This window comes from Felis catus, chromosome C1 (genome assembly GCF_018350175.1).
Source record: "Felis catus isolate Fca126 chromosome C1, F.catus_Fca126_mat1.0, whole genome shotgun sequence".
Taxonomy (NCBI): domain Eukaryota; kingdom Metazoa; phylum Chordata; class Mammalia; order Carnivora; family Felidae; genus Felis; species Felis catus.
In genome coordinates, this window is record NC_058375.1 from 6,744,209 (window position 1) to 7,012,500 (window position 268,292).

The 268,292-nt window shown below is 50.9% G+C and overlaps 4 protein-coding genes and 3 long non-coding RNA genes across 17 annotated transcripts in view; 2 read left to right on the plus strand and 5 right to left on the minus strand.

Moving 5' to 3' along the window:
- Positions 1-9,741: 9,741 nt before the first annotated feature.
- On the minus strand, positions 9,742-26,867 carry LOC109502073. 4 transcript variants are annotated; one of them, XR_006583890.1, is made up of 8 exons: positions 26,229-26,867; positions 24,524-24,613; positions 20,342-23,671; positions 19,484-19,596; positions 13,210-15,189; positions 12,604-12,884; positions 11,781-11,964; positions 11,139-11,193 (listed from the first exon to the last, which is right to left on the minus strand). It is a non-coding gene; the product is annotated as an uncharacterized LOC109502073 (long non-coding RNA). The 4 variants fall into 4 exon arrangements; XR_006583889.1 differs by having other exon boundaries at positions 13,210-13,348; positions 13,506-15,189; positions 24,524-26,867; XR_006583888.1 differs by lacking the exon at positions 11,139-11,193 and adding an exon at positions 9,742-10,026 and having other exon boundaries at positions 24,524-26,867.
- PIK3CD (phosphatidylinositol-4,5-bisphosphate 3-kinase catalytic subunit delta) lies at positions 23,703-81,213 on the plus strand. Its single transcript, XM_019836105.2, is given in 25 exon segments — positions 23,703-23,845; positions 48,691-48,810; positions 66,078-66,250; positions 68,746-68,974; positions 69,260-69,489; positions 69,938-70,117; positions 70,389-70,538; positions 70,976-71,065; positions 72,152-72,373; positions 73,011-73,107; positions 73,197-73,327; positions 73,810-73,860; positions 73,932-74,096; positions 74,191-74,312; positions 74,463-74,606; positions 74,699-74,798; positions 74,947-75,125; positions 75,217-75,329; positions 75,483-75,561; positions 76,138-76,171; positions 76,173-76,306; positions 76,909-77,032; positions 77,180-77,325; positions 77,509-77,641; positions 78,385-81,213. Coding segments are annotated over 23 exon segments (3,132 nt in total). The 5' UTR covers positions 23,703-23,845; positions 48,691-48,810; positions 66,078-66,109; the 3' UTR covers positions 78,523-81,213.
- Positions 80,123-168,616, minus strand: CLSTN1 (calsyntenin 1). 5 transcript variants are annotated; one of them, XM_023258083.2, is made up of 19 exons: positions 168,259-168,616; positions 123,296-123,418; positions 110,920-110,949; positions 109,532-109,727; positions 107,920-108,128; positions 105,916-106,065; positions 105,559-105,744; positions 103,022-103,270; positions 102,534-102,655; positions 91,487-91,649; positions 88,531-88,587; positions 86,967-87,121; positions 85,406-85,554; positions 84,873-85,099; positions 84,190-84,360; positions 83,704-83,849; positions 82,588-82,723; positions 82,040-82,224; positions 80,123-81,665 (listed from the first exon to the last, which is right to left on the minus strand). In XM_023258083.2, the coding sequence occupies exons 1-19, from the start codon at positions 168,347-168,349 to the stop codon at positions 81,468-81,470; spliced, it is 2,943 nt and encodes a 980-aa protein (XP_023113851.2). In that variant the 5' UTR covers positions 168,350-168,616; the 3' UTR covers positions 80,123-81,467. The 5 variants fall into 5 exon arrangements, with proteins under 5 accessions (XP_023113851.2, XP_019691665.2, XP_023113852.2 ...); XM_019836106.2 differs by lacking the exon at positions 168,259-168,616 and adding an exon at positions 126,894-126,918 and having other exon boundaries at positions 102,534-102,688; XM_023258084.2 differs by lacking the exon at positions 110,920-110,949.
- A 332-nt stretch (positions 168,617-168,948) lies between these two features.
- LOC123379460 lies at positions 168,949-170,207 on the minus strand. The gene is made up of 3 exons (XR_006583891.1): positions 170,146-170,207; positions 169,845-169,911; positions 168,949-169,115 (listed from the first exon to the last, which is right to left on the minus strand). It is a non-coding gene; the product is annotated as an uncharacterized LOC123379460 (long non-coding RNA).
- Positions 170,208-189,091: 18,884 nt separating this feature from the next.
- On the plus strand, positions 189,092-191,131 carry LOC123379461. Its single transcript, XR_006583892.1, has 2 exons — positions 189,092-189,193; positions 189,313-191,131. It is a non-coding gene; the product is annotated as an uncharacterized LOC123379461 (long non-coding RNA).
- On the minus strand, positions 190,929-241,282 carry CTNNBIP1 (catenin beta interacting protein 1). 2 transcript variants are annotated; one of them, XM_023258087.2, is made up of 5 exons: positions 241,098-241,282; positions 217,553-217,637; positions 212,322-212,440; positions 211,644-211,734; positions 190,929-191,623 (listed from the first exon to the last, which is right to left on the minus strand). In XM_023258087.2, exons 3-5 carry the CDS (start codon positions 212,415-212,417, stop codon positions 191,565-191,567), a joined length of 246 nt encoding a protein of 81 aa, XP_023113855.1. In that variant the 5' UTR covers positions 212,418-212,440; positions 217,553-217,637; positions 241,098-241,282; the 3' UTR covers positions 190,929-191,564. The 2 variants fall into 2 exon arrangements, with proteins under 2 accessions (XP_023113855.1, XP_003989522.1); XM_003989473.6 differs by lacking the exon at positions 241,098-241,282 and adding an exon at positions 217,771-219,587.
- A 19,652-nt stretch (positions 241,283-260,934) lies between these two features.
- Positions 260,935-268,292, minus strand: part of LZIC (leucine zipper and CTNNBIP1 domain containing) — a 12,449-nt gene continuing 5,091 nt past the window's right edge. For 2 of the 3 annotated variants that reach the window (XM_019836115.3, XM_011284484.4), the window contains exons 2-7: positions 266,575-266,683; positions 265,417-265,552; positions 265,050-265,148; positions 262,873-262,968; positions 262,607-262,688; positions 260,935-261,340 (exon numbers count right to left, since the gene is read on the minus strand). In XM_019836115.3, coding sequence (XP_019691674.1) covers positions 261,282-261,340; positions 262,607-262,688; positions 262,873-262,968; positions 265,050-265,148; positions 265,417-265,552; positions 266,575-266,683 — 581 coding nt within the window. In that variant the 3' untranslated portion in view covers positions 260,935-261,281. The remainder of the gene's footprint in view (positions 261,341-262,606; positions 262,689-262,872; positions 262,969-265,049; positions 265,149-265,416; positions 265,553-266,574; positions 266,684-268,292) is intronic. The other variant, XM_019836114.3, reaches the window with a different exon arrangement.

The following is a 268,292-nucleotide window of genomic DNA, read 5'->3' on the forward strand; positions in this document are numbered from 1 at the left end:
AGGGCCCAAGGGGTGGGCCTCCTTAGTGTCCTATGTATGAGCTCTGCTTGGGCTGCCCGGTGACCACAGGGTCTGTGTTTCTGTGGGCTCCGTTTAACTCCAAAGTAACAGGTGAGGGGATGATCAAACCGCAGCACAACACGGGCACGGCCCCAAGGGGAGGATGGGGGGTGGGGGTGGGGTGGCTCCCCGGGGGGCATTCGGGAGGGGGCCGGGCTGGGCCAGTCACTCTTCCCAGAAACTGGCCCTCTAGGATGGCAGGTGGAACCTCAAACAGACCCCGGAGTTCACTGACAGCGAGGGTCCTCCTGCCCCGAGGCCCTGACCAACCACCCTGCAAGGAGAGGAAGAGCTGGGGGCTCCCAGGTCCCCTGAGGAGGGAACCGGAGGGTCAGTCCCCTTGCGTTGTCCTTGCTGACGTCTTCTGTTGTTTCCTTATAAAAGGGGAACCTGTTCATCGTAGAAAATCTAGAAGTAGCAGCCAGCAAGAGAGACCATACACAGTCCCACAACTCAAGTACTGGCCTGCTCTCCACCCCCACCCCCCCCAACTTGTGTCTACATACATATACTTTCACAGAAACAGGGCCTTTCTGTACCCAACACTTGGTCACTTTCTTCCTCTCCCGGCTCCGTCAAATGCCCACTTCCATGCCGTCGAGGGAGCTCTCGTCCACCCAGAGGCCGAGACGGCCTCCGTGCAGCACGGCTCTGGCTTGTCCCCGCCTGCTGAGCCGGAGGCTTGTCCGCTCTCCCCGCTTTTAGAACTGGGGCCGCCAGAAACCTCTCTGTACGGGCCTGCGGCTTCTGTATTTCAGGCTTTTCTATGTGTTGGCTGCTTGCATTCTGGAAAGGACAGAAAATGGTGTCGTCCTGGGGTTTTGCACCGGTGTTTTGTTTGTTTTCTCCCTTCCAAAAGTCCTAAGCTGGCTTTGCTTTGCAAACCTGCTCCCCCGGTCACCAGACAGCTTACGTGGCAAGCAGGATGGGCAAGGGATCGGGTTGGAATTCTGTAATGTTTGTGCAGAGATCGTGGGGGTGGGGGCGGGGGGCCCGGCCCCACCCCCACTTCGGTGCCGGGCTCCACTTGAGTTGTTATGTCAGGAAAAGTTCTGCTGATCTTTTAAAAAGTTTGGGAAACCGCCGTTGGCGTCCCACCGCCCCTTACCAATAAGTCGTGTGACGCGGGGACCCTTCCGAGCAGCAGGACCTAGTTCATCTGGCCCTTCCCAGAGGTGACCAGAGGCGAGAGCCGCCACCACGGAGGGCACAGCTGGGGGTCCAGAGTGGTTCCCCCACTGCAGAGTGTTTTTATGTGGCAGCAACTCTGAGGACATTTTGCTGGGGGGGTGGACGTGGGGAATGGCACCAGGGTGCAGCCAGCGTGGCCTCGGGGCCACCGTGGGACGGTGCGCACTTGCTGGCTTTGTTTATGCTCCACCCCCCCCCCCCCCCCCGTTCCCTAGGTGAGAGAGCTGGGTCACGGTGACGGAAGAGAGGGTCCCAGGATTTCCACGGCACGTTCTTTCCTTCATTCCTCTGTCTCTGGCCAGATTTGCTCAAAGAGTGTTAGGGTGCCCCTAGCGTGTGCACGGCTGCGCCAGGCGCTGGGGCAACAATGGTGGGCGAAATGGTGATGCCCCTGCTCCAGGGAGCCCACCCAGGGCACGGAGGCGGGCCTGGGTAAGCGTACAGTCCACGCGTTCGCGGCGGAGGGCCTGTGAAGTAACGGGACACGGTGTCTCGTGTGAGTAGTCAGGATGCCGGACGTGAAGCTTAAGGACAAGAGGGAGATCGCTGTGTGCAAGGCAAAGGCCCTGGAGCCAGCTTTCAAGGAATTGAAAGGTTAGTGTGGCAAGAGTCCAGGAGAGAGGAGAGCAGAAGGTCACCCGTGGAAGACTGCTGGGAATTTAGATTCCATCCTAAGAAGGGAGGGACAGCCAGTGCTGCATTCAGGCAAGGGAGTCACAGGAGCGAATGTGCATTTTTAAAGGGCCGCCCAGCAGGAAAGGAAGACTGGGTGGGAGGAGCACAAGATGAAATGAGGGGGGCGCCTGTGTGGCTCAGTCGGATAAGTGTCCGACTTTGGCTCAGGTCATGATCTCATGGTTCACGGGTTCAAGCCCTGCATCGGGCTATCTACTGCCAGCTTAGGGCCCGCTTCGGATCCTCTGTACCTCTCTCTCTGACCCTTCCCTGCACGCAAGCGCGCGCTCTCGCTCTCTCTCTCTCTCTCTCTCTCAAAAATAAACATTAAAAAAAAAAAAAGGAGTGAAAGGAGGAGTCAGCAGGGGCAACCACAGGACTCGGCTATTGGAGGTGAGGGCGGAGGGGTGTCCAGGTTGACCTCTAGGCTTTTTGCGTGCACCGTCGGCTGGATGGAGGGCCCCTCCTGATGTGGGGAAACGGGGCGGGGGACGGGAGAGTTTTAAAATTCAGCTTTGAGCACTTGCATTGGATGCTTTGGAGACAGCCGATGCGCACCTGCCCCTGCTGAGCCCTGCCTGGAGCCCTCCTCCCCCAACCGCAAGCTTCAGGCACCCCTCACAGGCCACCTGCTCTGAGAGGCCTCCGCAGCCGTCTGGGTTCCCCTGTCATTCTCCTCCTCCGCGTCCTACTGCTTCCATTGAGTTATAGGCAGCGGCTGCCTCCCCTTCGGAGTAACTTCCACGAGAGCAGAGACCTTGGCTCACAAGATACTGTTGAGTGAACGAATGAACGTCCACTAGGAAGCTGGTGCGCAGGTGTTTCCTGGTCTCGCTCTGAGGAGAGGGGACAGGGGACACGGGGGGGGGGGTCTCTGAAGCCAGGGGAGACTGCCAGATGCTACCTGCAGCGGAGACTTAACAGCACCTGCTTTGGTGGGACCCTCACAGAACTGGAGGACAGAACAGGAGCAGACAAGGAGGGGGGTGAGCTGGGGGCTGAGCTGAGACCAGGTCCCCAGGGAGGCTTGGGGTCGAGCATATCCTATCTCCACGGCGGGGGTAGGGAGGGGCCAAAGCCCCTTCACACCCTGAACGCCCATGAGCCTGGTGGGAGGGGGGGCGGGGGTGGGCAGAGAAGGTGGCAGAGGGCTGGTCTGAGGGAGGGGTCCTGAGGATCTGTAGCATTCATTTCAAGTTGCAAAGAGCTGAGTGACACAAGCTGCCCCTGGGTGCTAGAGGGTCCCCGGGCCATGAGGGCGGGTGGAAACCCACCTCCAGTCTCCTACTGGAAGTCACTGGGGAACGGGTCTGACTTAGCAGTTTCGACTTCCTGGATCCGTTCAGAGGTGAGGCACCCACCGGTACTGGCTGGGGGTCGGCCGGTCGGGGAGGGGGGAGTCTCTCAGGAGGAGGAAGAGAGGACAGGCAATTGGGAATGGCCTGACTGGTCTGGCCACCGGCCTGCTGTGACCCTAACAAAGATTAAGGGAGACAGGCTGGATCTGGGGCTGTGGGGCAGGACCTCACCGGACAGTGGGTTTCTGGCCAGCAGGGAGGCCATCACAGAGAGGAGAGCAGAGGCGGAGGGATGGCCTCCCTCCGAGGTCCCAAGGTCACCCCCAGAGATGGACCTCCAACCTCGGAGGGAGCGTGCAGGTTGTGACGAGCCTCTTGCTTTGCACAGAACCAGGGATGAAGCCTTGGCTGACCCTGGGGTATCTGTCCTGACCCCCTAAAGCCAAATAAGAAGCTAATGTCAACAAAGCTCGGGAGCTGCTGGGGACCAGGTTTCCCACTGGGTCGGCACAAGCCCCGGGGCTGGAGGTTTCCCTGGAGAAAACCTCAGGGAACTGAGTCGTTGCCCAGGAAAAGCACATACGATGTCAAAGTGCCCCTGAGACGGAAGAAGGGACGTCTCTCTTCTATACTGTTGGGTTTACAGAGAACAATTCCGGGGGGTGACTCCCAGGCCTTTGTTTATCTGCCCCACTCAGTGCAGTAAAGTCTCCCAACTCCGGGCTGGGGGTGCAGGTGAGATTTCACGGAGGTCTTCTCGTTCTGCGGATCCTGCAGATGGGAAGGGTTTTCAGGTGGTGATCTTTTTTTTAAGTTTATTTATCTTGAGAGAGACTGAGACAGCACAAGTGGGGGAGGAACAGAGAGACAGGGAGAGAGAGAATCCCAAGCAGGCTCCCTGCTGTCAGCACAGAGCCCAACGCCAGGCTCGAACCCGGGAACCGTGAGACCATGACCTGAGCCGAAACTTAAGCGACCAAGCCACCCAGGTGCCCCAGGTGCTGATTTTTTTTTTTAAACTAAAAGTTGTTCAATTTTTGGAGAACCAAAAAAGGTCTGAGTCCAAGATCCATGTGCAGAGCAGCATTTTCTGTGTTTGGTGTTTTCCTCTGCCGAACTGAATCAAACATTCACTTACTTAGCTTGAATCTTGTGTGGAAATTAATAAACTAGTAAACACTAGAAATTACAGGGGTCACGGACAGGCTTCTGGGGCCACTCGGTGCCTTTTACAGAAATAATTTCTGTAAACGAATCTAACTCTTCCTTTTAATACTAGTGGAGGGGCACCTGGGTGGCTCAGTCGGTTGGTTGAGCATCGGACTCTTGGTTTCGGCTCAGTTCATGATCTCCCAGGTTCACGGGATCGAGCCCCAACGTGGGCTCAGCACCAATGGTGTGGAGACCGCTTGGGAGTCTCTCTCTCTGCCCGTCCGTTCACTTGCATGCTCTCTCTCTCTCTCTCTCTCTCAAAATAAATAAACGTTAAAAAAAAAAAAAATTTAGGGCCACCTAGTGGCTCAGGGGGTTGAGCATCCAGCTTCGGCTCAGGTCATGATCTCACAGTTTGTGAGTTCGAGACCCACATCAGGCTCGCTGCTGTCAGCCTGTCAGCACGGAGCCCAGTTCTGATCCTCTGCTCACCTCTCTCTCTGCCCTTCCCCACTCACGCTCTCTCTCTCAAAATTTCTTTAAAAAAAAAAAGAAACTTAATATTAGTGGAACTTTCCAGATTAATCCACGCCAATGCTACACATTAGCACAAATCCACATTGCGGGGCCCCAACTTGCAGACCCCTGGGCCTGCTAGGTGTTCCGTCCCAGCAAGGAGATACGGGGGTTCCCCTTCTTAGCTTGCTGCACACCTGACACAGGAAGAAGACCGGGGTGGTTTTCTGAGGTTGACCTTACGGCAAAGTCTAGTACAGAGCGGCCGTCACTGTATTTTATGGTCCAGGCATTTTGTGACCTTGAGTCCTCCCCACAGCTGCTGAGGGGTTTGCTGAGCTGGGATTTCGTCTAAAGATTTCGTTTTCTTTTTGCCGAGACACTGACAATTTGCCATGAACTTGCAGCTTCCACACCCACTGTGGTCGGGCTTGAGGAACAGCCTTCTCTGTTTTGACTTTATAAATAGTAAAGAGGGGAAGCTGAGTTAATATTTCATTTTTCTGTGGCCCCTTCACTCAAACCGGCCAAATTGCCGACTGCATTCGCTGATGACTCGACAAAAGGCTGATATAAATGTCCCCAGGTGACCCCTGGCACGATCGAGCAGTCTAGAAAGAGACCAAATTAGCAGGTCCCCTGTTCTGCCTTTATGCTGAGTAAGCAGCAGGCTTAAGTTGCATTTATTTATTTGTTTATTTGTTTGTTTATTTATTTATACTTATTTTAGAAAGAGAGCAGGAGAGGAGAAGAGAGAGAGAGAGAGAGAGAGAAAGAGAGAGAGAGAGAGAGAGAGAGAATCCCAAGCAGGCTCCACACTCAGCACAGAGCCCGACGCAGGGTTCAATCCCACGACCCTGGAATCACGACCTGAGCCGAAATCAAGAGTCAGACGTTCAACCAGCCGAGCCACCCAAGTGCCGCAGGCTTATGTTGCTTCTAAACACATTTTGTCGGGGTGCCTGCGTGGCTCAGTCGGTTGGGCGACTGACTTCGGCTCGGGTCACGATCTCAAGGTTCATGGGTTCGAGCCCCGCCTCGGGCTCTGTGCTGACAGCCCAGGGCCTGGAGCCTGCTTCTGATTCCGTGTCCCCCCTCTCTCTGCCCCTCCCCTGCTTGCGCTCTCTCAAAATAAGTAAACCATTTAAAAACAATAACAACAAGACAAGCCCCAGCCCCCCCCCCCCCCCGCCCCAGAGCTGCTGCCTGAGCTCAGCTCCCTGCCCCAAGTCAATCCCTGAGAGTGGACCACACTCTCCCCGCCTCCCCCCTGGACCGTCACCACCTCAGCAGCCCCTCCATTGCTGCTCCCAGCCCCCACCCAGGGCCCTCGGTCCTCTCTCGCCCTCCTCCTTCACATGCTCCTGGGCCAGAGACCCCAAGCGGCCCTGAGGCCTGACAGCCCCTCTCTCCCCTCAGGGAGGGTGACTTCGGGGCTGGCCACCCCCCTCGGCTGAAGTTTGATGATGTGAAATCGGGCCTCTGTGCCAACTGGTTTCCTTTGTCCTCAATAAGCATCAGGTTTTGTAATTAAAAAACAAAAACCCCCCAAAACCTTGGGGGCCCCGGGTGGCCCAGTCGGTTGGGCATCTGACTCTTGATTTCCGCTCAGGTCACAATCTTGCGGGTCATGGGTTCTAGCCCTGCGTTGGGCTCTGCACTTTCAGATTCTCTCCCTCTCTCTTCTCTGACCCTCCTTCACTCTCTCTCTCTCTCTCTCTCTCTCTCTCTCTCTCTCTCTCTCTCCCTCTCTCTCTGTCTCTCAAAATAAATAAACTTAAAAAAAGCCAAATATTAAAAAAATAAAACAAAAAAACAGATCAGTCGTCACATGAGACTAGTACTAAGAGGCCCACAGAATCTTTTCAGGAATGACAGGAATGTTCTTTATCCTGATAGAGGCCATGTTTCAAGGTTGAGTACATTTGTCAAAACTCAGCCAATGCAGTTTACAGTTCTTAAGTTATGACTCCAAAAGGTTTATTTTAGTATTAGTTTTTATTTGAGAGAGAGAGAGAGAGTGGGAGAGGGGCAGAGATAGAAGGAGAGAGAGAATCTCCAGCAGGCTCCTTGCTCAGCACGGAGCCCCACGTGGAGCTGTATCCCACGACCCTGGGATCATGACCTGAGCTGAAATCAAGAGTCGGAGGCTCGACTGTGCCACTCAGGTGCCCCCAAAAGGTTTATTTTTAAGTCTTTTTTTTTATTTTATTTTTTTAATGTTTTATTTATTTTTGAGACAGAGAGAGACAGAGACAGAATGCAAGCAGGGGAGGGGCAGAGAGAGAGCGAGACACAGAATCTGAAGCGGGCTCCAGGCTCTGAGCCGTCAGCACAGAGCCCGACGCGGGGCTCGAACCTACGAACCGCGAGACCATGACCTGAGCCAAAGTCGGATGTTTAAACCGACTGAGCCACCCAGGCACCGCCACACTCCTTTTTTGTTTTATTTGTTTGAGTCATCTCTACACCCGCCAAGGGGCTCACACTCACGACCCCAAGATCAGGAGTCGCGTGCCCCTCTGAGACAAGCACCCCCCCTTTTTAAGTTTCTTTCTTTCTTTAAGTAATCTCTCCACCCAGTGGGGCTCGAATGGACCCTCCACACTCTCGTCCTCGGCCTGGCTGTTCCAGGCCACGTGTTTCCCCTGGCACAGCCCTCTCATTTTCCTGACGACCACACATTCAGGAGGTTCATGTACGAGTGAAGGCCTGCACGTATTTGTGAGTGTATTTAAGACGCAAACCAGACGGCAGAGCTGGCTTCAGGGGCATGAGACCCACGCGGCGACACAGCCCCCTCCCCCCACCCCGTGTTCACAAAGGCCCCACGTGCCACTTAATGCTCTGTCTGCACCACCTTGAAAGTCTTAATTTTTTTTTTTAAGTTTATTTACTTTGAGAGAGAGAGAGAGAGAGAGAGAGCCAGCAGGGGAGGCACCGGGAGAGAGGGAGAGAGAGAGAATCCCAAGGAGGCTCTGTGCTGACTCGAGGCTCAACCCCACGAGCCGCGAGATCGTGACCTGAGCCGAAATCGAGAGTCTGACACTTAACCGACCGAGCCACCCAGGCGCCGCCCCGATTCTCAATAATTTTTGAACCTGGGGCCCCACATTTTCGTCTTGCATCAGGCCCCCCAATTATGTGGCCGGTCCTCACTGGTGGCAACACCCAACCCTGGGGAAGAATGAGAGCAGGAAGATTCTCTCGTCACCTTCTGTCTGCAAGCCCTCGAACGTGGGTCACTGATGTGTGTATATCCAGCGCATGAGGGGAGATGTTTAGGGAGAATCCAGGCACCCAGTGGAGAGGGTGTGGGCTGGGAACGGGCAGAGCTGGGTGGATTTCTTGTTTCTAGCAAGTGAGTTACCTGTCCACTCACCTTGGGTAAATTAATTACTCTGCCAAGAGTCTCTCCTCCTGGAAAAACAAATAAGCACACAAACTGGGAATTGTTTCCTACCTCCTAGAGCTGCCCGAATGGAACGAGTCCGCGGTGTGAAGGTGCTTGGTCGGGAACACGGGTAACAAACCGCTGCTTGTTACTGGGTGAGCATGACGGGGGACGGGCGGGGCAGAAGCGCCCTGGAGGACCCACTAGTGACTAGAGACAAGAGGCTGGGGTCAGAAGTCTCGGCTGAAACATTCTGGGCGACAAAGTGGGAGAAACCAACTCCCATCAGCTTCAGCCGGCAGAGACCCTGGACAGGGGGAGAGAGGATCCAGCTTGGTTGTGCCAGGATGGGAAGCCCCCCCCCCCCCCCCGCAGGACCTGGCAGCGACACTTGTCTCTGTACTTAGCGCCCAGCGGGGAGGCCTCCGGTTACCGCCTCTCTCCGCTGAGCCCAGACCCCTGTTGCTAGGGGACCGGTAACTGGGCTGGGTGCTCCTTGGGTGAGGGCAGGTGGGTGGGGGCAGCAGCCCAAGGTGGCAGCAAGAGGAGATGGAGGGGACAGGGCAGGTGCACACCCCACTCGGACCAAAGACCAAAGTGGGGGGGGGAGAGCTGCCACGCGGTTGGCTCTCACTTTAGCTGCATGACCACAAAACCTCGAGGGGCCTTCTGCCGCCCCGAAGTCCCACCCCTGGGGGGTCCTGGGGGGGGCCCTGGGGGGACTTTCCACACCCTCACTTCCCGCCCCTATTCTCAACATCTCCTCCCCTCTCCTCTGTCAGCCAACGAGCTCGCTTCCTACTTCACAGAACAAAAACCCACAAAACCCAGGAGAGAAGTCCACCCACTCGCGCGATGCAGCCACCAGCCTACGGACAGCTGCGCCTGCCCCTGCGCCCCCTGCCTGTCGCTGGACTGTCCAGACACCTGGGGCCCCGCCCCTCTGCGGGGCACCCGCTCCCTGCTGCTCCGCGACCCCATCCAGCGGTAGCGCCCCCTGCAGGCGCTGTTTTCTCTTCCCTCCCTTATTCCCACCAGGCTACTCTTCTACCGGAAGACAACCTTTCTTCAGGGTGTATGGGGTTCGCTGAGCTACTCTTTCTGCTTTTTGGAGGGTTTGAATTTTTTTTTTTTTAATATCCCGTTCAGGGGCCGCCCTCTCTGCCTGCTCCCCTTCTGTTCCTTGCCTTTCCCTCCTTTACAATTCAGTCCAAAGAGCACGAGGGGGGAGCGGGGCGGTGGAGGGGGGAGAGGCAGCTGTCCTGGGTGGCCGGGTGGGGTGTCCGACCCACAGTCTGGTGAGGGGGGAGTCCACACGGGAGGGTGGCCTGGTGGGAGGTATCAGAGCCTGGGGGAGGAATGGGGGGGGGGGGGAAATCCTTGCATGGGGTCATCGCCCAGAGAGTGAGGAAGGCAATGTGTGTGGTGAGGGCAGCAGCTGCGTGATGTGGGGGGGGGGGGTGCAGCCCAAGCAGGGTGAGGAGGGCACCCCCCTGCTTCGTTCTCCAGAGCACCAACTGCCAAGGGAGGTATTACAGATGCGTTTGTTTGTTTCTTGTTTATTTCCGAATCTGCCCCCGCCCCCCACCTGAATGTCCCGCAGGCAGAGTCGTTGTCACCGCAGTATCCTCAGGGCACAGGACCGTGTCTGGTGACATTTGACAACGTGTGTTGAATGGATGAGTGAAACTTGGAGCCTCGTCCCTTGGTGGTGGCACAGACCGCGAGGCTTGGTGACACCTGCAAGGGGCAGCGGGGGAGAGGGGAGAAGTGAACCGTGAGGCGGGTTTCTGCTTTGGCCAGGGTGTCAAGAGGGACCGCTCTCACGGCGGCAGGAAGGAAGGGAAGGACCGGGCTAGGTTGGGCAGGAAATTGGGCCGGGGTCAGATTCCGTTGAGGGGACTGCCAGCGTCCAGGTGGAGATGCCACAGGGCTGCTGGGGAGGAGCTGGGAGGGAAGCGCTGGAGGGCTCCCCTCTCTGGGCACAGGAGCTGCTGGGAGGGTTAGAAGCTAGAGGCCGGGCTGAGCGGCCCAGCACCAAGCTCAGCCAGAGAGCGGCTCTGGAACAATCTGCCTCTTGCGTGAAGGAATTGAGAAAGGAATAGGAGATCTGGGGGAACGTACAATATATTCTCAGCAAAAGGAGCTTCGCTGCTGCAATACGTGCCCCCAAATCACCAGCAGCCCAAGCACGGCAACCCCGGGGTGGAGGCGCACGTCCCCATCCCCGGAGGACCCTGGGCAAGGAGGAAAAGGAATTGCCTGCGCGCGGGCTCATCGGCGCCTTCGCCCAACGCGCCGCCGGGAGCGCGTGCGGGACGTCGCTGAGCGCCGATGGGACGGTGGTGGCATTGACCTCCTGCCGCCACCAGGTGGCGCCCATGCCTTCCTGGAGCCCGAGCGGGAGGCCCGGAGCTGAGCGCCCCGCGGGAGGACTGGAGGGTGGCCCCGCTCCGGACCCACCTCTGCGTCTTTGTCGGGAGCAGCCTCGCGTCCCACCCTGCGCTCCTTTGGGGGTGGGGGTGGGGTACACCCAAAGCTGGCCTCCGGACCAGAGGGCACTGGCAGCCTGAGCCCCCAGCAGACTTAGCCTTCTATTCGTACTCAGCCACTTAATACTGCCTGAACGGAGGCATGTGGCTTCACGTCTGCCTCAGTTTCCTCGTCTGCAAATAGCAGCGTAATCCCCACCTCGCAGGGGTGTTGCAGAGATTAAATCACGTGGTGATGGTGATATACATATATTGAGCTTTATTTTTTAAGTTTATTTATTTTGAGAGAGAGAGAGAGAGCGAGAGCAGGGAGGGGCAGAGGGGGGGGGGGGGGAGAGAGAATCCCAAGCAGGCTCTGCATTGTCAACACGGAGCCCGACGTGGGGCTCAAATCCACCAACGGTGAGATCATGACCTGGGTGAAACCAAGAGCCGGATGCTTAACGGACTGAGCCCCCCAGGTGCCCTGTCTTGAGCTCTTACTAAGGGCCGGGCATTGTTCTAACCGCTTTACATAGAACACCTCACGTTATTTATTTAATTTATTTCTTAATTTATTTTAAGTGGGCTCCATACCCAATGTGGGGCTTGAGCTCACAGCCCTGAGGTCAAGAGTTGCAGGCTCCAGCCAGGTGCCCCCATAACACCTCATGTTAATAGTTCCCTTCTACGTGGAGCGGCTTGTGACCCGAGGCTGGGTCTCCTCTGCAAAGGGAAGGAGGCGTCCCGCTGGCCCCGGGGTGCTGCTCGGTACTGGGGGGGGACTGCCATCCAAAGAGGGCAGAAAGGCGCGGGCACGCCTTTGAGGCTAGAGGCCGGAGGGCCTCTCTCGTTTGCAGTCTGCAACCCAGCAGCCCGGCCTATGGGGAGCGGAGGCAGCGGCGGGGGGGGGGGCGGGGGGGACGGGGGGGGCCCGTCCCATGGGGGGGGGGAGCCCACCCACGGCCCAGAGAGCAGCAGAGGGACCGGTGACGCAGACGATGCCTCCGGGCCTGTCCATACCTGGCTTCTGCTGTGGTCTGGCAGCCCCCAGAGGCTTCTGGGAAAGGGACCCCTGTCGTGACGGGTGAGTGAAGGCCACAGCACGACATTGTGGTTTCGACCTCAGAGATGGGGGGTGGGGGGCCGCGGGGCCTTCTGTACAGGTGGCCAGGTTCCGTGGGCCTGGGGGGCTCCATCTGCGACTCTGTGGGATGACGGGGACCTGGACGTCACGTCCCGGGGCCGGGAGAGCTGGGGTCCAAGTGAGGGCTCCGGTGGGGGGGTGCCTTCGGGGCGTTGTCTCCCCGCTCCTTGACCTCACCCCTGCCTGGGTACCTCTTCTCCTTGCTCTCATTCTGACGATGCCTGTCAGGTGTGAAGCTAGAGGACTGGGGCTACCCCGAGTCCCCGGCTTGAAAGGGAAAGAGGGTTCTGGACTCATCTGGAGTTCTGAGTCCTTTGGGCCGTCAGCCGGCTGAACCCCCTCCCTGGTACCACCACCCCCGTCTCTAACAAAGGAACCAGGGCACTTGGACCTTCCCGCTCACACATTGCAGGAAACAGGCTCTCAAGGGATGAGCCGTCGGTCGGCAGCCTTTTCTTACCACCCGTTCCAATGTGCTCAGAGCAAGGAGCCAGAAACAGTGCTCCCCCTCCGCCCTCCCCCCGCCCCCCTGTCCGCTCACAGGCCCAGAACAAAAACACACCACAAATAGAAATCAAAGTCTGAGAAAGAATCAAGGAGCCATGACCCGGCCGTGGGAAAGGCTGTGTGGCCTTGGCCGAGTCGCTTAACTTCTCTGAGTCTGTTGGCCCGTCTGTAAACGGGGGTGGGCGTGCTAACCTTGAGGAGCCGCTGTGAACAGGTGAGAGGAGATGTCAAGTGAAGGACACAGATGTAGCGTTTGCTCTACAAGAAGGGTCTTTCCTGGACTCTCCCACCAGCACCCCCACCCCACGCCCCCACAGCCAGGGCTGGGGCTGCCCCCTCGCCACTTTCCTGTAAGGCTGCGGGTGGAAGGGCGGCCAACGCCCGGGGAGCGTTTCTGCAGCCTTGCTCTCAGGCTCCACTTCCTGTTTTTCTCCCCAACGAATTTTGCACCATTGCCCTTTCATCAGCGCACGCTGGGGGGTGGAGAGGTGAAGGTGAAGGCCGAAGCCCGCTGGGGGAAGGAACCCTGGGGGGCGGAGGATCCCAGGGGTGGGAGCCTCAGGAAGCTGGGGAGAGCAGTGTATTCCATGCGTTGCGCCATCCAGCTGCCGGGCTCTGGGCTCTGTGGTCTCCAGCTCGGAGCGCAGACAGCAGCGGAGGTTGGGAGGCTGGTGGGGGAAGCCGGGGTGGGGGGGGCGTGGGGGGGCGCGGCTGCCAGATGGGAGGAGCAGAGGCGCCCTCCTTCACCTCCTCATTCTGGAAGCAGTGGTTTTTCCTAGACGTGGGAGCAGAACCTACAGATGGACCGATCCAGGCTGAACCCCCATGTCTGCTGACATGAGGGGTGGAGGGGCCGCTCTGGAAGGTGAGTCTGGACTCCCTGAGGCTGTCGAGCCTCGGAGCAGCTGGCTCCCAGTCCCTGGGTGTTGGGCGCCTGCTGGAAGGAAAGGAAGGAGCTGTTCCCACGCTGGCAGGACCAGGACCTTTGTCCTTCCTCTCCCTTGGCTGCAGACCCCTGACCCTTCTGCTGGGCAAAGCCTGTCCAGCCATGACTGGGTCATTCATTCATTCATCCCACACTTCTACAGACTCACTTGTAACACTCTGGGTGCCGACACCGAGCTCACGCCGGGATGCCAGCCCGATCCACGTGGAGGCCCCGCTCTGAGGAGCAGCCAGCACCCTGGCAGTCGGAACTGAGCAGACCGAGTGCTACAGTGGGGGATGCTGCAGCCTGGAACAAAGACCCTTCTAGACAGGGGCCAAGTGGGCGATATCTGTGCCAACCAGCCAGGCAAGGAAAGAGGCGGAGAGGGCAAGAGGAACAGTTGGGAAGGGCAGTCCAGGCAAAGGGAACAGCATGAGCAAAGGCCCAGAGTCAGGGAGCTTGGGGTGGTCCGGAGCCACAAGTCACAGCCCTTGGTGCAGCGTGAAGGGGGGGGGAGGTGGTGGGAGATAACCCCAGGGGGCTAGTCCAGTTGGCTCTCTTGATTATCAGATGTCTTAAGTTTGTTCTCCAGCCGCAGCTGAGCCCATGCCCCAGGGTAGGTCGCTGTCCCAGCAAACGAGTGACCCCAAGAATCAGAAATCAGTCGCTGACCGCTCAAGCAGGAAAGGAGACTTTATAGCAAAGGCACAGGATGTTCTCATGGAGCCCGGACACGCAGCCCAGTTTGGAGCACGGGAACTCAGAGCTCTTGGATTCTTTCTCAGCACCGCTTGCTTGCCTGTCCCATTTGCCCACCTGCGTCCCACCTGCCACGCTGATGTGGCCTGGATCCCTTCTCCCAGAGAGAACTATGTCCGGGTCCCAAACCCCGGGAAGCAGGAATCGGTTATGGCCAGTGGTCAAGTTTATATGCTACACTTCTGTCATGACAAAGGGAGGAAGGGCTACGAGAAGAGGGGGCCAGATGGACAGCCAAGAGCATCCACTCTCCATCACACACACACACACACACACACACGCTTAATTCCTTCGGCTTTCCCCAGATATCTCCATTCTGATTGGTCTCGCTTAATCGTTATACCACAAAGTCCACCGCAAATATCTCGTCCCCCTGCCAAATGGGAGGCGATCCAAGTCAGGTCCAACTATTGCGTCCGGGGCTCCATTCTCAAAGCTGGGATCTTCAGCTGACACCCGGTCCCGCCTGTTTCTACGGAGTCTCCTCTAAGGTGGCTCCTTGGATCTGTCTCAATCTATAGGCTAAGCGATCAGTTTAACCTCTCCTTCCATGCTTGATCTCTAGAGCAGAAAAGGGAAGGAAGATACAGAGAACACACCCTGGTCTTCTAGCCAGGAGGAGTAAATTAAACCTCAGGAACAAGATATTCACGGGGTTTGCTTTACTGGTTACCTTCCTCGGCTTCTTCGTCGGCACACATGGCCGCCCCCGGTCCTGCCCACTGGGAAGGGATCCCTTCTCTGGGGTCTTGCAGACCCGCCCTTGAGAGATTCTTGGGACACCTTGTTCTAGGAGGGGACACAGCTACCCGGGAACCTGCTTCACGTTGGTGCTGGGACGTGGGCTTAGGAATCACCCAGAGGGTAAGCCGTCACAAGCCCCAGTTTGCCAGGTTTTAGGGTTTCCTGGAGTTTCAATTCCCACAGAAGCTTAGCTAGTTGGCTGTCAGTTTTGTTTTGGGTCATGTCATTGACCCAACAACCACTGCCATGAACTCCCGTCCAGTAGAATATTCAGCCACAGACTGGGCCATCCCCCAGGGCTGGGGTTTCTCAACAGCAAGCATGGTGGCTGTTTTTCTTCTTTCAGCCTAAAGGTGAGGAGAGGAAATCATCATCTAACTTGGGCGGAAAGCAGGCTTTTTATCTAATTTCTCTTTTTTTTTTTTTAATTTTTAATGCTTATTTTTGAGAGACAGAGAGACACAGTGTGTGAGCAGGGAAAGGGCAGAGACAGAAAGAGAGAGAGAGACACACACACACAGAATCCAAAGCAGGCTCCAGGGTCCGAGCTGTCAGCACAGAGCCTGATGCAGGGCTCAAACCCATGAACTGTGAGATCATGGCCTGAGCCGAAGTCGGACGCTTAACCGACTGAGCCACCCAGGCGCCCCTAATTTCTCTTGAAATGCTACCCCTACCTGCCTTCATGACACTTGACAATGAGAGGCTAAAGGGCCAGAGGTTGAGGGTTATTCGCTCCCGTGGCTCTTCCCAAATATCCCTGTTCCACTTGCTAAGCTCACAGACTTTTGTGTTTGGTGCGTTAATCTTAGGGTCACGCAAAATGTGGCTCCTGCTATGCGGCAGGTTCATGACGATTTGATGCGTGGTTGTCACTGGCTATAGAAAAAAGGACTTCCCCCAACATAGTTAAATATTTGCCCCGCCCTTCCCCCCCCCCCACCCCGATCTTGAGCAGAATTGAACAAAAGCTCATGTTGTGGCACCTTCTGAAGGCTGCTAGAAGGAATCCACATACTAATATGCCGGACAAGTTTCTTAAAGCGTCCCCCTTGGTTGGCACATGTTCTGAGTCCCGTGAGATCACTGAAGACAGATGAACTGATCTGTTACCACTGGCGAGAACTGCTGATGTTCGTCCAGGGAGTGGGAATCCGCATCACCCTTCTCTCTCAAGTCTCTCTCAAGTCACCCAAGTTTCAATACCTCCTTTAAAAAGCGGCTTCTTGGGGGCGCCTGGGTGGCTTGGTCCGTTAAGCGTCTGACTTCAGCTCGGGTCATGATCTTGCGGCTCGTGGGTTCAAGCCCCGTGTCAGGCTCTGTGCAGACAGCTGGGAGCCTGGAGCCTGCTTCGGATTCTGTGTCTCCCTCTCTCTCTCTCTGCCCCTCCCCCACTCATGCTCTGTCTCTCAAAAATAAATAAACATTAGGGGCGCCTGGGTGGCTCAGTCGGTTAAGCGGCCGACTTCGGCTCAGGTCATGATCTCGCGGTCCATGAGTTCGAGCCCTGCGTCGGGCTCTGTGCTGACAGCTCAGAGCCTGAAGCCTGTTTCAGATTCTGTGTCTTCCTCTCTCTGACCCTCCCCCGTTCATGCTCTGTCTCTCTCTGTCTCAAAAATAAATGAACGTTAAAAAAATTTTAAAAATCAATCAATAAACATTTAAAAAAACGAGAAAAAATAAAAAGCTGTTTCTTTCCATTCCATTTCTGATGCCCATTTCTGTATTAATTCTGATTGTTGTTGTTGTTTTTTTTTTTTTTTTTCCAAAAAACAGAAATCGGGGAGCCTGGCTGGCTCAGTCAGTAGAACACGTGACTCTTGATCTCATGGTTGTGAGTTCGAGCCCCATGTTAGGTGTAGAGATTACTTGAAAAACAAAACCAGAAACCAACTCAAGAGGGTTTGTACTGGGTTGAATATTATCACCCCCCCCCCAGATTCATGCTCACATGGAAACTCAGAATGTGACCTTAATTGAAAATAGAGTCTTTGCAGATGAAATAAGATGAGGTCATCCTGGATTAGGGTATCTTTATAAGAAGAGGGAAATTTGAACACAAACACAGACACATGGGGAGAATGCCAGTGAAGACAGAGGGAGAGATCAGAGTGTTGCATCAACAAGGCATTGAACGCCAAGAAGGCAGCACCAGAAGATAAGAGAGAGGCCTGGAACAGATTCTCCCTAGAGCCTCTGTAAGGAGCCAGCCCTGCCAACATCTCAATTTCAGACTTCTGGCCACTAGAACGATAAGAGAATAACTTCCCATTGTTTTAAGCCACCCAGATTGTGCTAAGTTGACACAGCGGTCCTGGGAAATGGATACAGATTTTAAGCAAAATAAGGGAATAAAGCCTAAGGGTGTGAGCGACTTTCAGAAGAACCCAAGGGCAGGGGCACCTGGGTAGCTCAGTCGGTTGAGTGTCTGACTTTAGCTCAGGTCACGATCTCACGGTTCGTGAGTTCGAGCCCCGCGTCGGGCTCTGTGCTGACAGCTCGGAGCCTGGAGCCGGCTTCGGATTCTGTGTCTCCCTCTCTCTCTGCTCTTAGTCTGTTCATGCTCTCTTTCTGTCTCTCAAAAAATAAATAAACGTTAAAAATTTTTTGAAAAGCTTATTTTATTTTTGAGAGAGAGAGAGACAGTGTGAGCAGGGGAGGGGCAGAGACAGAGGGGGGACACGGAATCCGAGGCAGACTCCAGGCTCTGAGCTGTCAGCTCAGAGCGCGACACGGGGCTCGAACTCACGGACCGCGAGATCGTGACCTGAGCCCAAGTCGGATGCTTAACCAGCTGAGCCACCGGGGCACCCCTAAGATCGGCCTTAAAAAAAAAAGAACCCAAGGGCAAGAATGCAGTGGATACTCAACAAGATACACGGAGAGGAGCTGGAAAGTTGCCTGAAATCGTATCTCTCACCTGTGACTGTCTCTTCCTCTCTGGACATCTGCTTCCTGATTCTCTCTCAGTCTCTGTCTCTGCACAGCAGCTTCTCTGATGGCTTCAGTCCTTTTGAGCAGCGTAAGCGACCCACAGCTCCCTCGCGTGAGTGCACAGCACCCCAGCTCCAGGCACCCGAGGAATCACTACTCTGTAATTCCTAAGGGAACCGCTGGCTGGCCAACCTGGGGCCAGGTGACCAGCCCCGGGCCACCAAGTGGGGCATGCTTAAAGGCAAGGACATCTGACCAGAGACGGTGTGGAGAGCCACGTGGCTCAAGAGTCCCCTTCTGCTACACCCCCGTGCCCACGTCACATTGCCGGGGGGGGCAACCCTGCACAGAGGCAATTCTGCAGGGAGCGTCGTTCGCTTGGCAACATCATCCTTTCCCATGATGCCACAGGCTGCAGAAGGCCGTCTTCGATGGGTGCACACCATTCCGTCAGGTGGGCGTGCCATGGCTTCCCCTGGACAAGTCTGGCCCAGGGGAGAAGGCGGGCCCTTCACAGGGTTAAGGTGACACGCTTTCGTCCTCCCGTTTTTGGTTCAGTGCCCAACCTCCTGCTGCTGCTCGGCCAACAGACCTCACGCTCTTCCCGTCACCTGACTTCGGGGGCCTAGGAAGGCTGCCACTTAGGGCACTCCCACCTGCCCGCCGGTGACCTTGGCGAGTTACCTACAGCATTGCCTTAGTTTGTTTGCCTGTGAAGTCAGGATAATAACAGCATGTGCTCCACAGGAGGCTCCAAGGGGAGGAAACAGACAGCCTGAAAAGCATGATGATGCTGACCGATCACATCGTTCTGCTTCGGTTCGGTTGCCGCGTAGCCAGATTTACTGGTTGCGTGATAATCCCCCGAAGAAACGAGTGTGCATTAGTTTCCTGTGGCTGCTGTAACAAAGCACCCCAAACCCTGTGGTTTAAAAAACAAAAGCCACACAGAAATTTGGGGTGCCTGGCTGGCTCTGTCAGTAGAGCATGTGGCACTTTTTTTTGGTTTTTTTTCATGTTTATTTTGAGAGAGAGAGAGAGAGAGAGCGCGCCTGCGTGCGAGCTCACGAGCGGGGGAAGGGCGAGGGGGGGGGGGCGGGACAGAGGCTCCAAAGTGGGCTCTGAGCTGACAGCACAGAGCCCGACGCAGGCCCCGAACTCGTGAACTGTGAGATCATGACCTGAGCCGAAGTTGGAGGCTCAACCGACCGAGCCACCCCGGCGCCCCGGGCATGTGACGCTCGACCTCAGGGTTGTGAGTTCAAGCCCCAAGTTGGGTGTCGAGATTATAAATACATACACAAACAAATAAATAAATTAACGAACTAAAAAAAAAAAAAGCCCACCAGATATTTATTCTCTCACAGTTCAGGGAGAGTTCAGAAGTTCAAAACCAAGGGCCATTCCCTCCAGAGACTCTAGGGGGGAATTCTTCCTGGCCTCTTCCAACTTCTGGTGGCTCCCAGTGTTCCTCGGTTGGTGGCCGCTTTGCCCCAGCCTCTGCCTCCAAGTGCACATGGCCTTCTCCTCTGTCTCCACTTTCCCTCTGTCTTCCTCTCGTACGGATGCTTGTCACCGGATTTAGGACCCACTCAGATAATCCGGGATGACCTCGTCCCCAGATCCCTCACTTAATTACGTCTGCAGAGACCCTATTTCCAAATAAGGTCGCATTCCTAGGTCTCAGGGAGTGGGGTTTGGACACACCTTTTCGGAGGCCACCATTCAGCCCCCTCCAGGTCTCAAGAACATGGCTGTCCTCCTTCTAACTCCTCTCTCTCTCCTTCAGCATTTATGGTCTTCGCATTTCATTTTCCTGTCTGGGGAAAAAAGTCACCAGACGTATGCCTTCTCATTTGAGGTTTTTGGGGTTTCACCTGGGGGTGCTCCTCAGACACAATGCCTTTAATGATCGATACCTATCTAGAGGGATACTTATCTACACAGAACAGGTCTAGATGCACAATGCAGGTGGCATTACGGCCGGGCTCAGCTCGCGAGCAAAACCCAGCTCCATCCAGCACCGCTCGTCTGCACCCTGTCTGCAAAGCTGCGTCTGTCTCCAAACCACTTTCACCGAAACATCTCTTGTCGGTCTTATGAGCTCTCTGAAGCTGGGGTAATAAACCCCATCTTAAGGAGGAGGGGACAGGCTGGGGGTGGGGTGGGGCAGGGCTGGGTCTCAGGGTCCCCAGGGAAGGTTCAAAAATACTCTCTCCGCCCCAACAGACTCCAGGGCCACGCCTTCTCACTTTCTGCAACCGTCCCCCCCCCCCCCCGGGGACTCTGACCCCCGCCCCAAACCATCGTATTCCACGCTGTAACACAACGCCTTCTCCTCCCACACCTCCCCGTTCTATTATTTTTTTCTTTAAATAAATGTTTAATTTTAGAGGAGTTTCAGATGTACAGGGAAGCTGCTCAGAGGATAGAGAGTTCTCACATACCCCACACCTAGTGTCTTCTCTTGCTACTATCTTATGTGACCACGGCACATTTGTCACAACTAATGAACCAACATCGAGACGTTATTACTAACTCAACCCGTACTACCTTAGTTCTTACCTCCTGTCCTCTCTCTGTGCCAGGAGCCCAGCCAGGGCACCACGTGACGTTGCCATGACACATGACTCTTTAGGTTCTTCTGGGCTGTGATAGCTGCTCCAGTTTTCCTGGTCTTCGATGACCTTGACAGTCTCGAGGACTGGGCAGGTATCTTTGCAGACCCCGCCGTCTCTCCTGCACGCCTCTGGCCTGCAGGGCACCTCTCTCTCCCCTCCTCCCCTGCCTCCTATTTCTTCGCGGGGCTTTACTACTTTAAGACACTGTAGCTTACTTCTATTCTTCATAGTTTCTCTTCCCACGGAGAAGCCCGGGGAGGGCGGGTCTTTGGCTTGTACAATGCTCTATCCCAGGGCCCAGACTGTAGCAGGCATGCATGCGGGCCAAATGAGTCAGTGTTACAAAACCTGGGTCATCCCCAGTTTATGGAGGCAGGAGGTCGGATCCAGCCTCGTGACCCCACACCCTGGGGCCCTTCTTTCCCCAATCCCTCCACAGCATCAGAAGATACGTTGAAAAGCCAACTGCTATTTCTGGAACACTGGCTTTGTACCAGTGTTTGTACCAGGACCCTCCTCCAGCCCCAGGTCAGCAGGGCTGGAGTGGTCCTCCCAGCCTTTGCCCAGCTGGTAGGTGGTTGAGCTGGGATTCGAACCCGAGGCATCCTGAGTTTAGAGTTGTTTGTGTTTTCCAAAAAGGATAACTCGATTTCTGTTTGGAGCCCGTATTTAGTTGGGCCCAGACGCTCAACCTCCATCAGTTCAACCCGGGCCCCAGAAAAGCCTGGTTCACCTGGGCCACCTCTGAGCTAATCTGGGTCTTTCTGGATCATTCAGTCCAGCTGTGAGTTATCGTCCACAAGGCACAGCCTGGGGATGGGGGCTGCAAGGACCCCTGCCTTCTTTTTCTCAGGCTCCTCCAAGCCCGAGTCCTCAGAAGTCAGCCTTTCCAGGAATCAGTTCTGACCTTGACCTCGTTCTCTCACGGTCTGCAGGGCCCTTCCATCACCACCACTGTGACCTTGTCCAAGGGGCCTGCGGTGAGAAATGCATTTTACATCTTGACCGAATGCACACTCACAACATACCTAAAATCTGACCGTTTCTATCCTGTTCCGTTTTTTTTTAACCTTGACCCACCGAACGGGTTTCCGGTACCCGAATGTGTTAATAGGTCACAACCTGCGGCTGCTATGGGGAAATACTGTTGGAGAGCCAAGCACAGAGACTGTGTTCTAGGATAGCTCAGTAACGTTTTGGGGGGCGGGGGGTGGAGCTGGCTCACTCTGCTCAGTACTGTTGGAAGCACTTTACACGTAGTACCTCGGGCGCTTCTCCGAACAGTTCTAAATGCTGAAAGCCAAGATCGGCATCCCTGTGTTTCAGATGAGGAACTGGAGGCACAGAAAAGGTAAATCACTTGCCTGAGGTCACACAGCTCCACGGCTGAGTTTGGCTCCAGGACAGGTACTCCGAGAAGCTTCCCCACACGTTTCTCCAAGACAAAAGGGCAAGAGTTCGAGCTGGATAACGTCTGCCCTGCTTGGAAGGAAAGGAGCCGCAGCCAAGCGGGCAGGATGGGGCAGGGAGGCAGATGCCCGGAGCCCTTTGCGGAGGGGCTGAGGAAGTGGGCTCCCCATCCTTGCACCCCTGCACCCGGGGTTCTCGGCTTGGCTCTGGCTGCCCTGAGATAACCCTGCTTGTGGGCATGTGTGGGTGTCAGCGGTGAAGCCACTCGAGGTCGCACACCGATGCTTACTGCATCCGTGAGAGGCCGCGGAGGCTGGAAGGCTTTGGAGGGGGGAAGTTCTGCAGGAAAGGAGGTAGAAAGAAGCAGGCCCCAAGAGTTCCGTGTGTTCCTCTGGCCTGCAGGGCACCTCTGTCTGCCCGAGCCTGCTCCCCGCTGACCAGCACCCCTTTAATAACCGGGACCTCTTTTCCCTTCCATAAAATGAGGCCAAAGGACTTCCCCGTCAGGAGGTCACATGAGGAGTAAGGCACGGACTTCGGTTGCAGCTTAGAGGCTTCTTTCTCCTAGGACTGTGACAAATCCCCCACTATGGCTGGGTCTCTTTTGTTTACGGTTCAAAGGGACCGTCAAGTAGCTTCCTCCAAATGCACCGGACAATAGTTAAAAATAAAATAAGAAAAGAGAGATCAGAAACCATAGAGAGGAAGGCGGGAGGCAAGTCTATCTAGCGATGACTGTGCTTGGGGTTACAGTCGGCCTGGATCTCCCGGCACTACAGGCACAGAAGGAGAGAAGTCCTACGGTGTGGTCTCTAAAGGGAAATGTGCCGGGTTTTCAGGAAAGCGAAGCTTCTTTTTAATTCTTTTTTCTTTTTTTTTTAAATTAAAACAAATTCATTTTTGAGAGAGAGAGAGAGAGAGAGCATGAGCAGGGGAGGGGGCAGAGAGAGAAGGAGACCCCAAATCCACAGCAGGCCCCACGCGTCGGCTTCTTACATCCACCTCTGGAAAGCAGGGAGCAAAACTGTTTAAATTGCCGACTGGTAAAAGCAGGGCTCGGACAGGTGTTTGGAAACCTCAGAAAACGGGAAGCCTTCAGCAACCTACGCTTGCCCTTTCTTGGCTGGAAACCGAGGGCTCTGCTCCCTCCTTTGCTGCAGCCAGAGCTGGGCCCCGCGCTGGCGCTGGGAGGCCGGCGGATCGCTTGGGTAGAAACAGCCCCTCTCCAGGCCTCAGTTGCCGCATCTCTCCAAGGGGACCAAACAGGGGCTTTAGTTCCCAGACCGGAGGGGGGAGGGTCCTTTAAGTCATTGTTTGTGTAAGCAATTGACTTGACTCTTCCCCCACGCGCCCTAGAAGGATTTCTAAGCCACTTTTGTAACCTGGCGACTCCCCCCCACCCCTCCGTGGTCTTGACTCCCCCAAGCGAGGAGACTACAGCTTTCCCCCCAGGGCCGAGCCCGTGGAACTCTGCGCTCCAGTCTCGTCTCCCAGGCCTCATGTACCCTCCCTGGCGCCCAGCTACTGCGCTCTCGGCCGGCGGCGGGGCGGGGTGGGATGGGATGGGATGGGGGGACTCCCTGGGCGCCAAGAGCTGCAGCCTCCGCCTCCGTCTCCCGCCCTCCAGCCTTCCTCTGGCCACCGTGGAAAGTCTTTGGTGTGTGAATGTGAAGGCGTGGGCTTTAGGACCTTTATTTAGTTGTTTTCCTTTGTATAAAAAGAACGCTTGTTTTGAAGACGGGCAAGACGCAGCTTTACAGACACACCTGGGATGATGCCCCTCCAGCCGCAGACGGGGTGCGGATTTGGGGGAGGGGGGAGGGCGGGGGGTGCAGACAGGCGGCAGGAGGACCTGTTGTTTTTCCTGTTGCAAGTAAAAAGGAAACAAAGTGGGAAGTGGAGTGTGCGGGCTGTCAGCAGGCGGGGCGCCCCCACCGCGCCCCGCCTCCCTCCCTCGAGGCTCACTCGCGCCCAGCGCGCTGGCTCCTAGCGGCCGCCGGGCCGAGCCGCCCAGCCCCTGCCGGCCGCGCCGGGACCGGTAAGCGCTCGCCTCCGGCTGCGTCTGGGGAGGTGGGGGAGAGGGCGCTGGCACCGGGGGGCTGCGGGGGCTTCGGGGACCCCGGGGACCTGCTCGCGGGCGTCTCCCGGCGCGCACCACCGGTGCGCCTCCCGCGTCCGGCGAGCCCGGCGAGGCGCGCCCCCCACCGGGGCCGGCCGCCGGGACCCGGGAGCGGACAGCTTCCCTGCGCCGCTGCTGCGCGCCCCGCGGAGCCCGACGGGGACTTCCCGGGAGTGGCGGGCGCTCAGCCGCGTGCGCCCTGCCCCGAGCGCTGGCCCGCCGGCCGAGGGGGCGTCCCGGCCGGCCGCGCTCCCACCGGCGGTGCGGCCCGGTGCCCCGGCCCGGGCGCGGGGAGAGGGGCGCGCACGCTCCGCGGCGCCCTGGCCCTGCGCGCCCTCCCCGGCGCGGACGAGCGGTCCCCGGGGAGGGGGGAGCAACCGGAGTCGAGTCCGCCGGGCGCCCCCCACTCCGCTCCGGCCCCGCCCGTCGGGCCTGGGGGCCCCGGGCCTAGGGCGCCGCTTGCCTCGTGTTTACTGCAGTCGCCGGCGGAGACCAGCCCCCGGATCTGCGGCTGAGCCCGGGTTACGGCGGCAAAACCGCCTCCAGCTTTGCATTTCCGGACTCTTTTCCCCCCCCACTTCTTTTTAATACTCTTACCCGTAATTCAGCCAGAATGAGGCTTCTTCTTTTTTAAAATCGGGTTTCCTGTTTTTATTTAGGCTTCCTTCTCTGCACTTCCCTTGAAATCTAGGAGAGGGGAACAGGGAGACCTTTCGTGGCGACCAGGATGCGGGGTGGGGATGGGGGGACACGTAGCCGGTGATGCTCTGCCCTGGTGGGGAGATGGGGTCCGGAGAGTAAGGACTGATGTGAGACCCCGAACTGTGCTCTCCCGGAGGGGGCGAGGGCGGGGATGCGATTTCCCGGGCTGGGGTGGGGGCGCCTGGGGCGGCCCAGGCTGGCGGTCCACGTACCAGGTCGTCCCGAGGCACCCTTGCACCTGCCCAGTTTGCGGATGGAGCGCTCTGGAGCTTTCGAATGACCGAGCGGCTTTCACTTGGATCAGGTCCCCCGGAAGGAGGGTCTCGAACCCCAACAGACTGTCCGGGGCGGGGGGGGGGGGTGCTTCTGCACCTGGGCTCCCGCAGAAAGCCCCGTTGCGCGCCACCCTCAGAGATGTCCTCCACCGTCGCGCGTGTATGTGGGGCAGGAGTGCCTTCCGGGGGCGGGGGTCCTCTTTCAGGGGCTTCGAGGAGACAGTTCCCTGCTCCAAAGGGACTTTGAAACCGATTCATCCCACTGCTGGCTTCCAGGACAGAGGACGCCGCTGGAGTGCCTGGCAGTACCTTGGTATTGCCCTCCAGTGAATGGTACCCTTGGGACTCTTTCCAGCCCTCCCAAAGAACCGATCGTTTTTCCAGATGTTTTCAGTTAAACAATCGTAGGACCTGAATGATGTGGTCTCCACTTTCCAGTGGAGGAAACTGAGGCCCAGAAAAGTTAAACTTGCCCACCCACGCAATTTCCAAGTAGCTGATCCAAACCCCCAGTCAGTACCTTCCATCACCGAAGTGTTTAGTCGCCTGTAGGTGCTGTGGCTTGCAGATTAACGAAAATATTCCCTAAATGTTCTCTTGATGTAGGGATGGGGACTCTTGGGGTGCCCTTTCAAAGACGCAGCCTCTAAGGTACCCACCCTGATAACCCCTGTAAAAGCCTCTGCTGCTGTCAGCCGCCGGGTTTGACTGGCCTAAGGGGGGGTAAAGAGTCTGCTAATTAAGGAGGCTGCCGCCAAACACGAGGAGATTGGACTAGAACTTTCTCTTCTGCTCTCTAGAGCAGAAATTGCCAACCCTTTAGCATTTCCACGCCTTGCTGTGGATTGATTTCTTGACTTCAGGATTCCATCCATCCTGCCTCCTGAGAGCACTGTCTTGCACACGCAGAGATTGGTTCTTTCGGGGATTTGACGAGGTCCTACAAGTAATGGAGGACCCTCTGGGGTGCGGGGAACCGTGTTCTTGAAAACGAGTTCACAGCAGCCCGTTCTAAGACATCCAAGCGTGCCTCTTTCTGAGCCCCACTCCCCCCACCTCCTCTGCCCACGTTTAGAAACAGTGCTGGCCACCCTGCAAATACCGATGCTTCTGGAATTGGGGCAAGTGCCCCAGAGACGCCCTTGGCCACGCAGATGGTCCCCTTCCAGCAGGACTTTTCTCTTTCTTTACTGTGTCTAATAGGTATTTCTTGAGATCCCCCCTCACAGGGGCTATGTTAAGAACAAGGCAGGCAGGGAGGGTACCAGCCCTGTGGGTGGGGGGCTTACAAGACACGAACGATCCACGCATACTTAGAGACCAACCTCAGGCCTGGTTAGCCAGTACTCCCAGTGCTGCTGTGTCCAGAGAGTTCAAGGGGATGTGAACGTGGGGTCAGTTCCTGCTTCACCTTGTTTTTTCTTCAACTGCACAGTTAAAGGGAGAAGTGAATGTGTAACTCACGAAGCAGTTCCCCTTTGGCTGGCTTATTTTTCAAAACCATTTTTGTTTAGAGAGCAGTTCCCTCCCTCCCAGAAGCCAGCTGCTTCTGTGGGTCTGGTGATGGGGCGTGGGGCCTCACCAAATGTTTCCTTACCGTGGGACCTTAGCAAAGCTCTTTCAGCCACTCCCCAGGGGACAGACACGTTTCCCGGCAAAGCTGTTGTCGGGCAGGTCCAGGGGGAAGCGCTCCGGGAGGATCAGGGAGTGCCCACCGGTCTGATGGTGGAGGGATGCAGTAATCGACCACCACCCTGTCTGATGGCTGAGGCGTGCGGTAATTGACCACCAGCTGCAGGATGGCAGGAGTCTGAATCGTTGGGAGGGAGGCAGACATTCTCTCTGCCACTGCCAGTATTTCATAAATGACAAAGGTTGCAAAACGCCTCTCTCCTTGCAGCTAATGCTAAAACTGAATGTTCTTTAATTTGGTTGGTGGAAATCCCCCGCAATCATATCAGAAATGCTGCCAGTTTCAAGATGGAAAAAAAAAAAAATTAAAAACCCGGGAACCTCCCTCCCCGCTCTTTCCTTGCAAACACTGTGACTTTCTGTGGGTTGTACCAAAATATGGCCCACTCTCCGCTCCCTGGGGGCCAGCCCAGTCCCCGGGGCCTGAGGTCGGGCGCAGCAAAAGCTCCAGCGGCTGTGGCCTGTGTATGAGAACCCCCCCTCCCTCCCCAGGAGTGATAACCTAGCTTCCCCTCAGATAAGGGTCAGGGCTTCTCCTAGAACTGGGTGCTCCCCAAGGCCTCCTACTTTCTGGGCCAAGAGGGAGAGTGATCGTAGTAATGGGTGTGGCATTTCTAACGTGGTATTTCAGTTAGCTTCTGTTTCACTCGCTTTGGGGGAAATGCTTTCCACTTACAGAAAATGCCAGAAGAGGGGCGCCTGGGTGGCGCAGTTGGTTAAGCGTCCGACTTCAGCCAGGTCACGATCTCGCGGTCCGGGAGTTCGAGCCCCACGTCAGGCTCTGGGCTGATGGCTCGGAGCCTGGAGCCTGTTTCCGATTCTGTGTCTCCCTCTCTCTCTGCCCCTCCCCCGTTCGTGCTCTGTCTCTCTCTGTCCCAAAAATAAATAAACGTTGAAAAAAAAAAAAAAAGAAAATGCCAGAAGAGTGGGGCACGGGGGGGGGGGGCGGGGAGGAACAGCGACAGAAAGGGAGCAAAGTTGGATTTATGTCCTGGAATGATGCTGTATTTGTTTCCTGTGGCCGCTGTAACAAATTACCCCACATTTTGTGCCTTAAAGCGGCAGGAATCTCCTTTCTCACAGTTCTGGAGCTCAGAAGTTCAGAGGCAAGGTGTCGCCAAGGCCTTACTCCCTCCAGGGGCCCAGGGAAGAATCCTTCCGGCCTCTCCCAGCTCCTGGTGGCTCCAGGCTGTCCTTGGCTGGTGGCAACCTCACTCCACTCTCTGTGCCCTCTTCACGTGGCCGCCTCCTCTGGGTCTGTGTCTTTCTGTTGTCTCTTAAAGGACGCTTGTCATTGGATTTGGGGCCCATCCTTAAGTCAATTACATCGGCAGAGACCCTTTCTCTGCATAATGATTTTCCCAGAGAATCCACAGGTTCCGAGCATTGAGACACGGACATATCTTTTTAGGGCCACCCTTCAGCCCACTGCAGATGGACAGGATCTTCTGGGAAGGTGCTGGACAGGGTTATCTTGTCCCTGCTTCCGGGCCCCCTGCGGCTGCTTCCCAGTCTCCCCTCTCCCTCGCCTGTCTCCAGCTTCCCTTTCCCCCAGCTTTGTGAACTGGCTCCCACCGCAGCCCCCTCCCCAGGGACAAGAAAAGACAGCTCCCAGGCTTGAAGGAGCTGACTAAGTTCTAAGTCCCCCTGTCTCCCTCCTGACCTTCCCTCTTTCTCTTCAAAAACAGCTCCTTCTCTGCTCAGGGCCCCTCCCGGCCAGGGCTCCCCCCACCCTCTGTCTGGGGCCACACAGCCCCAGACGTTTTGGAGTTTCCTCTGTTGAACAGCCCCCAGGAGAGGTGGGGGCAGGGCTCGGTTTTGCTGCTGGGTCTGCCGGTCCTGCGGAGGGGCCCGGGCTGTGGGATGGGGTGGTGGCCGAAAGGGATTGGGAGCCCCCCCACCCAATCCCGGTCAGTGAAGCTTGTAGGAGGTTAAGGATGAGGACCAGGGGGTGCGACAGGGAGTGCTCCAGGACTTCCGGGTCTCTGGAGGGCAGGGCCACACTCCTGCCTCCCTCCCTGGGGCAGGAGGGGAGCATGCGTGCATTGCGACTCTTTGCTTTGGTTGTGAAATCCCAGGAGAAGTATGTTCTTATCAACAGGGAGGCAAGATCATAGCCCTGTTATTGAAACTTTGAAAAGTCACTTAAGTATGGTGGGGTGGGGTGGGGTGGGGTACAGACCGGGTGGAGGGATTGCCTCGGTGGAAGAAAAAATTCTCTTTGGAGCCAGCCAGACTGGGTCTTAATCTCAACTTCTTTTTATCTGCTAAGTGACCTTCGGCAAATCACTTAACCCTTCTGAGCCTCAGAATCCCCAACGGTCACGCTAGTGTGACCCTCAGTCTGTAGGATTTCATGTGCCGTCACGTGTGAAGGGCCAGGCGCACGGCCACACGGCAAAACACACAAATGCCTGTGAAGGAGACCGTGGGTGGATTCATAACGATCCTTATCCCACTAACCCCAACACAGACACTGCCGATCCGAGTTCTTTTACCCGCTTGGGGGGTGCATTTTTAATATCGTTGTCCCTAGTAAGCACGTGCTTTTTTATATATATTTTTTTAAGTTTATTTTTATTGATTTTGAGAGAGAGAGAGAGAGAGAGGGCACGTGCACAAGCAGGGGAGGGGCAGAGAGAGGGGGAGCGAGAGAATCCCAAGCAGGCTCCGCACCATCAGCGCGTGGGCCCGAACCCACGAACCGCGAGATCATGACCTGAGCTGAAACGAGGGGTCGGATGCTCAACTGAGCTTCGGAGGCGCCCCTGTATATTAATTTTTATGCCTCAATTGTAAAACAGACACAAGAAAACTTACCCTTTGGACCATATACAGTTCCGCGGCATTTAGCACATTCATATCGTTGTGCAATCCGGATTGCCTTCTCCAGAGCGTTTTCATCTTGCAAAATTGAAACCGTGTCCCCATTAAGCAATAACGCCCCATTCTTCCCTCTCCCCGCCACCCCCCTCCGCCACCCCCCACCCCCCCACCCCCCACCGCATCTGGCAACCACCATTCTGCTTTCTGTCTCTATGAATGTGACGGCCTTCCGCCCCGTCTGTGAGTGGAGTCACACAATGTTTGTCCTTTTGTGACTGGCTCATTTCACTTAGCAGAATGTCCTCGCGGCTCATCCCTGTTGCCGCGCGTGTTAGAACTTCCTCTTGAAGGCAGAACAACCCTCCGTCGTAAGTCGATGCCATTGTGTTTATCCGCTCGTCCGTCCTTGGATACCTGGGTTGCTTCTGTCTTTTGACGCCTGTGAACGTGGATCTACAGATATCTGTTCAGATCCTTGCTTTGAATTCTTTTGGGTATGTGCCCAGAAGTGGAATTTGCTGGATCATATGGTTGGTAATCCTGTGCTTAAGGTTTTGAGGAGCTGGGCATGTGCTTTTGTGGTTTGCTTTTTGCACTTAATGTGGGCTCATTAGCATTTTTCCGCTTTGCTTCGTAACAAGCCATCCTTTTCAGTGGCGCGGTGAGCGTCCTGAGGGGCACCATCATTTTCTCAAGAATCTTCCGTTGGGGCACATTTATGTTGCTTCCAGACACACACACGCGCGTGCACACACGCGCATGCCTCCACACACACACGCACACGAGACTCTCAGAATACCGTCATTGACATTTTCAGGTATATGACTTTTCCCACATTCAAGAATTATGTTATTAACGCCATTGAGTGCTTTTGTGGTTCTTCCTGCGAAATGGTTTTCCAAGAAAGACTGGATCCGTTTATCCTAGCGATACATACAAGTTTCACAACTCGTTCACTAGTGTTGAAGAATACTGGGCAGAAACGTTTTACTCCTAGGTAATGTGTTTCTCTTATCGCTAATGAGGTTAAATAGCTTCGTTTTTGGCTCTAGGTGTACGTATGACATGAAGTTTGCTGCAGCGTAATGCCGCGGTTAAATCAACCCTTGATCTCTGGAATCGGGTGGATTCCGATTCAAAGCCTTAGCATCCCCACTTCCCGGCTGTGTGACCTTGAATAGATGACTTACCTTCTCTGATCCTCAGTTTCCTCCTCTGTGAAATGAAGCTAACACGGCCTATCTGTAAGGATGTCTCAAGGATTCAATGAGACAAATTAGGTAACGAACATTACGAATCACATAGTCGATACTCAGTGAATAGGAGCTGTTGCCGCTTTCAGCGTTATTCTCATCTAACAACTCTTCATTCACCCTCAAGATTCATCTTGTTTCAACAAGGGGAGACGGTATACACTCACGCCAAAGCGGTTTAGGTTAAGCACAAGGATCAGTTTTTCGCCACAAACGTAGACAGTCCTCGAAGGAAGCTGAGCTGACCGCCGTCCTCTTGATCGAGTGGACGGTGTCCGTGGCTGTCTGCTTGGATTTGGGTGTGAGCCTCCCTAACGCAAGCAGATGAACCTGTGCCAGGTGGATACTTAACGTCCCCGGGCTGCAACCAGCTTCCCAGAATCAGGAGGCCCCCACAGGGCTGCTTCTCCAGGACCCCGTTCCCCTGGGGTCCTGCAGCCCCCGTGGCGTGCCAATGGCGCACAAAGCCTCGCCAATGGTTGAGTCCAGAGTTTCATCTTGGTGGCTGTTCCCCTCTTGACATCCAGGTGCTTCTTCGAACAGTTTAGGAAACTGAGGTAGCCCCCGATGAGGGCGGATGTCGGTAGGCACCCAGAGTTTACGCATGCTTAAATGCACGCGTTTTCCTCTGCTGCTGACCTGGGTCTGAGGAGGAAGTTAATGAAACCGAGATCTGGGTCTCAACCTCTTCTCGACAAGTTTCTTTTAGGGGGAAAACACCCAGAACCCTCAACTTCCCCCTCCCCGGTCTCTGCTTCTGGGTCCAAGAGCCGGATCACTGGGTCCTGAATCTTTGTTCCCTTCCCTGTTGTGTGATGCCGCGAATATTTGAATAACACAGCCCATCTGCTGTCATTTGGAAACCAGTGATGAATTGTGGTCTTTTTTTTTTTTTAATTAAATGCAGCAGCCCGTCAAATATGTGGGGGGAGGGGGGTGATGTTTATTCATTTATTTGGGGGGAGGACAGAGAGAGTGATTCCCAAGCAGATTTCACACCGTCAGCACAGAGCCGATGCGGTGCTCGAACTCAGGAACTCATGTGAGATCATGACCTGAGCCGAAATCAAGAGTCGGACGCCCAACCGACTGAGCCCCCCGGGCACCCCTGCAGTAGTTTCTGGAGACATGTGTGGCTTCATATTCCCAGTGGGCAACACAGTGCAAGGGCACAGAGTTGCACGAATGAGTAGAAAGGAACTTAGGGTCAACAGTCAGAACTTGAGATGAAGGTCAAGGTCCTGGCTTTGGGTGTGGACACACGGGTGACCTGGCGAGGTACTTTCCCCCTCCGAGCCTCCAGGTTTTCTCCTGAAAATTGGGAACAAGTACCTCTTTTACTGGGTTGTCATGAAGATTAGAAATGAGGTAAAACCTGTAACAAGTAACAGGCTCGCAAAAAAATTGCCGTTTTTGCCATCGGATGAATGAATCTTTGCAGCCTACGTTACCGGCAGGAATGGATTTTAAAGGACCAGTGTCTCTGTCACAGATCATTAAGGTTTGCTTGTGGGGTAAAGTCAATCCACCCATTACCTTATTTGGCCCTCCCGGGACTGACCCATATGGAATGCCCAGAGCATGTGGCAATAAATACCACCATTTTATTTATTTATTTTAAAGTTTATTTATTTTGAGAGTGAGAGAGAGAGAGAGAGTGCACCCAGAAGTCGGGGAGGGGCAGAGAGAGAGAGAGACAGAGACAGAGGGACAGAGAGAATCCCAAGCAGGCTCCGTGCCATCAGCACAGAACGCAATGCAGGGCTCGATCCCACGAACTGTGAGTTCATGACCTGAAGTCATGACCTAAAGTCAAGAGTGGGACCCAACCCACTGAGCCACCCACCCAGGCGCCCCAATACCACCATTTTAGAGGTACAGGTTGGGATGGCTTTGTCCTTTGATATCAGCCTGCTCCTCTGAGGTGGGTCAAAGCCCAAAGGTTTGTTTTTTCCAGCTTGTTCTAACCCTTTAGGGTCTCAAGGAGCTTGGGGCACAAGAGCGGGGATCTTTCCAGATCGTTTCTTGCTTCCCGCGGGGAGGGGAGTTGCAGGAGCGGTCCCTGGACCAGCCCACCTGACCTGGACTGAGAGCGGATGAGAGCGGCCTGCCATCCAATGCCCTTGGCTATGGCAGGGGACTCTGGCTGGCCCTGTCATCTCTGAGCAGCAGCAGCGGATGGGGGCTACGGAGTGGGTGAGGTCCTGGGGGCAGCCATCCCAGGAGCCCTGCTGCTGCAGGTTTGTGGGAAAGTGGTTGGGAGACGGTCTGGTGGCTGGCAATGACCTTGGCCCTCGTGGACCATGCTTCTCCAGCTAGAGGGATGCGATGTGCATCCCTGGCCTTGTGCAGCCTACTGCAGCCATGACCTTGCTTTGAAGCTTCCAGTTTTTTTTTTTTTAATTTTTTTTTAACGTTTATTTATTTTTGAGACAGAGAGAGACAGAGCATGAACGGGGGAGGGGCAGAGAGATAGAGGGAGACACAGAATCCGAAACAGGCTCCAGGCTCTGAGCTGTCAGCACAGAGCCCGACGCGGGGCTCGAACTCACAGACCGCGAGATTGTGACCTGAGCCGAAGTCGGACGCTTAACCGACTGAGCCACCCAGGCGCCCCATTCCAGTTTTATTTTTAAGGCAAACGTTAATTTTACATTCTATTCCATGATAAGCCCGTGTTTATTTTACCATGAGGAATATTTCTCCCTAAACGTTGAGTCAGATGGACGCTCCGGGAAGACGCTTGTGTTTCTCCTGTGGCCTCTGCTACTCCCAGGACAGTGTCTCCCACTGTAGTTTAAAAGCGCGGGTTAGGGCAACACGACGCGAAGGATGGTTGGCCGCAATCGCGACAAGAAATGCACGGTTTAATAGGAGTCCTTTTCTCCTATGTGATTCGTTGGTTGAGTAGCTGAAACTCTGGATCCTGTAGAGAGTCTTAAAATGCTACCCTTCAAGGGCGCCTGCGTGGCTCAGTCGGTTAAGCATCCGACTTTGACTCAGGTCACGATCTCATGATCTCACGGTTCGTGAGTTCGAACCCCGCATCTGGGTCTCTGCTGTCAGCGCAGAGCCCGCTTTGGAACTTCTGTCCCCCTCGCTCTCTGCCCCTCCCCCACTCACACTCACTTTCTGTCTCTCTCAAAATAAGTAAGTAAATAACTTAAAAAAAAAAAAACGCTCCCTTGGGAATCCAGGCATTTTAACTTAACACATATACACGCACGTCGGTCCATGGATGTACTAATGCAAGGCCAAGGGCTTCATTCTGAGCAGGGACCCACTGCAGGGGATGGTCCCTGTAAACTTTGATCATTGATCAAACTTTTCTCTGCCTTGCGCATTCTAACGAGATGGAGAGTTTGTGTCAGTGGCTCCTCACGGGGTTTCTAAAAGGTTCTGCTTCACTGTCATAGAAACAGCTCTATCTGTACACACCTGATTTCGTCCTACTTCTTCTCTTCTAACCGCCAGCTCTGGCCATCGGCCGGCAAGCGTCAAAGAGGGACTGGAGAGCCCAATTCGCCCCTGATTCTGCTCGGTCGAGGTGGAGACTGACGGAGGAACGTAGGAATCCCAGAACAGGTGCCAGAGGCGGGTTAGAGCTCCCGTCCGAACCCCACCAGCCCCTCCCTCCGAGAACGGGCACCATGGGCTCTAGAAGGGAGGCATTGCAGACCAGTTTCTTTTTCTGCGGATCCAGTCAGCCAGCATTCGAACTTGCAAGTTTCCCCGTCAGCCAGCTCAGAATTGCCACCTGTTGTTTCTCCTGCCGTTTCCTTGTCTCGTAGTAACGGTGACACTTTTGTTGTACCTGCTCTGCGCTAGGTGGTTCGTGGGCACTTTGAAAGTACACATTTATTCTTTTTGTTTTTAAGTCTTTAAATTTATTTTAAGAGGAAGAATGCGCGAGCAGGGGAGGGGCAGAGAGTGAGAATCCCAAGCAGGCTTCTGTCAGCACGGAGCCCCCCCCCCCCCAATCCATGTGGGGACCCATCCCACAAACGCGAGATCATGACCTGAAGCGAAATCTGGAGTCCGATGCTTAACCGACTGAGCTGCCCTGGTGCCCCTACGAATTTATTCTTATAAGTTCTATTGTGATCCCTGCTTTATCGATGGGGAAACTGAGTCACAGAAAGCCTTAGCAACTTACTTAGGTATCGCCCAGCGAGGAAGTGGCAGGGTGTGTTCCTAACGCCTGTGCTGTGTTGTCTCCGAATGTGGCTGCATTCGGGAGGGAGCATTTGGTTGGGGCCGGGGGATCTAGACCCCAGGCAGGAGTGGGGGGCGGGCAGGCCTCCGGGAGTCAGTGGCTCTGCAGAGGGGTTTCCCTGCCCATTCTCACCCTTCCCCTCCGCCCCCAGGACTTAGCTGGGCTCCAGGCAGCCTATTTTTGCTGGTCCTTCATCTCTGGTGGAGTTGGCATCCTGGGCTCTGGTCCTCCGCAGGGACAGAGGCCAAGAGAATGCAGCTTCTGCACCCAGCCCCGCCCCCGTCTGCCCAGTGGTGCCCATTCTGCCCCTCGGTCCCGAAGAAGCCGGGCCTGGCGTCTGAAATCTCAATCCCTTCCTCGCCCAACTCTTGAACCTTTTGCGGGAAGTCCATGGGAGAGTCCTCAAGCTGGTGGGTGACACAGGGCAGCGGGACTCAGGTGTCTTTTCCGCCGATGGCCCAAATCCAGTTCCCTTGCGCTGATCCAGATGGCGCGTCACCTCAGTAAGAGAGGCCGCCCGAGGCGACCCGGATCCAGATCCGCCTCTCCCGTTCGTTAGCGGTGCAGCCGTAAGCTGCTTGAGCCCCGCTTTCCTCTTTTACAAAACACACGGCCTGCCTAAGGGGCTTGGCGTGGCGATGGAAGGAGAGAACAGACATAAGGCACCTACAGTTGCCGGCTGATGGCAGGGGCCCGGTGATGGATGCTGCTGCCTGATATATGACGCTAGGCTGTTGTTCTGGAGAGTTCGGACTTACCCCAGAAGCTCCCAGGGGCAGAAGTGGCCCGGAGCCCTGCTCTGGGAGGGGGCACTTGCCAAGGAGAGACTGACCAGACGATGGGTGATGGAAGGAGGTGTTCAGGGGCACTGTGTGTTGTCCTCAACACTCTGCAGGTTGGGGGTCTCGTGGGAACAGGAGAGGAGGTGGTCACATAAGCCCATGGCCAGCTGGGGAACCGGAGTATTGAGTGACCGGGCAGGCAGCCAGCTGCAGAGCAGATGGCAGGAGAATGGGGTAGGTTGCCACTTAGCTTGAGACCCTCAAGGAGGGAGCCCATCTCCATTGCCACCGTCTGTGTGTGTGTGTGTGTAGGCGACTAGGTTAGGGGTCAGGACAGAAAAGGAAAGTGGAATTTGCACTTTTAAAAGATTTATGTATGCATGCATTTATTTATTTTAATGTTTATTTCTTTTTGAGAGAGAGAGAGAGACAGAGTGGGAGAGGGGAAGAGACAGAGGGAGGAGAATCCAAAGCAGGCTCCAGGCTCTGAGCGGTCAGCACAGAGCCCGACTCGGGGCTCAATCTCACGAGATATGAGATCATGACCTGAGCTAAATTTGGACGCTTAACCGACTCAGCTACCCAGGTGCCCCCAAAGATATATTTTTAATGCTCATTTATTTTTGAGAGAGGGAGGGAGGGAGCACGAGCAGGAGAGGGGTGGAGAGAGAGGGTGACAGAGGAGCCGAAGTAGGCTCTGGGCTGACAGCAGGCAGCTCAGTGTGGGGCTCGAACTCACAAGCTGTAAGATCATGACCCGAGCAGAAGTCGGATGCTTAACTGACTGAGCCACCCAGGTGCCCCAGTTTTAAAAGATACTAATTGGAATATTACACGGTGGTCCAAAAAAATGAAGTCTTGCCATTTGCAACAATGTGGATGGAGCTACAGTCTACTACCCACGAAGTGAAATAAGTCAGAGAAAGATAAATATCATATGATTTCATTCATCTGTGGAATTTAAGAAACAAAACAAATGAACACAGGGGAAGGGAAGGAAAAATAAAATCAGGGAGGCAGGCAAACCATAAGAGACTCTTTTTTTTTTAAATTTTTTTTCAACGTTTATTTATTTTTGGGACAGAGAGAGACAGAGCATGAACGGGGGAGGGGCAGAGAGAGAGGGAGACACAGAATCGGAAACAGGCTCCAGGCTCTGAGCCATCAGCCCAGAGCCCGATGCGGGGCTCGAACTTACGGACCGCGAGATCATGACCTGGCTGAAGTCGGACGCTTAACCGACTGCGCCACCCAGGCGCCCCAAGACTCTTAAACACAGAGAACAAACTGAGGGTTGCTGGAGGGTGCTGGTGGGGGGATGGGCTAAAAGGAGGACACTTGGGATGCACACTGAGTGTCATCTGTAAGTGATGAATCACTGAATTCTACTCCTGAAACCAGTATTGCACTATGTTAACTAACTCAGATTTAAATTAAAAGAGAAACAAAATCAAAAGAAAAATAAATAAAAGGTATTATTTGGGGGTCTTGATATTAGGGGAGTCGAGATCTTCCGGGTATTATAGGCTGGGATATTGCATGTGGGTGTTTGTTTGTTTTTTTAATATGTGCTATGTTTTAGAAATGTGTGTATATATGTATACTATACATACATATTTCCAACTTTTTGATGTTTATTCATTTTTGAGAGACAGAGAGAGACAGAGCATGAGTGGAGGAGGGGCAGAGAGAGAGGCAGACACAGAATCCGAAGCAGGCTCCAGGCTCTGAGCCATCAGCACAGAGCCCGACGCGGGACTCGAACTCATGAACTGTGAGATGGTGACCTAAGCTGAAATCGGACGCTTAACCGACTGAGCCACCAGGCGACCCTATATATTGTTTAATTGTATAGAATCAATACAAGTTAGTTATGAAATGTTTGTAAAGTCCAGGTTTGCCAAAGGAAGAAAAAAAAATCCACCATCTACGTATCCTAGAAGATCCCACCACCCGGGGGTTCCTAATCTTTCTCAGATTTTAAATCCTTTTGCAAATCTGCTGAAAGATCATGGACTTCTCCCCCAGACAAAGGCTCCTACAGGATAAGGTCACGGGGCTCCTGGGTGTTCCCCAAGTTCATCCTAGATTCATTAGAGTGCACTAAAGGACGGTTTGGGTCCAACTGTTGGCTTCTCTGCGTTATGGGATGCTGATTTCAAAACCAACGTCAAAGGCCAGAGCGGGTCAGAAGATTCCATGTACCCCTGAGGTCTCTGTGAGACGTGCTTGCCCGACAACTCGTTCCAAATCTGCTTTGAAGCTGCTTCTGTTTTCGGCCTTGACCACCTCCTAGGTACTGCGTGCAAGTTTACTCTGTGATCTTTAAATCCTTTCTTTTGTCTTAAATTCTCGGCTCCTTCGGGGTGGGGGTGGGGGTGGGGGCTTTCAGCAGGCATCGACTTCCCTGGATCATTTGGTGACTCTGTCCTGTAGGTTCAGCTCCTTAATGGGGCCAGCCGACCTTCGGGACAGTTGCAGCCTGCGGTGCTGTGGCCCTCCTTCTGCCTGAAGGGCCTTGGCTGGGGCAGGTAGAAGGGTCTCTGTGGTCTGGGTGCACACTATGGGCAGGTGGCATCATCTCTGGAGGACAGGAGTGCAGGGCCGTGTCCGGGCTCGGCATGTCGGGCTCCAGGCAGCTTGAGACCAGGCACGGTCTCCCTGTGAGAGCAGCAGAGAAATGTCTTCTTGCCAAGTTGGGGGGAGGGGGGGTGGTGGCCCTGAGCATCCCCCACCACGACACCGAGGCATCGGTCAGCTACCCTTAGACCTTAGCACCCTGGTCTCTGCCCCAGGCATGGGCAGACCCCTCTGATGCAAGTTTCTCCAGCCTTGCTGGTGGCCGGCCTCCCAGGGTGCCACTCCCTCCTCGGGACTGGTGACCTTGCCTGAGCTCCTTCCTCCTCCTCCTTTCTCCATAAAACAATCTCGATATTTCACTTAAGGTGCACGTCACGGTGGTCTTCACATATTCCCAGAGTTATGCGACTGTCACGATAATCGATTCTAGAACATTTTCATAGATCCGGAAAGAAGCCTCCTCACTCCCATTAGCAGCCACTCCCATTTCTCCCCGGTCTCCCTGGCCCTCGGCGACCACGAATCTATTTTCTGTGTCTGTGGACTTGCCTGTTCTGGACATTTCATGTAAATGAAATCATACAGGATGTGGTCTTTCGTGGCCGGTTTCTTTCACTCAGCCTGTTGCCTCTTCTTCAGAAACATGTCTGACTCATACGGTTACAGTAGAGGGGTTGTTTGTACTGATCGTTTACTCAGTCGTGAGTGTTGAGGGAGCCTCTGTTGTACTAAGCCTGGAGCAGGTGCTGGGCCACACAGCAAGGAGCACAGCCGCCACGGGTGGTACAGGAGTTATCTATTGCTGTGTGACAAATCACCCCAAAACTTAGCAGCGTAAACAACAAACACTAATTATCATCTCACAGTTTCCGTAGGGTCCAGAATCTGGAACCAGCTGGGGCTGAAGGTGTCTGAAGCTGGTCTGTTGGCAGGCCTCAGTGGCTCTCCTGCTGATGGCCAGGTATCTCCATCCCCACCCCCCATATGGGCTTCTTCGTGGGGCAGCTTGAGTGTCCTTACAACATGGCGGCCGGCTTATCTCATAGACAAAGAGAGACAAAGAGCACAAGACTGAGGCCCCACAGTTTCTGTGAACGTAATCTTGAAGGTGACCCGCCTCACTCTGCCATATTCTTTTGGTCCCATAGACCAACGCTGCTGTAATATGGGGGACGGCTGCAAAGACGTGTGAATATCAGGAGGGGCAAATAAGTGGGTGTGGTTTCATACGGAGAATGGCCCTTTTGTGAATGGCTGGCACCCGGCCAGCTTGTTCATGCAGGGCCCACAGGGCTGCCTCTGGATGAGCCTTGGGTCGACTGAGTTGTCTGGTCTCCACGCTCCGTTTAGGCCTCTTCCGTCTTTCCCCACTCTGTATTTGTAACCGGGGAATTGAGCATGTAAGTCTATTCATCACACTTGGCCAGATTTACCCACTTCCCATAGAATCATTCTTACAGATGATCTCTCCAGGTGTTTGTGAATTCTATATGCATATCCATCAAATCGATGAGCCGGGTTTTGGATTTCCTTTCATTCTTGTCGAGAACGGTCCGCGAGACCCATCGCAGTGGGTCTGACACTTCCCGGCAAGGCACTGGGTCATGCCATCGAATAGAAGTCGCTAGAGACAACTTCTTTTCCCAGATGGCCCATGAGACCGTCCAGAGGGGCAGAATCAGGGCTTGTTTAACTGGGCATATATCATGCATTAAAAAACCAGGCCTCATCCCCTAACGAGTAGGATGAGTTGTCGTGAGGAGTTCTAGGTGGTGGTTAAAGGTGGGTCTGATCCATAGTTCTGTCACTTACTGTGTAGCTCTGGGGAAGTCTTGGACCTTAGTTTCTTCATGGAGATGATGAGAACTCTCTCATGGGGTTGTTTTGAGTATTTAAGGAGATGATCGAAGTTCCAGGTATCTGCTGCTGCCTAAGAAACCACACGAAACTTAGAGGTACAAAGCCGTAACTTGTTATGTTCACCTATTGCATGGGTCAGAAGCTCAGGAAGGACTCAGAAGGATGGCTTGGCTCAGCTCCAGGATGCCCAGGGTCAGCTGGGAAGACTCTCAGGAGGCTGCCAATAACTCGAACAGCTTGGGAGCTGGAATCCTCTGGAAGTTTCTTCCCTCATGTCTAGTTGCTTGGTTGGAGATGACTCAAAGCTTGGGCTCAGATGGGACTGTTACCCGAGTGCCTACACACGGCTACTCTTTCTGGCTTGGGCTTCCTGGGGGCATGGCGACTTGGGGCAGCCACACTTCCTTCTTAATGCACAGAGCTCCAAGGGCAAGCATTGGAGTTCGGTTCACGACCAAGGAGAATGCTGCGTGGCCTTTTACGACCTAACCTCTCAAGTCACTTAGCATCACTCGTGCTATACTCTCTTGGTTAAAGAAGTCACAAGCTCACCCAGATTTAAGGGCAGGGGACAGAGTGCTCAAGAATTTGCCTCCTTAAATCTTCCACAATAAATGTAAGGTATTTAACACAATGACTGCCATGGGGTATGAGCCAGAAAATGTTAGCTGCTGCTGTCCATATTGTTATTAGATTTTTTTATGATTTTTTTAAATGTTTATTTATTTTTGAGAGAGAGAGAGAGAGAGAGAGAGAGAGAGAGAGAGAGAGAGACAGTATGAGCAGGGAAGGGGTTGAGAGAGAGGGAGACACAGAATCCGAAGCAGGCTCCAGGCTCTGAGCTGTCAACACAGGGCCCGACCTGGGGCTTGAACCCATGAATAGTGAGATCATGACCTGAGCTGAAGTCAGACACTTAACCGACTGAGCCACCCAGGTGCCCCTATGATGTGTGTTATTTTTTTGTTTTAAAGGTTGTTTATTTATTTATTGTTTGAGAGAGACAGAGACAGTGCAAGTGGGGGAGGAACAGAGAGAGAGGGAGAGAGAGAGAAGCCCAAGCAGGTTCCGCACAGTCTCTTGAGGGGCTCCAACCCAGGAAGCCCTGAGATCATGACCTGAGCTGAAACCAAGAGTCGGACACTTAACAGACCGAGCCACCCAGGCGCCTCTTGTAGTTTTCGTGTGTTTGTCTGCTTTAATTTTATTTTAGGCGGAGAGAGAGAGCGTGCAGTGGGGAGGGGCAGAGGAAGAGAGAGAATCTTTAGCAGACCCCAGGCCCAGCTCAGAGCCGGAGGTGGGGCTCGATCCCCTGACCCAGGGATTGTGACCTGAGCCGAAACCAAGAGTTGGATGCTTAGCCAACTGAGCCACCCAGGCGCCCTCGCGTTGTTAGTAGCTTTGTATCTCAGGTTAGCACACTGGGACCTGACCGCGGTGGATCTAACCCAGTGACCCGGACAAGCCCCCGCCCTCTATCTTAACTGAGCCATCTTTTTTTTTTTTAATTTTTTTTTTAACGTTTATTTATTTTTGAGACAGAGAGAGACAAAGCATGAATGGGGAAGGGGCAGAGAGAGAGGGAGACACAGAGTCGGAAGCAGCCTCCAGGCTCCAAGCCGTCAGCCCAGAGCCCGTCGCGGGGCTCGAACTCACGGACCGCGAGATCATGACCTGAGCTGAAGTCGGACGCTTAACCGACTGAGCCGCCCGGGCGCCCCATTAACTGAGCCGTCTTTACGGTGCATCTGTGATCAGGTTTATTTTCATGCTACCAGATTCGTGTTTCTACCTCCTTCAAATGGGGCCCAGCTTAAAAAAATTTCCTAGCCCTTCGTTTGATTTTCGTGCCCTCAGTGGCTTCTCAAACACATTTAGAAGCTTCACAAGGAGTGTCTAGAAGATCAGTTTCGTGAGTCCCCAGGGTATGTCTTTCCTGAGCCTTGATGTGTGACTCACACAATGAAAGCCCTGTTGTGCCCTTTATCCCCCTGCCCCTAATTTCGCCCAATACGTATTCACAGTTGATCTTCTCCACAAACAAGGAATAGCTTTTCTTCCATAAAAGATACAAAGAGGTCTCAGACATGGTGTCCTCCCACGAGGATCGCATTCTGGAACTGCAAACCTCAGACTCCAGGAAAGGGTGGTGGGAGGCGGCGGATCGCCGGATCTCCCGCTGCGAGGTCCTGGCCAGCGGCCCCCTCCGCATGCTGTCCCACTGCTCCTCGCCTCCGCTGGCCGAGCTGGGCACTGTGTGCCGGCACCCGCTTTCACCGATGAGGAGACCGCTCTGGAGTGGTTAGGAAACTCCCCCAAATCCGGATCTAACGCCAGGGACTCCTGTTCCTACGTCTCGCGGGAGAGCCTCTGCAGCCACGAGTGCTTTTGGTGTATGCTTGCGTGAGCCCCGCGAACATGACCCCCCGTTTCTCCCCTCTGCTTCCCGCCCCCTCCACCCAAGGTCACAAACTCAGAAAGTGCCCATTAAGGCAGACTTTTGCTTTAAGCTTGGGGAATTGGCCACAGGAAAAAAGAAAGAAGCTCCAGATGCTAATTAGCTTCGCTTTTTAACTACAGATGAGCCACTTTTTGAATTAACTGGTGGTGAGAGTCTCAGAGATGAATGGAAATATGTGAAGATGGCCGGGGAACCCGGGGCCAGACGCTCCTGTAATTAGGCTCCCTGATCTGTGTGCCTGGAGAGTGAAACATCAGGGGAACAAAAAGCCACGGGGGGATTATGTGAATAACTGTGGAAACTGTCCTCCCTTTCCAGGAGGATTATTTTCCAGAGCCCTTCTGTTTTTCCTAAAAGAATTAAAACAAACACGTAGCTGGGTTTTTTTTTTTTTTTTCTTGTTAGTTGCATCGTATTGTTTCTGACTGTAACATTCCTATTCCCGTCTCCACTCAGCATCTTATCTGATCACACCTAAAAATGCTGCAGGGCAGGAAAAATAAATTCCCCTCTACCCTTCTAGATTCTTGACTGAGCGCCCCCACCCTCACCCCATGATAAAAAGATTAACAGGAGAAAAACAAATGTAATCACTAAAGTGTAGGAGCCCCGCAAAGACAGGAGATTCAAAGAAGCCGCCAGAGCTGGAATCTCTTCTCCTTGGACAAGAAACAAGTGTATGAAGGATTGACAAGACAAAGGGGTCTGGGTGGGGGTAGTAAACTAGTGAAGAAGTAACAAGGCTTGTTTATACGGCCTTCTTGGCCCTAAATTCCCAGTCTCTGGTGATCAGGATGCCTTCTGCCCTTCTGGTGCAGGGAGGGGTACCTTTCAAATGTGAGGTGTAGCCTCTGCTTTCCGTGGGACAAAAGGAGGTTCACAGTGTCCTTCATTCATTCACGGCTGTTTCTCGAATCCCCTTAATTGAAAATAATCAGGGGCTCCTGGGTGGCTCAGTCGGTTGGGCGACCGACTCCGGCTCGGGTCATGATCTCACGGTTCGTGGGTTCGAGCCCCGCCTCGGGCTCTGTGCTGACAGCTCAGAGCCTGGAGCCTGCTTCGGATTCTGTGTCTCTTCCTCTCTCTGCCCCTCCCCCGCTCTCTCTCTCTCTCTCTCTTTCAAAAATAAATAAGCATTAAAAATTTTTTTTAATTCAAAATAATCAGTATGCCAAAGTGGCATATTTGGGGACGACATAGGCTAAACCCCTACAATGCTGAGTGCCAAATTTGAGTAGGAAGAGCCCCCCGGAATCCCAGGGAGGTTGGTGGGTGGGATATCGGTGGGCAGCTGGGGGAAGGGGACCTGGTTACCTGGCAGCTGCAGGAGTGACGAGTGGCTCAGGGAGCAAATAATCTTCCCTCTTACGGAGCGTGTTGAGCCGAGCAAGGGTTCTCACGGGCGGGAACAGAAGTGCATCTGGTTTCCTGCCTTGGGAACTTGCAAAGAGGATCTCATCCTTTTCGCCTTAGCAAGCAGAAGGGCCAGCATCTAATCTCTCTGTTTACTCTGATTTCCTGAGAGTGGAGTGGTGAAACCAATTTATTTATTCACTAAACTAATTTCTTTATACCCTTGTCTGGACTCCAGAAAGGACCTAACAACATACCTGAGCCCTGAACGAGGAATCAGGACACTGTGGTTTTTCTTTCCTCTCTGCCACTGACTGTGTGACGTTGAGCAAGTCACTGCCTCTCTCTGCATGTTTCCCGTCCCGTCCACGAGAGCAAACACTGAGCAATTACTGCATGCACCGGGCACTGTGCTAGAGGCTTGTCTTGCATCTGTATTAATTCACTTCATTCTCTCCCAAACAAATCATTACGTTATGTATCTTTCTGGATTTGTTGGTGCGGTGCCGGTCCATCGTTGTAATATGGGCAGGATGAGTTTTGGGGGATGAGTTTTTGTCGCTTTTGCTGTTTCAAAGAATGCTGGATTTTCCTCTGGCTCCTTAGGAACCAGTACCTGATGCCCCCAATTTGAAACCCAAGCTATGCCATTGGGTTCCATTGCTGATAGGACCTTGTCTTTGCATGCTGGAAACAAAGGGAAGTCTGCAGGACTGGGCCCCTAGGGAGAAGGGCACCTCCCTGAAGATGGGGGAGAGGAACTACGGAAGCCTGTCTGCCCTTGGAAAATCTCCAGGCCTTGGCCCCCTCGGGTCATTATCTTTTCCTGGTTGGGGTTGTTGGGGATACTACCTATTCCCAGCCAGGATGGCTGTCAGAGAACTCAGAGCAGTCAGCCCATCCAAGGTCGGTCTGTGACTTCTGGCGGCTTCTCATTCTGGTATTCCAACCCTCCCCCCCCATCCCACCGCACCCCACCCGCTTGCCGCTCCCCCCTCCCCCAGGAGTCAAGGGCGGCCCTGCAGGAGGCCGCCCTCCTCCACCCAGACCTCCTTCAGACTGCCTCCTGCTGCTCAGCCCCCCTTCCCAGGCTGGAGGTGGGAGGAGGGACGGGCAGAGTGGAAGCAACCAGCGGGCACAGCCCTGGGGTGGACCCGGTGGCCGGCTGGGCGGTCCCCATCCAGTGGCCCAGGCTCCGCCTTCGCCAGACGTGATCTGCCAAGGGCACCACCAGCGCATGGGTGGCTGGGGGAGGTTCGGTGTGTGGACACGATGGGTGTGAGTGTGTCTGGTCACCGTGTCCACAGCGTGTCAGCTTACATTATTGAGTGTGTGGGCGTGTGTCTTTGTGAAAGTGCAGCTGTGTGTGTCTTTGATCTCTGTGTCTGAGTGCGTGTGAGGGGGTATGTGACTTACTGTGTGTCAGTTTACATAATTGTGTCTGAGTGTGTAAGTGAATGATGTGTATGGGAGTGTTTGTGAGTGCAAGTCTGTGACATTCGGGGCTGGGTTGCCTCCTCTGGCCCTGAGATGCTGGGGACAGGGACTCCAACGTCATCGAGGGTTCCGCCCCCCCCCCCGCAACTCGGCCGCCTGGCCCTCTCATCCCGGGTTTCTTCAAGATTCCCGGAGCTCAGGGCCCTTTTTCTCCTTTCTGTCCTAGCGTGCACTCCGCGAGCTGGGGCCCGAGGGAGGCCCAAGGGGCTCGGCTGAAACACTGGATGCAGTGGGAGACGACCACCAAAGAGTGGGCCTCAAGCCCCTTTCCTCCACCCCATGCCCTCCGCGTCCGCTGGGACACCCCTGGGTGATTCTGAGCCTCACACGCCCCTCCTAATGTTGAGCTCCGCGGTGGCAAAGCTTGAAGTCTCGTGTGGCCCCAAAAGCACATTCTGAGGGACGTGGAACATTGCAGGGCAAGAAGCGTAGCAGCCCGGTACCCAACCAAGCTGGTTCCGAAGCTCGCTCTGCCGCTGCGTGGGGACGTGTGTGCCCGTGAGGGCCTCCTTGCCCTCGGAGCTTCGTTTTTCTCCTTCACACCCCGAGGGGAAACAGCACCCCCCTCGCAGGGCGATGCGCCGATAAATCGGAGCGAAGTGCAGGGGGCGGTTACCGCGTTCCTGCGCGAACGCCCTGCCAGCGCGCACACAGTTCATTGTAGTGAATGGATGTCCTAGGGAAGGTCCCTGGCAAACCCATGTAGCTCCCGAATCCGACACGTAAGGGGAACCCCGATGGAAAGGAAGGCCCAGCGGCCGGGGAACAGTCTGCACCCTGGATGGGAGCCCAGAGCCCGGGATGGCCGGTTAGGCTGGTGACCCCCCGCTCCCGATCTGTGACGGAGGTGCGGTGCCCCGCCCGTTCTGGTGACTCCCGGGGAACCCCGGAGCGGAAAGCGGTCCGGCGGACCACCAGCCCTCTCTCCCTTTGCAAATGGCACTTTCTATCCTCTGGCTACCAGGCAGGAGCGGGGCCGGGGCCAGCGAGCGCACGCCGCCCGGGGTCCCGCGGCGGCTGCGGGGGTGGGGGTGGGGGGGCTCCCGGCTCCAGGTGCACGCGCTACCCGCCCGGCCGGAGCAGCGGGGGGTCCGGGGAGGATTTGCAGCGGCGTCCGCTCCGCTCCCCGCGGCCGCTGGCTCTCCGACACTCCGCCTGGCTGGGGCTGCCAGAATTTGCCGACAGTGCCCGCGGCGCGGCGGCCCCGGCCCCGCCCCCGGCCGGCGCCCCGCCCCCGGCCCCGCCCACGCCGGCCCGCTGTCCGGGCCCCGCCCCGGGCCGCGCCCCTCCGCCGCTGCCCCGCTAGCCCGCTCCGCGCCGCGGGCCTGCCCTCAGGCCCCTGCGGGCTCGGCGCCGCCGCCGGGAGGCTCGAGTAGCGCCGGGACCCGCCCGCCGCGTCCCCTGGGCAACCGTCTCCCGGGAGCTCGGGCCCCGCCCCCGGCACCCACACCCGGTACGGAGCCCACCTGTGCGGGCGTCTGCGGGGTCCCAGTGCCCCCCTGCACACCCAGCCCCGCCCAGCGCCGGGCTTTGTCCGCCTGGGGCGATCGGGGTCCAGGGGCGTGGGGGCTGGGGGAGGCGCGCGCGTCCCGGGGCGGACCGGACCCCGCCGGGGAGGCCGAGGCAGGGGGCCGCGCTCGCGTTGTGATTCTCTGGTGCGGGCTGGTTCACGCTCTCCTGCTCTCCCGATCTCCACGCATCCCTTTTGTGCCTCCGGGGCGGGGGCGGGGATGCGGGGTATCCCGCTGCCGTCCTTGATGGGTTGAGCGGGGGCCCTGAGCCGGGCTCCGGACGCGGACGCGCCTGTTCTGGGCGAGCTGTTTACTTGTCAGGGGCCCAGCAGTTGCCGTGCGCATCTTCCCCTCCCCCTGTCCCCGATTCGGGACGGAGCATCCTGCGCCGTGTCGGTTCCTGGCGTTGCCTCGCAAGCTTTGCCCTTGAACCCAGAGGGCTGGAGGGCGGCGGACCCAGATCCCGAGGTCCTGGGCAGCGTTGAGGGCCAGAGCAGAAGACGCACCTTCCTCCGGGAAGAGCCTCCTCCTTGGCCGCCCTCTTGTGAATTCTGCCCCAGCTCCCTGTTTCCTGACCTGAATTCCTGAGGACTAATTCCTTCTTGCCTCCCCTAACTCTTCCTTCTCGCGGCTCCGTCATGCTTTCTGCTTTGTCTTAGCTCGTTTTGAAAGTGCTTTCTCTATAATCGTGTTTCATTTCCCTGTGACGGAGCTGCTGAGTTTTTGTCCTCCTGTTAACTCCATTGGTCAGCAATGGAAGTTATTTCTTCCTTGGCTCTTGGCGCTGACTTCTCATTTCTCTTGGGAAGCCCTTGCCACCTTCCCCTGGATGCTGGGCGAAGAGACCATTCAAGTCCGCGTTCCAAGCAGGGTCCACGGGGTATCCTTCCAGGAATTAGGCTCTCAGCAGTGAGAATGCCAGCTTGGTCCTGGGAAATACATTCTTGGAACAGACACCTTTTCCAGCGGCTTCCCAGCACTGGGCTTTTTGCCTGTGGAGAAGCAAGTGGTTTCAGTTTCCTGCTCCTTAAGAGTCGTCCCTAGCTGTGCCCGGTGGGCTGCAGGCAGGAGTCGCCCCGCCGTGGAGGTAGCTGTGCCCTGGGTTGGAGGAAGGGGCGTGTCCGACTCTTAAAATCCAGCCGGCTCGGCTTCCGGAGCCCAGGTGTCTTCCAGTCTTTGGGGTTAGATTATTCCCAGGAGTGGCCCACGGAGGGAGGAGGGGGGAAGAAATACCACAGATGCGGTGACTGGGCCGCCGTCTTCCCTGCACGCTCACTCTCTTCATCTCCAGGAAGCAGGGATGAGTCTTCCTGTATGATGCAATGTAGGACTTTATTGGGACCTCAAGTTCAGGAGTCTGCTTTTTGCAGCCATTGAGTGGAACTTGAACCCAGGCTCGGCTCAGATCACTTACTTTGCTTTCAAAACCAAACAAAAGCAACAAATAACTCGAAAAACCGATCTGAGTCATCTGTGTGTGTGTATATATATATTCCTGCCTCAGGCACTGGAGGTGCTCCTGTGGTTTGCTTCAGCAGCACCCAAAGGAAGGAGCTGGGGGAGGGGGGGGGCGTTGGCACAGGTGGTTCTCAAGGCTCATCGAGCAGGATGTGATTGGTTTGCAAAACGGAAGCCTAGGTGGGACAGCTGAAGTCCTGTAAGGGAATGCAGAGGCTTGTGAGACTTCCTCTTTCAAAAATTTCATTCATTCATTCTTTCTCTCTCTCTCTCCTTTTTCTCCCCCCCCCCCCCCCAGACAGATAAAGGAGCTGAGAGTCAGGTGGGGGCGGAATGGTGCTCAGTGATTCCAAAGCATCTTTGATCTGCCAGACCGAGGGGCCTTTGCTGCTGGCCATTCTTGGACCATTCCAGAGAGGTAGGTTGGGTGATGAAGCCAAGCGTGTGGGCAAAAAGGAGATGCGATTTTGCAGAGAGCTTAGGAAGGTGAACAGAATCCTCCCTCCCTGACTCTCCGGTCAAAAGGAGAACCTCTCGGTAGGACTAGAACGCCGAAAGGAACACAACAACCCAGATGTGTGCTAGGAACCAACACGAGGAGTCGGACTAGACCTCGGCCAGCTCCCCAAGGGAGGGATGTTGCTGCCTGCATAAGGAAGCGGGGGAGGGGGGCGGCTGTGCTCCGAGCCCATTATTAAGCTGCAGCATTTGGGATTTGACTTGCTTCAGTCGTGGTAGAGTTGGGCTGGCCTGTCCGGGGAGAGAAAAATGAAAACACTCTTCCAAAGGAAGCGTGTGGAATTGTGAGAACTCAGCATTGCTTCTCAAGGCGTCTTTAAGGTAGGGGCACTTCTGTTGCTCCAGAGAGTTGACAGTCACTCTGTCAGTAAGACAGTAGTCCTTGGAGCCTCTCGGATGTTTGCTGGGATATGAATGTAATCCTTTCATCGTGCAAATGAAGATACTGAGGCCAGAGATGGACACTGGCTGAGTATTAGCTGAACACACACCCCCTGCTTTGGGACCTGGGGCTAGCTGGGTATGGTTAGCTCCCCCGATCGGTAGTCACAGTCCCTTCTGCAAGCCCTGGGAGTGCATATGTACTCCCCGTCTGCAGAGCACATTCCGCCTTACCTGGTGCTTGAACAACTACTGTCGTTTCTGATGGGAAGGTGCACAGGGTTACAGCACATGGTGTCATCCTTGGAAGATTCCCCCTGGCCCCACGCCAGCCTCATTTTCTCTCTATCTTCATCAGTACTCTCCAGGCTTCTTTGTTTAGTGTGGAGATCTTTAAAAAGATCAGAATACTGGGTCAGCTGGGAGGCTCAGTCGGCGAAGCGTCGGGCCTCGGCTCAGGTCATGATCTCGCAGTTCGTGGGTTCGAGCCCCGCGTCAGGCTCTGTGCTGACGGCTCGGTGTCTCCCCGTCTCTCAGCCCATCCCCCGTTGGCCCGCTTTCTCTCCTTCTCAAAAATAAATAAACCTGGGGCGCCTGGGTGGCGCAGTCACCTTCAGCTGGCGTCGACTGGCGTCCGACTTCAGCCAGGTCACGATCTTGCGGTCCGTGAGTTCGAGCCCCGCATCAGGCTCTGGGCTGATGGCTCAGAGCCTGGAGCCTGTTTCCGATTCTGTGTCTCCCTCTCTCTCTGCCCCTCCCCCATTCATGCTCTGTCTCTCTCTGTCCCCAAAATAAATAAAAACGTTGAAAAAATAAATAAATAAATAAATAAACCTTAAAAAAAAGATCAAAATATAAGCAGAATTTTGACCTATAAAGTAGATGAAAACAGAGCGCCCTGTGGTACAAGTAGAGACTGGCCTAGGATGTCCACTCAGCCCCCTACCCCCCTTCTGCCACCCTCTGAAGGTCTTGGGGTTGCCTCTGTGGAACTCGCTGGAACGTGGTAAAAAACCACGGACTGTGTAAACCTCCATAGGGGGGTTCTCTTCTACACACCTGTTTACACCCCTGTTTTCAATAGCTTGATTCTTGTTTCAGAAGATGCCTTTTTTTTTTTTTTAATTTTTTTTTTCAACGTTTATTTATTTTTGGGACAGAGAGAGACAGAGCATGAACGGGGGAGGGGCAGAGAGAGAGGGAGACACAGAATCGGAAACAGGCTCCAGGCTCTGAGCCAGCAGCCCAGAGCCTGACGCGGGGCTCGAACTCCCGGACCGCGAGATCGTGACCTGGCTGAAGTCGGACGCTTAACCGACTGCGCCACCCAGGCGCCCCAGAAGATGCCTTTTAATAATTGTTAACGCTCACGCTTTTTTATTAATTGAAAAATACCTGTTATCTGTTGAAAGTTTGCAAAAAAAAAAAAAATGAGCATAACTCTTTTATAACCCTGCCCTCCCCATCCCTCGGACAACCATTGTCTCCTGGATGCAGTATCCTCCCGCAAACCCCCCAGAAAGCCTTCTATGTGCCTCTCTTTGGACACTTGATTTTTATGTATTGTTAAATATTATTGTGAACTTCCACGAAAACGTAGCTGACTGCGTGCATATGTTTATCCTGGCCCTGTTTCAAAAGCCCACTAAAATGAGATTAAAGGAATAAAAAAGGAATGAATCCTTAAGGATACAGAGCAGGAGATAGGATTGAGGAGGAGGATGTGAGTAAACACTTTCAGAGACAGAAAGCAGGCCAGTGAAAGAGATGGAAGGCTTGGAATGTTGAATGTCCTGGGCTGTGGGGGGAGGAAGGCCCGTGGGTCCAAGGACCCACCAAAGGCCCAAGAGTGGGGCTGCAGTGTTCCCGATGATGGGGTGCAGGGTGGGCTGGAAGAAAGATTGACTGAAGGTGTCACAGCAACGGACCCCTCCCTCAGCCCACATGGCCAGGTGGCTCCCTCCTCCGTCCCAGCAGGAGACGGTCGTTTTCTCCCAGGTCTGCTGAACTAGGGCAGCTCAGGCCTAGCCTGGGGTGGAGAGCAGTTGGGGGTGGGGGGGGTGGGGGAATAGGAGGAAGCACTGTACTGAGAACAGGAAGATTCGGTGAAAGTCTGTGTACTGAACAGTGAGACCCTCTCCTGGCGGGCTCCCAGAACACGTCAGCCTAGTTTCTACTCTTCTGCAGTCAGGGCCTTGAAGAACTTCTCTCTGAGGAAACTGACCTCACAAGACAAAAGGACCCTCAAATACTGACTCCGTGGGAAAGCTAGCTTGCTATTTTGTCATTTCACAGCAACGCCTGCCAAGCGACTGGCCTTACCCGTGCACAAATAGCTTTTGGTGCCTCTCTCTTAAATTTGAATGGGCAGCTCTGGATTATCCCACACAGAATAAAGCCTCTAGCATGAAAGACAGGGACCGAAACAAACAGAAAAAAGGGAGTCAGAAGTCATTAAACATGGTTGTTTAAAAATAGGAATGCTCCGGGGCGCCTGGGTGGCTCAGTCGGTTGAGCATCTGACTTCAGCTCGGGTCATGATCTCACAGTCCGTGAGTTCGAGCCCCACGTCGGGCTCCGTGCTGACAGCTCGGAGCCTGGAGCCTGCTGCGGATTCTGTGTCTCCCTCTCTCTCTCTGCCCCTCCCCTGCTCTCTCTCTGTTTCTCTCTCTCAAAAATAAATAAACATTAAAATAAAATGTTAAAAAACTATGAGAGTAGAAGCAACATTTTCAATAGAATGGAGTTGGAGATTGAAAGATAGAGTTCTAGAAAGTAGAACAAAAAGACTTGAGAGATGGGAAACAGGAAAGAAAATGAAAGAAAGCTGGAGAATCCATTCAGAATGCCCAATATCCAATTCATAGGAGGTCAAGACAATGAAGGGAGAAAAATGAAGAAGAGGAAGTTACCAAACTACAGGAAAAAATTCTAGAACTGAAGGAGCTTCTACATTAAGAGTCTCTGAGTAGTAGTCAACAATGAATAATAAAAGACATACAAATAAAAGCAAAGTATGTACTACTGGACATCATCATGAACTTTCGAAACTCCAGAGATAGAAATTACCAGAAGCCAACAAGAAGAGGCCACAGATAACAGAATGACACTGGACCTTGCAAAATCAACACCAGAAGCTACAAGACCATGGGGCAACTCTTTTCAAATTTCTAGGGAAGTTAATTCCCTAGCAAGAATTATGTAATTGTCATTCAAGCAAAATAATGGAATAAGGGCATTTTTTAAGATGAGAATTTTCCAAAAAAAAAGCTCTCTGCGTGCACACGCACTTTTGTATCCCTATGCAAGGAGACTACTGGAGATTAGGCTCTACGAAAATAGAGTAAACTGAAAAAGAGGAACAAGTGATACAATGTGTGATTATCTCTTGTTCTCATTTGGCTCAGCTTCCGAATGGCTTTCTGTGTTTCAGCTTTGAGTTTTGTGAGTACAGAGAAAAATACCTAACACCTATCACACCATGGGAACTGAAAAGGACTCATTTCCAAGCTTTCCCTGTAGCCAGCACCTGCGACCTAGACTTCACTGATAACCTGCACCTATGCGGTATTTTGAGAGAGGAGAGGGATGAATCATGAGCTGTATCCGTGGTTATGCTGGTGGCAGCAACGATGGGCTGTGAGGTCAAATTCTTGGCACAGAAGTGGCAGAGGTCCAAACTGGCATTCGGTACTCGGTAAATAGGCAATAGAGGCAGTTTTGCCATCAGACATGCATCATGGAATCCAGTGTACTAAGTTTTCTTTCTTTTTTTTTTTTGCTCGACCTTTTGGTTTTCCTGGAGTTGGTAAGCACTTCATGTTTTTATTTACTATGTTTACTATATTCACCAGTTGTTCCTCAAACTCTCCAACAGAGCTATGAAAATTGCTCATAATGAAGCAAATAAGTCAGGTAATCTGTCAGCTCCTTTCCTGCTTAATCAGTGGGGGTTAGCCTCTTTACTTGCAACCAAGAACTTTGACTGGTGGAGAGAATGGTGAAGAGAGTTCCCTAATAATGGTGAAGCAAAGTTCCAATGCTACCGCCGTGCAGCTCATCTAGAGAGCAGGCAGGCCAGTTTGGAGCAGGATGGCTGAGGACCGTAGGGGGACTGTCTCCAAGAAGAAAAAAAATGAAGATGATGGATTATCTGACATATTTACCACATTCTGGAGTTTTATAGTTCTGTTGGAAAGTCTAGGGAAGAATTACGAATTTGGGTTTTTATAATGTTTATTTATTTTGAGAGAGAGAGTGTGCATGTGTGACTGGGGGAGGGGCAGAGAGAGAGAGAGAGAGAGAGAGAGAGAGAGAGAATCCCAAGCAGGCTGTGCACTGTCAGCACAGAGCCTGACTCAGGGCTCAATGTCATGAATGACAAGTTCATGACCTGACCCCAAACCAAGAGTTGGACATTTAACTGACTGAGCCACCCAGGCGCCCCTAGTTTTGTTTCGTTTTAAGAGAGAGAGAGAGAGAGAGAGACCTGGGGAGTGAGGCAGAGGGGGGTGGGGAGAGAGACAGAGAAAGAGAGAGAATCCTAAGCAGGCTCCAAGCTCAGCGTGGAGCCCGATGACGTGAGGCTGGATCCCATGACCCCGGGATCGTGACCAGAGCCAAAATCGGGAGTCAGACGTTCAACCGACTGAGCCACCCTGTGGTTTAGTTTTGAACAGTGTTTATGTGGTCATAATAATGTAAGCACTGACGTTGATTAACAAAAAATTATCACACAGCTATGTTCAGAACATGGAGGAGAGGACACGTGTGTGTGTGCAGGAAAGCACAAACTCATCTTTTAAGGAAGAAGTTAGAAGTTGAAAAGCCCATCGCCTCTCAGCCTTTTGGCTAAGATCAAGTGTAAAAGTTGAAAACCCATATAAATCTATTAATTAGAAACACAGAGATAAATACTCAAAGAAGCAACCACAATCAGGGGTGATAGGTTTGGATGCTCAGGGCTGGGGGCTACTCCTTTTTTGCTGCAAACATTTTAGTTTTTGTTTTGTTTTTTTATTTTTTTAATGTTTATTTATTTTAATTTTTTTTTCTCAACGTTTTTATTTATTTTGGGACAGAGAGAGACAGAGCATGAACGGGGGAGGGGCAGAGAGAGAGGGAGACACAGAATCGGAAACAGGCTCCAGGCTCGGAGCCATCAGCCCAGAGCCTGACGCGGGGCTCGAACTCATGGACCGCGAGATCGTGACCTGGCTGAAGTCGGACGCTTAACCAACTGCGCCACCCAGGCGCCCCTAATGTTTATTTATTTTAGACAGAGAAAGAGAGACAGAGCATGAGCGAGGGAAGGGCAGAGAGAGAGAGAGAGAGAGAAACGGAACCTGAAGCAGGCTCCAGGCTCTGAGCTGTCAGCACAGAGCGCGAAGCAGGGCTCAAACCCACAAACCGCAAGATCATGACCTGAGCCAAAGTCAGACGCTTAATCGACCGAGCCACCCAGGCGCCCCACAAACGTTTTAGTTTTAATTTTTAAAATCATGTTTGTATAACTTTCATAGATAACGAGCTTCTGGAATAATTATTATGATGTTCAAACCCACTCATATTATAGCTGTTTTCATTTTCGGCATGCTTTCTGAAATGTTTTGTCCACAAATAGGTGTTGCCATGGTAAATGGATGCACATTTTTTGTTTCACTGAACGTGGGGGATATTTGCAGTGCTGTGTAGCATACACAGGTGTCATCTTAGTGACTATATTTTCTCCTAGTAAGTTAATTATGATAGTTTCCCTATTAGTTTTGGTTTTCCACTTTCACAAACAGTCCCACAAATGAATGTCTTTGTATATATCGCCTTGTTTGGCTCTTGACTTACTTCCTTAGGACGGTTCCCGAATTTCCCAAATTGCCAGATTTGAGACCGTGGATCTTTCATTTGATTTTGGCGTGTAGTGGCAGAGGATTCCACTTGGGTGCAGGCCCGTGGCCTTGATGGGTGGGCCGTGAGCTGAACGTGATAAGAGATGGTTGGGATAGAATTTTTTTTGTAGGATAGTTGGTTCATTTTTCTGATGACAGCAGAAGAAGTCAGGAGTCTGTCTCTTGCTTGTTTGTAAATTTTTTTAAGTTTATTTATTTATTTTGTGTGCGAGAGAGAGCAAGAGCTGGGGAAGGACAGAGAGAGAGGGAGAGAGAGAATCCCAAGCAGGCTCCGAGCTGTCAGTGCAGAGCCCTATACAGAGCTCGAACTCACGAGCCATGAGATCACGGCCTGAGCTGAAATCAAGAGTCAGACACTTAACCAACTGAGCCACCCAAGCACCCCTCTCTATTTTTTTTAATTTTATTTTTTATTTTTTAAAATTTACATCCAAATTAGTTAGCATATAGTCCAACAGTGATTTCAGGAGTAGATTCCTTAGTGCCCCTTACCCATTTAGCCCATCCCCCCTCCCACACCCCCTCCCCTAACCCTCAGTTTGTTCTCCATATTTATGAGTCTCTTCTGTTTTGTCCCCTCCCTGTTTTTATATTATTTTTGTTTCCCTTCTCTTATGTTCATCCTTTTTGTCTCTTAAAGTCTTCATATGAGTGAAGTCATATGATATTTGTCTTTCTCTGACTGACTCATTTCACTTAGCATAATACCCTCCAGTTCCATCCACGTAGTTGCAAATGGCAGGATTTCATTCTTTTTGATTGCCGAGTAATACTCCATTGTGTATATATACCAGGTCTTCTTCTTTTTTTAATTTTTTTTTAACATTTATTTATTTTTGAGACTGAGAGAGACAGAGCATGAACAGGGGAAGGGCAGAGAGAGAGGGAGACACAGAATCGGAAACAGGCTCCAGGCTCTGAGCCATCAGCCCAGAGCCCGACGCGGGGCTCGAACTCACGACTGCAAGATTGTGACCTGAGTTGAAGTCGGACACTTAACTGACTGAGCCACCCAAGTGCCCCGATATACCAGGTCTTCTTTATCCCTTCATCCATCGATGGACATTCGGGCTCTTTCCATCCTTTGGCTATTGTTGATAGTGCTGCTATAAACATGGGGGTGCATGTGTCCCTTCGAAACAGCACCCCCGTATCCCTTGGATAAATGCCTCGTAGTGCAATTGCTGGGTCATAGGGTAGTTCTAGTTTTAGTTTTTTGAGGAACCTCCATACTGTTTTCCAGAGTGGCTGCACCAGCTTGCATTCCCATCACCCCTCTCTTTTTTTAATAGAACAGAATTTCCAGAGGACTTTGCCTCTCATTCTTCAATGTCGGTTTGGTCTTCCTCCATTGGGGATTTTTTTTTTCAGTTTTAAATATCCAAATTAAAAGTAACCGTTCTAATTTTTTAAAGTTTATTTATTTTGGTAGAAAGAGAGCATATGCGGGAGGGGCAGAGAGAGAGAGGATGCCAAGCAGGCTCCGCACTGTCAGCACACAGCCCAACGTGGGGCTTGGACTCACGAACTGCGAGATCATGAGCCAAAGTCAAGAGTCGGATGCTCAACCAACTGAGCCACTCAGGTGCCCCAAAAGTTACTGTTCTATTAAATCATATGGCTTCAAGGGAGACACATTTAAAATGGGAGAGAGTAAAAAGAAGAAGAAGAAAACAAAGAAGGAACTGAGGGAGGCAGAAGTGGATAGACAAGGAGGCAAGTTCCTGTCCTCGGCTTATCTGCCAAGCAGACGTGGGGAAGCCTTTTGCACGATTTCACGTAACTTATCACATCCATCTCGGCCTTCACCCCTCCCATCCCGTTTTCTTCTGTGACAGGGGCTCACGGTATCAGACAACCCTCCAGACAAGCCCTTCCTTCCTAGTCTTGGGCATGGTTCTGGGGATGTCTGACTTGGCTGGCCTCCGGCTTCTGGAGACTTCCCTCCCATCCCTTCTTTGGATACATGTTCCTCCTCCAACTGACCACCACTGGACAGTGGCTTCGCAATAGAGGGCAGAGGACAGCAGAGGCACCGCCCGCGTGGCAAAGGCCTCCCGTTTGCTGTGGCTGACGTCCCTTTCCTGGGGTGCGGAGACCCTTTCTGCCCTCAAGACTGTGGTGGCCTCTGGGGGTGGAGGATGCCTGCTGGTCTGGGGCCTCCCAGGGAGACACATTGAAGTGGTTTTCCCGGAAGATTCTGTATTTTGGGAGATCTGCACATCTGTCCTAAAACTGCACCTGTTGGGGGACGCCGGGCCACTCAGCTTTCCTTCTGGTCTATAGCTTCCGTTCTCTCTCAAGAAGATTCTTAAGGACAGGAAATTTCAGGGCTGGGTTTCTGGGATGCCTGTTCCTCGGTTGTTAAGGGCAGAGGATCGGGGTGTTTTGTGGCAGGTAGGGCCCAGGCTTTCCCTCGCGAGTCTAGCCCCGCCAGCTCTTGCCTGGGGACCTGGCCTCATTGCTTTCCCACTTCCATTCTTGGCTCCCTCCCTTCCATTTTCCTCACGGCAGCCAAAGCAATTTTTGTAAAGCATAACGTCAGGCCATATCAATCTCCTGCCTGAAACCCGCTGGTGGCTTCCCGCTGCGGTGATAAGAAAACCTGGCTCCTCACGGTGGCCACAAGGCGCTGCAGGCCTCCCTGCCTCTCCAGTCATCTCCCCTCCTGGTCCTGGCCTCCAGTTGCCTGGCCTCCTGCCTCAGGGCCTTTGCACTTCCTGTTCCAGCTGCCTCAACCCTACGTCCTGGATCTCTGCCTGATCTTTCTCATCCTGTGGGCCTCAATTCTGACCTGATCTCATTCGAGCACCCTTCCCTGACCCGCCACCCAGAGGAGACCCCCCCCACAAGCCCCTTTTATTACCTTCCACCTCTTCTCTGAAATCATCTTGTTATTCATTTTTCTTTTTATTTCCTCATTCATTTTTGTTTTCTCCTGTTAAACTAAAAACTCTGTAAGATCAGGGACGGTGCCTGTCCCGTTCATTCCCTGATGGGCACAGTCCCTGATGCTCAAAGACATATTTGCTGAATGAATGAATGAATAGGACCCGCAGCCTGCATGCCCCTGGGCCGAAAAGGTCCCCCCACGTTCTTCTTCCCGAGGGTCCCCAGGAAGATGTGGTTATTGAATCATCTCTGGGCGTTCCCTGGCTGCCAGAGCAGCGGGTGGATTCTAGAAAGCTCTTTTAAGACAAACACCCAGGAGCTCCACTGGGAAGCGGGGCCTCTGGGTAAAGCCCCTTTGGAGTTTGCCTCTGAGGTGTCCTCTCTCCACATAAGTTAGGCAGCAGGAGAAACAGCCATTTCATTCTCCACAGCAGAGAGTCTGGGAACCAGAACACTTATTAGAAGGACTATTTAGAGGCTGAAAAGTACCTGAAAATAAGCCCGGGTCAGGAGGCACAACCAGACTCTGCTCTGTTCAGCTTGATGCAGAAGGCCGGCCCCTGTGGCTCCCTGTCCCTTGTCAGGGTGACTGCTGGTCTCCTTACCTCCCAGCCGGGGTTGATGGTAGACATCGGACAATGTGTGTAACCACCTTCTAGACGTTTCTGAGACGCCTCTTGAGCTCTTTGGCTTGTAACCTTCCTAGAGTTAAATGTTTTGTCCCAGAGTTAAAAGAAAGGAGCACCTCTCTCTCCGGACAGAATCCTAGCAATGACCCCGGGGGACCCTTAGACACTCACTCTAGCGCAGCATGCGGAGGAAAGGAAGGTACGCGGCGGGTCTTGGCCCAGGCGGCCTCAGGGAGGAGGGCGTTTATTTCTCGGATAAAGCAGGATACAACTTCCCTTCTCCCTGCGGCTGGTCCCCTGCCCAGAGCCTGCTGAGAGTGACTCATGTGTTCCCTGGGGAAGCAGCTCCCGGGGGCATGTGACACGGGCACCAAAAAGCCTGGCTTTACGTTGACCAGGGCTGGGCAGCGCCACCTGCTCTGAGCGGCGGGCACATTTGCCACGACTGCCGGAAAGACGCCGAGCCCTGCCACACCCGGGAGGCACAGGGCGGCTCACAGCCGTAACTAACATGCAATTTCAAAAGTGCAACTCCAAAGGAAAGGAGTGGGAGTCCGGGGCTCGGCACGAGCCACCGGCCAGCAGGTCTGCCGGCCCAGGAGGGGGGCTAGGAGGTGGGCCACCACCCCGTTCCCAGTCTGGAGGAAGCACCATGACCCTGGCACACTGCCTCCCCCGCTCGCCCTCCTCTCTTAGAAATAAGTGGGGGCCCTCGTAGCACGCCCTGCTGCGGGCTGGGAAGGACGGTGGCGCTTTTATGCAATCTTGGGGGAAACTCCCTTGGTGTCCATTCAGGACGCAGAAGGTCAGACCCCTCAGACCTTCGCAGCGGGAGGGACGGCTTCAACCTTGGGCCGCGGAGGGTGCGTCTAGCTGGGCACGTCTCAGAACCGCCGGTGGGCGGGGGATGGTGCGCTGCCGTGGCTGAGACCCTCCGCCTTCCACAGCCGTTCTGGGCACTGTGCTGGCCGGAAGCGGGAAGGTGAAAGGGACTGAGCGACCTGTTGGACGTTTTTCTTTGATCTTTTATTAACGAGTCAGACGTGCACCGAGAAGTCGGCCACAAGAGTCTGGCTGACTGATCACTCACGGCTCATCTTTGGTGGAAGCCACTCTAGTGCCTTGAAGGCGGGCCCGGCCCTCGCCTACCCGCTGTCTCCCGGCCGTCTCATACGCCTCGGTGTGTAGCCCGCTGACCCCAAATTATGCCTTGAGAGCCCCAAAGACCTCTCCCCTAAGCTCCACACCGGGGAGTGCTCCTTGGCTGTCTCCTTGGGGGTTTTCACCACCAAGAGTCCGTATGTCTGAAATGGACATCTCGCCGTTTCATTGCCCCCAAATCTGTTTCTCCCCCACGCTTGCCCATCCAGTGTATTTCCACCACCCCTCCAGTGTCCCAAGCCCGCACCTGACTGTCATCCTTGCTCCTTCCCCCGCGACCCCATCTCATCGGCCCGAGCTCCTACAGAGATCTTGAGCGGCACCCGGGGGGCTCAGTTGAGCGTCTGCCTCTTGATTTCAGCTCGGGTCATGATCTCATGGTTCGTGGGTTCGAGCCCCACACTGGGGTCTGTGCCGATAGTGTGGAGCCTGCTTGGGATTCTATCTCTCCTTCTCTCTCTGCCCCTCTCCTGCTCATTTTCTCTCTCTCTCTCTCTCTCTCTCCAAATAAACTTTCAACAATAGTTGAAAAAATAGATCTTGATGCCCTGCCTTTCTCATCACCGGGGGCACGAACCTCCCTACCTCCCCATGCGCACACTTGCTTCTTTCCAGTTCTTTCACCCTGGGGCTGAGGCATCATTTTGGATGCAAATGGGATCCCCTGGCTCCTTTGCTGAGACCACCCATCACTCTTTGCGTGACACCCAGGCATCTCCCCTGTAAAGGCTCCACAGGACTTGGTCCCTCCTGACCTCTTCAACCTGTCTTATCCCGTGGCCTCCCCTCCCTGCCCCACTCATGTGCTCCAGCGGCAGTGGCCTGCCTCCCATCCTCCCTGGACGCAGTCTGGTTCTCTGCTCTGGGGTCCTCTCCTCGGAGGGGTTTTCCTGGCCTCCCTACAGAGTTCTCCATCACATCGCCATTTGGAGCACTGCCTTCACTGCGTTGGTATAGCGTGTGGTCATTCTTCCTACCTACGATGTGCTTGGGTATTAACGTCTCCCCAGCTGGAGTGTAAGCTTCTCCACCACCATCTTCCAGCACCTCGCACGACTCCTGGAACTTAATAAATACTCCTTGAGACTCATAACATCTCAGACTGAGCCATATGTACAAAATAGCAAATCCGGTAATCCACGAGTGCCAGTTATTTCCATGAGATGACGTGGCCAACGATGATTGAGAACTCCTGCATTCAGATCCAGGAAATTAGCCGGGAGAACCCGGCTTACTGTGGGAAGTGTCTAGAACTTACTGTGGGAAGTATCATGGGCAGCCAATGAGCTCAGCGATACGACCGCCGAAGGACTTCCTTGGGGGGAGGGGCTGAGAGGCTCTCAGACTAAACAGTGGGAGTCTGGTACCCAGAAAATTCTTCGGCAGTTGGCCCGTCAGGCCCCGCCCGCAGCATCTTGTTTTCTCAGAGTACCAAAGTTTGGCAAGAGTCTAAAAACTGTGCCATAGGGAGAACAGTCAGAGGTCCTGAGGCCACCATCCAGCAGCAATAGCCATCAGATGACAACCCCGTGTGCCTCTAGATGGCACTACGAAGATCAGGGTTGGCTCTTAGAGGCAGGCCGGTTTCCAAGGAAAGAACTTGCTAAACACCAGACGCTTCCTAAAACGGAACACGCAGCTGCAAGTGACAAAAAAAAAGAGAAAGAAACACAAAAACAAAAAACTCAAACTGCTCTAAGTTAAAAACAAAAACAAAAACAAAAAAAGCAGGTAAGGGGCAGGGGGAGTTTTTGGCTGAGAGAACTGAAAAGTCCAGGGATGGAGTCTGGCTTCAGGCATGTCTCCATCCAGGAACCCAAGGACGCCTTCAGGACCTGCTTGTAGTCTCTCTTCACGCCGAGCTCTGCTCTCGTCCACGGTCGTCTTTTCTCAGACCGCCCCCACCAAGGGTAGCGAGAGGTGGTCACCAGCAGCCCTAGATGGATATTCTTTCCTGCTACCCCAGGTGGAAATACCCAAAGAAGTCCAACGTCAAAACCCACTGGGCTGACTTGACATTCACATGCTCATCCTGGAATCACTGTAGACAGTGATTGGCTGGGCCTGAGCCCCCTTCCTGGTTCCAGTCCAACCCCTGTGGCCAGGTGGGTCTCAGGCCACGGGAGCGGCCAGGAATGAAGTCAAGCCGTCTGAACCACTGGGACTGAGGGTGTGTGGGGTTTGTGAAAGTCCCCAGCTCCCAGGTGAAGAAACTGACAACTGCCAGTACCCAGAAGCCCCTCGTACCCCTTTCTCCTGGGGCACCTGCCCTCCTTCTGGGGGTAACCCCTGTCTCTTCTTCTGCCAACGTAGATTAGTTCTGCCTGTGTTTGTTCTCCGTGGAGTTGGAACCATGAGCACATACTCTTTTGTGCCTGACCTCTTTTGTTCAGCTTTATGTTTATGAGATTCACTTATACTGTTGTGTGTATTTGTAGACCGTGCATTCTCATTGCTCTGGAACATGCCGTTGGGAGAAGATACCGTAATTTATTTTTCCATTATACTGCTGATACGCACTTGGGAACGTTCCAGTTTGGGGCCATTACAAAGAGCAATGCTGTAGACACTCTTGTTCGTGTCTCTTGGTGCGCGTGTACTCGTGTTTCTGGCGAGCGAACACCTACGGTGCAATTAATTGCTGGCTCACAAGGCACACGGGTGCTCAGCCTTAGTAGACACTGCCAAGAGTAGAGACTTCGCCAAAGTGGTTGTACCAACTTGCGTTCTTGGAGCAGCGCGAAAGCCCCTGGATTAGTCGGTATCTTTGTCGCGTACGTTTGCAGAGAGAGGCGTCAGCTTCATAGAGAGTTCGGGCTTGTTAGCAGCTGCATGTGGGTCCTGGGCCCACAAAGAGAGGGAGGATTCCTGCTGCCTCCTGTCCCACCTCTGGCATTTGATTATGCCCCGCCTGCACCCTCCTGTTCTTTCTTTCTCAGGGATGAGCTTTTTAAGGGCGAGTTTTCCCTTGCATCCCGCACGGGTGAGTGTAGTTGAAGCCTTCATTTCCATAGCGCTAAGGGGCAGAGGAGCAGGGGCGCCTTGGTCTCCGAGCACCCTCCCTTTGGCTGGAGTCTCCCAAGGAGCTCAGGCCACATGTGCTCATCTTGACCTCAGGGTCGAGTGGCCACGGGTTCCCCTGGCTTCCTGAGCGTGGCCACAGGACAGTTAGCATTGTTAAGTGGATTCTCCAGGATTTTTGACTGTCCCCCACATTTTGAATCAAAAAGAAAGCCTTTGGCCTGGTCATTCTCAGAAAGAGGAACCCAAGTAGGATGTGGTTTTACAATCAGAGGAAGTGGATCCCAGCAGTGGTTACAGGGTGATGTGCCCACGTGCTGCAGCTCCGAGCAGATTTAGCACCAGCCGTTCTGGGAGGGGGGAGTCCTGGGCCCAAATGGCAGAGCCCAAGAGAATCTCTCTCTTAAACTAAATTCCTTTCAATTTTTTTTTTTGAATGTTTATTTATTTTTGACCGAGAGCGACAGAGCACGAACGGGGGAGGGGCAGAGAGAGAGGGAGACACGGAATCCGAAGCAGGCTCCGAGGCTCCGAGCTGTCTGCGCGGAGCCCGACGCGGGGCTCGAACCCACAAACCGCGAGATCATGACCCGAGCCGAAGTCGGACGCTTAACTGACTGAGCCACCCAGGAACCCCATTTTTCAATTATTTTTAAAAGTCATCGAAATCTAGGAGGATGTGACCTTCGGGTAGGGAAATATTTTTCTAAAGAATAAAAATCATAAAACACAAAGGAAAATATTTGACCACGTCAACACTGCAAACTTTTGCTCACCAAAAAGACACTAAAAACGGAGTGAAAAGATGACCTGGACCAAAAGGAGACATTTCCAACTCCTTTAATCAACAAAGGAACTGAATCCAGAGTATATAAAAGAAACCCTGTCAACCAATAAGAAAAAGACAACCCCACAGAAAAAAACGGGCAAAAGTTAAAAGCAGGCTATTTGCAGAGGATACAGGGAAATGCAAATTAAAACAACCAAAGAGCATTCTGTGACCATCAGGTTGGCGGAAATGAGTAAATGTGATGACCCCAAGGGCTGATGAAGGAATGGAAGTAAGCAGCAGACCGTGGTGGTGGTGCCATTGCCAACGGGCCCCTACGTTAGTAAAGTTCAAGGTGTTTGGCTCTCTAGGTTATTGTCATGATGTGACAGTTCCACTCTGAGGTGTATATATATATATACACACACACACACACACACACACACACATACCCTGGACCTGTGCTGTCCAACTAGGCAGCCCCCAGCTGCACGTAGCCCTGGAGCACTTGAAATGTGAAGAGTGATGGGGCATCTGGGTGGCTCAGTCCGTTAAGCATCCGACTTCGGCTCAGGTCATGATCTCGCAGTTTGTGAGTTCGAGCCCCGCGTCGGGCTCTGCACCGACAACTCGGAGCCTGGAGCCTGCTTCGGATCCTGTGTCTCCCTCTCTGTCTGCCCCTTCCCCGCTTGTGCTTTCTCTCTCTCTCTCTCTCTCTCTCTCTCTCTCTCAAAAATAAGTAAACATTAAAAAAATGTGAAGGGTGATGGAGGAACGGAATTTCTAAACAATTCGTTTAATTTTAATTCATTCAGATCTGAGAAATGGATACTCCACTCATTTCTTGGAAACCTTTTATCTGCAACAACTTGAGTCTCTGAACCTACTTTTTTAGCTGTAAATGGCATGAAATCTACATATAGATGAGGTATTTCTGATGGAAATCTAGTGCCCAAATTGCAATGTGCTGTAAGTGTAAAATATACACCAGATTTCAAAGACTTAATACCAAACAAAAAAAAAAGTGTAAAATATCTCATTAGTAATTCTTTTTTTTGTGATGACGTTTTGAAGTGACTATAGTTTGGATATATTGGGTTCCATAAAATATATCACTAAACTTAACTTTATCTTTTTACTTAAAAAATTTTTTTTTAATTTTTTAAAAAATATTTATTTATTTTTCAGAGAGAGAGAGAGAGAGAGAGAGAGCGAGCAAGCAGGAGACAGGCAGTGAGAGACATGGAATCCAAAGCAGGCTCCAGGCTCTGAGCCATCAGCACAGAGCCTGACACGGGGCTTGAACTCACAAACTGCAAGATCATGACCTGAGCTGAAGTCGGACGCTTAACTGACTGAGCCACCCAGGCGGCCCTCTTTTTACTTTTTTTTAACGTGGCTGCTGGCAGTTTTGACATTACCCGTGTGGTTCCCGTTGTATTTCTCTTGGACAGCACTCACCCAGACTCTACATATACACAAAGTGAGGTGTATAACGATATGCATCGTAGCATTGTTTGTAATAACCAAAAAGAGTAGAAACAAACCCTGAGGTTCATCAACAGGAGAAGGGGTAAATAAATTGTGGTTTATATACACAGTGAATACCACAGGGGTTCCGGTGAATGAACTTGAGCTACGTGTATAAACCTAACTAACAGAATGTTGACTGGCAGAGAGATTGCAGAAGACCCGCCATTCATAGAAAGTTCGAAAGCACGCACAGATATTGGCAATTTTTCATGGATACATGTTAATGTAATAAGAGTATAAAAACATGCACGGAAATTATAACCAACCAGAATGCAGGTAGTGATAACCTGGAGCAGGGGAGATACAAGATCTTTAACTGTGTCTGCAGCATTTTGTTACTGAAGAGTGGGTATGACTGGGGGCGTTTGGTATATGACTGAGATATTTCAACAAATTGTTTGATGGCCAAAGCCATTTTTAAACCACTTGGTTTCTGGTTAGAAAGTCTCAAAGAACTGCAGCCCCAGGTCCTTCTTGAGTCCTGGGTTGTCTGACCAGGGACCCTGCCATCCCCCGTTTCTGCCAGCTGGTGGCTGTGGCCGGGTCTCCCACTTGTGCGTGTGTTCCTGAGAAAAAATGACTTGGAACGGGTCTGTTGGTGTGTTGAGTTTGGGCCACTGCGGTGAGGGATGCAGACAGAGCGGGTGCCCACCTGTGATGACGGATGAGATGAGGTCTGGGGACAGTAGGAGCCACAGGCCACCCCAGGCAGGACGAAGTCCAGAGGGAGGCGAGCTTTGGGCGCCCACGGGAGGGCCTCCTTCCTGAACATCCCACTGCCAAAGGTCCTGACAATCTGTTTTCCAAAGGATCCCTTCAAAGGATTCATCCAGCACCCTTAGGGTGCCTCATTTTGCCTTCTCTCCCTTTTCAGGACAGCCGGTGTCTTTGGAGTGAAAAAACAGGATGCCCCCTGGGGTTGACTGCCCCATGGAATTCTGGACCAAGGAGGAGAATCAGAGTGTGGCAGTTGACTTCCTGCTGCCCACGGGGGTCTATCTGAACTTCCCTGTGTCCCGGAATGCCAACCTCAGCACCATCAAGAAGGTACGATCCTGGGCGCCTTGGGTGGCTCGGTTGGTTGAGCATCTGACTTCGGCTCAGGTCATGATCTCATGGTTTGTGAGTTCGAGCCCCGCATCAGGCTCTGTGCTGACAGCTCGGAGCCTGGAGCCTGCTTCAGGTTCTGTGTCTCCCTCTCTCTCTGCCCCTCCCCCGCTCCCACTCTGTCTGTCTCTCTCATAAAATGAATAAACATTAAAAAATAATAATAAACGCTTACAGTTAGTGCCCAGCTAGCATTTTGAGTTCAGCTTCCCCCTTTATCAGTGCACGATTACACTCACCAGATTCCAGTGAGAGCTTCAGGGTGTGGTTCCCATGGTGGCCTTTCCTTCTGTCCATGACTGTGCCATCCATCATTTTTCGGAACCACACCCCATCCAAGGCCACTTAAAAGAGTCTTATCTGTCTTCTCTCTTTAGAGCTGTCATCTCAGTAAACATCATCTTTGGAAATAGTTTTTAGTTTTTGTTGAATAATTGTCCGGGTGGATTACTGAGTCAAAGGGTTAGACATCTGGAAAGTATTTGGTAGATGTCGTCTTGTGATCCTTCAAAGGGCTTATCCCACTTACCAAGTGTGGGATTTAATGGGTCACGCCAGAGAGCAAGACCTCAGCTCAGAATTTTAAAAGCTATACTTGGGAGTTGAACACACACAAAAAAGGGAAAGAAGCAAGGGACCGTCTTGGAATTTTTGTTTGGTTTTTGTTTCTCAATCTCCCCTTCCTGGGAGGTTCCTTTAAAAATTAAAAAAAAAAAAGGGGCGCCTGGGTGGCGCAGTCGGTTAAGCGTCCGACTTCAGCCAGGTCACAATCTCGCGGTCCGTGAGTTCGAGCCCTGCGTCAGGTTCTGGGCTGATGGCTCAGAGCCTGGAGCTTGTTTCCAATTCTGTGTCTCCCTCTCTCTCTGCCCCTCCCCCGTTCATGCTCTGTCTCTCTCTGTCCCAAAAATAAATAAAAAACATTGAAAAAAAAATTAAAAAAAAAATTAAAAAAAAATTTTTTTTGTTTTCCATTTCAAAAGTAATATGGACACATTGATTTAGGAAAACGGGAAAAAAACAGAAAAAGGAAAAAAGTCACCTGTGATCCAGCCCTTGTGAGACAACCACAGTTAACAGTTTGGCTGCTTCCTGTTTTCTTTTCTGTGGAGTGTTGCTTTTTGTGATAATTCTGATTACGGACCTTGAGATCTCTTTTTTTTTCTGAGTTAACATTATAACATCTTTTTCATGTGAGTTAACTTTATGTAAATTTCACTTGAAGGGTAATCTTATCTTTCTGAACCAGGCATGCGAGCTACTACAATTCCCACACTGCAGAAATGCAAAACACGTGGGGTGCTGCACACACCCCCGATTTGACTTCAGTTCCTTCATACTTTTCTTTATACCAGACGCCAGAGAGTAAATATTCTCGGCTTTGCTGGCCATCTGATATTTGTCGCAAGCACTCAACTCTGCCAACGGAGGCCCAGAAGCAGCCCCAGACAATATGTAAATGAGTGGGCGTGGCTGTCTTCTAATAACTTGGGAGCAGACCAGGTTTTGCCTGCAAACCAGTCACTTTTGTCAAATCCTGGTCTATACTAATTACTCTGTTTATTAGAGTTGTGGTTTTTGTTTTTTTTAAGAGAGGGAGAGAGAGCACAAGCTCAGGAGAGGGGCAGAGGGAGAGAGAGAGAATCTTAAGTAGGCTCCATACCCAGCACAGAGCCCAACTTGGGACTCGAAATTACTACCGTGAGATCAAGACCTGAGCAGAAATCTGGAGCCGACGCTTAACTGACTGAGCCACCCACGTGCCCCTATTAGAGTTGTTTTTATGGACATGGGCTTGAATTAGATCTGCTGCTCTATACGTTGGGGTTTTTTGTTTTTTGTTTTTCCCACTCACCGTGTGTCTTGTGTCCCTAGATTCTGGGTCATGTCCCTGTACCAATCCCTTTGTGCTGATGGACCATAATTATCCGTCCCCCGTGGAAGAAAAATAGGGCTCCTTTCCCGTCTTCTCTGTGACTCAGTGGTGAACAGTTTTGCAGTAAAGCTTGACTATTAGATGGCTCTCTCAGGGGACCCTGGGGACACCTTGCCCTGAGGCCACACACTGACCGCCTTAGCTGAACACAGCCCATGGAGGGTTTTATGGCTCTCTCAAGTTGTTTGCCTTTTCTGAATTAGTTGCCAACATTTAGAAATCAGGGTGATGAACCCCAGGACTATTAGCTGGAGGTCATGTCTGGCTGGCCGTCTCTCAAGGGTAACATACAGGGGGGACTGTGGACAGGACTTTAGCGAATACCAGGCACCTTCCACAGAAGGGCAGTGATGGTGACCCATGCGGTGCTCTAGGGGTCTGGGGAGGGCAGGGTCGTGCAGGGGAGGGACACCCAGACTGAGGTCAGCCTCCAGCCACCTCCCCGCTCCCCGTGGCCCCGCTCACTTTGGTCGGAGGGGCTGACCGGCCACTGTCCCCTCAGGTGTTGTGGCACCGCGCCCAGTATGAGCCACTCTTCCACATGCTCAGCGACCCTGAGGCCTACGTGTTCACCTGCGTCAACCAGACCGCAGAGCAGCAGGAGCTGGAGGACGAGCAGCGGCGACTGTGTGACATCCAGCCCTTCCTGCCGGTGCTGCGCCTGGTGGCCCGAGAGGGTGACAGGGTGAAGAAGCTTGTCAACTCACAGATCAGCCTCCTCATCGGCAAAGGTGCCCCGCGTGCGGGTGGGCCCTCCCCTCCCTGCCCGGCCCCGCCCCCCCTGTGCGACGGGCCCGCCCCACCGTGTCCCTGCCCCGCCTCCCCTCCCGCCCCCCTCGTTCACTGCACCCTTCCCGCCCTGCCCCGCCCCGCCGTGTGCGACGGGCCCTCCCGGCCCCGTCCCTGCCCGGCCCCCGTGAGTGGTGGGCCCTTCCCGCCCCGCCCCCGTGTGCGGTGGGCCCTCTCGGCCCCGCCCCTCTCCGTCCCCTGGCTGACCCAGCCTCCCCACCTCTCAGGCCTCCACGAGTTCGACTCCTTGCGGGACCCCGAGGTGAATGACTTTCGCACCAAGATGCGCCAGTTCTGCGAGGAGGCGGCCGCCCGCCGGCAGCAGCTGGGCTGGGAGGCCTGGCTGCAGTACAGCTTCCCCCTGCAGCTGGAGCCCTCGGCCCGGAGCTGGGGGGCCGGCACCCTGCGGGTCCCCAACCGGGCCCTCCTCGTCAACGTCAAGTTTGAGGGCAGCGAGGTGAGCCCGCGGTTCCTGCCGGGGACGCCGGGGCCCGTTTGCTGCGTCCAGGCTGCTGTGTCCAAGGGGGGGGTGCTTCCCCGTGACACTTCCCAGTCCTCCGCCCACCGCCCCAAATCCACTCTCCTCCCAGTGACGCCCGGTGGTACTTGTGGGCATCCATGCATGCGAGGATCTCGGCCAAATGTCCCACCCGGCAAGTCGGGTGAGAGGCAGAATGACCAAATGGCCTTGGTCACTGGTCCACTCATTCGTTCAATTCGTTCAATAAGTATTTCTTGGGTGTCAGCCACGTGCCTGCATCAGACTCTGCCCTCGGAGCTCGCGCTGGGGGGAGGGGGCACCTATTACAAATAGGCAACCCCACCCTCTGTCCCAGAGTCCATGCGCCACCCCCTCTGCCCCCCCCAAGGGTGGAGGGCTGACCCTCCCTCCCCTCCCCCCCCAGGAGAGCTTCACCTTCCAGGTGTCCAGCAAGGATGTGCCCCTGGCACTGATGGCCTGTGCCCTCCGGAAGAAGGCCACGGTGTTCCGGCAGCCGCTGCTGGAGCGGCCTGAGGACTACACCCTGCAGGTGAACGGGAAGCACGAGTACCTCTACGGCAGCTACCCCCTCTGCCAGTTCCAGGTGAGGACGATGGCTGGGAAGGGCCCTGGGCCCCCCTTGAACATGAGGAGCCAGGCCTCTGGGGGTCCTGGCGAGAGCGTCCCCTTGCTGGGCTTGCCCGCCTCATGAGCACAAGGAGGGCTCTGTCTTCAGGAAGCGGGTGGGGGCAGGAGAGTCCTCAGGAGGGGCCTGGAAGGCCTGGGGTAGGCGGTGGCCAGCATCGGGGAGCCCCCCGGGTCGGGCAATGCTTGGGGCTGCCCCGTCGGCCGCTCACTCTGTGCCCCCGTCTCAGTACATCTGCAGCTGCTTGCACAGCGGGCTGACCCCCCACCTGACCATGGTGCACTCTTCTTCCATCCTCGCCATGCGGGATGAGCAGAGCAACCCTGCCCCCCAAGTCCAAAAACCACGCACCAAACCGCCCCCCATTCCCATGAAGAAGGTGAGCCGGTGCCTTCCGCTTCCCCTCCCCTCCATCCCTTCCTCCCACCTTTTGTCCGGCCCCGGAGCCTCGTGGCCACACCGCGGGCTGGCGGCCGGCCCAGGACGCCTCATCTCAGGCTCCTTGGTTGGTCAGTGGCGACAGCTGGGCCTTGAGCTTGGCCGGCCAAAACTACACCAGTGTGCTGGGGGGGGGCGGGGGGCCGCCCGAGCTTTCCTGGCAGAGGGCTCAGGGGTTCCGGCGCACCTGCACGGCAGGTTTTCTGGTAAAGGCAAGTGGGTACTTGAGCCTTGCCACAAACCGGTGACACTCTCAGCCCACCTCCGGGTGGCCACGGGCCTTGCCAGGGGTCAGGGGCGCTAGCCACCAGAGCCTCCCCTGGATTCCTCTGCTTTGACAGCCCTGCTTCTCCCCCCCCACCCTCCACCCCGCCCCAGCCTTCTTCCTTGTCCCTGTGGTCCCTGGAGCAGCCTTTCTGCGTGGAGCTGATCCAGGGTAGCAAAGTGAATGCGGATGAGCGGATGAAGGTAGGGGGCTTCTGGGGGGAGGGGGGATGTTTTCTGCACAAACAAGGTGGCTGTGGTCTAGAGGGGTGGTGGAGGAAGAAGGGGGGGGTCACATGAAAGCCACCTGACCACATTACCCAGCATCCCTGCCTGGGGTGGTTGTGAGCCGCTTCAAAACAGGAAGAGGGGAGGGGAGCAGGCCGGCCGGCCAGAGAGGCTAATTCGTAGAAACCAGGCCCAGTGAGTTCTGGGTATTTGACTTTGGTAGAAGTGGTGGGCCCAGGCCCGGCCCAAGGATGTGGGAAGCACAGAGTCTGGGAGGTGACAGGTGCCGAAGAGGAGCGGCTCCAGCTGGGCCCTGGGGCCTTGGGACTCCCTGGGGACACTTGGGAGGTGTGTGGAGCACGGGCGGGGACCCCTGGGGGCCACGCCCACTTCTGGGCCATTCACGCACCCCATCTCCCTCAGTCCTCAGGATAGGATAGCCTGCCAGGTGTCTGTTTTACTGTCCCATTTGCTGGACATTACAGCTGGGTCCGCAGAGGTCGAGTCTCTTTGTGGAGCACTTTTTGTTGGGGTAATTTCGCAAACAGGGCAGGTCTGGGGTTCCCGGATGGAACCCTGGAGCATCGGAGGGAAGCAGCTTTCTGGCTGGGCCGGAGGGCTGTCGGGTCGAGCTGGAGGAGCCCGGGTCGGCGTGTTCAGGTGGCATTAAACATTCCCCTCCTCCTGGGCTCGCACAATTCTGAGCCGTGGAGGGAGGCTTGGGCATTAGAACTAGAAGGGCCCCTAGAGTTCCCAAGCCCCAGTGTTCGGGAAACTGAGGCCCAGAGCAGGGAAGTGCCATGACTTGGGGCCCCACAGAGGCATGGGGAGCCCATGCACAGCCCGTGGTGCCCTTCCCTTCACCCTGTGGCCCCTTGAACCTATCAGGCATTCGGCCGCCCCTCTTCTGTGCCACTTTCTTCCACATGGAAAGTGGGATTCAGACCCATGTGAAATGTGGACATTTCAGGAGCTCTGAGCCTTAGGTGGTGGGGGGAGAACCTGGGAGCGGGGAGAGGCTGGGTCTCTGCCACCTGTCACCTGCGCCTGCACCTTCCCCAGCTGGTGGTGCAGGCCGGGCTCTTCCATGGCAACGAGACGCTGTGCAAGACGGTGTCCAGCTCGGAGGTGAGCGTGTGCTCAGAGCCCGTGTGGAAGCAGCGGCTAGAGTTTGACATCAACGTCTGCGACCTGCCTCGCATGGCTCGTCTCTGCTTTGCACTTTACGCCGTGATCGAGAAGGCCAAGAAGGCTCGGTCCACCAAGAAGAAGTCCAAGAAGGCGGTGGGTGGGGCTGGCTGGGAGGCTGGGGCCAGGCCTCTGGGAGCCAGCCCACTGTGGGTCACTCCCCCTTATCCACTCAGAGCAGGAACGCACCTTGGGGATGGGGGCGGGGGGGAGTCCCGGGAGGGCTGGCCGACCCAACCTCCCCGCCCCTCCCGCACTGGCCCCACCCCTGCTACGTGAGGGCTCTGGGTTCCAGGGCTCATGAGCATGGTGACTCAGAATATCTGGGCCTAAGACTTCGGTCCTGGTGGGAACCTGGAGGCGGCTCCCTGGGGTAAGAGGACGGACGCACTGTCCTCACCGGGAGCAAGAGGGGCCTGAGTCAGCAGCCAGCAGGGAAGGCACGGTGGTTGAGCACTGAGTCACCAGGGCCCGGGATGTGACTGGCCACTGAACCACGCTGACTTACCCATAGCTGAGCTGGGCCAGCCTTCTGGGGCCGGTGTGGTTCGTTTGGGGGTTTCTCAAGAAGCCAGGAGCAGGGATGCGACTGGGAGTGGAAGGGAGCCAGGAGGCGGCTGACCTTGCTGGCTTCCTCACGGGGAGTCTGGGTGAGGGCGGGGAAGGCGGCCTGGAGGCTACACCCATCCTGCAGATGAACAAATGGCCCTGACCTGCCCGTGGTCTTTCCCAGGACTGCCCCATCGCCTGGGCCAACCTCATGCTGTTTGACTACAAGGACCAGCTCAAGACCGGTGAATGCTGCCTGTACATGTGGCCGTCCGCACCAGGTCTGCCCCGGCGGGAGGGAGGGGCCCGGGGGCGCGGGCTCCCGGCCGGTGGCGTTCCTCGTGCAACTCCCATCCATCCCTGTGTCCAGACGAGAAGGGGGAGCTGCTGAACCCCGCGGGAACAGTGCGGAGTAACCCCAACACGGAGAGCGCTGCTGCCCTAGTCATCTGCCTCCCTGAGGTGTCCCCCTACCCTGTGTACTACCCGGCCCTGGACAAGGTCAGCCCCCTCGCCAACCGGGCCTGGCGGGACCCGCCCTCCCCAGAGGCTGTGGGGCTAAAGATGACCTTTCCTGACCCTGCCTCTGGGGCTCCCCAGAGCATGGTGCCCCCCCTGGCCCCCCGGCCCCCCCCCCCCGCCATCCCCTAAGTGGCTCAGGGCCAGGGCTTGGTCACCACACACATTTGGGGACCTGCTTGACTCTCTAGAATCCTAACCCGCTAAAGCAGGTGGGGAGCAGTGGTTCTCAGTCAGGGCCGCTTTGTTCCCCAGGGGGTTGGGGCCATGTCCAAAGACACGTTTGGTTGTCACAGCTACTGGGAGAGATGCTCCTGGCATCCGGGGGGCGGAGGCCGGGGGTGCTGTGCGCAGGACAGCTCCCAGTGCCCAGGCGTTGACGCTCCCCGTCCCCGGAGCCCCCCCCCCTCCCCCAGGGCTGGCCCGGGCCGGGGGCTCCGCTGAGACGGGACCGCCCATTGCAGATTCTGGAGCTGGGGCGGCACGGGGAGCACGGGCGCTTCAGCGAGGAGGAGGTGAGCTGGGGGCCGCGGGCGGTGGGGCGCCTGGCCTGGCCGCAGCTCACCCGGCCTGCACCCCTCAGCAGCTGCAGCTGCGGGAAATCCTGGAGCGGCGGGGGTCCGGGGAGCTGTATGAGCACGAGAAAGACCTGGTGTGGAAGATGCGGCACGAGGTCCAGGAGCGCTTCCCGGAGGCGCTGGCCCGCCTGCTGCTGGTCACCAAGTGGAACAAGCACGAGGATGTGGCCCAGGTGGGCGGGGGGGCGGGGCCGGGGGCGGGGCCTCCGCCGCGGGCCCCCCACTTGACCTCCTGCCCAGCCGCACCTTGACCACCCGCACCCCCAGATGCTCTACCTGCTGTGCTCCTGGCCGGACCTGCCCGTCCTGAGCGCCCTGGAGCTGCTGGACTTCAGCTTCCCCGACCGCCACGTGGGCTCCTTCGCCATCAAGTCTCTGCGGAAACTGACGTGAGTCCCGCGGGCTCCCCGCCCGCCCCTCGGAAGCGCGGTTTTGTCCCCGCCTCCTGGCGGCGGAGCCGGCCCTCCCCCCCCCCCCCCCAAGAGGACTGAGCCCTGCCTGGGGTCTGCTCAGGTGAGGCCGGCCTCCCTCCTCTGCAGGGACGACGAGCTTTTCCAGTACCTGCTGCAGCTGGTGCAGGTCCTCAAGTACGAGTCCTACCTGGACTGCGAGCTGACCAAGTTCCTGCTGGACCGGGCCCTGTCCAACCGCAAGATCGGCCACTTCCTTTTCTGGCACCTCCGGTACTGGACCCGCCGGGCCTGGGGAGGCGGGGCCCCTGGCCTTTCCCACCTTGCCCGCCCCGCGCGGCTCAGCCGTCCCCTCCTTCCTCCAGCTCCGAGATGCACGTGCCCTCCGTGGCGCTGCGCTTCGGCCTCATCATGGAAGCCTACTGCAGGGGCAGCACCCACCACATGAAGGTGCTGATGAGGCAGGTGAGGCTCGGCCCAGAGTCCCTGCCCTGGGTGGGGCCCTGTGTCTGGGCAGGCTCGGCCCCTTCAGAGCCCCCCCGGGCCGGGCTGAGGCTCGGAGCCTGTCCCGCCGGCCTTCCCACGCTGCCCTCCTCTTGTGTCTCCCCGCCAGGGCGAGGCGCTGAGCAAACTGAAGGCCCTGAACGACTTTGTCAAGGTGAGCTCCCAGAAGACCACCCGGCCCCAGACCAAAGAGCTGATGCACCTGTGCATGCGCCAGGAGACCTACCTGGAGGCCCTCTCCAACCTGCAGTCCCCGCTGGACCCCAGCACCCTGCTGGCCGAAGTCTGGTGAGCCCCGAGCCCCTTCCACGGCCTCCTCCCCCTGCCCCGCCGGGCGCCCCGCGGAGGGGCCCGTGCCGACTGCTTTCTGGCCCCGCAGCGTGGAACAGTGCACCTTCATGGACTCCAAGATGAAGCCCCTGTGGGTCATGTACAGCAACGAGGAGGCGGGCAGTGACAGCAGTGTGGGCATCATCTTTAAGAACGGGGACGGTGAGCGGGGCGGGCCCCGGACACGCGCTGCGCGGCCCTCACGGGGAAGGGGGGGCGGGCTGAGGGGACGGGGGGGGGCCTGGGGCTGGGCGCGGCTGGGAGTGGGGAGCCCACCAGAAGCTCGTGCTTTTCCTTCCGGGGACGGCCGCACAGACCTCCGCCAGGACATGCTGACTCTGCAGATGATCCAGCTCATGGACGTTCTGTGGAAGCAGGAGGGATTGGACCTGAGGTGAGAGGCCCTCCTGGCGTCCGTCTTCAGACTTGCCCCACGCCTAGGACCCTGTCCCTTTGGAGGAGTCCTCTGTCAAAGCCGACGCCGACACCTCTGCGGGCAAAGGGGCCGTTCTCAGAGCAGAGACCAGTTTGAAGTCAGGGCCGAGGGAGGCGATGAGGCCGCAGAGTGAGGGCGCAGAAGGCCCGGCCGGGCGCTCGGCGTCTGTCTTACTCCATTGTTTCCTTTGCTCCACGCTCCCTGGCTTCCTGCCCCGTCTTGGGAAGCAGTGACATCTTCTTCTAAACCATCTGGATTTCTCTCTGAGCAAACACGAGCTCAGCTGAGGCGCTGACTTTTCCTCTCTGCATCTTGAGGGCTGGCGTTGACCTCTCCAAGGAGCCCTCCCCTAGAGTTCCAGGCGTCAAGGACGCCTCCCGCTCACCTTTCTCCTCCCTTTCAGCAACCCCGCTGGCGTCTCCTGCGGCGGTTTTGGCTGTCTGGAGCTCCTCGGGCTGGAGGGGGGCGGTTCACACTGCCCCAGGGACAGCCCTTGACCATGGCACTTCCCTGCCCCTCCTCCCTCCTGGCTAGGATGACCCCCTATGGCTGCCTCTCCACGGGGGACCCGCACAGGCCTCATCGAGGTGGTGCTTCACTCAGACACCATCGCCAACATCCAGCTGAACAAAAGCAACATGGCAGCCACGGCTGCCTTCAACAAGGATGCCCTGCTCAACTGGCTCAAGTCCAAGAACCCTGGGTAGGTTCTGGGCCCTGGGGACAGACACCCTTTCCAAGAGGAGTTTGGGAGTCAAAGGTGAGGAGAAGGGCCCGTGACAGTCTCCATGGCTTCTTGGCTCGGCCAAGGACCAGGTCTGCTCTGTGTCGGGTGGGTCAGGTCTCTGTTCCCGCAAGGATCAGTTAGCTATTGTCCTGTAACGACCACGCTCATCTTAGGCATGTAAAACCACCACGGGTTATTACGGGCCCACAAATTGCAGCTGGACCTGGCCGAGCTGAGTGGTTCTTGGGCCGGAATCATTCATGTAACCGTTACCCTCTGGTCGCTTGACCGGCCTGGATGGCCCCAGTCACGTACGTGTCTCCACGTGCTCTCCCCTCAGTGAGTAGACCAGCCTGGGCTTCCTTCCATGGCAATAGGTAGGTTCAAGCGCTACAAGGTGTCTGAAGGCCGAGGCTCTGGGACGAGTCCAACAGGGCCTCCTCCGTGTCCCATTGGTCCAAGCAAGTCGTAAGGCCAGATTCAAGGAGAGGGGACGCAGACCCGACCTCTTGGTAGAAGCTGTTGCAAAACGGCACGGCCATGGGTTTCAACACCCCTCCCCACCGACACACACACAGGGAAGCCTTGGATCGAGCCATTGAGGAGTTTACCCTCTCCTGCGCGGGTTACTGTGTGGCCACTTACGTGTTGGGCATCGGTGATCGGCACAGTGACAACATCATGATCCGCGAGAACGGGCAGGTAGGGGCCACGTTGGCAGCACCTGTCACCCCCCCAGCCTACCCCTCTGCCCCCCCCCCCCCCCCCCCCCCCCCCCCCCCCCGACCCCGCAACCCGACACCAAGGCACTCTCCTCTCTGACGATGGCTTCTCCTTCCCTTTTCTTAGCTGTTCCACATTGATTTTGGCCACTTTCTGGGGAATTTCAAGACCAAGTTTGGAATCAACCGTGAGCGCGTCCCATTCATCCTCACGTACGACTTTGTGCACGTGATCCAGCAGGGGAAAACGAATAACAGTGAGAAATTTGAAAGGTGAGGGTGCTCGGGGTCCCAGGCCGGCCGGGTGCAGGGCCGGGTCCTGTAGGAAGAGGCCGGGGTGTCGGGGCCTCAGAGGGAGCGGGGGCTGTTTCCAGGGCGAGAGCAGCGTGGGAATGGCCGTGAGGACCCAGAGCCCTGCCTCCCCCCTCCCTCTGCTCCCCCCCCCCCGCCCCCCAGGTTCCGTGGCTACTGTGAGCGAGCCTATACCATCCTGCGGCGCCACGGGCCTCTGTTCCTTCACCTCTTCGCCCTGATGCGGGCCGCCGGCCTGCCTGAGCTCAGCTGCTCCAAAGACATCCAGTATCTCAAGGTAAATGCCAGGGCAGGGCCCTGCCAGGCAGAGCGGGCGGCCCCCAACTCCCCAAGGCCTCTGTCTCTTCTGAGCATTGCGGCCTGGGGGGCCCCCGAGCTCACTGGACCCCGCAGGGCACTCCCGGTGTGCATCCTTCACGCCACCCACGAGCCAGCAGCAGGGGGGCCGGTGGGGTCAGCCCGGTTCCGTTGCAGGAGCGTCGGGACCTCCCTGGGTCCACCGTCTGGTCCTTCACAGGCTGTAGTGGTTCCGCTTGTACCAGACGGCTGAAGTAGATTCCCTCCCTCGACGATGAAAAATGCCTTTCCTTCCCGCGTCTTTTCAGTTTGGGGGAAGCTGGGGGTCAGAGGGGGGCCGGCCTCGAGCGCCTCTTTGGTGCCCAGTTCATGCAGAATGAAGCTGCATGGGCAAGTCGTCCTTTCCTCCTCCTGGGGTTAATTCCCACCGCAGAAGGCGAGCCTACCTGTCCACCCCGGAGGCTTTTGGGAGGGGAGGGGGGCGGCGGGTCACAGCTTCCTGGCTGCAGCTGGCATCCTACTTTGAGGGTGGGTCAGGAGGCCCGTCTCGGCTTGGGATCAGAACAGAGTCCTTCCCAAGGGGGATGTCGGCCTCTGCCTCCGGATTCCCCTCCCGCAGGTCTTTCAGGAGGGAATTTACAACGTTCAGGGTGGTGGGGTCTGCCTGCCGTAACGAGCCCCCCCTAATGGCTGGAGCTCACTGCTCCGATGATCTTCCCTCAGGACTCTCTGGCCTTGGGAAAGACAGAGGAGGAGGCTCTAAAGCACTTCCGAGTGAAGTTCAACGAAGCCCTCCGGGAGAGCTGGAAGACCAAAGTGAACTGGCTGGCCCACAACGTGTCCAAAGACAACAGGCAGTAGTAGCAAGCTTCTGGAGGCCCCTGGGCCTGGAGGGAGCAGACTGCCGGCCTGGGGAACCAGGCACCCTCAGCCATCCTCTGGGGCCCCGAGAGCCTGAACCGCACCCCACGGGAAGGAACCTACATGATTGCCTTTTGTTTACACTGGTTATTTATTTATGACTTGAAACATTTCAGGAACTCGACAGCCATAAACGGAAATGCATCCTTCGTGCAGGGGAGGGGCGTCCTCAGCCAGAGCCCCCGGGCTTTGGTGAGAAGACAGAGTCGGGCACTTCAGAGGCCGCACCTCACTAAGGACTGTAACCCCGAGTCTTCCAGCTGGTGAATCGGGACCCGGCAGAGACTGCTCTCCCCTCCGGGAAGCCTGCCTTCCTCCCAGGCTCCCGCCGGGCTGCCCGGGGCTTGGCCCCTGGCAGTTACCTGGTGCCCACTTCTCCGTTCACCCCCTCCACCTTCGTGCTCTCCACGGGCTGAGCGCGGGGCAGCTCCCAGAGGAAGTCTGGGTACCCTCTAGAATCAGGGATGCTTGCTTTCCACTTTTAAAGTGACTCTTGGGTACGGGAAATCCTCTCCTCTGCTGTAAAGCGGTTTTGTTTGCGGGTAAGGAAAAAAAAAAACAAAAAACAAGAAAACACCCCAACTACTTACGGACCCTCTGTGGCTCAGAACAGCCTCCGCCCCCGTAAAGTATAATATATGCTCGTCCTCAAGACATTAAAAAGATCTGAGCTTGATTTAGCTCAACCTGTCATGGATCGAGGCAAAAGCAGGTCAGAGTACTTCGCCCTGACCTGCCTCGCAAAGCAGGTTTTAAGGCCGGACCTGATCTCCAGAACTCTCTGCTTTGAGGAATCAGGTACCAGAAACCTGAGGTCTTTGGTGGAATCTTTTTCTACTTAGCTCGAAGCAGTTCAGGCTTAGCCTTAGGGGGATCCGAGGAGCTCTAGAAACACCAGGTTCCCGGGCCTCTCCCCAGCCGTCTGAAGACCTCTCTGGAGAGGGGACTAGAAATCCGGGCTTCTAGAAGCCCACGGGTGATCTTTATGTGTTGGGAGGCCTCACGAGGCCGGGCAGAGTCAGGCGCAGCTGCCCTGTGGACAGGTACGGGAGCTTCAAGGAAAAGCCCACCGCCTTCTTCGGTCAGTTAGCAGAAGCCACGCGGTGTGGTCCATATGCAGAACACCACCGACCGCACTCTCGTTCCCAACTAAGTGTGGAGGTCATCTGGTCCACCTTGCCAGTCCAGAAATAGGAACAGCCGAGTGTACGTCTATATGTTATTTATTGAAACGCGTCTGTGTGCTTCCTGGCGTTCTGGTTCCGGTACACAGCCTGGGTGCTTGGCGAGGAGAGTATTTTCTATTTTTGTTTTGTGTGTGTGTGTATTTGTGTGTGTGTGTTAGTCTTTTCATGTTTCTGTATGGGGAAGGGGAGTTCAACACAACTGATGGGGGGTGAAGACCACCGCTCTGTGAAGCCTTCACGTGAGAGGTAACAGCCTACGGAAAGAAATAAAAGCTTTTTTATGTTGTGTTCTCAGGTCAAAAACCAAGCCAGAGAATGCAGGGTTAGAACAAAACCAGGACGAGACCTGAACGCGCGCTCCTACTGGAGTTAGAACCAGCACTTTATTGTAGCGGGTACACTTTCTGACCTCATCAATATACACATCTACAAAGTGACACCACGCGGAGTCCGCATTAGCATCTACCATTGTCTACACAGAGCAGCTACAGCGACAGGACGTGAGGGGCGGCCACACACGACGCAGGACGGCCGCAGTGTCCTTGCAACTAGCAGTTATAATCACAGAACAGTATTCAAAATTATTTTCCCCCAGGTTTAGAAATCTAAAATTTTACATGTAAATTAAAAACAAAGTGCTGTCGGGGTTTGAGCTCATGACTTGTCCTCTCCTTTTCCATCCCCCACGGGCCCCAGAAGCAGGGCCCCTCACTCCTGGGGAGCGGAGTTTGCCTCCGGAGCCGTCGGGGGGAAAGCTAGCACTCGGCCTTCGGGCCAGAGCGCGTCTGTCCTTGGACGTTCTGAGTCCGGACCACTCAGGCCTGTTCTGTCTCCGCACCAAGTGGCCAGACGCTTTGTGCCATCGGCGTGCACACTCCCCGGCAGGGCAACAGACATCTAGTAGGCGTGAACCCAAGGCTGCACACGAGGAGTCCAGCTTCCTGCGCAAGAAGCTGCCGGTCCTCAGAGGAGTGTGTGAAAGAGGCCGGGGACCCCAGCTCCCCCCCCCTCTGCCGGATCAGAAATGGGTAGGATCCCAAAGGAAAGACCTGGCCATTTCCAGCCTCCGGAGAGGGGTCTCCGATCCGGTCCCCTGCCGCTGAGCAGTGCTGGGAAGTCCGTGCCCCTTAACTGCCTGGCCGCCCGCCGAGGGTGTGCACTGAGCGGGGCCCGAGCGGGGCAGGCCCGCTCTCCTCCGGGGTGGGGGTGGGGCCGGAGCCCACGGGGTCTCTCCCGTGTTTCAAGCTTCACTTTGCATGCCAGTCCTGGGTCATACTAGCACGGAGGACACGAGGAATCCCAATTTATTTACAAAATATTAAAAAGTCAGTTCGTCATCTACATATTAACCCCCATTCTGCCATTTTATACATGCACTAGTTTGGAAAAAATAAAGACTTTAAAAAAAAAAAAAGGATTACGAGGCGGGAGGGGGCAATTTTAACCCTTTGTCAACGAGTCCAGCGATCGCAGCTTTTCTGGAGGCGCGAGGTGGGGGGGGCCGCACAGAGCGAGCCGCGGGGAGCTCAGAGCGATCTGGGCGGAGGGCGGGGTGACAGCGAGCACAGGCGGGTGGTCAGCGATGGAGAGGGTCTGCAGACCTACTGGCCGGAATGACTTTGTACACCGTGGACCCTTGGGGCTGGGGCAGCAGAGTCTCCTGAAGCGGAAGGAGGGGCGGCGGGGGCGGCCCAGGGCTCAGTAGCTCAGGGTGGAGTCGTCCCACTCCAGCTGCTGCTGCCGGTTCGCGCTCTGCTGGTCTCCGTGCTCCCCCTCCTCCTCCTCGCTGCTTTCCGACTCGGCGCTGGTGATGTCATCCTCCTCCTCCCCGGCTTCGCTCTCCTCCTCCTCTTCCTCCTCCTCCTCCTCCTCGCTGCTGTGCTGGTCCTCGTACGTCTGACAGAGAGACGGCACGTGAGCCCCTGCGCACGACCCCAGTGTCCAGTGCCGCTCACCCTCTGGGAGTCACGGACGAAGGGGACGCCTGACAGGTCACCTCACCTGAGACCAACACGGCTCTGGTCACCACCCACGGCTGTCACGGGCAGGGAGCGCGTTTCTACCCTCGCTGGGCGGCATGAGCTTGAATGAGGCCTCTTTGTACCTCAGTTTACCCACCTGCACTTCACTGAGTTGTCATGTGGATCACGTGACATTCAAGCCACAGAAACGTGGAGATGCCACGGCCACGCTGCCTCTCTGGGGTGAGCCCAGCTTTGGCCCCGGCCGGTGGTGGTGTTCGGTTGCAGGGGCCACCGGCCCGCACCTACCTCCATGGGGTTCACGGTGATGGTCAGAGCGGAGTCATCCCAATCCATCTCGTTCTCCTTCCCGGTGTCCTGGTCCCGCATGGTTCGCTGATGAGCAGCCCGGATCCGGAAGACTCCCAGGATAATCATGAAAACCAAGAAGCTGACACACACCACAATGACAACAGTGGCGGTGCTGGGGACAACTGCGGAGGGAGGAGAGGGAACAGGGCTGTGGTGGTGTCACCCGCCCCAGAGGGCGGTAGTGCCCTTGGCCCTCATCCTCTGCAGACAGAAGCACACACGCGCACACACACACACACTGACGCGGCATCTGACCCGGAAGAACTCGAAGAAACGTGAGGAGTCGCGGCACAGGTTTCAAGCCCAGGGCCGGCCACTTCCTGCCCTGTGGGGCTCCAGTCCCTCCCGGGCAGCGCAGAGTAAGAGAGGCAGGCCGGCCGTGGCTGTTCGGACCCAGGGCCGGGCTCTCGGCGGGAGGCGGGCGGGTGTCCCCCCGCCCCCCCGGACCTGACCCAGCCGGCCCTGCTTCTTGCCCACGGCCCTACCTGCGAACGGGTGGGGGCTGGCCAGGTTGTGACCCGAGAGATCGACGAAGGCATGGCGCTCCGGGTGGACGAACTGCGGCTGGGCGGCCATGTGGCTGGCGTGCTCCATGGGGCCGGCCGTGTGAATGACGTTCACCTGCAGGGAGAAACACAGGCAGCCTGAACGGGTCCGACAGGCGGAAACGCGGTTCAGAAGCTAACAGGAGCAGCGCTACGCGGAGGGGTCCCTGGACCAGCCCTGGTGGGCAGAGGAGACAAGAACAGAAAAAAATCGAGGGTCGGCCCCTGGACGCCGTTGTAACTACCTGATATTTGCGCACATCCAAGAAACGTGGCACTGTTCTAATTCCTTTTTACTGTATTTCATAAAGGAATCTGTCCACAAAAGAACAGAAAAACCCCCACCACTGTCCCTCACCACAGGCCCATCTCCCTGCTTTTCCCCCAAACCACAGTGCATCAAAGAGCACAAATCCTAGCCATTTATTTCCCTTCAAATCCGCTACCCTTTGGCTCAAACAAAAGACTCATCGATTTCTCAGCACCGTGACTTCAGCGTTCTGCTGCTCTGAGGCCACCGTGCAGACACGCCAATTGCTGAGAATAACTTTGGGCCCATTTCTCCAGACCACAGAAGCCGTGAGGGACGACGGGGCTGCAGTCCGGGCCTATGGAAGACTTCAGAGCAGGGGGAGCGCCCTGTGACCACCGTGCCCTGAGTCACCACTACCGGGCTCTGCAGACAACACAGCAACCCCCCCCCCCCCCACACACACACGGCCAGCACTGCGTCTAGACCCCTCCCCCGGGGCCGGCAGTCTGCAAAGACTCTCTGGGTCCCTGGGAATTACCCTTTGCAAAACTGCCAAATCTCAGCAAACAACCGCGCCCTACTCATGAGGTATTAACTGCCTCTAGCTCTTGACCACCTCCTTCCGAAGGCCCCTCAGGCCTCCGTGAAAGGGATGCACCGGACGCACCCCGGCCCACCCAAACCTGTGCGGGTCAGACCTGCAGCGGCCCCCAGGCCGGGAAAGGCTGGCGCACCCGGGTTGTGGCCGAGCAGCTACCCAATCACCCACCGCCGGCCCTTCTCAGCGTGGGCCCTGCACGCACCTCCACCTGAAACTCGTTGCTGATGTAGCGGCCATTGAGCTCTGAGCAGACGAGCCTGAACTTCCGGTCAAGCAGGGACCTGGTGTGCCAGTTCCGATAGCGGAGGAGGCGCAGAACCTCCTCGTAGCTGGCCATGGTGTCCACGCCTGAGGGGAGGAGGTGAGAACATTGCCTGGTGGCTGGGGTCAAGGCCAGGGTCAGAGCAGGCTGGGGTCAGGCACAGGAGCAGCTGGACCACACGTGTGTGCACTCCGGCTTTCCAATTGTGGGGAGAAATTCAAGCGTGTGGGCACATCTGTCCCTCTCGGGGGTGTGTGCCATCGTGCGCCTGACTTCTGCCCCCTTGTAAGGACGGGAAGTAAGGCAGTGCCTGACTTCCCTTCCTGCTGGGACAGCATCGATCCTAGTGAGCCTCTCCTGTCCCGTGGCCTCCAGGACCCTCAGGGCCCGGAGATGACAGGAGGCGGGGCTGGGGCTCGCGCTCACCTGTGAAGACCATGCCCAGGTCGGAGGCGCTCACCGCGATGCCCTTCTGCTGCAGGCGGGCCATGTCTACCTCCAGGCTCTCCTGTGCTGGGTTCAGTTCCTCCCCGTCCACGGTGACCTCGCAGGTATCCAGGTCATGCACGATCTCCTCGGACACGAGCGACTCTTGAACTGCAAGAACAGAACCGCAAATAGCAGAGGCCACGGAGCCCGGGGGGGCTGGTCACGCCGGTGGGCTGCTGGCGCTCCTCAAGCTCACAGAGCCCTTTGAAAAACCGATGACAGAGGCACAGGAGAGTCCCTTTCAAGAAACGGGGTGCTGGTCCCCAGACAGGCCCAGAACAGGGGGCCCCTCCCCACCCAGCAGGAGTAGCAGGTGCCCTGCAATCAGCTCAAATCTTCTCAGCCTCCCCTCAAGGGCATCTCAGATTCGGATGTCACGCCGGAGGAGGAGGAGAGTACTCTCCAGGTGGGTTTCCAAAGAGCATAATGAGCTCTAGCCCATGGGTCAGATTCCAGAAGCTGACCCAAGAATAGCATTAAAACATCCAAATCTCTCAAAATCCCAGAAAAAAAGAATTCAGTAAGAAAGTAGCAGCAGTGGGGTTTCAGCCGCACCCCCCCCCCCCCAACTGGGTTTGAGCCAAGGTGAGGGCGACCATCGCAGGCAGAAGTGCTGTTACCTGTGGGGTCCTCGTCCCCGTCCCCTTCGGGCTCCACTTCTCTCGTGATGGTGCTGATGATCCGAAGCTCAGGGAAAAGGAAAACCCCCTCTGGGCTTTCAAATTCAGAAGCCGCTCGAGCAAAATGGTGGACCCCACTCAGGCTGATCTTGGGCTCCTCTGGCTGCAACACCATCACGTAACCATCCACCGGGGGCACCGAGATGCAAGGAGCTTCATTAAAACACCTGCCGACAAGGGACGGAGAAGGCGAGGGTCAGAGCTTCGAGAAGCGGTTTTGTAAGCTACACGCAATGGCACGTGGAGGTTCCAACAGGCAGGAATCCACAGCCCCTGGGGGGACAGAGGCCGCGGCCGTCTGGGAACGGGCCTCCAACACACCGATAAACACCATTCAAACCCTCTGGTAACCAGCGATGGCTCACCGGTCTTTACAGACGGGAGGCTGGGTTGTCTTAAAAACCTAAACACACACATTTTCTTCTCAAGAGTCACGACCAAAGGCAGATTTATAGTTAAAAATCAGCACGTACTTGACTGTGCTGGTGAGTTTGAGTCTCCGGATCCCAGGTGTGGGGAACTGCCGTGAGTTCAGGTAGGCGATGTGCTGCATGGCTTTATCCAGCTCCCCAACATCATCTCCCTCCAAGGTCAACGCCAACTGACTGGGGTTGGTATGGATCTGAAATCATACCAGACAGGGGCGAGAAAAACGGCTCTAATTGCAAGAAGCTGAAACCACAAACATGCTGGTAAAGAGGGCTAGCTGGGGATCGATCTGACTCGGTGACCTGGAGGGGAAAGGCGCACAGAATTGGCAGCGATGAGATCTTCTTTGGGGGTAAATTCCCAAGGAGCAAATGTATCTGTGATGTAAGAGATACAGGGGCCTGGCTGGCTTGGTTGGTGAAACGTGCAACTCTTCACCTTGGGGTCCTGAGTTTGAACCCCACGAATGGGTATAGCGATACTTAAGAAACTTAAATCTTAGGGGCTCCTGGGTGGCTCAGTCGGTTGAGCGGTCTGACTCTTGATTTCAGCTCAGGTCATGATCTCACAGTTACTGAGTTTGAGCCCTGCACTGGGCTCTGCGCTGATAGTGTGGAGCCCGCTTGGGATTCTCTCTCTTTCTCTCTCTCTCTCTGCCCCTCTCCTGTTCATGCATGTGCTAAAATAAATAAACTTTAAATAAATAAATGAATAAATGAATAAATAAATAAATAAATAAAATCTTAAAAAATGTATATATATCTTTTGTCTCTGTCCCCAGTTTCTGGCACAGAGCCCCCTAAAGTCCTGGAAATTTCCTGAGTGACAGAAGTACCTTTTCTCATGCGTAACAAGCCCTTTCCAAGCACACGAGCATCTATGTTGTCCAACAGGCTCTGGGTGGCTGAGAGGGTTTCAGGATGGAGCCAGCTGCCACAGGAACCAGCCGTGTGACTACAGGGCTGGCACTTTCAGACCTGACCCTGACCTCTAGCCAATGACTTAACCAGCTGTGCCTAACGTAACAGAAGCTCCGGAAACACCCCTGAAGGACCCGGCGTGGGAGTTTCCAGTGTGGGGAGGGAGGCGCTCCTGGAGAGGACCGGGAAGCCTCATTCCCCCCTCCCCTGCCTTTTGCATCAACTCCATCTGGTTGTTCCGGAGCTGTATTCTTTAAAACAAACCAGCAGCGGTAAGTGAAGTGTTTTCTGGAGTTTTTTGAGTAGTTTAAGCAAATTACTGAAATCGAAAAGAGGGGGGATTATGGGGACCCCCGACTTTGTAGCCAAGTTGGACAGAAGCGTGCATAACCCGAGAGCCTGACACCTCCGACTGGCCTCTGCAGCGGGGGCAGCCTCGCGGGCCTGAGCCTCACGCGTGGGGTCTGCGCGAAACTCCAGGCAGTCAGTGTCAGAAGCGAACTGAACTGTGGGACACCTGCAGGTGCCTGGAGACCGGTGGGTGGAAAAGCCCCACACGTCCGCTGTCAGAGGTGTTGTGAGCAGAAGCAGGTCTGGACCGATCGCGGGTGGAGCCTCTGCCAACAGCCTGCACCCTTGTGCTCTAGGAGGCGGCGAGTGCCGCGCACGCGCACGCCCGCGTTACCTTCACGCCTCTGCCGTCCTCGGGGGCCTGCAGGTCCAGCCCTTCTTTGCAGGTGTACAGACAGTCAATCACCTTCTTATCTGCGAGCTTCCCAGAACGGACAGTCAGGCCAGCCAGATTACCCCGGAAAAACTGGGTCATGTGCAGGTCGCCACCTTAGGAACACGGGGGGACAAAGCAGGCAGTTACGCGTGCACCCCAGGGCCTCCTGCTTCGCTTCTCAATGCAGTGTTACCAGTGGTGGCGGCTTGATGGAGGGACATGCGGGTTAGTTCGTACCGAATCCTGTTAGCCTTGCCATCTACATGGAAGCGCAATGGAGAAATTAAGTCGTTTATGATCATGCATATGGCCTGAAGAAAAGAGGTGGTGGGGGGGGTCCCTCACCCGAAGCCCAGAAGCAAGAGGTCCCACGAGTGTCCCCACACAACTGGCCTCTCCCTGGAAAGGGCGGCCTACGCTGCACCCATCAGCCTGGTGCACGGGTGACATTTTCCAGCAATGCCAGCCTTTTGGACCACTGCCTTCTCAATCAGCTGGGTCACGCTCTGGGTTGCCTTTTCTAACAGCACACTTGGGGGTACACACAAACTTGGGACTGAGCCCACAAGAATAGGCCTAGAAAGATAAAAGGGGTGCTTACTACCCTAGCCTGCACCTAAGAGGCCTCACATGCTATCTGGTTGAGCTCCACGGTGCCTGCCCCCAGGATAGCTGGGAACTGATGGTGTTATAAGGAAAAGAGAAACCCAGAAAGCGGTCCTCGTCACACTGTGGCCAAGAGCCAAAAAGCATGTGAAAAGAAGCTTACTCTCAGGGCACCTGGGTGGCTTGGTCAGTTAAATGTCTGACTCTTGATTTTGTCTTGGTTCATGGTCTCAAGGTTGGTGCATGGGTTCAAGCCCCATGTCGGGCTCTGCGCTGGCAGCCTGGAGCCTGCTTGGGATTCTCTCCCCCACCCCCCCCTTCCTTGCTCACGCCTCCCTCCCTCCCAAAATGGAGTTTAAAAAAAAAAAAAAAGCAGCAGCAGCTTATTCTCGCAAAAGGACGGAGACCGATGCCCAGAGCGTGTCTCATTCCTGATAAGGACGTCAGACACTGAGCCACCACCAGGGACTGCGATTTCTAAGAAACCTGCGTTTAAAATTTAGTATTGGTCAGGACAGAGTATCTAGAAACGAGCCTCTTCCTGTCTCATGGTTCAGCCACATGGGAACCAGGCGGTGGCCTCCCTGATGTGGCCTATGAGATTTTGGCAGGGAGCCTCATGCGGTGGGATCAGGGTAAAATTTGAGGCGGGCGGAGGCGGGGGGGGGGGTCCCCATCAGTGCAGAGCATTAATGAGTCATTTGCCCTCACTTCAACTGGAGTCAGAATGGGCAGAAAAGGGTAAATCCTGTGAAGCAGTGGTGGGGGGAGGGAGGGGCGCATAATGCAAAGCAGCAGCTCAGAAGGTGTCTGGGACCAAAATGCAACTCAGGCATTTCATGCGAAATGTGGAATGAATTGATGTCTTGTCTTTAAATGAAACACAAGAGTGAACCGTAGGGAAAGATCCAGCAACCTGCAGGGGCCATAGGCACAGGCTCGGTTTCATTGTCATTTTCAAATGCTGGATACTCTGCAGGAAAGCAAGACAAAGACAATAGAAAAGGACCAAGAGGTTAGGCTCTTCACATTGGAATTTGAAAATTAGTCTTGAAAAGCTGCCAAATATAAAACACAAAGGGAAGAATTCCCGCCTTGGCCTTGGCCCTCTCGGGGACATCTTCCCCCCAGAAGCAAGCTCGTACTGGATCACCTTTTCGGAAGTCCCCCGCCCCCTGCTTCTCTTCGTTCCTCCCTTGTCCCATCTTCCACGTCCACCTTGCCAGGACACAGACCAAATTCAAAATAAGGTGAACAAAAGCTTGTCCGTCGAACTCATGATCTCGGGCTGGTGCTACTGGCTGGGGCAGCGACGTGCCAGCCACCAACGATACCAAACCCCGGGCCCACGCACTTTTCTCCCAGAGAGGACATTTGTGCAGACGAACTGGGATGGCACAAGTATGCATCCAAAGCCTGGTGTGTGTACGGTATACACGGGAAAGTATGTAGTTTTTGAAAGCTCAAAATGAGTTCACTTTGGTCTAGATGTTAACCCCTAAGTAACAGAGATATAAAGGCGTTTTTATCCACTTTTTCTAAATAGGAAGGGAGAGTCAGAGGTTAAGAAACTCACCCAGATTGATAGATAATCGGCAGTGGGTCTGGGGCCTCTAACCACTGACCTTCTCACAGGCCCCTGGCTGGTGTCCTCACAGTAATGCCAGGTCAGGGAGGCACACAACCAGCGACTGAACACAGAATCTCTACTTTCTAGATCACATTGTGGGAGCACTCCATAACCCACGGCACGTCCCGTGCTACAGCAGCGTGGGGGCACTGGGGGCTGGCCGGGCATGTGTGGCTGCACTCCCACGATGCCCCCAGTTGCCTCCAGAACACCGTTAGGAATGACATTCCAGGGGTGCCTGGGTGGTTCAGTCAGTTAAGCGTCCAACTTCTGCTCAGCTCATGATCTCAGAGTTCGTGAGTTCAAGCCCCACGTCGGGCTCTGGGCTGACAGTTCAGAGCCTGGAGACTGCTTCGGTTCTGTGTGTCTGTCTCTCTCTCTCTGCCCCTCCCCTGCTTGTTCTCGGTCTCTCAAAAATGAATACACATTGAAAAAAAAAAAGGGAATGACATTTCAGCCAATGGGGGTGAGGCTGCTGCCCACAGCACAGGCTCTCCACCGTGAATTGGTATGAACCGTGGTTCCTCATCTGCTGAAGGAAGGAAGGAGACCTTCTTCCAGGTTAACGATATTTCACAAACCCTGTGTCGGGTTTGGGAATTTAGGCATGTTTTTCTGGCCGAGGATCTTGAGAAGCTGAGGTAGAAAGACGCTGTGGCACCAATAGGAACCGAGAGTCAGTGCAGAACATGGGGCTTTATTTTAATTCAACAAGCAAAGCTCTCAGGTTTGCACTTGTATTTTTATTCTTATTTTTAAAACAACTCAAATTACTGTTTAATTTGGGAAGCAGCTCTGGACTGAAACGTTAAGACTTCACAACTAAAAAAATTCCTATTTCCCTGGTAATTTGCTCCTCATTCCTTGGTTTCAAGTTCCACTTTCTCATGGATGAACTGTCCCCGAAATTAAATCCGGGAATCAGCTGAAGAAATTCACTCTAAAATGCTACCTGAATCTTGTTAATTTACAAGGATCGGCAGAAAATTAGGAAATTCAAATTCTCTAAAATTAAAGCAATGTTATTGTGGGCATTAGTCTATTTTGTATCTTTCTCACCTACCCCAAGATGAAATGTTTCCATAGGGAGAAAAAAATAATTCAAAAGGTCTGTTTAGCAGCTATCGCGACCCAGCCAAGTGTGACGGTTCACGTGAGGGCAGACTGAGGGGTCCGTGATCTTGGACAGGAAAAATTATGTGCTTATTCTTACTCCACTAACTTGTGAAGTTCAGCTTTTTCTTTGGGCCTAAACGTCGGCTCCAAAACACAGCGGCATTAGCCATCACGGCTATTTTCCCAGCATGCTGTGTTGCTGCAAATATCATAAAGCTCGTCACTATTTTCAAATTATAGCAGTTACTGAGCTTGCTGCCAAAGCTTTCTCTCCATCTGTCAATAAAGCAGCACAGGTATTACCATTTCAAAAGATTCACTTTTTAGTACTATGATAACTTTCTTCCAATTTAATTGGCTGCCTTTGAAATCCTATGTATTGTATTTCACAGATTACGAAGAAATTATCCCGGGAAGGGGTCCACATCAGACCACAGGCCCTAAATGCACCGACTTTATGGTTTCAAATCCAGATGCCATGATTAACCAGGCGGGGTGACCCTGGGCTCTGAGCCTCAGTTCCTTTGGCTATAAAAGGGGATAAAAACTGCTCCTTCCCCACAGACTTACTGTTAAGGAAAGTAATGGACATGTGGCCCACCACTTAGAAAGTACAAATAAATGGTACTGTTGCTTCAGTGGTCGTTGTCCTACCCCATCCCACTTCCGAGGACTCCCGTGGAGTCCTTTCAAGCACGGCCCTGTGGAGGGTGCTCCTGCCGGGTTATCCAGCACTAAACATTCTGGAAGAGTCCTCCGGGTCAAAGAACATTCCCAGTTCCGTGCCTGATGGTCCGCTGCGGCCTCTTTGTCTTTGTGAACTTTTCAGTGAACAGATTAATTTACAACAGTCCCTCAATGGCACTCTCCCTCCGAGTAATGCTTCCTCCCAGGTTCCCCGGGAAGGTGCCGGCTGCCGCAGTCCTGTAACAAACCGTAAGTGAGCGTCCCGGAGCATGGCATCAGCAGATGCCCAGAACGGCCACACCCAGGAGAAGGAACGGAAAGACGAAGGCGACGAGGGTAAGGGGGTAAGACCCTGAGAGGAGCCTGCTTCCACCACCAAGGCCACGAGGCAGCAGGACTGAATTCCCGATGCCGAGCAGAGGGTGCCAATGGCCATTACCTTGCCAGCAAGCCCCAACCACGAGCTGGGTTTCAATCCTGGATGGATGAAGCGGGTAATCTTCGGTCACAGAGAAGGGCTCGTGAGAAACACCGTCCACATAGAGAGTCACGCTCGGGAGCTCCACGTTGAGGACGTAGTGATGCCACTCCTCATCACAGACCTGTGAGAGGCCAAGGGAAAAACCAGGGCATGAAAGGTCTACCTTCCCTCGCATCCAGAGACAATGAAGGCAATGCAACTGGGGACAGAGACCAAGTCACCCATACGGAATAATGGCTTCTGAAAAAGGAAAGGAATTTCTTAAAACTCTGACGATAAAATACATCTCACTCAACCACATCCCACCCAAAAGGGCCAAGGCAACACTATCGCCTCTAGGACGTTCCAGACCAGGGGGAGGTGCCCATTCCTCATGTGACACGGCCCAGTTCTCTTCTGCCAATAGTCTGACACCGGGAGATTCTTGTATCCGCAGGCTGGACAGCCCCCCACTGAGCGGGCTTAGCCTGTCAAGATCCACGCCTTTTCTGGATCAAAATGAAAATCACCTCCCATCTCAGAATAAGCCATGCCGTAACTCATATATTTTCTTTTTCAGTTCAAAGGTGGTGATCTAAATATAGGTGAGCATACAGCTCAGAAGGCGTGATAACTCAAACTGTGTTCCTTCCCCATCATGAATGAGCACCCCCGACTTCCACCCCCCCTCCCCCCCCACTGCCGAGGGAAAGTGCTGTCGGCAGCCTCCAAGGTCCGTTTGGCCTGGCACTCTCTGATCTTTGGCTTCAGAGGAAGAGGCAAGTACTTGAGAACAGAGACAAGCAGAGAAAGAGATGGAGTGGCATAATGTTTTTGTTTCTTAAAACATTTTTTAAAATGTTTATTCATTTTTGAGAGGAAGTGCGCACGCACGTGCACACACACAAAACACGAATGAGAGAGGGGCAGAGAGAGAGAGAAGGAGAAAGGAACCCGAAACAGGCTCCAGGCTCTGAGCTGTCAGCACAGAGCCCAATGCAGGCTCGAACTCATGAACCGTGAGATCAATGACCTGAGCCGAAGTTGGGATGCTCAACTGACTGGGTCACCCAGGCTCCCCGTGTTTTTAAAACTGTATTTCTAGGGGCGCCTGGGTGGCACAGTCGGTTAAGCGTCCGACTTCAGCCAGGTCACGATCTCGCGGTCCGTGAGTTTGAGCCCCGCATCGGGCTCTGGGCTGATGGCTCAGAGCCTGGAGCCTGTTTCCGATTCTGTGTCTCCCTCTCTCTCTGCCCCTCCCTCGTTCATGCTCTGTCTCTCTCTGTCCCAAAAATAAATAAACATTGAAAAAAAAATTTAAAAAAAAAAAAATTAAAAAAAAAAAACAACAAACTGTATTTCTAAATAAGCTTAACCAATTTACACATTCTAAAAAATTGAACCCATTAAAGTTAAACAGACAGGAAACATCACAATAAATGAAGAAATTACCAAAGAATATCCGGCAGAGAAAAGCGGCTGCTCCTGAGTTTATTACAGAAAAAATCCAAACCTCTAACACTCAGCATACGCCTACTGCATATGCACGATATTTTTGTATGTATGTATATATTACATGAAATCTTTTTAAATGAAGGAATTGCATGGCAAATCACTTTTGAGGCTGGTAATATCTTAATTTTAGCTTCTCTATTTAAGACAAGTTCTATAATAAAAGCTCCTTCAGAAAGCAAATTATATTTCATATATTTCACCTAGCTCTCAAAGTACAGCAGGTTTCTGGGAGATTAGCAGAGTAACACCGTATTTGAAAGTCCATTTGGACTTTAGTCAAAAGTCCCTGAGAATATTGAGAAGACAGTAGTAGAATTGGGATAATTTTCTAATTTCCCTGAAAACTGGGTGATCAGGAGAGCAAAGCCCAAAGCTGTAGACAACACCTACAACACTCCTCAGTTCGGTGCCCGTGTGCACCCTGAGATACACGTAGTGGAGAAAAGCAATGGGGCTTCCGATCCAGAGGATATCATAGAGTGGTGAGGCCATACTTACCGGTTGAGATGCCTTACGACAGTAACAGAAGAGGGAGGCAGAGCCCTAAAACTAGAAAAAGGGTCATGCTATCCAACTCTCTCCTTTGAGAATGCAAAAAAAGTAACTGTATATAAAAATGAGGAGGAGGAAAAAGGATCACAGTTCAATCCCATATGAACTTTTCAAGAAAAAGAAAGCAAATGGACGGAATACTATCCCTTCAGACCCTGAAAGCATTACCTGAAAGATATTCCTGCAACAGACATGAAAACGATCATGTATTATCTCAGAACACTCCAATGATGTCAGGAAAGTGACACAAAACACAAAAGCACATAGATCAGGACCAGAGCAACTCAGACAAGAGCTGACGAATCAGGAATGACTTGGGTAAAAAGCGACAGGTAGAGAATACAGATAAAGAATATGAAGGGTCCCCAGAAAAGAAAGAGCAAAGCAATGACGGGAGAGGGCTAAGAACTATAACACCAAAAACTTGCCTGAAGTACCAAACTGCTTTAAACTATATACTAACAAAGGGCATACCACATATCTGGGAAAACAGACCCAACAATCAAGACGTGCATAAAATTAATTAGCTTTAAAAAAGAAAAAAGACACATCCTTTGGTCACCCAAACAAAAGAACCAAGTATCTTATAAGGGAAAGAAGATCAGATTGCCATCAGACTTCAGTAGCAATATCTTATGTCTGAAGACAATGGAGAGAGAAATTTTCTGTTCTTGTAAATCTTTTTTTTTTTAAATGTTTATTTTTGAGAGAGAGAGAGAGAGAGAGAGAGAGAGAGAAGGCAAGCGGGGGAGAGTCAGAGAGAGAGAGAGGGAGACACAGAATCTGAAGCAGGATCAAGCCTCTGGGGTGTCAGCAGAGTATGATGTGGGGCTCAAACCCATGGATCGCAGGATCATGACCTGAGCCAAGGTCGAAAGCTTAACCGAATGAGCCACCCAGGTGCCCCTGTTCTTATAAATCTTAAATATGAGCCAGAGATTTCATATCCAGCCAAACTGACTTCCACTATAAAAGCCACAGACAAACTATTAAACAAACATGAAAGAACTGAGGTTGTTCCCATGAATCTCTCCTCAGGACACATTCCCTACAACGCAGATGACAGAGACAGAGTGCCACAGAACTTAAACATACCAGGAACATCCAAACCCAAGTCCAATAAAGCCTTTAGACCACACTACCAATTTACAGGCTCTAAAGAAGACAGTGGCATGTATGTTAGATGGAGTACAACAATGCAATCAGCCAAATCTAAGCTATGGGAAACTCTGGGACAAAAAGCCTGATTTCTGTCATCAAATAAATTTCAGGAGAGAAGAGAAAAATCTACAGATTACAAAATAAACTCAAAAGGTATAGCAACCAATCACAGTCCCTTATTTGGATCCTGATTCAAATACAGGCTGTAAACATAAAAATACAGGGGTAACCCGGGTGGCTCAGTCCATTAAGTGTCTGACTCTTGACTTCGGCTCAGGAGGACACCAGAGAATCCCTCTCTGTAGAGATAAAAAAAACTAAAATCTAGTTAGGCCAAAATCAATGACGTTATAACTGAGATGTAATCTCGAATGGATGCTGTGACAGTGAGGATGGATGAAGCAGAGCAGTGAATCAGTGACATAGACGATAAAATTACAAAAAATAATGAAGCTGAAAAGAAGAAGGATACAAAGTCCAAAGATCACAATACAAGACTTAGAGAACTCAGCAACTCAAAGAGGAATAACATTCATAACCTAGGAGTCACAGAAAATGAAGGGAGAGAAAAAGGGGCAGATGGTTTATGTGAGCAAATTATAGCTGAAAACTTCCCTAATCTGGGGAAGGACACAGACATCCAGAAGCACAGAGAACTCCCATTAAATTCAACAAAAGCCAGCTATCACCAAGGCATATCATAGTCAGATTCACAAAATACACAGACAAGGAAAGAGCCATGAAGGCAGCAAGGGAAAAAAAGTCCTTAACCTACAAGGGAAGACAAATAAGGCTGGCAGCCAATCTGTCCACAGAAACTTGGCAGACCAGAAAGGAGTGGCAGAGTATATTCAACATGCTGAATGGAAAAAATATACAGCCAAGAATTCTTTATCCAGCAAGGCTGTCACTCAGAATAGAAGGAAAGATAAAGAGCTTCCCAAACAAAAAATAAATAAAGGAGTTTGTGACCACTAAGCCAGCCCTGCAAGAAACTTTTAAGAAAAATAAAGAGCTTCCCAGACCAAAAATAAATAAATAAAGGAGTTTGTGACCACTAAACCAGCCCTGCAAGAAATTTTAAGGGGGACTCTTTGGAGAAAAAAACAAAACAAAAAAGACCAAAAGCAACAAAGACTAGAAAGGACCAGAGAACATCACCAGAAACACCAACTCTACAGGCAACACAATGGTGCTAAATTCATATCTTTCAATAATCACTCTGAATGTAAATGGACTAAATGCCCCAATCAAAAGACACAGGGTATCAGAATGAATAAAAACACAAGATCCATCTATATGCCGCCTATAAGAGACTCATTTTAGACCTAAAGACATCTGCAAATTGAAAATGAGGGGATGGAGAGGTGCCTGGGTGGCTCAGTTGGTTAAGCGTCCAACTTTGGCTTAGGTCATGATCTCAGTTTGTGAGTTTGAGCCCCGCATTGGGCTCTCTGCTGGCAGCACAGAGACTACTTCAGATCCTCTGTCCCCCCTCTCTCTGCCCCTCCCTGCATGTTCCCTCTCTCTCTCTCAAAATAAATAAACTTAAAAAAAAATTATGAAAGTGAGGGGATGGAGAACCATCTATCATGCTAATGGATGTCAAAAGAAACCCAGAATAGCCATACTTATATCAGACAAATTAAACTTTATTTTATTTATTGAGAAAAAAATTTTAAATGTTTATTTTTAAGAGAGAGAGAGAGAGAGAGAGAGAGCCGGCGCGAGTTGGGGAGAGGCAGGGAGAGAGGGAGACACAGAATCCGAAGCAGGCTCTACGCTCTGAGCTGTCAGCGGGGCTTGAACACATGGACTGTGAGATCACGACCTGAGTTGAAGCCGGACACTTAACCGACTGAGCCACCAGAGTGCTCCCAGACAAATTAAACTTTAAAACAAAGACTGTAACAAGAGAAGGGCATTACATCATAATTAAGGGGCCTATCCACAAACAAGTCCTAACAACTGTAAATATTTATGCCCTCAACTTGAGAACACCCAAATATATAAATCAATAACAAACATAAAGAACCACATTGATAACAATACAATAACAGTAGGGAACTTTAATACCCCACTTACAGCAGCAGACAGATCACCTAAGCAGAAAATCAAGGAAACAACAGCTTTGAATGACACACTGGACCAGATGGACTTAACCGATATTTTCAGAACATTTCATCCTAAAGCAGCAGAATGCACATTCTTCTCGAGTGCACATGGAACATTCTCCAGAACAGATCACATACTGGGTCACAAATCAATCCTCAACAAGTACAAAAAGATCGAGATCATACCATGCATATTTTCAGACCACAATGCTATGAGCCTTGAAATCAACCACAAGAAAAAATTTGGAAAGACCACAAATACTTGGAGGTTAAAGAACATCCTACTTAAGAATGAATGGGTTAACCAGGAAACTAAAGAACTTAAAAAGTATATGGAAGCCAATGAAAATGAAAATACAACAGTCTAAAACCTCTGGGATGCAGCAAAGGCAGTCCTAAGAGGGAAGTATGTTGCAATTCAAGTCTTTCTAAAGAAGGAAGAAATGTCTCAAATACACAGCCTAAACTTACACCTAAAGGAGCTGGAAAAAGAACAGCAAATAAAGCCCAAAACCAGCAGAAGAAGGGAAGTAATAAAGATTAGAGCAGAAATCAATGATATCGAGGGGCGCCTGGGTGTCCCAGTCAGTTAAGCATCCACCTTCGGCTCAGTTCATGATCTCACGGTTTGTGAGTTCAAGCCCCACGTCGGGCTCTGTGTTAACGGCTCGGAGCCTGGAGCCTACTTCTGATTCTGTGTCTCCCTCTCTCTCCCCCTCCCCAACTCAAATTGTTTGCCTCTCTCCCTCAAAAATAAACATTAAAAAAAAAAAAAAAATCAGTGACATCGAAAAAAACACAAAACAAAACAAAACAGGAGAACAGAGCAACAAAACCAGGAGCTGGTTCTTTGAGAGAATTAACAAAATCAATAAATCCCTGGCAAGATTTATAAAAAAGAAAAAGGACCCAAATAAATAAAATCACAAACGAAAGAGGAGACATCACAACCAACACCACAGAAATACAAACAATAATAAGAGAATATTATGAGTAATTCTATGTCAACAAACTGGGCAATTGAGAATAAATGGATAAATTCCTAGAAACATATAAACTACCAAAACCGAGATGCGAAGAAATAAAAATTTTGAACAGACCCATAACCAGTAAGAGAATTGAATCACTAATCAAAAATCTCTCAATGAACAAGAGTCCAGGGCTGGATGGCTTCCCAGGGAAATTCAAACATTTAAAGAAGAGTTAATACCTACTCTTTTGAAACTGTTCCAAAAAAGTAGAAATGGAAGAAAAACTTCCAAACTCATTCTAGGAGGCCAGTATTACATTGATTCCAAAACCAAAGACCCCACTAAAAAGGAGAATTATCAAACCAATTTCCCTCATGGATGCAAAAATTCTCAACAAGATACTAGCAAATCGAATCCAACAAAACATCAAAAGGATTATTCACCAAGATCAAGGGGGATTTATTCCTGGGCTGCAGGGGTGGTTCAATATCCCCAAATAAATCAACGTGATACACACATTAATGAAAGAAAGGATAAGAACCACATGGTCCTCTCAATAGATGCAGAAAATGCATTTGACAAAATACAGCATCCTTTCTTGATAAAAACCCTCAAGGAAGTAGGGATAGAAGTAACATACCTCAATATCATAAAGGCCATACACAAAAGACCTACAGCTAATATCCTCCTCAATGGGGAAAAACTGAGAGCTTTCCTCCTAAGGTCAGGAACAGGACAGGGATGGCCGCTGTCACCACTGTTGTTCAACACAATACTGGAAGTCCTGACCTCAGCAATCACACAACACAAAGAAATAAAAGGCATCCCAACGGGCAAGGAAGAAGTCAAACTTTCATTCTTCACAGACAACATGATACTCTATGTAGAAAACCCGAAAGATACCCCACCCCTGCAAAAAAACCCGGTAGAACCGATGCATGAATTCGGCAAAGTCGCAGGATATAAAATCAACATACAGAAATCTGTTGCATTTCTATACACCAATAAATGAAGCAGCAGAAAGAGAAATCAAGGAGTCAAGCCCATTTACAACTGCACAAAAAACCATAAGATACTTAGGAATAAACCTAACCAAAGAGATAAAATATCTGTACTCTAAAAACTATAGAAGGCTGGGGTGCCTGAGTGGCTCAGTCGGTTAAATGTCCGACTTCGGCACGGGTCATGATCTCATGGTTTGTGAGTTTGAGCCCCGCATCGGGCTCTGTGTTGACAGTTCAGAGACTGGAGCCTTCTTCGGATTCTGTGTGTGGTGTGTGTGTGTGTGTGTGTGTGTGTGTGTGTGTGTGTGTCTAAAAAATAAATAAATAGAGAGATAGAGAGATAAAAGATTCTCTCTCTCCCTCTGCCGCTCTCCCCTGCTCACGCTCCCTCTCTAAAAGAAAAAAGCAAAAAACAACTACAGAATGCTTATGAAACAAACTGGCGAAGATACAAAGAAATGGGAAAACAATCCATGTTCATGGATTAGAAGAACAAATGTTCTTAAGATGTCTATACTACCCAAAGCAATCTATACATTCAGTACAATCCCTATCAAAATAATACCAGCATTCTTCACAGAGCTAGAACAATCCTAAAATTTGTATGGAACCAGAAAAGACCCTGAATAGCCCAAGTAATGTTGAAAAAGAAAACTGAAACTGGAGGCATCACAATTCCAGACTTTAAACTACATTACAAAGCTGTAATGGTATGGTACTGGCACAAAAACAGACACAGAGATCAGTGGAACAGACTAGAGAACCCAGACATGGATCCACAAATGTATGGCCAACTAATTCTCAATAAAGCAGGAGAGAATATCCAATGGAATAAAGACAGTCTCTTCAGCAAATCGTGTTGGGAAAACTGGACAGCGACATGCAGAAGAATGAACCTGGACCACTTCCTTACACCATACACAAAAATAAACTCAAAATGGATCAAAGACCTAAATGTAAGATAGGAAACCATCAAAATCCTAGAGGAGTAAACATTAAAAAAAAAAAAAAAAAGTTAAAAAAATTTGGGAGGAGGGCTGGGTGGCTCGGTGGGTTAAGCGTCTAACTCTTGGTTTCGCCTCAGGTCACGATCTCTAGATTCATGAGATTGAGCCCCATGTCAGGCTCTGTGCTGCTGGAACAGAGTCTGCTTGGGGTTCTCTTTCTCTTTCTCTCTCTCTCCCCTTCTGCCCCTCTCCCACCCACCTGTTTTCTCTCTCTGTCTCAAATAAATAAATAAACACTTTTTTTTAAAGTTTCAAAAGAAACAGGCAGCAACCTCTTTGACCTAGGCCACAGCAACTTCTTACTGGACATGTCTCTAGAAGCAAGGGAAACAAAAGCAAAAATGAACTACTGGGACCTCATCAAGATAAAAAGCTGCACAGTGAAGGAAACAACAAACCTGAGACAACCTACAGAATGAGGGAAGATCTTTGCAAATGACATATCAGATAAAGGGCTACTATCTAAAATCTATAGAGAATCTATAGAGAACTCAACACCCAAAAACCAAATAATCCATTGAAGAAATGGGCAGAAAACATGAAAAGACACTTTTCCAAAGAAGACACCCAAATAGTTAATACACACATGAAAAGATGCTCAACATCACTCATCACCAGGGAAATACAAATCAAAACCATAATGAGATACCACCTCACACCTGTAAGAATGGCTAAAATTAACAACTCAGGAAAGATGTTGACGAGGATGTGGAGAAAAGAGAACACTTTTGCACTGTTGGTGGGAATGCAAACTGGGGCCGCCACTCTGGAAAACAGTATGGAGGTTCCCCAAAAAATTAAAAATAGAATTACCCTACGACCCAGCAATTGCCAGTACTGGGTATTTATCCAAAGGATACAAAAACACTGATTCAAAGGTACACATGCATCCCAATGTTTATAGCAGCACTATCAACAATAGGCAAATTATGGAGAGAGCCCAAATGTCCATCAACCGATGAATGGATGAAGAAAGGTGGTTTATATACACAATGGAATATCACTCAGCAATCAAAAAGAAAGAAGTCAGAGAAAGTCAGTTATGTGAAAGAAGTCAGAGAAAGACAAGTATCATAGGATTTCACTCATATTTGGAATTTAAAGAACAGGACAGATGAACATAGGAGAAAGGAAGGAAAAATAAGATAAAAACAGAGAGAGAGTCAAACCATAAGAGACTGAAATACAGAGAACAAACTGAGGGTTGCTGGAGGGGAGGAGGGTGGGGCGATGGGCATTAAGGAGGGCACTTGTTGGGATGAGCACTGGTGTTCTATGTAAGTGACGGATCACTAAATCCTACTCCTGAAACCATTATTACATTATATGTTAACTAATGTGAATTAAAAAAAAAAAAAAGATTCTCTCCCTCTCCCTCCGCCCCTTGTGCACACGCTCTCTTGCTTTCTAATATAAAAAAAGAAAAGAAACGATCTGCTGTGATTTTAAAGGCAAGGTTTCCTCAGTTTACAGCGCCCCCTTGTTTCCTGAAATGCACCAATTGTTTTTCACGTGATACTTGCTTTTTATCACAGAAACTATTGGGAAAGCAGCTTTGCAAAAGATATGCTATCATCAAAAGGGATGTAACGTGACCTAATGGTGACACTGTAAACTCCCTCAAGCTAGTAGTTTGTGTGGTTTCTGAAAGATGTCAAGATTGCTGGCTCTCTGACAGTCTAAAATATCCCACGGCACCCCTAAATCTGCTGAAGCAACCCGGGGGCTCCTTGGCACAATTTGGGAGGCAAGGCTTTAAATAATGAATAAACATGGGGCGCCTGGGTGGCGCAGTCGGTTAAGCGTCCGACTTGAGCCAGGTCATGACCTCGCGGTCCGTGAGTTCGAGCCCCGCATCGGGCCCTGGGCTGATGGCTCAGAGCCTGGAGCCTGTTTCCGATTCTGTGTCTCCCTCTCTCTCTGCCCCTCCCCCGTTCATGCTCTGTCTCTCTCTGTCCCAAAAATAAATAAAAACGCTGAAAAAAAAATTTTTTTTAAATAAATAATGAATAAACAAATACAAGGGTCTCAATCCCAATTTTTCATCAAGTGCTGCAAATTTCAATAAACTACAACACAGTATTTTGAATTTAAAGCATATAATTTCTTTATATTAATACTGGATGTGTCAAATACAAACGTATAAAATGAAAAACGTAGGCTTTCAGAGGAAAGGAGTTCAAAGGATTTATTTGCTATCCTATAACCCACAAGTAATATAATAAGGTTGTTTTTAAACATCATCAGAAGAAACTAAATATGTACATTAAGACTATAGGTACTCGGGGCGCCTGGGTGGCTCAATCGGTTAAGCGTCCGACTTTGGCTCAAGTCATGATCTCGCGGTCCGTGAGTTCAAACCCTGTGTCAGGCTCTGTGCTGACAGCTCAGAGCCTGGAGCCTGTTTCAGATTCTGTGTCTCCCTCTCACTGTGACCCTCCCCCGTTCATGCTCTGTCTCTCTCTGTCTCAAAAATAAATGTTTAAAAAATAAAAAAATAAAAATAAGAAAAAAGACTATAGTTACTGTAACAGAACTGTGCCCAAAGTGTCTACATACATTGCAAACATTTTTTTATATTTTTATATTTATTCATAAATATAAATATACACTGCCTATAAATAGCTGGCCCCGTATGAAGCTGCAATACCTAGTTATACTCTCTGAAAGGTCATAAACCCGTGAGTTTTCCAGGCACTCACCTGATTCAATTTCCAGTGGAATTCGGCAGGTTTGTATTTCTTCTCTTCTGAAGGATCCTGGCGGAGGAGGAAAGTGAGGCGGCAGCCGTGGACGTAGAGTGAATAATGGTGCCGGTTCATGTCTGCCGAGAGAAATCCTCCTGGTAAGCTGCCAACTTAATACCCAAAGGAGAAATAAAAGCTATTTCCTTAATGGATTTTGAAGACACGGTTCTATCATTTATCCGCATAAATGAACTCTCCAGTCGGGCCAAGGCAGGGTTTGGAAACAGATACACTTGGGTTTTACTGAGAAGTGGGGCCCAACTCACCGAGTAAAACTAACCACCAAACGGCAGTACAGTATCTTGAGGACGGAGAGCCCTCGCACAGAACACAGAAAAATGTGTGTCACCAGGAGCCTTTCGGGGAAGAATAGGGGGTCTTGCTTCCAGCGACCACCGCAGCGGCCACTCAAGTACGACGCCCTGACTGCAAGATTAACGTACCTGTTTTGTCTGAACTACAGAGAATGGTCTCCTTCTTCCTGCCAAAAGGCCCATGCCTCATCCACACAGAAATCGTAAAAGGCTCTTTCGGGTTGACAGAAACGACACCATCTGGGATCCTCACTGCTTGGGTGCCGTTGAACTCGAAGACCTGGTCACTGTCGTGGCCGTTGTCAGTGGGGAGGCCGACGGTCCAGTTCAAGGACCCACTTGGGGACGGGAGCAGCTCGGTGGTGCCAGACGCAGCGCCTAAGCCGACACGGTAACACTTAATACGCACAACGTGAAGGACTCGGAAGGTAGAAGTCTCGAGGCCACACTAAGGGCAACATCCTATCTTCCAGTTACACAATTTGCTAGCTTCTGCTTATGTTCCTTAAAAATAAGGGTTTTTATTTTTTTTTAATCATAAATAATAACTGTGGATATTTTTGCTTAAAGGAAAAAAGGGGGTGCCTGCGTGGCTCGGTTGAGCATCCAGCTCTTGATTTGAGTTCAGGTCATGATCCCATGGTTCATGAGATCGAGCCCTGCACTGGGCTCTGCACTGAGAGCATGGAGCCTGCTTGGAATTCTCTCTCTCCCTCTCTTTGCCCTTCCCCCTCTTGTTCTCTCTGCCTCGAAAAAAAAAAAACAACAAACTTTAAAGAAAGGATAAAAGAAAGCATTACTTGTAATCCCACCCAAATATATCCACTATTTAAAAAAAAATTTTTTTTAAGTTGGCTTTCTACCCAGCGTGGAGCCCAACATGGAGCTTGAACTCACAACCCTGAGATCGAGACCTGAACAGACATCAAGAGTAGGATGCTCAACCAACTGAGGCATCCAGGCACCCCCCAAATATATCCACTATTAACATCTGGGTGCAAACACTTCCAGTCTTTTCTCTACGAATATACACATTATAAAAAATAGAGCCCTACGATGTATAAAGGTACACACATTCCCATTAATATTTTTCTATAGCATAGTTTTAAATGTCTGAGCATTTCACTGCACCGATATACTGTGACTTATTTAACTGATCTCCTTGGCAAACACTGAGACTGTCCCCACTCTTTTCTATGACAAACCCTGCCTTCACGAGGACCTCCGTGTGATCCACGATTATTCCCTTAGCATCAATTCCTAGAAATGGAATCAGTGAACCAAGGAACATGAAAAAAATCTCCAGCTGTCGTTACACACTGCCAAGTTCATTTTTCTTTTAAATGTGCCCACGGAAGAAGACTTTGGGAGCTCTCCCCGTCACCTGGTCCTCTGTTCCTAGGAGCAGCATGACCTCACATACGACCTCGGTCAAATGCCAGTGCCTGCCCCTTTCTTCCTAAAAGTCAGAACTTCTCCCCCTCCTCTCCCAACTGAATTCCTCAGTAAAAATGAGGTCAACACCACCTCCTTGGTGGGCCTGATGGGCACACTGAATGAAGGAAACATACAGAAATGTAGAATGTGCAGGAAGCACTCATGGGGGAAATTCTTTCCATTCTTCCTTCCTAACTGTAAACTGTTCTGCTGAGAAAATGTTCACTTAATGCCATAAAAAATCATGGCACTGGAGAGAGAAAATAAATCTTAAACGTTACACTTAAATGTACATAGTTTAAAACATGTCCCAGACCTCTCACCTTCCGTGTAGATTTCAGTACGTGACTATTTGGACCCAGAGTCAGGCAACACGGAGAATATTAACCATCAGGGTAAGCCAGCAGAGGATAAACTCTTTCGTTTTGCATATTCCAGTTATGTAAGAAATCTAGGTGCTCAATCCTACAGGCTGTCTCAGGCCGGTGGAAAGACGGGAAAACGCCGCCTGCAGAGCTGACGCCAAGTAGCTCCTGAGGCACAAAATACCCTCTGAGCACGGCCAGCTCATTTCAGTTACGGGGGTTTCGTTGCTGGCCAAGCGGCACACTCTTCCTCGGCATTTTCCACGACAGGCATCCATACCTCACCTCTACCTCATTCAGATAAACCGGAAAAACACCCACAACTATTGGTGAAGACGGAGGGCAAGGCTTTGATGGGATTCGTAACCATGGGGTCTCTGGATTTCACCTAATGTTTGTGGTAAACAATCTGCTGAGACTCAGAATTAGACGTGAGTGTCCGTAGTTTCGGCTTTCTACTTCGCGTTTGCCAAAAGCTATTGCTTTATCTGTATTTTTTCCTTCAGTCCTTAGGTGCAAGGACATTCACTGAGCATTTCACTCATTTCAAACTCACTCTACTTACATAATCCCTCTCTTGTGATTATCCTCAACGTATGTTAGAGAAACACTTTCCTCGCATCACCGGCTCCTAAAATGCACACGCATGTAACGCTCTGAACAGGCTGTAAGGGGTTTATGTACCTCCTGAAGCCCATCCAGCATGACAATTAGCCAAGGCAGTAACAGCCGTGTCAGAAAGTCAGAGTCTGTTCCGGTTTAGGGTTATAAACAACCCCCCCCCCGCCCCCCGCCAACACACACACTCTCTTCCATCTGAAAGGGTGTCTCTCGCCCTCACCGAAGACCACCAGGCCCCCTTACCACACAGCCGGTGAAGAGACTGCTCAGAGTAGGTGTCACGGTCACAGCCTTTCCCGATGTGGCCGGTCTCCAGCTCTACCGTCGCCTGCACTGAGGCCACGGGTTCGTCGCACGTCTCCAGGTGGACATTTGGGAAGAGGGCCAAAGAGCCCGTGCCAGGCTCATACTCGATCCTCTTGTTCCATCCTGTGTGGGTCCACAAATCCGGGAAGGAGGGAAGGAGGGAAGGAGGGAAGGAGGGAGGGAAGGAGGGAAGGAGGGAAGGAGGGAAGGAAGGAGGAAGACTCACACTTTAGGGCCCTCTGGTATGTGACGTGTCAGAACAGGTGTGAGAGCAGAAAGGAGAATGAAGCTCACCTTGCCACCCGGGGGTGCAGGTGGGCTTGACGCTGACCTTCACCAAGACGTCTTCCGCTGCCCTTCTCTTCCCGCAATCGTAGGCGGTGATGGTCAGCTTGTACTGGTGTTCTTTCCCATAGTTTAGCTTCTCTGTGTTTTTTATGTAACCTTCCAGAGGGGAAACAAACAACAGTGAGAAGGCAAAGTTGTCCTGAAACACAAAGCACACCTGCTCTGGGGCACCTGGGTGGCTCAGTCAGTTAAGCATCTGACTTTGGCTCAGGTCATGATCTCATGGTTCATGAGTTCGAGCCCCGCATCGGGCTCTGTGCTGAAAGCTCAGAGCCTGGAGCCTGCTTGCGATTCTGTGTCTCCCTCTCTCTCTGCCTCTTCCCCAGCCACAGTCTGTCTCTCTTCTCTCTCTCTCAAAAATAAATAAACATTAAAATATTTTTTTGGGGGCGCCTGGGTGGCGCAGTCGGTTAAGCGTCCGACTTCAGCCAGGTCACGATCTCGCGGTCCGTGAGTTCGAGCCCCGCGTCAAGCTCTGGGCTGATGGCTCAGAGCCTGGAGCCTGTTTCTGATTCTGTGTCTCCCTCTCTCTCTGCCCCTCCCCCGTTCATGCTTTGTCTCTCTCTGTCCCAAAAATAAATAAACGTTGAAAAAAAAAATTAAAAAAAAAATATTTTTTTTAAATAAAAACACAAAAAACAAAGTACATGCGTTCTAAGTGTTATAAACACGGACACGGAAATCAAACTGATGCTCGAGATAATTAATGCTCGGTCTTGCTTTCCTGCGCTTGAACGCACACTAAATCCATCTTTAAGGGCTGTTGAAACAGAAGGAATGAATCTACACAATTCAACCTCCATTTATTCTTATAGTTTTTCTTCTTTGGTTTTGTATGTGCTTTAAGATTAAGTAGTTAACATATGAGAGAATAAAGAAAAGTAATTCCAGTACTTCAAATACTAAATACTAGATGAAGCTGCATTAAATATTTCTTGCTCAAAGATTTACTCTGTGTGTGTGTGTGTGTGTGTGTGTGTGTGTGTGTGTGTGTGTCACAGAGACAGGAAGAGAGAGAGATTCCCTACCCCCACCTACTAGAACAGAAGCCTGCTTCTGAATATGGGTACAGACGTCTGCAAAGTGTTTGCAATGTCCGTAATTTCATCAAAGATTCTGGACTGTGCATTAACAACAGAGACACTGCATCACCATCAAGAGGCCATAACCTAATAAAAAAAAAAACTGAGCTCCAGCATGAGTTCATTCTGCTCAATTACAAAGGACTGGAGCACCTGGCAGTAAGGCAGAAACCTTCGTCTTCAAGATGAGACAGAAGATCCAAATCTAATGGAGAGCAGAAGACAGACCAACTAAAGGTCAGTCTTTTCAGATGCACTTTGATAGAGAAGTGAGAAGGTACAGATTAAAAACATGTTAGGTGGGGGGTTTTTTATTAGACCTTGGCGGAAGAAGCAAAAATAGGGCGCCCAAAAAAAGAACCCATGACTTCAGGTGCCAACAAAAAGGCTTTCAGGGGACAGAGTGAAAAAATATTTATCTGAAACTCATACACCATTAGGTCTCTGCTATGAAATGAATACTTGTCCCCTCCAAATCTGAATGCTGAAGTCCTAACCCCCAATGTGATATTAGGAGGTGGTGCCTAGGGGAGGAACTGAGGGTTAGATGAAGTCGTGAGTGTGGGGCCCCCATACCGGGATCCCAGAGGGCTCTCTCCCCGCTATGTGAGGACGCAGAGAGAAGATGGCCACCTGGGAACCGGGACTCGGGTCCTCATCAGACACTGAATCTGCCAGCACCTTGATCCCGGTCTCCCAGCCTCCGGAACAGTGCGAACTGTTTACTGTTTGAGCCCCCAGCTCATGGTACTTTGTTACAGCATCCTAAAGGGATGGATGAAGCCGGTCTCCAATCTGAGTTTCGCCGACGTGCAGAACTGCCAATGGACCGTCACCTTGGTGAGGAAGGCCTGTTCCTCTGACTCACCATCTTTGTCGATAGCAAACGGCACGTCTGGAGTGACGACTTCATAGCTGCATATCTGGCTGAACTGGGGGGAGCAGTCAGCGTCCACGGCCTCCACCCTCAGGATGCTGTCATACTGCTTCCCCTCGATGACGGTCGCTTTGTAGGACTTCTCCTTGAACACAGGTGCATATTCGTTCACATCGTTCACCTGAATATGGACAGTTGCTCTGGAAGAAGAAGAAAAAAAGCTGTGTGTTCGGTTTGTTTTTTTAACCCAAAGTACACCAGTTCTGCCCCATTTTTATGTTTCCTTTTGCTAGTATCTTATTTCATGAAGTTTGTATGATGGAGAAAAAAATTACACTAGTCACTGTTGTTATTTTAGCATGGAGAGGACTTCAGAAAGTTAAAATAGGAATTTAAGTTGATTCTTCCAGGTCCTAGGAGTAAGACGGCTGGTAAAAAAAAAAAAAAAAAAAAAAAAAGGCAGTAAAATAAGAGACTTGGAGACTTGGGGTTTTCTTGACAATACGGGACAGGGCATGCAGAAGGGAGATAAACTAGATCAGACAAAATTAGACCCAAAGGAAGAAGGAGTAAGACATAGAAGATGGGAAACGTGGATGGGGAGTCTGATCAGGAGCATGGAAACCAATCCCGTCCCGCTTCTAGGGAATGGAGACAGCTCGCAGCCCACTGTTGCCCATGACCCACTAACTGATCCAACAAACGAAGGTCCTCCAAGCGACCTCAGTGCTCCCTCCCTGGCTGACCCCGTGCTGCCCTTCCACCTCTCCATCTTGGGCATGAGAAAACTGAGGCACCACAGACTTGGCTACAAAGAGAGGAAAGGGTCAGTCTCAGGGCTATTGATCCGGGCGTGTTTCTGACTCAGACAGGATCTCTGACCCACAGAAGGCTTTTTCAAGGACAACAGTAATATCGCACAGTGTGAAAAGGATGAGGAGCAGTTCTCTGGCACTCAGCACCCCCAGTGTGCACCGAGACCCTCCACACCCAACGCCGCACATCCTCCTGACCCTCACGATGGGTCTCGTGGCAGCGTGCCCCCCTCTCCCTAGCCCAGGAGCCAAGTAGAAACCGAGACTCAACAAGACGAAACTTGCCCCATGCCGAAGGGACAGAAAGTGGCGGAGAAAAGACTGGAATTCTAAATCCAGGTCTAGTTCAGAGTCCTGTCTGTTCCACGAGCAGTTCTCAAAGGATATGGATATGAACACGTCCAGGATGGGGCGCCAAAGTCAGCCCGCTCCCACCAGCGTGAACGAATGCCCTGCCTTTTGAATTTGCAGGAAGAAGAAACCTAACAACAAAATATCCTCCTGGAGGAAAAGATGGGCTTTCCCAATTTTCAGTGTAGAGCTCTAGTTTCTGTCATTAGAGCGCTGGGTGGGATAAAACTGCCCATTCATTTGCTTATTCGACAACTAATGCTGCAGGGTAATAAACAGACAGGATTCCTATCCTCAAGGAGCTTACAATTTCGGTGGAGAGCCAGAAATACCTTCTGCCTCATCTCTAAGAACACAGAACGTCTCGGGGACACAGAAAGAAAGCAAGGGTCAGTACTGCTTTCTTCGCACGCGCTCTCTCTGATCAGCTTACTTACTTATGAGACTTTTTCGCGTTGGCGCCATCCGGCCCCTGGCCGCAGTCATAGGCCTGGATGGTGAATGTGTAGTCTTTCTGTAGTTCACAGTCCAGTTTCTCTTTTGAGCGAATTATTCCCTCGCCAGTGGACTTATCCACTACCACTGCATCAAAGGGGACATTCTGCCCATGAATTTTAAATCCACAAATCTCACCTAGGGAGTCAAAGCAGCGCAGGTTAGAGTTTCTGCCACCCGGAGTCTGCGTGCTCCCCTCCCCCTTCCCATACCTCCCCCCCCCAGAAAAGAAATGACAACAGTTCGGCAGCCAGGGGTTTAGAGGGTCTGTGGACAAAGCAAGGGCACTGTGCTTGGACAGGGATAAGTTCTGGGGCTTTAGTAAAAAGAAGCATGTTCTCGCTTTCCAAGCAACTTGCTTAACTTTGCATCCATTCATGCAGGAATACAAAAGAGAAAAAGAGAAAACATAGACAGGCATTTCACAGGAGTACTTATTAGGACGGCTCCAGGGTAAAAGTGGTCTCATTAGCAAACAGCCATGGCCTGGTAACGCAGAGAAACTGTCCCCAGCTACTGGGGACAGCCGGGCAGCGATTTTGATTTGGACCAGAGAGAAGGCTAAAATGCAGTTAAGTGTCGAGAGAGGAAGGAGGGTAACATAAAAGGTTCAGCACCGTAATTACAGAAATTCTGTCCAAAAAAAAAAAAAAAAGTCAAAAGAAACAAGTCTTCCTGTGCAATGAGCCTGGCTAAAATTAGGGAATCAAAACAAACTACTAAATGAGAAAGGTAGAAATACCAACTTTTCAGGCATCCATTTCAACAGCTATGGTTTACTAGGAAGATCGGTTCCATCACAGGGAGGGATTTGCTAGACTTGCCTTGGTTTCCAAAGCTAGCCTATCAGACCTGCGAAACAAGCCTGCCTGGGGACATCAGGACATCAGCACCTGGAAGTTGGCTCACAAGCTTAATGAGGGGTGAAATCTAGGTTTCCATTCTTGTCGGTGGGAGAACATTAAGTCTTTTGATGTATGCGTAGATGTTCAAAAAAAAAATGTATTTCATGTAAAAATAAGGCTGCACTCTTCCAAAATTACAACTCCTAGAAAATGGTCACAAAGTGAATCTCTTAAGTTCAATTAAGAAACAAATGTACAGTATTATCCGTACAGTTCAAATGGATGTCTGATTTCTAGATATTTCTAACCAAGGGTTTGGTTACATACAATTTCCATCAATATATTTAAAAATAGAAACAAAGTAGGAGAATAAATCAGGGTAAAATAGCATGACAGTTTCTTCTGTTTAAGGGCTGATTCCCAATTTTATAAACAAAGTTAGTGGGTTAATATTCATAGGAGGGATAGAAAGAACCCTTTATCACCTTCTTTGGTGACTGTCACCTCAAAACTCTCTAAAGGGAGAAAAGATAAACCCATGTCAGTAATGCAGGAAAGAATAAAGACGGAACAATAAGGAAAAAAGTCAAAGATGCACATATTACACAGAAAAGCTTGACATAAATTCAACCATCAGCTCCGGGCCACTCGTAGACTCCCAACAGCAAAACCGGACCCTCGGCAGCAGAATGTCTCTGAACGCAACTTACCACAAACCACTATGTAATTTTGAAATTACCCCGACCTATAGGTGAAATCTGCTATAAAGATTGATTCGTAACGCCCTCAGGTGTCGTTTGGACTTTTCTTCTAACCAACACTTTCACGGTAACGGTTCATAAGTAAACATATTTGTTATTTTACAATTTTCGGATTTTTCATTTTCAAACTAAGTTCTTGCGGCTCGATTCTGGTAACACTCAACTCAGCATGAGACAAGAGGAAACCAAAAACAAACATTTGGAGCAAAGGGTTTGGCTAAATAACAAGGGCTTAAGGAACCCGACCAAGGCAACTAACGTAAGCCACCCCCTCTTGCAACCGAACACGTGCTTCACCGCGACCTGAAACCAGATTCATTGCTAGCTTTGGTGACGCCACAATGATCACGGCTTCTAGTGAAAACGCTGTCCTAACAAGTCCGCACAAGTGGTGCCTGCTCACCCCAGGGCGGCTGCAGACGAGTTGTGTGACAACGTGCAGAGGCCAGGAGGTCAGGAGGGGACAGAGCCGGCTCACTGGGGCATCTTCTCTCCACAAAAAGCATCGTAGCCTGAATTCTCTTGCCTTTTAATGGCTTTACCATGTATCTGTATACCCACGAACAGTGTTTCATTTTGCTTGTTTTTAAGGTTTGAAAAATGCTATCACGTGGTAGGCAACTTTTGTGACTTGCTTTTCCCCTCAGCCTTGTGCATCTAGGATTCATTCACCCCTGTCGGCGGAAGGCTATAGCGTATTTCTTTCCGCTACTATGTTCAGCAAGAATCCAAGGAGTTCTGGCAGGTCAAGTGCTTGAGACACCGCCTGGCTTAAAGACAGCACCCAACAAATAAATGTTTGCTCTTACTGTAATTATTTTCCATCCTGTGACTATACCGTGATTCCAGTTTCCTGCTACTGAACTTTCTGTGGTAGAGATTTCTAACCACGCTTCCTGCTGTCGCCGTGGGTCTTGTGCTGCCCAAAACAGGAGCCACTAGGCACGTGGGTTAAAATTAAATTTAAATTCATATTAAAATTGAATAATATTAAAAAAATCAGTTTCTCGGGGCACGTGGGTGGCTCAGTCGGTTAGGCATCCGACTCCTGATTTCGTTCAGCTCACGTCATGGCCTCATAGTTTGTGGGTTTGAGTCCCGCGTCGGGCTCCATGCTAACAGCAAAGAGACTGCTTGGGATTCTCTCTCTCTCTGCCCCTCTTCCACTCGCTCTCACTTGTATGCATGTGCTCTCTCAAAATAAACAAACAAACATTGAGAGAGAGAGAGAGAGAGAAACTGGTGGTCCAGATCCGCATAATCTGAGTTGGCATAACTGACTGACTTGAGGGTGCCTTCCCGACAAAGGCCACTGTACAGGTTAGTGCAGATTTAAGACCCCAGGATGAGGTATCTGACTTGGATAAGGCTACCTACATAGTGCACTGCTTAATAAAAGTATAAAGACACTCATTCAAGCAATGTCCTTGGGACTGTTTCTGATCATGAGATTATCATGAGAAGTGGAACTGTTTGCCAAAAGATGTACACTCCCTAAATCTCTCCTTCGAGATACCAGGCTGGGAGGAGGGAGGAGAACTCAGAGAGTAGGAAGGCGATGGGGTGTTTTAATTTTTTTCTTAAAAAAATTTTTTTTTTACATTAATTTATTTCTGAGAGACAGAGAGAGACAGAGCACTACTTGGGGAGGGATAGAGAGGGAGACACAGAATCCGAAGCAGGATCCAGGCTCCGAGCTGTCAGCACAGAGCTTGACGTGGGGCTCAAACCCACGAACTGTGAGATCATGACCTGAGCTTAACCCACTGAGCCACCCAGGAGCCCCTGGAGTGTTTTATACTTCAGTTGTCCGGGGGAGGTTTCGCTGATAATGTCTGAGTAGAAACCAGAGGGAGCTAAGGAAGCAAGCCACATGCTTATCTAGGGAAGAATTTCAAACAAAGGGGACAGCAAGTGCAAAGGCCCTGAGGCAGGCCTGGGCCTGGCCTGGCTTAGGCACTACTGCAGTGGCTGAGCAAAGGGGAGAGAAGGTGAAGCCAGACGAAGATGAGTAATGTGAAGCCATGGCGGCTGCTACAAGAAGTGAAGTTTGTCCTCCAAGTGAGAAGGAATGACTGGAAAGTTTTATGCAGAGAAAAAAATCAATACGGTTTATATTTTAAAGAACCCAACTGGCTGCCATGGTGAAAATAAATCAAATATAAGCAGGCAAAGGGGCTGTGCTGGCTGGCTCAGTTAGTAGAGCATGGGCTTTTGATCTCGGCGTTGCAAGGTCAAGCCCCATTTTGGGTGTAGAGATTAGTTAAAAATACAATCTTTAAGAAAAAGATATGTGTATCTGTATGGCAAAAATGGTTACTGGAGTAACACAGGCACGAGAAGCTGAAAGCCAGAACCAGGGGTGTGCAGGGTGGTGAGAAACAGTCAGATGCAGGGTGTGTTTTGAAAGGACGGACAATACTGTGGGATTATGAGCGAGAAACCCAAGGATTAGTAAATTGCTTTCGGCCAACATGGAAGAGAAGGTCCGGATTGGGGAATGGGAATCCGAGCTTCGGCTGTGAACATGCATGGGTATTACAATTTGTTACAGAACTGCATCTCAAAGGTAGGAATGTCCAATAAAAGAATATACATTGTTTCGAAACTCACGTGTGTCTGGGCTGCTCTCTGAAAGACTGGATCTATTTACAATGAGCACAACAAAAGTGTGTACTTGTCCTTTCTACAAATCCGTGCCTGTCTGGAGTATTAACGGAGCTACTTGAATAACGGGCTATACCAAAAGTACGTGGCGCCTCTAGTCCACGGGTGCTTATTAAATTGCTGGCAAGCTGGGTCCTTCTGCCTAGAATGACTTGAAAAACCATCTGGCCAGAGGGCAGCATGGGCCTCACACTCGGGCGGACATGGGCTTTCTCGACCGTGTGACACTGCACGTTGTAAGCCTGCCACGCTGTCACCTGCAGACCTGGCGGTATACCCACTTGGCGGGCCCACCTCTTTCTTCCACGCACAACCTCGGTTTCAATGAGGGAGACCGGCCCGAGGGCAGCAAGGTGAGGGGCAAGGAAACAAAGGAAAATACTGCAGTCTTTCAGACGAGATGTGGTAAGGGCCAAACACAGGCAGTCTCAGGAGGAAACGTGGGGGATTTTCAGGACCGGCAGGGCTTGGAGACCAGCTGGACAGAGAGAGGGGTCTGGGGTCACTCCCTGGGTTTTGGCTGATGGTACCAGTTAAGGAACTAAGGCCCAGAGGTCTGCTCCACTTATTCTCACCAATTCCCTGCTTGTTTCTTAGCTTGAGTATTTAAAAACATTTTTTTCATGTTTATTTATTTTCGAGAGAGAGCACGAGCCGGGGAGGGGCAGAGAGAGAGGGGGAGACACAGCATCGGAAGCAGGTTCCAGGCTCCGAGCTGTTGGCACAGAGCCCGACACAGGGTTTGAACCCGTGAACCGTGAGATCATGACCTGAGCTGAAGTCAGATGCTTAACTGACTGAGCCACCCAGGCGCCCTTTGCTGGAATATTTTAAGGCCAGACTTTAATGCATACAATGTTCATTAGACGGACTTTCGTTAACAGAACTACAGCAACGTGGCTCAGCCAAGAAAATTAACAATTCCTGAGGTATTTTTACAGTATCCAACTACACTCAGTTTACGATCTTCCTCTCCCCAGCCAGAGACCAGGTTGTTACGTTCTGTCCCCATTCTTTTGGGAGCTGATGTTTCAAGTTGTCATAACCCATTCTTCCCTCTTTCCTCCGTCCTTGTGCCTACAGCTCTATTAGTTACATACACATGACAGCTACCTACGTGTATTACACGTGTCCCATGGCATCACACCCCGGGGACTCTGCCCCTCTGTGTTCCCAGGGCTTCTCCCCTGGACTCAGCCTTCCTCAGCCTTTGCAAGGAAGGACCTCTCAAAGTTACGTCTCCCACTCTATTCTTCCTGCCCCGCCCCTTCCCACCCGATTCAGACCACCTACTACCACTGCTCTGCCAGGTAAGCCCGCAGAAGCCCTTCTCTCTTCTTGTACACAGGGCCCCACCAGCATTCCCGATGTCGTCTTCAGGTGTGCTGGCCTCTGAATACACAGACCTCTCTTCCCTGTCATTCCCCAAGAGCATCCGAAATAGTCAAAAGAAGTTTACTGAAGCACTTTTTTTTTTTTAAAGCAAACCATAAAAACAGAATGACAGATAAGCCCAAGAAAGTATACATTTGACTTCTCAATGTCCAAAGTCACGTCCAGGGTTCCTGGCTCACAGTGGTAGCCCTCCCTTTCCCGTTGAGAAACCTCGGTTTCAGGCTAGCCCCGCCTTCTCTCCACATCTTCTTCCAAACTGGAGTATGGCCCCGCGCTACACGCGACACTGGAAGGGTGTCTCTAGCCCATCCTACGGTCTCCCAGATCCCAGGGAACCCTGCCCTCATATACACTCCTTATGTAAGTCACTAGTGCCGGCTCGGACAGTTAGGGTTCCAAGAGAAAGGGGACTCCGGTGAAAAGCCATCATCAGCAGCTCGTGGAATTGACTGCACGCCAGGGAAAAGGACGTGGAAACAGCCAGAAGCCAAGGCGGGGACAGAGACAGGACTCCCAGAGCAAAACAGCCTGGGTGGCTGGGATACGACAGCAAACAGCGTTAGTGTCTTGGACCCTCTGCTCAGTGTTCTCCTCCAAGAGGGAAGCATCTGGTCGGCCCAGCCTGGGCTTGTATGCGCTTGGCTGGAAAAGTCGGGGTCATGCACTGTGGATCCACCAACCTGGACTCGGTGGGAAAGAGGTCAGGGGCCGTTAAGAAGTTGAAAATGGACATGTGCTGAGCAGCAAGTGTCCACCACGATGTCCCTGCCAATCCCACTCTTGTCCCTAACCCACTTCTCTCTATGCGGCCCTGGTGCCCATGCTCCCAGGCTGACCCTGATTTTCAGTGACTTCTGACTTCTTTGCTTACTGGTCCAGGCTCATTTCTGGCACAAGCTCACATGTTGCTCAGATCAGAGCAGTTTTCCAAGACGCCTTAAACGTGCCGCTGAGCAACAACCACCACACCCCCAAGGGTCACCCTGCACAACCCGTGGACACCGCCCTGGCGGCTCCTCACTGGCTACAGTAAGGCTCTCAAACGTCAGCGTGCCAAGAACAGCCTGAGGAGCTTGTTAAAAATGTGGTTTGTCAAGCTCCAGCCCCAGAAACTCTGACTCAGTAGCAGCTCTGGGGTGGAGCCCAATAATCTGCATTTTTAACGAGTGCCATCTGATGGTTCCAACGCAGGCAGGCCGTAGTCTACACTTGAGAGACGGGCCTGTCCGTGGCTTCCGAACCTCACTGTCTGGTTACAGATTTCTCAGGCTCTCCTGGAGGCACAGATTCAGCCGCGAGGACACCTGCACTGGACGCACGGCCTGGGCGATCCGGACACGGTGTAAACCCACATGCGCAGCACATCCCGTCTACTCAGCCTGGCAGCAGAGATCTCGTGGCCCCGAGCGGACTTCAATCCTCCGCTCCTGTGCCGGGCGCTCACCCCGCCCACTGACTATTCATCCCTCCCTTTGGAAGCCCCTCTGTTTCCCAGCCTTGCTCCTATTTTCCCCCTACCTGCCCGGTGTTCATAAGCTCCACCCACCCTAACGCCCACTTACTTCTGTACCCTCTTTAACCAACCTCCTGTTGCCTTTTTAGGACGCCAGTCCAGACTGGGTGTCGCCTCCCTCACTGGGTATCTCCACTTAACTCTTTGTCAATGCTGGTTCTGCTTTCTCATCTAGATTACCGGCTGCTTTGGGAACAAGAACGCACTTTTATGCTTTTTTATATTCTCTAGGAGATCTGGCACGGCTACCTAATATTTACTGATTACTATTCCAGACCTCTCCTGGAGGCATCCAGAATGAATTCACTCTAGTCCATAACTTAACATGGAGTTTCTGTCCTAATGTCCAGATACTTAAAACCATTAACTCAACGGGGGCACCTGGGTGGCTCAGTCGGTTGAGCGTCCAACTTCGGCTCAGGTCATGATCTCACGGTTCGTGAGTTCAATCCCCACGTCAAGCCAGCTGCTGTCAGCACAGAGCCTGCTTCGGATCCTCTGCCCCCCTCTCTCTGCCCCTCCCCCATTTGCACTCTTTCAAAAATAAATAAGACACTAAACAAAAACCGCTAACTCCATGGAGTACTGCCTTATTTTGGGCTGAACCACATGAGATTTCTGGCACTCCATTTTTTCAAATATTTGCTACTTTCAATATACAAAAATGGTGATTTCATTTGGCTTAACTGAATACATCCAACTGACTGCAGCAAAAACGTCTGCCTAGTTGCACATGTTAAAAAAGCCAAAGTGGGTGGTCATGTGCCACAGTCAACCCCACAGGCCTCATCAGGACACATGAGTCACACGAACTGCACAGAATACAGAGAAAAGAATCACAGATCTGTGTTGGTTCTAATTAAATATCAACAAAGATAAAGTTCCCATTCGTGCCCTGAAACTTCTTTCGGATTCTCTTCGTATCATAATTGTTTCATCTTATAGGTTACCCGAACTCCGTCTGGGAAGGCAGGAAAAAATGCTGACACGGAACCGGCTTGTACAGGGAAGAGCCTGAAAACAAGGGGCAGGGGCGGAGAGGGAAGCCTGGGCTCGTCATACAGGCAGTGAGGCAAGAGGACGGTCAAAACAGCAGCACCAGGGCCTACACGGTATGGGCTCTTAACTCAAATATATCAAATGTACAATGTATGTATATTTGTGTGTATATATACCACAAATGTATCAACTACACAATCTATTTTCATACCCACGTCTACTCAGGATATTAGCAGATTAAGGAAAAGGGGTGAGTAAGGACCTGACTCATGTTAATTTCCTAAAATAGCTGCCAAGTACCGAGACTTTAGCCTCTTGATTTCCCCCATGAAAACAATCTGGCTAGACAGACCCTGTCATCGTTCAACACGAATGCCTGATTGGCGGCAGTTTACAACGCACTCTAGAGACTAAGCTTCCGATGTTACACATGTATTTATTTGGGGGCTTTGACGAGTCACCTCTGGTGGTTATGTTACTCACACTCACATCCCGTGATGGGACACGACTGTGAACCGGGACGTCTCCAGAGTTTTCAAGGTAACGTCAGGGAAGTGCACACGGTGAATGTGTGAATCCACACTGGAGTCAGACCGTCCGGCTGGAAGGCAGCCCCGTCGCTTACGAGCTGTGCCATCGTGGGCAAAGCCGTTCGTGCCTCCTACGGATTCTGTGGGGGCACAACCACCCCACCCCCCATGCTGGCCCGGGGGGTGGGGATTAAATGAAGAACAAGGCTGCCATGCCGCTGACGGACACGCTCCGTCCTCCCCTGCCTCATCAGGGAAGCTGGGAGTAGCCAGAGTGCCTCCTGTAGGAGACTGTTGAGAAGAATCCGAAGGAGTAACCCACGTAAAGCCCTTAAAACAGGCTCCACCACACTGTTAAGAGCTCAGCAAGTGTTGGATGCCACCGCCACCCCCCGCCAGCACCCTCATGGGGGTAAATCAAATTCAATGTCATTACCAAAATCAATCTAAGATCAAAACAAGCCTCCAGATCTGGCCTCCGCCTTACCCAAAAGACTACCTAAGAAAGTTAGTGAGAACATAGAACACTATGAAGACTATCACAGAAAAACGCAAACATCTCTCTCACAGAATGTTACACACAAATGTACTTTTTTAAGATCCTATTACTAATAACAATAGCAGCAAACACTGTATGTATGGAGCGCTTACTGTGCACCAGGCACTGTTTCAAGCTTTTCACATTCATCAATAAATAAGCTAATAATCCCAGCATCCCGTGAGGTCCGTGACATTGCTATCCTTGTTTTACAAGGATCAAACTGAGACACAGAGACGGTGAGCAATTTGCCCAAGGCCATCCAGCCAGGAGTGGCAAAGGCAGGACTCCAGTCCGGGCCAGCCGGGTCTGTTCCTGATGCATCTGTCGGCTCCGGCCTCATGGGGGCAGTGTCGTGTGCTGCAGCTGGACAGGTACCAGGGCAACAGAGGAGGCACACAGCTGCTCACCCTGGGGCAGAGGGACGAGGGCTACGCTTTAGTGGGAGCACAGACTCCACGCCCAGGTGCACACCCAAGCGCAAGGAAGACCTACGTCCACGCAAAAACTGGTGCGCTAATGCTCAGGGCAGCAAGATTCGTGATGTCTAGAAAGTGGGAACCGTCCTAATGTGCGTCGGCTGATGAACATATAAGTGGGTGATGTGGTCTGTCCACGCGATGGAATATTATTTGGCAATAAAAAGGAACAAAGGCCGGATGCGTGCTATTCCTGAAGCACGGGTGAAGCTTCAGACTACCGTGCTAAGTGAAAGACACTAGGCACAAAAAAATCCAGAATAGGCAAATCCACAGACACAAACTAGATTAGCGGTTGCCAAGGGGATGGGGAGATGGGGAGTAGCTGCCACTAGGTGCAAGGGTTTCTTTTCGGGGTGAGGAAAATGTTCTGGAATTAAATAGTGGTCGGGGTGCCTGGGTGGCTTAGTCAGTTAATCATCCAACTTCGGCTCAGATCATGATCTCACGGTTCGTGGGTTCAAGCCCCACGTTGGGCTCTGTGCTGACAGTTCGGAGCCTGGAGCCTGCTTCAGATTCTGTGTCTCCCTCTCTCTCTGCCCATCCCCTGCTCGAGCTTTGTCTCTCTCTCCTTCTCAAAAATAAATAAACATTAAAAAAATTATTTTAAATAGTGGTTGATGGTCGCACACTCCTGTGAATATACTAAACCCCTGGGAACTGTATACTTTAAAAGGGCTGCTTTTTAATATGTGGACTATATTTTTTAAAAAGAATATAAGAATAACTGCTTCCCCATGAAAATCTCCAGAAGGAAAGAACTGATTTACCTAACTATGGCAAATGCAATCCAATTAGCACTGTGACTTGACTCTACGTTGCTTCTCTTTATAGTTTTTTAAAATCTCAATATGTAACTTTTGCACATCAATAAAAAACAGCTGGGAATTCCGTAAAAACATAAAACTTTATAAGTATTATTTCATTCAGGATAATACATTAGGTTTTGATAAATGATACAACAGCATTAAATCAAATGAGAAAGAAAAAAATAAACGGCATTTTATTAACAGGACTTTTTCCTTCAAAGTTAGTACTCAAGGTCTATTTCACTTCCTGCTTCCCTTGCAGCATCCTGCGGTGCCTCCCAGGGCCTCCTTGCAGCAAAGAGCCACTTGCCGGGCTCAGAATCCTGCCTCTCACACACGCTGACAGATAAGGTCACCGCTCTGTGTCCCAGCTTCCTCTCCTGAAATCGAGGATGGCAGTCAGCCCCTGCGTTCGCTTTTGTTCTGTTTGTTGACAACGACTTGTGCCAGAGCACAAAGCAAGTCCTCTCTTGCAAGCCAGAACTCACTGTGCAGTTGCTACAGGGGAGAAGGAACAAGGTACCGAAAACAGGTACAGTGATGGTGGGGGTGCCCGACGAACGCGAAGGGTGGCTCCGGGACTGCAGAATCACTGCAGGCAGGGGATATAAGGGAAATCTCAGCTACACTGAATTAGTATTCTAATTTTAATGTTGGCATGAAACAAAGATGCCTTCTTTTTTCAGGTTTTTCACCGGAGAATACAATGTCTGCACTTAAATGTACTGGAACATCCCCAAAATCTGTACAAGTCTAGGGGGTGAGAGTCCAGGGGTGAACATGGTTTGAACGTCTTCGTGTTAAGAGGGTGTCTGAAACTGAGAACAAGGCAAGATCCATCTACTCTTGGGGATCTACTCTTGTGGGGGGATGTTTGAAGGATCCCCATCTTCAAGTGGAGATCAAAGGAGCCCGACCGGACAAACCGTGGGCAGACGGTGACAACTGTGGACCTAGCAAAAGTTCTTTTTAAAAGGGCTATTTTGAAGATTATGATTCTGACTTCAGAGGAACTAAGCTGATCGGCAGTGGAAGGAATCACATGTAAAATTCCTTAAATATAAAAACGTATTGACTTAAGAATAAATCAATAAATAAAACAGGGATGGCAGGAAGCATTCTTACCTCCTAAGATTGTTGCAGATTAAACAGAAATTTGTAGAGCACTTAGAACAGTGCCTGGAACATTGCAAAGGCTTTATTTATTTATTTATTTATTTATTTTTTATGTTTATTTTTGAGAGAGAGAGAGAGACACACACACACACACACACACACACACACACACACACACAGCACTAGCTGGGGAGGGGCAGAGAGAGAGGGAGACACAGAATCTGAAGCAGCTCCAGGCTCCGAGCTGTCAGCACAGAGCCCGACGCGGGGCTTGAACTCACGAACTATGAGATCATGACCTGAGCCGAAGTCGGGCACTTAACCGACCGAGCCACCGGCGAAGGCTTTATAAACGTTCCCTATTATCAGTAACACGGCAGGAGGGAGCTCTGGACACAATGGGTGAACGGCTGGTACTTCACTGCGAGGCCTCAGGGAGTGAATCTAGCACTCCGGGCTGCAATCCTCTCAACATTTATGAAATGTCAGAAACGGGTAAGTCCACTCAAAAGCGTAAGCTAGGGCATCCGATAAGGTTATTCACACAGCACTAAACGTCACACCCCCAAGGAGGCACCGTGCATACTAACTTCGTAGCACACATGGGTCACCCATGTATACGTGTATACACACAGACACCCCGAAACCCAGGCAGTTCCAGGGAAAGCGATATGCGATGCTAACATGGTCTTAAATCTAGGAGAAAACAAAACCAACCACCTCCGTGGACAAACGCTGCGTGTGCTCACAGCACAGAGCGCTTCCTCGGAGTCCTGTCTGTCTCACTGGGTTTCTCTGGAAAAACCAATAAACAAGTAAAACTAACTGGCCTCAGGTTACGTCCCTGAAAATGGGACACGGCACTCGAACAGAATGAAGAACAAATTCATTTTTAAAATAGCTCTTCAGAGGGCACCTGGATGGCTCAGTCGGTAGAGCATCCGACTCTTGATCCCAGGGTCGTGAGTTCAAGCCCCATGTTGGGTGTGGAGCCCGTGTAAAAAAAAAAAAAAAAAAAAAAAAAAAAGCTCTTCAGAAATGACCTCACATTCATTTCCCTCAATTTACCACAGAAAAATTAACGTATGATAGAATGTGTGCGAGTTAATTGAATTTTCCTTATCTGTCCGTAGGCAAAGAGAACAAACACCCTCTTTCACGTGAGAAACTGTGTTCTGGAGAAGTATCAGGCAAACACTAGTCTTTAAAAATTAACATCACAACGTCAGTTTTGATCCTGAGACAGAAGGTGAAGTAACCCTTTTTCCCACCAGCTAAGGAAGCTACTAAGGTCACTGCGTAAAAGCAAGAGCATTCTGACTTGGCAAGTGCTATTTAATGTCACAAAGCAGACAACCTCCAAAGCAATCCTAGAGATCTCTTATGAACACCCAGGTTACAATCTTACGAGGCGACTCAAATTAAAAAGTTACTGAAAGTAAAACCTGAGCCAAAAAGATTCTTCTATGAACACGGCTCCAACTTTTCAGCTTAGCCTCTTCCGGTACCCAAAATCCAAGCAATGCAAGGACAGTCCAGGGCGTAGTTTATCTAGGTCCTTGCCGCTCACGACCCAGCAGCACTAGCGGCCCCAGGTCAGAAAGGCAGAGTCTCAGGTCGCCCCCAGACCCACTGTAGCCAAATCCGCATTTTTGTGTGTGTGACACCAGGAATTACGGGGCTTTTAGGAAGTACAGATGACACTCAACGTTACAGAGATTCAGGCGGACCCGAATCCGCATTTTTAACACAATCCTCAGGTGCTCTGTGCGCACGCTGGTCTGAGGTGCACTGGCCGAGGTGTTCCCGTTTCCGGTCACACCCAGGAATTATACGAGGATGCAATGAACGTTTTGCCTTCCAAGAAGTACAGGCTTTTTTTTCAGCTGGGCCAACTATTAGAATTAAAAGGAGGAAACGCAGCACGCAGGAGCCACAAACACCTCTTAGCCATCAAGACATTTTCAGGGAGGCTCAGAAACGGTCCGAGTGGGGTGTGTGAAATGCTTCGCATCCAGTCGGGACTTTCGGGGAGAGAAAAGCCACGTTCGTACCTGCGAACCGCAGAGGTGCGTCTTTATCCAGGGCGATCAGCGGAGGGTCGAGGAGCACCGCGTTGTCGTTTTCTGTGACGATGCCATGATAGGTGGGCTCGAGCCACGGCTTGTGCTTGTTAACTGGGTTTAGAAAGAGAAGAAGAAGAAAGGAAACAGACCAGGTCAGAATTATTACTTTAAACTCAACTGCTTTTAAAGACATGCGTCTATTACTAAAATAATCAAACCTCTCACTAGCCTGGAAGGCAACACTTGTATCTGTTGTTGCAAAGTTTCGTATCAAGACGCTGAAGGGGTCAAACTGTGAATTCCAGAGTCAGTGAGGTAGAAACTGAGTCTATGGAGCAACCAGAAGTAAGAAATAAATTGCTCTAGGGGCGCCTGGGTGGCTCAGTCAGTTGAGCGTCCGACTTTAGCTATGGTCACGATCTCACGGTTCGTGGTTCGAGGCCCGCGTCGGGCTCTGTGCTGACGGCTCCGAGCCGGGAGCCTGCTTTGGGTTCTGTGTCGCCCTCGCTCTCTGCCCCTCCCCCACTCGTGCTCTGTGTGTGTCTCTCTCTCTTTCTGTCAAAATAAATAAACTTTAAAAACAAAATAAATTGCTCTAGAAATAAAAAGAAAAAAGACTGATAACTATTACACACAATCTACTTCTGTTATCAGCCTGTCACAGGAAAGTTACAAAGAAAGATATACTATCATTTCTTTATAGCAATAATAATATAAGATTATTTATTTAAAATGTACATGACAAACAAAAACATAAAAGACAAGATTTATGAAAATAAAATTACAGAGCATAAATAAAACTAAATGCAAAACCTCTGAAAAACTTGACTGGAAACAGCGTTTACAAATATGTCACTTTTTTTTTTAATGTTTTCATTTTTGAGAGAGACAGAGTGGGAGTGGGGGAGGGGCATAGAGAGAGGGAGACACAGAACTGGAAGCAGGTTCCAGGCTCTGAGCTGTCAGCACAGAGCCCAACGTGGGGTTCAAACTCAGGGACCGCGAGATCGTGACCTGAGCTGAAGTCGGATGCTTAACCGACTGAGCCACCCAGGCGCCCCCTACAAGTAAGCCACTTTGAGGTCAGGCCGACTTGGGGTCAGAGTCCAGCTCCCCTCTATCATTCGCTGCATGACCTTGAGCACCAAACTGACCTCTTACTGTCAATTTCCTCATCTGTGCACCAGGGACATCCTCACAATCCACAAAGCCGGGCAGATCACCGGAGAAGTGACCTCTCTGCTCCTTGGTCGGGCACTAGAGCGGCTCCTTTCGTTCTAAGGGTAAGAACTGCCATCCTGGCCGTCAGCTCCCCGGACGAAATCGGAGCGTAATTCCCATCCATCTGTTCTGCCTGGGGCGGGGCTCCCAGGGGGCCCGTGTGAGACCTTCTCCCTGTAGGGCCTGGTCCCTCTCTGAATCCCTGTTTCCCCCAGCACGTTCTGGGCATTTCTTTTTACTTCCCCCTCACGCGTGCCCACATTCTAAACCGGCGGCGTGGTTCTCCACCTCTGCTCTCACAGCCCACTGACACCAAATGTTACTGAGGACCCTAAGCAGCTTTCGTTTACGTGGGATCTGTCCTCTCGATCCCTACCGGCATTTACTGCACTGGAAATTAAAATCGAGAAAAATTTGATTACTGGGGCATCTGGGTGGCTGAGTCAGTTAAGGGTCCGACTTCGGCTCAGGTCACGATCCCAGAGTTTGTTGGTTCGAGCCCCGTATCAGGCTCTGTGCTGACAGTGCAGAGCCTACTTGGGGTTCTCTCTCTCTCTGCCCCTCCCCCACTCACACTTTCTCAAAAATAAGCTCTCAAAAAAAGAAAAATTTTATCGATTCTTTTTTAAAAACAAACCTATTATATGTTAACATAAATAACATTTTTATGAAAATAACTATTTTTGAAAACAGAGTTAAAAGAGTGGTAACATTTTACAGTTTTGCAAATCTTTCTACCGTCTGGCTTCACAGAAGACGGCTGGGTCCTCACTTCTACCCCGGCCAGTATGCCACGCTGTCACATGTCACCCAGCCCCTAGAGAGCACCCACCGTGCAAGTGTGAGAGGAGGAGGCGGAAGGGAGGTAACATCATGATGTTATTAGAACCGCTCTGACCTCCAGGGGCGCCTGGGTGGCTCAGTCGGTTAAGCGTCCGACTTCGGCTCAGGTCATGATCTCACAGTCTGTGAGTTCGAGCCCCGCGTCGGGCTCGGTGCTGACAGCTCAGAGCCTGGAGCCTGTTTCTGATTCTGTGTCTCCCTCTCTCTGACCCTCCCCCGTTCATACTCTGTCTCTCTCTGTCTCAAAAATAAATAAACGTCAGGAAAAAAAAAAATAAAAAAAAAAAAACACCGCTCTGACCTCTGGAGCCCCCTGGCAGGGTCTCAGGGGACTCATCCCCTCGGGTCTCTGTTAAACGTTCCCTCCTCCAGCACTCTGCCCCCACTTGCTCTCCTCCTTTTCTTCTGCTACTCATCGCCACACTGCTGGACAGAGGGCAGGGCAGGGGGTGCAGCCTGGGACGCTGGGGCAGGTCACCCGGCTTCCCCCACGGGTCTCAGTTTCCTCATCTGTACTAGTGGGTACAGCACTGGTACCCACCTGATAGGCTGCTGTGTGATCAAACCAGTCACGTGTGAAACGCTCGGGACAGAGCCTGGCACCCGGTAAAATGCCACTGAGGTGTTGCTGTTACTTCTCCTAAACACGTATGTGAACAAAAACACGGATTCTGGGAGAGTGAGACCCCTTGTTCCCTGTTAATCCCAGCACCCAGCACTGCACCTTTACTTGGGAACTATTTGGTAAATGGATGCGTATATAAACAATTTCACGTACAGTACAAATAAACCCAGTGTTTGGTTTGTAAATTCTTAGAGAAGATAGTTTTGGTGCTGAGAACAGAAAACCAGGTATGGCTTGGCGTTCAAACACCGGGAAGGTGCTTTTCGTGTTTTGTTTCTGGCAGGTGGGTGTTCCAATTCCAGGAGGCTAGAGGATCTGGAGGAACAGAACACACTGAAATACTGCGGGATCTGTCTGGAGAGGTAGGCTGGGATTCGGTTACGGGGAGACGTGACGTGAGATCAAACCCAGATCATGAAGACCAAACATTTAAAGGGCCTTCGGAAAGGATCTCCTCCACTCACAAAAGCTGCTGCCGGGACAGGAGATTTGGCAAAGAAGAGAATTAGATGGGTAGGCTGCACCTGCCCTTCTTCAGAAATACCCTCTAGGACAGTGGCGAGTACCTGGGGGCGTGCCTGGCACGGGCCCCAGTTTGCTGCGGCCTCTGGTCTGAGAGGGTCCCACTGGGCACACGAAATAACCTTGCTCTGCCGTCAGACTGAGTGTTTCCCTGTGGCTGAGACTCCCGTCCTCCCCAGGTACCTTGTTAACCTGTCCTGGGACACAGGCGGACGGGTGCCTGGAGTCACAGGTCTAGTACCGAGAAACGGCGGGTCTTGAAGGAAGCGGAGCAAAGCCTCCACGGTTTGTCACTGATCTCATTTTAAAACACAGAAGATGTGAGTGCAACTTACTATTGACAACGGACCTTTCACAGCAGTATTTGACTCCCACCTGTTTTCATATTAAGGTGGTATTAATGAAGTTATAAGCACAGCGAATACAGCTGCAGACCATTCCCACGGGTGAGTCCATGAAAGTGCTGACACTTAAGCCGAGTGAGCGTATTCAGTCGAGCAGGAATGTGGAAATGCCAGGTGGAGCAAACTGCATAAAACCGGCGATGGTCCGAAGAACGACGCACGTACTTCTGCCCTGGCGGAAAGGCCCGCGGCTGAAAATGGCTGACGGTTCGAGGCAAAAAGAATTGTACAGCTCCGGTCCCAGGATCCTCATTTTGTAATTCACAATTTATAAACCGCTCCTTTCGGCTGGCTGCGGGATGGAGAGATTCGGCCGGTTCCAAGGACTGAACTTTTAAATATTTAATAAATGGTATTTTTAATATTTCATCACATTCAATTGGCCTTATCAAATATTTATAGAAACAAGTGAGTGATATTTCTGTAATCTTCCCCCAAAAAATCACAGATAAAGGAACACGTCACCCATGTTGACAGCCTTTACCTGATTCACTTTACCACATTCTAGATCATTAAAAAGCCCACTAAATTTTGAGCGGCACAGTCTTTTTTTTTTTTTTTTAATTTTTTTTTTCAACGTTTATTTATTTTTGGGACAGAGAGAGACAGAGCATGAACGGGGGAGGGGCAGAGAGAGAGGGAGACACAGAGTCGGAAACAGGCTCCAGGCTCTGAGCCATCAGCCCAGAGCCCGACGCGGGGCTCGAACTCACGGACCGCGAGATCGTGACCTGGCTGAAGTCGGACGCTTAACCGACTGCACCACCCAGGCGCCCCTGAGTGGCACAGTCTTAACGGAAGTCCTGGCACACTAAGGCTGGCAGCCGACCTTCCATACACAAGTCACATCTGGGGGACACGCCTACGATTTGGGGACACGGCTGGTTTTTGAGGCTGCGGCAGATCTTAATCACCAGAACTTGCCACCGATTTAAAAAACCAAGATGAAAACAATACAACAGCCAACTCCAGGGCTAAGTTTAAATATAAAACGTACGCCTCCCTAGGACAGCCCAGCTCTGTGGGCCAAGGAGGGCTGACTCCTTGTCCAGGGCACACCAGTCACCCACCCCGGTGAGGTGGTTCCCAAGCCTGCGTGCTGTGGCCCTGACACCTACCCAGCACCAAACAGCTCCCTTCTGATTGCTTTCTTCATCTATAAAGAGAATTACAGTGCTTTCAAAAAGATCGCTTGACGTGTGCCCCTTCTCATTCCAGAAACCTGGGCTGGTCGTACTAGGCCAATAAGGACATAATAAATAACAGCTGAATGTCCTGAGAGATTGCCAGCACGTCATCAGCAAATCCTAGACGATGTTATGTTTTGTTTGCAGATTCAATTTTTAAGCTTGGGCCATCAAAAGAATCTGCAATTAAGGAATGCTGCCACTAGGTGGCGTCTGGTCCCTGGGATTACAGGCTGCAAACCACCAGACTTGGATGAAAAAAATCAGCCCTTTCCTCCCCGAAGGAGCGGAATGTGATCTGTTAGCGGGCCCTTTGTTAAAGATGGTCTGCACAGAAAAGTGGCCTAAACTATGTAAGTATAAAATCTCCAGCTGATTCTTCTTTTCCTCAAAGACATTCAGAATAAGCAAAATATTCATATAGTTCCAAAATCAAAATACAAAAAGGCACAGGTTCTCGCAGACTCTCCGAAGCCCTGCCCTCAGTCATAAATTCTCATTTAAATCAGACTATCCCTGGTCTTTCGAACCAGCCTAATGTCAAAGGTCCTTTCAGCTTCACAGCCCACTGACTTTGAGTTTGTTCCAAGAACTCATTCCCGAATGTCTACTATATGTAAGCACACTGCTTACGCACGCTTGGGCACTGGGCTCTGGGGAATCAAGTCCCAGTCTCTCGGAGAACACAAACATATCAATGACCATCTACATTCCAAAATGGTGTGGCTATAATTAAAGGGTTATACAATGTGGTAAAAACAAAAACAAAACTATAAAAGGGGACTCACTCAGTCTTGGGAACTTTATGAGTCAGCAGAGACCAATGTGACCAAGTAGCCACCATCTCAAATGTGGCCATGCCCTGTGCCAGAGGGCAAGGGTGGGCACGTGGGAGGGTCTTCTTGTGGGACCTAACCTTCCACGAAGAGGGGAGACATGGCTCCTAACTCACTGAAACAGAACTAGTCACCTGGCCCCACCCAAACCCTCCAGAGTGGAGGGTGGCCACCCCACCACATGTCTGGAAGAGGGGCTGGAAATGCTAGATCGGCTCTAGGATCCATCGGAGAACAAGCGGAGACCTCCCAAGGACATCTTTGAAGAGATCATCGAGGGCTCTTGGATGGGAGGGAGTATTGTGAGCAGTGTGTGTGTATCAGGTACAAAGGAAGTAGGCACAGGGCACATCCTGGAGCTCGCAAGACTGGTAAATGCACGGCTCTGAGACTGGAAGGAGGTGCAGCTGGAAAGGGGCCTGAGTTACCATTTACGGTGAGCATCTCCCTTCAGTGCTACACCGAGGAGCGCTCTCGATTCCCTAGGCGGCAAGATGCTGCTAGAAGTTGTAAACGGTGCAGTCTGGTCGAAAAGGCAGGAACCTTGGGACCGGACAGAACTTAGTAAATTAATGAACTCTGTTTCTGACCCACTCTGTAACTAGGTACAGATTAGTTCACCACCCCCTGCCTATTTCCGCATCGTCAAATCAGGAATGGGGACAACCTTCCACAACCTCGCTTTGAGGATTAGAAACAACATCAGTGAAGGGCCCACGCTGTGCCTCCCACACAGACGCTCAACAAACATTTATTGATAGATTAATTATAAGCAAGAGCTGTCAGCGCAGAGCCCGACGCGAGGCTCGATCCCCACAAACAGTGAGACCATGACCTGAGCCAAAATCGAGACGTGGTTGCTTAAGCGACTGAGCCACCCAGGCACCCTGAAGAGGAAACTTTTTACTTAACCAAAGGAACACTGCATGGAATTTATGAACAGTAGCTCCCCTTTTCGGCTGACGGTGTTCCTAGTGATGCTTTTGGCTAATACCGCATCAGTTTTTCTCTGACTTTGTTAAAATACATTTTGTAATCACTCTTAACTTTTTTTCTAAAATGAGACACTTCCGGAGCATCTCTAGACAAAATATGTAAGTGGAGGTTTAAGGGCTTCCTCACAATTCCAAATAAATTTAATATTAAGGTGTTTGGAAAATCTCTGTATATTAGATACCATTTGGCTCAGGGATGCCCAACCTCAGCGGGACTGGCGTTCTGCGCCAGAAGATTCTTTGCTATAGGGCCGTCCTGAGCGCTGTGAGACGTTCAGCCGCATCCCTGGCCTCCGTCCACTAGGTGCCAGTAGCACCCTCCCGAGCGGTGACAACCCAAAACATCTCCAGACATCACCAGGTGTCCCTTGGGGGCAAACGCCCGCCCGGGAGCCCTGGAGAACCACTGACATCTCCGTTTCCTTAAGGAAAACCATGGATTTCCACTTTAAAACCATTTGCAGACTTCAAAATAGCCAACTTTATAATTTATGTGCATTACATTACGGTGAGGCTCATTTTCAAAATAAAATGTTTCTGTGTGAAATGAAGCCTGAAATTAACCAAACAAGCCATTAATCTCGGGCGCGTCTGTTCACTTGTCACGTGACAAGCATCCCTCGCACTGTGCACTGACAACCGGAGCGCGCGGGGGGAGCACGGTCATCTTACAGCAGGTGGGGATGGTGACCTGCCAGGAGACACCGGCCGGTCCCTCAAGTCTGCCCGGGTGAGGGCGGGCACTGCGGGTCTGCGCTGGGCGCGGGCTCCCCATCAGCCACACTGGAAGACCAAAGGGCTCCCCGCGGCTCCACGTGGCCAGGAACACGGCCCGCAGGAGATGCCACGAGGTAAGACAGAGAGGAAGCGGGAGCGGAACGGGAGGAGCCTTGATGTGGTTTCCCAAGTTCAGATCTCACAGGATGCGCAAAGTGGGGAGGCACCGAAGGAGGCAGCGGGGTGAGACCTGAGGCCGCCCCCGAGGAAGGCCGTCTGCCTCAGAGTGGAAGTGACAGGAGGGGCAAGCGTGGAATCACGGAGTCAGACGTCAGCTACAGGGGCAAGACGAGAAACGGTAAGGGGCCGAACCCAGGCTGTGGTTTAGTGTCTAGACATCTGCGACCCATGATGATGGGGCGGCTGGTCCCATCTGGGGATGAAAGGTTAAGAGGGACAACAGGACTGGGGAGAATCCAGGGAAAGGGCTTCTTTTTCCTTTCTTTTATCCAGCGGTCCATCCGTCCGTCTGTCCTTCCTTCCTTCCATCCATCCACCCATCCACCCACCCACCTGACCGCCCATCCATCCGTCTATCTGTCCACCCACTCATCCATCCCTTCACCCATCCATCTTCACCAAGCCCCAAGTTGTCTCCTAAGTGCTGAGGAGACAATGGTGAGTTAATGGGTCCCTGCCCTTATAGCTTAGGTTATGGTTAATTAAAATAGTAATTTTAACCATATTCTGGAAAAGAATTCTTAGGGAGCAAAATCACACTTTCTATAAAACCAACTTTTCAGGGATTAAAGGGGACTTCTAATCATTCTTTCAAAATCCAAACAAAACTTTTTTAATTGTGGAGTAAAATACAACATAAAACTTACCATCTTAACAATTTTTATTTTTTTAATGTTTATTTATTTATTTTTGAAACAGAGAGAGAGAGAAAGGGGCAGAGAGAGAAGGGGCAGAGAGAGGGAGACAGAGAATCCCAAGCAGGCTCCCTACTGTCAGCACAGAGCCTGATGCGGGGCTCAAACCCACGAATCATGAGATCACGATCTGAGCCAAAACCAAGAGTCAGACGCTTAACCAACTGAACCACCCAGGGGTCCCCATCACCTTAACCATTTTTAGGTGCGCCGTTCAATGGTACAAGGTACATTCACACCGTCGTGTAGCCATTCCCACCTTCCATCTTCAGAACTCTTTTCCCGCAAAACTGAAACTCTGTCCCCATTAAACAATAATTCTCCATTCCCCTTTCCCACAGCCCCTGGCCATCATTCTCCTTTCTGTCTCCATGAATTTGACTCTGCTGGTGTCTCAAATAAGTAGGTATTTGTTTTATGACTGATTTATTTCAGTTAGCGTAATATCCTCAAGGTTCATTCATATTAGAGCACGTGTCAGAATCTCCTTTGCAAGAGGCTGAATCATTCCACTGTGTGGAAAGGCCACACTTTGTCTATCCTCATCCATCAACGGACACTTGGGTTACTGCTCCCTTTGGCTACTGTGAGAAACGCTGTCATGAATAGGACAGGTCTTCTTAAGACCCTCCTTTCAACACTTTTGGGTACGTACCCACAAGTGGAACTGCTGGACCATACAGTACTTCTATTCTTAATTTTTTGAAGAGCGGCCATACCATTTTCCATAGCGGCCACACCATTTTACATTCCCACCATCAGCGCACAAGGGTTCCAATTTCTCTACATCCTCACCAACACCTGTTATTTTCTGGTTTTTGATAGTAGCCATTATATGGACGTAAAACCAAACAAGTTTCATGTCAAGTAATTTTATCTTTGTGTATTACCTAATATACAAAAGTAGACAGAACAGAGTTAACGAACCCAGTGTGCCCATGACTCACCCACTACAATTATCAACACAGGGTCAATCTCGTTTGATTTATACACCATGCCCACCACCAGTTTCAAATAGTTTGAAATAAATCCCAAACTTCCTATCACTTCACCCCTCAATATTTCAACATACATTTCTAAAAGATAATGATTCTTTTTAAAACCATAATGACATTATTATCTTAAAAGTTCACAAAATAACATCAAATTTAATAGTATCAAATATCCAGTCAGGATTCATACTTACCTGATTATATTGCTAGAGCAAATGATTTAACTCATTACATTTCTCTGCAACATTTCATCGTAAAGTCTACTTGCTATGAAAGAAAAAACTTTAAATAATAATGCGTTCATGGTTTCCACAACTTTCCCAACTTTTTTCACCATTAAGTATGTCTACTAATTAGGTTTTTGGTTTTTTTTTTTTATCACGAATGGGTATTAGATTTTGTCAAATGTTATTTCTGCTTTAATCGACATGATCAGGTGATTTTTCTTCTTTAACCTGTTGATATGGCAAATTACTGGTTTTTTAAACACTGGAACAGCCTTGTGTTCTTGCAACGGATCCCATTGCAAGAACACCATTGTCTTGGTGTATAATTCTTTTCATACACTGTTGGACTTGCTCTGCTAATGTTTTACTGAGGATTTTTTTTTTCTAACAGCTTTCTTGAGACTGTCATTTTTAAACGTCTTTCAGTAATATGTTTCAATTCATTTCTATGTTGACCTGAAAATTCTACTAGCTTGAGGAGCACCTGGCTGTCTTGGTCAGTGGGGTGTGTGACTCTTGATCTAAGGGGTTCTAAGTTCAACCCCCAGGTTGGGTGTAAAGATTTAATAAAATCTTAAAACAAAAACAAAAACAAAAACCTACTGGCTTGAATATATCCAGTTTTGTATGTTCAACACCAAATACAACATGTATTCATGGATCATCAACTATGTTCCAGGCACTCTGTTTGCTCAGTCTTGCTTACCATTAAGGCTAATTTTCTAAAAAAGATCCAGCTACACAATTAGGCAAGAGACAGCAACAGTCACGACGCTATTTTTGAGAAATCAGAGTGTGATGACTTCAAATGTGCTTTTAAAAATCAGGATACAAAGAAAAGCCAAGCGGAATGAATGTTTCTGATATTAAGTCTGGCTTAAATAGAGCACCCCCAAGCTCAAAGGCAAATAACTGGAGAACTGTTAGGGAAGTAGCCTGACCTCCTAAAGCCAAGTTCTAACTTTTTCAGACCACAGACTCTTCTGAGAACCTACCGAAAGTCACAAAACCCCTCCCAAGGAAAAAATGCAAACATACAAAACACTTGGCAGAAGGTTTTCGGGGCTTCAGACTCTGGCTGAAACCAGTCCAGGTTAAGAATCACTACTGTAGGGGAGCCTGGGTGGGTCAGTCAGTTAAGCATCTGACTTGGGCTCAGGTCATCATCATCTCATGGTTTGTGTGTCTGACTCTGCATTGGGCTCTCTGCTCTCTGCTCTCAGCACGGAGCCAGCTTTGGATCCTGTGTTTCCGTCCCCTCCCCCACCCCGCCGCCACCACCACTGCCCCTGCCCCTCCCCTGCTCAGGCATGCTCTTTCTCTCAAAAATAAATAAACATTTTTTAAAAATCACTATTCTAAGACATAGTGAAATCTCTTAATGACCTTCAGAAATCGAGCGTCTTCATCTAGCGCCTCACTGTAACTAGAGATCAAATTGTAACACTAGGTCTCTTATGCCCGTGGTTCTCAAGTTGCACTTGTCTTGTCGTCAGCAGCGATATCTTAACAGTTCAGGGCGACTTCCCCAAGTGCTACCCGGAGGAAACAGACCAGGGAGGAAATACAAATCAAGTGTTGACACTGGTGTCGTATTTCTAGAGGACTTAAAGGCTAGTGACACAGAAGGGTAGAAAGCAACAAAGAAGTTAATTTGCAGCTGAAGTGACAGTATACCTTGAATAATGGTGAGAAGTAATAAAGACAGAAACACAGGGCACCTGGCTGGCTCAGTCAGTTAAGCATCCAACTCTTGATCTTAGCTCAGGGCTTGGGCTGGATATCGGGGTCGGGAGTTCAAGCCTCAGGTTGGGCTCCACACTGGGCCTAAAGCCTACTTAAAAATAAATAAATAGGTGGGGTGCCTGGGTGGTTCAGTCGGTTAAGCGTCCGACTTCAGCTCAGATCATGATCTCAGTCTGTGGGTACGAACCCCGCATTGGGCTCTGTGCTGACAGCTCGGGGCCTGGAGCCTGCTTCGGATTCTGTGTCTCCCTCTCTCTCTGCCCCTCCCCCGCTCATGCTCTGTCTCTCTCACTCTGAAAAATGAATAAAGGTTAAAAAAATTTTTTTTAATAAATAAATAAATAAATAAATAAATAAATAGGGACGCCGGGGTCGCTCAGTCAGTTGAGCATCCGATTCTTGATATCGGCTGCGGTCACCTCATGGTTCCTGGGATTGAGCCCTACATCGGGCTCTGCACTGACATCGCGGAGCCTGCTTGGGATTCTCTCCCTCTCCCTCTCTCTCCGCCCCTCCCCTGCTTGTGAGTGCACTCTCTCTCTCTCAAAGTAAATATACATTTTAAAAAATAAATAAAAATAAAGACAGAAACACTGTGCTTTTATTGAGAATAACAAAACAAAACAAAACAAAAACTTCCAAGAGGGTGGATTCCCTTCTTGTTCCCTAATTAATTGCAGAGATGCACATCTTTGGGACACTAGTCAGCAGGTTACCTAATCACTCTCCCTCCACTGTGATGAGAAAGATGAAACATAAACTAGACAGATGGGTGGGTAAATGGATGGGCGGAGAGATGGACAGACAGACGATACAAGGATTTCTTTCTTTAAAACAAGTTCTCTGGGTGATGGCTATTGAGGAGGGCACCTTTTGGGATGAGCACGGGGTGTTGTATGGAAACCATTTTGACAATAAATTTCATATTAAAAAAAAAAGTTCTGTATGTTCCACAGAGGGGTCTGTGAAGCTCTACTCTGTGGATGCAGAGAGTAAGTGGTCCTAAGGCATCAAGGATACTTGGTATATTTTACTCACTGTTATCAGCAAAACGCATAGACTTTAAAAAAGTCTTTAACAGATTTTTTTTGAAGATTTTATCTTTAAGTAATCCCTACACCCAATGTGGGGCTTGAACCTACAACCCCGAGATCGAGTCACATGTTTCACCGACTGAGCCAGCCAGGTGCCCCTTCAATGATCTTTTGTTAGTGTTTACATTTAAAGAGGCTACACCTCAGTTACTTATCGTCTCATTTTTCTACCACCCAGACTTTCATAAAAAGTTGCATTTCATTTTCCAAAGTAACTCAGTATCATATTCACAAACTTTTCTGGCAATCAAATCAAAACACTTCACTGGCACAAAGTGCAGAAGTCAATTACTTTTCTCATCAAGTGTTGTTTTACTCAACATGAAGATTTACCACATAAAATTAACAGGCCAGGCACCAACCCAAAACAAAACCAGCAAGTCGAACAGTAATTTGACGTGTGTGTTCCACTCTTAGTCTCCCGAGCTTCAAGAACAACTATCTCGCGTATTAACTGAGAGCCTCCCTTTAATGTCACAAACGTCACGTGGCAGGCAGCCACTCCACTATGGGAGCCTTGTGTCCAGCTACGGCAAGATTTCCAAAGGCAAAAACTCTTGCATAACCCTTCCAGAAGCTCCAAAGATGACGGGCAATGCGGACAGGGAAGATAATCCTTGGACTTTTAGGAAAGAAGGGGTCTCTTGGGGCGCCTGGGTGGCTCAGCCGGTTAAGTGTCTGACTTTGGCTCAGGTCACGATCTCGCGGTCCGTGAGTTCGAGCCCCGCGTCAGGCTCTGGGCTGATGGCTCGGAGCCTGGAGCCTGTTTCCGATTCTGTGTCTCCCTCTCTCTCTGCCCCTCCCCCGTTCATGCTCTGTCTCTCTCTGTCCCAAAAATAAATAAACGTTGAAAAAAAAAAAAAAAAGGAAAGAAGGGGTCTCCCTCGGGCTGTGGCTATAACGGCAGGAGGGCACCGTCGTGGCAGGATCCCGCTCAGGCCCCAGTAATTAACACCCTGCGGCCATCCTTGCTGCCCTGGAGCCAGAGGCCCTGCCCTTAGCTACAGTATCCCTGGCAACAGAGGAGGCACTTGGCCTGACTCCCACAATACCCCAGAAGTGACGCATAAAGATGGGTGCCTGAAAGAGAAGCACTGTTTGGCTGGTCTACATCCCCGGGGAACTTGGGGATCTTCTTTGATCAACATGGGAGGGGGGTGGGTTAGGTCCAGAGGGTCCTGTGAGTTTTTCTCAAGCTCTGTTATCTCAGGTGGTGGATGTTCATGTAGGAATACCGAGTGGTTGAATTTCAGAACTAAGTTTTCTGAGCAGGAGTGAAAAGGGAGGAAGAGCCAGAGGTGGAGAATGTGTCTTCCTCCCCCAGATGTTTCTCTCTGCAGCAAGTAGAGGTAGGAAACTAGAGACACTATATTGATTAACATGAGGACCCTAACGGAGGAAGGGAGTCCAAACCAGAGAGTAAGGAATGGGCCTCAGTTTATCGGCCACAGCAGTGCTCCCTGGCCAGGTGTGAGGCCGAATCCCCTAGACTTCTTCCATCAACTAACTATACCTCCTGGGCCCCCACCCTGGAGTCTGAGTCAGTCAGGCTGACCTGGGCCAGGCAGGTTTGTAATAGAACATTCTCTAGGAGATTCTGACGCACTCCCCAACAAAGAACAAACGTATCACAGAAGGCTCATGAATAGAGGCATTCAGAGAGTTTCCTCGTTAGAGAAACTGGGTAATTTTCACTTTTGCTCTCTTAAATGCCTGCCTGCCCTGTGTACTCCCCCCCCCCCACCTCCCCCACTTCCGAACTATTTCGGTACAGACCTGTCTTTGGCTTCACTTTTCTAGGACACTTACTCATAACTGGTTCCAACTATGGCCACTGGCCCCTTGCTTATTTTAGTGCAAGAGCCCCCCCCGCCTGAAGCAAAATCATCTCATGCATGACTGTTAATTCTCACAAATGTAATGTAGAGCATTTCTCAAAGCAAAGCAACGCAAAATCGTGAAGTTTCTCTCCAGTATCAATCCACTGCCTTCCTACATGTGCTACTAACAGGTTCCCAGAACTTCCCCTGGCAGGCCAGTGTACAGCCGCCCCCACCCCCATCAGTATATGCCTCCAGATTTTCCTAACCACTTCATTTTTTTTGTTTTAATTTTTTAAAGTTGGGGCACCTGGGTGGCTCAGTCAGTTAAGCGTCTGACTTTGGCTCAGATCATGATCTCACGGTTCGTGAGTTCGAGTCCTACGTCAGGCTCTTTGCTGACAGCTTGGAGCCTGGAGCCTGGAGCCTGCTTCAGATTCTGTGTCTCTCTCTTCCCCTTCCCTGCTCATGCTCTGTCTCTCTCTCTCTCAAAAAATAAAACATTAAAAAAAAAACAATTAAAAATAAAGTAAGTAAGTGAATAAAATAAGGGGCACCAGGGGTGTCTCCAGAGGCAAGGGAAACAAAAGCAAAAATGAACTACTGGGACCTCATCAAAATAAAAACCTTCTCGGGGCGCCTGGGTGGTGCAGTCGGTTAAGCGTCCGACTTCGGCTCAGGTCACGATCTCACGGTCCGTGAGTTCGAGCCCCGCGTCGGGCTCTGGGCTGATGGCTCAGAGCCTGGAGCCTGTTTCCGATTCTGTGTCTCCCTCTCTCTCTGCCCCTCCCCCGTTCATGCTCTGTCTCTCTCTGTCCCAAAAATAAATAAGTGTTGAAAAAAAAATTAAAAAAAAAAAAATAAGGGGCACCAGGGTGACTCAGTTGGTTAAACGTCTGACTTCAGCTCAGGTCATGACCTCACAGTTCATGGGTTTGAGCTCCGCGTCGGGCTCTGTGCTGACAGCTCAGAGCCTAGAGCCTGGAGCTGCTTTGCATTCAATGTCTCTCTCTCTCTCTCTCTCTCTCTGCCCCTCCCCTCCCCTGCTTGCTCTCTCTCTTTCTCAAAAATAAACAGTCTTTTAAAAAACCACTTGATTAAATAAATAAAACTTTTAAAAGTTTATATATTTTGAGACAGCGTGAGTGGGGGAGGGGCAAAGAGAGAGGGAGAGAGAATCTCAAACAGGCTCTCTACGCTGTCAGCGTAGAGCCTGACTCGGAGCTCAATCTCACGAACCGTGAGATCATGACCTGAACTGAAATCAACAGTTGGATGCTCAATCAACTGAGCCACCCAGGCGCCCCAGATATTCCTGACCTCCTCATCTGCACCAAATCAAAACTTACCCGCTGCAACTTTCCACGTCTCACAGTCCTGCTAAGACTGGGTGGCCGGTCTGAGAACTGAATAGTTGGGTGCTAATCAATGACAATGACTTAAGGTGCCCACACTTGCGTTTTGCAAAGACCTTCAATGCCTTCATACAAAAGCGGAAATGGAGGCAAACTGCAAGCTGCTGGAGGACGGTATTTTTGGAACAGAGCCCTTTCACGCCTCTCAGTTCATAGCTTATGTGCATGAAGATGATTCAGAGCACATATATTTTTATGCAGTTTTCGACAGAATTAAATATATAACACGACAGCAACAAATTCACTGCCCAGACACGATCAGAACATTTCAAGTTGTTGGTTTGTACTCATCCATTTATCAATTAACCCTTAGACTGCCAGTCAATCAGAAATCTAGTTACACAACCCAGGGGAGGCCACGAGTTCCTTAAATTTCCTATTTTGCAATGTTATCAGAAAACACAGGCCAAGTCTGCCCTCTGCTTTCTTCTTTATCATTCTCACATTTGTCTCGAATTCAAATAGGACAGGGCGCTGTCCCGAATCGGAACATAATAGTCTGGTGGTAATTTCCAAGTTCTGTGTGGTTTTTTTTAGTCTCCTGACCTTCATCTACAATGGAAAACTTTATCATATATAGTTCAGAAAAGGCCACCTAGTATTAAAGACCTGCTGACATTTGTTATCAATGCGGAGTTAATGGGCGGTTACCCAGCCCCAAAACACCATCAAGAGTTGACTAGAATCGCCTAATAAATCCAGGACAACTGGTCAGAAAAGTGAAGATTCTGTCCTTGCTCCCTATTTTTTTTGCTCATTGCTTACGTTCTTACACTACTCACAGCAAGATAAATGTTTTTACACAAAGTTCTTACATTACGTAAAAACCAATGTAATATTTTTATGATGATAAACACAGAAAATAAAACCGCTCGATCTTATCCTGCCACCATGTTTCTCAAGAAGCACGTTTAGAGTAGAAAGAGCAGAGTCGATACAACCATGAGAGAACTCAAGGCCAAGACTGGGGAGGACACACAGACAAAGAACAGCACACGCTTCTCCTAAGTTACATGGGGGGTTAAGGGACGCTGAGAAAACTCAAGAACAGAACTGCTAACCTACAGTACAGTTTAAGAAATGTGCAAAGCACATCATATCTGAATTTTCAGAATGGGACGAAGCTGGACAGTTTAAAACTCTTTCAGTGAGTTGGATGGTGATCATGAACAAAATTCTAGATCGGTCTGGTAATATTCACAAGTACGAGTGACCCACACCTTTTCTCTTGTGAGAAGGTTATTGGGAAAGCCATGGGGATGCTGGAAAGAGTAACATCAGGCACAATTTATGAAGTCCCAAGCACCTCCATACAAACTCTGCTTACCACCACTCAATGGAAACTCTAGAAAAAGTGAATTAAACTGGGACAAGGCATCTGGCGAAGACTTTCATTTCTTTGTGACTAAGAACAAGACAGCAAAATGGAAAATGGATGGACATAAAGATGGGCGGACTTACAATGGGTTTAATCACACCCCAAAAGGACTGCGTAATGAACCTGAGAGAACCTAGAACGGTCTCTCATAACCTTTCAAAGGTTCATCCTTAGTTGGCTCTTTCCAGCCTTTACATCAAATTTGAGAATGAACAGATGGAATGTGGAGTCAAGATTAAAAAATCACTTGACAGAATGGGGTGGTGAGTCACACACAGCAAAATGAAATGTAATGGAAAGGAATGGAAAGATGTGCACTAAAACAAAGCCTCAAGTTAGAAGATGAGAAGCATGGTTCAACAGCAACATGGGGGAAGAACTCGGTTAAATGAAGTCGGTGTGACAAGGTACGTGAAAAGCACAGACAAGGGGAGCTAACCCCACGCCACCCCAACTCTGATCCTATGCACAGAACTCTATTAAACCCTCTGCCTCCTCTGAAAGGTAGTATCTATGCCATGGAGCACTCAAGGGGAAAGAAACCAGACAGACTGGCAGAGATTTTAGAAATAAAGTCACAGGTCCTACAAAGAACAGTTGAAGGACTAGAGGATGCTTCACTTTGAAATGTAAACAGTCGATGTGTGGGGGGGGGGGGGGGGGGGGGCGTAACTCTCTGCAGACAAGAACGTAAAATAGTTCAGGCATGTTTGGTGATTCCTCAATAAATCAAAGAATTACCCTATGATCCAGTAATTCCACTCCTCAGTATATGCCCCCAAAACTGTTCCAGGTACTCAAATACTCATACATTAATATTCAGGGGGCGCCTGGGTGGCTGGGTGGTTTAAATGTCTGACTTGAGCTCAGGTCATGATCTCACCATTCGTAAGTTCAAGCCCCACGTCGGGCTCTGTGCTAACAGCTCAGAGCCTGGTGCCTGCTTTGGATTCTGTGTCTCCCTCTCTCTCTCTGCCCCTCCCAAAAATAAACAAACTTTTAAAAAATGTGGTGGAATATTATTTAGCCATTAAAAAGAGATGGGGGTACTAACACATGCTACAATGTGGACGAAGCCTGATGTAATAAAAGGTCACATATGGTACAGTTCTATTTACATGAAATATTCAGAAAAGCTAAAACCAGAGATGGAAAGTAGCTTAGTGGTTACCAAGGACTCAGGGGAGAAGGGAATAGGAAGGAACCGTCTAATGGGTATAAATTTTCTTCTGGGGTAATGAAAACATTTTGGAAGTAGACAGAAGCGGTGGTTACACCACACTGCAAATGTACTAAATGCCACTGGACTGTATACTTTAAATTGTGACACTGAGAACTTCTGGCTTCTGGTCCAGCATATAATGAGTTTACAAGTCACCATTTTGTCCTAACAAGTAAAAACCTGAGCAAACTGAAGTATCAGCAACTCTTCTTACACCATCAGAGATGTGATGTCCCAGGGCAGACCACTGCCCCCTGAACTGCAGTGACCAGATACAGAGAGAATTAACAACCCATCTGAGCAGAACCCTAGGCAGGAGCCAGCGCCCAGGGAGGAGAACCTGAACTGCTACCTGATGAAGAGCTGGGGGCTCAGCGTGGATGAGTCTAAAAGGTAAAAACTCCAGGAGGGCCCCATCACCGGGGGGTCCCCACGCTTGTGAGTTCTATCTCCAGGAGCCCTAGGAGATACTACACAGTGAATATCAAAGAAAAATCCCCCCGTGCTCCCAAGGGAGGACAAGGAGAATAACCATTACGAAATATACCAGGGCATTCTTTACAAGGTCTGCCCACAGGAGGAACTATTGTATCAGACCCTGACCTACCTGGAGGAAAGGAGATACCCAACTCCAACCCAACCTCGCCATCCAGTCCCACTGAAGTGGGGAGAGGGATGACTGAGAGGCACTGGTGAGGCTCACGGTCCCAGGGCGCAGGTTACTAAAAAACTGAGACCTAACAGAGCACTGGGAGGCACCCTTATACACCTCACCACCACCTCACTGGAGGTCTGCTCACTGCAGTTCCTTTCACCCAGCACATCCTGTCCACTGTTCAACGAAAAACTACAAGACATAAACGACAACACAGTTTGAAGAGACTGCACAAACATCAGAAGCACTCACATACGGCAGGAGTGTTGGGATTATGAGACCAGGAGTTTTTTAAACTATGATTAATATGCTAAGAGCTTTAATGGAAAAAGTAGACAACATGCAAGAACAGATGGGAACATAAGGAGAGAGATGAAAATTCTATGCAAGAATAAAAAAGAAATGCCAGAGATCAAAACCTACAGTGTAATGGAAATGAAGAATATCCCTCAAGGTCTCAATCAGACCAGACTGGACACAGCCAACGAAATGCTCTTGAACTTGAGGATATAACAACAGAAACTTGCGAAACTGACAGGCAAAGAGAAAAAGACTGAAATAACAAAAGAACAGAATATCCAAGAACTGCAAGATAACCACAAAAGGTGCAGTATGTGCATAATGGAAACACCTGAAGGAGACAGGATGGAAGAAATATTTGAAACAATGACAGAATCTTCCCCAAAGACACCAAACCACAGCAGCTCAGAGAACACCAATCAGGATAAATGAAAACAAAACAAAGCAAAACTATACCTAGGCATATCATAATCAAACTGCAGATAATCAAAGATAAAGAAAAAACCTTGAAAGAAGTCAGAGGAGAAAACATTTTTCCTATATGAAAGCAAAAAATAACCTTCAATTTTGCAGAATTCATGCAAACAAGAAGAGAGTAGAGTGAAATGTTTACTGCTAAGAGAAAAAAGCCCACCAACCTAGAATCTGAATTATCCTTCAGAAATGAAGGGAAAATGAAGACTTTCTCAGACAAAAATTGAGCGGATTTGTTGCCAGCAGACCTGCCTTGTAAAAAATGCTAAAAGTTCTTCAGAGACGAGGAAAATTATGTAAATCAGAAACTCATATATAAAAGAAAGGAAGAGCAATGGAACATGAATAAATGGAGATAAAATAAAAACTTTTATTTTGGGGGTGCCTGAGTGGCTCAGTCGGTTAAGCCTCGACTTCGGCTCAGGTCATGATCTCAAGGTTTGTGAGTTCAAGCGCCGTGTCGGGCTCTGTGCTGACAGCTCAGAGCCTGGAGCCGGCTTCGGATTCTGTGTCTCCCTCGCACTGCCCCTTTCCTGTTCGTGTTCTCCTTCTCTCTCTCTCTCAAAAATGAATAAACATTTTTATTAAAAAAAAAAACCAACTTATTTTTCTTACTCTTATTTGATCTAATAACAGTCTTTCAAAATAATAGCAACAATGTATTTAATAGTGTGTGTGTGTGTGTGTGTGTGTGTGTGTGTGTGTGAGCTTTTATATGCTTACGTGTAAAGTGAATGACCATAATAATGCAAGTGACAGGAGGGAAGAATCAGGAATACGTTGTTTGTATAAGTACATGCACTATCTATGGAGTGGTACAGTGACATCTGAAAGTGGACTTGGGTTTTACCTGTAAGAGTACAGTGGAAACTCTAGGACAATCACTTCAAAAAGTGAAAAAGGGAGGCACCTGGCTGGCTCAGTCAGTTAAGCATCTGACTCTTCACATCGGCTCAGGTCATGACCTCACGGTGCAGGAGTCGGGCTCTGCATTCACACCACGGAGCCTGCTTGGGATTCTCTCTCTCCCTCTCTTTCTGCTCCTCCCCTGCTTGCGTGCACACACGCGCACGCTCTCTCTCTCTCTCTGTCTCAAATAAATAAACTTTAAAAAACCAAAAACCTGGTCTGTCATTTAAAAATAAGATAAAAATTAAAAAGTTAAAAATAAAAAGTAAGAGGAAGTATAATTGGTGTGCTAACAAAAGGAAGAAAAATGGAATCATATAAAATGTTCAATTAGAAGCACAAAGGCAGAAAAAGTATGGAAGACAAAAAGAGGAACAAAGAACAAGACAACAAAAAACAGTAATGAATACAATAGATATTAAACCAACTAAATCAAACAGTCACTGTAAACATTATCGGTTTAAATCCACCAATTAAGAGACAGAGATTGTCAGAATGGATCAAAAATAAGGCCTAACTATGTGTTACCTACAGGAAAGCCACTTCAAATGTAAAGAAAATACAGATTAAACGGGGGTCGCCTGATGGCTCAGTTGGTTAAGAGTCTGACTTCAGGTCCGGTCATGATCTCACGATTCATGACTTCGAGTCCCGTGTTGGGCTCACGGCTGTCAGAGTGGAGCCGCTTCAGGTTCCCTGCCCCCCTCTCTTTCTGCCCCTTCCTGACTCACACGGGCTTGTGCTCTCTCTCTCAAAAATAAACATTAAACAATAATAATAATAGATTAAAAGGGAAGGGATGGAGAAAGATATACCATATTAACACTATCAAAAGAAAGCAAGTGTAATTTGATTTAATTAATTTCAAGGCCAAGTTCAGAGCAAGGAAAATTATTGGGAATAAAGAGGCATTGATGACAAACAAGTCAATTCTGCAAGAAGACTAAACAATCCTTAAATATTCAATGTTAGGCACCTCGGACCCACACCTGAGCCAACAGCACATGCCATTTCTCAGGTGCAGATGTTGGGTCGGGAGGGACATCTAGACTAATTCTGCCCAGAGACACGTGACGTATCCTTTAGTACCGGGGCCTCTACGAAAGCTTCTCACTCTTCTGGAAGAGCCACCAAAAGGACACTCTCCCCTCTATGGGCAGGAAAGCTGGGTTTGTGGATTCTTTTTGCCCCTGAGAGAAGTCAGGTTTGAAACAATGCTGACAAGGCTGAAGGCAGGAGCAGCGAAGCAGTAGGGGGTCTTCAACGACGAGGCAGAACCGCATCAAACCACCAACCACCCGGAAGCCTATCTTACCCTGGACTTTCTAGTTCTAACAGCCAATAAGTCACTTGCATTGCTTTAAAAAAAAAAAAAAAAAAAGTCAGGCAGGGAGGATGCCTGGGTGGCTCAGCTTGTTAAGCATCTGACTTCAGCTCAGGTCATGGTCTCAGGGTTTGTGGGTTCAAGCCCCGCACTGACTCTGTGCTGACATCTGGAGCCTGGAGCCTGCTTTGGATTCTGTCTCCCTCTCTGCCCCGCCCCCAGTCACGCTCTGTCTGTCTCTCTCTCAAAATTAACATTAAAAAAATTAAAAAAAAAAATTAACTGAATCAATAATGAATAACCTTTCAAAACAGAAAGTACCAGGCCCATATGGGTTCACCAGTAAATTCTACCAAACATTTAAGAAAAAAATTCTCAGTCCTCCATAATCCCTTCCAGACAACAGGCAAGCAGAAGGAATACTTCCTAATTTCATTCCATGAGGCCAGCATTACTCTAATACCAAAACCAAAGTTATTACGAGAAAACTACAGACCAATATCTCTCATAGAAAAATCCTCAATAGGGGCGCCTGGGTGGCTCAGTCGGTTAAGTGTCCGACTCTTGATTTCAGGTCAGGTCATGATCTCAGTTTCGTGAGTTCGAGCCCCACGTCGGGCTCTGTGCTGACAGTGAGGAGCCTGCTTGAGATTCTGTGTCTCCCTCTCTCTATGCCCCTTCCCCACGTGTGCTGTCTCTATCTCTCTCAAAATAAATAAACTTAAAAAAATTAAAAAAAAAAAAAGAAAAATCCTCAAAAAAAAACATTAGCAAATCAAAACCAATAAGGTACAAAAAGAATTATACAGCATGACTGATTCAGATTTATCCTAAGTATGTAAGCCTGGCTCAACATTTAAAAATCAATTAATGTAAAGAAGCCATCACATCAACATGCAAAAGAAAAACTGCATGATCCTACCAAAAACTGCAGAGAAAGCATTTGACAAAATACAAGACTCCTTGATTAAAAAAAACAAAAACAGAAACAAGCACCCGGGTGGCTCATTTGGTTAAGCAGTTAAGCATCCAACTCTTGGTGGCGGCTCAAGTCATGATTTCACGGTTTGTGGGATTGAGCCCTGCGTCCAGCTCTGTGCTGACAGCGCAGAGCTTGCTTGGGATTCTCTCTCACCCTCTCTCGGCCCCTCCTCCACTTATGTGCACACCACACACTTTCCCTCTCAAAATAAATAAATATTTAAAAAAAAAACAAACAAAAACAAAAAAACACCTCACAGCAAGCTAGGAACAGAAAGGAACTTCCTGGAGCACCCGGCTGGCTCGGTCAGCAGAGCATGTGATTCTTCACCTCAGGGTCATGAGTTCAAGCCCCATGTTGGGCACAGAGCTTACTTAAAAAATATCATTAAAAATTAAAATAAAAAAAAAAAGGAATTTCCTCAACTTGGTAAAGCACACCTACAAAAACCCTACAGCTAATGTCATACTGATGTTAGAGAAACCTGAAACTTAAAATATATCCCTTATCACCACAGCTCAACATTGTGCTGGAAATTCTAGCTAATGAAGTGAGAAAAAAACCAAAAGGAAATACAAAGGTCTACAGCTTGGGATGGGAGAAATAAAACTGTCTTCTGTTCTCAGATGATATATGACCATCTATGTGGAAAATCTGAAAGAATTAACCAAAGAAAAAAAAAACTTCTGGAAATAATAAGTGATTATAGGAAGGCTACAGGAATAGAAGGTTTATATGCAAAAATCAAAGCACTTTCCTACATACTAGCAGTAAACAAATAGGACAAAATTTTCAACACATTACCATTTACATTAGCACCCCAAAAAATGAAATGCTTGAGTATAAAGCTAACAAATTTATGCACAAGATCTATGTGAGGAAAACTCCGGTCAAAGATATTAAGAACAACCAAAACACGAAGACAGTCCATGTTCATGGATACGAAGACTCAATATTGTCAAGACGGCAGTTCTTCCCAACATAATTCCAATCTAAATCCCAGCAGGTTGTTTTGTAGATGTCAATAAACTGATTGTAAAATTCACAGAGAGAGGGAAAAGACCCAAAATAGCCAATTCAGTATTGAAGAAGAACGAAGCTTTATCTAAAGCTACAGTAATCAACACAGCCTGGTAATGGTGAAAAGAACAAATAGATCAATGAACAGAATGGAGAGCTTAGAAACAGACCCATATAAATATAGCAACGGATTTTTGACAAAGGGGCAAAAGCGATACAACGGAACCAAATCTCTTCAACAGATGGTGCAGAAGTAGCTGGACATCCACAAGCAAAAAGACGAATCTAAACACAGACCTCACACCCGTCATAAATAAAATCCAAATGGATGTAGACCCGAAGGTGAAATGCAAAACTATAAAACTCCTGGAAGATAACGTAAGAGAAAAGAGACAACCTCAGGCATGGTCATGACATAATCCATGAAACGACAAACTGGACTACACTAAAATTAAAAACCTCTGCTCTGTAAAAAGTAATGTCAAGAGAACGAGAAGACAAGCCACAAACTGGAGAAGATATCTGCAAATGACACGTCTGATGGAGGACTACTGTCCAAAATATACAAAGAACTCAACAATAAGAAAACAATATGATTTTTTTAAATGGGCAAAAGACCTGAACAGACACCAAACAGACAGACAACGTATCATCAAAGACACACAGATGGAAAGTAAGCATATAAAAAACATGTTCAGGGGGCACCTGGGTGACTGACTCAGTTGAGCGTCTGACTCATGATTTCGGCTTAGGTCGTGATCTCGGGTTCGTGGGATCGAGAACCAGCTGGGCTCTGTGCTGACAGGGTGGAGCCTGCCTGGAATTCTCTCTCTCCCTCTGCTGCTCCCCCACGTGCAGCATGCATGCACGTGCCCTCTCTTGCTCTCTCTCAAAATAAACATAAAAAAAATTAAGAAATAAAAATACGTTCAACATCAAATGTCATCAGGGAATTGCAAATGAAAACAACACACCTATTAGAATGGCCAAAGTACAAAATACTGAGAACACCAAATGCTGGGGAGAGTGTGGAGCATAAGGAACTCTCATTCACTGCTGCTGGAAATACAAAATGGTGCAGCCACTTTGAAAGACAGTTTGGCAAGTTTCTTACAAAACTAATCATACTCTTAACATATGATCCAGCAATCACACCCCTTGGTATTTACCCAAACAAGTAGAAAACGTATGTCCACACAAAAACCTGCACATGGATGTTGATAGCAGTTTTGTTCGTAATTGGACGCAACCAAGCTGTCCTTCAGTAGGTGAATGGATAAACTGTAGTCCGTCCAGACAAGGGTTATTTAGCACTAAAAAGAAATGAGCTATCGGGGCGCCTGGGTGGCTCACTCGACTGAGCATCTGACTCTGGAGTCCGGCTCAGGTCATGATCTCACGGTTCGTGGATTCGAGCCCCATGTTGGACTCCACGCTGTGACAGTGTGGAGGCTGCTTGGGATTCTCCCTCTCTCTCTCTGCCCCACATGTGCTCTCTCTCTCCCAAAATAAACTTTAAAAAAAAAAAAAAAAAAAAAGAGGAGCGCCTGGGTGGCTCAGTCAGTTAGTCCGACTCCGGCTCAGGTCATGATCTCTTGGGCCTCGTGTCGGGCTCTGTGCTGACAGCTCGGAGCCTGCTTTGGATTCTGTGTCTCCCTCTCCCTCTGCCCCTTCCCCACTCATGCTCTGTCTCTCAAAACTGAATAAACATTAAAAAAAAAAAAAAAAGGAAAGAAATGAGCTATCAAGCTATGAAAAAGCATGGAGGAACCTTAAATGCATCTAATTGAGAAAAGCCAATCTGAAAAGGCTACATGCTGTAGGATTTCAACTGTATGACATTCTAGAAAATGTAACACTATGGAGATAGTAAAAAAAATCAGTGGCTGGCAGGCTGGGGAGGGAAGGATGAACAGGTGGGGCACAGAGGATTGGTTAGGGCAGTGAAACTATCCTCTATGATTCTACGGTGGTAGAGATGTGTCATCATATGTTTGCCAAAACCTACAGAACATACAACACCAGGAGTGAACCTTAATGTAAACTATGGACTCTGGGTGACAATGACATGTCAACGTAGGTTCTTTGATTGTAACACATGTGACACTATGGTGCAGGGTGTCAATAGTGAGGGAAGCTGTACATGTGTGGGGAACGGGGTATATAAAAACTCTGTATTTTCCAGGGGCGCCTGGGTAGCTGAGTCGGTTAAACATCTGACTTTGGTTCAGGTTATGATCTCACGGTTCGTGAGTTCGAGTCCTGTGTCTGGCTCTGTGCTGAGAGCTCACAGCCTGCAGCCTGCTTCGGATTCTGTGTCTCCCTCTTTCTCTGCCCCTCCCCTGCTCATACTCTGTCCCTCTCTGTCTCTCAAAAATGAATAAACGTTAAAAAAAAAAAAAGTTCATGGGGGCACGTGAGTGGCTGAGTTTATGAGATCAAACCTTGCATCGGGCTCTGCACTGACAGCACAGAGCCTGCTTGGGATTCTCTCTTCCTCTCCCTCTCTCCGTGCCTCCCCTGCTCTAGTTCTCTCTCCCTCTGTTCTCTCTCTGTCATTTTTTGTTATGTGAATTTCACCTCAATTTTTTTAGGGAAGGAGAGTTCTCTGGAATTGAACTAATAAAACAGCAAACACATGCTTACTCAGTAGAATAAATATGCCTGAAATTTATATAGTCATCTTAACAACCCTGTGATAGGTTATATCCCTTTTATAGATGAAGAAACTGAGGTACAGAGATTACGTAGTCTGCTCAAGGGCACAAAGCAAGTTAACAGCAAAGCTGGATTCGAACCCCAACAGGTGAGCTCCAGAGTCCATGTTCTTAACCATACAACCACACTCCTGCAGTGCCCACATGTGCTCTGCCAGGATCCAGACATGGAACTAAGACCAAGGACTTTCTGCCAGTGAAGGTTGCCTCCCAACATGAGAGGAGCTCCCTGATAGATGAATTCGAGCAGAGATTAGCTAACTGATGCCAGTCCTTACTGTAGACAAGAATCCCACGTAAACAATCGCTGTCAACTCTGACGCCGATTTGGGCATAGTGTGCAAACTTCTGGGATGTATGCATCAGCCAAGTGCACAACGTTAACTTTATTAATGTAACTTTAACACAACGTACTCTTCTTCCAGAATTTTTTTTTTAAGTTTTTTAATGTTTATTTATTTTTGAGAAAGGGAGACAGAGCATGAGCTGGGAGGGGCAGAGAGAGACACAAAATCCGAAGCAGGCTCCAGGCTCCGAGCTGTCAGTACAGAGCCTGACGTGGGGCTCAAATTCATGGACCTCAAGATCATGACCTGAGCTGAAGTCGCTCAACTGAGCCACCCAGGCACTCCCCGCCAGAATTTTTTTTTTTTACTTTTGATAGTTTATTTATTTTTATTTTTATTTTTTTTAATTTACATCCAAGTTAGTCAGCATATAGTGTGCAACAATGATTTCAGGAGTAGATTCCTTAGTGCCCCTTACCCATTTAGCCCATCCCCCCCCTCCCACACCCCCTCCAGTAACCCTGTTTGTTCTCCATATTTGAGTCTCTTCTGTTTTGTCCCCCTCCGTTTTTATATTTTTTGCTTCCCTTCCCTTGTGTTCATCTGTTGTGTCTTAAAGTCCTTATATGAATGAACTCATATCTGTCCATCTCTGATTTCGCTTAGCATAACACCCTCCAGTTCCATCCACATCACTGCAAATAGCAAGATTTCATTCTTTTTGATTGCCGAGTAATACTGCATTATACACACACACACACACACACACACACACACACCACATCTTCTTTATCCATTCATCCGTCGATGGACATTTGGGCTCTTTCCATACTTTGGCTATTGTCAACAGCACTGCTATAAACATGGGGGTGCATGTGTCCCTTCGAAAGAGCACACCTGTATCCCTTGGATAAATACTTAGTAGTGCGATTGCTGGGTCGTAGGGTAGTTCCATTTTTAATTTTTTGAGGAACCTCCATACTGTTTCCCAGAATGGCTGCACCAGTTTGCATTCCCACCAACAATGCAAAAGAGATCCTCTCTCTCCGTCCGCATCCTCGCCAACATCTGTTGTTGCCTGAGTTGTTAACGTTAGCCATTCTGACAGGCGTGAGGTGGTATCTCATTGTGGTTTTGATTTGTCTTTCCCTGATGATAAGTGATGTTGAGCATTTTTTCATGTGTCGGTTGGCCATCTGGATGTCTTCTTTGGAGAAGTGTCTATTCACGTCTGTTGCCCATTTCTTCACTGGATTATTTGGTTTTCGGGTGTTGAGTTTGATAAGTTCTTTATAGATTTTGGATACTAACCCTTTATCCGATATGTCATTTGCAAGTATCTTCTCCCGTTCCGTCGGCTGCCTTTTAGTTTGCTGACTGCTTCCTTCGCTGTGCAGAGGTTTTTATTTTGATGAGGTCCCAGTAGTTCATTTTTTCTTTTGTTTCCCTTGCCTCTGGAGACGTGTTGAGTAAGAAGCTGCTGCGGCCAAGAGGTTTTTGCCTGCTTTCTCCTCGAGGATCTTGATGGCCTCCTGTCTTACATTTAGGTCTTTCATCCATTTTGAGTTTATTTTGTGTATGGTGTAAGGAAGTGGCCCAGGTTCATTCTCCTGCATGTCGCTGTCCAGTTTTCCCAGCACCACTTGCTGAAGAGACTGTCCTTATTCCATTGGATATTCTTTCCTGCTTTGTCAGAGATTAGATAGCTATACATTTGTGGGTCCATTTCTGGGTTCTCTATCCTGTTCCATTGATCTGAGTGTCTGTTTTTGTGCCAGTACCATACTTTTTTTTTTTTTATGTTTTTTTATTTATTTTTGAGACAGAGACAGAGCATGAGCAGGAGAGGGACAGAGAGAGAGGGAGACACAGAATCTGAAGCAGGCTCCAGGCTCTGAGCTGTCAGCACAGAGCCCGACGTGGGGCCTGAACTCACTGACTGTGAGATCATGACCTGAGCTGAAGTTGGACGCTAAACTGACTGAGCCACCCAGGCGCCCCAGTACCATACTGTCTTGATGATTACAGCTTTGTAATACAGCTTGAAGTCCGTCCCCTCCAGAATTTTTAAAACTTACTTCAACTGGGGCACCTGGGTGGCTCAGTCGGTTGAACAGCTGACTTTGGCTCAGGTCATGATCTCACAGTTCAGGAGTTCCAGCCCAACATCAGGCTCTGCACTGTCAGCACAGGTCCTGCTTCAGATCCTCTGTCCTTCTCTCTCTGCCCCTCCCCTGCTCACACTCTCTCAAAAATAAATAAACTTCAAAAAAAAAAAAACCCCACTCCAGGGCACCTGGGTGGCTCAGAAGGCTTGGGCATCTGACTTCAGCTCAGGTCAAGATCTCACTGTTCACGAGTTCAAGCCCCCGCATCGGGCTCTGTGCTGACAGCTCAGAGGCTGGAGTCTGCTTCAGATTCTGCGCCTCCTTCGCTCTCTGCCCCTCCCCCACTCATGCTCTATCTCTCTCTCAAAAATAAACATTAAAAATTTTTTTAAATCCACTCCAATTTCATAATCACTCCTGACTCAACTGCACATGAAAGGTTCCTACCAAGTCACTCAAGTTTATGCTTTCTGAACATTCTTTATTACAGAGAGAAAGGGGTTAAAGACACTCTAGATGGGGCTCCACATAGTCCTGCTTTTCATATTCTGAGCTATAAAAATATACTGACAACAATAACCACTTCAGTTGTTTCCTCTTTGGTAAAATGGGCTGAATGGGTCAAATTAATTCTAAAATCCTTTCCATTTCTAGAATTCTAGCCATGTAATCCAGAACCTGTTTCCTTTTTTTCAAATTAGCATATTTTTAGGTTTCCAGGTTTAAAAAAGTACTTAATGTCCTAATGCAATAATATGCAAGTAACCAGAGATTATTTAAGAGGGAAGATAAGTTGTCAGGTTTTAAAAATAAGAGGAATGGGGCGCCTGGGTGGCGCAGTCGGTTAAGCATCCGACTTCAGCCAGGTCACGATCTCGCGGTCCGTGAGTTCGAGCCCCGCGTCGGGCTCTGGGCTGATGGCTCGGAGCCTGGAGCCTGTTTCCGATTCTGTGTCTCCCTCTCTCTCTCTGCCCCTCCCCCGTTCATGCTCTGTCTCTCTCTGTCCCAAAAATAAATAAACGTTGAAAAAAAAATTTTTTTAATAAAAATAAAAAAAAATAAAAAATAAAAATAAGAGGACTGGGCCGCCTGGCTGGCTCTAGTCGGTGGAGCGTGCGAATCTTGATCTCAGGGTTGTGAGTTTGAGCCCTGAGTTGGGTGCAGAGATTACTTAAACATAGTATCTTTTAGAAAAACAAAAAATAAACTAGAAGTAAAGGACTTACCCTAAAGGGGGAAAAGGAATTAGATGACCTTTCAAGAGGAAGGTGGATTTATGGAACATAGTCCAAGCAAGAACGAGATCAAAAGTATCGCCAACCCAACTAACCAGCCATTCCCACGAAGACAAACCGGACAGGCACTTATGCATAACTTACTCCAGATTCAGAGAGAACTCCAAAACGACTTCCTTTATTTATTGTGATACTTATAAAAATCACTTTTACAATGAAATCAGCCATTTAAAGATCTCAAAAGGGCCATCTCATGAGGAAACACAAAGATGGTCATCTTTCCTTTTTTTAGTACTGAATTAAAAAAAAAAAGCTTGAGTTTTTTTTCCAGATCTCGTTCTAGAAACACTAATCAAGTGAGTAAGTTCACACCCCCCAAGAAACAGCCCCAAAAATCTGACTGTAACATCTTCTTCTACTTTTTCATGTATTCTGGCCTTTTCCCTCATTAAAAACATGTCCTCTGGTAAAATTTAAACAAAAACCACAGTAATAAGCCATAGGCACACAGATCCTGATTCCTCACACGCAGGATACCGACTGCCTACCGAGCTGCAAAGGCCCCGCACTGGGCGGCAGCAAAATGTGACGTTACAGGCAAGTCCAGCAGGGGGCCAGACTACACTCGTGTCTTCTACGCTCAAGAAAGCAAGTGACAACGTAGCTAGAGAGAGACAGGATTATAGGAATCGGTTGAATCAACTCTAGTTTCTCTCTCTCTCTCTTTAAATAAATCCTTTGCAAGCTGTGCCTTCTACTTCGTCTATTATTTAGAAGCAAATTACAGGCAACATATCCCTCAACTGTATTTTGACCATCAACCACTGTCCTAAAGCAGCAGTTATCAGAATGTGGTCTGAGAACTCCTGGTGGCCCCCAAGACCCTTTTAGGAAGTCCTTGGCAAAGCCCTCCCTTCAGCTACGTATTTGTGTGAGGCTAAATGTTCTTCATCTGCTTCAACCAAACGACAGATAGCAAGGGGTTGAATACAGAATCCGGCGGACTTCTCTTACCCCCACATTAAAGAGATTAGCAATAATGGAAAACAATGCCAGTCTTCTTACTGAGACGACCTACTTCTCCCGGTTTTTGTTTTGGAAAATACAGTTATGTTTCATTAAAAACATGTCACCCAACTACATTTCAATTTCAATATATGTATATCATGTTATCATTTAATGGGTTTATTGTTGCTCTTTTAAATAAATTCAGAAATATTTTAATAGGTTCTCAGTTTAATTTCTAAGAGTAAATATGGATAGATAAATCCACATAAACACAACCTCTTCAAAGTCTTCAATAATTTCTGAGAGCACAGGGTTCCTGTGACCACACAGTCTGGGAGCCCTACAGGATTAAACAGATCCTACTACATCCTTCTCATGAATGTACCCACCACACCCAGGACAAATGTTTAACGAACGACACCGAGAGAGTTACAAAACAACTTGTATAAAATTTTATTTTGTTTCAAACTTTGACTATGATTATAAATTTTTACAAGGCAAAAGAATCTAGAGATATACACAAAAGGATTAAGGCTACTGATCCCACAGACGCAGTATTTTTAGGTCATGTTAACCTATTCTTTTTTGTACTCAATCGTATTTTTCTTTTTCTACCACATGGAGGTAACAGCATTTCCCAAACTGCTCTATGGCACAGTGGGGTCATGAAAAGAGCCCACGGTAAAGCAAGCTGGATGAATGTGGGTTATTATCCCCCACCACATGCCCCGGCAACTCTTCAACACAGTCTGCTAAAGGTTCTGGGAAGTCCTACGGCAAGGAAACCCGCCTGACAGCATTTCCCAAACGTAGGCAACTGATAGACCCCTCTTAGCAAGCGACACCTACCCATGTAACATCCTTAGGCAAACACCGCGTGAGAGATCATCCGATACAACAATGTGAAGAGGGGCCTGCAGCCATCCTTTACCGTGACGGTTAGAAATCACCACGTCACTGGGGTGCCTGGGTGGCTCAGTTGGTTAAGCGTCCGACTGCGGCTTGGGTTGTGGTCTCGCGGTTCGCGGGTTTGAGCCCCACATCGGGTTCTGTGCTGACAGCTTGGGAGCCTGCTTTGGATTCTGTGTCTCCCTCTCTCACGAGCGCATGCTCTCTCTCTGCCCCTCCCCTGCTCACACAGTCTCTCTCTCTCTCAAAAATAAAGGTAACAGGGCACCTGGGTGGCGCAGTCGGTTAAGCGTCCGACTTCAGCCAGGTCACGATCTCGCGGTCCGTGAGTTCGAGCCCCTCGTCAGGCTCTGGGCTGATGGCTCGGAGCCTGGAGCCTGTTTCCGATTCTGTGTCTCCCTCTCTCTCTGCCCCTCCCCCGTTCATGCTCTGTCTCTCTCTGTCCCAAAAATAAATAAACGTTGGAAAAAATAAATAAATAAATAAATAAATAAATGAATGAATGAATGAATGCCATTAAAAAAAAAAAGGTAACAAAAAAAAAGTCACATCACCATTATTTAGAATGGATGACCTCTAGGACACAAGACGTACAAATCCAATCAAGAATATTTGAGGGCATTAAAAAAAATGTTTTTTTAAAAAGGGGCTCCTCAGTGCCTCAGTCAGTTGAGCGTCGGACCTCGGCTCAGGTCATGACCTCACAGTCTTGGGAGTTCGAGCCCTGAGTCAGGCTCTGCACTGGCTGCTTAGGATTCTCTCCCCCTCTCTCTCTCCCCACCCCCACTCACAGTCTGTCTCTGTCAAAATAAAAATATAAACTTTAAAAAAAAAAAAAGAGTATCTGGGGGTTATGGAAACCACCTTTTTTACATTTGCTTCAGCAAAATACGTCTACAAGGAGTAAATTTAATTTGTATACATTTTAGAACCTGGACAATTCAAGGAATGGTTTTATTTTATTTTTTTAAGTTTATTTATTTATTTTGAGAGAGAGACAGAGCAAGCATGAGCGGCGGAGGGATAGAGGGAAGCCCAAGCAGGTTCTGCCCCATCGGCACGGAGCCCGACACAGGCTCAAAATCATGGACCGTGAGACCATAACCCGGGACAAAATCAAGAGTTGGACACTCAACCCACTGAGTCGCCCAGACGCCCCCCCAAATGGCAATTCTTAAGTACAATTTTCTTTGATGAAAAACATAAAGCGTTATTTGACCACAAGTCATTCCTTTAAATGATGCACGTTATCAGTTAGTTTCTCTGAACGAGGTGACCGGCACACACGGGCAGTTCTTGGTGGGGCGGACACAAAGCTGCTGGCAGAAGGCTCACCGCGCGGGTCGTGCCTCTCCGCCCCCGGCACCCCCCTCCGCCCCCCCAACCCCCGCCCCCGCCCCCCTGCAGTGCTGACACCCGGCCACGTCTCCCCTCTTCTGCTCCCTTCCTTTCCAAGATCACAACGAACAGGCCGCATTCCCTCTTGTCCCTCTCACAGGTCAGATCACTTCCAAGTCAGGTCACCCTCTTCAGTCCAGCTGCGAACCAGGAGTGACTGATCACGGCTGATGCTCCCCACAAAATCGTCTCAAGTTACTGTACTACTTCAAGACCTACTCACCACCACATCTTAAGTAGCACTTCATCAGCGGTTTATAAAATTAACACTGTAATGGTGTGTGTGCTGTGTTTTACTCTAAATTTGCCTGGTTTTCACTTGGGTTATGGGTTAGACAGGTTTCTGGCGATCACTTTTAGAGCTTGAACAGTTTAAAACAAAGTTTCTGGGGGAAATGCAATGTGAGTTCTAACTTCAATTCCTAACAGACAGATACGAATTGCCTTTTCAAGTCATCTGGGCATCAGAAATGGGTCCCAGGAAACAATGCGTCAAGTCAAAGCTAGGACAGGGCGCCCGGGCAGCTCTGTCGGTTAAGCATCTTGACTTCGGCTCAAGTCACGGTCTCGCAGTTCGTGAGTTCGAGCCCCGCGTCGGGCTCTGTGCTGACAGCTCCGAGCCTGGGGCCTGCTTCGAATTCTGTGTCTCCCTCTCTGCCCCTCCCCTGCTCATGCTCTGTCTTTCTCCCTCTCACTCTCAAAAATAAACATCTTTTAAAAAAAATTTTTTTAAGTCAAAGCTAGGTTAACGCAGTTGACAAACGGTCACTAGAAGTCAGTACAGAGCTGAGGTGGTCAAGAAGCTTCAGCTCAGAGGGACTTCACTGTACCCAGGCAATTGAACATGAGAATAAAGAAATAAAATGTGCCTGAACATTCAGGAGATAAGATCTCCATCTGACCGGATCTGAACATGGACTAACTTTTGTTAGCCACTGCTGAGGGCTTCTCTGTTGCTGGGGCTCCATCGCTGCCCAGGGCACCAGCCTGCCTCAATCTGCCTGCCTGTACTTGGATTTCCAAAAGATAAGAAGGTACAGGCAGGACTGGGGCGCCTGGGTGGCTCCATCAGTTAAGCGTCCAACTTCGGCTCACAGTTCATGAGTTCGAGCCCTGCATCAGGCTCTGTGCTGACAGCTCAGAGCCTGGAGCCTGCTTTGGATTCTACGTCTCCCTCTCTCTGCCCCTCCCCCACTCGCTCTCTGTCTCTCAAAAAAAAAGGTACAGTCAGGACTGCTCTGTTCCAAGTCAAGGATTTTACCCCAAATCCCTATCTGTTCTCCTATACCAATGAGCTGAGTTACCAGATAAAAGAAAGAAACTTCAGGAAACCCTTCTAGCCTTCATCCTTCAGTCCTAAATCACCAAAGCCTGGCCAAAGTGGCCCATATTTGCTTTCTCACTGCCCCTGGCTTCATTCTGTCCATCAGCACTGAAAACCATGTAAACACACACCTAATAGGAAAAGAAAAAAATGCAACAAAGACATACCTGCCTTATGCATTACGTTTTCAAAGTAAATATATGCTAATAATCACCTATCTAAAACACGTCCCCAAACAAGTATTAATGTTGTGGTTGTTACTAATTAAAGTCACCATCAAGGGGAAAGGGAAGAGGTGGTGATATTATCCACTGGTACATGTTCCTCCAGTGAGAAAAGGTTTAAAAATGACCAAGTTCATATAAAAAAAAAGCATTTGAATCACTTTCTATTCTGGGTTTTGTATGTTTAGATGCTTATTATTAGCTGCACCTCTTAATTAAACAAGAAAATGTTTCTTACGCTTGGGCATGGACTTTTTAAAACTCCCGTCAAATGCAAATGCTTCATTCAAGAACCTTGAGCAGGATTAAAGGATATCTTACAAACAACTCAGAAGCAAGATCAAAAACGTTGCCAATTCAGGGCTTTATAACACACACTGGGGATTATGGAGGTACCCTGCCATTATCACAGCGCTAGTGACTGAGGTGTTCCTGTACCGAGAATGGCTGCTGCCCACCTTTTAATCCCCGCCCTGTCCCTTTAATAACTGCAGCCCCAGTGAGTCCAGCCTAGGAAGAAAATTCAATTCAGGCTAGTGCATTTTGCTACTTATTAGCCACTCTGATAAACGTTTGGAAAGCTTAGCAAAAAAAAAAAAAAAAAAAAAAAAAGATTAGGGATTATCCAAGAATTTTAATTATTTCTGTAGTCCTCGTTACTGATTCCCTAAGTAATAGGAAACTGGCATGAATTAGTCAAGGCGTTTTAAAAGTAAACGTAATCTGCTGACGCCAAGGCTTTAATCCCCCAAAACAAAATTGACCCGATTCCTCAATTAGCTTCTACCTCTGATCTGCGGACACTATTGTAATCCAAGTATACTCGGCTTCTACCAGGTGATCAGGAGAGAAGAGGGTAACCCCCCACGCTGAGGCCACCAGAGAACACAAGTCTTGCCTTGAGGAGGTGGGGGGGGGGGTGTGCTGGGAAGGACAGGGGTTGGGAGTGGGGGGGAGGGGGAGTGCTGCTGAGGAGAGCAGGGCATCAGCTGGTTCATCTGAGAATGTCCAGAGGACCAAGGGCTCTGGTGAAAACCTCAGGGCCAGGCCCACGTTCTGAATATTAATACCCTGCCCTGTAAGTCTATCAATATTCAAGACAGTGTCCTGGGTTTGCTGGGCCCCATGTTGGTTTAATGCTCTTTGTCATCTTGAAATTATTAGTAAGTTTTGAGCAAAGGGACCCACACTTTGATTTTGCACTTGGCCCCACGTATCACGCAGCTGGTCCTCTCCGTATTCATCTCTAACTACATCCGAAAATATGCAACATCAAATGTGACTGGATTCTGCATTTCAGAGGGAATAAATTATGTCCTTTAAAAGTCACTTAATAGACAACTTCACAGAAATCATTCTCGAGTTTTACATATCTTCAATTTAAGTTTATGACACTCAATTTTTTTCTTGGTGATCCTTAACATCAAACTACTGTATAATCTGAGAAGAAAAAATTCCAGGATTATGAAGAGCTCAGAACAAATGTGTGTTACACTCTGGTCTTCAACAGAGATGCCAATCTTATCTACTAAGTTTTAAAATTCACTTTGAATCTAAAGACAGAGATTTCTAAGTGCTTCATACCATTAAAGACTGGATAAATAACAAAAAGTTACTTAAATAAAACCAAAGGACCAGACAAAGTAATTTACTTCAACAAAGCCTATTTTTAAGCCAATGAGAAGAACAAAAATGTAATGAATGAAGAAACATCATAGTCTTTTTTTTTTTTTTTCAATGTTTATTTATTTTTGGGACAGAGAGAGACAGAGCATGAACGGGGGAGGGGCAGAGAGAAAGGGAGACACAGAATCGGAAACAGGCTCCAGGCTCTGAGCCATCAGCCCAGAGCCCGACACGGGGCTCGAACTCACGGACCGCGAGATCGTGACCTGGCTGAAGTCGGACGCTTAACCGACTGCGCCACCCAGGCGCCCCTGAAACATCATATTCTTTTTAAGTTGTTTTTTTTTTTTTTTTTTTGAGAGAGAGAGAGAGAGAGAGAGAGAGAGAGAGAGAGAGAGCAAGCGCGCACCAGTGGGGTAGGTAGGGGCAGTGAGGGGCAGAGAGGGAGAATCCCAAGCAGGCTCCATGCTGTCAGCACACAGCCCGATGCGGGGCTCCAACTCACAAACCGTGAGATCGGGACCTGAGCCAAAAAAACAAGAGTTGGATGCCTAACCGACAGAGCCACCGGGCGCCCCAAGAAGCATCATATCCTAAACTAGTTGGTTAAGAATTCTAGCGTTTCGTCCGGTTGCTTTCAGAGAGTGCAACCCTGCTCCTGGAACCTGGGGACTCCCCCTGCTTGTCCCCCAGCCATGGGGTCTGTACCGTAGGAGCTCATTCCTCAGATCACAGCCAGAAATCAGGGCCTGGGGTGGGATGCAGGCTGCAGAAGGGCTCAGCCTTTCTTTTTTTTCAACGTTTATTTATTTTTGGGACAGAGAGAGACAGAGCATGAACGGGGGAGGGGCAGAGAGAGAGGGAGACACAGAATCGGAAACAGGCTCCAGGCTCTGAGCCATCAGCCCAGAGCCTGACACGGGGCTCGAACTCCTGGACCTCGAGATCGTGACCTGGCTGAAGTCGGACGCTTAACCGACTGCGCCACCCAGGCGCCCCAGGCTCAGCCTTTCTTAAAGTGAGCGGTGGTGAAAACGAAGCTGCAGGGCCGGACGTGACAGAAACCTGAAGGGTTGGTAAACTCCAGACCTAAGGAAAGCCGACTCAAGTCTTTACACCGTAAGGAAAGCATTGCTTTTGTGCTAGCAGGTGCTCACGCTGAGTGATCAAATGTCAGGGAAGTGCGGGAAACATCTGTGTTTACAGGGAAGGCTGGTGGAGGGGGCACCTTTCAACGCTGGAAATGATATAGGAGACGATGGTGGAGGAAGAACTGGTTGGATGAAATGCCAGTTATCACTAGAGCAGAAAACATCAGCAACTTAAAACTCTGCTAAGAAAACTTAGACAACTGGGAAATATGTATCTGATTTGGAAAAAGAAGCTCCCAGGAGTGATTACCGAGGTCAAGAGTGAGTGTAAGACGGTGTGGCCACTTTGGGAACCGTTCCGCGGCTCCCCAAAACGTTGAACGGGGTCACCACACAACCCGGCAATTCCACTCTTCGGCGTACACCCAGGAGAACGGAAAACGTACGTCCACACAAAGCCTGTGCACAAAGGTTCACAGCAGCATTACTCACTGTAGCCACAAAATGGAAAAACCACCCAAATGTCCATCAACTGATGAACAGACAGACAAAACGTGGTATCCATACAAAGAAATATTGTCTTAGTCTGTTTCAGCTGCCAAAACAAAATGCCATAGACGGGGTGGCTTAGAAACCACAGAAACGTTTCTCACAGATCTGGAGGCTGGGAAGTCCGAGGTCCAGGTGCCAGCATGTAAGTTCTGGTGCGATCCCTCTTCCGGTTGGCAGATGGCCATCTTCTCACGGTGTCCTCACTCGGGGGGAGCGGCAAGGGGAGCCCTCTGGCTTCTCTGAGGAACTCATCCCACTCACGAGGGCCCTAATCACCTCTCGAAAGCCCCATCTCCAAGTACCATGATCCCGGGGATCAGGTTTCAACATATGGATCTCCGAGGGACACAAACCTAGGGCAAACGTGATGCAGCCATAAAAAAGGAATGAAGTTCTGGTTCCTGCTACAACATGGGTGAACCTTGAAAATATCAAGTGAAAGGAGCTCTTTACAAATAGGCCACGTGGTGTATGATTCCAGTGATATGACATGTCCAGAAGAGGCCGATCCACAGAGACAGAAAGTAGATTAGTGGTGACCAGGAGCTGGGGGGAAGGGGAACTCAGAGTGACAGCTGAGGACCGTGGGGTTCCTCTTCGGGATGACAAAAATGTCTGAAAATAGGGTGCCTGGCTGGCTCAGTCTGTAAACATGCAACTTCTGATCTCAAGGTCATGAGTTTGAGCTCCACGTTGGGTATAGAGATTACTTTAAAAAAAAAAAAAAAAAAGGTTCCAAAATTAGTGGTGATGGTTACACAGTTTTGTGAATACACCAAAATCACTGAAATGTGTGCTTTAAAAGGGTGAATCTTGGGGTGTCTGGGTGGCTTAGTCAGCTAAACACCAGACTCTTGATTTTGGCTCAGGTCACGATCTCATGGTTGGTGAGTTCAAGCCCCACGTTGGCTCCACACTGACAGCACAGAGCCTGCTTGGGATTCTCTGTCTCCCTCTCTCTCTCTCCTTCTCCCAAACCCGCACTCTCTCTCTCTTTCAAAATAAATATACTTTTTTTTTTTAAAAAGGGTGAATTTTATGGAATGTGAATTGCTTTTCAATAAAGCCGTTTAAAATTTTAAAAAAGAAGGATGCCCGGCTGGCTCAGTTGGTAGAGGGTCCAACTCCTGGTCTCAGCATTGTGAGTTTGAGCCCCACGTTGACTGTAGAGATGACTTAAAAATAAAAATCTTAAGGGGCACCTGGGGTGGCTCAGTTGGTTAAGCGTCCAACTTTGGCTCAGGGCATGATCTCTCAGTTCATGAGTTCGAGCTGTGCATCGGGCTCTCTGCTGTCAGGGAGGAGCCTGCTTCGGATCCTCTGTCCCCCTTTCTCTCTGCTCCTCCCCTGCTTGTGTGCCCATGCTCACACACACACACATGCTCTCTCTCTCTCTTTCTCGCTCTCAAAAATAAATAAATATCTTTTAAAAAAAAGATTCTTTTAAAAAAATTTTTTAAGGGATGAAGGAAAGAAAAGAAAGTCTTCTGCTGTACTAAACAGTGATTTTAAGAAAATACAGATCAAGGCAGACTTAAAAAGTAGCGGACTCTGAAGCTGTTGTCACAAGAGACTCAGACGAGTCCAAAAGAGACTAGAAGAGAAATCTCACGTCTGACCTCAGGTAAAAGAGGCAAACACGATTCCTCCTTTACCAGCTATTTACTGGGGTTCTGGAACAGGAGATGCGTTTCATAGGGTTTTGTTCTAAGTTCAGTTACTGTGAAGTAAATGATTTTGCACCTAAAACTTTAAAAATGAAAAAGCCTTAGCAACACATCTTATGAGAAACTTGAATCTAAAATAATATCATTCTACAGCTAAACAAGAAAATGAACAAAAAATATGCCTAAAACACAGAGGAGAGAGGACCTACCAAATCAGGGACAAACAGGAGGAACTGTTTGGATGACTCAGTCGGTTAAGTGTCCAACTTCGGCTCATCAGGTCATGATCTAGGGGTTCAGGAGTTCAAGCCCCACGTCGGGCTCTATGCTGACAGCTCGGAGCCTGGAGCCTGCTTCTGATTCTGTCTCCTTCGCTCTCTGCCCCTCCCCCACTCATGCTCTGCCTCTGCCTCTGCCTCTCTCTCTCTCTCTCTCTCTCTCTCTCTCTCTCTTTCTCTCTCACAAAAGTAAATAAACATTAAAAAACAAAAATTAGGGATAAACAAATGCAGTATCCCAATTCCTAGGTGGTGGTGGCTCCATGAAAAAACAGGCAAGATACATCAGCCTGACAGCAAGCAGGTGAAGGTCACAGTTCAAGGGTTCCCGTCTCTGGCCTTTGCGAAGTCTCTGCCGGTTATCAAAATACCACTTTTGCTTTGTTTTTCTTGGTCAGTCAGATTCCCACCCGTCCTGAACCCGTATTTCTGAAGCTCTACCACAATATGTATTTTGTAACAAAATCGATCACCTTGAACCCTACTTAGAAAAGACGGAACATATCTTCAAATATCTCTGATCTAACCAAATGAAGACCACAGAAAAAACAAGGTGTATTTTTTTAAAAAGCGTTAATGATCCCAAACCTCAATTAACCGGAATATGTGAGAAATAGACTCTCGGTGATTTTCAGGATATTCAGACCTATTTCGTTTCAACTTTTAAACAAAAACTTTACCACCACCTCCCCCCGCCTCCCCGGCCGAAATGATATTTTCCTGCCTCAGAAAGCAATAATAAAAATAATTCAATCTTTTTTAAAAAAAGGTCTTAAAACTTTAACATCCTCACTTGAAACACTAAGAGTTGGTCTAAAAGCATTTTGCAGTCAGGAGAGGGACTCTAGTTAACTGAAGGTTCCAGTTAACTGAGTTAAAGCTCTTAAACTGGCATCCTTCCAGAATTATTAATTTTATCATTTCTTCAGCAATTACAGGTCTCCTGTGTGAAACAAATGACCTTTACTCCCGCAAATACAAACGTGAGATTAAGCATAATATTGAAGTCTATACTCAAATGACTTTTCCTCAAAGCTGGTTCTGAAAAACAAGGTAATAAAAGAAGAAACCATTTTCCAAAAAAAGCAGAGAATTACAGGATTTTTAAGAAGTAGGCTCAAAGTGGTAGCCACAAAGCTACAGCCTTCAAGAGCTGCTACAGAGTTTTACGATCTAATATCTCCAACACTGCAATCAACAGGTCGCTGAAAAAATTACCTATTAATCCATTTCTATGCCCACATTGCAGAATTTAAGTTTGTTTTATACTCTGTAATGCCTCTTTCAGTATGTAACATTTACCTGTCGGATGAAAAAAAACAGGACATAAAAGTCCTATGCTGTTGGGGCGCCTGGGTGGCTCAGTCGGTTAAGCCTCCGACTGCAACTCAGGTCACGATCTCGCGGTCTGTGGGTTCGAGCCCCGCGTCAGGCTCTGGGCTGATGGCTCGGAGCCTGGAGCCTGCTTCCAATTCTGTGTCTCCCTCTCTCTCTGCCCCTCCCCCGTTCATGCTCTGTCTCTATCTCAAAAATACAAAAAATAAACGTTAAAAAAAAAAAGTCCTGTGCTGTCAAAAACGGACAGGTGTCCGTCCATTCAATCACTGAACAAATACTGAGTACCTATGGGTACTGTGTGGGGGTGACAGGATTCACACACACACAAAACACACCAAACACCTGTCCACCTTGGAAGGGCCAATGTCCTAGTGAGGGGAGCCAGACAATAAACAAAATAGAGGGGTAGAATGGGGTTAAGTGCTACGGAAAGAGAAAAAAAAAATGAGGCAGGGAAGGGAGGATTCAGGGGTTCACAGAGAGATGTCATTTCACACACAAAGGTGGGGAGAGGCCTCACTGAGAAGTCTGTGTACAAACCGGAAAATAATAATAAATATTATTTCTTTGGCTTTGAAATGCAGTCCACAATAGCATTTTTTATTTTTTTATTTTATTTTTTATTTTTTTTTAACGTTTATTTATTTTTGAGACAGGGAGAGACAGAACATGAACAGGGGAGGGTCAGAGAGAGGGAGACACAGAATCTGAAGCAGGCTCCAGGCTCTGAGCTGTCAGCACAGAGCCCGAGGCGGGGCTAGAACTCACGGACTGCGAGATCATGACCTAAGCCGAAGTCGGCTGCCCAACCGACTGAGCCACCCAGGTGCCCCAACAATAGCATTTTTTAAAAATACTCCTGGGGCACCTGGGTGGCTCAGTTGGTCAAGCATCTGACTTCAGCTCAGGTCACGATCTCATGGTTCAATGGGTTCGAGCCCCACATCTGGCTCTGTGCTGACAACTCTGAGCCGAGAACCTGCTTGGGATTCTGTGTCTCCCTCTCTCTGCCCCTCCCCTGCTCATGCTCATGCTCATGCTCTGTCTCTCTCTCTGTCTCAAAAATAAATAAACATTATTAAAAAAAAATTATCCTAAGCTTTCTATAGTCTCTATTTCAACTTATTTCCTGATCATTGACTGACTGCCTGGAGAGAAAGCAAGCAGCCTAGGGCATGCCAAGGATATGCCTGATATTTTGATTTACTCGATGTTTTTTAAGAACTACACCTACAAATCAAAATCTGGACTATTAGAGTATGACTGGAAGCTCATATCAGCTCTCTTACAGCAATAAAAAAAGTCAGCTATTTGGGGCGCCTGCGTGGCTCAGTTGGTTGAACATCTGACTTCAGCTCAGGTCATGATCTCAAGGTTTGTGGGTTTGAGCCCTGCGCTGGGCTCTCTGCGGTCGGCATGGAGAGGTCAGCTTGGGATCCTCTGTCCCCCTCTCTCTCTCTGCCCCTCCATACTCTCTCTCTCTCTCTCTCTCTCTCTCTCTCAAAAATAAACCTTTAAAAAAACTACAGAAATTGTTTACAAAGTCAGGTATTAGTTGAAATGATCACCTTTAAAATGAACCCACAGAAAGTGTCTCCACAAACATATGTAACCCTTCAAAATGAGATCATTTTATTAGCATTTCCTGTAGCATTCACAACATTTTTTACCTAGCAGGCTGGGGGGGGGGGGGGGGGGTGGAGGTGGGGAGGGAAGCAACAAAATAACTGATGTTCAAAATGTGTTTTTATTTTGAAGACTAATTATTCTTAAGTACTATAAATGCACCAGAAAAGCTTAGAAAGTTAGCAATTTACAAAGGACTCAGCCCTCAACACATCTTTCACGTAAGATTTCCACCATCATGAATATCTGATAGTTGAAATTTCTATTTGTTAAGTATCCAAGTAATTCAATAATGAACGGCCAATGGAGATGAATGGACAAACGGGAAAATATGGATTTTAACAAGAAATGTTATCACTGACTAAACTAAATACATTTGAACGGTTCCCAAAATACCCAATCCAAGCACATATTTTTGAAATGTGTGGGTTTTCCCCAAGAGAAGCAGAACTTTGACATTTTCTCTTGGATATATTAGACTTTCAGACCTCCATTCCACATATGGAAAGAACACTTCAAACTCAGCTTGATACAACTTTTAAAAATCAAACTGAGAGCCACCAGATAGTGACTAAGACTTGACTATGTCCGTCAACACAAGGTTAGAAATGAACTGAAAACAAGTATTCAAAGTTCATTATCATCCTCGATGTGAAGAAAGGAACATGGGACAAAAGATGCATTTGCCTCTTCTGCCCTTTAATTTGTGAACACCATACTTCTCTCCATATGTCATGCCAAGAAAGAGAAAATGAGGATTTTTTTTTAAAGACTGCTAGTATGAAATACGACCGTTTCATCTAGCCTATCAGCCCTCTCCTCCCCCCCCAGAAGATTTTTTATTAAAAATAAAAAAATCGAAAGAATAGATCCAAGGACTCTATAGACGACACCTAGATTACTTTGCTCCAAGGCCACGGAAAATGTTTACGATTCCGAGATCCATTCGGAAGCACGTATCTGCAATGCGTAAGCTTTTCGCTGGCAAGATCAGTCAATATCAGAGAGCGCGTACTGTTTAAAAGGTTAAGTGGATGAAGGTTAAAACAACAACGATCAATTCACTAAAAAATACATATATATTTATTTATATATTTATATATTTTTTTCTTTTTCTTTTTTTTTTTTTTGCCAAGTAACCATCACATAATTTCGGCCCTGAGGAATCCGAGAGAGGTTTCCGTTGAGGACACGGAAGCCCTCGCACGATCTAAATTACCGTCAGGAAACCTGCACCCAGGTGTCGGGAGCGGAGGAGACGCGGGTTTCTAACGCCGGGTGCGACGGCGATCGTACACCTCAATCACAATTGCACCTTTGGGCAAAACGTGGGAGGGAAGCGAGAAGTTTCAGCCTCTGCTCGTCTGAAAACAGACAAGGTTTAGAGGACCCCGGGGAGGGGGGAGGCGGAAAGGGGCGAGGATGCGGCGTCCGCGGTGCAGCGGCCGGGAAGCGGGATCCGGGAAAGGGATGCGGAGGAGTGGGCTCTTATGTAAGCGCACACCGAAACCTGTGCGTGCGCCCCCAGCCCGGTGCACGTCCGAGCACACGACACACGTACGCGGCCTCTCGCCGGGCTGCACCCCCGCCTGCGGGCGCCGCGGGGGAAGGGGGGGACCGACCCTCGGGCCCGCCGGCACGGCCCCCCCCACCCCCCAGACCCGCGCGGCCGCCGCCCGGGGCCCGAGCCCGGCTTCCCCGCCCCGGGCCCGCCGCTTACCTCGCGTGGCCCAGACCCCGCCGCCGCTCAGCAGCCCGGCCAGCAGCAGCCAGGCGGCCGGGGCCGGCGCGAGCGCAGGGCGGCGCAGCATCGCTCGGGCTCCCGGCGCCGCGGCCGGCTCGAGGCGGGAGCGGCAGGCAGGCGTGCGGGGCGCCGAGCGGGGCTCTCGCGGCCCGGGGCCGGCTGCTTCGCGCGGCGGAGAGCTCCGGGATCCGACGAGCCGCCGCCGCGACGCTGGGCCGCGCGCTCGGGCCGCGGGCGCCCTCCCCTCCGCCGAGGCAGCGCTTGGCTGGAGGCGGCGGCAGCAACTAAGATGGCGGCGGCGCGCTCTCACGGGTCCGGCGAGGGTACCGGCGGGGGCGGGGTGGCGGCGGGAGGGGAGCGCGCGCGCGCGCGCAGGAGGGGCGGGGTGGCGGCGGGAGGGGCGCGCGCGCGGGAGAGGCGGGGGCGGGGCGCGCACCTCGAACCGCCGACGGAGCCCGGAGCGCGCGCCCGCGGGGCCGCGCCCGGGGAAGGGGTGGCGGCGGGGGGCGGGGGGGGTTGTCTCCCGGGCGGCTCCGGAGAGTCTGGGGGGGAGGGCTGCGCCCCCTGCCCCCGCTGCGGCCGAGAGCATCAACCCCTCGCCCCCCCCCACCCGCCACGAGTTCCCCCCCCGCCGGCTCCGGAGCCAAGCGACCCGGCCTTTCAACCCTCCGCACCCCCAGCCCCAGGGAGTGCAGACCCCGCTGGGGGGGGGGGGGGGGTGCAGCCCGCCGCCCCTGAGCGCCAACACGTTGAGTCACTTTGGGCAAAGCGCGTCGCCTCCCAGAGTCCCGGTGTCCTCCTCTTCTGCCCCCGTGGAGGTGGTGAGAGGGAGCCTGCGGGGTCGGGAAAGGTTTTCAAGGAGATCGAGGTCAGCGAACCGCACTTTGGAAACAGCCCAAGACTGCGCAGCACGTGCTGCGAAGGTTCAGCCCTAGGAGGGGGGCATTCACTGCCCCCAGGGAGTCCGCCCTGAATTTGTAACTCAAGATTCCTTTATTTGCCAAGAAATCTGTGATGCTGGATGGTCTTCATGTGACGCCAATGGTCCCTTAGAAATGCAGATCCAAAGGCATTAAGAAGGGTTCCTCCCAGGGGCTTGAGTCGTCCCCTTTTCCTTCTGCCCTGGCGCCCCCACCTTCCCTCGGCCCCTGCGACCACCCCACACTAGAGGAAAGGACTGGAACGGCCATGGATGGGCTCCTGTGCCAGGCACTGTGCCCATTACTGGCACCATTTTGCAGGTGAGGACACAGACTGAAAGGCAAAATGACATCCGCGATTGCAGGGCAACTACGGTAAAAAGAACAACCGGCCCTCAAGGACAGGGTGGTGACTCTAGGGAGACTCCAAGAGCAAAAAGTTAAATAACAATGAAATGTGAATTAGTCGAGACTGTGCTGGTAGGAGCTTTCAAAGGTGATTCAAACACTGTGATTGCCACAGCCGTGATAGCTGAGAGCGTCTGGCGGGCTGGTGGGCTTTGTGGAGGCCAGCGTGGGGTGGGGTACAGGAGGTGGGCCCCTTGGGGGCTAGGAGAAGTAGGAGGAGAGTGGAAGACTTACGTAGGAGAGTAGTGGGGTGAAGTAGATTCTGGCCAAACCGGGAGGCGCCTTAAGTGACGGGAATACCCTGAACAACAGTGAACAGAGGCACAATGGGACCTGAGGGCAGTTGCAAAGCGATCTGTAATGGGCTACGCTCTTCCCTGTCCTTTGTCCCTCAAAAGCATCCCTCCACCAAGGCCTGCAAATTCCATCTCTCCTTCCGCTGTCACCCCCTTGCCTGGGTCCAAGAAGACCAGACTCCCCTTGGGCGGACCCCTCCCGTGGTACGTGCCCGGCCCCTACCATCTCCAGCCCTCACCTCTCCACTCCTTCCAGCCAGCACTGCAGAATCATCCTCTCCAGGCACTGCTTTCAGGGATTCTGTTCCTGCTAGCTCCTTGTTGCCACCTTATCTGGTCCAGACAGCTCTGCCAGGCTTCCCGCTCCTCCATCTCAGGCCCCACCCCGCCGACCTCAGGGCCTGCAGACTGTCTCAACACTGTCTGTGCTCAAGTTCATTCCTGCCCGGGACCAGCTGTGTGTAGCATGTCCTCCCCCACCTTTGCCCTAAGTCACACGTGGGCTATCTCCTGTAGGAAGTCCTCCTGACCATCAGGCCATCCCTCCCCCATCCGCACCTGCTCTGAACCAGGCAGTCCCGGGTTGATAATCTGCTACTTCGTGTGCCATTGACTAACCCACGCGTAGCCTTTTCTTCTCCCCGCTGTGTTCTAGTGGAAAGGACCCAGATGGTACCATCAGACAGCACTGGACAGGAACTCTGGCTGCTTCTACTACGGATGATCTTGACAAGACGCAGAACTTTGAGTCTCTTTCCTCACCTGTGAAATGGGATAGCAATACTCATTTCCTGGAGTTGTCGGAATCAAATAACGACGCGATTAAAGTGCGTCACAGAGCCTTGCACACAGTAGGTCTAAACGCACAGGAACCTCTTTTGCCCTCAGGCAACTTCTGAGCTGCTTGTATACAGCTGAACATACGCGAGGCACTCCATAAATACTCGGCGATGAACCAAGTGAATTGTTGCGTTCATTTTTCTATTGTGGAGATCACACCTCGGAGGATAAGAAACATACCCGGTAGGTTTCCAGGGACCTTTGAGATTTACAAAACATAAAATCAGAAAGGTATAAATCTCAGAACTTGAGTCAATAGACTGATGCCAAGAGGGAGAACGTAACGTATTCAGTTCTATTAGAAACACAAACAAAAGCTCTTTGGTGTCTGGAATCCTGATCCCTTTATCTTCTTACCCTCACTGTCCCTTAAAGAAACAAAGAGGTAGATCAAAAGGGTCCAGCGGCAGGTGGGCAGGCAGACAGCCGGTGAGCTCAGTGCAACCTGCACATGCTGAGATTTTGCCCACGGGAGAGTTAGTCCAGCCGCAAAGCTCAGCTTGAGTGTCTTGGAAGCCAGGGAAACCGGTGAACTCAGTTTCCGGTCGGCCTGACAATAGCCTCGGCCACATTGGCACTCCTCAAAGGTCTCCGCGCGACAGATTAGTTAATCCTCAAAACGGCCCCGAGATGGGGATCGATCCAGGTTTAACAGTTAGCAGAGAGGGGCCTCTCCTGAGCTGAGCCAGCGGCCGAGAGGTCCCAGAGCCGTGGGAAACGAGGCACCACCCGGGCTTGTCCTTTGTCGGGGTCAGACATGGCAGGATAAGGAGGCGACTTTGAGGGGCGCCTGGGTGGCTCAGTCGGTCGAGCGTCCGGCTTCGGCTCACGGTCTGTGAGTTCGAGCCCCACGTCGGGCTCTGTGCTGACGGCTCGGAGCCTGGAGCCCGCTTCGGATTCTGTGTCTCCCTCTCTCTCTGCCCCTCCCCCACTCATGCTCTGTGTCTCTCTGTCTCAGAAATAAATAAACATTAAAAAAGAATTTTTAAAAAGGAGGTGACTTTGATAACTAAGCAAGGAAGACTAGAGCTTTTGAGCATATAGTCGACCTATCTGTGCATTAGGTAAGAAGGACACAGAATTTCCAGGGAGCTGCATCTTTTGAAATAATTCTTGCTAACGACACAGTCTCTACTAAGCCCTTTACTGGTGACATCTCATTTATGCCTCCAACAACCTTTCCAGAAGGTGCGTTTATTGTTCTAGATGAGAAAAAAATGTGAAATTTGATGAAGAGCCTATTGCTCGAAAGAAGGACACCCGGGTTTCAATTTTATGTCTGCCTGAGCCCAAAACGATGCCTCAGCCCCTATATGAAAGGATACCTCACCTCAGATGCAAAAAGAGCCTCTCCATTGCTGTAAGAAGGGATAGTTAATGGGGGACAAAAGCAGCAGAGACTCCAGTTGGACCCCTGGACTCAAACCCATCTCTATCTGTTTCCTTTCCTTTTGCAAAATTTCAATTAATTTTGTTTTACGGCTGTATTAAATAGTTACACGGTTCCAAAGTCAAATCCAGAAAACAAGGTGCTCAGAAAAGTCTAGTTCCATTCCTGTCTCCTCCTCCCTGTCCCTTCCTGCCCATAAAATTACCATTTTGTCTATTTTTGGCTTATCCTTCCACTGTGGGTTTTTAAAATACAAGCAAGGATTTGAATATATTTCTCTCCCCTTTCTTAGATCAAAAGAGGCATATCATATCCGCATCTTGCTTTCTTTTCGCCTAATAAAATATCCTGGAGATGTCTCCATCTCGGTATCCCTTTCATAGCTGCATTGTACTCTTGTATGGTGTGATATTCTGATATAATAAGAAACAGATAGGGGTGCCTGGGTGCCTCAGTTGGTTAAGCGTCTGACTTCAGCTCGGGTCATGATCTCACAGCTCGTGAGTTCGAGCCCCGTGTTGGGCTCTGTGCTGACAGCTCGGAGCCTGGAGCCTGCTTTGCATTCTGTGTCTCCCTCTCTCTCTGACTCTCCCCCACTTGTGCTCTAACTCACTCTCTCTCTCTCTTTCTCTCTCTCTCTCAAAAATAAACATTACAAAAAAAAGAAATAGATAATTGTTCATCATCTTCAATTCCTAGCACAGGGCTGCTAAATCCCTTGGAATTTCCTGGGTGAGAGGAGCATCTTTTACTGTCACGAGGCAACTCTAGGTGGGGTCCTAGATGGCTTCTGAATATGGTCCGGTCACCAGAATAACCAAGCCAAGATGAGAAGCTTGGAGATTTCAGCCCCACCCCCACCAATCTGGGGGAAGGCAGGAGGGCTGGAGATCAAGGTAATGATCAATCACGCCGATGTGATGAAACCTCCACAACAATGCCCGGACTACAGAGAGCTTCTGCGTTAGTGAACACATCCACATGCCCTTAACTCTTCAAGGACAGTAGCTCTTGTGCTGGGGACCCTTCCACACCTTGCCCAATGTACTTCTCATCGGGCTGTTCACTTGTATTCTTTATAATAGCCTTGATAATAAACTGGCAAATGTAAATAAAGCATCTCCCCGAGTTTTGTGAGCCCTTATGGCAAAATACTGAACCTAAGGAGAGGGTCATGGGAACCCCTGGAATTGCAGCCAAGTTGAACAGAGGTGGGGGTCACCTGGGAACCCACTACTTGAAATTGGCATCTGAAGTGGGGGCAGTGTGAGACTGAGCCCTTAACCTGTGGGGTCTGTGCTGACTCTAGGCAGTTCGTGTCAGAACTGAATTGAATCCTAGGACACCTAGTTGGTGTCTGCCGAGAATCAGAGAATTGCCTGGTGTGGAAAACCCGCACATTTGGTGTCAGAAGTGTGACATACGTATAAAGTTTCTATGTCTGACCTATAAACACGTAGTGTTTTCCTTCGTGCGGATATACTGGAATTCACTTAATCAGTCCTCTGTTAATGACTACTTCTCCCCCACTGATGGGTTGTTCCTAGTCTTTTCTTTTACAAAGAGAGTTGCAGTGAGCCTTTTTGTGTCCTGCTAACTGTGTGGATTGCTACCTCTTAGGTAAGGCCCTTCGTCCCTCCAATGTCAGTAGCTCATCTGTAAAACAGCGATAAGTCAGTGCCTACCTCAGTGGGGGTTGTGAGGAATAGATGAGCCAACACACAACATTAGCTGTCATTATTGTTCATTCCCGTCCATGGCCCAGAGCTTCAAGTCTCTCTGGCAGTGGCAGGAGCCCTGACTTAGGAAGGGACGTTCCTGTGGTCTCCAGGGAGTCAGAATGAGGCCTGAGGGTTTGTTTCAGCCTCTCCCTAGTGCTTTCTATGGCTCTCTATTTGCAAAGGAAGCAGGAATTCCCATGCATGCAGCATCAGCTATCACTGCCTACCGAGAATTTCCAAAGAAGGAAAACCTCACTTTCCGTGGAGGCTGAGCAGCTTGCTTTTGCACCCCCAAAAGGCGGGACAAGGTTGGGGTTTCCTACTTAAGCTTCCGCCTAAAGGTAACACACAGCATATTCCCCTTCTCTCTTTGAAGGGGCAGCTGGGGAAGACACAGGACCTACTCATTTCTCTGGGTGATGGAGGGGAGGAGGGTGGCTATTTCATTCCGCAGCATGAATCATACACCCGATGCATCATGCACACACACAACATATGAACAAACATGGTCCCTCTGTGGATGCACGAGTCAGACGTGATGTGCCCTGTCTGTACATATCCTCTCAACAGACAGGACTGGACCAGGTTTCCTGGGAAGAGCAAGGGAGGAGGGAAAAAACAGAACAGCTTCCCCAGCTGAACAGCACCTCAGAGGGCATCGTGGAGCCAGCACCAGACCTGGGTTCCACCCGTAGCTCCATCATGGTTCCTGGAATTGAGGGAGGGGGTAGGATAAAGGGGCTTCAAAAAACAGGAGGAACAGGGGTGCCTGGGTGGCTCAGTCAGTTGGGCGTCCCACTTCAGCTCAGGTCATGATCTCACCGTTTGTGGGTTCGAGCCCCGCGTCGGGCTCTGTGCTGACGGCTCGGAGCCCGGAGCCTGCTTCCGATTCTGTGTCTCCGCCTCTCTCTGCCCCTCCCCTGCTCACGCTCTGTCTCTGTGTCTCTCTCTCCAAAATAAATAAACATTTAAAAAGCGTTTTAATAGGAGGAATGTCTTCCTCACATGGTCTGGATGCAGAAAGACCTGGGTTCCAGTTATTAGCAGAAAAGACCAGAAACTGTGAGCTTCCGCTTCCTTATCCGCAAAGTGGGCATAATAATAATAATGATGCCCCCTTTGGATTGTTGGGAAGATCGAACGAAAGGCTGCATAGAAAGGGTTTAGCTCGTAGTAGAGCTCAATTAGCGGTAACTGCTCTCACGGCGATGATATACGGGAATCCGCTTTGAACCATCTGAGGAGATGACAATGGATACAACTGCTTTCACACAGCCCTTTACAGTTTGCCCTAGCTTAGCATACTCCTTTTTTCAAATGGCGTCGATAAACTTTGGGGCCTCACGGCAATCTTCCTGATAGAGGTTTTCATTCTTCCTTATTTAATTGATGGGAAGCAGGAGTTCACAGGGGTGAGTCAGTGTAGAATTAGTAGACCTGGCCTCAGCTGAGGCTCCCCCATGTTTTTGTGCTTCTTCCTTCCCCCGAGGCTCCCTGGGCCAGCAAGCACCAACAAAAATCGAGAGCCAGACTTCAGAAGTTCTGACTCTTTCAAGCCTCCAGCTCATTTACTTGCTCAGAATTATTCTCTTGTTCTCCTTTCTCATCTGTGTGGCAGGGATTAACCATCCAGAGATCAGAATAGTGTTTGCTGGGTGCCAGCCTGCACGAAGCATTCTTTTTTTTTTTTTAATGTTTATTTTTGAGAGAGAGAGAGAGAGAGAGAGATGCAGAGTGCGAGCAGGGAAGGGGGCAGAGAGAGAAGGAGACACAGAATCCGAAGCAGGCTCCAGGCTCTGAGCTGTCAGCACAGAGCCCGACGTGGGGCTCGAACTCACGCCCCGCGAGATGGTGACCTGAGCTGAAGTTGAACGCCTAACCGACTGAGCCCCCCAGGGGCCCCTGCAGGAAGCATTCTGTGTGCATTTTCTGATTTCGTGCTAGCGGCGATCATGAGCAACGAACACAGTTTTATCCATCTTTTATAGAGGACAACACAGGGGCTGAAAGAGGTGAAGTAATTTGCCCCAGGCCACACGGCTAAGCGGTTGAGTCAGGATTTGAACCTAGATCTTTCTGGCTCCAAAGCAGAAACTCTTACCCATGACACTATTATCTCCCAGAAGCCGCCTGATGGCGAAAGTTTCTGCAAGGCCCTGGAAAGTCAGAGGACATAAGATGGAGAACTGCTCGGCCGATCCCCGTCTGGCGCGTGATGTGGCGGGTGGTCAGGACTGAGCCAAGAAGTTCGGCGGAGCATGAGGGAAGCAGATGACCTGACCAAGGACCCCCTGCTCCGTCCCAAAGGGCAGCCAAGAAGCCCCCTCTATGTAAGGACAGGCTTGTCCTGGTCACCCCAGGCTGGCCCCCACCCTCACACACACGTGCAGACATGGCCTTCTCACCTGCATGCAAACCTCTTCAGGTTACTCGCTCTTTCTGGGACCTTCTCTCACGTGACCCAGAGTCTGCCACTTCCTAGCTCTGTGGCCTCTCCCCTGTTTTGTCATCTATAAAATGGGGATCACAGTGACACTTGCCTTATAGGGATGCTGTGTGTTTTAAATGTGGTAACGCACGGAAAGCACTCAGCACTGGTCTGGCGCACTGTGAGTGCTCGTACATGTGGGTGTCATTCCAGTGAGGACACTATCGGTCACAGGTGGACAGGGAGGGGTATGGGGTGGGGGGGAGATTAACCCTCTTCTCTTTGCACACCCCCCCCAGTCCTGCTGCTTTAAGACCCCTGAGGCCTGAGTCCTTGTATGTCTGACCAGGAAGGCTGAGCGAGGTCGCTTCCTCCCAGAACCTCCCTTCCCTCTGGTTCTGACCCGGGGCCCCAGCCATCTTCAGGGCCTGGAACATCAAAGCCGGCCTTGCTGACACAGGCCTGACACTGTCCCAACTGTCCTTTCAGCCTATAGGAAAAGCAGGGGAAGGTAATGCTGACCTACAGAGGGACTTCTGCCCCAGCCCCTTTCTGCACGGCTCGGGCCTCCTGTTTCCAGGGCCCCTTGGGCCTCAAGGGGCAGCAGAAAAGTGGGGGGAGTCCTGCCTCTTCCCCCCTCCCCAGCCAACCTCACTGAGTTGCAGCGCTAGGCTTTGATCATCTGAAGACATTGATTTAGAGGATGCAAATGAGGAGGATGTCTGTTGGAGGAAGATTGTCTTCTCGGGAACAGCAGATAGGTCTTCGAGAATTCTCAATGAGCCTTGCGTTGACTGGCTTGGCGGGAGCCACAGGGAGGGGGGCAAATTGCAGGAAAGTGCTGAGCAGGTAGGACCTCTCGCTCTCACAGCCCCGGGCCAGGGCGGCAGGGGAAACCTGGCGGCTGGAGGGGCGGGGAAGGAACCAGCCGAGGAGTCTGTTAATCCTACTCCCGCCTCACCTCCGCCCCTGTCTTCACAGGCCCCCGCTAGGTGCAGTGATAGGCGACACGGGAAGGGGACTTGACCTGCAGGCTGACTCCCTCTCTGCGTCCGTCCGCTGCAGCCAGCTGGAAGCTGGAAGAAGAGGGGAGAGGCAGATGGGGAGGCCAAGGCCAAGGAGCCCCGGACACGCGACGAGGGGCGGGGTGGCTCTACCTGACATTAGCTGGGCAGGCAAGGCTGCGAGTTGGCGGCTCACACCAGCCGCCTCCAGCCCTGAGCAGGGCGCCTTCCTGCTGAAGGAGGCAAGCACCTGCGTCGGGGGGGGGGGGGGGAGACAGCCTGTCCCTGGAGTCACAGAGGCACAAGGCACTCAGGCCTGCGTGCTGAGAGGGCAGAAGGAAGAGAGACCAAAGAGCACTTATCCGCCCTTCTGAGGGGGGTTTGCCCCTGTCGCTGGCCTTGACCGCCACCCCAGGCATGGAGGAGGAGAGGTTGCCCCATTTAGCCTTAAGCCTCCAAATTGACTCCAACCTGCCCCAGGGCCCCAGATAGTGGCAGTGCTATGTGAGTCACCCCCCACGCCCCAATCACAAGAATTCCTGCCACCCCGGGGTGGGCATCTGCCAAGGTGGAAAGGTCTGGATTCCTCTCTCCTTCGACGCCCTCACTTGCCTATGGCTCCAAAGATCAGGCCTGGGTGCTTGACTCTGGACAGGATCCGACCAGGGCGCCCCGCCATCCATCCCCATCCCCACGGTTCCCCCCATAACTCCCCTCCGAGCAGGGCGAAGGAGAAACATGTTAATTTGCTCATCTTTGCTAATTTGAAAAGGAGCATAAACAGTAGAGCTCAGTTGCACTGCACTGCCGAGGGTGTAGTTTAAGTCCAATTATGTGCTATTAGTGTATTTGCTCTTTGTTCCCGTGGCATATTAATTGCAGGTCTAGTATTGTGGCAATTAACACAATTACGGGCCCTCTCTTCCGGCAGGCCACAATCCACATGCTTTCGGCCAAGGAACTGGGCCGGTAAGATGGAGGGAGGGGCCCGCCGGGGGAAATGCCCACCGTTATGGGTTGGATCGCGTCCCTCCGAAAACCAGACGCTGAAGTCTTAATCCCTAGAACCTCGGAATGCGCCCTTGTCCGCAGACAGGGTCTCTACAGAAGTGATCTGAGTTAAAATGAGGTCACTGGGGCGGACCTAATCCAATGGGACAGGGGTCCTCGCGAAAAGGGACCATGTAGCCACACAGAAGAGACCAGGGAGAAGCCCAGGGGAGAGGCCTGGAGCACGTCCTCCCGCACCGCCCTCAGAAGGAGCCGACCCTCCTTGCGCCTTGATTTTGGATTTCTGGCCTCCGGAGCTGTGAGACAGTCTGTTTCTGTTGTTTCAGCCGCCTACAGTGTTTCAAAAGGTAGCCCGAGCGAACTCACAGACCCACCTCTGTCCCAGGCAGAGTCTCCCCCACCCCAGGTGCAGGGGGACAAGGAAGGCCGGTGAGAGAGAACACCTGCATTGCTGTCTGCTCGGAAGTCTCAAGGGCATCAGCGGGGATAGTCAGCGCCTCCCTCCCACAAGACACCTCTTCCCAGGGCTTGTCTATCAATGTCACCTCTGTTCTCCTGGCCCCTGGGCCTTCATTCTTCATGGAACTGCCACTGGGGCTCCTTCTCCTCTCTGTGCCCATCTCTAATTAGTCACCTGGCTTGGCCAATCCCAGGTGAGTCACTTCCTTTGCCTTTGGCGTCCCTTTACCCTGGAAGGTAAACAGTGTATGTATTTTCCTGGTCAGGGCAGTTATAATGATCAGGTATCTGCACAGAGCTTTACAGCTTAAAAGGTACTTAGCAAAGACCTGTTCTCCTTCCCCACGTACAACAATCCCGTGGGGGTTGATATTACTTCTTATTTTACAGATGGGGAAACTGAGGCTTGGAGAAGTCACATGCAACCCATAAGTGACAAGTAACAGGACTCGGAACCTGAGCTCTGATCTTATACCTCGCGCTCTTCCTCCACAGCAGCAGTTCTTATGGAATGTTCTATGGAACATTTAAGAAACTTAAGAGTTCTGGGGTGCCTGGGCGGCTCGGTCGGTTGAGCGTCCGACTTCAGCTCAGGTCATGATCTCACGGTTCCTGGGTTTGAAGCCCCTCATCAGGCTCACTGCTGTCAGCGCAGAAGTCGCTTTGGACCCTTTGTTCCCCCCCCCCCCCCGCTCTCTGGCCCTCCCCCACTCTCATTTTCTCTCTCTCCCCCCCCAAAATAAATAAACATTCAAAATAAATAAATAAATAACAAACAAACAAAAAAAACCTTAAGAGTTCTGTGGTCAAATAGATGAGGGAGAAGCGAAATGAAATGAAATGGATCATCGCAGGACTTTTCAGAACCTTCAGACCGTCCAAAAGAATGGGTACAGCATGCAACGTCTTTGAGCTTTCTTTGACTTTTGTGGGACACCTGCTGTTCCAGATGGGGCTTCGTGACATCGCGGGAGTGCTCTGGGATGGCAAAACCAGGTCGAAACGGGGGAGAAGAAAACTCTGGTCTCCAGCTCAGTGGGAGGGTCCCCTTCCTACCCCTGCTCCTCCTCCCCACCCAGGGCAGGCTGGCTGAGCACCAGGGCTGGAGTCACTGTGGGATTTCCTCACTCAGAGGTTCAGCCGGCACCAGAGGCTAGCCGTGGACAGTTGGTCCCTGCCCACACGGCATTCTCCCCTTTAGGTACCACCACTGCCCCCTGCGTGAGGTTCTGGTGGTGATCTCGATACCCCACTCCAGCCACAGCAGCTGTGGGTTGGCCCAGTGGGTTGGCACACTACCCAAGGAGGGCCAACCAAAGACTGCCCTGGGTTGGGGGCACTGAGAGAAAGCATCTTGCCTCTCACTGAAGCTGCCGGGAGCTGGGTTCTGCTATCAGGGGAGCTCAGTCCGAAAGGAGATGACGGGGCCAAAATGCAGTAAAGCAGAAACCAGCAGACATGGATTTAGGGGGAGAGAAGGTTCTGGAAGCATCGAGTCCCCAGTTCCCATCCCTGAGGCCCTGGTTCCCACAGCAATTGCCTTAATCCTATGAACTACCTCCCCCCGCCAAAGTGAGCCAGTTGGAGCTGGGTTTTGGTTGCTTGCAAACCAAAAAGTCCTGACCACGGCCGGCCGCCCTGCCCCATGAGTAGCCCAGAATTGTGGGTGCCGGGGCCCAGCCCCGCCGAAAGGTGCCCTGAGGCCTCAGCCAGAGAAACAGAGAGGATGCCCTCCTCTCCACAGGTCCTTTCGGACAGTTGTCGGGACAACTTTCGCTCAGAAAATGGCGTCACTGTCCCTGTGGGTCACAGAAGGCTCGGCAGAGGAGCCATCTCAAGGTCAAGATTCATTCATTTAAAAATCAAACGTTCAGGGGCGCCTGGGTGGCTCAGTCGGTTAAGCGGCCGACTTTGGCTCAGGTCATGATCTCGCGGTCCGTGAGTTCGAGCCCCGCATCGGGCTCTGTGCTGACAGCTCAGAGCCTGGAGCCTGTTTCAGATTCTGTGTCTCCCTCTCTCTAACCCTCCCCCATTCATGCTCTGTCTCTCTCTGTCTCAAAAATAAATAAACGTTAAAAAAAAAAAATAAAAAATAAAATAAAATAAAATAAAAATCAAACGTTCATTGAGAGCCCACGACGTATCAGGTACATGTCACTGGGGACACAGCAGAAGTTGTTGGACAAGGGCCCCGCTCCCATGAGCTTCCCTTCTAGCGGAGCAGATATTTCAGATAAAGAAAAGAGATCACGTCAGAGACTAGAAAGCAAAACAAGGTGGTCAGTTGAGAACCTCTGAGGGAGTGGGGCACCTGGGCGGGTCAGCCGGCTAAGCATCTGACTCTTGATTTCGGCTCAGGTCACAACCTCCTGGTTCATGGGATCAAGCCCCGCGTCAGGCTCTGCACTGACAGTGGGGAGCCTGCTTGGGATTTTCTCTCTCCTCTCTCTATGTCTCCCTCCCTGCTGGTGCTCTCTCTCTCTCTCTCTCAAAATAAACAAATAAATAAACATTAAAAAAAAAAAAAAAGAACAGGGCGCCTGGGTGGCTCGGTCGGTTAAGCGGCCGACTTCGGCTCAGGTCATGATCTTGCGGTTTGTGAGTTCAAGACCCGCATCGGGCTCTGGGCTGACGGCTCAGAGCCTGGAGCCTGCTTCGGATTCTGTGTCTCCCTCTCTCTGCCCCTCCCCAGCTCATGCTCTGTCTCCCTCTCTCAAAAATAAATAAACATTAAAGAATTAAAAAAAAAAAAAAAGACCCTCTGAGGGGGTGTTACGATCTGAACGTTTGCGCTCCCCCCAGAATTGTATGTTGACATCCTAACACCCGATGTGGTGATGTTAGGAGGTGGGGTCGTGGGGAGGGGATTAGGTCATGAGGACAGAGCTGTCATGAATGGGGTTAGTGCCCTCTAAAAGACAGCCCACAGAGCTCCCTCGGCCTCCCCATCATGGGAGGACACAGAAGGCAGAAGCGGGAAAGAGGCCCTCACCAGAAGCCGACCACGCTGGCCCCCTAACCTTGGGCTGCGAGAAATGAATTTCTGTTGTTTGTAAGCCACCCGGCGTGTGGATTTTGTTACAGCAGCCGGAGGAGACTGAGACAGGGGGTGACATTTAAGCCAACTGAAAGTTGAGGATTCAGTCGTGTGGGAAGAACGCCACAGGAGGAAACAGGTGGGGCGGGCTTGGCATGGCTGGGGGACTGAAGGCTGGGCTTCAAGAGCGGGGGACAGCTCGGGAGATGAGATCAGAGATCACCCGGGGCCAGGTCCCTGCCCGGAGTGCCCGCAACAGGGAGGGAAGATTTTTATCCTGAGTGCAAAGGGCAGCCACTGCCCTGTAGAGTCCGGGGTGGGGACCCGGGCGGTCACCGGTGTTTTCTCAGGCCCCAGGGAAACGAGCAACTCCCAGACACGACGTTTCAGCGGAGCCCTCGAGCTGGGAGTGGGACAGAGTGTTCTCAGCTACGGCAGGAGTCAGAAGCCACACAGCTTCATGGGGCGCCTGGGTGGCGCAGTCGGTTAAGCGTCCGACTTCAGCCAGGTCACGATCTCGCGGTCCGTGGGTTCGAGCCCCGCGTCAGGCTCTGGGCTGATGGCTCAGAGCCTGGAGCCTGTTTCCGAATCTGTGTCTCCCTCTCTCTCTGCCCCTCCCCCGTTCATGCTCTGTCTCTCTCTGTCCCAAAAATAAATAAATGTTGAAAAAAAAAATTTATAAAAAAAAGAAGCCACACAGCTTCGAAGGCTCAAGATCACTGAGGCAATGCAGTGGTCCGGGGAGGCCGGCTGACGGTGGAGAAACAGACTCAAGAGCCCCAGGGCAGCAAACCGCGTGCTTCCTTCCTCGCGTGTGGACTGGCTGGGGCCTTGCCAGGACACAGGCTGACGGGGCAGCCACCTCCAGAACGTTCCCGGGAGGCCCTCAAAGCCTCCACCTGCAGGGGCGCCTGGGAGGCTCAGTCAGTTAAGCCTCTGACTCTTGATTTCGGCCCAGGTGGCGATCTCACGGTTCGCGAGATCAAGTCCCGCCTGAGGCTCTGCTCTGGGCATGGAGCCTGCTTAAGATCCTCTCTCTCCTCATGCCCCCCACTCGCACGCTCTCTCTTTTCTTTGAAGATAAACAAAAGGCTTCGGCCTGCAGGGACCCGTCACTTCTACCCATACTTCACGGGCTAACGCAAGCCAGGGCCACCATTACTGAAAAGGAGGAGGGGAGGACACAACGCTCCCACCCGTCTGGAGGGTAGAGGCCAAGAGGGTCTGAGGAGCAGCGCTGGCTCCCACAACCCTGTTTTACAGATGGGAAACGGAGGCTCGGACACACGGAATAGAATCATCCAGGGTTAGTGGACTGGTGGTGGTCGTCCGGTGCTCTCTCCGCGGTGCCCCGTCCCCTCCTCACCCTCCCGGCCTCCTCTCCTGCCTAATGCCCTTTAAGAGCTTAATCCCCTAAACCTGAGCTTGTCCTGGCTCTCGGAGGGCGGGACAGGGTACTGGGACACCCCCTTTCCTCTTTCCTCTCCCTCTGGGGAGAGGGCCCTGAGTGGGTCACACAGCCTGGGGAGCGGGTGGCAAGAACAGGGCCATCCAGCGCCAGCAGGAACCCACTAGGCCGGGTAGATAATGGGGGCCTCCTGGGTTTCCAGCCCGAACCCCGGGGCTTGCCCTGACACATCTCTCCATATGTTTCCTCCTTCTGACGCAGCTTCCTGGGCTTCTCGGCTGCCCTCTCTTGGTCTGGTTACTGGGGAGGAATCAGGGACCAGCCAGGGCACCCACGGGCCTCTGCTATCACCTTGGCCTCACCCCAGCATGAGCTGCACGGCATGGCAGAGAGAAGGACGGCCCCCAGGCAGGTGCAGGAGCTCTAGGGACCCTCCTGACCGCCTCAGCTCCCTGAGGACAAGCCTGGGCGTGCCAGCCCTGTTCTGCCTCCTCAGTGACCGGGGAGAGGCGGAGGCGGGGGGCTTCCTTTGCTGCCGGACGCTGCTCGGTTGCAGCCTATTTCCAGGTCGGTCTGCCCCAGCAGCCTCGGAGACCACAGGGCAAGGCTCCGTCTCTCATCTCTGCCTCCTCGGCTCGCGCACAGCAGGTCCTGGGTCAGCGGATCCTCACTGGCTAGATGCCCGGCAGGGGCTCAGTGGTGCAGCTGGGCTGGGTTAACTCTCCGGGAGTCTGGAGAAGTCTGGGGGTCATCCAGGTGGCTCAGGGTTCACCCCCCCTCTGGAGCAAGCTGTGAGAGCTATGAAGGAAGGTTCTGGATAAAAACCTTGAGGGACCAGAGTCCAGGCTGCCCACCGCACCTCCCCCCCGCCAGGGTTTGGCTTTTCTGAAGTCTAGACAGTTCCACGTGGAGTGTGGGGATGATTCAGCCAGAGAAACGTTCCCAGACCACCTTCTCCTCGGAGGCTGGACCATCCCCCCCAGACAGATTTCCAAGGGGCGGGCCAGCAGGAGCAGGGCTGAGCAGGGTGGGTGGGTCAGGCTATTTCTGAGCGAGCACGGAGCCAGCTGCGCCAGGAGTCGCCCACTGAGGCCAGCGAGGCTGCTTCGGGCACTATGGCGGTGGGTAGGGGTGTCGGAGCGGCCGAGGGGGAGGCAGGCCCCACCTGGGGCTGTCCCCCCTATCCCCTCAGCCGGGCCCCCCTTCTCCACTCACAGCTGAGCCCCCAGCCCGCCCGGGCCGGGCTGTGCTGACTCTGGCTCCCCAGGGGGGTCTGTGTTTTGCTTTCACACAAGGGCTCATGAGGATGTGCGGTGGAGGGTAAACAAAGAGCTATTTTTATCGCCTCATTGTTTCCTCTCTCAGCATCCTAGCTCCCAGGCCAAGGGACACCTCAGTCCTCCCTCCTCACACCCGCCTGCCCGCCCGCCACAGGCTCTGGCCTGCCAGGTGCCCCCAACCAGGCCACCGCGCTCTCCCTCAGGGGCGGCCTCAGAGCCAGTCCACAGATGGTGGCCGAGAGTCTGGGAAGGGGACACAGAGGGCGCCAGAGCCAGGCCTGGGAGCCCCATGGCCGCCCCGGGTGTCCCAGCCTGTCTCCCCCCACCCCCCCCCCCCCCGACACCTGGCTGTATCGACCCATGGCCTGTTCAGAAGAAACCCCTAGAGCTGCCCCAGCCCCTGCCTCAGGGGAGGTCGAAGTTGGGGGCACCTACCGCCTGACCAGGGGGACCCCGCTGCTGCAGCTCACATACTCACTCCAGGCAGCAACCCTGAGATAGAGCCATTACTACTCCCGTGTTCCACATTGGGAAGCAGGCTTGACAACATCACGTGACTTGTCCCCATCAAACCGCTTGTAACGGGCAGAGCCTGGACTGGAACCCAGGTCTGTGCAGCTGAGCCCAGAGCCCAGGAGGGCCTTCCCGACAGCAGCTACTGCCTGAGGCCTACAGGGGCATCATCCCACTGCTCGGGCTTCAGTGCCGGGAGGGAACCCTCGGGCCCCGGGAGGCTGAGGTCTGTGACCCGATCTGAGATCTGGGAGGGCCCAAAGGAGGGCAGGGAGGGAGGGGGGTGCCGGGGGCTCGGGGCTCCGCAGCTCGCCGTCCTCCTCCTCCTGTTTGCTCCGAAGCAGAGCCCGTCTGCAGTGGGAAGGAGCCTCTGGCTGTGATGGGTTTTTTTTAACCACTTGATCATGATCAAGGATTTAATTTTATCCCCTTCTCTGGCTGGCTCTGATTCTATTTGGAGTTCAAGCACGAGCTAGTGAGCAGGAGGGCTCCCTGGAAGACAGGACGCCCGCCCCCAGACTCGGTGAGGCCCCTCCTTGCCTGTCCAGCCTCCACAAGGTCCCTCCGGGGGTCCCCCTCGGCTCTGCAGTTTCCGGAAGGCTGAGGGACGTTCCAATTAACGCCCTTCTCCCCGCCTCCTCCCCCTGCCCTGCAAAGCTGCTTAGCGGAGGAAGAGGCCTGGGGTGGGTCAGGGAGCAGGAGGCAGCTCTGTCCCTATGAAGGGATCGTCTTAGCCTTTCCCTCCTCATCAAAAAAGCATTTAACAAGCACTGACTGGACCTGGGGCCACACTGCTCCCCTCCAGGAGCTGCACACAGGCCTCGTGCCGAATGACTTCTAAGCAGAGGCGATGGGGGTGTGAGCCAGTGACCACCCACTGTGGGCAGGTCTCTGCTAAACTAGTCATTTGCATCATCTCATAATTCTCAGCAACAGCCTCATCCCCGTGAGGGATAGATGCTCTTGGTTTTTGGTGGTTTTTTTTTCCCATTTTTTGGCAGATCTCGTTCTCAATCCCACCAGCCGGCCTCCAGGGCCCTCACTGTCTTCCCAGCTCCCGGCTACGGGGACATAAAGGTTTATACTGTGGCGGTAAACAGTACAAACCCGGGTCAAAAGACGATTCTGTCTGGCAGGGGTTGGGCTCAAAGCACTCTTGCGTAGAATCTGTCGAAGGTGCAATTGTTTTTATTATTATTCCCATTTTACCGATGAGCAAGTGAAGGCCGAGGCCGGTGCCAGAGCACAGGGGTCACAGTAGGAAGGCAGGGCTCCCATCCGAGCCTGCGGTCCCTCATCTCTGAGCTCTGTCGCTGACCTCACGTGGGGACAGGCGTCTTCGAGGCTAGGCTGCCAGACGCTGGCCAGGGGCTGCGGAGAAGGGAGAAGCGCTGACCTTGAAGTAAATTATGTTATTTCCTCATCTGTAAAATGGGGACAATACCATCCTTGCCTCTCACACGACTGAAGATGGCGGAAATACAGGGCCGTGCACCCGCACACGGGCAGCACCCGACACGCGTTCCCTGCGTTGTTGAGACCAGGACGAGGGAGTTACCGGCCTAAAAGATGGGTGTGGAGAACCTACCTCCCTCAAGGGCCGAGGCCAAAGGCCAGGAGGGGGAAACTCTCACAAGTTCTGGGTCTGAAGTCGCCTCCTGGGACTGTGTACGTGGGGCCAGCCTCCCCCACAGGTGTGCAAACAAGGCAGCCCAGGCAGGGCAGGATGGGGCTGAGGCCCTGTCAGCGGCTCTCCTGACCTCCTTGCCGGGCAGGACTGCCCGGTCCCTCTGGGAAACCGGTCTCCAACGTCAAGGAGAGAAGTGAAGGCCGGGCACCTGCTGATATTCAAAAAGCATCTCACAGTGGGGCGCCTGGGTGGCGCAGTCGGTTAAGCGTCCGACTTCGGCCAGGTCACGATCTCACGGTCCGTGAGTTCGAGCCCCGCGTCGGGCTCTGGGCTGATGGCTCAGAGCCTGGAGCCTGTTTCCGATTCTGTGTCTCCCTCTCTCTCTGCCCCTCCCCCGTTCATGCTCTGTCTCTCTCTGTCCCAAAAATAAATAAACGTTGAAAAAAAAATTAAAAAAAAAACCAAAACCAAAAACAAAAAGCATCTCACTGCCTTTATCCTTTAAGGAGGCCTTTGTTTAAATTAGGGCTAGCAGTTGTCGTCCCCACAAGCCTCCCAAATCTCCTCAACACCCGGTTATTGCCCAAGGAAAGGGAGTTCCTTCAGTAGAGAGAGAGAGAAGCGTGTTTTTTAAACGCGGCCTCAGGTCAGTCTATTTCCGGGAAAGGGGTGGGTGCGGAGGGCAACAGGGACGTTGAGAGAGTGATGACTGGCCCGTGCGGGTGTGGCAGGTGGGTACTGGTAGGGCTCCCGGCTCCGGGAGCTGGCTCCTGCCCCCACCACTGAACCAGGTGCCCCAGAGGGATCGGCTTCCCTGCTACAAAGGGCCCTGTTCAAAGGCTGGAACAGCCTGGATTCTCGAAGCTGCCAGTCACCTGCAGGGACAGGGAAAAGCACTTCATAACTCAACCGCCCTCCCCCCCAGGGCTGGGAAACACCAACAAAAGGCAGGGTACCCTGCCCCCCCCTTCTCAGCCCACCCAGCCTCCCCCAGACTCAGCCTGGCCTCCGGCTGCCTCAGGCCTCGGCAGACCCGATCCCAGTGGTTGTCGTCATTTCTGGCTGCGTGCACCTGTACCCAGGAAGGTGAACCCAGAAGGCCGCCTGCTGTGTGGGCCAGAGGGACCCTGAAAGACGCCGCGCGGCCCCCAGTGTGTTTCCCGGGCCTGCTGTGGTGTCCCAACTCCTCTTTCTTGCTGGCCTAATTCCCACAAGAGACACAACCGAGTTAGACAACTCTGGGAGGGCGCCTCCCTCCCGGGTCCGCTCCCAGGGTCTCTGCTGGGGGCTGGGCAGTGGCACCAGGGCCAGTCAGCGCCTCCCCCTGCTCAACTGCTCAGTGTAGAAGAGCAGATTAACGCCAAGGTTAATTCCCGACAGTGCAAATCAGAACACAAAATTTACCTAACGTGAGCCCTTGGAGATTGTGTCTCTGTAATGTCTGGTTAACACAGCTGTCTTTTAAAAAATTTTTTCCTCGGGGCACCTGGGTGGCTCAGTCGGTTAAGCGTCTGACTTCGGCTCGGGTCATGATCTTGCGGTTCATGAGTTTGAGCCCTACATTGGGCTCTGTGCTGACAGCTCGGAGCCTGGAGCCTGCTTCGGATTCTGTGTCGCCCTCTCTCTCTCTGCCCCTCCCCCCCTCATCCTCTGTCTCTCTCTCTCTCTCTCAAAAATAAATAAACATTCAAATAAATAAAAATCTACAGAGAAAGGCAGGCCAACTCCATGTAAAATACCCTGGAGGGTATCCAAGCAAAGCCTAGACAAGCCCTTTTTAGAGATCTTTCAGAGGTGACGCACATCTGGTCACCGTGTGGCCTGTTAGGCGGCCTTCAACATCTCTCCCAACGCTAAGAGCGAATGATGTCGATTGGGCCGTCCGTCCTCAGAGTCTATAAACCCCACAGCGTTTAGCTCCCAGTGAAACTCTTTGAAAAGGAAATAGAAGCAGGGAGTCCATGTAAGCGGGAAAAAAAAAAAAAAAAAAAAAAAAAAAAAAAAAAGAAGACCTAAAATGGGATGATGAAGGGTGGAAATGAAACATTCTAGAAAATGCTTCCAAAGCAAAAATTCCTAAAGCAGAAATGATTTCAGCTTCTAAACTTGAATATACAGCTGAACAGCAATAAATCTCCCATTTCTGGGATGACGGAGGGGCCGGATATTCTGTTTGGACTTTTGTTACAAGTAGCCCAAGACCACTGCCATCACACAGGGGGCTGGGGTGTCTAGGATGGAAGGGCCCCCGCACTCTTGCAGGTGCCCAGTGTCTGCTCGAGAGCACAGAGGGGGCAAGGTCACCTCTGAAGGCTGACCTCAGTCCAATCGAAGACGGTATCAGAATCTCCAGGTCAAAAGGGGGGCTCAGCCTTCCAGGGACCTGTCAGCTGGGCAGATCTCGGAATTCTTCCAAGCCCCGAGTCACCCTTCAGGTCACAGACAATCAAACTGGCAAACATGGTGTTTTTGACCCTCCCTGTGGTGCCTCCTTGGGGAGAGAGGGCCCAGCAGCGGAGCCCACGCGACATGGGGCAATCAGCGAACGCACCCAACTCCGAGGGAGGTAACTCAGCTCACACACCAAGCTATTAAAAATCTTTATTGTTAATTTTTTTTTCTCCAACAGATATATTTTCAGTTGAAATATGGAGCCACAGAAACACCTTCACTTTTCGTGTTCAGATGGCAAGACAGACCGGGGCCGTTGCTGTTACAAGAGGGAGGCCCTGTGACCTTGACAAGGACAGGCTGGGGCACAGACACACCACTGGCCTGGACACGGACCCTTTATGGGAGCTGCACGTACACAGAGAGGGGGAAAATGGCAACCTGGTACTGGCACCTGGTGACAGATGTCATAACCTGGGGGGAGGGGGCTCGCAAAAGCTGACCTTTCCCCAGGGGCTCAGCTGGAGGCAGGACACTGAGAGTGAAAGTGTGGGTGTGCTCACACATGCGCCAACTGCGTCTCCTGGAGGAGGATGCTCTCGGGCCCCTGTTGGTGCCTCCATAGTCCCCGCTCCCTGGGGATCGACGCTCTTTGAAGGTTAACCTACCCAGGTCAGCTAACCAGGCCCACGTGCGGAGGAGGTCAGGGCCATCTAAGCTGTGACACGCGAGTCCTTCTGGGGCAAGGCTTACAGCACAGCACGAGACGTCCACATGGCCCCAGGGCAGCTCCTGTGATCCGTACAGCCCCAGCCCTGAGAAGGGGGGAGTCTGGCTCTGAGAATCTTCTCCTGGCTCTGGGTACCTGGGGCAAAACGGGGGCCTCAGCCATTTACCGTCTCGGGGGAGGGTCCAGTCTCCTGGTCCCTGAGGTCCCCATCTTCCTCCACCTCCCCACCCAGACTCCACTCTGGTGAGAGACACAGGGAGAAGGCCAGGCTCCCCCTGAGGGAAGGAGGAGGGCAGGTGGGAAGACCTGGGGCTCTCACCGCCCCTCAAATCTGGCTGCTCTGCCGTGTGTCTCTGGGGACCCGGGCCGAGGGCCGGCCTGGTGGAACCTGCTCAGCGAAGGCCCGGCCAGCTGTCTCAGTCGGCACTTCAGAAGCAAACAATGTCTGTTCCAGGCTGACGTGGAGAGGGACCCTTCCGTCGGATATGAGGACTCCAAGCCCGGGCCAGGGCCTACTGCCCAGCGGCAGGTACCCTGGGAGCCTGGCTGGCGGAGGTCAGGGCCGGGTGTGGAGACCTAAAGGCCTCCCGGGCCTCGTGAGCCAAGCTGGGGCCTTTGTGGGGGTTCCGGGCTCCCGGGCAGAGACCTCTGCTCCACTGTGGGGTCTCACAGCCAGGAGCAGCTCCTGCCCTTTACAGGAGGAACCCCAGATGAGGCTTCAGGAAGTAGATATGGAGGGATCGGCTGAAAGGTCAGAGCCACCCACTGCTCTACTCAGCAGGGACAGGCCAGAGAGGCCCAGCCCCATGCGGAGGGGAGCCCCACAGCTCCCCCCGGAAGGGGGCCTGGCCGGGTGCCAAGGCATGGAAGTGATGAACATAAATCCTGGCTAATGGTCACCTCTAAGCTCTGGTCTGCTCCTGCAGGACAGCACAAACCTCCTGGGGGGCCCTCTTTTCCAGCTGTAGACCCTGCATGGGGCCTCGGGGGTCCCCTTGCCAGTGGAGCCCGGGGTGGGCATTAGAGCAAATGCACTCTCCAGGTGGACCCCCGGACTGGAGAGACACCGCCCGTGCGGCCGAGCCGGGGGCGCCCCTGGAAACGGGAGTCGCGGAGGAGCCAATGAGAAACCAAACACACATATCAAAATCAAATCAAATGCAAACACAAACAAAACACGTGAAAGCAGCAGCAAGCTCTTTGTGTAATAAATATTGCAAAGCGCACTTGGTTTCTTTTTTTTTTTTTCTTTTCAAGTCAAATATAACAACCAATGTCCCAAACCCTGTTTTCAGCATTGAAAAGAGAGAAGCTGTTGCTATCAGCAGAACACCTGCAGCCAATCAAAGAAAAAAAAAAAAAAAACAACACCGTTTCCCACTAGCTGGCCAATCAGAATCCTTTTCCAGTTTAAGCAGCCAATCGGGCCTCTTCACATTCCTAAAAAGTGACCTAAATAAAGCACCAGATCTCGGAGAGCTTCCTGGGAAGCCATATACCGAGGAGCAAATTTAAAAAAAAAAAAAAAAAAAAAAAAAAGTCAGAAATAAAAATAAAAGGTTTCTGTTGGTCAAGATTTAAAAATAAAAGGGTTTCTTCCTGCAGCCAATCATGAGTCCGTCCCTTTAAGCCAATTGTAACTGCACCACCGGTGCCTCCTTCGGTGCCAGCCCTGCTGAGTGACCCTGGAGTGGGGTAGGGTAGGGTGTAGGGGCAGGGGGAATCGGGAAGGTGATCTGCTGCCACTCGGCTGGCCGAGGTCCACACAGATCTCTTGGCCCTTGCCAGCTTCCAGGGTGTTCCAAGGGGTTCACAGCTACTGCCTCCGGTCCTCCGTCTCCGACCTGGAAAATGCCATCACCACGTCCTCCGCACCTGCACACCAGGAGGAAAGAGCTGTTGGTTGGGCCTCGGGCGTCAGGCTGCAATCAGGGCGGGGCAAGGCGGCTCGGGCACCCGTGACAGCGTTAGTCCAGCACAGTGCCAACTGCTTCCAAAGCAGCCAACCGCCTCCTCTCTGGGCCTTTCCTACGGCCTGGCCAGGGGACATGCCACCATAGGGTGGCAGGGCTGCGGGGGCGAGCCTCAGAGGCTTGCTCAAGGCTATGCCACTGAGAAGCCTTTGTGACACGCACCCAGGGCTGCAGGTCCCAGAGTAGGGCTCTGCTCACGTCGCTTCCTCCCAGGTCACCAAAGCCAGAGGCCTTCAGGAACCTTCCTTTTTCTTCTGAAGACTCGTGTCTTGATCCTTTGGAGGTTCATTAGGATTTCTAATAGCCATCCCTCTTTGCCCACACCTAGCACCTGCTCAAAAGAGCACAGCCAGGCCCATTTCTGGCCTGCAGTCGGCCTGGCTCCTACAGAGATAGATAATAGCCATAATCTTTATTATTGTTATTTTTAAACATGGATTTGAGATTCTGGTCCAGGCACTCATGAAATCACTTCCTTTGTCTTGTTTTCCATAAGACAGGCTCTGACATGCAGCCAGAAAAGGCAAGAGGGAGGAGGGAGAGTTCAAAACACTGACCTGCTGTGGCTACCCAGAGCTGCTCAGGCAGAAGGAGGAGGCCGAAGGCAAGTGAGCTGACCAGCAGGTCCTGACCCCTGCTGGACCTGGCCCTCCCTGGGGCCTACGGCTTTCTCCCCTTTTCCTTCCTTCCTTCCTTCCTTCCTTCCTTCCTTCCTTCCTTCCTTCCTTCCTTCCTTCCTCGTATCTGTTTTTAGTTTTATTAAAGCTTATTTATTTATTTTTGGGGGCGGGGAGGCAGAGAGGGGGGGGAGAGAGAGAGAATCCCAAGCAGGCTCTGTGCAGAGCCTGACGTGGGGTTCGAACCCACGAACCTCGAGATCATGACCTGAGCCAAAGTTGGATGCTTAACCGACTGAGCCACCCAGGCGCCCCTTAAGATTAAAAAAAAAAAAAATCTCTACACTCAACCTGGGGCTCGAACTTACGACCCCAAGATCAGGAGTCAGTACGTTTACCGACTGAACCAGCCAGGCCCCCCTCCCCTTTTTCTAAAGGGCAATTCGTGGTCAGGCCCTGAACAATAATCAGCTGCCGTGGCCTTTCTGACAGACTTCTCTTCTGTCCTGCCGGAGGGGATCTCCCCAGGAGGGGAGGATGAGAAGAACAGACACAGGAAAGGCCACGGAAGAGGGGGCGGGTACGGGTGGTTCGTGGCTGAGCTTCCGGCCTGTGAAACGGTGTCCGCCTTGCCCCCCACCCCCCGCATGGCGCTGGCCGTCTTCCTCCACACCGCCTCCTCCTTCTTGCTGCCCCTGGAAACCGAGGGGTGGGGGAGCCCCCCAGCTGTGGTGCTGCAGGAGGAAGGTCCTCATACAAGGAGGCAACATCGCGGACGTGTGCCTTTGGCCACCAGGTCGCCACGGTGCTGTCAGGGGAGCCAACCCTGCCGCTCGCACCCCAACCTGCCTTGACGCGTTTCTGCCATGACCCGCACAACTTCTATTCCTGAGAAGGGGAACAAGCTCCTGGGAAGAAGCTCAAATCCTCTGACTTCTTGGAATGGGGGGCTTCTTTGCTTGGGAAGCCCTACGAATCCTTCCCCTGTCTTCTCGGGAACATTCTGTTCTCGCCTCAGTCCTAGGACCACGAAATATCACTGCAGGCAGAATTTTCCTAGCAACCACAGAATCCAAGATGACATCATACCCTGCATGGCAGCTGAGCTGGTCACCTAGCAGATGCCGGCTCTTCCCCGGGCGATGGGGAGGGGCAGGTGGGGGCTGAGAGAGGGGAGGAGAGAGCTGCCTGGGCTGCGGCAAGGAGAGGCAGCCACTTGCTTCTTTCCTTGCCTGCCTCGTGGGCTTTCTCACGGGGACCTTAAGCCTCTGGACTGAGCTGCAGGCACAAAAATAGCCTTGGCCACCCCGGGAGGGACGGTGAGTCTGCGGAGGGAACGACCACGGGCTCCCGACCCCGCAGGCTGCCTGGTGTGCGCACCTGGGCTAGGCTCCGAGTTGGGGAAGGAAGTGACCTCCTCAAGGTCACACAGGGACCCTGGTGACTATTCAGCATGACACCTGAAGGTGGAAGAGGATCTGCCAGAGTCCCGCTGGTGCCACAGTGCCAGCTGGTCGCCCGTCCCTGGCTGGGGTGGGGAAATCAGCAGCTTGCATTTTTAGAGCCTCCCACTCTGCTGCGGGAGCTGGGTGTGGAGAGGGCCCGCAGAGCTGCCGCCCAGCCCGTGCCCTGTTCTGTTCCCAAAGGACCGGCTGTCTTCCGGGCCTCGCCAAGCGGGGCAGGCCCTTCCAGAGCATCGTCTGACCTCTCCTTATCAGTGGCTGGCCTGCACTAGGAGGGCCTGGCCAGGAAGCACACAGGCCTCCGGGCAAGGATGCTGCTCCCCTCCCTCCTCTTCTCCGGGAAATCTGGGCCAGCCACCTACCAGGGAGGGCGCGCTGCTCGCTTAGCTGGCAGAATGGAGCTCTTAGAGCTTCAGGGCCAGGAAGGGCCTCAGGTTGGTCCCTGCTGTCCTTCCTCCTTTGAGGTTCAGTATGTGGCAGCTCCCTTGGGTGCGACTGTTGCCGGCAATCACAAGGCTCAGAACAGGAAGGCCCATCCTGCCGCCTCCAGGCTGTCCGCTAGGTTTCCTATACCATTTTACAGATGAGGCTGTGTCCACCCCATTGTTACCTCTGCTGACACTGTCTGGACTCGGGCCCGAGCTTTTGTGCACCCCTTCCTGCTGGATGCAGGTGAGCACAGGAGAGGAGAAGCTGGCGAGCCTCCTGCTCACACTCTCGGACACACTGAAAGACAAAGATGGCCAAAACCAGGGGCGTCTGGGCGGCTCCGTCGGTTAAGCGTCCGACTCTTGATTTCGGCTCGGGTCACGATCTCACGGTTCATGGGATCGAGCCCCGCACTGGGCTCTGTGCTGACAGGGTGGAGCCTGCTTGGGACTCACTCTGCCTCTCTCTCTCTCTCTCTCTCTCTCTCCCCCCCCCCCCATCCCCGGCTCACACTCTCTCTCTCTCTCAAAATAAATAAATAAACATTAAAAAAAAAAAAAAAAAGATGGCCAAAACCAGATGAAAGCATCATGGGAAAAGAGAACCACACCAGTATCTCTTATGAATATAGATATTCATCATACCTGTGTTATGCAAAAACACTCAACAAAGTACTAGCAAACCATACAGCAATATATAAAAAGGATTATATACTCTGAACAAGTGAGATTTATCCCAAGATATGCCAGAGTGTTCTAACCCCTGAAAATCAACTCATGTATTACAGCCTACCAATACAAAAACAGGGACGAAAACCATACAATGAATGGTCTGAATAGCACAGAAAACACATCTGACAAAATTCAACACCCCTTCATGGGAAGACCCTCCCTCAACACATCTGGTATAGAAGGGAGCTTTCTCCTGTGTGGCTCAGTCAGTTGAGCGGCCGACTTCGGCTCGGGTCACGATCTCGCAGTCCGTGAGTTCGAGCCCCGCGTCGGGCTCTGTGCTGACGGCTCAGAGCCTGGAGCCTGTTTCGGATTCTGTGTCTCCCTCTCTCTGACCCTCCCCTGTTCATGCTCTGTCTCTCCCTGTCTCAAAAATAAATAAAAGGTTAAAAAAAATAATAAAAAAAAAAAAAGAAGGGAGCTTTCTCTTTTTTTTTTTTTTTATTTTTTTTTCAACGTTTATTTATTTTTGGGACAGAGAGAGACAGAGCATGAACGGGCGAGAGGCAGAGAGAGAGGGAGACACAGAATCGGAAACAGGCTCCAGGCTCTGAGCCATCAGCCCAGAGCCCGACGCGGGGCTCGAACTCACGGACCGCGAGATTGTGACCTGGCTGAAGTCGGACGCTTAACCGACTGCGCCACCCAGGCGCCCCGAGAAGGGAGCTTTCTCAGTCTGATAAAGGGCATTTATTAAAATCCCACAGCTGTGATCACCCTTAATGGTGAAAAACTGGAAGCTCCCCCCCATTTCAAGGATGTCTGCTCCTGTCGCTTTTTTTTTTTTAATTTTTTTTTAATGTTCATTTACTTTTGAGAGAGAGGGAGAGAGAGAGAGAGATGCAGAGTGTGAGCGGGGCAGGGGCAGAGAGAGAGGGAGACATAGAATCCGAAGCAGGCTCCAGGCTGTTAGCACAGAGCCCGATGCGGGGTTCGAACTCACGAACCGCGAGATCATGACCAGAGCTGAAGTTGGACGCTTAACCGACTGAGCCACCCAGGCGCCCCAAAATCCTATCACTTCTATTCAGTGTTGAGTTGAAGGTTCTATCCAGGGCAACTAGGCAAGGAAACAAAAGATATCCAAATTGGAAAGGAAGAAGTAAAACCATATTTGTAGATGACATGGTTCTTGTATACAGAAAATCCTAAGGAATTCACTGAAAACTATTAGGACTAATAAATAGTTTGAAGTTGCAGGATACAAAATCAATATATAAACACTGTTTGTATTTCTTCTTTTTTATTTTAATGTTTATTAATTTTTTGAGAGAGAGAGAGACAGAGAGCGAGTGGGGGAGGGGCAGAGAGCGAGGGGGACACAGAATTCAAAGCAGGCTCCAGGCTCTGAGCTGTCAGCACAGACCCTGACGCAGGACTTGAACTCACAAACTACGAGATCATGACCTGAGTCAAGTCGGACGCTTAACCGACCGAGCCACCCAGGCGCCCCTCATTGTTTGTATTTCTATACACTAGCAACGAAGAATCTGAAGATGAAATTAAGAAAATTTCATTCATGGGGCACCTGGGTCACTCAGTTGGTTAAGCATCCGACTTCGGCTCAGGTCATGATCTCGTGGTTGGTAAGTTCGAGCCCCACGTCGGGCTCTGTGTGGACAGCTCAGAGCCTGGAGCCTGTTTCAAATTCTGTGTCTCCTCTCTACCCTCCCTTGCTCATGTTCTGTCTCTTTCTCTCTCTCAAAAATAAACATTAAAAATTTTTTTAAAAAAGAAAATTTCATTTACAATAGCATCAAAAATAATAAAATACTTAGGAATAAACTGGACAAACGGACTGTAGAACTTGTACTGAGAAAAGTACAAAACACCACTGTTGACAACATCCTCCAAAGGCAGTCAACACAACTCCTATCAAAATCCCAGCTGGCCTTTTTTGCAGAAATTGACAAGCTGCTCCTAAAATTCACATGGAAAATGCAGAGGATCCAGAACGGCCAAAATTGTCTTGAGAAAGAAGAACAAAGTTGGACTCACGCTTTGGGATTGTATCATTTACTCCAAGGCCACAATAGACAAGACAGGGTGGTACTGGTGTTAAGGGTAGACAGGCTGATCAATAGAACCGACCTGAAAGTTCAAAAATAAATCCCCCCACTTAGGGTCAGTTAGGTTTCGACAAGGGTGTCAAGACAACTCAGTTGGAGAGAAGGGAACTGGATGTTCATATGCCAGGGATGAACTTGGACCCTTACCCTGCACCATGTACAGAAATTAACCCAAAATGGACCAACGACCTAAATATAACTGCCAAAATTATAAAATTATAAGACTATAAAACTCTTAGAAGAAAACACCGGAGTAAATCTTCATGGCCTTGGGTTAGGAACTGATTTCTTAGATAGGACAATCAAAGCACACCCAAAGAAAAGAAAAGATAGATAAATTGGGCTTTATTGAACTTAAAAATGTTTACATTTCAAAGGATGCTACCAAAAAAGTGAACTGCTGGGGCGCCTGGCTGGCTCAGTTGGGAGAGCGTGTGACCCTTGATTTTCAAGTTGTGAGTTCAAGCCCTGTGTTTGGTGTAGAGATTACTTTAAAAAAAGGAAAGAAAAGAAAAACTTAAAAAAAGAGAGAGAGAGAGAGAGAAGCTTTAAAGAAAATGACAATGAGAAGACTTACATTAAAAAAAAAGTGGAGGGGGGGGCCTGGGTGGCTCAGTCGGTTAAGCGTCTGACTTCGGCTCAGGTCATGATCTCACGGTTCATGGGTTCGAGCCCCACGACGGGCTCTGCGCTGACAGCTCAGAGCCTGGAGCCTGCTTCAGATTCTGTGTCTCCCTCTCTCTCTGCCCCTCCCTGGCTCACACTCTCTCTCTCTCTCTCAAAAATAAACATTAAAAAAAAAATTTAAAAAAAAAAGTGGAGGGGCCTCTGGGTGGCTCAGTCAGTTAAGTGTCCAGCTCTTGGTTTCAATTCAGGTCATGATCTCATGGGTGGGATCGAGCCCCACATTGGGCTCTGCGCTGACAGCAGGGAGCCTGCTTGGAATTCTCTCTCTCTCTGCCCCTCCCTCCACCCCCGCCCACACTCATGCATGTGTGCACTCTGTCTCGCTCTCTCAAAATACATAAATAAACATTTAAAAAAAAAAAATGAATGGGAGAGCATATTTGCGAGTCATATATCTGGTAAGGGACCGGTACCTGGAATATATAAACAAACACAATTCGATAATAATTAAAAGTCCACTCAATTTTTAAAATGGGCAAAGATCTCGAGTAGAGATTTAGAGATTTCTCCCAAAGAAGATAGAAGAATGGTCAACAACCACGTCAAAAGATGCTCAATTCAACATCATTAGTCACCACGGAAACGCAAATCAAAGATACAATGAGACACCACCTCACAGCCACTAGGAGGGCCAGAATCAAAAAGTGACCATAGGAGCTAGCAAGGAGGTGGAGACATTGGAACCCTCACAGCTGGCGGAACGTCAAACGGGCTCTCCGGCCCACTCCACCCTCAGCCGCCCCCCTGAGCAAGGGCCCGGCCATCCTCTGGTCGCTCAAAAATCCTGCAAGGGATCCTCCCGATCCCCCCACTCCCATCCCATGCAAGCGCGCGCGCACACACACACACACACACACACACACACACACACACTCCATGTCCAGCAAATCTGATTGGCTCTACTTTTATTATCCTTTAGTTTTTTTTTTTTAATTTAATTTTATTTCTTTAACGTTTATTCATTTTTGAGAGACAAAGAATGAACGGGGAAGGGGCAGACAGAGGGAGACACAGAATCCAAAGCAGGCTCCAGGCTCCGAGCTGTCGGCGCAGGGCCCGACGTGGGGCTCGAACTCACGAACTGCGAGATCATGACCTGAGCCGAAGTCGGACGCTTGACTGACTGAGCCCCCAAGGCGCCCCGGTTTTTGGGTTTTTTTAAAGGAACCTCTACACCCGACGTAGGGCTCAAACTCACAACCCGGAGATGAAGAGTCACAGGCTGGGGGCACCTGGGTGGCTTAGTTGGTTGAGCATCATGTGACTTCAGCTCAGGTCACGATCTCATGGTTTGTGAGTTCAAGCCCCGCACCAGGCTCTGTACTGGCAGTGAGGAGCCTGCTTGGGATTCTCTCTCTCTCCCCTTCTCTCTGCCCCTCCTCCTGCTCACTCTCTCTCTCTCTCTCTCTCTCTCTTAAAAATGAATAAACATTTATTTAAAAAAAGAAAAAAGAGTCACACGCTCTTCCAACCAAGCCAGCGAGGTGCCTCATGTCGGCTCTACTTTTAAACTACATCCTGGCTACGTCACCACCACCCAGTCCAGGCTACCACTGCCCATCAAGCCTCCTGGGCCCGTTTTCCTGGATCTCGGCACTCTGGCCCCCAAATTGCCCATTGTCACACAGCAGCGAGGAGGAAGTTCTTAAAAACGTAAGTCAGACCCTGCCACTCCTTTGCTCAAAACTCTCCAAAGGCTTCTTATTGCAAGATTTCTCATCATACTCAAAAGTAAACTCCAAATTCCACACGGCCTGCTAGAGCCAACACGTCTGGCCTCTGGCTGTCTCTTCGCCTCCTTTTATACACACACGTCTCCTCACTCCACTCCAGCCCTGTGGGCCTTCTGGGCTGTCCTTCAGGAACGGGTAACTTGTACCTCAGGACCTTTGCACTTGCTGTTTCCTTTGCCTCAGTGCTCTTCCCCAAGTTCATGCCACATACCGCTCTTGCACTTCATGCCAGTGTCTGGGCAAAATCGTCTCCCCAGACCCTCCCTGACCACAGCTTCTAAAACAGTGCCCTGTGAGGGGTGCCTGGGTGGCTCAGTCAGCTGAGCGTCCGACTTCGGCTCGGGTCGTGATCTCACGGCTCGTGAGTTCGAGCCCCGCGTCAGGCTCTGTGCTGACAGCCCAGAGCCTGGAGCCTGCTTCCAATTCTGTGTCTCCCTCTCTCTCTGCCCCTAACCCACTCGCATGTCTCTGTCTCTGTCTCTCTCAAAAATAAATAAACATTAAAAAATAAAAAATAAAATAGTGCCCTGTGTCAGTCCCTCAGGGTGGCGCAGCCTGCTTCAGGACCCTCAGCACCAACCACGGCGTTATATATTGATGGGATCTTTGATTGCCCAGTGGGAGGCACATTCCACATAATCAGGAACTTGATCTTGTTCACTCACAGATGCACAGCACCTGGGAGAGCTCCTGGGACAGGATGAATCCTGATCGTACAGATGAGGAGAGAACCCCTATAGCAACTCAGGGAGTCTGAAGCACAGGGAGGACCCAGACCTAGACCCTGAAGTCCATGCTTCCCCACCAGGACACACTGCCATTGCCTCTCCGGGGAAGGGAATAATGACTCGCTCCAGTCACCCAGAGCACTGTGACTGTCCAGGCTTCCTGGCAGAGACTGGGCCCGTCCATCAGAATGGAACCAAGACCTGGGATTTAAAAAACACCACCGAAAGAACTCTGGCACAGTGGGACAGGATTCAACATGGAACCAAAAACGCCAACTCGGGAGGAGGCCCGAGCCCAGACCCGTGCCTCCCGCCACCCCCCCCAATGCCCCACCCTGGCCTACGGCTTGGCCCTGATGTCTCCCCGGTCCCATGGCTCACCTGCTAAGGAAAGCAGGGCCAAGGCGCTGGTGAGAACACAGCTCCCTGAACCAGGGCAGGGCACCCAACCCACGTCCAATGCCAGCTTTGCCCCTTTAACAGAGTCTAGTCAAGTGACTGGGCAGAGAAAAATGACAACTATGCAGGAGCTTAGAAAAGGGAAGCTGGCCCCTCGCTGGGGGCGGGAGACAGACAATGGGCTCACTAGTCTGTTTGCAAACTCAGGATGAATTCGCACCAGCAGAGTCAAAAGCCCAGAACAGGCTCCACACCAGCACCAGCACCGGCCTCAGCCATGTGCCGGCTCACTGAAGGCATCTGCACCTTGCCATCAAGACAGGGGACAGGGGGCAGGGGGCAGGGTGTATGGAGAAAGCCCCAGGGGCACACAGACAACCCCCAGTGGCTGGAGAATCATTCTTGCTAATTGAGGCTCTCACATCGAGTCTCTCGAAAGGTCTTTTCAGCAATACCTAAGCGCCTCCGCCTGCTTCCTGAATTGCCGGCACACACTCCCATCAGCCGTGTGTTTCCAGCCTGGTGGGTGATAACGGGTGACAAAGAACAGGAAACAGGCGGCCACGGCCCTGAGGTGCAGAGTGGATGTGGACTGTTCCACAAACACGCCTGGGGTTCTCCTGCTCGTGCCCCTCACTCTTTTCCAGGGAAGGGGGAGCTCAGTCTTGGAAAGGCACGGACCCTGGGGCTCAAGCTTTGGGACGGACGAGGACTGCTCTGGAAACCACCCGCCCTCTCCAGGAGGGACCTTGCCCAGAGAGACAGGCACTGGGGAAGGAAGGGACGGGCCTCGGCCGCTGCGATGCGCTGACCGTGTAGTCCCTGCCTGGATCCCGCCAGAGCACCCGGCTGCAGGCGGCCAGAGCTCTCCTAGCTCTGGATCCTGCAAAGTCCACCTCAGAACCAGTACTCAAAGGTGGACGGGGAGGAAAAACCGCTCTTAGGGCAGACCCGGCCTAGAAACCGGCACATGGCGTGAAAAGCCTCGCCCAGCTCCCAAAGGCGGCCGGCCCTGGGCCCTACAGTGCAGGCACAGCCCTGCACAGACGTCACCGGATAAAACGGGGGACTCCCAGGAGCAGCATCAGTCCCTGGCAGGGGCATCCGCATCGCCCAACTCAGAGCCATGAGCTCTCGCAAGCCCAGCCTCCCCCTGTCATGGGGCGGGGCTCCCCTGCACCCCTCTCTGGGCAGAGCTTCCTAGGACTACTCAGGTTCAGATGTTCTGGGGTCAGGGAGCTCCTGACCTCCTGAGGGGCCCAAACACCTTCCTAATAAGACTGAACAACTAGGGACTGAAAAACTCAGAAACGCAACCCTGAAACCCCGGAGGCTCCCGACTGCCGTGGCTCCCGGAAGCGAGAGACAGCGCAGGAAACTCACTTGGGCTGAGGGCTTCACGACAGTCCGACAGTCCGGGGAGTCCGACCTGCCAAGCCCCGGCCACACGGCTGACGGGCTAGAGAGGAAACACGAGCGCACGCTCCAGAGTGTTGGGGCAACTCCCACCTCCCCTGTCTGCCTCTGGGGTTGGGGCCGGAGGTACTTCCTCCTTAGTGCGTGAGCCTGCCATCAGCACTAACTATCGGCTAACTAGCTAGCTAACTAACTAGCTAACTAGCTGCTACCGAGCTACCCAAAACTGCAGCGGCTCAGCTACCAGCTGCGAGCCAGGCAGCAAAGCTCCTGGGGAAACAGGTCCCAGGGCCTCCTCCAAGAGGGAGCGTTTCCACACGATGAGGCTCCCACACCACCTCCTCTCCTCCCAGACAAACCCGCTGGGTGGCAGGCGCTGTTTTTAGCAGCGGCAGCCTAGGAACCCCGGGGGTTCTATACATCTCAGCTCTGATGCCTCAAGTTCCCAGGGGATGGCTTTTACCTAGAGGCAGCATGATACTGGTTGCCATGGGGACAGCGGCCACAGATCCACTAAGGTCTCAGCAGCCAAAGCAGGCTCCGGGCTTGGTGGCACCTACTGGGCTCCTGGCTGACAACCACCAGGCAGCCCCAGAAGGTGAGCACACGGCACCAGACGTGGGACTGGCTCCTAGCAGAGGCGCTGGGCCTCCCGCCCGGCCAGGGAGGGCCTCTCGGGGCTTGGGCTCCCTCAGTGGACCCCAGCACCCCGGGACCTGGGCCTGGGTCTGACCCTGCCCACCTGGGCAACGTATCTGCACATCTACCTTGGTTTTCTCATCTGCGAATTGTGATAAACTGCACCCATCCACCCATCTGACCGGCCAGGATAATGTCTGCAGCAGATAGCATCATAAACAGCATCTTGTGGGGTCACTACTTGGAGTTCTAGCTCCCTCAAACCCACCTCTGCCCCTCCCGCCCTTCCACACCCCCCGCTGAGCCCAACACACACACACACACACACACACACACACACACACACACACACACACACACCCTACCTCTGGGGCTGTTTTCCAGGTGAGGTACTTGTTGGTCAAATTCTTTGGTCTCCCAGAATGTAAGCTCTCCCGGACCAGAGAGCTTGGCTATGCGCAGAAGGGACAAAATCTGGGAGGAGCGGGTGCGAGGGGTCAGGACCGACCAGGTCTTCGTCCAAAGCCCTGGTATATTCTCAAATCCTAGCGGGCATCACAATCACCTTGGGGGCTTATTTCAAATGCAGACTCCCAGGCTCCCCCGGCAGGCATTCTGATTCAGGAGGGCTTGGGTGGGGCCCAGGAGCCTGCATTTTTAATAAGCACCCTCGGCGCTCCAGGTGTGGTGGTCCCCGGCCGGCACTCCAAGAACTCATTGCTACAGACTGTCCCTGGAGCCCCACCCAACCCCAAGCTGACATTCCTGCTCCGCCAGCATCTGAAAGAGACCTCTGTGCCCCCACTTCCGTTTCCTCACGGAGCCCAGGCCTGCGGCAGTCTAGCTTCCAGCCAGGGCTCCACAGAAACTGTTCAGGGGAAAGTCGCACTGACTTCTCAATTATAAGCCCCAGGGACCCTGACAGTGACCCTGCTGACAGCCCCCTCCTTTCAGAGCTGGCCGGTATCCCCCTCCCGCTGTCCTCAGTGCTGTGCTCACCGGGCTCCCTCCTCCCCTCACTCTGCCTGCCCTCCCTGCGCGACCTCCCCTGATCCCACGCCTCACCCTGGTCCACTCTCAGTCCTGTACCTGATCTCACCTTGCACCTGAGCTCAGACCTGGCTCCCACCCTTCCAGGACCCCCACCCCCCAGGCACCTCCTACTCAGAGCTCTCCCAGCAGCTGTGTCCCGACCTTGGCCCTGGGGCTCAAACCCCACCCCCACCTGTTCAGCCTGCCTGCAGGTTCCCGGTCCTCAATGTTCCGCCTCTGAAAAACATCTGCATCTCACAGGTGGGTGTCACTGTGACCTTCCAGCCATCTCCCTGCCTTACCCTTTGTCCTGTGACGTCTCCCCAGGGCTCACCGTAAGTGGCTCACCAGTCTCTTAGGGGGACCCGAAGTCACCCAATACTCACGCTGGGCAGGCTCCAGAGGCTTCCTCCAATTTCCACTCCCTACACACATTCCCACACATCCATCAGGGCCCAGGCAAATAGCACCTTTTCTCTGTGGCTTTCTGGGTGGGTTTCCCTTCCCTCAGGATTAGCCATACTTATTTATTTTTGGGAGAGACAGAGAGAGAGAGAGAGAGAGAGAGAGAGAGAGAGAGAGAGACAGCGTACACGTGCACAAGTGGGGAAGGGGCAGGGAGAGAGAGGGAGACAGAGGGAGACAGAGGATCCAAAATGGGCTCTGCATGAACCGTGAGATCATGACCTGAGCTCGAGTCGGACGCTCAACCAACTGAGCCACCCAGGAGCCCCCCTGTCCTGGTTCTAAACAATAGAACCCATTAGGCTGGTTAAAGAAGGGTCAAAGCAGCCCTTCACAGGCCAGGACTAGAACGCTGAATGGAGCAGCTGGTCCTGCACTTCAGCACATTCCTTACCCTTTCTTGGGATGCTTTTTTCTTTTTTCTGCGACACGGATTATCACATGCAAAATCCTTCTGATTGATTTTTCAGTTTGATTCTATGTATATGGGATCTTCTTTGTTCAATTTCATTATTACCAGGTTACAGACAATTCTCATGTAAGTGTTGATTAAAGTTAAAAAAAAAAAAAAAAGAATCAGCTTCCCATCCCATAGGCTGGAATTCTCCCGGGGCCTGACTATAATTTCAGTCCACACCTTGTTATCACCGAGAGCCTCTGGGAGAAGCCTTGGAGCCCCACGTGGGAAAGGAAAGAACACAGAACCCCCCGCAGACAGTCCACACTCTTGCAGGAGTCGCCTCCCAGAGGCTCGGTCTACACAAGGATCCAGCAGACCCCAGCTCTGTGCCAGAAGCTGGACCAGGGGCTGAACGTGTGACTGGGAACATAGCGCAGATCCCGGTCCCAAAGGGCTCCTGCCAATGTGACAGCAGCTACACAGCAGGAAAGGTCACAGGGAGCTCCGGAGGGAGAAGAGGGGCTCAGACGGACCCTGGAAGGAGTCAGAGAGGGCTGTATGGAGGAAGCGAAAGAGCAGAAGCCGGAGGCGGTGGGAGAGGACTCCAGGAAGAAGGCTGGCTGTAGAATGGGGCGGATCGTGCCGGCACCTTGCCGGGGCGTGGAGAGCGCCAAGTAGGGGGAATGAGCGGAGGGAGGGCACTCGCTTGCTCCACCGTGAGGCCCTTGTGAGGGGTGGGCCCTCCCCTGGGGCCACTGGCTCCCTGCTGGTCTGCCTGTGACCACAACTATTTTAACAAGGTTCCCAGTGCAACCCTTAGACCAAATGACCTATTTTAGGCTCTCTGGCAGCGTGCCCTGAGCAGCAGCCTTGGCTTCCAAGGGGGAAAGTCAGAAGAGCCCTGGGACAGCCCAGCTGGCTGCAGGCTAGGAACCTTCCCTGGAAAGTCTCTTGGAGAAACAGTGCCATCAGACGGAGGCTGGAACGGGCCTGAGCAGTGACTGTGCCAGCCCTGTAGCTCCCAGGGCCAACAAGAGGGGCAGTGGCAGACCAGGGGATGTCCTGGCAGGCCCCTGGGAGGAGAAGGGACAAAAGCTTCCTTAACAAAGTGGGCCATTTCCAGACCAGTGCCCCGGGACTCCCGGATGAGAGCCTGTCCAAGGCACCATGTGAGGATGAGAGTTCTTCCAGTCAGCTTATCACAAGCAGGCTTTGCAAAGTGCCAGTGGGGGCCTGGGATTGGCGCTCGCTGGGTGCCCCATCCCCTAGGCAGCGCCGAGGCAGGAAGAGACCAGGAGCTCTCAGAGAACCAGCACATTCATAGGCACCTTCGGGCGAAGGGCCCAGAATAAAGAGGCAGCAGAAAAGTCCAATGCTCCCCCCACACCCCGCACCTTCCTGAAATATGTTGATTGCCTAAATCACACCCATTCCTCAGATAAGACGCAGTCCTGCTGAAGAATGCACAAGGCCTTAAAGCCACTCCTAGAATTTATCTTAAAGTCACTGATGAAGATGAAGATTTACAGGCAAGGATGGACGTTTGACACCTGCCACGCCCACACTGGTGGCTCCCTAAGGCCTTGAGCAGCTTACTAAACCTCCCCAGGCCGGTTTCTCCTCTCGAAAGCGAAAGCACCTGCCTTGCAGGACTGTGGCGGGGATTCACCGGGATAACCCCTTGTGTGCTTCTTGACGCAGAAGCTGGCATACAGGAAGGGCTCAATAAATGTTTGCTGCTATTGTAATTAATAGCAAAAATGAGAAACAGATGTCCCACGGGGAAGGTCTGGGCAGTGAATTCTGGGCCGCCGCGTGGCTGCTTATTATGCAATCGCTAAAATCTTTTCTTGCAAATTGTTGGAAAATACTTTAAAATTACCGTAAGTCGGGGTGCCTTGGTGGCCCAGGTCAAGATCTCACGGTCTGTGGACTTAAGCCCCACGTCAGGCTCTGCGCTGACATCCCAGAGCCTGCTTGGGATTCTCTCTCTCACTCTCTCTGTGCCCCTCCCCCACTTGCACAAACGCGCGAATGCGCTCTCACTCTCTTTCAAAATAAATAAACTTTAAAAAATTACCATAAGTAGAACATGGATGTTAAAATGGATATTAAGATGTTTATATATACCATTCAGTCCCCAATTTGTGATTGTGAATACAAGTACATTTTAATTTTTTTTAATGTTTATTTATTTGAGAGAGAGAGAGAGAGACGGAGTGGGGGCAGGGCAGAGATAGAAGGAGAAAGAGAATCCCAAGCAGGCTCCCTGTAGTCAGTGCAGAGCCCGATGCAGGGCTTGAACTTATGAACCATGAGATCATGACCTGAGCCGAAATCAAGAGTCGAATGCTTAACTGACTGAGCCACCCAGGCAACCCGACAAACATAGTTTTAAAAGGATGACGGCGAACTGAGCAGAAGGTAACAGTGATCGTAGCTTGCGGTAGGATTCAATCGTTCAGGTTTCTCTGCTGCTCCTGCCTTTCCCCAGTTTTCCTCAATGACTATGCATTATTCCATAGCCAGGAAAAGGGATCGGTACGTGTTATGGAGACAGTAGCACCGGTGATAAGAAGGGAATGGGCTCAGCATTCTGTCCAGCCCGCTCTTCGGAAGCTACAGCTCTCGACCCCCACACCTACAGCTGGGCTTCCTCAGCAAGGTGACCTTTCCCGAGGGGTATTGATCTCTGGCTCAAAGTCAGTCCTGCCTGGCTGTAAGGTCTGCTCGGTCACCCTCGGGGAGCAGGCGACAGCACTCAGATTGGCTCCACGTTCTTGCCTTTCTGGGGGATGGTGGGCTCTCCGACCCAAAGAGAGCCTGGCCCATTCATTTGTCCAAGCGTGCACTGGGCCTCGGTTGGGGGGGGGACGCAGCCCCTGAAATACAAGGTGGGAAGCCATAGTCCCAAGCTCAAGGGTCTCGGGATTGCTCAAGAGACGACCAGGAGACCGTGGGAGTAGCTCAGCCAGGGTGCACGTGCAGGATGGGAATGACAAGAGGGCCTGGCCCGGCTGGCAACAGGCAGAGGAAGGCTGGGGTCAGGGCTGAGCTCCTGGAAGCCTGGAGGCAAATGCGGAGGCGCCAAGGCCAGCCTGAGACAGAAGCTGAAAGCCATTGGCTCCGGCTGTTTCCGGTGTGTGAGGTCAAGTGTCAGGGAGTCCCGCTCATCATGCTAGCAGGGCTGGACGTCATCCACAAGGCAGCATTTTAAGTCGGGACAAGACCTGCTGAGCCAGGGGTGGGAAGTGCACTGGAGGGACAAGGTGAGGAGTCAAGATGCCAGGAACTGTTTGCAGCGATCAAGACAAAAATGAATATGTGCTCTGAACAAAACGAGGGTTCAAACCAAGACGGAGAAGACAGAGCAGATTTGAGGAGCCTTAAGGCAAGAGAATCACAAGGACTTGATAATTTGCTAGATACTTGGGTCTTCGAAGAGGAGTCCCCAGGGCCATGGAGTTTTGGTGATACATCCATCACGACCGAGACTACAGGTAGAAGAATAGATTCGGTGGGTCGAGTGTGAATCTGGATCTGAGCGTGGGTTGTCTGTGGCCAGACGGTCAGTAGGGAGTTGCGCGTAAAGTTCTGGGGGGTCAGGAGAGGGTCTGGGCTGAGGGTGTGTGTTTGGAGGGCGTTGACCAGAGCATGTGAGACCCCCAGGGGGAGGTGTGACAGAGAGGAGGGCAGAATGTCGAGGGCACCAGGGTGGTGTGAGAAAAGGAGCGCTCAGGGGCGGTGAGCAGAGGGGGCAGAAGTAGGGCCTGGGGGGACGGAGAGACAGAAAGACAGACAGATGTATCACAGAGGACGGGGGAAGGGAAGGAGGGCTTCCAGGAGGAGGCTGTCGTGGGTGGTCTCAGACCAGCAGAGGCCAGCCAGGCCCACACAGCACGGTCTCTGGCACCAGCGAGGGCCCAGCAGATCCTGCACACATGTTCACCAGGGGAAGACCAGGGAGGCGGGAGGCCCGGGCGTGGGGCTAGGGATGCCCAGCCCACTCTTGTCTCTGGGGCCCGGGAGGGCAAGCAGTGCCCCCAGTACCAGACCCCTCCAGCCCCAGAGGGGAAGCGTGTGCGAGTCTAAAGACAGTGGACCAATGCAGAGCTCTGTCCCTTTGGTCAGAGGCCCCCAGAGGGGAGCTGAGGGAGACTTTGCTCTCTGCGGAGGAGAGCGCTGGGCATTTGCTGAGACACAGCGCCACCTCGTGGCAGGAGGGGCTCACACCAGATTTCTGTCCGACTGTCTCCCCCACCACCCTGACTGCTTGCTCCCAGGCCTTTGAGGGGTCTTTTATGCTGGGATCCCAGGCACTGGAAGCAGTGATCCAGGGCTTTTACCACTTGGACAGCACCTGGGCCCCTGACAGCGGCATCCCTGCGGCACCAGCTGAGGTTGGCCCTGCCAACAGATGAGGTGGGCGGGCTAGAATTTTAGCCAAGACTGTTTGGCCCCACGGTGTGGGCAGACATGTAGGGTCCTGCTCTCAGGATTGTGCCCCCACAGCGGGAGAGACTGTGCCGAGAACTGTTTTGTTGTGCGTTTGTGTGCGGGGTCCTTAGGGGCACAAAATACGTGATGCTCTTCCGGCACTGCTGCCCACCCTCCTCTTACACAGCCCACGGGAATCCTCAGGGCTTTCTGCAGCGTGTGTTTTCCTGTTTGGTTCAGCTCGGAGGTAACCGCGGGGACCCGGGGCAGTATGCAGGGAACCCCAACAGCAGAGAGCCACCCCAGCCACCAGCATCCCCAGAGACCCTCCTCTGGGTCCCGTGGCAGCTTCAGCAGCCTGTTCCCTGGGAGATGTATCCGAGGCCTGCCTGGCTGTCCCGTGGACACCCCTCACCGAGGAGGGCCCGGATTCTGGGGTCACCCTCACAGGCCACAGTTCGCTCCTGATGGCCCAGATGCTTTAGGGCACGTGAGGTCACCACGGGCTTAACTCCACAGAGTTCATTTTTATTCTCAACTGCTGGCTTAGCTAGGCAAGATGGAGGGTTCTCTTAATGCTTTTTAGAAACTTCCCCGTTTTGGGGCGCCTGCGTGGCTCAGTCGGTGAAGCGTCCGACTTCGGCTCAGGTCATGATCTCACAGTTCATGAGTTCGAGCCCCATGTTGGGCTCTGTGCTGACAGCTTACAGCCTGGAGCCTGCTTCGAATTCTCTGTCTCCCCCTCTCTCTGCTCCTCCCCCGCTCATGCTCTGTCTCTCTCTCCTTCAAAAATAAAAATAAAAACATTAAAAAAAAAAAAACTTCCCTGTTCTACAGAAGAAATGTATGTGTGATGTTAAAAAATTAGTCTTACGAAAATGTGTGACTTGGAAAGTTAAAGTCCTTTATATAGACAGTTCTACCCACATCAAAATTCTCTATTAACAGCCTGGTATACGTTCTCTCAGCTTTTTTTCCTACACACGTACACGTGTGAGTGTGTGTGTGTCAGGGGGTTGTTTTCTACATTGACATACAGTTCTATAACTTATTATTATTCTTTCCATTAACAGCATTTTACTAGAGGCATTCTTATCACCAGCCCAAATTCTGGTTGATTCAGTGACCTAAAACCGGGGTGGGAGAAAATGGGATGTCCTAGGACCCAGAAGCCTGAGGGTTTCAGGGAGATATGGTTCAAGAGCCTGGGGGGGAAGGGGGAACCGTGCTAGAAACCCAGATCAGCTGTGGATAACAAAGGATGTCTCCCTTCTGGCCTAGTCGAAAGAGCGTGACTCTCAACCCTGGTGTCATGAGTTCGAGCCCCATGGTGGGTGTAGAGATTACAGATTACTTAAATAAATTATATATATATATATATATATATGTTTACATGTTTATATATATATATATATATATATATATATATATTTGTATATTTATATGATTAAAAAAAAAAAAAGAAAGGATCCCTCCCAGAAGCCAAACCCCAGGAAGGGCAGACCCCGCCCCTAACCTTCGGTATACAGCAGGCTGTGGCATGAATGTGGCCCAGGCAGGTTGTGCTCAGCGAGTGGCTGTCCCAATTTGCTGCCTGAGCTACTGGGACGCCCTGTACGTTTCTGCTGAGTTGGGTGCACAGGCCAGGTGACACCCGGCGTCAGAGCTGGAGAACTGGGCCCTGGGCCAGAGCTGAGGCCTATGATATCCAGGAGAGCAGGGACTGCTTCGAGACAGGCGGCCTTGCGTGCTACACCTGCTCTCCTCCTCGGCCCCACGGGTCAGCACACGCCCCTCGTCGCCCTGCTGCCGGGAGCCAGCTCACATCTGACACCCCACAGGCCACACAATTTTATGGCAAATATTTCCAACTAAGCGAAAAACTAAAAGGAAAGGACGAGATGGAAGTGCTGGTCAGGATGCCGTGGGCTACGGGGTCGGGCAAGCCTTCCAGATGACAGAGCCCACGAGCACTCAGCAGCCCCCTGCCGCTCCAGGACGGGCAGTGACAAGTTTGCATCCTGAGCCCTCTGGCGACTGGCTGTAAGACCAGGGCGACCACTTATGGGCTTCCGAACCCATTTCCTTGCCCGTTAAGTGCAAGTAATACAACCAGTAGCTGCCCACGATAGAATGAAACTATGTGTATCCAGCATTCACCATGTGCCTGCTGGACAATAAATACTTAAATGTTTCCCACTCCCATTATTACGATCGGGTGAGGGCACCCAGAAAAGAAAGAGCTCCCTCAGGCAGATGGACACCTCGGGCACTCAGAGCCATCGGGGCCTCCCGCCTGGGTGCAGCCAGGAACACACCAGCTCCCCGCATAACCGGTGCCTAGGGCAGGTCCTAGCAGGTGAGGCTGGTTTCACGCTCTCCCTGGACAGGGTGCTGGGTGGGCAGGGGTCAAGCCAAAGGCTGAGGAAATGCAAAAACCAGAGGCCCCGGACATCTCCATTTCTTGCCTCCCCCGGGCCTAGAAAGGGCTCCCACCATTACCTGATTGGGTCCTCGGCTCCCACCCCGGGAAAGAGATGGGCCCAGGCCTGGGCCTCGGCTCTGGGGACGGGAGGCAGCCGCCCTCCCTTGTCTGCCCCAGGAGCTAAGTTTTCTCCAGAAAACCCAACTAGGCGCCTCTGGGAAGGGCATGCGGGGCGCCCTGGCCGGGACTCACCCTGGTCGATGGAGTGCTGGGGCAGCTGGCTGAGCTGGCTGTTGACCACCCCCGCGTAGGTGCGCAGAAACTCCTCCTCGCTGGCCGTCAGCTGCAAGGGCGAGACAGCCACTGTGAGGGGCAGTGCACACCGGCTCCCAGAAGGTACCTGCTCCTGTAATCCCCGGGCCCCTGTTCCTGACTCTTGACCCTTCAGTTCCAGAGCAAGCACCCTCTGACCCCACCCCAAACTTGGTCCATGGGCCCACAGGCCTTGCCACTCGGATCAGATCTGAGACTGGGTTCCAGTGCAGCACGGGGCCAGGAGGAAGCCCAGGCCCTGCCCGGGGAGCCCATCCCTTTCTTTCTGAACAGTGCTGCCCTCTCAGTGCCCGTCCTGCCCAGCGCCCCTTGGACACCTCCCAGGGAGACGGGAGGGCGGGAAGGTCAGGGCCTTTAGGGCTCACACCCACCTGGCCCAGGCTCAGCACGGGGATGGGAAGACTGTCCCAGCGGTACCCCTGGAGCTGGACAGGAAGGGCTCTCAGTGGCATGAATCAGCCACAGAGCCAAACCACAAGCCCAGCATCCCCCTCCGCAGACCACAGCTGCCACAGGACATGGCTATAGGCCCTCTGCTCTGCCCACAGCAGCACCCTCCCTGCAGGACCCGTTGCTTGGCACCCCAAAGGCACTCACATTTGATCCCATCTTCCTCAGCATGAGCAGCACTCGGACCTTCTGCTGAATGTACATGTCCTCCGGACTCTTCCCGGGAGCCCCCTCGCGGTTCATTCCCTGGCCAGCCCTGGGGACTCCTGCGGAGCGAGGAGAGGCACTGAAGCGGGCTTCGGGACGAGACCCACCAGACACAGACTGGGTGCTGGGCAGGAGTGGTCAGGCAGCCCACAGTGTTGCAGGGTCTCGCTTCTGAGAGCCCAGAGCAGGTGGCGAGTTGCCTGTTCCTCCCTCACCCCCACCGGCCCCAGGCAGCCAGACTGAGCAGCTAGATCCCGGAGCAGGCGCTGGCGGCCAGCACCCTCTGCGAGGAGCTGTCAGGCCCAGGGAGTCTAAGCTGACCCAGACTTCTGGCCAGCTCGACCTTCCAGCCACTCCCCCCCCCCCCAAGCAAGAGCCCTGCTATCAGCCACAGGGGATGTGCTGAATGAAGCCCTAAGTGTCCCAGGTTTTCCAAGCATGCAACTTCCAGAAGGAGCAAAAGTGACACGACCAGAAGCAGCCAGCTGGCGCCTCTGGCTGGAGAAACCATGAGATCAGTGCTGAGCCCCAAGGCCTGGGCAGCCCCCTCAGCAGAAGCCCCTGACGAATTCAAGAGGCCAGCTCCTGGGCCGGGCTCCAAGGAGTCCCTCGATGGGGACAGGCAGGCCCGGCCGTGGGCACAGACACCCACCTGAGCTCACTGCCGTCACGCGCGCACGCCCACCCCACCTGCCAGAGGGCAGCTCCTGGGGGCAGCAGCAGCTGTGTCTGGGTACAGCAGGGACCCAACCTGCAGAGGGGTCCCAGGAGAGCCGTCCCAGGGTCTCCTCACTCTAGGAGGAGCCGGCAGAGAGGAAGCCGGGCGTGGAGGGGTTTGGGTTACAGGCTTGTAACTCCTGGATGAGTCAGAAATAACGCAGCAGCTGGTGGGGGTGGAGCCTCAGCAGCCCCGCTGCCAAGGAGCTGCTCTCGGGGGACCCAGGGAGCCTGGCTCGCGAGCCAAGGACACTCCTCACGCCGCCCATCCTTGGGGGCCAACAAGCCCTGGACCAGCAGGCTCTCCCAGGCAGCCCTGCTCTCCGGGCAAAGGGCAGACTCAGAAATGTGCCACAGTCCTGGGCAGCAGCCTCCCTGGAGGTCCCTGTCAAGTGTCCAGTCCCCATAAGCTACCAGGGGCTCTGGTCCTAAAAGTCCACACAACAGGCTCAAAAGCTGGCAGGCTGGGGCTAAAGGAGTGGCTGTATACTTGAGGTAGGAGGTCTCCTTCTGGGGCCTTCCTCACCCCACTGAAGCCCCAGACAACCCATTGTACTGTCTACCCACCTGCCGCCCCCTCTGGGCTCAGAAAAGAGCCCAGTGAGCGCTGGTAACCAGGAAAGAGGGGTAAGCCATGTCAAGTGGGTCTCTGATGGGAGCCCGGGTCTGGGACATCACTGCTTCTCACACTGACCCCTTTTCACTTCCTCCCACTGCACTACCCCAGAGTGCTCATGAGGCCTGCTTCTCCTCATGCCTCCCCTCACGCTCTGCCTTCCTGACCCCAGGCTATTTCTAGAACATGCCAAGAAGCTCTTTCCCCCAGCAGGCTTTGCACTGGGTGTCCCCTGAGCCTGGACTGGCTTATTTTCACCCTTCAACTTGCTTAAAGACGCCTTCCCTGGGAACCTTCCCTGACAGCATAGCTGAAGCAGGTTCTGTGTCCCACACCCCCTACACCCACTCGGTCACATAGCCCGGGCTCGTTCCCATTTTCTGGAAGTGCCCTGCTGGAGTACTTGCTTATTGTCTCTCCCCTGCCAGACTTGAAGGCCAGGGCCCGCCTAGCTCACCCCGTCCTCCACAGCTCAGCACCGTGCCTAGCATGCACTTAATAGACACCACCCAGTCGGCTGAATGGAAAAATCAAGACAGCCCGTGGTGTGCAAGTTTCCCCCTCTCTGTAATACCCACGCTGATTTAGGGCCAAATGTCACCGTGTTGAAACAGACCAAAGTACCCAATCCAGTCTGCACAACCAAACTGAGCCTTGACAAAGGACTTCCATTTGAGCAAGTGGAGTGCCTTGGGCCACGGTGCTCCCCAGAGGACTTCTGAAACACTCCACAGAGCTTTCAAACGGGGAGTCAGGGCTTTGGGGAGTGAAAGTCTCCCACCTCCGTCCCGTGTCCAAGGACTAGTGGTCAGTTTGCTCTCTCCTTGTGAAAGACAGCATTGAAGTACAGGGACCAGCCACTAGGTGTCACCGTGTACAAAAGAACCAGAATTCCAGTGAGTTTCCGCGCCTACCCCCACCCGGACTCCCCAACAGGCCCATTTGGTTCCAGCTCTTACTGCGATCCTAGGTCACAAACCACACCCCAGTCCCAGGTCCCAGAGCAAGATCTATCCATCACTCCGGGGCCCGCTCTGCCGAGGCAAGGATATGTATCTGGTTTTGCTGAGCGTCCCAGGACGTAGGGGTCCTGGCTGCCCAGTGACTGGGAACCCCTTCCTCACTGTCCTGTCCTGACGGGCCAAGCTTCCACCGACAGAGATGCAGCCTCAGAGCCCACAGCAGTGGATCAGTGTGAGCGTGACCATGAGCTTGAGCGAATCAATTTACACCGTCTGCTTTTACAGAATTTTGCTCTGTCCAACAACCCTACCCCTCGCATCTTGTACAGATCAATCCCATTCCGCGGTCTTCTGCCATGGTAGCCCCGCTGTCTGGGGGACCTCCCACATTCATATTATGATTACTGGGGGGGGGGGGGTTACACCACCCAGTCGTGGGCCCGGGGTGTCGGTGGGGCCTGAGTGGGTCTCTGGGGCCAGGCTACTCCCAATTCAGCATGCTTCCCTGGCAAAGCCTCTTCTTGCTTTGGGGAAGACCGTTGTCGTTTCCCCAAATTATGGTTTTCTGGTATTCTTTGAGCTCTACTATTGAGCTGCTTCTGCCGGGCCGCTGCACAAGCGGAATGCGCCCAGGGCTGGATCTAGGGCGGAATGTAGCCACGAGCACCCTGCAATCCTAACAGACTAGAACATCACGACTGGTTTACGTGGTTCCGTCCTAAACAGAAACTGCATCAGAGGTGCCGATGTGAAGAAAATTAATAATTGAAGAGAGAAAATCAGGGGCGCCTGGGGGGCTCAGTCAGTTAAGCGTCCGGCTTCGGCTCAGGTCGTGATCTCGCAGTTTGTGAGCTCGAGCCCCGTGTCAGGCTCTGTGCTGGCGGCTCGGAGCCTGGAGCCTGCTTCGGATTCTGTGTCTCCTTCTCACTCTGCCCCTCCCCCACTCATGCTCTGTCTCTCTCTCTCTCTCTCTCTCAAAAATAAATAAACATTTTTAAAAAATTTAAAAAAAAAAAAGAAGAGAGTAAATCATAATCAGTCCCAAAACACATCCATTTCAGTCACTGATATGCTACAAGTATATTAAAGCGTGTTTGGGTCTGGTGCCTATCCAAGCAAACACGCTCTTAAATTTTCATCACAAATCTGACAAGTATCAGATTAATTTCATTTGAAAATTCTTATGCTCCCCTGTAGGGATGAAGAACTGGTCTCCATTAAATGTGTTTGAATCACGTGAGTCTAAACCGCAACTAATTTAGACACAGTAGTTATTCAGTCCTCAGCGGTGAGAGGCAAAAGTAATGATGCTTCTCACTAATGGCCTCCCAGCTAGCTCTGTAGGCGTCCCATCATCTACAGTGCTGATACTTCCATTCTAAATCCTCAGAAAATGTCTCAGTGTCAACCGCCCAAGTCAGAGACAGACCTGCTCCCTCCCCTAAGACACTACCATTATGGAAGCTGACTAGGGAGAAGCATAGAGGGGCCAGAAAAATGGAAAATGGAAAGACACAGGAAACCATCAACTCCCCAAATGAATGGTGAGGGTGCAGGCCTGTGGCCATAGATCATGCTGCAGGTATCCACGGTTATGTAAAAAGTGGGTACGATTCCAGAAAATCACAGCTGATGGGCACAAATGCAGTTCAGACACCAAGGTACGTACGTTCAGTGCAGACGCACAGACACATTCCCCACCACACCCTGCACGTTCCTGTTGGTGCAGAGCCCGCATCTCAGTTGAAAGGAGTCTGACAGGGAGAGGACAGTGGGGCAGGGGCTCCCAGCCACTGGGAGGGATCCGCACGAAGTGACAATGTGGCCCATGGCTTAGGCAACACTGCGTTCCGTGGGAGACATGGAGGTCACACGTAAGACAGCACGCTCCTGCCCTGCTCTGCAAGGACCTGACCTCTGGCTGCACACGGTCTCCAGCTGTGAAGCGGCTGCCGGCACTTGAGATGGGTCGTGGTGCAGGAGGAGTCCCAGAGCAGGAGGGCTGAGGGTTCTGTGCAGCAGTCAGACCCGTTCTGATAAACAGCTTTGAGAGCGGGCCTCCCTTTGACAGGCATGTGTGGCCCTCGATACAAACACAGCCACCTGCACTCATTTTTATTTATAAACTTGCGGCTCGTGCTGTTTGAACACCCACATTTATAAAACTGGAATATACATTTATACCTGGGGTGATCTTACACCTGCCGGGAGAATAGTGGGTAACCTCAGGCTGGGCCAGCCAGCAAGAGCGTCCCTGACCCACACAAGCCACCTCTGCTCCATGGGTTCCAGCACTTGCCTTTCGTTCAACCCATTTATTTTTTTTAGGTTGTGGTACATTTTGGGGCGCCTGGGTGGCTCAGTCGGTTAAGCATCCGACTCTTGGTTTCAGCTCAGGTCACGATCTCACCATATCGTGAGTTAGAGCCCCGCATCGGCTCTGCGCTGACAGGGCGGAACCTGCTTGAGAGTCTCTGTCTCCCTCTCTCTGCCCCTCCCCGACTCGTGCTCCCTCTCTCTCAAAATAAATAAACTTTAAAAAAAAGTTGCGATCTATTTTAAGTGCTTGCATTTAAAAAATGTACGTTTACATTTATACAATGTTCACAGTTGCATAAAATTACAGTGTATCATTGTGTGATTCCCAGAACTCAACACGCAATATTAATTCAGAGACTGTACGCATCTTAGCCTAAGCGACAGAGTGGTAGCACAGCCCTGACGGGAAGAACCCACACGGGCTGCAGAAATGGGCCAGGATCAGGCACTGCGGGGAAGGAAGCGAGATGAGCTCCCAAGCCCGGCCCCGAGACCTGCTCCCCAGCCAGCACTGCTCTAGGGCCCGTTACCAGAAGCCCCTCCCCCGGGGTCCTTACCTGCCTCTGGAAATTAACTTCAGGCAAACAGCTGCTCAACTGCGCAGGGCGGGCTGTGGCCGGGGAGAAATAGGCAGGTGCGGCCCTGTGGAAACACAGAACACGGGTCACGGGAGGAGCCGGGAGGGCCCGAAGCGGGCGCCCACGCCCCACGCTGATGGGGACCCGGCACTGGCAGGAAGCGCATGGCAACGGGTTCTGTCGCAGTCCAGAAATACCTGTGTGTCTGGCCGGCCCAGGGAACCCGCACCAACGGCTCTGGGATAAGGTGCTGAGCGCAGCTAATGCCCGCCTGTCATTTCCGGCTGAAGCAGGTCACCACGCACCCTCCTTCCTTGGGTTAGTCACCAAGTCCAACTGAGAGCTGTGCTCAGAGACGTTGTCACCGGGGTGAGTCACTCCAGGGCAGCTGATGGGCAAGTCCTGAACCTGCACGAGAAGGCGTCCCACCCACCAAACAGCCCGGGCTCCACCTGCTCTGTGCTCGGACACGCATTTACGTCTGTCCTGTGCTCGGCGAGCACCTGTAGCTGCATGTGTGAACATAAACTCACCCCCCACACAACATAAAACACAGTTGCGGGTCATTTACAACCTAGCGCCTGGCCACAGGTCTACCGGCCCCAAACACACCTCTTGCAGGAATCAAAGAACGCTGCCTTCTCCTTCTCCTCTTTTGCCCACTGACACACAACCCCGCCGTTCGGGCCCTTTGCGGGTTCCCCTGGCAGGAGCACGGCCAGAGGCAGGCGGGGGCACTGGGGAATGGTGCCCGGCCGCTCCGGCCCGGTCACCTCCCGTGCTGTGCGCACTGACCTCGGAGTCCCTGGTTACAGGCGGACCCCCAGCTTTCAGCCCCGCTGTGAGGACAGAGATCTGAGGCCAACACTTGGAGCAACCTGTTGTAAGGGAGGCGCAGGACCTCGGGGAGCAGCGAGACCCCTCTTCCACTGTCTTTCAGCAAAGAGAGATGCTCACGAGCCCAAGGGGCTGAAGAAAACGTGTTTTCCAGAGAAAGTGAGATTTCCAAAGCCTCCCCTACAGGTAGATGCTGCTCAAACCTCTGGCCTCTAGTCTGGGTCTCTCTTCAACCAGCAACGGCCCTCGGATGGAGGACCCGTCACCCACTCCTGCCACTCCCTCCACCCTCAGACTACCCCTGCGGGCACGGGCATCTATAGCGATTAATTCTCTTTCGTTCCTCTAGATATCAAAGCATCGAAATACCAAGGCTCCCTGGGGAAACTTCCACCCAAGTGCCCACATTCCTTCAAAAAGAGATGAGAAGACAGCCTTCTTCCACTCCTGAGGGCTTTAATTTCTTCAACTACCACAAAAGCCAATCAGCCTCCTACTGTCTGTAGGACTCGGGCCCTTCCCAGAAGCAGAGAAGAGCTTTGTATCTGTGACTTTAGGGGGAAGGCATCCACAAGCTGAGGTGATGTTCCCGATGGGACCGTCCAGGGATTCACCTCCAGCTGTTCTAGCTGCCATTTTAGGATCAGGCCGATGCCCCCATTTTACAGAGGAGGAAACTGAGGCTCAAAGTTGTGGGGGCCCCTGAGCCAGGATAAGACAGTCAGCGTGCTCCAGGAGCAGAACTGTTTCCGATCAGCTGCACAGCTGAGGTTGGTCACTGCCCTTTGGGCCCTTCATTTTGCCCTCTGTAAAAAGGAAATCATGGGCTCTATCTACCGTATCTTCCCTCGTTGGGTACAATGAGATCAGGGCCGGCTTCATGAGCTGAGGCCTAGAAGCCCCACCCTTGGTCTAAACCTCTGCTCTCACAGTCTTGAAATGCTCACTACTTTTTGAACAAGGGGCCCTGCACTGGGTCCCACAAATTATAAAGATGTTCCAGAATGAGAAAAAAGATGTCAAGGTGCCTCCCAAAACTGCCAAGGCCCCTACAAACTTAAGTAGACACGACATTTAAAAATAATAGTAAATAAATAAATGTAGGTATGACATTGACTCAAGAAGGATTCACTGGGGTGCCTGGGTAGCTGAATCTGTCGAGAGTCCAACTCTTGATTTTGGTTCAGGTCGCCATCCCAGGGTCGTGGGATTGAGCCCCGTGTCGGGTGGGCTCCATGCTCTGCCTAAGATTCTCTCTCCCTCTCCCTCTGCCCCCTCCCCTGCTTTCTCTCTCTAAAATAAAAAATAAGGGGCACCTGGGTGGCTCAGTCGGTTAAGCTTCCGACTTCGGCTCAGGTCATGATCTCGCGATTCGTGGGTTCGAGCCCCACGTCAGGGTCTGTGCTGACAGCTCAGAGCCTGGAGCCTGCTTCGGATTCTCTGTCTCCCTCCCTCTCTCCCCGGCTTGCACTCTGTCTCTCTCTCTCTTTCTCAAAAATAAATATTAAAAAAAATTTTTCAATAAATAAGATAATTAAATTAAATAAAAAGGAGGGTTTACTAAAACCCTTCTAGGTGTGCACAGCCCCGTGTCAGGCTCCTGGAATAGGAGACGCAAAAAGTGGGGCCGTGACACTGAGCCTGCCTTCCAGGAAGTGGCTGAGTGGCTGAGGACCTCACACTGCCCAAAGCAGACGGAAAACGACACAAACAGTAAGCAACAATGAGCCAAAGGGTGCGTCAGGCCAAGACCCAAACACGTCCAGGGTGCCAGCTGCCGGTGATATACCGTGCCCAGCACTGCCCCCCGCGCAGCTCAGGAGCGCCAGGAAAAGACCCGGGGCTCTGACCCGGGGTAGCAAGTGCAGAGTAAGGGAGGCGCAAAGCTCTGTGACAACACACAGGAGGGGGGACCGGCTGCCAAGAGAACCAGGGAGAGGATGACCAGGAGTTTGCTGGTGGAGAGGAAGGAGAAGGGCGCTGAAGGCACCGGGATGGTCTCTGAGCGATTATTGAGCATCTACTATATGCCAGGCCCTGTGCTAGGCGCTGAAGACACACGGGTGAGCACAAGAGCTGTGATCTGCTTGTGGCAAGTGAGTGAGGAGGAGGCGGATCTCAAGCCACACCCAGGGAAACGGCAAGGTGCCTCGAGGATGTGCATCTAGGAGCCTGACCTAGGCGGGAGGGGAGGCAGCCGAGGAAGTGATCCCTGAGCTGGCACCTGAACGGCGAGGAGGTGGGTGGGGGGCCACGCACCCGTAAAGGTCCTGAAGCGGGAAAAGATTTGGTCTTTAAAAAACCCGGAGAGAGAAGGTGTCGGGAGAGAGGTGTCAAGGTGGGCTGGGACTGGACCACGTGGGTGGGTCCCGCGAAGGGTGAGGAGAGGCGGTCAAGGGGCGGGGGGAGTCATTCAATCAACAAGTGTATGGAGCACCTAGTATGCATTGGGATAGATCAGTGAAAATACAGTCAAAAATCCCTACGTAGTCTGGTGAGAGAGGAGAGCAGGCAAAACAAAATAAAAATCAAATCAACGGGAAATAATACAGTGCGAACAGAAGAAGGTGACCGACAGGTACTAAAATAGATTTAAAAAAAAAAAAAAAAAACGGAGCTGGGGGAGGGGACCAGGAGCGTGGGGTGGCCAGGTGGGCCTTCCTGAGCAGAGCCTGGACAAGGTGACGGAGTGAGCCGTGGGAGCCCAGAGCAGAGCTGGACGGAGGCCCCGGGGTAGGGTGTGCTGCAGGAACAGCAAGGAGGGCCACGGGAAAGGAACGCACGCAAGGGGCGCAGCGCAGCGCATTAGTAGGACAGAGGAGGCCTCTGGAAAACCTGCCCTTGACCTGTAAGTAAAGGCAGTGAGTTAGAGGCATGGCCCCATCTGACTTGGGTCCGACTCAGACACGCATAAGAGGCTGTGAGGGTGGAAGCAGGGCGAGGCCGTGGCGGGGATCCAGGCAACAGGAGTGGGCAGGACATCAGGAGGGCCGGCGGGTGAGGCACGCAGTGGGGGCAGGCACCGGGTGGGGACTCCCAGGCCTGGGGGCCCCTGTCCAGTAAGATGGGGAGACACAGGTGGAGGAGTTTTGGGAAAGGACCAGGGGCTGAATTTCAGACAGTTTAGAGCCTTCCCATCAATAAGCCTCAGTTTCTTTATCTGTAGAATGGGGATGATAATGGTACCTGCCTCACAGGCTGGCTGTGAAAATGAGAGGACACATAGAGCGCAAGGCACCATACCCGGTGCACGGCAGATACTCAATAAACACGTAAGGTGATATACACGACGTAACTGATTTTTGTTAAGCTTATTTATTTATTTTGAGAGAGAAAAAGAGAGCGAGCGAGGGAGCGGCAGAGAGGGAGAGAGAGAGAAGGGGCTCGATCCCCTGACCCGTGAGATCATGACCTGAGCCAAAATCCAGAGTCACACCCTCAACCAACTGAGCCACCGGGCATCCTAGTGAGTGATATCTTTGTTAGAGAACGGGGGGTGGGAAGAAGACTAAACAGCAAGAATTCAAAAGTTTAAAATACCCGGCTTCCTTTCCTCCCCCTTCCCTCCCAGTTCACCCATCGGCCTCCAGCGGGCTCAAAGGAATGACGGTGCAAAGAGCTACGGGGTGGCGGGGTGGTGGTGCAAGACCCCACCTCCATGTCCCACATGCTGCCCTGAATCACCAGGGATGCTTTAGAGCAGAGCCTCCCAACCTTGGCGCTATCGAGATTCTGGAATTCTTTGTTGTGAGGGCTGTCCGGTGCATCGTGGGATACCTAGCAGCATCCCTGGGCCCTATCCACCAGATGCCGGCCGCACCTCCCCCTTGGCTGTGACAACCAAAAATGTGTCCAGACACTGCCATGTGTTCCTTGGGAGGCAAAACACACCCCTGGTTGAGAGTTCCTTTAAAGAAATAGTTGACGCACATTTCAACTATGGGCCAAGTGCTGTGTTCACCCCATCCTGTACACGAGACCTTCAGTCTTCACAACAGACATCCCTATGAGGTTTTACAAATGAGGACACGGGGCTGCAGGGATCACCCAGTGATCACTCAGCCAGTCCTACTCGGTACTGGGACAGGATTCGAACCCAGATCGCCCGAGCTCTGAACCACTATGCTCCGTTGCTATGCAGGATACAAGTGAGTGGGTAAAAAGCATTCAGGGCCAAGGAGAGGGAGGGAGCACTGAGCCTGGTCTCCACACCGGGCGGCGGCTCAGACCCTCAGCGACATCAAAACTGGGGCACCAGAGAGGATTTCCACAAGCTCTGCTCTCAGTAATTAAACTGCAACCTCCCGGACTCTGGGGCCTCATTAGCAACTGCCTTAATTAATAAATTCCACATTTCAGCTTCCTCCATCCAGAGCCAGCCTCGGCGTTCTTGAACCCTGTTCCACCAGCCTGAGCAAAACAGGTCTAACGGCAGCTCTGGCGAGTCAGGGAGTTTGTGGGACGAGGCATCCTTCTTAGGGGATGATCTTGGGATGAGGAATTCGTCCTGAGGTCGCCAACCCAAGTTCAAGCCTGACCCAAAGCTCCTTCCTGCTCTGTGAAGCCAGGCTATGTGGCAGAGCAATAATGGTACCTATTGCTGTTGCTGGAACATTCTCTAAGGGCCAGGCACAATGTCAGTCACATTCATCACATTGTCTTGTTCAATTTTAGTCCTTGCAACAAGCCTGTGAGGTAAGAATTATTCCCATTTCATAGATAAGACAACTGTGACTCAGGGATGTTAAGTACCCTGCTCAAGGCCACCAAGCTAGTAAGTGACAGGGCCTGGATTTGAATGCATGAGTTCCTTCCATCCTATCAGCCCCTTCTGGCTCAGGAGTTGGGAGAAACATGAGCCATTTTAACTGAAATGAAAATGAAAATCCACTTTGCAGAGAAGAAGAGAGGCAGTCACCACCCCTCCCCCAACTCCTGCTGATCGGAAAATAAGATAACGCAGCATAACAACTGAACACAGCGAATAGTCCTCGATGGGATCCTGGAGAGAGGGGGGAATGGATTCATCAAGGCCATTATTGAGCAATTAGGGAAAATTTACTAGGGGCTATTGATTAGATATGGTATTGCATCAATGGTGTGTGTGTTGAATGTGATTTTATCTCGGTTATGCTGGAAAATATCCTGGTCCTTAAGCGATACAGGCTGAGGTGTTTAAGGATGAGATGTCTCAATGCTTGCCGCTTACTCCGAAATGGTTCAGGAGAAAGATGTGTGTGTGTGTGTGTGCGTGTGAGTGAGTGTGCACAGAGACAGTGCGTGAGCAAATATGGCAAAAAGTTAACACTGGTGAAACTAGGTAAAGGGCATAGTTCACTACTATTTCAACTTCTCTGCAGATTGGAAATCAAGATTACAAGGTTGGGAAAACGCTGGAAAGCCACGGGGAAACGGTAAGGCAAGGCAGTCGGAGGGCCCCCCCCCCCAGTGCCCAGGGAAGGCCCCCTGATGTGCCGAGAGCTGCGTGTGGCCCCACCCGCTGCTGTGGGGACCGGCTCTGAGGCCCCGGTACAGATGAGCCTGCTCCTATCTGGCCGCAGGCCCGTGGGAGCAGGAGTGATTCTGAATTCTTGAAGTTCACCCTCCAAACACCTCCAAACACCCACCCTTCAGCCAACGCGGCTGCCGCATCCTGTTCCAGGTGCAGACCGCTCTGACGAAGGCCCTTCGGTGAAGGTTCCTGCGGCATTAAAATCGAATCCACATAACTCGATTCAAAACAACCCAACAACAAACAGAGCGCAGACACCCCGCCCAGCTGTCCTGAGGACCATGGTGAAGGCATCAAACTGCATCAAAGCACAGTTAGGCTGGGAAGGCAGCCCAGGAGGGCCTCGGAAGCACCAGGAGGGCCTCGGGGGTGTGGGGGTGCTTCCTCCCTCCATGATGACTCCCCCTCAGAGCTCGGCCTGCGGGCCACTCACACGTGGCACCTGTGGGCATGTCGTATAAACCAAAAGGACTCTGGGACAGGCCCAGACCTGTCCCAAGAGAGCTCCCCGGAGACCTGCATGCTGGACAGGAGGTGAGAAGCAAGGGCCCCCTCCACTCCGCCCTTGGGCCGAGGCAGGTGGTTGACCGGTGAGGAGGGGGGCCAGCGGGGGTCCTCGGTTGGGGGCATCTGGCCATGTCTGGAGATGGTTCTGATCGTCATGTCATAACTGGGAGGATCCTGGTGGGTAGGGGCCAGGGATGATGCCAAACACCCTAGGATGTCCGTGGCAGCCCCCCACAAGGCACTCTCGAGCCCCCACGTCCACTCAGGGCCACCCAGGAGTTATCAGCCTCACCGGGCCCCTTCGACACCTCTGGGCCTCAGCAGCCGCCGGTCCCTTGGCCCGGAATGCCCTTTCCGGAAGAGTGCTGTTCTCTGCTCTGGGCTGCCCTGAGGCCTGTGTTTGCACACCTGCCCAGGTTTCTCAGCTCACAGCGCCGCCTGTCGCCGCCCCCAGCACAGCCCCCCGCTGTCCCCACCTCCAGACTGGAAGCGGCCTTCTACAGAGACACTAAAATGAACCCACACGTCTCACCACACATAATTCTTCTGCAACTCACAGAAGGGGCTGATGCTTTTTCTTCAGTCTCCAGTATTTCCGTGGACCCTCGAAGAGCCTGCAGGCTGAGGGCTGTGTGCTGAAGAGTCTGGACGGATTCAATGGTGCCGCCCGGGATTCACTTGGGAACCGCAAAGGAGGCCCCAGCCTCAAGGCCCTCACCTCGGGGAATCTGAGACATGGAGGGATGGAAGGGGCCTGTGTGTATATGCCATAGAATGTTGGTGTGACTGCACTGATATAAGGCATCTGTTTAGAAATTCTGGCTTAAAAATGTCTCCTATATTTCGGCCTGATTGATTAAAAAAAAAAAAAAAGTTACTCAGAGACTGTGGTCTCTTCAAGTCCTGCGCCGAGTGAAACCCCCTTTTTATGGCTAAGAAAGAGTACCTGGCAGGCCTGCTCTGACAGCCTCTCGAGGTTCAGCTGAGAACAATGCAAACAGGAAGGGAATGCGGGGCCACAACCCCAGGAAGTTTCTGCAGCTGCAGGGGGGACACTCCTCAGTCACTAGGCTGTGGTTCTGACCCAGGGATATGCAGGTGGTGGTGGTGGTTTTCTCTTCGCACAATAGGGGAATGAGGACAGAAGGGAAAAGGCATCTTTTGACCTAATTTTAAAAGATTCTTTTTTCTTCCCAGAGAACAGCTGGAGCCCTGAAACCTGGCCAAGCCGGAGCCGGAGACCTGAAGTCAGGAACCAGAGCGCCTACAAAACCTCGCTCCGGATCTTCCTCTGATTCAGTCAGATTCGTGACCCTCGGCCTCCGGCAGGTTCCAGGGGGTGGGTAATGTCTATTTATAAGTGAACGTAGGAGCTGGAAGCTTCAGTTCTCACACGGGTGCGGGCACACTCGCCCTGCTCCTGGGCACCAGGTCTCCCAGGCCGGATGACCCTCACTGCGGGCCGAGCACCTGGCAGTGTTGGAAGCCGCCCCCTGCGAGCTGCCGACGGAAGGCAGGACCCTTCTTCTCTCCTGTGACCTTGATCAACATCTCAGGTGCCCCCCGCCCCCGCGTGCTGACCACGCTGCCCCCCTTCACCCGGGGAAAGCTCACTTTGATGGCCGGTCAGTCTTCTGAGGGACAGAGCTGGGGCCTGGCAGGGAGGCTTCACGGCCCTCGTGTCAACCGCCAGAGAAGGAGGCCAGGATTTCAATCCATGGAAGCCCCGTCAACCTCACGGCCCACAGCTATGTCGATTTTTGCAGAGTCACCATTTTAAATATTTAATTAAGTTGGGAAATTTTCAACTTTAAAATTAAAAAAAAAATTTTTTTTTAAGTTTATTTTTGACAGAGAGAGAGAGAGAGAGAGAGAGAGAGAGAGAGAGAATGAGCGGGGGAGGGGCAGAGAGAGAGGGAGACACAGAATCCAAAGCAGGCTCCAGGCTCCGAGCTGCCAGCACAGAGCCCGGCGCGGGGCTCGAACTCACAGACCGTGAGATCATGACCTGAGCGGAAGTCAGACACTCAACCGACTGAGCCACCCAGGCGCCCCCCCCCCCAAATTTTTTTAAACAGAAAGGGAAAAACTGACAGTGCTGTTTATTTATCAAGAGCTGCACGGGGTCCCCTCGCGCAGAAATGTATGGACACGTTTATGCCCCCTCATTAGGGTAGGGACAAGCCTTGTTCTAAGAGGCAGGCCCGAGCACGGCCCCGGCTGCCCTCTCCCTCCCCGGGGCGCCGCCCTCTCCCACTCTGCTCCCTTTGCCTCCGCTCTCCATCCCTTCCCTCCATTAAAGTCTCTTATAATTGGTTCAAATAAATCAGCTTCCTGAATGAGTTCACTGCATCCCCTCAGAATCCCAGGGCCAGGAAGGCCTCCAACTTCCTGTTGGGAGAATTAGGTCATTAAATCAATGGGGTTGGCCTGCAGGGCGGGGGCTCAGTCCCCCTAGTTGTGCCCCCAGAGGCGGCAGGCTGGCAGCCTCCTGGCTTCCAGAGCCGGCCCCCTCCTCACCACCCAGCTCTGGAGAGGACTATCCTCAGGATCTAGCTGGCAGGCTCCGGGCATGGCCTCCTGGGTGGAAATTCTTCCTATAAACTCTCCAGAAAATAAGGTTGAGGATCACTGCCTCCTCTTTCCTGTAGGTTTTCCACATAGGTGTGTGCTCATTTGCATAAAGTATAGGTATGTTTGTTTGCCTCAAAACCACGCACATACCACTGCTACAAATTGCGAGGGTTCATGATACCCACACATCCCGGGAGCCACTCTGTTTGTTTGGATAACTGCTGCTCTATTCCGCAGGCGGTGACCTTCCCTCTCCTTTCCCCCCCCCCCCCCCCCCCCCCCCGGCTACCTCTGAACAATAAAATAATCCAAGGAAGGAGGAAGCCTCCCCACAAGAGGCTGCTGAGACTCAGTTTCCTCCCTCTCTAAATGTTGGACAAGCTGATACTCAAAAAAACAAAAATATTTTAAACAAAGACAACTCCAGAATCCACATGCGTTTATTCTATCAACTCGCCGGGGAGTGTGTGGGGGGATGCAATATGAAGATAAGGACTTCAAGCGGGCCACAAAACTCCAGCCTGAGGGCAACCACGGAGAGGCAAGGCATTTCCAGGGAAAATACACGCGCTCCCAGGAGGTGGGAAGACAAACCACCTAACGCAACAGGAATCCACCCACAGTCACCTAGAGGGTTTGCTCAGGGCCAAGGCCACCATGGAGAAGCTCAGAAGAGTGGACCGAAATCGATCGGAGGCTGCTGGGGTCCATGTTTCTGAAAAAGAAACTGTCCCCATTCCCAACGGGTGTCGGCATCAACGCCCAGACCAGGCACACCCAGATAATCCGGTTTAGCAGCCAAATCCCCATCATCCGTTTGTAATGACACCCTTCGTTCCCAAAGCCACAAAACCATTAGTCACCAAGCCACGGACGAGGAGCAGAAGCTCCCAGCAAAACTGGCTCGTTACCACTCCCCTGGCAAAAAGGCTCCTGGTTTTACAGGCCAGCTTACTCACCTAAGACCGTCACGTTTCGTAAAATGAAACACAAGACTCTTTTACAAGCCCATAGCCACATAATGCAAGCAGAAGCTGACCTCTTGAAAAACTCTCGGCTGAGAAGAAAAAGCTTCTCTCAAGTTTCGCTGAGAGAAAGGTTAATGATGCTACGTACTCGTTTGATGGTATCCCCGAGGATTAAGGCTTTCAGTCTCAGAGAACTAAACTTCCTTGCAAATTTACTTGGAGCAATGTGGAAACGAAACAAGAATACAGGCACCCGTGCACGCGGCTGCCCACCCGCTTCTAGAATCACGTAAGCCTGCCAGAAAGATCCTAGGTCATAAAAATTTCCCAGTCCAGAAAGAATAACTCACCTACAAGGGAGGATCCTAAGAGAAAGAGAAACAGACAACTGTGCATCCTGGAAAAGAAGGGCAAAGAAGCCAGAAATCCAGGACGATAACCCAGGAGAGCCAGGCAAAGCCAAGGGAACCGAACCAAAATAGATTCCGGATGGAACAAAGTTGGGGGTGTGTTCTCCTCACCTTTTCCTGGTGAAAAGTTTCAAAAAAGCTGAAAGAAACAGTACAGGGAACATCCCAAAACCCGCCCCGAGAGACACCGCTCGTTACCATTCGCCGTGTTTGTTTCATGCTTCTCCGTGTTGTGGGTATACAGGGATGGTCTTCTTCCTGAGCCATTTGAAAGGAAGTTGCAGATATCACGACACTTTGCTAAATGTCTCATGGCTGTCTCCTAAGGCCATCCTCCTACATATAACCGGGACCCAGGAACCCCCAAGGAACATAATATCGACCCAGTAGTATTCTCTCATGCACACCCATGTTCCAGTTTCCTCAGCTCCCCTGACCCTCACTTTGGCCATCACTGTTTTTCTTCCTTCCTTCCCGCTTTCTTTCCTCCTTCTTTCCTTCCAAGATTTTATTATTTCTTTATTTTAAATAAATTTATTTATTTTGAGAAAGAGAGAGAGAGAGAACATGAGCAAGGGAGGGACAGAGAGAGACAGAGAGAAAGAGAGAGAGACAGGGAGGGAGAGAGAGAATCCCAAGCAGGCTCCTCGCTGCCAGTGCAGAGCCCAATGAGGGGCTCGAACTCACGAAGCGCAAGATCATGACCTGAGCTGAAATCAAGAATCGGACGTTCAACCGACTGAGCCACCCAGCTACGCCCTCAAGATTTTATTTTTAAGTCATCTCTACGCCCAGTGTGGGGATCAAACTCACAGCTTCAAGATCAAGAGCTGTGCGCTCCACCAACTGAGCCAGCCAGGTGCCCTGGCTGGCACTGGTTTTCCATCCAGGATCCAATGGAGGAATCACAGGTGCATCTGATGCCCTGCTCTTTCAACTCCCTTCGCCTGGAATGGTTCACCATCTTCTCCTTGCCTGTCATGCCATGAACATTGTTTAGAGTCCAGGAAACGTTGTCTTTAGGACATCCCACAATCTGGATTTGCCCAACTGTTCCCTAGAATTAGAATAAGGCTAACCGTTTGGCAAGAAGCTATCAGAGCCGATGTTGCCAGTGCTCTACTGGAGGCACACAATGCCGGCTTGCCCCGTTGCTGGTGCCTCTGGGTTTGATCCACTGGTCATGGAGCAAAGCTTTAAATATCTAAAATAGAGAGTAGGCATATTGTGTGAAAACACGGGAAAAGAAAACGGTGAGAGAAGAAAATAATATTAAATGAAACCTAAACATTATAAAAGATTTGAAAATTCGATCATACAAAAATCAAAACTCTGCATAGAAAGATATAATCAAGAGAATAATGACAAATTGTTAAAATATGTGTAATTATTCTTTTGATTATTTAGTCCAGCCATAGGACAAACTTTTTTAATATATAAAGAACACCTGTAGATCAATAATAAAAGACTGCCAACTCAAGAAAGAAATGGGCAAACAATATAACACGTTGTTCATAAATGGCTCTTAAAGCTATGAAATGAAAAAGTCCCTTCTTTCCTCATAAGGAAAACACAAATTAAAATTATAATGATATACCACCTCTTGGGGCGCCTGGGTGGCTCAGTTGGTTAAGCATCCGACTTCGGCTCAGGTCATGATCTCACGGTTCGTGAGTTCGAGCCCCGCGTTGGGCTCTGTGCTGACAGCTCAGAGCCTGGAGCCTGCTTCGGATTCTGTGTCTCCTCTCTCTCTGCCCCTCCCCTGCTCATGCTCTGTCTTTCTCTGTCTCTCAATAATAAATAAATGTTAAAAAAAAAATTTTTTTTAAATGATATACCACCTCTAACTTATCAGGTTAGGAACAATCAAAAAAGTTTGACAACTTCTGCCACGGGATGGGGGAAATAGGTATTCTTGTACAATTTTAATGGGCATATAAAATGTTACTGTCTCCATGGAGGGCATCTGCCAATACTGAAAATCTGATCAGATGCACCCTTTGCTCTAGCAACTCAGCTAGAACTTGTCCTCTGGACACCCTTAGACAAACCCATAAAAATATGTGTATAAGAATATTCCCTGGGGCGCCTGGGGGGCTCAGTCAGTTAAGCATTGACTTCAGCTGAGGTCATGAACTTGTGGTTCATGGGTTCAAGCCCCGCATCAGGCTCTGTGCTGATAGCTCAGAGCCTGGAGCCTGCTTCAGATTCTGTGTCTCCCTCTCTCTCTGCCGCTCCGCTGCTAGTGCGCTCTCTCTCTCTCAAAAATAAACAAAGATTAAAAACAACTTAAAAAAAAAAAAAGAATATTCCTTGTTGGGGCACCTGGGTGGCTCAGTCGGTTGAACATGACTTTGGCTCAGGTCATGATCTCGCAGTTCGTGAGTTTGAGCCCCACATTGGGCTCTCTGCTGTCAGTCTGTCAATGCAGAGCCCGCTTTGGATCCTCTGTCCTCCTCTCTTCGCCCCTTCCCCCACTTGCACTCTCCCAGAAATAAGTAAATATTAAAAAAAAAAAAGATATTCCTTGTTAATAGTAACAAAAGACAGAAAATGTAAATGCTCACCAATAGGAGACTGGTTTTAAGAAATTAAAATACGACCAATCAGAAGAATGCCACGGAACCATTAAAATGGGTGATAGTTCTCAATGACCTTAGACAAGTAATTTAACTTCTCTGTGCCTCAGTTTACTCGTCTGCAAAACTGTGGACAATAACAGTACTTAGTTCACAGGATTTCTGTGAGGAGTAAATGAGTAATATAAGTAAAGCCCTTTTAATGTTTATTTTTGGGACAGAGAGAGACAGAGCATGAACGGGGGAGGGGCAGAGAGAGGGAGACACAGAATCGGAAACAGGCTCCAGGCTCCGAGCCATCAGCCCAGAGCCTGACGCGGGGCTCGAACTCACGGACCGCGAGATCGTGACCTGGCTGAAGTCGGATGCTTAACCGACTGCGCCACCCAGGCGCCCCTAGTAAAGCCCTTTTAACAATATGTAGCACACATGGGGCGCCTGGCTGGCTCAGCTGGTAGAGCATGAGACTCTTGATCTTAGGGTTGGGCAGATAGATAGAGCAATATTCAGCACACAGGTAGTGCTTGAGAGGTAGTAGCTTGATGTAACGATGATGGTGTTGGTATAGAATGAGCTCCAGTATTTTTTTTTTTTTTTGAAGTTTTTATTTATTTATTCCTTTAAGTAATCTCTACACCCAGTGCAGGGCTCGAACTCACGACCAAGAGATCAAGACTTGCACGCTCTTCCGACTGAGCCGGCCAGGTGCCCCAGTTGCAGGATTTAGTGTGGAGTAAGGTGCAGAATGCTGTGTATCTCAGTGGGAAAAACCAGGGCCTGTCAGGCATGTGTGTGATCACACGTGTGCATGGTACATTTGTACACGTGTAGAGTGTCTCTGGTTAAGATGCACAGGACACTGGCTGACATTGGTCTCTTCTGGGGCTGGGACTCCAGGCGGGAAGGCGGACTAGGCTTTCACCACAGAGGCTTCTGAATTCTGTACTCTGTCTAGATTACCCAGTCCAAAAGAAGTGAGTGATATTCTGTTAAAGGAAGTGAAATGGGGTCGAAAGAGGACAATAAAAGACAGCTCTTCCTCTGGGTGGTCCAGCTGGCCCGGGAAGTACCTGGTGTCGAGCATCCGAGCTCCCCTGTCCCAGCTGTCAGGCCTCACAAACCTCTTCTCTCCCTCGGAGACCGAAGGCGGGGGCCACCACCTCTGCGAACGTGAGGCGAGGGGCACGAGGGATAAAGGACTTCTGCCAGACTCTGCTCTACCGTAAGCTCCAGAAGTCTGCTCCGTGCAGGAGAGCAGAGCCAGGCCCCTGGAGAGACACCCCACAGCCGGCCTCCGGGCTTAGAGGCCCCACCGTGTCCTCCTAAAAACCACTGCTCCCCATCTTCCTGCAGCTCCAGTGGTCGGCCAGAGGAATGCCACGTGCCTGAAGAGGCCACCGGGCAGTGCCCACAGCGGGACGGACCGGGGTGGGTGGGGAGGGGGTGACACACCCTCTGCCTCAGTCAGGAAGCTGAACGCACGCTCAGCGATGGCACTCACATGGGTCTGAGACCACTGCCTCCCCGAGCTGACCTTGGCAGTTTCCCTTCCACCTTTTGCTCTGACCTTTGTAAATAAGATTGTAGAAGCGCCTGGGGGGGGCTCAGTCGATTAAGCATCCAACTTGGGCTCAGGTCATGATCTCACGATGTGTGAGTTCAAGCCTCACATCGGGCTCTCTGCGGTCGGTGCAGAGCCTGCTTTGGATCCTCTGTCCCCCTCTCTCTGCCCCTCCCCTGCTCTCTCTCTCTCTCTCTCTCTCTCTCAAAATAAATAAATAAACTAAAAAAAACAAAAACAAAAACAAAAACATTGGATCATTCAGGGGCTCGGAACTACCACTTTACCGACTTAAAATCCCCCAGTCATCTTGGTGGTATTCACATCTTCATGGCTACAAATCAGCCTTCTTCCACTCCCCATCCCTACCCCCACCTGAGAAACAAAATTACAAAGTGAAAATCATTCAAATGTTTTCTACCTGAAGAAAAGAGAAGAAACCTAGAAGGTCCAAAACGTGTTTCAGTTCGTATTCCCGCAGCAGAAGAACATTCTGTGAGGGATGATGGTGGGGAGGAGTCTGTGGGAAGCCGGGGCAGCCCGGGGCAGGGGGCCGTGGAGCCCTGGTCTGGGCAGGGGCTAGGGGTGGGGGGTGTCAGGGCTAACCCAAGTCCTCGGAAATGGGGTCTCTGGTTTGCCTGATGATTTAGCAGAAAGAACCAGGGTGGGGCCCCCATCACGAAAGGTGTCTGAACCCACGGGGATCCTGATCCCCACAGGAAGCCCTGCCTGCAGAATCCAGGACTGCGGGATGACGAGGCGGTGACTTCATCTGTCTTGGAGCTGTTATTCAGCTCAGGGGCATGGACCACAGGGTTCCAGCAGCAGGAAACATGTGGGTGGGACACTCAGGAGATACTCAGGCCTGAAAAAACCTTAATTGGAGCTGGTCTCCAAAAGCCTCCCACCCAGCTCTCCACGTGGGAGGGGACATGGAAGTGGGTCACATTCCCCAGCTGAACCAGTGTCACTGTGGGCTCCAAGCACACTTAAAGAGGTCGGGGAGGGGAGGGGGGCGGGGGGTGGTTTGAGCGACCAGGCCTCCTCGCCGGCCATTTCCTCCTGAACCGACAGCGAGTGATTAGGAGCCCCAGACTGAACGGGCAGCTGATTAGCTCCAGGAAGGCAGGGACAGGTCAGGGTCTGGGTGAAAGTAACATCACCCCGGAGTATGCTGTCCTGGGTCCTCCTCCCACTCTGGATATGGGCAGATGCCTCTGTCAGCCCTTTGCCCTCTCCACCCCAGCCCTGCCGGAGGGACAGAGGAAGAACACTGTGTGCTTTCCCATGACCTGCGGGGCCTCCCTGACCTCGTTCTTTGAAGGGATCCTGAGGCCTGAAGCTGGCAAGACTTAGGGAAGAAATAAGCCTCCGGCCCCACTCTGCATATACTGACCCCACACAGGTGACGGCAGGTATCAGTTCCCTCAGGAGCCCTGCGGGCCTGCTGGAGAGCTCCAAACCCCTGGCCCCGTAGCCCACCGGCCGTCAGAAGCCTGCTTTCCAAAGTTGGCAGAAGGACACCTACAGGCAGGGAGAGAATTCTGGAGAGACAAGGTCTGGTGGTCTTTCTTAAGAAACGCACCAGATTGGTGGCATAAATTCAAAACCTTTGGGAGGAACCTACGATCCTTCCTCCCTGACTTGAACTCAAGTAACAAAGGGTTACAGCTTTAAGTGGAAATGAGTTCATACTGCCACATCAAGTGCAGCTTTTGGGAAGTATGACACAGAAGGGCTCTATTCTATTAACTCTTTTTTTTTTTCCTATTAATTCTTCTCTGCTCTTCTGGGAAGACAAACACAGTCCTCTGTCTTAATGCCCACTAGGGCAGGTGTCTATGGGAGCTAACACGTACACCTGGAAATTATATCCTGACTCTTCCCCCGAGCGTTCAAAACACTCACCAACACGTTCTTCTTCTTCTTCTTTTTAAGTGTTTATTTATATTTGAAAAAGAGAGAGACAGAGCATGAGCAGGGTAGGGGAAGAGAGAGGGAGACACAGAATCCGAAGCAGGCTCCAGGCTCTGAGCTGTCAGCACAGAGCCAGACGCGAAGCTCAAACCCATGAGCTGTGGGATCATGACCTGAGCTGAAGTCAGACGCTCAACCGACTGAGCTACCCGGGCGCCCCCAACACGTTCTTTCTTGATTCACAGGACTCCAACTAGATAATAAGCCTCTTGGCCTTACACTATAAGCTTTGATGAGGAAGAACTATTTTTACCCTGCCCACCACAGTATTCCCAGTGCCTACCATGGGACCCAGATCATAATAAAAGCTCAATAAATATTTATTAATTGAATCAGTGAATCATCAGAAGGAAAGAGGGTAGGAAGGAAAGACGAATGGAAGACAGCCATCACTTCTTGGTATCTCTGTGTTCTTGGCTCATCTCATAAAGACATCATAGCCAGGATTAGAAACCAAGCCCTTTAACCCCTTTCTCTGCCTTGCCATCAGCAGCCCTCGATTGTGCCGCGATGCACCGTGTACAGACCTGCTTACAGAAGCTTATACGATACAACACAACCAGGAAAAATGGAGAAACATTCATGACCCTCAGTCCCTAAGAAACCAGGACTGATGCTTTGGTCCGGCCGTGCCCACCATTGGAAGGACACCTCTCCCTCTGTGGACTGTTGTCTTCCCCTTTTAACGAGGCTTCCTGGAGGATCAGGAACTAATTGGTCTTTAATAACCAAGTGTAACAGCAATTGGTGCTCGGCGCCCTTTCATAAAAGAAGTTCAAAAGCACTTTGGCTCAAACATCACAATGCCCCTGGGAGCTATGAAGGTGTAAGTATCATTATCCCCATTTACAGTTGGGGAAAGTAAGGCAAAGGGAGGTTAATTAGCTTGCCCAAGGTCAGATGAGACAGGGAAAGGGCGTAGGATTCAAACTCTTTGCAGCAGCCAGTGAGCTAACTCTGGCCACCCTAACAGTCACCCACGCTGGGCTGAAGAGATTTTTTTTTTTTTCCTTCTCTGTTGTTTCTGCTGAGAAGCAGTATCTCACATGGGGCTTTGAGCTTGTGCTCAGAAGACACACTGCCTGGGTTTGAATCCCGACTCTGTTCCCGATTAGCTTGATCTCCAGCGGACTCTGTTCCCGATTAGCTTGATCTCCAGCAAGTTACTTAACCCTTCCGGGCCTCAGCTCCTGAGTATGTCAAATGGTACTAAGCGCGTTATCTCAGAAAGTAGGCCGAGGGTTAAGTGAGACAGTGGACGTAGGACGGCACTTCCATCCATTTCCTAAATGAGCACGTGTCACTCTCGTTGAAAAAAAAAAAAAGTGACTTGGGAAAGGGGTTGTACCCACTCTGGGTTTAGTTTTTACAAGGCTACAGATGACGTATGACTAACAGGCATTTTGGAGTCCGCCAATAAAATGTCCCAGGAGCCTGAAAGTGACTTGCAACACCAAGTTTGGATTCCCCCTACTAACTCGTGTTGACCTCTCAAGGTCAGCGGAGCAAGTGGCACTGTGAACACCACCTGACAAGGGGGGATGCCCGAGTGAGGGTCTGAAAAGCTGCCACAGCACCCAGGCTAAAGAGGCCAGCTCCGGATTCCTGGCGAGCTGGACCCCTGGGTTTTAAATGCCATTTCTGAGTGCTCTGCTCAGCTTCCCAACTCCACTCAGCCCAGACCAAAGACGGCCAAGGCTTTCTAGGTACCACCGCGTTCCCGATCAAGTGATCAAACAGGAGGCGTCAGAGGTGACAGTGTGGCCTGACCCTCTACAGAGGGCCTGGTGATCCTCAGCGGGGACTGGAAGAGAAGGGTGGAGGGGTGGGGGGCGGGGGAGGAAAGCTACCCGGTCAATCCCCGTATACCCCCAACAAAGACGCTGTGACACATACGTGTGTGGCAAAGCTCCAATGTTACTTTAGTGACACTACCAACGTAAGAAGCTCTAACTCATGCAGACAGGAGCAGAGGACACAGGCCATGACGCTATACAGGGCAAGATGCTAAGGGCTGGCGATGCTCATTCATTCAATTCAAGAAACTGAGAACCCTCGATCTCAGGGGGAAAAGAAGGCTCACCGGAATGTGCAGGACACAGAGACACACATCTGGGCCTTTGTTAATCTAGGCGATGGCTCCCATGTCCCCTGGGGACCTAGGCCAGAGACATGAGGAACCTGATGGGAATAAACTCAACACTACGAGCCTGCTGGCCTCCAAAAGCCTTCCCAGGACGAGGAGAGCCGATTCACTGGTCTCCTAGCACGGATGGATTCCCACTGTGCAGAATCGAGGAGTAAAATCCAAACTCCTCACCGTGGCCGCAGATCCGGCCCCTATCAACTCCTCACTCACCACATTCCAGTCCCACTGGGCTTGTGGCTCCTGCTGTCCTCTCTGCCCGTCATCTGGGTCCCCATTCAAAGTCACCTCCTGAGAGCTAGCTAGAGCCCCTGACCCTTATCCCGGTTATCTCCATCTTAGTGCCCTGTTTCATTCGCCCTGTATCTCTTTTCACCATCCTGCGTGATCTGGTCCACCTCTGCCCGTCTCTCCCGCCAGAATACAAACTCCGTTGGACAACGCATCTTGGCCGTCTTGTTCTTGGCTGTATCCCCAGCACCCACGACAGTGCCTGGCACATAATAGCTGTTCGATAAGTCATTCAGTTTAACAAATGTTTACTGCGTGCCTACAAAGTTTAGGCACTGGACTACAACAGTAAACCAAAAAAAAAAAAAAAAAAAAAAAAAGGGCAAAATCTCTACCCGAAAAGAGCTTAAATTCTGGTGGCAGATAAGAAACAGATAAATAAATAACAGTGAACTAGTAACCACTACTTCAAGCGCATACAAGTGCTCAGTGCTGTTCTAAGCATCTTACAGGTATTACACCCTGGGGCGTCTGGGTGGCTCAGTTGGTTAAGTGTCTGACTCTTGATTTCAGCTCAGGTCATAATCTCATGGTTCATGGGTTCGAGTCCCACATCTGGCCCTGCACTAACAGTGTGGAGCCTGCTTGGGATCCTCTCTCTCTGCCTCTCCCCCACTCGTGCTCTCTCAAAAAATAAATAAATAAACTCTAAAAAAACCCACAGCGTGGGGAGGGGGGGGCGGAGGGGCACTTGGGTGGCTCAGTCGGTTAAGCGTCTGACTTCAGCTCAGGTCATGATCTCACAGTTTGTGAGTTCAAACCCAACCGTGGGCCCTGCGCTGACAGCTCAGAGCGTGGAGCCTGCTTCAGATTCGGTGTCTCCCTCTCTCTCTGCCCCTCGCCACTCGCACTCTGTCTCTCTCTCTCTAAAAAATAAACATTAAAAGAAAGTTTTTAATAAAATTAAATTAAAAATTAAAAAAAAAAACCCCACAATAGGTATTACCTGATTTAATGCTCCCAACAACTCCCTGAAGTATTATTATTTTACAGATGGGGAAACTGAGGCACAGAGAGGTTACATTACTTGCTGAAGATCGCGCAGCTCATGATGAAAGAAACCAAGATCCAAACCCAGATAGTCTCGGTACAAAGTCCATGGTCTAATTAAGAGCTACACTTCATATTTGCTGGGTGGCAAATAACTACTCAGTCAGCACCCTCCACAGCTGTTCTCTGTAGGCAGGGCTGGAGAGAGAGCGGATCCATCAGGGAAGGGCTGCCCTGTTCTGTGAGCTCAGTGACATGGACACTGCTGGCCATACCCCTTTCCAGCACCCTGGATGAGGAGGGATCTGCAAGGAAGTGTGGTCTGATGTCAAGACAGGGACAGGGTTCCCGAGTCCCGGTTTTAGGTGCTGGGACACCCAGGCAAGTCAACCGATACTGCATGAGTTTACTTTTTGTGCAGGACACTGATCTTGACGTGGTGAGGGATGCAAAGATGAATCCCCCGGAGATCCTGGCCTCAGAAAGCTTAGAGTCACGCAGGTACTCTTGGAACCGAAACAGATGGGAAGTGACGGGTACCATTAAAAAATGTACAAACTTCTATGGGATTTCAAGAGTTACTTAGCCTCTAGGGGCCATAGATACCCAACCAGGAAAGGCGGGGGGGCAGGGTTGGGGGGGGCAAGGGGCGGGGGGGGTGCGCTGGCCTACACAACTCCCAAGGTCCTCTAGCTCGGACATGTTCTGACAGCACAGATTTGGATGGGCAAACAGATCAAGTTTTGTTCTGGTTAACAGTTCAAGTGCATGGCCACTGAGTTGTTCTCGCAACTGAGACTGAGAACAGTCCCAGTCTACCTGAGCAACATTTTACAGCACCGGCAAGGTAATAATAATGCTCCCATTTAAATAGGGCAGCCCGAGACGGGAACAAAGCCCACTGGTGGAGCCCCCTCCACCTCTGTTGTTTTATTTTTTAATTAAAAAAATTTTTCTTTTCATGTTTATTTATTTTTGAGAGAGAGAGAGACAGAGTGTGAGCAGGGGAGGGGCAGAGAAAGAGGGAGACACAGAATCCAAAGCAGGCTCCAGGCTCTGAGCTGTCGGCACAGGGCCCGATGTGGGGCTCGAACTCACGGACCGCGAGATCATGACCTTAGCCGATGTCGGACGCTCAACCGACTGAGCCCCCCAGGCGCCCCTCTAACTGGTTTTTACACCCACAAACCCTCTTCCGTCAAGAAGGGGGTGATCCCTCTGTGAGCATGTCGCTGTAATGTGGAGAACACTCCCTCTCCACCCGGTTCACGTCTGTATCCCTGGAGTCTTAGCGCAGTACCTGGCTCACGACAGGTGCTGAGTAAGGTTTGCTGAGCCAGACCTGAGTATAATCCAAAACTTATCTGCTAGGCATGGGAATCTGAACTGGCGTTCCCTGAAGTTTTGCTTTATAGCTCTCAGCTCTCCTGCGGGAGGGGGAGGGAGGAGACTGATTTCACCCCTTCACTTTTACTGCTACCATCCTGGTCCTCCAAGCCCCCATCATCTCTCGCCCGGAAGCTGCAGGAGTCTACCTCCTGACCAGTATCCCTGCTTCTGCCTTCGCACCTCACAATCCGATCTCTACACAGCAGCCAGAGCAATCTTGGAAAACTTAGATCTTATCAGCTCTCTGCTGAAAATCCTCTAATAGCTTCTAACTGCGCTTGGAATAAAATCCAAACTGGTGCTTCATAGCACTCAGCACCACTGAAATGATTTTGTCTGCTTATTTGTTTACTCCTCCCTCTTTAGAACGCCAGCTATGGGAGGGCGGGGGCTATGTCTACGTGCACCCCTGTAGCCCCACCGTTTGTCATGGTGCCTGTCACATAGGGAGCACTCACTGCTGAACAGACGAATCTCCATCCTACAGAGGCAACTTGCATTTACAAGGCCCACTAACTCCATCAGGAAACCATGAAACTCACACTGACATTCAACAGCTTGCACCTTTTTTTTTTTTTTTTTTTTTTTTTAATGATTCAAAGTGCTGCTTGAAGTCAGAGAAAACACTTTAATGGCCCCAAAGATGAGTATCACTCAGGGTCTAAAATCAGGAACAAGGAAGAGCTCAGTACTTGTCCCAGGGAGCTAAGACGCAAGGCACTTGGGAACAAAACCTCAGGACAAACTCTGACTTGCCTCCAGGTCCCTTCCTGACACACCCTGTGCCTCAATTTACCCAGCAGTCGGCCAGGCACACTTCCCTAAGTTGTGTGAGTGACAGGAGACAAAATAATTAACAGCCAGAGCATGCTTAGATTCTCAGATAGGAGGTGCTGCAAGCCACAGATCTCATTATTCATAAAACTCTTCATTTGCTGCCAGCACAAGCCTCCTCGGCCTTCCCAGGGGCTAACTGCACAGCAGGTACCTGCTCAGACAAGGTCAGCACACAAGAGAGAGGGAGGCGTGTGGGGCCTCACCGAGGTTGGGTGTCCAGACCTATCTATGTGCCTTGGTTACCAGGTCCAAGAATAAGGAAGGTGGCTGGGTGGGGGTGATGAAAAGGAGGTGACAAGTGCAGTTTGGGGCTCCCAGTGGTTCATTTTGCAGGCTCACGTATGTATAGACACCCGCCAGACAGGTGAAACGTGTGCCTACACTGTGCACCGTCCAGGAACACTCCCCGGGAGAGGTGGAACGAGGAAACAGCCCAGTCACACGCGCGCGAGAGAGGCAGAGGCAGAGAGAGGAAGGGCGGTCCAGGGGCCAGACCTCAGCAGCATTTAGTTTGGGGAAATATGGAGGGGCTCTGTACAGGGGGTCGGGATGCTGAGCGTGGGGAGCAGGTGAGGGGAGGGTCAGGAGGGCGCGGGACCCGAGTGCTGACAGCCGGTGACAACCACGCCGACGCGGTGGGGTGAACAACAGAGTGGGTGGCTCGGACACCTGTGGAGGCGACCCCTGGGCGGAGGTGAGGACGGCTGGAGGGTGGTCTGCGGCGGGGTCGCGGGCGGCGAGCGGCGGGGAGGCAGCGGCGACCCGGCGGGGCGAGGAGGCCCGGCCCAGACCAGGGCGCCGCGCCGGGGGCCAGCCGGGGGGTCCGAGAGGGGTCGGGGGCGCCCTCCGCGGCCCCTCCCCGGGAGACAAAGGGCCGGAGGCTCCCCCGAGTCCCGGCGCGGCGCGGGCCCGGGCGCTGCGGGCGCGGGCCGGCCTCGGCGCTTACCTGGGCCGCCCGACCCGGCCGGGCCGGCGGGGGCTGCGGGTCCGTGCACGGCGCGCGGCGGCCTGTTCCGGGGCGCGCTCAGCCGGAGCAGCCGCGGCGGCAGCGGCAGCAGCAACGGCAGCGGCAGCGGCAGCAGCAGCAGCAGCAGCAGCGGGAGCGGCCGCCAGAGCCTCCGCCTCCCGCTCCGTGAGTCACCGCGGCGGGGAGGGAGGGAGGCGCCAGGCCGCCGGGGGAGGGACCGGCGGAGGGGGCGGCATCTGGCTCCTCACGGGCGGCGGAGGCGCGGCCACCGCAAGGCCTCGGGGGTGGGGGGGAGGGGAGGAGGGCCGGCGCCGGGGGCGGGGCCTGGAGGCGGGGCGGGGCCCCGGCGTGTGCGGGCACGCTCAGTGGTTAAACCAGCCCGTGGGGCGGGACCTCCCGCGTACGGGGATGGTGCTGGGGCGCGCGCGGGGACGCTCATTGGGCTGCTCGGGAGGAGGGTGGGGCCAGGGATTCTGGGGCGGGGCCACGAAATGGGCGGGTGGAACTGGGTCGTGAGTGGTGGCCCAGCCCCGCTCAGAGCAAAGGGGTGGAGCGGAGCGGGGGCGGGGAGGGTGGGCAAGGATAAGGGGGCGGGGGCTCCGAGGAGGAGGTGGTCTGAGGGCGGAGCCCGGGTTAAGGATGGAGCTGGCTCTGCGGTAAAGCCACAGTGTCTGTCCCTGGCTGCCCCGGGAGCATAGTGATCCCGTAAAAATAATGGCCTCTCCCACACACGAGTCTGTGTTTAAAAATGGGAGCGGTCGGACGGGGCGGAATCCTCGGGGAGGCTGGTTTCCCCAGGACCCCTGAAAAATCTGAAACGGACGAGGTTGCAAAACATTCAGAGGCGTGGTCTTCCGGCGCGGTGGAACTGGGAACGTTGCTACCTTTGAAGAAACTAGGCCCACTCTCGAATTGGAGGCCTGTCTAACCTGGGATCCACGGAGCCTAGAAGGCCCAGGAATGGACCTCCGTGGGTCCGTTAAACTTAAAATATCATGTGTCTTGGTAGGGAGTACATTTTTCTGGGGAGAAAGGGTCCATGATTAAAATGTTTCTGTTAGAAAGTCTGACTCTAGCTGCTAGATGGCTCTGTCTGGAGAAGAGTACAGGGAAAAACAGCCCATTTTAGGCAAAATGCAAATCGCTTTGAACACCCACTTTCCTTTTAAAGGGACGTGTGTCTTTAAGAGTGTTCTAATTTTCAACAGTTTCAATTTTTTTTTTATGGTTTACTTTATTGGGGGGGGGGGCAGAGAGAGAGGAGGACACAGAATCGGAAGCAGGCTCCTGGCTCTGAGCTGTGCCGTCAGCACAGAGCCCGAGGCAGGGCTCCAACTCACAAACCCTGAGATTAATTCCTGAGCCCAAGTCAGGTGCTTAACCAACTGAGCCACCCAGGCGCCCCTCATTTTCAACATTTGTGGCACTAACCGCACTTTAGAAGCCCTCCTGCCTTGCTTTCCCTGCCTTTCCTTTAGCCTGTTAGAAAACAGAATCTCATCTTCTTCCACACCCCATACATTTCTTTCCCCTCCCTGTGCAAGAGGGATATGAGATGATATTTTGTTTACTTTGTTGTGTTCATATTCTGTAATGTCCATATTACTCTTTTGATTTAATAACTATTTTAGTTACAGTTGAGGAATATTTTAATTTTATCAAAAGTCATGAGATTATGAACTCAAAGGCCAGAAATAGGGCTTAGTCATGTCTGTATCCTCATTAGTGTCCCAGCTACCATGCTGTTGCAAGGGCTCAACCAATATTTGCCAATACGATGTACTAGCTGATCCTTCGTTTCCCAGAGCACACCAATGCAGAAAAATGTGCACATTCAAATTATTTTTATTGTAAATATTGATGTTTCAACAAATGAATTAAAACTGAACAAACTGCTTGGTATTCAAGACACAATGTATAAACGTTACATTTTTTAAGAGACATGCTTAAGGGGGCACCTGGGTGGCTCGGTTGGTTAAGCATCTGACTCCTGATTTTGGGTCAGGTCGTGATCTCACAGCTCATGAGTTCGAGCCCAGCATCAGGCTTCAAGCTGACAGAGCAGAGCCTGCTTGGGATTCTCTCTCCTCTCTCTGCCCCTCTCTCTCTCTCTCAAGATAAATTAAAAAACTAAAAAAAAAAAAAAAAAAAAGAAAGAAAGACATGCTTAAGGATGAAGGTGGAAAGGAATGCATAAAACGAAAATGTATCCCTGTGAAATAATGGACGCTTTTTCCCTTTTTTCAAATTTTTCATAAATCTATTGTGTTTTTTGGGTTTTGTTTGTTTATTTGTTTTTAAGTAGGTTTCCTGCCCAGTGCCGAGCCCACTGCAGGGCTTGAACTCACGACTCTATGATCAAGACCTGAGCTGAGATCGAGAGCCAGTCTCCTAACCGACTGAGCTGCCTAGGCACCCCAAAACTATTGTTTTTATAGTTCAAAATTACAATAAGTTCATCAGCATAGTCCCTCAACTACTCTATCAGCGGAGAGTTAGAAAATCCTGCCTTTCTAGATAAGAGTATTACTTCAGGATTAACTCGGGCAGGCTTCACCCATCTGTAGTGTCTTAGAATGAAACATTGGAAGTTTAGGATGTAGGGGACCATCTATTGGTTCTGACAGCCCGGGAGTATCTCTTCCCCTTGGGGTACTGCTCTTCCCTACCATGTACCCCCTTGAGGTGCTGATGAGGCTATCAATTTTAGTATTCTACCCTCTCCTCTCCACAAAAACCAAAAACAAACAAAACAAAACAGGGGAATCCAAGCTGGAACAGTCAAGCGCCACATTCTCTTGACTACTGGCTAAGAAGCGGGATGTGTCCCAAGCTGAGCCAATTGGAGTCCTTCCCCGAAATTTTCTGAATTAGTAATGAAGGGAAGCTCTTTCCTATTGGATCAAGAGCTATAAGGATATGGCCTCAACAATGTTAGTAGCATCTTTCACACACCACATGGAACATTCTGAAAGAATGAGGCAATGTTACAAGAGAGAAAGGGACCAATATTTGGAAGGAGGGAAGGGGAACGGGGAAGAGAAGAAGGGAGATCTCTAACACAGTGTTCCACGATTTCAGTGGACCTTGCACGAGCTCTGCACACAGCATCTCACACTCAGTCGGCCCCCAAATCGGCCTCTCCTCCAGTGCCCCCCCACCTTGAGTAATGGCCACTAATTGGCCATTTCACCCAGTTGCTTGTGTCAGAAGCTCCAAAGTATCCTTGCCACCTCTCTCCTTTGTCCCTCAGATCCAGTCCGTGTTGTTCGCACCCCCAAACCATATCTTGAATCTCCCCACTTGCCAGCGTCTCTACTCCCTTGGCCCAGGTTCACCCACCATCAGCTCTCAACCTGACTCCAACAATAGCTTCCAAGTGCTCTCACATCCAGGCTTCCCCTACCAACCCCAATCCGCTGTCCTTCTTAAAATGTACCCTTCTTGTCAGTCAGTTCTCTGCCATTCAAGGACTTCCCTTCATCTTCATGACGAAATTCAGAATCTTTCGCGTGGCTACAAGGCCCTGCATGATCTGGCTCCAGCCTGATCTTTTTTTATTTAAATTTTTTTTTCAACGTTTATTTATTTTTGGGACAGAGAGAGACAGAGCATGAACGGGGGAGGGGCAGAGAGAGAGGGAGACACAGAATCGGAAACAGGCTCCAGGCTCCGAGCCATCAGCCCAGAGCCCGACGCGGGGCTCGAACTCACGGACCGCGAGATCGTGACGGGGCTGATGTCGGATGCTCAACCGACTGCGCCACCCAGGCGCCCCAACTCCAGCCTGATCTTGAACCGCTTTTGCGGAAGGGGCTCCTGTCACCCACAGGCCTCCTCCCTGTTCCTTGATCATAGGGTGCTCCTTCGTGCTTCAGGGCTTCTAAATGGGCAGTTCTTTTTGACTCAGTGGCTCTTTCTCCGCTTCTCCCTCCTTCACCTGACTGAACATTTGGTCTTCCTTAAAGAGACTTTGCTTGACCTACGCCAGCCCCAGTTATGGGGCCATAATTTATGGCATGGCCGTAAATTCCAAGAGGGTAAGAAGTCTCGGCAGACCACCCCCCCTGCCCCCAGCACAGTACCTGGCACATGCAGATATTAGCACATGAACACGTAACTAAAACATGTGTAGATACCCCACCCAGGACTGTCCTTTTTGTTCGGCCCTCCTTGCCCATCTCCACCCCTGGCTTCCAATGCCGTCAACCCCCTCCTCACTGTTCACTCCTTACGTTTACGATTCTATATTTTATCCTTTTGGCTTTGGGGAGGGCCCCTCTGTGCTCCCAGACATGTGTGTCTCTTTATTTTATTTTATTTTTTTTTTTCATGTGTGTCTCTTTAAATACTTGTTTCCGGAATAAAAAAAATCCCTATCCTCTCTATCCCGAAGGGATAACTGTGACAGTAAAAATCGTAGGCCAAGGATGAAACAACAGGGGAGCCCCAGCAGGCTGCAGGGGAAGAGAGCTTTTGCGAAGTAGTGATGACAAGAGTGGTCCTCAAGTTTTTTTTTTTTTAATGGTTATTCATTTTTTGAGAGAGGAAGAGCGAGACAGTGCAAGCAGGGGAGGGGCAGAAAGAGAGGGGGACAGAAGATCTGAGGCAAGCTCCATGCTGTCAGCAGAGAGCCCGATGTGGGGCTCGAACTCGTGAACCATGAGATCATGACCTGAGCCAAAGTTGGATAATTAACTGACTGAGCCACCCAGGCGCCCCAGGTAGTCCTCAAGTTTTAACCCCTAAGAGGGCCTTCCTGCCTACGAGGTTAGCAGGTACAGAATGACAATGCGAGAGAAAGAAGGAGACCTTGCGCTAAGGAAAGATGAGGTTTGGTAGTAAAGAAAAATGAGAACCAATTCTTTTTGTGTTTTGAGAACCAAAATTTAAATATACCTTTAAATTTTATTAAGTTTATTTATTTTGAGAGAGAGAGTGTGAGCAGAGAAGGGGCAGAGAGAGAGAGAGAGAGAGAGAGAGAGAGAGAGAGAGAGAGAGAGAATCGCAAGCAGGTTCCACACTATCAGCACAGAGCCCGATGCAGGGCTCAAACTCACAGACCCTGAGATCTTGACCTGAGCCGAAACTAAGAGTCAGACGCTTAACTGACTGAGCCATGCAGATGCCCCTCCCCCCAAAGTTAAATATTAATTAATAATTTCCAATAAGATAGAAGGTAAAATAATTTGTCTTAAAAAATTTTTTAACGTTTATTTATTTTTGAGACAGAGAGAGACAGAGCATGAACGGGGGAGGGTCAGAGAAACAGACACAGAATCTGAAACAGGCTTCAGGCTCTGAGCTGTCAGCCCGGAGCCCGACGCGGGGCTTGAACCCACGAACCACAAGATCATGACCCGAGCCGAAGTCCGGTGCTTAACCGACTGAGCCACCCAGGCACCCCAAAATAATTTGTCGTTTGCTTTGGTCCCAGCATTTGTCATCCCGTTTACATTTGGTACAGCTCAGACTTTCCTGAGCACAGTAAGTGGTAAGGGCGCTACCTGCCCAGCAGACAAAGAGGGCCACAGTCACGCACCGTTCCTCCTGTGTCTCACATTGGCAAATAACTTGTCATCTGAGTTTACTTTAGAGATAATAAGGAATTATTAAACACAATGATGAAAGCGTTTTGTAGATCAGTGAATATACATATTTTGTGTCGCGAGTGGGCTATGTGCAGCTGTCAACATCTGGCTGTCTGCCAGCCTGTCCCCAGAGTGTTGCTTTCTGCACGGGTAGACCCTCCAATCACAGAACCCCGTTTGCATTGCGCTTGGGAACAACAGAAAGAAATCATTACTCATCTCTTTGGCTGAGGGTTTCGGTAGACCAACGTGTCTTGTAAGTGTACTTTGTCGGTGCAGAAACGTTCTGATCACCTAGGAGAGACAAAACAACGTGAAACTTCAGTTTGGATCCAAATACTCAGCTTATTAGCCTCTAAGCATATGTCTGTTTATCACCTTTTTTCCTGCTGGTTATCATCCAGTTAGGTAGAAAAAAAATTACCATTCCGAAAAGCAAATAACTTCTACCGTCTGGGAATGAACAATAAAACAGCACGTCCCCCCCACCCCCGGGCACGTACCAACACGTTCCCCGTCTGTAGATGATGCAATGTTACCAGTGTGTCAGGGGGAGAATGGAGACCATTCCTGACAGGCACTTCCTTCCTCGCCCTCCTGAGGTCTAGACTGCCCAGGAGTTTTGCTCATGTCAACAAGTAGACGGGCCTGTCACTGTGAAATATCTGTGGCTTTGCCCCTGCCCTTCGCGGTTGGTTTGAAGAGTGGACGATTTCAAACCCATCCGAGCCTAGAAACCCTCCTGCTTTCCAGCTCGGGGGGTCTCCTTAAATCCTTGGCTATTTGTGACACGGAAGTCTGGCTGGGCGGTAACGTGACCGACACTTAGCCGGTGCATTTCGCTCTGGCAGAGATTTGCTGAATCTAAATGAACTTTGTGGTTTACGTTTTCTCCACACACCCCCGCCCCCCACTCCTCTTCATTACTGTTCTTCCGGGAAGTTACTTCCCATCCGCAGTGTTTGGCCCCAGCTGGTGAATCAGATGGGGCTCTTTTTTATAGTTAATAAACACCGAAGGCCGAGGGCGGCAAATGTACCCCCTGGTGCCGGCTAATGAAGAGCCTCAGATAAAAGCTTCTGCAGAGGGGACAGGCATGATGCAAATGTCCTGGGATCCAAGATTACTCGCTCTTCTCCCACATGCTGCATAACGGAGAGTAATGATTATTAATTATTTAAGCAAAGAACATGAGAGCCAACACAAGTAGGGAAAAAAAAAAAAAGAAAGAAAACAAAAAGGAAGCTGCACTCTAGGATCCTCTGTTGAGACCACTTTAATTAGCACGAGTTATAGAGCCAAGGGAAATTGACCGAGAGACTTAATATAGCTGAAGAATTTTTGAAAATTCTTTACCACTTGTTTCCCTTAAGAGAAAAAAAGACAAGACAGCTTATATTTGTGTGTATTTGCGGATAAACCGGAACATGAAAGTGCAATGGCTTCCAGAGGCTTCCCCCAGAGATGGCACGGGGGTGTGGTGGGGGGGTGGCACGGAGCTGATGAGAAGCTCAGTGGGGTCCTTGCAGGCTCTACTGAATCCCAAGGCTGTCAGTCCCAAGGCTCCCCCAGAGACGTGGCTTTCGTGTTCAGTCGTAGTAAGGACATTGGGACTCGAAAGCTGAAACTCCATCTGCCCTGATTTTCTCTCCTTTGTACGCTGGACTGAAGCCTTCATGAGATTTTCCCATCAAATTTCAAAGCTCGTGTCATTTCTGGTACGTTCTACTGTTTCTCTGTCTACATCATGATACCTAGAACAGCGTCTCTCTATTAGATAAGCTGTGACACTATTTCTAAAGCCAAGAACCCAAAAGGGCATAGGTGTGATTTTATTTTCAAATTCTTGGACAATCCTCACTTGTTCGAAACTCAACAGTAATTGTACTACCGTCCAACCTTCCCACATTGTCAATCCCTCTGCTAATGACATCTCCTCTAATAATCAGAATTTTCTTTCTTCTTTCTTTCTTTCTTTCTTTCTTTCTTTCTTTCTTTCTTTCTTTCTTTCTTTCTTTTAGAGAGAAGGAGAGAGAGAGAGAGAGAGAGAGAGAGAGAGAGAGAGAGAGAGAACATGCAAGTCAGGGAGAGGGGCTGAGGGGAGGAAAGAGAGAATCCAAAGCAGGTTCCATGCTCAGCACAGAGCCCGATGCGGGGCTCGATCCCGTGACTCTGGGATCAGGACCTGAGCTGAAATTGAGGGTCAGATGCTCAACCGACTGATCCACCCAGGTACCCCAGAGTTTTTATTTCTAATTCAGTCACATTTAGAAATCCAGTTTGGCTCTGTGACTAACAAGAGACTGTGTTTTCTTTGAAGGAGTCTTTTTTTTTTTTTTTTTTTACTTTGTTCCAATAGTCACACTCTCTTACACTAAGTTCTCAAAGGACTTTTCTTTCTTTTTATGTTTTTATTTTGGGAGAGAGAGCGTGCATGCACATGCATGCAAGTGGGGGAGAGGCATGCAAGGGAAGAGAGAGAGAGACAGAGACAGAGACAGAGACAGAGACAGAGACAGAGAAGGAGGGAATCTCAAGTAGGCTCAAGCGTGGAGCCCGATGCTGGGCTCAATTCCGGGACCCTGGGACCACGACCGGAGCCAAAATCAAGAGTTGGGTGTTCAAACGACTGAGACACCCAGGCGTCCTGAAGTCCTTTCAATCGAACTGATTCAGATATTCAACATCACATGTGATCTGTTCTGCATCCCCTGATTTTTATTCAAGCCTAGTCTCTTCACTCAACTGCTCGTTCAAGGAATGTTTATTAAGTGCTTCTCAGGTGCACATCATCGCCTTCAGCAGGGGCTAGAGCAGCAACTCAGACAAATATTTTCCTTGCCCTCATGATGGGTAGGACACTAATGAGTTACACCATTGAATAATTCACTGCAAGTCTAGTTAAGTGCTGAGAGCGAAATTCAACAGGCTTGAGGCCATATTATTGAGAATCCAACCTTGCATTGGGGTCAAGGAGAACTTCCTTGGGAATGTACCATTTAAGCATCTACTTACCTAGGAGTTAACTAAGCAAAGAGTGGGGAGGAGAGGTTAGCCCCCAGGGGGACGAGTTCATAAAAAGCCCATGAGGAGAGGGGCACCTGGGTGGCTCAGGCGGGTAGGTGTCAGACTCTGATTTTGTCTCAGGTCATGATCTCACAGATTGTGGGTTTGAGCCCTATATTGGGCTCTGTGCTGACAGTGTGGAGCCTGCTTGGGTTTCTCTATCTCTCCTTCTCTCTGCCCCTCCCTTGCTCATTCTTTCGCATGCGCGCACGCGCGCGCGCTCTCTCTCTCTCTCTCTCTCTTAAACTAAATAAACTTTAAAATAAAAGAGAATCATTTAAAAAAGGGGGGGGGGTCACCTGGATGGCCCAGTTGGTTAAGTGACTGACCTTGGCTCAGGTCATGATCTCGAAGTTCATGCGTTCGAGCCCCACATCAGGCTCTGTACTATTCGTGCAGAGTCCACTTGGGATTCTCTCTCTCTCTCCCTCTCTTTGCCCCTCCCCCACTTGTGCACGCTCTCTCTCTCTCTTTCTCTCTCTCTCAACATAAATAAACTTAAAAAAAAAGTTAAAAAAAAGAAAAGAAAGAAAAAGGCCATGAGGAGAAAAGCAAGCATGGTGAGATCAAACAGCTGAGAGAAGGCCGAGTGCAGAGTGATCGGGAAAGAGGCCAGGCACAGATGATACAGGACTTTATAGATCATGCTAACCATTTGGTCTTTATTCCAAAATAAAAACTACTGAGAGGGGCACCTGGATGGCTCAGTGGGTTGAGCGACCGACTCTTGATTTCTTTTCAGATCATGATCTCATGGTTCGTGAGTGAGAGCCCCACATCTGGCTTCATATCACACTGATGGTGCAGAGTGCTCGCTCTCTCTCCTCTCCTGCTCTCTCTCTCTCAAAATGGATAAACTTAGGGAAAAAAAAAAAAAAAGAACTACTGAGAGGTTTAAGCAAAGATGGGATATGGTGGGTTTGTATTTAAAAAGAGAACTATGGGGCACCTGGATGGCTCAATCAGTTAAGCGTCCTGATCTCAACTCAGATCTTGATCTCAGGGTTGTGAGTTCAAGCCCTGTGTTGGGCTCTGTGCTGGACGTGAAGCCTGCTTAAAAAAAAAAAAAAAAAAAAAAAATTCTATCATGGGGCGCCTGGGTGGCTCAATCGGTTGAGTGTCCAACTTTGGTCAGGTCGTGTTCTCACGGTTCATGGGTTCGAGCCCCGCGACGGGCTCTGTGCTGACAGCTCGGAGCCTGGAGCCTACTTCTGATTCTGTGTCTCCCTCTCTCTCTGCCTCTCCCCTGCTCATGCTGTCTCTCTCTGTCTCTCAAAAATAAATAGATGTAAAAGAGAACTATGGCTTTAACACAGAGAATGGATTAAAATGGAAAAGCAACGATGTATCAGTCAACTGTGGCTGCATAACAAACCACCTGAAAACTCAGTAGCTGAAACAAGCACTTCTATTTTTTGCTCAGGGGTCTGCAAACTGCCTGGGCTGGGTCTACTTAAGACCGTGGGTTGACTGACTCAGCTGGGTTGGGCTGGGATCGGCGGGGCTTAGCTGCAGGTTAGGATTAAGTCTGTTCCGCGTGTCTCCTCTTTCCCCTTCGACCCGAGGCTGCCCATTCCTCTTTTGATGAATGGCAAAAGAGCAAGAGTGCCAAGCCAAACTGTGGAAGCACACCCAAGACCTCTCCATAAACGTTCCATTGGCCACATCCAGTATCATGGCCAAGCCCAAAAGGCGGTGGTGAGTAATAGTCCAGCGTAACAAAGTGGGTATGGTCAAGGCATTTTCCATTCTGATGGAAACCAGGCTAGTGCTCTCCTCAACTCCAGCCACCGGCTCTAGCCCCGAACAACTGCTTTAATTTTCCCAAAGCCGTTAATGGACAGGGCATAAAGCTGGAGCTACTTTGATCATTCGCAAAACAGGTCGGTCTCTGACCTCCGTTTTTTCACGGAGTCTACGGATGCAACGGAGGATGATTTTACAAGTTTTCGGAAACAAATCGATCCCTTTTTGCACTTACTTCTATGTCAACGCAAGAGGAGTCGCTTCCTGTCGGGGCTGGCTCCGCCTGGCCCAGGAGCGCTCCCTTTTCTGCCAGTTGTTCCAAAGCTCCCAATTCTATAGTGGGTTCCAAACAGAAAGGAGAGTCCTAGCAGGTACCTAATTTATGGGGGATGGATCTACCACAGTGCTGTGTGCTCTCACCCACGTTTACACGTAATTTTGTTTCTTAAACACTTTATTTTTCTGAGGGGAAAAGAAAACCTGTTTTGTTTCGTTTGGTTTTGTTTTCCTGAAAGCCCGGTTTCTCAGCTCACATTCTTGGGCTCAGTTTTAACGGTTAGGCATATAGTCACAGCAACTGTCCTGGGCCTTTAATTAAAGAAGCCAGTCTTGTTATGGGCATCAACATTTTTGGTGGGGTTGTAAGGCTGAGGGGAAAGTTCAGGTTAAGTTGGAAGCAGCCCTGGGGAGTACAAGTGAACTATTCTTAGCTGAATTCAAGTGGCGGCAATTCACTGAACGAGCCCAAAGAAGGCGTCTGCAATATCTTAGGTTGACTTTAATGAGTAGTTAGACTGAAATAGCTCCAGGCTCCAGGGGGTAGACCGAACCTATTGAGAACCTCTCCTGGGAGATGAAAAGGTGCTTATGTAGCTGGCATCGCGCAGCGAAGTACATCGGCTTCTTCCATGCCCCTAGCACAGGCTCAGCATGGGAGCGTTTCTGCTCATCTTACTAATTGGTGGCTAAGTACAGACAGAACAGAGAGGGACCCTTATTTCACTAATCAGTAGAAAAGCTTTCTTAGGAAAGCGAAGACAGGCTCACAGGGGGCAGGGAGTCTTCCAGCATACAGGTGACGCTTGTGACTCTTTAAAACAACTCTGAAGGGGCGCCTGGGTGGCGCAGTCGGTTAAGCGTCCGACTTCAGCCAGGTCACGATCTCCCGGTCCGTGAGTTCGAGCCCCGCGTCGGGCTCTGGGCTGATGGCTCGGAGCCTGGAGCCTGTTTCCGATTCTGTGTCTCCCTCTCTCTCTGCCCCTCCCCCGTTCATGCTCTGTCTCTCTCTGTCCCAAAAATAAATTAAAAAAAAAAAAGTTGAAGAAAAAAATTAAAAAAAAAAAATAAAACAACTCTGAGCAGGCAGTTTCCATCTAATGTCTTTTCAGAGTAAGTGACACACAGGAACCGCATGCTAAAGGGGCTGCAGTGTCTGGAAAGGATAAAGGGACTAGTTTGAATATGCCTTCCATTTCGGCAGCTGATGACACCCTGCTGCGACAGCCTGTAATATCAGCACGCAAATTCCCATCAACTCAGAAACATTCTTTCGGTAGAGTGTCTTGGGTTGTTTATTATATGCCTCCTTAGCAGAGCTTACGTCATTAGTAAGGAAATGTAACAGAAAAAGTAATTTATCTCACCTCCAGGGAAGGGAAAAAACAAATGGAACAGAAATGTAGGCTTTTCCCATGTCAGGTACTCCCGGTTAATGCTGCTTTATGCTCTTAATTCCCCATGACTTCAAATATCTAGAATATGAATACAAGCTTCCCTTAGTCAAACCCGACACAATGCCTCCATTTTATTTAGTGTTCTTAAAATGCATGTTTTGAGATTTAAAATATTGTATTCTAACGAGAGTGGTTATTATTTAGCTTTTATGCAGTTCCTTACCCCGGGGTTTCAAAGCAATTTATACATTTAATTGCCGCTCTTCACAAAACAGCTACACGGACATTTGGAAGGCAACTCGACAAAGTGGGACAAAAGGAAAACAGAGTGGCGGGATTACGACTAGAAATGGAGGGATGGGGCTCAGGTCACGCTTGCCCAAAGTAGGGTACCTTGGCATGTTAAATATTTTATTTAAAAATTTTTAACGTTTATTTCTTTTTGAGAGAGAGAGAGACATAGTGCAAGCAAGGGAGGGGCAGAGAGAGAGGGAGACACAGAATCTGAAGCGGGCTCCAGGCTCTGAGCCGTCAGCACAGGGCCCAATGTGGGCCTCGAACCCATGAACAGTGAGATCATGACCTGAGCCGAAGTCAGATGTTTAACCAAGAGCCACCCAGGGTGCCCCTAAATATTTCAAGCTGAAGGAATTTGAGAAAAGGCACGTGCAGGAAAGCCCTTCAACCTTCTCCTGAAGCGGGTCGTAGAACCTCTGTGTGTGTGTGAGAGGTGCCCCTCCATTACCCGGAAGCAAGCAGCAGCCTTATCTCTGAAGACGAGGGACAGAGAGGAATCCCAACAGAAAGATCTTGCTAAGTTTCCCTCAGTTTACTACACTTAGATTCGTCTTACTATATCTTTCTGTGACTTTCCACTCTTCTTCAAACCTAGCCTAAAAACACTCAGGTTCAGGGGCACCTGGGTGGCTCAGTCGGTTGAGTGTCTGCCTCTTGATTTTGGCGGAGGTCATGGTCCCAGGGTCATGGGATCGAGCCCCGTGTTAGGCTCCGGGCTCAGCATGGAGCCTGCTGGGGATTCCTGCTCCCTCTCTCTCTGACCCTCTCTCTGACAAAACACTCAGGCTTAACTGTTTCTCTGGGTCTTCATTCCTTTATGAAGACTCCTGTGTCACGTAAAACTTGAACTTGTGTGCTTTTCTCTTCTTAATCTGTCCTTTGGAATAGGGGTCCCTGTCAATAACATAAAAAAAATGGGTGGAGGAACGATATTTTTCCTCCCCTACAGGAGTATTCCAACTTTCTCTCCATTTAATAGTCTCCAAAACAACATAAATACTTTCATGATTTGTAGTTTACAAGATTGACCAAAGGACGAAGTAAAAAATTATAGATGAAATAGATCATTTATGGGGCGTCTGGGTGGCTCAATCGGTTGAGCATCAGGTCACGATCTCAGCTCAGGTCATGATCTCACAGGCCGTGAGTTCGAGCCCCGCGTCGGGCTCTGTGCTGACAGCTCGGAGCCTGGAGCCTGCTTCAGATTCTGTGTCTCCCTCTCTCTCTGCCCCTCCCCTGCTCCTGCTCTGTCTCTCCCTGTCTCTCAAAAATAAATAAATGTTAAAAAAATTTTTTTTTTAATTTAAAAAGAAATAATGTTTCTAAGGACTCAGCTAACTATGATAGAGTAATAGGTATCTTTTTCTTTAATTGTTAGGTCTGTTTTAAAACACAATTTGAGGGCACCTGGGTGGCTCAGTCGGTTAAGCTTATGGTTCATGAGTTTGAGCCCTGCGACGGGCTGGCGCTTGGGATTCTCTCTCTCCCTCTCTCTGTCTGCCTCTGTCCTGCTCGTGCTCTCTCTCAAAATAAATAAATGAACTTAAAAAAAAATTAAAAAAAAAAAAAAAGATTTTTCAAAACATGTTTTCTCCTCTCCAATTTCAAGTCCTAATCCTCACCAAAGCACACTTTGAGTTTTTTAAGCCCCGAAGGGACGAAAGTAGACAATTTGTTCAGTGCTTTGACTGTAACAGGATTACACTGGCACAGTCAACCTCCCACCCTGGCAAGAGCAGCACCGTGGGAGGTCAGAAGGGCCCCGCCGGAGCGGCCGGGCCACTGGCCGTCAGACTCCCAGAAGGAAGGCACGCCCCGGGGTGAACACGGGCTCACCCCTCCCTTCTCCCTCCAGCTCACAAGTGAAAGAGCCCGAGTTTTCCTTTCTGAGGCTGGAAAGTGGGTTTGGTGTGCCTACATGTACTGCTTAATATAGTCTTGCTCACGGTATTTCCTTGCAGAACAAGCCGCTCCTGCTTCTAGAAGACAGGCTGAAAGGAAATGCCACAAGCGTAAGGCCAAGGGACTGAGGCTTTGCCTGTTTGCTCCCCAAGTGAAAATGCTCCTTTTCTGAGTAAATATGAAACAAAATATTTAAGTCAAAGTGTAAGCTCAGAGCTTTACAAACCAAATCTAAGGTATAATTTACCAAGACCTAGATTAAACATGATATAAAACCTGTGACAACAGTTTCTTTTTTTTTTTTAACGCACGAAGTAGTAAAAGCACCATGTTTTCCTTCTGTTTCTTTTTTTATGTTTTTATTTTATTCTGGAGAGAGACAGAGGGCGAGCGGGGGAGGGGCAGAGAGAGAGGGAGACAGAATCCGAAGCGGGCTCCAGGCTCTGAGCTGTTGGCACAGAACCTGATGTGGGGCTTGAACTCATGAAGCGTGAGATCATGACCTGAGCTGAAGTTGGGCACTTAACCGACTGAGCCAAAAATGGTGCCCCCGAACTGCCATGTTTTCTAAGATCATGGTCAAATCACAGGGTTCAGGCAATTAGTTTTTTTTTTTTAATTTTTTTTTTCAACGTTTATTTATTTTTGGGACAGAGAGAGAGCATGAACGGGGGAGGTGCAGTGAGAGAGGGAGACACAGAATCGGAAACAGGCTCCAGGCTCTGAGCCATCAGCCCAGAGCCTGATGCGGGGCTCGAACTCATGGACCGAGAGATTGTGACCTGGCTGAAGTTGGACGCTTAACCGACTGCGCCACCCAGGCACCCCAGGCAATTAGTTTTTATCTCATCTAGGCCAAATACTCGCTTCTACATAATTACGTACCTCTTTGATTACCGTTGTAGGTAAATGCCTCAGTTTTCAACCCGCTCTGGTTCTTGAGTATTGGAGGAGTGATGCCAGCCTGAAGAAACCGGGTTTTCACACAAGTGTGCAAAAAAAAAAAACAAAAAACAAAAAACAAACAAACAAACAAAAAAACCCCTCTTTAACCTCCTTTCATAGGAAAGAACAGTTCCACGTAATATGACAACTTAGCAGTAATGAAGACTTGTACCTGATCTCCTCAGACGTCTTCAACAGACATAATCAAGATGACTTAAGCCCTTAAGTCATGTACTGAAAGTGTGACTGAACACAAAGTCACAGGTTCTTGTGGGAAGGTTTCCGAAGTTCCCACAGTGGCCAGAAATTAGGGCAGATCTGTGGTTGATAAATAATCTTAGAAAGAACCCTTGCCTACAGTATCTTCCTCTTTTTTTTTTTTAATTTTATTTATTTATTCACGTAATCTCTACACCCAACGTGGTGCTCGAACTCACAACCCCGAGATCGAGAAACACATGCTCTGCCGGCTGAGGCAGCCAGGTGCCCCTTCTCCTTTCTTAATTCAAAAGGAAGCCAGTGACTCTCCTTGACCTTCTTTACGGAATACCTTCTGCTTGTTCAGTTTTGTTTTCTTTGGTGTTTATTTTAAATCATTTTTGAGAGAGGGAGACCGGATGTGAGCAGCAGAGGGCAGACGCGGCATCCAGAGCAGGCTGCAGGCTCCAAGCTGTCAGCACGGAGCCCGACTCAGGGCTCGAACTCACGAGCCGGAAGAGCATGACCCGAGCCGAAGTCGGACACTTGACCGACCGAGCCACCCAGGCGCCCCTCGTTTAGTTATTTTTAATTGCTGTCCGTTGCCTGAGGCTCTAAGGAACGTGCTCTTCCCAGAGGAAGACAACCAAACAGCACGAAGCTTCCAGCCGACAGGCCTCTCAGCTTCCAGACTCTCGGACGGCGGACTCTTCGCCGCGCACCCTTGAGAGCGCCGCGAGAGAGCCCCGTGTTGGAAGCCTTTTCAGCAGCTTGGTGGCCCCGCTTCGTGGTTACTGTGGCGGGGAGAGGGACTTCAAAAAGACAGTGAGTTGGGATGTCAAAAGGCCGTACTCTAGAGGAATACCCAGAAGAGCCGTATTTTCAACCTGCTTTTTGCAATTTAGTGAAAATATTAAATACTAGTTAACCCAGTTTCTAAATCTTTGCGATGCCAGGGCCAAACAGACTGGAAGCAATTAGCGCTTGTTCATGGGGGTCTGTGGCACTGCTGACGGTTTTAATCTACATATTAATGCTGAAAACATTTTGAGAGGCAAACAAGCGCATTTTTTTGGCCTTAGTAACGAATATACAGCAAGGGGGGAAAACGGACAGGGAAGTAGCTGAAAAGCTCTAGGCCAAATGGTCTGGGTTTATTTTTCCTGTCATAATTTCAAACTATCCATTATTCACTGTAGTAAGATGCCATCCAATGGTGGGTTTGTAGTCGTTTATTTTGCCCAAGATGGCTGTTCTTTGGCTGAGTCGTCTTCAAAGAAAGGCCCGACAGGGACGCCAGGGTGGCTCAGTTGGTTAAGTGTCGGCTCAGGTCCTGATCTCACGGTTCGTGAGTTTGAGCTCTGCGTCGGGCTCTTTGATGCCAGCACAGAGCCTGCTTCAGACCCTCAGTTGGCCTGTCTGCCCCTCAAAAAAATAAACATAAAGAAAAAAAAAAAAAGGCCTACCTAGCATACCCTTCTTACCACTTACAGGAAGAACAAAGCACTGAAACACAACAATTGTTTTATTTATTTTTTAAGATTTTATTTTTAAGTAATCTCTACATCCAACGTGGAACTCAAACTTACAAGGTCGAGATCAAGAGTTGCACATTCTATAGACTGAGCCAGCCAGGAGCCCCTAGAAACGGTTTTAAATTATTACCTTTCATTAAACTGCCCAGTTGTACACTCGCTCATTGGAATTTACTTCTGCTTCAACCCCAGTTCTTTGAAAAATGCAGGAATTCTTCTCATTAAAATATTAGCTTGACCCAAAGATATCAAAAAGTTAGCTGCCTTAGCATTAGTTATTGCAGTCTGAGACCTCCCGAGAAGTTTAAAAACCCAGATTAAATATAGCAAAATATGAACAGGAAACCCAGTTTGCAAATCATTTAATAACTATAATTGTATAGAATTTTCAAATTAGTCCCTTTTCAATTCATTTTTTTCTGAATTAAGGACCAAATTTGTGAAACAAAATATATAACATGGCCCTCGAAAGAATTGTTAAATTGTAGATTAGCTCCAATGCAAAACTTCTGTCTGCGTTAAAGAGAGGGAGATCCACAGTAAACCCATGTGGTAAGTAGGTCCTACCTACCGATCCCTATTGAACAGAAGAGGAAGATGAGCCTCAAAAAGATTAAGTAACCTAAGGTCACACGGTCATGAATGACAGTATCTTGCTGGGTACTGCATACTTTGTAACTTTAAAAAAATTTTTTTTTTCCAACGTTTATTTATTTTTGAGACAGAGAGAGGCAGAGCATGAACGGGGGAGGGGCAGAGAGAGAGGGAGACACAGAATCGGAAACAGGCTCCAGGCTCTGAGCCATCAGCCCAGAGCCCTACGCGGGGCTCGAACTCACAGACCGCGAGATCGTGACCTGGCTGAAGTCGGACGCTTAACCGACTGCGCCACCCAGGCGCCCCACTTTGTAACTTTTAAAGGAAGATTAATTTTAAGTTGAGTACTAGTCATTACTTACAAAATGAATACACTAATGTGATTAATGACAAAATATTTCACTGATGTTAGTCTTACAGAAAGTGTAAAGGGAAACCAAAATTAAGGACTCCAGTTTCACGTAGGCTCCTCTCAAATACCAAATATTCCTAATTTTCCTTATCCTACTACTGGAGGGGAAAGGGGAATCTTGTTAGGGCTTAAACAACAAAACAAAAAAACCCCAAAACACACGTACACACAGCAATTCCATTCCTGGATATAAAACCAAAGGAACTGAAAACAGGTATTTAAACGCTTAGATACAGATGTTCATAGCAGTACTATTTGCAATGGCCAGAAAGTGGAAAAAGTCCAAACATTCAAGAGGTAAATGCAGAAGCGCAATGTAGTATCCACGCAAGGAAATATTTTCAGCCATTAAAAGGAGTGAAGTACTGATACAGGCTACAACTTAGATTAACCTTGAAAATATGCTAAGTGAAAGAAGCCAGACACAAAAGGTCGCATACCCTACGCTTCCATTGACAGGAATTTTCCAGAATAGGTAAATCCAGAGACAGAAAGCAGATTAGTTGTTGCCGGAGGGCTGGGATGTGGAGGAGGGCACAGGGAGTGACTGCTTAATGGGTGTGGCATCTCCTTTGGGGTGGTGAAAATGTTTTGGAACTAGATGGTGATGGCTGCACAACATTGTGAACGTACTAAACACCACTGAATTGTACATTTCTGATTTTTATAGGACATGAGTTTCACCTCAATTAAAAACAATGCAGACTAGGGGTGCCTGGCTGGTTCCGTTGGTAGAGCATGTGACGTTTGATCTCGGGGTCCTGAGTTCAAGCCCCACGTTGGGTGTAGAGATCACTTGAACAAACAAAAATGCAGAATAATGAAATAATGATGATTGACCATAAAATCCTACATGGGTAGCAGGCAATTTGCTTTTTCTTGGTTTGTTACAATTTCAATGAGTTTTTGACCGCTATAAACCAATATATAAAAAGTTACCCATTAAGAGTTCCAAATAAGGCATTAATGAAGCTGAGGTCCCTAATGTGTCCAGTTGGCAGAGCACCTAGTAAAGTTTACAGTATATGAGAAGCTTCGGAAGTGTTTTAATTTGTATAAAGTGCAAAGGAAAAGAAAACTGAGACATACATGAAAAAAATATAAAGTGGCCCGAGCCTAGAAAATAAGCTAGCATATACACACGCATGGGGAAATCTATATATTTGAGCATGCAGAGAAATATAAACACTTGAGAGTATGTTTTTCCTTGTAACTTATTTTGTGTTTCTCCAAAAACAGAAGAGTAAATAATAGTTACAGTCACCACCTACTGGGTTTCAGCAAAGAGGTCACACATGGTGGGGAGGGCTGGGGCGGGGGGGGGGGGGGGGGGGGGGGAAGGGGGGGGGGCTCTAGCTGCCACTTTCAATTACTTCCCTGGTGAAACAAAGCAGGAGGTTAAGTTACTCCAGGAGACTCTCAACAGGGCTCCCATTGTTCCAAGCTCACAACTGAGGGATACAATGGGCCCCTTTCATATGGAGGCCCTACAGGCTGGAGGAATGGTCCCTTAGTGACAACTTTTTGTTGGGACATGGAATTTTCATAAACACGGACTTGCCCAAATATGTGTTAATTAGTTTTTAAAAACAGCACAAAATAAAGAAATAAAACTCAATGGACACTAAACTGAGAGTCAGGATGCCCAAGTCTTATAAACCAGCTCTGTCTCGGATGTGACTTTCAGCAAGTCAACTTGTTCTTTCTGAGCCTCGGTTTCCTTGATTATAAAATGAAAATGATTTCCAAGATCACTTAGAACTCTAAAATTCTATAAACACACAGGACGTCTATTGATGTTGGTACACTATTCACTCCAACAAGTGGGGATAAATTATGAGCAGAAAAGAATCATTAGTTCACATCTTTTCATTTACTATCAGCACTTAAAACAAGGAGGCTTAATAAAAACAGGCAGAGAGACTGTTTTCTGTTCCTTCTCTCAAACACACAAGGTATGATGAATAAGGCCCAATGGGTTCCTCATCCCACCCATCTAGGATCACTCAGGCAAGTAGCCCTGAAGCACAACGAGGAAGGGTATATAACCAGAAGCCACAAGTATGTTTTCCGTCACCGTTTCTCAGGTTATCAATGTATTTCAAGAATCTCTTGATTTCTTTGCAATGATTCAAAATCCCTATGAGACAAATGCCATTTACAGCAAGAATGTGATCAATGTCCCAAGCTTCCACACCATGTCATTTTTTTGTTTTTTCGACCTCAAAACTTGCCAATGCAAGAACTTTGTCTCCAGAGCCTAAGGAGAAATAAACATAATAAACAAAGGTTATTTCAAATGCATTTAAAGTTCCATAGCTATTGAAACAGAAAATAAAACTCACTTCTATAATCAGAGCATTACCCCTAAACTTTCCCAGTACCAATTCCCAACTTCCTTTCCCCTGCACAAATATCTCACACACAGAGGATGATTTATTGGTTACAAATCCTTACTTCAACTTACTTACTTCACTTACTTTATTTTTAAGCAATCTCTACCTGCAATGTGGGGCTCAAACTCACGATCCCAAAATCAAAAGTTGTATGCTCTACACTGACAGCACAAAGCCTGCTTGGGATTCTCTCTCTTCCTCTCTCTCTCTCTGCCCTCCCCTATTCACTCTGCCTCTGTTTCTCTCAAAATTAATAAATAAATAAACTTTAAATTAAAAAAAAAAAAAAAGAGAAGAGTTACATGCTTTACTAACTGAGCATCCGATTTTGGCTCAGGTCATGATCTCATAGCTCATGAGTTCGAGCCCCGTGTCAGGCTCTGTGCCGACAGCTGGGAGCCTGGAGCCTGCTTCAGATTCTGTGTCTCCCTTTCTCTCTGCCCCTAACCCACTCACATTGTCTCTGTCTCTCTCAAACATTAAAAAAAAAAAAATAAAAAAAAAAATGTGAGATAGAATATATAAAATTTTAGTTTACTTTATATTTATATTTAGCTGACAAATATTTTTAAAATTTTAGACTATATTTATTTTTAATTAAAAAAATTTTTTTTTCTTAATGTTTTTATTTATTTTTGAGACACAGAGAGACAGAGCATGAGCAGGGAAGGGGCAGAGAGAGAGGGAAACACAGAATCGGAAGCAGGCTCCAGGCTCTGAGCCATCAGCACAGAGCCCGATACGGGGCTTGAACTCACAGACTGTGAGATCATGACCTGAGCCAAAGTTGGACACTCAACCGACTGAGCCACCCAGGCGCCCCAATTTAAAAATAGTAGGAAATAAACCTAATACGAGGGATTTATAAAGAAAACACTTCTGGTTTTACCTCAATTTTTTTTTTTTTTTTCTTAAGTAGGCTTCATGCCCAGCACGAAGCCCGATGCAGGGCTTGAAATCAGGACCCTGAGACCACACCTGAGCTGAGATCAAGAGTCAGAGTGAGCCACCCAGGCGCCCCTGGTTTTACCTCTAAACTCAAGATAAGGCCATCCTGTTATCTCACTCATGGTATCCATCAATGTGAGCAGTAGTGCCTGGACAGCTTTCAGAAATACGAGGAGACTCACCGAGGTCTGTAGACACTTTCTCAAACTGGCTGAGTATAGCACCTGCATTTGCTGACAAGAAGGCCTCATCATCTGCGGTCAGCTAAACAAAACAAAACGAAACAAAACAAAGCCCGAGAGAGCGGATTCGAATGTTAACAAGAGGTTCTAGGAACCACCTTTAAGAATGTCTCAGGACCACAAACTAGATCACAGCTCACAAAGTTCTGTACCAACTACTTTGTACCTTTTCTTTATACCTAATATATTCAATTAAATATAGGTACCTTCTCTCCAAGTTTCCTGAGAGCTGTTAGTATCTCCACTTTCTGTTGAGTGTACAGGCCTCTTTCCAGCTTTCCTACCATGAGATCTCTATCCATCTGAAACGGATGAATGCAAAGAATATGGTACTTAAGTTAAAAACATTGTGTCCAGGGCACCTGGGCGGCTCAGTCTGTTAAGCATCTGACTCTGGCTCAGGTCATGATCTCACAGTTCATGAGTTTGAGCCCCATGTGGGGCTCTTTACTCTCCGTGCAGGGCCCACTTCAGATCCTCTACCCCTGTTCGTGCTCGTTCTCGCTCTCTCAAAAATAAATAAATAAACATTAAAAAACAAAACATTTTATCCATAAAATCCAGATTTTCAGATCTACCTTTTTTGAGAGCAAGTGAGCAGGGGAAGGGAGGAGAGAGAGGAGGAGAGAGAATCCCAAGCAGACTCTGCACTGTGAGCGCAGAGCCCAATGCAGGGCTCGAACCCACTAACTGCGAGATCACGGCCCAAGCCAAAATCAAGAGTAGGCTGCTTAAGCAGGCGCCCCCAGATCTACTTCTTCTTAAAGAAAAAAGATCCTCTAGCTGATTATTATAAAGAACTATAGAATCAATTCAAGGCAAACATGTCAGAAATACAGTTACACAGTTCTAATAAATCTTTTAAGATTTTATTTTTTAAGTAATCTCTATATCCAACATGGGGCTCGAACTCACAACCCCAAGATCAAGAGTCACACGCTCCACCGACTGAGCCACTCAGGCGCCCCTCAGTTCTAATAAATCTTAATGCTAATCATAACCACTGCCTTGATTATAAACTTTACTGAGGAACTGGTAGGTCAACACCTTCCTTTAGAGAGAAGCTATCCTCCAAGCACCCATTCCCTTAAACTGAAGTGTGGTCTATAGGCTTGAATGAGATAACTGGTATCAGGTCTCCAGGAATGTTGGTTAAATATCACCTCTATCACCAGAAACACTGGTAGCCTGTAGTATGCCTGGGTACTATTCCATGTGTTTTACACACATTACATGTTACACATAGTATGTGCTTTACGCATATTATTTCATTTACTCCTCATAACAACCTTAAGAGGTAGGAACTACTATTATCACCTTTTTATAGACGAGGAAACTGAGGCACAAATAGGTTGAATAATATAACTTATTCAACTTCAATAATAATAGTAATAATATTTACTAAAAAGTTTATTGGGGCACCTGGGTGGCTCAGTTGGTTAAACTTCCAACTTCGGCACAGGTCATGACCTCACAGTTCGTGAGTTCGAGCCCCGTTGTCGGGCTCTGTGCTGATAGCTGAGCCTGGAGCCTGCTTTGATTCCGTATCTCCCTCTCTCTCTCTGCGCCCCCCTTCGCGTTCTGTCTCTCTCTCAAAAATAAACAAACAAACAAAACATTATTAATTGTGTTAAAAACTATTAAAAGTAACTTCCCTAAGGTCACATACCTCCACCATAGAGCAGGGATACAAATCCTGCCAGTCTGACCAAAGTCCATGCTATGCTACTGAATTATCAGTGGTTGTAAATCACTTGTTAATGCCTTAATTATATTCAAGTCTATAAACAGACTTTCTCAAATCCAGGTTTATAGAGATGTTTGAAATTCTTAGATGAGAAAGGCTACATGCACAAAAAGCAATGCTGCTAATGAATTCTAGATGGGATTTCAACTCGGCTTCAGAAATAAATGGTAAAACCTTAAAGTTGGGGTTCGAGTAGAAGCACTTAGTAGCAATTTAAAACTGCCATATGCTGTTTACACCTCTATATTCAATAATTGCTCAAAAGACTAATTTTGTCAGAAAACTGTGGGTTGTGGCTCTCAAATCAACTGATCAATTTTTTTTTTTTGGTACCTGACTATTTTCTAGAGCAGTTTCAGGTTCACAGCAAATTGTGTAAACATACAAAAATTTCCCGTATCCTCCCTGCCCCCCACTCATGCACAGGCTCCCCATGATTTTTCATCATCCACCAGAGTGGCTCACTGACACCACACAATCCCCCCAAGTCCACAGTCTATACATTAGGATTCACTCTTGGTGGTGGTGTACATTCTCAACTGACCAATTTTTAAACTTCAGACGAACATAATGAGCAAATTCTGGAGCTGAGAAAAAAATACGCACAGCAATTAAATCAATGTAAAGAAATTTTACCTCCGCTAACCTTGTCCGAAGTTGACCTGGTTGTTTCTTTGCAAATAATCTGATGACCTCTGGGGTTTTAAAGGCCTGGCTGATAGCTGCCTGGATAGCCTAGGATACAAGAAGGTAAAAACTAAGCCAAATATTCCAATGAATCAGACATTACAGTAATTGACTGATGAGTTTTCAATTACTAACAGGTCGTCTTTGTTCATCAAACACCGTTATAATTTTAGTTTCCGTCTGCTATGCTGTTGTATTGATAAGCAGACACTCATCTGGAAGTTAAACCCCAAAAAAGGGTTTCTATCTTAAATATACTTATAAAAAAAGGGGAAAAAGACAAACTGTGTCACTAGTGTAAGTAAATTATGCTCACCAGTTGCATTCCACTGAGCTCATCTACCAAAGTCATATTTCCAGACATGATTTTCTTCAGTGAATCATTAAATTCACTTAGTTGCTCCAGAGTTTCCTTTTTGGTTTCTTCATATTCATCTGTATCAAGTTCTTCTCTGAAGTACAGCAAACATAGAAAAACAGAGTTCTAAGTGAAAAAAAAGCAATCTTATATTTGGACTCTAAGACTTCAGATACATATATTTACAAAAAATATACTGAGGGACAAGGCTGAAAGGAAACAACAAAATGCTAATAACGGATGTGTTCAGATGTTAGTCTAATACAGGCGCTTTCCTGCAATGTGGTTACCTTGATAATTAACCATTTTTCTTTTACCAAAATGAGGCACACTTAACAAACCACATAATAACTTCCTTTTAGGCACTCTACGAATCAATGCGTAACCTTGGGCAAGACGCTTAACACAGCTGAGTCTCATTTTCTTGATCTATAAGCCACAGATAATGATAGTACTACCTTACAGGGCTGCTACGAGCATTAAACGAAATATAGAAAGTGCCTGACAAACAACAGGGCTTGACAAAGCAGCCATTTCATTTATGACCATCATTGATGGTAGATAAAATTCTGTGCACCTTGAAATACAATAGCAATGCACCACCTATCGTCTGCGAACGAGGCTATTTTTATTCACTACTTGAACAAGCCATTTATTAAACGTTTGCTACAAATTCAACGACAGCTACCACTTATTGAGCATCGGCTCTGGGCCTAGTATTGTTTTGGCCCCTTGACTTGAAATATTTACAACAACCTTTCAAAGTAGTTAAAAAAGGCAATGAACGCTTTTGGTCCTTGGAACAGTTGAAGTTGAAAAGACACTAGAAGTTCAAGTAGTATCTTCTCAGCTTGATACCAAGCAGGCCTATTTTAAACACCAAAGAGAAGGTAGGTGTTAGTTATTATTTTCACTTCACACTCAGGGAAATGGAAACTTAAGGGGGTCACCTTTATGACTCCAAGGCTCGCCCTGAGTTTATTTCTCCAACAGACAAAGCACTGTGAAGAACACTACAGGGGAGACCAAAATCACACAGGGGCCTGCACCCAGAGCTTGTAATCTAGCTGCAGAAAAAAGCCACTGGACTGCATAGCAGCATTCAGTTACTCTCACCTGCATTCCTCCAGATCTTGTAATTGCTGCATTAGTCTATCCAACTGTTCTTCTAAATTCTGCTTTAATTTGCTTGTCTCTGTCTTTCCTCTGGAAGCCATTTTGATCTCTAGGAAGAACAATAAGCCCACATACAGTATATATTTGGTTATTTGAAACGATTCCACGTTCCAGTGCAATTCACAATGGGCTATGTTCATTCTGAGCTACAGGTGTGGGAAAGAGAGTTGTGCAAAGAGAATTGCATTTTAGGTATAGAAGTTTAAACTCCTATACTAGTAACACCCCACAAGAATGCCTGGCAGTCTTCTTACCCGACTTGACAAATTAATTAAAAGTCTTCACTATTGGTCCATCTTACTTTAAACAGATTTGATAGTTAAAAACACAATCTTTTAAAAATGTTTATTTATTTTTGAGGGAGAGAGCGGACGCGTGAGCAGGGAGGGGCAGAGAGAGGGGGACAGAGGATCCAAAGCGGATGACAGCAGTGAGCCGGGTGTACGGCTCAAACTCATGAACCGTGAGATCATGACCTGAGCCGAAGTTGGATGTTCAACCAACTGGGCCACCCAGGCACCCCTGAAAACACAATTTTATAAAGAAATAGATTAGGGCTGGGACACCTGGGTGGCTCAGTTGGTTGGGCATCCAACCCTTGCTCAGGTCATGATCTCATGGTCGGTGGGGTTGAGCTCTGCATGGGGCTCTGCACTGCGGAGCCCGGTTGGGATTCTCTCTATCTTTCTCTGCCCCTCTCCTGCTTGCATATTCCCTCTCTCTCTCAAAATAAATAAATAAAAACATTAAAAAAAAAAAAAGAAATAGATCTTTTTGCTTTACAAAAAGATTCATTGTAACATTCTTTTTCATTCTTAGTAAGTATTCTCTAGGACTCAGAACATTCCTGGGGCGCCTGGGTGGCTTAGTCAGTTGAGTGTCTGACTTCGGCTCAGGTCATGATCTCGCAGTTTGTGGGTTCGAGCCCGGCATCGGGTTCTGTGCTGACAGCTCAGAGCCTGGAGCCTGCTTCAGATTCTGTCTCCCTCTATCTCTGCCCCTACCCCGTTCATGCTCTGTCTCCAAAATAAATAAACATTAAAAAATTAAAAAAAAAAAAAAAAAAAAAAAAAGAACACTCCTAGCATTGTCTTGTTGGTTTTATGTGCATTTACCTAATAACTTGCAGGCACTGACAATTTTTGCTGTGAATTTCTCCTTTGGAAATACGCCCCTGGATTATTTTTCTCTTACTGATTTATAGCAGTATGAAGCCTTTGCAGTTATGTTGCAAATATTATCTCATCTCTTGACTTTAAATTTTACTTATTGGTTTTTTTTGTCATAATAAATTATTATTATTATTATTTTTGAGAGAGAGGGTGTGTACGTGCACACGTGTGCGAGCAGGGGAGGGGCAGAGAGAGAGGGAGACAGAGGATTCGAAGCAGACTCTGCGCCAACAGTAGAGAGCCTGATGAGGGGCTTGAACTCATGAACTGCGAGATCATGACCTGAGCTGAAGTTGGACGCTTAAGTTGAGCCACCCAGGTGCCCCAATGATAAATTATTATTTTTAATGGCCAAATCTGTCTTCTTCTTTAAGTCTTATTAGTTTTATGTCCCATGAAGGCAGGCCCTAACCATCTCAAGATTTTAAAAAACACACTATTTTGTATTCTAAGACTTATATAAATTTTTCTTTTTACATTGTTTTT

Bases quoted from the DNA above. Each gene is read 5' to 3' on its own strand.
- CLSTN1 (XM_023258083.2), bottom strand. From the start codon at position 168,349: ATGCTGCGCCGCCCTGCGCTCGCGCCGGCCCCGGCCGCCTGGCTGCTG. The intron at 108,129-109,531 runs GTAAGTAAGCTG...TTCTTCTTCCAG, and splicing joins AACGCGAAAAAGTCTCATAA to AGCAACTGTCCATATTCAGG. The intron at 82,724-83,703 runs GTGCGTGCAGGG...TTCTCCCTGCAG, and splicing joins GCAACGAGTTTCAGGTGGAG to GTGAACGTCATTCACACGGC.
- CTNNBIP1 (XM_023258087.2), bottom strand. From the start codon at position 212,417: ATGAACCGCGAGGGGGCTCCCGGGAAGAGTCCGGAGGACATGTACATT. The intron at 211,735-212,321 runs GTGAGTGCCTTT...TCGCCCTTGCAG, and splicing joins TGAGGAAGATGGGATCAAAT to CTGACGGCCAGCGAGGAGGA. The intron at 191,624-211,643 runs GTGAGTCCCGGC...CCTGGTGTGCAG, and splicing joins CCAGCACTCCATCGACCAGG to GTGCGGAGGACGTGGTGATG.